Source organism: Crocuta crocuta, unplaced genomic scaffold, assembly GCF_008692635.1.
Source record: "Crocuta crocuta isolate KB4526 unplaced genomic scaffold, BGI_CrCroc_1.0 scaffold102, whole genome shotgun sequence".
Classification (NCBI taxonomy): domain Eukaryota; kingdom Metazoa; phylum Chordata; class Mammalia; order Carnivora; family Hyaenidae; genus Crocuta; species Crocuta crocuta.
The window spans coordinates 12462357-12734693 of NW_027530019.1; the positions used below are offsets into that span (position 1 = coordinate 12462357).

General features: G+C 42.7%; 11 protein-coding genes, 1 non-coding gene and 1 pseudogene across 24 annotated transcripts in view; 6 read left to right on the top strand and 7 right to left on the bottom strand.

Moving 5' to 3' along the window:
• Positions 1-4889: 4889 nt before the first annotated feature.
• On the bottom strand, positions 4890-17515 carry SPINT1 (serine peptidase inhibitor, Kunitz type 1). Of its 5 annotated transcripts, none has more exons than XM_077764664.1 (11): positions 17369-17515; positions 16529-17068; positions 8937-9064; positions 8573-8708; positions 8285-8470; positions 8100-8126; positions 7652-7777; positions 7483-7533; positions 6386-6556; positions 6113-6160; positions 4890-5750 (listed from the first exon to the last, which is right to left on the bottom strand). In XM_077764664.1, exons 2-11 carry the CDS (start codon positions 16986-16988, stop codon positions 5539-5541), a joined length of 1545 nt encoding a protein of 514 aa, XP_077620790.1. In that variant the 5' UTR covers positions 16989-17068; positions 17369-17515; the 3' UTR covers positions 4890-5538. The 5 variants fall into 5 exon arrangements, with proteins under 5 accessions (XP_077620790.1, XP_077620791.1, XP_077620789.1 ...); XM_077764665.1 differs by having other exon boundaries at positions 8300-8470; positions 17282-17515; XM_077764663.1 differs by having other exon boundaries at positions 17282-17515.
• On the top strand, positions 17312-44047 carry PPP1R14D (protein phosphatase 1 regulatory inhibitor subunit 14D). Of its 6 annotated transcripts, XM_077764668.1 has the most exons (6): positions 17525-18550; positions 21332-21458; positions 32165-32443; positions 43415-43498; positions 43688-43720; positions 43923-44047. In XM_077764668.1, the coding sequence occupies exons 3-6, from the start codon at positions 32189-32191 to the stop codon at positions 43986-43988; spliced, it is 438 nt and encodes a 145-aa protein (XP_077620794.1). In that variant the 5' UTR covers positions 17525-18550; positions 21332-21458; positions 32165-32188; the 3' UTR covers positions 43989-44047. The 6 variants fall into 6 exon arrangements, 2 of the variants coding, with proteins under 2 accessions (XP_077620794.1, XP_077620795.1); XM_077764669.1 differs by lacking the exons at positions 17525-18550; positions 21332-21458 and adding an exon at positions 31600-31629; XR_013335257.1 differs by lacking the exons at positions 32165-32443; positions 43415-43498; positions 43688-43720; positions 43923-44047 and adding exons at positions 17312-17376; positions 23715-25727 and having other exon boundaries at positions 18237-18550.
• Positions 27711-30230, top strand: LOC144231815 (heterogeneous nuclear ribonucleoprotein A3-like; annotated as a pseudogene).
• A 1100-nt stretch (positions 44048-45147) lies between the features above and the next one.
• Positions 45148-51723, bottom strand: ZFYVE19 (zinc finger FYVE-type containing 19). The gene is made up of 11 exons (XM_077764671.1): positions 51478-51723; positions 50118-50239; positions 49897-49950; positions 49392-49510; positions 49147-49292; positions 48702-48810; positions 46812-47021; positions 46285-46364; positions 45864-45962; positions 45626-45753; positions 45148-45541 (listed from the first exon to the last, which is right to left on the bottom strand). Exons 1-11 carry the CDS (start codon positions 51529-51531, stop codon positions 45463-45465), a joined length of 1200 nt encoding a protein of 399 aa, XP_077620797.1. The 5' UTR covers positions 51532-51723; the 3' UTR covers positions 45148-45462.
• A 58-nt stretch (positions 51724-51781) lies between these two features.
• On the top strand, positions 51782-91836 carry DNAJC17 (DnaJ heat shock protein family (Hsp40) member C17). Of its 2 annotated transcripts, XM_077764672.1 has the most exons (11): positions 51782-51988; positions 81330-81399; positions 81692-81750; positions 81985-82072; positions 83694-83779; positions 84004-84100; positions 84678-84721; positions 85173-85250; positions 85771-85851; positions 86269-86379; positions 91635-91836. In XM_077764672.1, the coding sequence occupies exons 1-11, from the start codon at positions 51911-51913 to the stop codon at positions 91755-91757; spliced, it is 915 nt and encodes a 304-aa protein (XP_077620798.1). In that variant the 5' UTR covers positions 51782-51910; the 3' UTR covers positions 91758-91836. The 2 variants fall into 2 exon arrangements, with proteins under 2 accessions (XP_077620798.1, XP_077620799.1); XM_077764673.1 differs by lacking the exon at positions 85173-85250.
• Positions 87317-91638, bottom strand: CUNH15orf62 (chromosome unknown C15orf62 homolog). The gene has a single exon (XM_077764674.1). The coding sequence runs from the start codon at positions 89248-89250 to the stop codon at positions 88723-88725; it is 528 nt and encodes a 175-aa protein (XP_077620800.1). The 5' UTR covers positions 89251-91638; the 3' UTR covers positions 87317-88722.
• Positions 91837-92019: 183 nt separating the features above from the next.
• Positions 92020-95599, bottom strand: GCHFR (GTP cyclohydrolase I feedback regulator). Its single transcript, XM_077764675.1, has 3 exons — positions 95482-95599; positions 93687-93781; positions 92020-92540 (listed from the first exon to the last, which is right to left on the bottom strand). Exons 1-3 carry the CDS (start codon positions 95515-95517, stop codon positions 92417-92419), a joined length of 255 nt encoding a protein of 84 aa, XP_077620801.1. The 5' UTR covers positions 95518-95599; the 3' UTR covers positions 92020-92416.
• A 6465-nt stretch (positions 95600-102064) lies between these two features.
• On the top strand, positions 102065-119807 carry RMDN3 (regulator of microtubule dynamics 3). The gene is made up of 13 exons (XM_077764677.1): positions 102065-102640; positions 103014-103226; positions 105848-106040; positions 106474-106617; positions 112125-112410; positions 113187-113289; positions 116098-116158; positions 117787-117862; positions 118018-118095; positions 118337-118435; positions 118644-118697; positions 118825-118905; positions 119155-119807. Exons 2-13 carry the CDS (start codon positions 103040-103042, stop codon positions 119206-119208), a joined length of 1416 nt encoding a protein of 471 aa, XP_077620803.1. The 5' UTR covers positions 102065-102640; positions 103014-103039; the 3' UTR covers positions 119209-119807.
• Positions 119808-120432: 625 nt separating this feature from the next.
• On the bottom strand, positions 120433-157687 carry RAD51 (RAD51 recombinase). Its single transcript, XM_077764678.1, has 10 exons — positions 157279-157687; positions 149704-149841; positions 148049-148186; positions 141227-141344; positions 139481-139572; positions 130643-130737; positions 122780-122893; positions 121990-122119; positions 121666-121787; positions 120433-121223 (listed from the first exon to the last, which is right to left on the bottom strand). The coding sequence occupies exons 2-10, from the start codon at positions 149788-149790 to the stop codon at positions 121100-121102; spliced, it is 1020 nt and encodes a 339-aa protein (XP_077620804.1). The 5' UTR covers positions 149791-149841; positions 157279-157687; the 3' UTR covers positions 120433-121099.
• Positions 157688-173034: 15347 nt separating this feature from the next.
• On the bottom strand, positions 173035-241087 carry KNL1 (kinetochore scaffold 1). The gene is made up of 26 exons (XM_077764679.1): positions 241033-241087; positions 234182-234236; positions 233048-233087; positions 232061-232120; positions 227310-227371; positions 215397-215449; positions 214656-214689; positions 213296-213333; positions 209597-209649; positions 203587-208644; positions 201494-201632; positions 201028-201095; positions 200401-200499; positions 192154-192269; positions 190245-190335; positions 189156-189272; positions 187712-187799; positions 183786-183863; positions 183578-183617; positions 182766-182867; positions 181985-182085; positions 178497-178565; positions 176436-176545; positions 175651-175769; positions 174843-174965; positions 173035-174094 (listed from the first exon to the last, which is right to left on the bottom strand). Exons 2-26 carry the CDS (start codon positions 234214-234216, stop codon positions 173947-173949), a joined length of 7041 nt encoding a protein of 2346 aa, XP_077620805.1. The 5' UTR covers positions 234217-234236; positions 241033-241087; the 3' UTR covers positions 173035-173946.
• A 412-nt stretch (positions 241088-241499) lies between these two features.
• Positions 241500-241581, top strand: TRNAS-GCU (transfer RNA serine (anticodon GCU)). Its single transcript has one exon. It is a non-coding gene; the product is annotated as a tRNA-Ser (tRNA).
• Positions 241582-258938: 17357 nt separating this feature from the next.
• RPUSD2 (RNA pseudouridine synthase domain containing 2) lies at positions 258939-263325 on the bottom strand. 2 transcript variants are annotated; one of them, XM_077764681.1, is made up of 3 exons: positions 262937-263325; positions 260681-260977; positions 258939-259878 (listed from the first exon to the last, which is right to left on the bottom strand). In XM_077764681.1, exons 1-3 carry the CDS (start codon positions 263315-263317, stop codon positions 259144-259146), a joined length of 1413 nt encoding a protein of 470 aa, XP_077620807.1. In that variant the 5' UTR covers positions 263318-263325; the 3' UTR covers positions 258939-259143. The 2 variants fall into 2 exon arrangements, with proteins under 2 accessions (XP_077620807.1, XP_077620806.1); XM_077764680.1 differs by having other exon boundaries at positions 262691-263325.
• Positions 263326-268766: 5441 nt separating this feature from the next.
• CCDC32 (coiled-coil domain containing 32) overlaps positions 268767-272337 on the top strand; it is a 12769-nt gene continuing 9198 nt past the window's right edge. The window contains exons 1-2 of one of the 2 annotated variants that reach the window (XM_077764682.1): positions 268767-268833; positions 271399-271654. In XM_077764682.1, coding sequence (XP_077620808.1) covers positions 271411-271654 — 244 coding nt within the window. In that variant the 5' untranslated portion in view covers positions 268767-268833; positions 271399-271410. The remainder of the gene's footprint in view (positions 268834-271398; positions 271655-272337) is intronic. The other variant, XM_077764683.1, reaches the window with a different exon arrangement.

Consider the following 272337-nt stretch of genomic DNA (forward strand, 5'->3'; position numbering starts at 1 on the left):
GCCCCCGCCTCCACTCCCCGCCTTCACCAGGTTTCCACCTGGCTCCTCTCCTTAACTGGCTCCTTCCTGACCTTGGCAGGCTTCGAAACTCTTCACCTTTGAACTGCTCTCTTCCAGGCCTCCAGCCACCACTCCAAGTGCTCCTCCTCTGGGTCCTCTCCCTCCAAGCAGAGTCTCTGTTTCAAGGTCCGTGTTTCTCTCTCCCAGCAATCTCCCACCTCTCCACTTCCCCCTACCCAGCCTACTCCCGAATCCAGGCACTCGACCCTCTCCACCAAGCCCAGAGCCTCACTGCTAGGGTGTTAGGGCCTCACCAGGACGCACCTGTAGTGGGAACACACAGTGCTGACTGTATGGCCCAAAGACCGCAAAACTCCTATGTTTTTGCCTTGTTTCTGGCTTTTCTAAACGTTCCTTCTTGCTCTTTCTTATCTTCTTTCTACTTTCTACTCATATTATCTCATACTTTATAGATCCTTTTAAGTTGCCTTTAAATTCTTCCTCAGGAAGGCAAGGCATAAGCAAACAAAAACTAAGTAATCAACAAAATCAACGAAACCAGTCTCCAGCTGGTACCTGGGGCCTGGTTCTCTTGAAGCTGCCCCTCCCACTAGGCTCTTTGTGCGGGTGGCACTGCCACCCGTCCAGTCTCCCAAGACAGAAAACCTGAAGGCTCTGCTGACTCAGATTCTCTCTCTGCACACTCCAGGTACCAGGCTTTCCGGCTTCCCCTTTCCCCAGATCTCAGAAACTTGCTCTTCTTTTCCTTCCCCTTTGTCTCTGTCCCCGTCACAAAGCTGCACGGTGTGATGATTTGTTTCTTTCTGGAATATAAATATTTTTTCAAAAGAATAACTTTCTTATTACAAAAGCAATAGACATTTATTGTAGAAAATGCAGAAAATGCCGGCTGACAAAAAGAAGAAAGCGAAAACCACCTGTAATTTTATCAAAAAGAGGTAACACTGTGGACATTTGGGTAAATATCCTTTTCCAGTTTTGTTTTAAGTTGCTTTATTTTTTTATTTATTTTGAGAGAGAGTGAGAGCACAAGCAGGGAAGGAACAGAGAGAGAAAGGGAGACACAGAATCTGAAGCAGGCTCCAGGCTCCAAGCTGTCAGCACAGAGCCCCACACGGGGCTTAACTCCTGAACCACGAGATCATGACCTGAGCCGAAGTCAAGAGTTGGATGCTTAACCAACTGAGCCACCCTGTTTTGTTGTTTTAAACATACAGCCTTTTTTTTTTTTTTTTTAAAGCCTGCAACAAGGAGCCTCTCCATTTCCTTCCTGGTTTATTGTCTTGGTCCTTCTGGCTTCCCTGATAGAAGCCCCAGGAGCCACTGTAGTTTGGGGGAAGAAAAAGAGCTCTGGGGGAGCCTGTGGGAGACTCTGGGCCACCTCTCCACCCCCCACTGAAGCTGGCCTTCTGGGTTTGGGGCTCTCAGGTGGTGCTATTGACAACAACCCCTCCCTAGGGGACCTGAAAAGTGCCTTCCCAGCCTTTAGTCGAGGGGTTGGGTGGGGAAAGGAGTGGTCTTGTGCATTAGGGCAAATCACTCCTCATTCAGGGCTGTTTGTCTAAGTGGGCAGGGATGAGTTTGGGAGAAAACCCAGTTTTTGTCAGTGCTTATCTGAACTGTTGGGACCAACAGGTTTTGGAGAAAACTCCCCAGTATGGGAAGAGAGGTTGGGTTGTAAGTGAGAAGACGATGGGGGTCCCCAAGTTGAGCCTGGAGCGGCAGGCCTAGTGGGGGCGTTGGATGGGTTAGTGCCTGCCCAGCTCAAGAGGACCCAAACTCAGTGCCTGGATTGCTGCAGGAATGGGGGCTCCAGATTGCCAGTCTCCCAGGTTTTCACTTAAAGCTAAAAAAGTGGATTTTTTTTTTAAAAAAAGTTTCTTGACTGTTTAAATGTTGGTAAATAATCAGAAATGAAACCATTGTTTGTGTCAAAGCCTGATTGGCTGCCAGCATGTGACTTTTCGACTAGACTTAACTGCATATCTATTGTGTACCTTACACAGGTTACCCTAATTTACTCTGTGTGGCTTCCTCCCTCTTTCCCTCTCCTGTGGTCTGGCCTCCTGGGATATGGCCTGCTTACCTAACCATTCCTTAAAGCAGAGTCTAAATCGCTCCTTCCCCTGCTCAAAACTGTCTTCACTAATGTTTTCATCAACAATGCCTCTACCCACCAAACTCCCGGCTTTCACTCTCAGTGCTTGCGCCAAACTGAGTAGCTTGTGGATCCCCATCAAAACGAGACCTGTGATATTCACTGCCTTGTTTTTACTGATTTTGTTATGCCTAGAACACCCACAGCCACCTGCTCATCTTTTTATACCTCCTCCATGAAGGTATTTCTCAACCTCCCTGTTGATTTTCATGGCTTGACCAGCCTCTGCTTTATTCAACAGCCATTTGTTGGACACCTTGTATCCACAAGCAGGGCCTGGCATGGCTAATACTGAGATAAGTAAAATCCCATCCCCAGGGTGCCCGGCTGGCTCAGTCCGAGGGGCATGCAACTCTTGATCTTGGGGTCATGGGTTCGAGACCCATGTTAAGTGTAGAGATTACTTTAAAAAAAAAAAAACCCATCCCTATCCCTGCCCTGAGGAGCTTCCTCCAGATGAGGGTAGGCACATAGTACCATGGGCCGTGTGTGTGCAGCAGAAAGGACAGCGATGGGCTTTGGCTGAAGAAACAAGGAAGGCTTCTTGGGCTTCATCACAGGGTGTGTAGAGATTTTCTGGGGGCAAAGAGGCATTTGAGGTAGATGCTACTGGCTGTACAAAGGAATGGAAGTGTGAAAGTTCTAAGAAAGGGAGTCACTTGGGTGGGGGTGGCTGGGAAAGTCACAGAAACAGTTTAGGGATTTTTTTTTTTTTTTTTACAATATTTGCATTCCTTCTGCCTGCAGTCCACAGTGTAAACTCCAAACAAGCAGGGGCTGTGTCTTTGCTTTCAATGCTTCACACCAGCCACCTGTCTGGGACTATGTACCCTTTTCTCAAACCTTTGCAGCAAAACACAGCACCAGGTGGGTGGCGACAGTGCCCCCTAGCGGCCCCTGTGCCATCCTTCCTCCCAGCACCACAGCTGACCAGGCTGACTCCTCCCTCCATCCCAGATCTTACTGGGGATGGCGCTTTGCCGGGCATTGTCTCACTTCATCTCCACCCCTCCCTCAGAGGAGGATGTTCCTTTCTATCCAACACTTATTAAGCATTTATTTTGGGTTGATCACTGTTCTAGGGACTGAGATACAACATTTAATGAGTCATTAATCACCTCAGCTTTGGAAGTGCTTCAGAGATCCAAGGGATAATGGGGGTTGTCCCCAGTGCTTAGGGGGACTAGAAGGACCAAATCCATGTTGAGGCTTGAAGGATGGATGAATGGCTGGCCTGTGAAATGGGAGCAGCCAAAGCACAGTAGCAAGCCCCGCCCCTGCCATCTATCCATTAACATAGACTAAGGGCAAGGAGGGATGTAGGGTGATGGAGACCCAGGGAAGACCATGACACCATCTGTTGTCTCCAGGAACTCACAGCCCTGAGGGAAGACACCTAAGTAAACAGAAAGGAGAAAGGGGCACTCCATCCTCAGGGTTCTGTTAGTAGATGCCAAGGTGTTGCCTCCCACCTGGATGAGTGCAGGAGCATTTGGGGAGGAAGGATCAGGCTGAAAGATGAGAAAGGAGGATGTGGTCCAGGCTGAGTACAACAGGTACAAAAACACAGAAGTGTCAGAGTTAGCCATCAAAAGGATGCTAGAAAGGTTCTGCTTCTTGATCTGGGTGCTTGCCTTCTGGGTGTGTGCAGTGATAGAAATTGATTGAGCTGTATACTTGCATGAGTCAAGTGTGTACATTCACCCTCAGTCACTTAAAAGTAGCCTCCAACGTCTCACATTCCCATGTTATTTTCCTGTACAGTAATTATTACAACTTAAAAGTCTCTCTTTGGTTAACACTAGACTTGGGAGCCATGTTCATAGTGGGGTTTGAACCTGGCCCTCCATTACCAGCTCTAGGACCCTGGAAATTCGGCTTTGCTGAGTCAGCTTCCTGTAAACTGGGGATAATAGTACCTTCATCATAGGGCTGTGTGCTGAGACGACTTGAGATACATAAAGCACTTACATAGGTGCTTCCTACGTGCTTTATCTTGACAAATATCAGATTGGCAGGACCTGGCACACAGAAGCTCAGTATGTAATTTGTTGAAGAAATGGATTAAAGGGGGCGCCTGAGTGGCCCAGTGGGTGAAGTGTCAGACTTGTGATTCCGGCGCAGCTCATAATCTCAAGGTTTGTGAGACTGAGGCCCTGCACTGACAGTGCAGAGCCTGCTTGGGATTCTTTCTCTCCCTCTCTCCCTGCCCCTCCCCCACTCACGTGCACAAGCTCTTTCTCTCTTTTTTAATAACCTTAAAAAAGATGCAGCTATACTCCTGTGAAGAAGCCAAAGCTTCTGTGGGTGAGCAGGGGAGATGGGGTGACCTGGGCCCTCACACCGGAGTAGGGAGAAGAACCGGGGCTTAAAACTGTCTCCCTCCCTTCCCTGAGCCCTCCACTACACACTGCAATTAGGATCTGCCCAAGCCACGGAGCAGGCTTGTTGACAGGCCCAAACCAGGAAGAAATGCTAGGCAGCAGCACCGCAGCCTCCCTGGGCCCCCTTCTTGCACGGCCTCTCACCCCTCCCCTCTGGTGGTCAAATTTGGCAGTTCTTTCTGCCCTCAGGGGCTGGGGCAGTTTCGGGAAGGGTGGGAAAACCTGCTCAACAGGGTGGCCAAAGCCTGAACCGGTTGTACAGGGCAGTCCCATCTCCCCCCCAGCAGCCCTGTCCCTCTCCTGGCCCACAGAGCAGAGGCAGCAGCCTCACAGAACCAACTATTTTATTACACTGTGGGTGGACTGGGGCCTGTGGAGGGCAGGGGGATGGGTGGGGGTGTGATGTCTGAGAGCCCTGGGGCATGTGGGGAGGATACAGAGCATCAGGCTCTGTAGGCCGGGCCTGTGCACTCTTGGGGGAAGGGAAGAGGTGGCTCCTTCCCACTCCTCTCACCCATCCCCACGGCATTAAATAAACAAACAGGAACTCTATACAGCACAAAATATACAGGGAGGTCCTACCCCCCAGCCCTCGACAGCTCTGAAGGGCAGGGCTGGGACCTCCAGCTTCTGACATGGCAGCTTTGAATAGGAAACAAAACTCCAACTTCTTCAGAAATCCCAGGCAGACAGGTCCATCTGTGTGTGGGACTCCGGGTTCAAAGGTTTTCTGCTCCTCCCAGGCCCTGGAGCTTTCTCAGGAATGAGAGGCCTAAGCTTAGCTGAGACATCTTCCAGAGGGGCTGGAGCCCTGGGCTCAGAAGCAAAGTGGGCCTGGGAAACAGGCTAGAGGAGTCTGGTCCCAAAGACTTCCTCAGCCCAGGCTTCCATCTTGGCAGAAAGGAAGGAGGGCCAGGCGAGAGCTGAACAGAACCTGCGAGAGCCCTAGACTGAAGGGCCAAGGCAGCCCCAGGCTCAGAGGGGCCGGGTCGTGTGGTTATAGACCAGGTGCTCCGTGTCCTCTGTGGTGGAGACCATGGAGCTGGAGGGGGAAGGGGGTTGGGGGTGAGGGTGGGGGTGTCTGTGGAAGTCCTTTCTCTGGTTCTTGAAGAAGCAGTAACCCAGTATGGCTACCACCACCACGATGCAGATGACCAGGAGTACTGCAATGGCCACCTCCACGGAGCCTGGGGGGAAGAAGAGGCCTAATGGAGGAGCTCCCAGGGCCTGATCAGCTCTGATGGTCACCCCCCTACTCTCTGTAGAGGGGACCAAGTCAGATGGATGCCAGGTGTGGAAAGGCCTCCAGCGTAGGAGCAGTTGGGCTCCATTAGGAGCTGAAGGAAGGGCCTGGGGCTCTGACAGCAAACATCTGATACGCACTTTACTGTGCTTCCCTCCTCTGCCCATGGCAGGTATCACTACTGACTATGACTCTCTGTCCCTTTAGCCAACCTCAGGATCCTTCTGAACACAGATTTAGGCAATCATGTGGAGGTGATTCTTGAGATGATACCTACTCGTTGGTGAGAGGGCAGACAGGACTTACCTACACTAGGAACGGGGCTTTCCCGCCGCAGACCAAAAACATCCTTCTCTACAAAATGATGACGAGAGAGACAAATGAGTACTAAAGGCTCTGAGACTCAGCTGCCCCTTGGTGCCCCCGACTGTCCACTGCCATCCTCCCCTACCCCCATTCCAGGATTTTGATGATGTGCTGTGACCAGCCTGGGCCCCTGGGACAGAGAAGAGTACTCTAGCTCAGTGTTTCCCCTCCCCATCTTCCATCCCCCTGCTGCCCCCCCACTGCCCAGCTTACTGGAGATGCCACGACAAGACTCAAGACACTGCTGCTCCTCCTCAAAATTGTTCTTGTTGCCATAACAACCACCATAGGTAAAGCGGGCGCAGCGTTCACTGAAGGGGTTGTAGTACCAGCGTGGGATGTTCTCCAGGCAGTGGCCTGTGTCTGGCAGGTCCACACAGTGCCCTGGGAGGTAAGGAACAGGCCAAAGGGGGAGTGAATCCATGTGGAGCCTCCCTGCCACCATCCACCAGGCTGAATGTGGATGCTGAGAGCCACCTCCTGACCTGCCTCATGTTGAGGAAGGTGAGAGTCAGTGAGGGCCTCTGGGGCCCCAGAAACACACAAATCCTGGACAACAATCTTAGGCACAGAAATAGCCCACATTGACTCCCGTAACTGTTGTTTTCAATTTTCTTTCAGCTTTTCTGATTGTGTCAAAGTTTCGGTTTTCTCTCCAGCAACAGATGCTCTATCTTTTAACAACGAAGGCTCAGGGTCTTATCCCTGACAGGTAAATGTCCAGAGAAAATTAATTAATGTTGTTTTATTATAGTTATTCTAATAGTTTCTTTTTTTTAATGTTTTTTATTTATTTTTGAGAGTCAGAGATAGACAGTGTGAGCAGGGGAGTGTCAGAGAGAGATACAGAATCCAAAGACAGGCTCCAGGCTCTGAGCTAGCTGTCAGCACAGAGCCTGACGCGGGGTTCAAACCCACGAACTGTGAGATCATGACCCAAGCTGAAGTTGGACGCTTAATCGACTGAGCCACCCAGGGGCCCCTCTAGTAGTTAAGTTCAATCTGTAGCATGTAACAGTGGCTTCCCATGTACGCTATGGATGTGAAATTTCCTTTAATACGTTAAGTTAAAAACGTACTTGATTTACAGGGAAAATGGCAAGTAAATAATCCCTCAGTGATATGTGGGCATGGTGTTAAAAGGATGACTGATGCCTGGGAAACATGAAGCCGAAGAGAGCCTAGGAGCCCGCCAGCTTTCTACCTGCAGTCTGGTACACACAGCGGGCCCCTTCAGCACCCTGAAGTGGTGAATGAGGATGGCAGTGCCAGCCTCTATCCTGCCCCTGGGTGCCTAAGGAGGACCTCACCTTTGTCACTGGGGAAATGGATGTTCTGGAGCTCCTCGAAGCCACTGGTGTCTGCAAAGATGAAAGATCAGAGACCCAGGCCCAAACAAGGGTCTTGCAGGGGTGCAGGACGAATGGCCAGGCCCTTCCCCTGCCGCCGCCCACCACCCCTCCCTCTCCCGGGCCTCACATTTCTCACAGGTGGCCTCGTCGGAGGCATCGGGGCAGTCGGGAGTGTCGTCACACTCCAGGAAGCTGTCGATGCAGCAGCCATTGCTGCAGCGGAACTCGGTGGGGTGACAGGTGCCAGAGCACACTGGGTGGGGCAGGATGGTGTTGAGGGTGAGGTCAGGCTCGAGCATAGGTCACCAAGTACCAGAGTCCATCATCTACCTGACCTTCTCTACCCCAGCAGAGCATAATGACATGTCCCCTACTCCCCTTCTAGCACCCACCACCCGAATCCTCCTACACACAAACTGGGGAGTTCCTGATAGGGTGCTAGGCTGCAACGGGTGGGGTGCCTGTGGTCCTTCCACACTCTATGAGGGTAGGAATGGGCTGGGCAAAGGGAGCTCAGACGGGCAAAGACACGACCTGGCTGGGGTGAGGGGAACAGAGAAAGGAGCAAAGCCCACCTGGACGGTGCCTGTCCATTGAAGGGCCTGGAGAGAGAAAACAGACAAGTGAGAGTAGTCAGGCCCAGGTCCCAGCAAGGATGAGCTGATGGGGGTGCCTGGGAATGCAGGACTCCCACGCCCACTGCCCTGACGACGGAGGGACCACACACCCTGGGGGAAAGTCACCTGAGTTCCCAAGCTACCTGGTAAAGGCCCACCTCGCACATCCCGGCAGGCTAGCTTGCACTCTTCTTCCCGAAGGTAGTTGTTCTTATTGCCCAAGCAACCTCCATAAATGAAACTCTTGCAAATCTGTTCTGTGGGGTCGTAGTACCAGCGGGGGAAGGAACCGCGGCAGCGGCCCACCTTGTTGGATGCGAGGCAATATTCTGGGGAAGCGGGGAGGAAGGAAAGCTTGTGAGGGGGCTCTGTGGGGCCCCATCATCAGAGAGGGCCAGCTCTAGGTACTGCCTCTCTGCCACCTCCCTTACCTTCTGTCTGCTTGGCGGACAACACAGTAACTGTGACGTTGGTCGTGCTCTCTGGCTGGTCTGAGTTGGCTGCTGTCAGCTGGAACAGGTACGTGCCTTCCTGGAGTCCCCACAGCTTCACCTGGTCTGTATTCTTCTGTACACAGGAGTAGCCATCAGACTTGGACCCCTGATGGCACTCAGCTGTCCCAGGTCCTCCCAGCCACACCCCCACACCCACAGGGAGAGTAGAGGGACTTGGTATTAATTGTATCCTCAGCTTCTATCCACCCGAACCATCTGGAACCTCAGGTTGGCCACTGGCCCTGGAAAGGAAACCTTGGAGAACTATGGTGGGGGTCAGGGAGCCAGCCTAGTGTCTCACCTCTACTCTGACATCCGTGTCACCCTGCAGTAGGTACCAATCTGTGTTCTCCACACCCTTCAGCACCAGGGGATCCTGGGGCTGTACCTTCAAGTCTATGCCTGTCCAGGCCTTGGGGATCCAGGACCCTGAAGGGGAAGGTAAGGTAAGATCAACTCTCCCTGAATGGACCAGAGCTCTCCTGGGATGGGGAGCAATATGGGCCACACCTAAACCAATCTAGGACTCAGCAGCCTGCATGGGGCACAGGCAGGAGCTCACAACTATATCATCACCTTGCTCTCGATTTAGCTAGTCTTTGTTACACTGAAGATATTTTTAATGTTTTAAAACCTACTTTCTGAAGAAAAATACTGAACAGCATGTGCCATTTGATCCCATTTAGGAGAAAAATATATATAGGAAAGGAGTTTATTCCCATTTTCTTTATTTAAGTTTATTTGAGTGAGAGAGCACGTGTGCTTGCACACACGAGTTGGGAAGGGGCAGAGAGAATCCCAAGCAGACTCCTTGCTGTCAGTGCAAGAGCCTCAAGTGGGGTTTGATCTCATGAACCGTAAGATCATGACCTGAGCCGAAATCAAAAGTCCGATGCCTAACTGACTGAGCCGCCCAGGGCTCCTATTTATTTATTTTTTTAAAAGTAGGCTTCATACCCAGTGCAGAGCCCAATGTGGGGGTTGAACTCATGATTCTGAGAACAAGAGTCGACACTTAGTTGGCTGAGCTACCCAGGCCCCTCCTCCATTTTCTATAATAAGCAAGTACTTGTGCTAAGTACTTTAAAAAGTTAAAGTAATATTTTTGAAAAGCCACATAAGTAAATGTGTAACTAACACCATTACCCCTCATTCTGTTGGTCTGGATTGCTGCTGACAAGCTGTCCTGGTAGAACCGTAAGCACAGAGTCCCTGGGCAGCAACATGGCAAGGCTTGGTGTCCTAGAGTACGTAGCCGTAGGAGGAGGGTGCCGCTGCCACCTCAGACAGACTCTGCCTCCCATTACAAGGGGTGTTGAGGGAATCACACCCTCCCTCAACTGGACGATGACTATGCCCGAGGCTTCCTCCAGTCTCAAGTTAGGGGCTGGAGAGAACCAACCATAAAGCAGAATTCCTGCCTCTAGTATGCTGAATGGTTAGACCCAGAAACTATGGTTGTGTCTAACCTCCAGAATTTGTGACTATGACCTTAACTGGAAAAAGACTGTTAGCAGAATTAATGAAGTTAAGCATCTCCATATGAGATCATTCTGGATTAGCTGGGTAGGCCCGAACCAATGACACGTGTCTTTATAAAAGACAGAAGAGGAGAAAACAGGATGAAGGAAGGCCAAGTGAAGACAGGCAGAAACTGGAGTGTGATGTAGCCTGAGCCAAGGACTGCCTGGAGCCCCCAGGAGCTGGAAAGGTCAAGGAAGGATTCTCCTTTAGGGTCTTTAGAGGGAGTATGGCCCTGGCAACACCTGGGTTTTGGACTTTTGGCCTCCAGAAGTGTAAGACAGTAAATTTCTGTTGTTTTGAGTAATCTAATATGTAGTAATTTGTTTCAACAGCCATAGGAAATTATACACTGCATTGGACTCCAGTCCAGTTGGGCAGATAAGGCCTAACACCAGGAGGCAACATGGGAGAAAGGACCCAACAAGAGGAAACTGTGTGATGCGTGTACAAGAAAAGGAAGTGGACATGCAGAGAAGGGAGAGGCCACAGCAAGTCAGAGGAAATAGGGAAGGCTTTCTTGAGAAGGGAGAAAGGACTTTTTTTACCTTTTAAAAAATTAATCTAATTATTTTTTACATTTATTTTTGAGAGACAGAGAGAGACAGAGCACAAGTGGGGGAAGGATAGAGAGCAAATGAGACACAGACTCTGAAGCAGGCTGACAGCACAAGAGCCCGGGGCTCAAACTTAAACTGTAAATCATGACCTGAGCCGAAGTCAGACACCCAACTGAGTGAGCCACCCAGGTGCCCCTATTATTATTATTTTAAATGTTTATTTGGTTCTGAGAAAGAGAGAGGGATGGAGACAGAGGATCTGAAGCAGGCTCTGCACTGACAGCAGAGAGCCTGATGTGGGGCTCAAACTCATTATCTGAGATTATGACCTGAGCCAAAGTCCGACGCTTAACTGACTGAGCCAACCCTGGTGCCCCAATTTTATTATTTTTTAATGTTTATTTATTTTTGAGAGAGAAAGAGACAGGGTGAGCAGAGGAGGGGCAGAGAGACAGAGGATCCAAAGTAGGCTCTGTGCTGACAGCAGAGAGCCTGGTGCAGGGCTCGAACTCTCGAACTCACGAGATCATGACCTTAGCTGAAGTTGGACACTTAACTGACTGAGCCACCCAGATGCCCCAAGAAAGGAATTTTTAATTCTTTTGTTTTTGTTTTTATTTGGTTATTTGTAGGGAACAATGTGCGGTGCTATTGATAACAGCAGAAAACATGAGCCAAACGAAGGAATTGGGTATTTGCAAGGTGGGTCTGGTGGAAATTGAAGAGACCGGTCAGGATGAGACAGACCTCAAAGGGCTCTCAATGCAGGGCCAGATCATGTGGACACAGCAGAAATAATATGTCAATATTTAACAACTGGCAGTACAGGAAGGGGTCACACATGGCCATGATCAGTGGCACAGAGTTCTAGAGACCACAGCTGCACCAGACATTGACCTCCTAGATGTCTGATCGAGGTCCAGGAGTCTGTAGGGAGGGGCTGAGGGCCCAGGCAGCAGCTATCTATCTCTCTGTTTGGAATGACTTATATGGAGCAAGGAGGCCAATCAGTGGATCAGAGCAACAGTTCAGGGCATATGCGAAAGGAATGGAAAGGAGGATGTGAGAAAAAGCTTTCCGTGTCTAACAGGCACTGGGAACTGGGAAAGTCACGGCACAGACAGAAGGGAAACCAGATCTAGAGAGAACCTGGAGTTCAATCACAGAGAAGGTGAACTTGAGAGAGGGAAGACCATTGAAAGAAGTGACTAGCAGGCAGTGGAGGTGTGCGTGGGGACTCCTGAGAAGCTAGAGTTGGACACAGATATGGAGTTGTCTTTATTAACAAGCTGCCAATAGTTTATTTTGTGACATGGGGCAAGTACCTAAAATTCAAATTTGTGTCCAATAATTGGAATACACCTTCACCTACTTATTTACATATTGTTGACAGCTGCTTTCATATTACAACAGGAGAGCTGAGCCGCTGGAACAGAGACTGTATGGGCTACAAAGTGTTTAAATATTTCCTATTTGAACCTTTACAGAAACTTTGCTGACCATGGATCTCCATCCCGTACCTTCCTCATCACCCTGCCACAGCTGCATTCTTGCCTCTTTGCGGATGAAAAAAATGACACCAGAGAGGTTAAATGACTTGCCCAGGGTCACTCATTTTCTGAACAGCAGAGTAGGGATCTGAACTCTGTTCTATCTGACTCCATGGCTCATGGTCTTTATAAAACACCAGGCTACAGACCACTCACCTACTTAGAGGAGTGATTTTGATTGCTTTTCATTGATTACGTTCATTGATTTGATTGCTTATCTCAGGGTTGTTTTTAACTTAGGTAATCCATATATATGATATAAAATTCAAAAAGTACAAAAGAGTTGGGGTGTCTGGCTGGCTCAGTTGGTGGAGCATGAGACACCTTGATTTCGGGGTTGCAAGTTTGGTTGGGTGTAGACATTACTTAAAAAATAAAATCTTGGGGCACCTGGATGGCTTAGCTGGTTAAGTGTCCGACCTCAGCTCAGGTCATGATCTCACAGTTCATGAGTTTGAGCCCCACGATGGGATCCATGTTGATGGCGTGGAGCCTGCCGGGATTCTGTCTCCCTCTCTCTCTCTTCCCTCCTCACTCTCTCTCTCTCTCAAAATTAAAAAAAAAAAGTTAAAAGTAAATAAATAAATAAAACTAAAACCTTACCACCATCACCCCCCCCCCCCCCCAAAAAATACAAAAGAGTAGTGAGTATTAGGTCTTGTCTTTTCTTAGTCTTTTTTCCTTAACCTCCCAGGGTCCCTCACTTGAGGCAACCATTCTTACTATTTCATATGTGCGTGTGTGACTATCAAGCGACAGCATTGAGTTTATAAGCATGCAAGTTCTTCTTTTTGTTTTTCCCACACTGTATTTTGGAAATTGTTCCACAGCAACATGGAAAGAGTTCCCCCGTTTCAGTTGCACAGTACTCATTATATGTATGCATCATAATTTATAGCTTATTTAGCCAGTACACCAGTCTCCTCTTGACTTAGATTCTTTCCTTTTTTCTTTTCCTCTTCCTTCCCTACTAAGAACCAAACCATATTGCTTCAGGGCTTATTATTATTATTATTATTATTAAAACACCACTGCCATATCCAATTATAAGACGCGTTGACAGACATTGAGATTGTTTCCGATTCTTTGCTATTATACACGATGCTACAATGAGTAACTGGCTGGTAAGTTGGTTTACACACGTGTAAGTATAGCCGCAAGATGAATTCCTACAAGTGGAACTGTGTTGAGGATTATGTGCACTTACAAGTTTTTTGTTTTTGTTTTTTTAGTTTTATTTATTAATTTAAGTAATCTCTCCACCCAATGTGGAGCCTGAACTCACAACCCCAAGATCAAGAGTTGCATGATCCTCCGACTGAGCCAGGCAGGCGCCCCCATTTACAGTTTCGATGGACATTGCCATACTGCCCTCCACCAAAGCTCTACAGAAGGTTATGTCAAGTGTAAGTGAGTTGAAAGGAAGAAGAGAAGGTAAGAGATAAGAACGGCTGGTAGGAAGCTGAGTCACAAAGATTCCTCTTTGATGAGGCAGAGAAAGGGAGCCAATGGGGGATTCACAGAGGGTAGACCCAATGGGGAGAAGACCAGGACCTACAGAGACAGCAAACGGATGGGACGAGAGGGCTTCCATAAACATGTCATACAGGTGCAGAGGCCTAGAAGGATGAGAAAAGGACTGGGGTTGCAGGGCCTGAGAAGAAATAAAACTGAAAGAGCAAGAAAGAAAACTGCCTGTCTGGGATGAACTGTACTAAGGGGGCTTGGCTGGCAATCAGTAGCGGGTCCAACAGGGGCAGGTTCTGAGGTGACCTCTAAGAGAAAAAGCCATGGGGGCAGTGAGCTGGGGGGCACCCATGCCTCCCTCCTTGTGTTTTTCAGAAAGTAATCAGCTGAAGACAAGACTCCTTGGGAGTCCACCTGGCAGACAGGCTAGCGCCACCAGCCCCCAGGGTGGAAGTGGACAGCAGAGTGATGCACCTTGGGCCAAACCAGCAACATCCACCCAGCCCCAGGCCCCAGGAGCAAGGGGCAGATGCCCCACCCTACCACTCCCTACTTCCCATCCCCAAGAGAGCAAAGGGCCAGAGTGGCAATAAAGAAGTCCTTCCCCAGCTGCCAGGTCTGAGGACATCTCCAAGAAACATAGACTCCACCTCTTAAGCCACTCCTCCAACAGAAAGAGGGGGAGGCCAAGTGAGGGGAGAGAAGGAAGCAGCGAGATGTTCTGGGGGCCCCAGGAATCTGGAGTAGATGGGCCACAAACAGGGAAAGGGAAACAAGCCAACCCACCCTGGGGAGGATTTCTATACCCAATGAAAGAATCAAAGGTTTAAAGGCCCTGAGCGCCTAGGTGCCCACCTTGCCTGCCTTGGTCCACCCTAGCCTCCAGGATGGTTTTATCCTCTGTTCTTTCTCATCTCCAACCTCTAGCCAGGCTCAGGAAAACAGACTCCTTGATCCCAAACAGTGCCCCTGAACCCCCAAAGCACTGCAGCACCCTTAAAATGGCCTGGAGCTCGCCCTACCCAGTTCCCTACCCAGTTCACACCCTACCCAGTTCCCTAAATGACCCAGGAAATCCCCACTCCACCCTATGTTGTGCCAAACAGGCCAGCCAGTCTGGGGTGGGGGAGTTTCCAAATGAGAAAGTCTGGTCACAAGTTCCTGTGGCCCTATCCAGCTCATCTCCCCGACCAGACCCCAGAGTTTCAGGTGCTGGCCCTGGAGTAGAACCCCCACGGACCCTCTGTCAGAGCAGGAAGGCACAGCAGCTCAGGTCAATCAGAGTCATCACCACCTACACTCTCTGCTACTTCCTTGTGGAACAGGCTCAGGCCCCGGCCCAGTGGGACTCAGGTGTCCCAGCCTGCCCCAGAGATGGTGCCCACTCTCCCCCTCCCCCATCCCTCCTCTCCTCAGACACCCAGTAGAGCTACCGGAAGGATACGGGGAAGAGTGGGTCCTTAACCTGACAGAGAGTCTGGCCCAGGAAAAAGCTGGAAAGCCCCTTTTCCACTTTCCAGAACTGAGACCACCCCCAGATTGAGACCTGAGCTCCCCGGTCTCTGGTTCTATTATCTGTTGGGCTATCTTGGGTCAGAGTGCTAGGTTTCTACCAAAAAGGTGGTCTTGTGTGAAAACCAGCACAGGACTTTTGAAGATCCGGCCAGGGTTGAGTCCCACGTCTCCCATTTACGGGCAGTGATATCCTGGGCAAATTATTTAACATGGGAGTCAGTTTCCTAATCTAAAAAGTGGGATGACGACTAATAGCACCCTTTTCAGAAGTGGTTGTCATGAGGCCTAAGTCAGAGGCTAAGTGGCACAGCAATCAGTAAACTATAAAGTGCTAACAGAGGTTATCAGTTGTGACCCATCCCTGCCCTGGAGCCCCACCTGGCCAGAACATCAGACGGAGAAAATGGGGAACGAAGTTCTCTGGAGGGGCCCCAACCCCCAGCTAACTGCTCAGCCACAGGAGGAAGGAGGAGGAGCCCCCACTTTGCCCTCATCCCTGGAAGTAAACAAGGTGAGCAGACCTTGTAGCTTGGTTATCACATCCTAAGCTGGGAGAGCCCTGCCTGGCTCACCCGAGTACACACACGCACCTGCCTGGACAGCTGACATCCCTCCCCTACCAGGTATACATACTAGTAGGCTGACTCACCCAGCAACCCTCCTCACCCCCACCCAGAGCCTCTGGCTACTGTGCCCACGACAACACCCCTTCCCCTTTTAGGTCACCCCCAGGCTGGGCTTGTTCTTCGGCATCTGGGGTCTTGTAGTTGTCCCTACACCGCCAAGAGGCCAGTAGGTGGGAAGAGGGGGTGCAGAGAGATGCTAACCAGGCCCAAGCCCAGTAGTTGAAAAGCAGACTATCCTTCCCCAGGCTCACTTGATAGGGCCTCAAGGTACCTAGCACAGTGCTTGGCCAGGGGTGTCTAGCTGGTCACCTGGCGGCCTCCATACAACTCACTCCCTGACTTAGCATATGAGGGCCAGCAATCAGGAATTCGTAGGCGCTGCCTCCCGTCTCCCAAACACACATCCCAGAGCACCAGCCCACTCAACATCCTGAATTAGGGAGCCAGAGGCTGGGTTCTAGGATGTCACCCCTCCCCACTCTAGTTAGCCTGTCCTTTGTTTACTGTTTATACTGCCTACTTCTAAGGAGGAGTCAGGTCTGAATGAGACTGTCCTCCTCACTCCTTTCTGATGCTCGCCTCCCCCAGGACTCCATTACCAGTTCCTTTTCTGAGTCTCCCCAGATCCATCCAACCCGGCCCCCTCGTCCTTACCTCCAAAGCCCTGGGTCCGAAGCTCGCGGTAGGAGCGGTAAACGTCCCGCGTGAGGTAGTTGATGAAGCCCTCCCTGGGTGCGAACTTGCACACGAAGTTCTGCTCGTAGAGGCAATTCATTAGGAAGCAGGCGGCAATGGCGTCCTCCCCGCCGTCGGGCTGCAGCTCCACCAGCGCTAGGTTGCAGTTCTGGGTGGTGCAGCAGGCGCGCACGCAGTCCCAGCCGCGGCGCACGGTGGGGGAGCCCAGGAAGGTGGCCCCATTGCCGACCGAGGCCTCGGTGTCGAGCACAAAGGCAGGCACCCCGGCGGTAAAGCGGTCCAGGCAGGCGCCTCCCGCGCGCAGCCCGGGGGGCGCAGGCGGCGGCCCGGCCTCGGTGCTCAAGAGATCGAGGGCGCACAGGAGCCACACGGTGACCGCTGGGACGCTGGCCTGGGAGAGACGGGTACGGGCCATCATCCTTCCCGGGGTCGTTGCCCTCCTCCCCACGGGGGTCACCTTCACTGTGCGGGCCTCTGGGCTCCAAGGGTGCTTGAGACCTGAAAGAGGGGAGGAGACGGAGGAGGAGACACACCGAATCAGCCAGAGACTTCAAGGGAGGCGGGCAGGCCAGGAGGAAGTCGAGAAGAGGGCTGGGAAGCACCCCGCGCCCCGGGAGTGAGGAGGGGTACGGGGGCCCAGCCCTCCCACGCCCACTCCGGTGACCCGGCCGATCGCGGACCCCTAGATGGACGGCTAAGGAGCTCACGTACCCGGAGAAACGCAGCAGCGCAGAACAAAGGGCCACACATGCTCCGAGCCCGCGCCGTCCCCGCCTCGCGCTCCGGGGCCCGGGTTACCTGCGCAGGTGAGTGGGGTGGGGCCGCCCCTGCAGAGGTTCCGGTCCCGGCTTCCTGCGCGGCTCCAGCCCCCGCTTCCGCCCCGGTGCCGGGTGCGCTCGGCCACGTCCTCCCCCGGTTTCTGGTGAAACTGAGTCAGTGCGGCCGTGGCNGCCCTGCCGCGCTCCGCGACTGCCGCCCCACGTCCCCGGACCCCCTTCCCGCCGGCTGCTCCCGGCACCGTGTCGGAGTCCGGGCCCTGGGCGGCGCCCTTCGAGGCTGCTGCTCGACGCCGGCCCCGCTGAGGCCAGCCTCGTGGCGGGGCCCCGCACCCCAGAAGTGCATCGGATCACTGGCCTGGACCCTGCAGCAGACTCGTCCATTCGGGGGTCCGGCACTCTGGCCTCCCTTTCCGGTCGGGGCCAGCATTCCCGGCCCCAGGCCTGAGGCGCTTGAGAAGGAGCTGGGGGAGGAGAAATGGGGCAAAGCCCGACGCAAATGGCAAACGATCTCGCTGCCGTCGTCAACCCTCGAGAAATCCTTTTCATCTCGTGGCGGGAAGAGATTGCAGAAGGGGCTGCACCTTTGGTAACTGGAATCCCGGATGCCTGCTCCAGCGTCACCGCCCTTGCCAGCTCCAGGAAGCCCTCCTTTCTGCCAGAGTGAGCAGTTGAGGCGATTTCCCTCTTCCAGGTTTCCTGCTTGACCGCAGTGGTTCCATTTTGTTTGAGGTCCTTCCTTGTGCTAAGGCTTACATTCAGGTCTCTGTCAGAGCTGAGTCCCTGTTAGCGCTCATTGGTCTGCCGCCTCCTTCCCTAGAGCACAGGTTCCCTCTTCTCTGTCACTAAGAGGGTGCTCCTGGTCAAGAGCTGGTCGTCCTCTTCCACAGGAATGCCATCCTTGGAAGCTAGAAGCTCCAGCTCGCCGAAGTAGTTGAGATAATGACCCTCACAGAACTGTGGGCTCCTTGAAGCCTGAGTGAAGAATTCCTCTTAAAGACCGTTTTTACAGAACAAGGTTGGTCCTCTTGAAGTTCTCCCAAAAAAGAGATTCCGCACGTTTTCATGACGATCTAACAAATCCCGCCCAGTGGGAACGTTCTTCCTAATTTCTCATCTAGAGCAGCTTTACCTTCCAGGTCCTGTAGCCAACCCTCTGATCATTTTCCTGGCTGACCTGCAACGCTCCCCAGCTGCCTACCTTGTGAGTGTTAGGGGTGGGAATCTGGGATCTCTCCCCCTTCTCTGGATTTTCTGCTTTTTTTTCTCACTGCCCCTTGCACAGTGGTGGACACAGAACACTGATGTTATGTTGAGAATGCAGCAAAAGGTTGTGCAGTTACTGGGGAGAAAGGGTTTTGTTGTGAGCTCATTTCTGTCTCCCCCAATACTTTATACATACAAGGATCCTAATGCAGGACACTATGACCTTATAGTGACGTTCCTGACCTTATAGTGACGTGACATAACCATAGATTTATCATTACATCCATCTACACCTGTATTTTTCAAGCACTGACAATGCCCAAGCGCTGTTCTTAAGTACTTCCCACACATTGCCCCATATACTCAAACCAAGAAGGTCGGTACTATTGTTATCCTCATTTTACAGGTGAACAGACAGGCTCAAACAGGTAAAGTAGCAGGTGGCAGGTTGAGGATCGCAGTCTAGGCAGACCAATTCCATTGCATTAGCACCTAAACCCTGGTCTTTGTGCACTTGCAACTCTGTCAGCTGGACCTTCCACCCTCCCCACCGATTTAACTTACCAGAAACAAAAACTCACTTTCAAGTGGTGGGCAGCCCCCTTTAGTTAAGATGCTGGCACAACTAGACATAATTGCTAATGCTCACAGCTACTCTGAGAACAGTCTCCACTTTGCAGAGAAGTTCACTAACTCCATCGAGGCCACATAGTGAAGAGTGGGAGGCAGGGCTAGATAGGGCTTGAGTGTGTGGACTTCAGACTCAGGCTCCTGGGCTTAACTCTCACCTGCCACTTACTATCTGTGTGGCCTTTGGCAAGTTATTTAGCCCCTCTGTGCCTTGGTCTCCTTGTATATGAAGTGGGGCCTCATGGGTTATTATGAGGATTTAATGAGTTATTATAGTAAAACATTTGATACCATGAGTGCCCAATAAATGTTACCTGAAAAAAGTAACAGCAAGATTTTTATTCCAAGTCTCTCTAACATCAAAAACGACACTTTCCCTACCACTTTATACTGCTTCCTACTTACTGAAAAGAAAAACTACACATGAGAGGAAGAAAGACTCAGATAGTCCACCCAAGTGGTGAAAGTGATGGCATTTGAATGGCAGGAATATGGGGTAACATTTTCTTCTTCCTAGTTTTTTTTTTTTTTTTAATTTTTAACATTTATTTATTTTTGAGAGACAGAGAGAGACAGAGCATGAGCAGGGGAGGGGCAGAGAGAGAGGGAGACAGAGATTCCGAAGCAGCCTCCAGGCTCTGAGCTTTTTGTCAGCACAGAGTCCAACTCCGATGTGGGGCTCAAACCCATAAACCATGAGATCATGACCTGAGCCGAAGGTGGACGCTCAACCGACTGAGCCACCCAGGCACCCCTTCTTCTTTCTAGTTTTTAAATTATCTTCCAAGTTCTCTTTAGTGAGCTTCCACAATGAAGACAGAAATATATCCTGACAATCTCCACATTCATCATATTTAGCCCCAAATTGCTCTTCTCTCCACATTCTCTTCTGGTCTCATTTTTCCTGCCACTTTGGAGTTATCTGTGCCCTCTGCCTTTCCTTGGGCTTTCCCTGCAGACATCCAGCTGGCTCCTGGGCCCTCCCTGATAATGGTACTCCCTGGGCCACATCTATCCCATTGTCTACTGCTGCTACCCTTGCTCTGGGCTCTGTGCCAGTTTGCACACTGCATGAGGTTCCCTCCTCCAGCCCTGCCTTCGTATGCCCTTTACCTGTTCAGACCCTCAGTGACCCCAACAGCATCTCTGGCAGTGTGCACAGAGCCAGCTGTTCTCTGGATGGATTCGTAAAGTACGCTTTGTAGAGAAGCAGAGAGTGTCAAACCTGTTGAGGGCTTAGCTAAAGGCGTTCCCCTTACATATAGGAAACTGAGCTCAGAGACTTGTCCTTGATTTGTTCAGAGACACAGAGCTCATGTGTGGCAGAGGCCACCTGCAGACTTAAGGTCTCAACTGCCAATCTTGTGCCCTTTCCATGATTCTACCCTGCCTTCCTGCAAAACACTTCCAAATGATATGGTTTTCTCATTGTTTATTGCAGGCCCCAAGAAGATCTGTCTGGATGAGTTAGCTCTTTTGTTAGACCATGTGGCTCACCCTCCCTCTGTGAGCTTGGAGAAGAGTAGGACTGGGTTTATGATACTGGCTTCATTCTTTTTTTTTTTTTTTTTTTAATTTTTTTTTTTTATTTCTAGGAGAGAGAGAGAGAGACAGCATGAGCAGGGGAGGGCCAGAGAGAGAGGGAGACACAGACTGAAACAGGCTCCAGGCTCTGAGCTGGCAGTCAGCACAGAGCCCGACGCGGGGCTCGAACCCACGAACCGTGAGATCATGACCTAAGCGAAAGTCGGACGCCTAACTGACTAAGCCACCCAGGCGCCCCAATACTGGCTTCATTCTTATGTGCCGTATCCCCAGAAACAACCATTAGTCTTAGGATTGAGTCCTTTGGTGAGACTATTCAGTCCTTAACACCACTGCTCGAAACGGAATGCTGACTATCTTGTATCGGATGGTGATCTGGTGGTTTTTATAATAGGTGTGGTGGGTCGGTCTACAGCGATGGCTAGCAAAGATGGTAGATCCTACTTTATCTTCCCGTATGTGCACACTGCTCCTCCCACCAAGAGGTGGCATCTGTATTCCCATCCCTTTGAATTTGTAACTTGCTTTGACCGACAGGACATGCAGAAGTGATGCCCTGTGACTTCTAGGGTGTAGCCTTGTGGCTTGCATTTTTCCCTCTTAGAACCAGGTGTGATACATAGAAGCTTGACTCCATCCAGGAGAGAGAGGCCACCTGAAGAGAGCCAGCCCCTGGATGATGTGACAACGAAGGGAGAGAGAGGAGTACAGCTACCCCGCAGGCACCCCAGGTGAGTAGCTGTGTGAAGCCATCTTCTATCCTTAGCCTCAGTTGAGCTGCCCGGCAGAAACTGCCTGCACCTGCCAGGCCCTGCCCAAGATGCAGATTCATGAGTAAATAAATGGCTGTGTTTGTTTTACGCCTTTGTATTTTGGGGTGACTTGTTATGTGGCAATAATAACTGAAATGGAAGGATAATATATTTATAGAATAAATTTTAGGTTTAATTCTGTAGTGATCATAAACAATACATTTTATTTTATTTTTTGGTGCCAAAACCCAGGAATGAATAAAGAATAAGTTTTAGAAATAAATTTCAGTTTTGGGGTGCCTGGGTGGCTCAGTTGGTTAAGCGTCCGACTTCGGCTCAGATCATGGTCTCACGGTTTGTGAGTTCGAGCCTCACATCGGGCTCTGTGCTGACACCTTGGAGCCTACAGTCTGCTTTGCATTCTGTGCCTATTCACTCTCTGCCCCTCCCCCACATGTGCTCTGTGTCTCTCTGTCTCTCAAAAATAAATAAATGTAAAAAAATTTTTTTAATAAAAAAAAGAAAGAAATTTCAGTTTTAATGATCTAAGTCAGGCCACTGGCTTAGGTGAGGCCATTGTGATTGGTCCAATCTTTATTTAAAGGAGACAGGTCTTCTCAGATACTACTATAGCCTTAAAGAGGCATTTTAATTTTTTTCTTAATGTTTATTCATTTTTGAGAGATAGAGACAAGAGTGAGAGCTGGTGAGGGGTGGGTGTGCAGAGGGAGAGGTATACATAGAATCTGAAGCAGGCTCCAGGTTCTGAGGTGTCAGCACAAAGCCCAACGTGGGGCTCGAACTCACAAACCACGAGATCGTGACCTGAGCTGAAGCCCGACACCCAACTGACTGAATCACCCAGGTGCCCCTTAAATTTTTTTTTAATGTTTTATTTATTTCTGAGAGAGAGAGAGAGAGAGAGACAGCGTGAGCAGGAGAGGGTCAGAGAGAGAGGGAGACACAGAATCTGAAACAGGCTCCAGGCTCTGAGCTAGCTGTCAGCACGGAGCCCGACATGGGGCTTGAACCCACGAACCATGAGATCATGAGCTGAGCTGAAGTCGGCCACTTAACTGACTGAGCCACCCAGGTGTTAAAGGGGCATATTATTTTTATTTTTGTTTATTTTTAATTTTTAAATGTTTTATTTATTTCTGAGAGAGAGAGAGGGAGACAGCATGAGCAGGGGAGGGTCAGAGAGAGAGAGGGAGATATAGAATCTGCAACAGGCTCCAGGCTCTGAGCTAGCTGTCAGCACAGACAGAGCCCGACACAGGGCTGGAACCCACAAACCGTGAGACCATGCATGACCTGAGCCGAAGTCAGACGCTTAACCGACTGAGCCACCCAGGCACCCGAAAAGGGTATTTTAAAAGAATTATATACTCATGTCAAAAATGCTCACATATATTCCAGTGTGGTAGGTGACTTCTAAATTGCCACCAGTGGTCTAGACCTTCTGGTATTCATGCCCTGTGTCATCTCCTCCCTTTGAGTGTAGCTGGGCCTAGTAAATGCTTCTGATGAATAGAAAACAGCAAAAGTCATGGGATGTCACTTCCTAGATTAGGTTAGAAAAAGACTGTGACTTCTATCTTGCTTGCCACCACGTTCCTCTCATGCCCTGGCTCTAGTGGAAGCTAGCTGCCATGTGGTGAGTAGTCTTCTAGAGAGGTTCTTGTGGCAAGGGACTAATGTCTCTGAGCAATAGCTCTTGCCAGCACCTGACTTACAGCCTTCTGAGAATCCCTTACCAGAGGAGCCAGCCAAGCTGAAACAGTGATATAATAAATACTTAATTGTTTTAAGATGCAAAGTTTTGGGATAATTTGTAATATATATACATGTATATATATATATGTATACATATGTGTGTATACACACATATATATATAGCTAATATATTCATTAACTGAAAAAAATAGGATATCAAACATTTGTTGGTAGAACTTTACAGAGAGCTAATATGACCATAAATATCAAACTCGCCTACAATTTTACATACCCTTGTAGCTCCACCTCTAGAAAGTTCTCTTAAGGGAAAAGAAAAATCATGGAATACTAACAAAGGACTAGTTACAGGGGTGTTCAGAACAGTACTGTTTATAATGGCAAAAAAACTGGTAGCAATCCATATATCTAATGATAGGGGATTGAGTAGCTATATCATGAAATTGCTGCTAATAGAACAGGTTGGAATCCACTAGTGAGTCTTTTTTTTTTTATTTCTAGGAGAGAGAGAGAGACAGCGTGAGCAGGGGAGGGTCAGAGAGGGAGTCACAGACTGAAACAGGCTCCAGGCTCCGAGCTGGCAGTCAGCACAGAGCCCGACGCGGGGCTCGAACCCACGAACCGCGAGATCATGACCTAAGCGAAAGTCAGACACTTAACTGACTAAGCCACCCAGGCGCCCCTCCACTAGTGAGTCTTGAAAACAAACTGACTTGCTGTCAGCATTTGAAAAACTAAAATAAAATGCAATAGAGTTAAAAATATCAGAGTAAAGGTAAGTTTTTCTTCATAAGAAAATTTTCATTTCAGCAATCCCTACCAAAATAACACGAGCGTTCTTCACAGAGCTGGAACAAATGCTCCTAAAATTTGTATGGAACCAGAAAAGACCCCAAATAGCCAAGGCAATCTTGAAAAAGAAAATCAAAGCTGGAGGCATCACAATCCTGTACTTCAAGCTGTATTACAAAGCTGTAATCATCAAGACAGTATGGTACTGGCACAAAAACAGACACTCAGATCAATGGAACAGAATAGAGAACCCAGAAATGGACCCACAAACGTATGGCTAACAAATCTTTGACAAAGCAGGAAAGAGTATCCAATGGAAAAATGGCAGGCTCTTCAGCAAATGGTGTTGAGACAGCAACATGCAGAAGAATGAACCTGGACCACTTTCTTACACCATACACACAAATAAACTCAAAATGGATGAAAGACCTAAACATAAGACAGGAAGCCCTCAAAATCCTATAGGAGAAAACAGGCAACAACCTCTTTGACCTTGGCTGCAGCAACTTCTTACTTGACATGTCTCCAGAGGCAAGGGAAACAAAAACAAAAATAAACTATTGGGACCTCATCAAAATAAAAAGCTTCTGCACAGCGAAGGAAACAATCAACAAAACTAAAAGGCAACCTACAGAATAGAAGATAATTGCAAATGAAGTATCAGATACAGGGTTAGTATCGAAAATCTATAAAGAACTTATAAAATTCAACACCCAAAAAACAAACAATCCAGTGAAGAAATAGGCAAAAGACACAGACGCTTTTCCAAAGAAGATGGCTGACAGACACATGAAAAAATGCGCAACATCACTCATTATCAGGGAAATACAAATCAAAACCACAATGAGATACCATCTCACACCTGCCAGAATTCCTAAAATCAACAACTCAAGCAACAACAGATGTTGTGGAGATTTTGCAAGAGCATGCAGCATGGCCCCAGTGAAGCTTAATGGCACACAAATGAGTTAGGCCCATTATTTATGTGTAAGGCTCTTTACTGACATGTTGATGAGAATGCAGAGAAAGAGGAACCCTTTTGCACTGCTGGTGGGAATGCAAACTGGTGCAGTCACTCTGGAAACGGTATGGAGGTTCCTCAAAAAATTAAAAATAGAACTACCCTATGACCCAGCAGTTGCACTACTAGGTACTTATCTAAAGGATACAGGAATGCTGTTTCGAAGGGGCACATATACCCCAATGTTTATAGCAGCACAATCAACAATAGCCAAAGTATGGAAAAAGCCCAAATGTCCATCGATGGATGAGTGGATAAAGAAGATGTGGTATATATATATACACACACACACAATGGAGTATTATTCAGCAATCAAAAAGAATGAAATCTTGCCATTTGCAACTACGTGGTTGGAACTAGAGGGTTCTATTATGCTATGTGATATATGGAACTTAAGATACAAAACAGATGAAGATAGATGAAAGGAAGCAAAGATAATATAAATACATGGAGGAGGACAAACCATAAGAGACTCTTCAATATAGAGAACCAACTGAGGATTGCTGGAGGGGTTGTGGGTGGAGGGATGGGCTAAATGGGCAAGGAGCATTAAGGAGTACCCTTGTGGGGATGAGCATTGGGTGTTATTTGTAAGTGATGAATTACTAAATTCTATTCCTGAAATCATTATTACACTATATGTTAACTAACTTGGATGTAAATTTTAAAAATAATAATAAATTTTTCATTTCATGTTTATATATGTATGCATTATGATATTAAATAAATTCCTTACTCTCAATCATGGTCTGAATTTTCTTTTGTGGCCCAAATTTTGAAAAACTCTGCAGTGTTACAAAAGATATGTACAGGGGCGCCTGGTTAAGGGTCCAACTTTGGCTCAGGTCATGATCTCACGGTTCATGGGTTTGAGCCCTGTGCTGGGGCTGACAGCTAGCTCAGAGCTTAGAGTCTGTTTCAGATTCTGTATCTCCCTCTCTCTCTGACCCTCCCCTGCTCACTCTGTCTCTCTTTCTCTCTCTCAGAAATAAATAAAAACAGGGGCGCCCGGGTGGCTTAGTCGGTTAAGCGTCCGACTTTCGCTTAGGTCATGATCTCGCGGTTCGTGGGTTCGANTAAATAAAAAACATTAAAAAAAAATTTAAAAAAAAGAAATAAATAAAAACATTAAAAAAAGATATGTACAAAACTACTTAATGATACTAAAAGTATTCAAAAGGTATTAAATTATAAAATGGCTTGCATATGTTACCATATGATCTAATTTCGTGGAAATCCAAATCAAACAAAGCTCTGTGAAAAATGAAAAATAAATTTACCAAACAGATCATTCAGTGTTTTCTTCTTTATCTATATTTAAAAATTTTCTACAATGAATATGTCTTCTTTAAACATATTTCTTGGGGCACCTGGGTGGCTCAGTTGGTTGAGCATCCGACTTTGGCTCAGGTAATGATCTCACACTTTGTGAGTTCGAGCCCCACGTAGGTCTCTATGCTAACAGCTCAGAGCCTGGAGCCTGTTTTGGATTCTGTATCTCTCCCTCCTTCTCATTCTCTCTTTCCTTCTCTCAAAAATAATAAAATAAAATATAAAATAAAATAAAATTTCTTGAATAATAATAGTTTTTAAAGTTGCCCAAATAATTATATAATATGTATTGGTATTTTCTTAACTATGATATATATGCATAGAAAAAAGACTAGAAGAAATTTGCCATAATGTCAGCAGTGGTGGTTTTATGTGGTGGGATTGTGGGGAATTTTTAATGCTTAAGAAAATTTAGAAGTGTTGGGGCACTTGGCTGGCTCAGTCAGAGGAGCATGCAACTCTAGATCTCAGGGTTGTGATTCGAGCCTCATGTTAGGTGTAGAGATTACTTAAAAATAAAATCTAAAGAGAATTTAGAAACGTTTCTAAAATGAACATGATTTTCTTTTATAATAAAAAATTTTTTAGAAACTAAGTATTCTCTATTTCTAGCATGGGACTCGAACTCATCACCCTGAGGTCAAGAGTCACATGCTATACTGATTATGCCAGCCAGGTGCTTCTATAAATAAAAATGTTTAATAAGAGGAGGAAGAGAAGAGATATTTAAGAACAGCTTAGTTTTTTTTTAAGTTTATTTATTTTGAGTGAGCGCAGGGGAGAGGCACAGAGAGGGGGAGAGACAGAATCCCAAACACACTCTGTGCTGTCAGCACACAGCCCAGCGTGGTGCTCAACCCCAGGAACAATGAAATCATGACCTGAGCCAAAACAAAGAGTCAGCTGCTTAATTGACTCCGCCACCCAGGACTGCCAAGAAGAGCATAGTTCTGATGACGTCTTCCAGTTGCCTATTTTCTCCCACCACTGGATTTAGGGCAGGCCAGGGGAGCAGGGCAGACACCCTCACCTCTGCCCAGAGCAGCACCCTCTTTGTTTACGCACCTTGATGTGGTCCTGCGATCCTTGTGGTTTTTTCCTTCCATGTTATCTTGGGGGCATGATTCCCTTATCTTGGGCAAACTAATTGATAAATGGTGAGGAGCATAGGGCAGGGAGATGTGTGTGAATGCAGAAATGGAAGAATGTCAGTAAAGAGCCTTACACGTAAATAATGGGCATAACTCATTTGTGTGTCGTTAAGCTTCACTGGGGCCATGCTGCATGCTCTTGCAAAATCTCCACAACTTCCAGTTTACAGATGAGGAAATAGGCTCACAGAGGCTCCGTGCATGAACCTGTGTCTCAGTGTAGGCATCTGTGAAGTTTGCATATTTTGTGTCCCCAATCCATCACCAAGTTCTATTAACTAGGACCCTCTAAATAGCTCTCCAATCTATCCCTCTATACCCTTGTCAGTACCAACAACACTATCTCCCCCAGTCAAGCCCTGTAGCCATGGCCTCCTAACTGATCTCCTTCAGGCTTTTTGCACCCTCTGATTCTGTCTCTGTCTTTTGGAAATTTAAATCTGAACATGTCAGCCTATTCCACAACTATTACTTAAGATTTTGTTGTGACTCCCAATGATCTTAGGATAGAGACAAAATTCCTTAATGTGGATTACAGAGTCCTGTGTAGATACCTCTACCCATTCTGCCCCATGACTCATGATTTCCTCCCTCTTCTCTGTGTTCTAGCCTCATTGGTTTTTTAGTTCTTGTACTTGACATCTCTCTCCTGCCACAGGGCCTTTGCATTTGCTCTACCTTCTGCCAGATACATTCCTGCTGGTCCCTGTGCCTAATTAACTCCTATTCATACTTCAGAACTCAGTTCAAACGGTTACCACTTGCTAGGTCACACCCCCAATAGACATTCTTATAGCACCTTTTACCTTTTTTTCCCCAGGTCATTAAATACAATTGCAGCTTTATAATTGTTTGATTAGTTGATGAAAACTTGTTTATTTTTGCACTAGACTGTAAGTTCCATGAAGGCAGGGACTGTATTTCTTTTGGATCACCAGTCTCCAGTACTGAGCATAATTCTTGGCCTCCTGGAGGAGCTCATAAAATCTTTGTTACTAAGTGACTGGGTTAGTGAACAAAACTCATTGTTTTCTGATCTGGTTCCTTTTCCTGAAAGGGCTCCCAGACTCTTCAAGAAGATAGGATGGAGGAACTATCATAATAATGCTTTCCATTATTATGTGTAACAGGTCATCAAAGTAAGAGCTAAGTCTATAGGCATATTAGAGGCCTCCCTGCCACTCATTTCCACCTCTTCCAAAGAAGCCCAGAAGGGAAACCACTGCAGAGAAATCCCTGGACTAACCTTTGGCAGACAGAGCCTCACCAGGAAGGCAGGGAGAGTGAGAAGGCAAAGGAAGAGAATGGGTATTTACCAAGAAGGGACTCTGATCTGGACATCATGTTTCCATCTATCAACTCATTTATTCCTCCTCCAAAACCACATGTTGTAGATGAGAAAATAGACTCAAAGAGGTTTTGAAATGTGTGGGTTATAAAACTAGTACAGGGCAAAAAGCTGAGTGTGAACTCACATCTGTCAGCCTTCGTCTAAAGTCTGGGCTTTTCCAGGCCACTTTCCTGGCCTCCAGCCCTCAAATACCGCCCCCCCCCTGTTATCTTTGACCCCAAAGTTTTTCATCATTAAAGACTCATCTATTGGCTACTATCTAAAGTTCTCTTTTGTAAGTCATTGTATGATGGTTGAAGTCGATACACTGGAAACAGAAACTCAACACTGTAAAGGCAACTACTGCAAGACCTAAAAATAAATCTATAAACAAGATCCCATATTGAACTCGAGTTGGAAGAGGCGAGTCTGGTCTTAAAACGGAGGTAAAACCGCCGCCTGGTCGCCCCCAGCCCGACTCCAGCTGTCGCTGCCACCGCTGGGAACAGGGCCATGATCCAAAGGAACAAGAGTTTATTGGTGGTTTGAGCTTTGAAACTACAGATGATAGTTTATGAGAACATTTTGAAAAATGGGGCCCACTTACAGATTGTGTGGTGGTGAGACACCCCCAAACAAAACGTTCCGGGGGGGGTTGGTTTTGTGACCTACTCTTGTGTGGAGGAGGTGGATGCAGCAATGCGTGCTCAACCACACCAGGTTGCTGATGGGCGTGTAGTGGAACCAAAGACAGCTGTTTCTAGAGAAGATTCTGTAAAGCCTGGTGCCCATCTTAGTTGTGAAGAAAATTTTCATTGGTAGTATTAAAAAAGATACAGAAGAATATAATTTGAGAGGCTGCTTTGAAAAGCATGGCAAGATGGAAACCATAGAAGTTATGGAGGACAGAGTGGAAAGAAGAGAGGGTCTGCTTTTGTAACTTTTGATGAACACGATACAGTGGATAAAATTGTTCAGAAATACCACACTATTAATGGGCATAACTGTGAAGTGGAAAAGGCCCTTTCTAAACAAGAAATGCAGTGTGCTGGATGGCAAAGAGGTGGTGGAGGTGGATCTGGCAACTTCATGGGTCGTGGAGGAAACTTTGGAGGTGGTGGTAACTTTGGTGGACCAGGATATGGAAACCAAGGCGGTGGATATGGTGGCGGTGGTGGAGGATATGATGGTTACAATGAAGGAGGAAATTTTGGAGGTGGTAACTATGGTGGTGGTGGGAACTATAATGATTTTGGAAATTATAGTGGACGACAGCAAACTATGGACCCATGAAAGGGGGCAGTTTTGGTGGAAGAAGCTCAGGCGGTCCCTATGGTGATGGCTACGGCTTTGGTGGTGGAAGTGGTGGATATGGTAGCAGAAGGTTCTAAAATTTTTCAGAAGGAAAGGAGAGAGAACGAGGAGTTGTCAGGAAAGCTGACAGGTTACCTTGAGATGGTCCCAAATACATTAGAAGAACCGTAAAAATCTGTCACAGAGAAGGAACAATGCTGCATAGTCAGAAAATTTATTGCAGCTTAAACAGGAAACCCTTCTTGTTCAGGACTGTCATAGCCAGTTTGCAAAAAGTGCAGCTATTGATCAATGCAATGTAGTGTCAATTACATGTATATTCCTGAGCTCTTTTTTCTGTTGTGGCTTTTTCTTTTTCTTTTTCTTTTCATTACCTCAGGGATATTGTCCTGTAAATGGTGGTAGTAGTACCAGGAATAAAAAATTAAGGAATTTTTAACTTTTCAATATTTTGTAGTTCAGTGTTTCTACATGTTAGTACAGAAACTTGAACAAAATGCACTTTTGAAGGTGTTTCCTTATGAGTTAATAAGTAAAGAAGAAGGTCATTGTTAATTACTATTTTGTATGAATTTTGCTAAAGTTAACTGTAAAGAAACACCTGCTGACTTGCAGTTTAAGGGCAATCTGTTCTCTGCATTTCCAAACCATGAAATGAATGGGCTCTGACATGTGGAGAGAATAGATACTGGTACGTTTGCAATGTGTGTTTTAGATAAATAGAACTGGTATTTAAATTAGCATATTTGTGAATTTAATAGCATTAAGATTTACCTTCAAATGAAAAAAATCTCAAAATTAAAAAAAGAAAAATATATATGACAAAGATTAGAATGTGGAAAGTAAAAGGGGATGACAAATTTCTCATCCTTCATATTGAGGAGACAAGAGATATTGCCTAAAATGGACAAATACGTGATATTACACAAAGGGATAATGGTGATTACAGGAGAATTAAAAACAGAAGCTCTTGATGGGGTTGCTTCTGGGGAGTGGAGCTGAGGAAAGGAGAGAAACTTTAATTTTTCATTTGTTTGTCCTTCTCGAGCTATGCTTTTTTAAAAAAAATTATAGTGTTCTGTAACTTCTAAAAAGTTTAGAATATTTTTGTTACAAAAGACTAAAGAAACTAACAAACATACCCTTCGCTTAGAATGCAGGTACTGTGTGTTTAAAACTATTAGTCTTGACACCTGGGTGGGAGGTAGGTCTTCGGGTTTCCTGTGAGTCAGGAAGGACTTGAGTCAGGGGAGGGTCATGTGATGAGAAATATGGCTTCCCAAGCAGTTGCCTTTGGGGAACGGGCATGGGAGACAAGCTTGATAAATTTACCTTTGCAAGCACAGGGCCAGGCTGACAGAGGAGCACCTCTTCCTTCACATATTTCGTAAGGCGGCTCACGTTCAGACACACCCAGACCCAAGAGGGTACTGACCCTATGAGGGCCAGAGATAACCATCCCTCTGACTACCTCCGGTGAGACTCTGCCCTTGCCAGTGCCACACTCGGAGCAGGACCTCCTCCCTGCCTGGGCCCCTGCTCCAGCGGTAGCCATCTGCTTCTAGCCCCTCAGAGACTGGGTAGATCTAGTCCCAGGAAGATGGGATGTCAAGGGCTCTCAAGTGAGTGTGACTCAGGTCTTGTTCCAGAACTGGCCATAGAGCAGCAATCAGAGCCCCGCACCCCGGGGGCCCAAGGATCCCTTCTTCCTCCTGAGGATTGGCACCCTCTTGACCTTTGCTTATCTGAAGTTTATATCACTTTGGGCAAGAGCAGCTACAAAAGAGGAGGGCTGGGGCACAGCTCGGGACTGCCGCTCACTGGCAGCCAAGAGCCAGAAGATTGCCATTCCCAGCATGAGAGAAAGTCCTATTGATCTTTGACCCTCCGCCTCTCCTGGAGCCTTGGCCCTCCCTCCCTCCCCCTTTCTTTTTTCCCTGCTGGCCTCTCCCTCTGTTCTCTGTCTCCTCACTTCCCCGGCACCCTTGTTCTGACTGGCCGTTTTCCCCAGGTTCTTGTTCACGCCAGTCCTTCCATGCTGTCTTCAAGCCCTCCTTCCTGCACATCTCCCAACCCTGATGGAGAGAACCCAAATAAGAAGGTCCAGTGGACTTCTGGGAGGAGGAGGACGTCATCCACAGGCTCAGAGTCAAAGTCCCACCCCGACTCCTCCAAAGTACCCAGGTCCCGGAGACCCAGCCGGCTGACGGTGAAGTATGACCGGGGCCAGCTCCAGCGCTGGCTGGAGATGGAGCTGTGGGTGGACGCGCAGGTTCAGGAGCTCTTCCAGGTGAGTGATACGGAGCAGGGCAGGAGGCTGCAGGGGGCCTGGGAAGGAGCCTGCTGGGAGACCTGCCTCCCTCCTGGTCTGGGCTCTGCCTCTAACTCTCCTCAGAATCTGGGCCAGGTCTTTTAACATCCCCGAGACTTAGTTTCCTAATCTATAAGATGAGCCTATCCATGCCCGTCATAGCTCCTTTGTAGGACTTTTTTGAAGCTCAAATGAGATAGAAGAGTGATTTTTATTTATTTTATGTCTTTACTTACTCTCATCCTTTTTAAAAAATTTTTAAAGTGTTTTATTTCTTTCTGAGAGAGAGAGACAGCGCAAGCAGGGGAGGGTCAGAGAGAGAGGGAGACATAGAATCTGAAACAGGGTCCAGGCTCTGAGCTGTCAACACAGAGCCTGACGCGGGGCTCAAACCCACAAACCATGAGATCATGACCTGAGCCGAAGTCAGACGCTTAACCGACTGAGCCACCCAGGCCCCCCCACTTACTCTCATCCTTACCACACATACATGTCAAGAGCTACATTGTCCAGTACTATAGCTACATGTAGCTATTTGCTTTTAAATTAATACAAATTAAATAAAATTAAAGGTTCATTTCCTCAGTCACACCAGCCACATTTCAAGTGCCCAGTAGCCCCATGTGGCTCGTGGCCTCCATACTGTTAGCACACAGATAGAACATTTCCATTCTCTCAGAACGGACAGCACTGGACTAGAACAAGTCCTTGGCCCTGGCTCTGACGGACTCCCCTCACTTCCACCCTGGGAACAGGCCGGCTCTCTGCCCCTTGTCATGAGAAGTGGCACTTTCCTCCTTAGATAACTAAAAATCGGGATCCTAGAGTAGTCCCAACTGCCACTTCAGCAACAAGAATAACATTCTGAACACGTAACTCTGTGTTAGGCACTGCGCCCGGCACTTGGCATGCATTACCCCATTTGGCCCTCCCCACATCCCCGTTCGGTAGCTATGTTTTACCTCGAAGGAAATGGAAGCCTAGAGATGAGTAACAAGTCCAAGGTCATGCAACTAGGAAACTAGGAGACCAGGAGCTGCAGCTGGGGCAGAGCCCCAGAGGCACTTTCTTGAGCAGCTTAGTGGTTCTCCAGCCCTAAAGTACTTCAGAAAAAACCGGCTGACCTGACTGCGCCTCAACTAACTTTAAATCTACAAGGGTGGAGCCCAGGCACTGGCCTTTTTAACAAGCCTCACAGTTAATTCTAGGATGGGGCTGGCTGAGAACTACGGTACCAAGCCAGAGACCAGGAGCTTCCTTGTCCATATACTGTGGTCCTTCTTTCTCTTCCTCCTAAATTTTCTTTCTGGGGCAGCAAGGGGCATGCCATTCTTCCAGGTAAGGGCTGTGTCAGTGGCCCCGTGGTTGGGGGTGGGGGCGAATGATGCATGTGGCCCAGGCTGTCTTGTGAAGCTCACTGGGTCACGTATCAGTTTGGCCCAGGTGTCGACCATGTCCCCTGCAGCATCCTGGGCCCACTTGTTCAGTGTAGGGAGATGCCCTGGAGTTGTGAGCAGGAGAGGCCCATGTTCTTGGCCTGCCCTTGGAGAACGCCTCTACGGCCCTTCCATCCTGCCGACGCCCTCCCTCTGGGGATCAGTTTCACTTTCAGGTTGTTGTACACTTGCATAAAAAGTGTCTTATTTCAGACACCTCAGAGCACATTTTTCCAGGCATCACAGAAAGACACTAGACAAAGAACCTGGTTTTGCAAGACAAGTGCAGGGGGGGAAACTGTACAATAATGAGCTCATAACATTGGAAAGCAGGATATGTGGGAGGACCACTCCCAGGCAATGACCGAAATAAAATACCTGGCCTGCAGTTGCCATGGCAATTGTCCAAAGGTGCCAGGTGCCAGTTCCTCTCCCAATCCCAGCACTTTTCAGCAGGAAGTAGCCAAGTGGCTGGGGAATCCCCAGGTGGCTGGTCATCTTGGGCAGAGATGGAGGCAACAATGTCCAGGCTTACCTTGCCCCAGTTCTACCTGTATAGAGTCTTTCTGCACCCACTAGGGTCTCCTCGGCATGCCCACCTTGGATAGCATCCCTGGGGAATGATTCCAGGGATGCATCACTACTTGTTTAGTTTGGTTTAATGGGTCCCAACCTTGCTCTGTTGGAAGGCCCCACCTCTTCTCACTGGGGACGCAGCAGCTCTGTTGTCTTCAGAGGAACCAAGTCTGGGTTCAACAAAACAGACCTGCGGCCCTAGAGCTCCTCTTGTCCAGAGGTGGAGTGTGGACTTGGCTTCTAAGGAAGGATGTAAACACTCATGGGTTTGTCCTATTTTAAGAAGACTCTTGGGACACCTGGGTGGCTCAGTTGGTTAAGCGTCCAAGTTTGGCTCGGGCCATGATCTCGTGGTTTGTGAGTTCGAGCCCGACACTGGGCACTGGACTGACAGCTCGGGGCCTAGAGCCTACTTCAAATTCCGTGTCACCCTCTCTCTCTGCCCCTCCCCCCCCTCAAAAATAAATAAACATGAAAAAAATTTTAAGGAGACTTGCCCAACAATGTGCCTCCCCCAGTTCCCACCTCTGATTTCATGTCTCCTTTATGACAAGACTTCTTAAAAGTTTGTCCATACTCACATCCTTTCTTTAAAAGGTTTATTTATTTATTTTGAGAGAGAGAAAGAGAGAATATAAGCCAGGGAGGGGCAGAGAGGGAAAGAGAGAGAATCCCAAGCCGACCTCATGCTGTCGGCACAAAGCCAGTCTTGGGGCTTGGACTCAGAAAATGTGAGATCATGACTGGAGCCAAGATCAAGACTCAGATGCTTAACTGACTGAGCCACCCAGGCATCCCCACACTCACATCCTTTACTTACCTTTCCCCTTCCTTTCACTATTCAAACCACTGAAACCTGGCTTCTCTTCCCACCATTCTACTGAGAGCTCTTGCCAAGGTCACCAATCACTGCCTTGGGGCCAAATCTAATGTACACATCAGCAGGAGACACTGTTGACCACCCCAGAGTTTTGAAACATTCCACCCCCTATAGTTTCTATGACACTATCTTTTCCTGGCAGCAGCTGGCATTTTGATGTGGCCCTTCTGATTTGGTGATGTTATAAAAAACATTAGACTTCCAACTTTAAAATAGTATTGTTAACAAATATGTGCAACAAACACTTGTTAGCTCATCCCTGAGCCTTACTTCACTGCTGGTTCCCATGAGAGAAAGATCAGGAGTACAGGGACAGAACATGGAGTGAAGGCAATAAAGGAGTCAGATCAGGCAGCATCTGGCAAGAAACGCTACCAACAATATCGACTCAATTTTACCACACTTGTTCATCTCAGCAGGAGTTGCTTGATATATCCACTCGTTCTGAGAATTTAAAAAATACTTTAGGGAAAGACTATTTGGATTATGATATCAGTGCATATTCTCAACTCCAGACTTCAGTGGTAATGTGAATCACAGTAATATACATACCTCATATTCAAAATATGTGTAGTTAATATCATAAGTGATATGAAGAGGGTTTGGGGAGCCTGACCAATACTTTTTTAGAAGTAGAGGGGCGCCTGGGTGGCTTAGTCGGTCAAGCGTCCGACTTTCGCTTAGGTCATGATCTCGCGGTTCGTGGGTTCGAGCCCCGCGTCGGGCTCTGTGCTGACTGCCAGCTCGGAGCCTGGAGCCTGTTTCAGTCTGTGACTCCCTCTCTCTCTGACCCTCCCCTGCTCACGCTGTCTCTCTCTCTCTCTCTCTCTCCTAGAAATAAATAAAAAAAATTAAAAAAAAATACTTTTTTAGAGGTAGAATTCTAATAATTAGGATGCAGCTTTACTATTCTGCCCCACCCTCCACCTTCTGGGATTCCAATTGCACATATGTTAGACCACTTGATATTGTACCACAGGTCACCAAGTCTCTTTAGTCATCTTTCTCCCCTAAGGTTTTTTTTCTTTCTGTGTTTCATTTTGGCTAGTTTCTGTCTCCGTATCTTCAAGCGCAACTGATCTTTATTTTGGCAACGTCAAATATGTTGTTACCTCCATCCAGTAAATTTTTCATTTAAAATACTGTATTTTTCATCTCTGGATGCTCCATTTGTTTTTGTTTTTTTTCTCATTTATTTCATTTTGCTCATTAGTGTGTTCATGTTTTCCTCATCTGCTAATTCTGTCATGGTGTGGGTCTATTTCTATTAACTGATAAATCATATTTCCTGCTTCTGGTATGACTAGTGATTTTTTGCCTGGATACTGGACATTTTATGAGTTTCATGTTACTGACTAACTAGATTTTTTTCTTCCTTTAAAGCATTGGGCCTTGTTTTAATAGGCAGTTTAGTTACTTGTGGCTCAGTTTGATCCTCCTGAAGCTTATTTATTTATTTATTTTTATTTCCTTATTTCTAGGAGAGAGAGAGAGGGACAGTGTGAGCAGGGGAGGGTCAGAGAGAGAGGGAGATACAGACTCTGAAACAGGCTCCAGGCTCTGAGCCGGCAGTCAGCACAGAGCCTGACGCGGGGCTCGAACCCACAAACCGCGAGATCATGCCCTAAGCGAAAGTCGGACGCTTAACCGACTAAGCCACCCAGGTGCCCCACCTGAAGCTTATTTTTAAGCTACATTGAGTCTAGAGTATCCTTTAATCTAGAGAATAATTTAACCCCCAGGAAGGTAGGACCTTCTGAGGTCTCTACTGAATTCCTTCATGATCAGTGAGGACTGTCCACTCTGGCTAGATGGAACTTGATTTGTCTCCCAGTCCTGGGTGAGGTCTGGGAACTGTTCATTTCTGTGCCTTTGGTGCCTCAAGTACCTGGCTTTGAATGTGCATCTTGTGTTCAGCAAAGACTCAAGAGAACCCTTATGCAGATTTCTGGAGGTCTCTTTTCATAGCAGCCTCCTCTCCAAAACTTTATCTAGCAACTTCCAGCCACCTCAACCCTGAACTCTGATCTCTGTCATATCAATTTAGCAAGACCCCTGTGCTCCCTTTGGGACCTCCCTCTCTGCTCTGTGGTCCGGAAATTGCCTTTAGGAAGAAATACAGGGCAATTACAGAGTTTGTCTTATCTGTTTCCCTTCTCTCTTAGGTAGTCCTGAGCAACTTTTGTCCAATGACTGAAAACATTGTCCATAAGTTTTTGTTTAGTCTTCTGGTTACTTTTTAAAAAATATTTATTTATTCTTGAGACAGACAGCACGAGTGGCGGAGGGACAGAGAGAGGAACACAGAATCCCAAGCAGGCTCAGTGTTGTCAGCAGAGAGCCCAAGGTGGGGCTTGAACCCATGACTGTGAGATCATGACCTGAGCAGAAACCAAGAGCCAGACGCTTAACCAATTGAGCCACCCGGGCACCCCTAGTTTTCTCGTTATTTATGTTGGGAGAATAAATTCAGTCCCTGTTACTCATTATAAATGGCTGGTTAACTTTTACTCATCCTTCAGTTCTCAGATTAGAGGTCACTTCCTCCAGGAAGCTTTCTGTGTGGTTTTTTTTTTAATTGTAATGTTTATTTATTTTTGAGAAAGAGACAGAGCATGAGCAGGGAAGGGCAGAGAAAGAGGGAGACACAGAATCCAAAGCAGGCTCCAGACTCTGAGCTGTCAGCACAGAGCCCGACATGGGGCTCGAACCCATGAACTGTGAGATCATGGCCTGAGCGGAAGTCGGACGCTTAACTGACTGAGCCACCCAGGCACCCCAGGAAGCCTTCTTAAATCCCAGGCTTGGTTAGATTCCCTTTCCATGTGTTCTCAAAGTGCACTCATCAGAGTGCTTATCACCCTGTGTTATAACTGCCATCTCAGTTGTCTGCATCCTTCAGGAGACTATAAGCTTTTCAAGGGCACGATTATGTCTGTCTGTCTTGCTCTTATGACCCCAGCATTTATCACAATACTTGGTGCATCACATGCAGTCAGTAAATATGCATTAAATGAATGAAGGCTGAATCAATGAGCTAGAAACTAAGGAAGTAACAGGGAAAGTCTAGACCTTAGGGTGAAAAAGCTAACTTAGAACCCTAGCCCTATTTTTTTCTTTTTTAATGCATGGAGGGGTGCCTGGATGGCTCAGTCAGTTGAGCGTCCAATTCTTGATTTTGGCTCAGGTCATGATCTCATGGTTTATGAGATCAACCCCCACATCAGGCTCTGTGCTGAGCATCGGGCCTACTTTGAATTCTTTTTCTCCCACTCTCTCTTCCCCTTCCCCATTATGGTATCTCTCTGTGTCTCTCAGAGAGAGACACAATAAAGGAAAACTTTATATAAAAATAACTTTTTTATAAAAAAAACTTTTTTATAAAAAAAAACTTTATATGAAAATAAAAATCAATAAAGGAAAACTTAAATAAATAAATAAATAAATAATTTTTTAAAAAGGCATGGAAGGACCAAAACTGTTAACTGTGGTTACCTGCTAGCAGTTGAGGAAGGAGAGGGCAGGTGAGACTTCTTTTTCTGTTTTCTTAACCTAAAAAAAAGAATCAACTTTATTGAGGTATAACTGACAGAGAATAAAATTTGAAGGATACACTGGGATGCACTTTTTCGTATGTGACCACTACTACCCCAATCAAAATATGGAACATTTCCACCATCCAAAAAGTCCCCCAAATAACATTAAACAAATTATACAGCTTAATTACTTATTACATATGTTTCTGTTTGTCTCCTCGACTGCATCTAATATATGGGCTCTTTGAGGACAAGATTTTTGTTTTGTTCACTGAAACTCCCAAGTTCACAGTGCCAGGTTAATAATAGTAGTCACTGAACATGTATTTGTTGAGTAAATAGGTCTTAAAGTATTAAATAATCAAGGGCACCTGGGTGACTCAGTCAGTTGAGTGTCCAATTTTCTCTTTTGGCTTACATCATGACCTCACAGTTCATGGGTTCAAGCCCTGCATCAGGCTCTGCACTCATCGCACGGAGCCTGCTTGGGATTCTGTCTCTCACCCCCTCTCTGCCTCTTCCCTACTTGCTCTCTCTCTCTGTCTCTGTTTGTCTCTGTCTCTCTCTCTCTCTCTGTCTCTCTCTCTCTCTGTCTCTCTCTCTCAAAAATAAATAAACAACATCAAAAGGGTTAAATAATCAAACCTCTATAAAATGTAAAAATGAATATCAATTATTTATTCAAATCAGTATGAGAAGAACTTGCTAAGCCTTAGAAGAAGGAGAAGGAGAAGAAACAGCAAAACCCAGACTGGAGGGGCGCCTGGGTGGCTCAGTTGGTTAAGTGTCCCACTCTTCATTTTGGCTCAGGTCATGATCCCAGGGTCATGGGATTGAGCTCCACCTTGGACTCCATGCTGAGTGTGGAGCCTGCTTGAGATTGTCTCTCTCCCTCTACCCCTCTCCTCTGCTTTCATTCTCTCTCTCTAAAATAAAATTTAAAAAAATTAAACCCCCAAACTGGAAAATACTATTAGTTACATTTAGCTATATGAACACATATATTTCACCAACCCTTTTCCCACACATAAATTTCCATCATATGTAGAATGAATGATAGGGCTAATCTAAGTTTTAAAAAAAAAGATTTCTTAAATCAGTAAGAAAAAAACTGAATAACCCAGTAAAAAAATGAATAAGGCAGCAGTTGAAGTGAATTCCGGTTCTAAGACCCCTTCAGAAGGTTCCTGGTTCTTTTCATAATGATACTGAGATGTCATTTGCCTTTTTCACTATGCTGGTGTTTATATTGATAATGCAAAAACAATGGTGACCCTTAGTATGAATCAAGAAAGTGGCACCAGGGGCACCTGGCTGGCTCAATTGGTGGAGCATGAGACTTGATCTTAGGGTCATGAATTCGAGCCCCATGTTGGGTGTAGAGAGTAAGTAAAAAAACAAACTTTAAAAAAAGTGACTCCAACCTGTGCAAGGAGTCATGTCATGTTCTTCATCACCATGCCACTTTCATTTAAGAAAGTCCTTGATAAAGCAGTAAAAAAAAAAACACTATGTTTATTAAACCTTGGGCATTGACTTCACATCTCTCTCTCTTTTTTAATGTTTGTTTATTTTCGAGAGAGAGACAGACCATGAAAGGGTAAGGGACAGAGACAGACAGAGAAACAGAATATGAAGCAGGATCCAGGCTCTATCTGAGCTGTGAGCACAGAGCCCAACACAGGGTTCGAACTCACAAGCCATAAGATCATGACCTGAGCCAAAGTCAGACACCTAACCAACTGAGCCATCCAGGTACCCCGTATCTCTCTCTCTTTTTTTAAATAGACTTAATTTTTAGTGTTTACTTGAGAGAGAGAGAGACCAAGTATGAGCAGGGAGAGAGGGAGACAGAATCTGAAGCAGGCTCCAGGCTCTGCGCTGTCAGCACAGAGCCCAATGTAGGGCTCAGACTCATGAACTGTGAGATCATGATGAGAGCTGAAGTTGGACGCCCCTAGACTTCATTTTTAAAGCAGTTTTAGGTTCACAGGAAGACTGAGCAGAGAGTTCCCATGTTCCCCCCATCCCCACGCACTCATAGCCTCCCCCATTATCAACATCCCCAACTAGCACAGTACATTGTTACAATTGATGAACCTACATTGACACATCATAATAACCCAAACTCTTTAGCTCATATTAGGGTTCATTCTTGGCGTTGTACATTCTAAGGGTTTGGACAAACGTGTAATGACAGGTAGCCACCATTATGGTATCATACAGAGTATCTTCGCTGTCCTAAAAATCCTCTGATCTCCACCTGTATATCCCACTTTCCCCTTTATTCCTACTGATCTTTTTACTGTCTCCAAGTTTTGCATCTTCCAGAATGTTGTATAGTTGGAATCATACAATATGTATGACTGGCCAATTTTAGATTGGCTTCTTTCACTTATTCTATGTGTTTATACTTCATTTAGTCTTTTCATGGCTTGAAGCTCATTTCTTTTAGTGCTGAATAGCCATTCCATCGTCTGGATGTGCCACTGTTAATTTATCCATTTACCTACTGAAGGACATATTGGTTGCTTTGGAGTTTTGCCAATTATGAATAAAGCTGCTATAAACATCTTTATGCAGGTTTTTGTATGGATATGTTTCCAGCTCACTTGGGTAAATATTAAGGAGCTTGATCACTGGATCATATGGTAAGAGTGTGTTTAGTTTTGTAAGAAACTGCCAAAATGCCTTCCCAAGCGACTGTGCTATTTAGCATTCTTACCAGTATTGAATGAAGGTTCCTCTTGTTCCACATCCTCATCAGCATTCAGTGTTGTCAGCATTTTGGATTTTTTTGCCAATCTTGTAGGTATGCAGTGTGTCTCATTGTTGTCTTAATTTGCAATTTCCTAATTACATATGATGTTGAACATCTCATGTGCTATTTGCCATCCGCACATATTCTTTGGGGAGGTATTTGTTCAGATCTTTTCCCATTTTTCAACTGGGTTGTTCCTTTCTTATTTTTGAGTTTTAAGAGTTCTTTTTCTATTTTGGACAATAGTTCTTTATCAGATACATCCTTTGCAAATATTTTCTCCCAGTCTGTAGCTTGTTTTCTCATTTTCTTGTCCTTCTTTCGTTTTTAATTTTATAAACTCTGTATTGTTTAAATTATTTTACTGACTATAATAACTCTTTTTTTTTTTTTTGAAGTTTATTTTGAGAGAGAGAGCGCACCTGCATGTGTGAGCAGGGGAGGGGCAGAGAGAGAGAGAGAGAGATAGAGAGAGAGAATGCCAGGCAGATTCCACACTGTCAGAGCAGAACCTGATGCAGGGAACGAACCCACGAACCACGAGACCATGACCTGAGCTGAAATCAAGAGTTGGACACTCAGTCAACTGAGCCATTCAGGTGCCCCTGACTGTAATAACTTTTAAAGACAGCTTTATTACAACATGACTCACATACCATACAATCACTCACTTGCAGTATACACTTCAAAAGTTTTAAGTATCTTTGGGGTTATACAACCACAATTTAATTTTAGGACAGTTTGTCACCCCAGAAAGAAACCCTGTATCAATTAGCAGTCATCCCTCATTCCTTACCACTGCCACTCTGAGCCATAGGCAACCACTAATCTACTTTGTATCTCTACGGATTTACCTATTCTGGACATTTCATACAAATTGAATCATAGTATGTGGACTTTTGTAACTGGGTTCTTCCACTAGCATAATATTTTTAAGGTTCATCCATGTTGTAGTATGAATCAATGCTGTGTTCCTTTTATTGCTGAGCAATATTGTATGGCTACATTATATTTATTTATACATTCATCAGTTGATGGAGATATGTGTTGTTTTCACCTTTTGGCTATTATGAGTAATGCTGCTATGAATAGTCATGCAAATTTTTGTGTGGTCGTATTTTCATTTCTCTTGGGAGTAGACCTAGGAGTAGGATTCTCTAGCTCCTCTCCCTCTGCCCTTGCCTGCCTGCCTCTCTCTCTCTCTCTCTCTCAAAACAAATAAAAAAGAACTGCCAAACTGTTTTTCAAAGCAGCTATACCATTTTAGATCCTTACCAACAATATGCATACACCTTTGAAATTAAACAGGCACTCTTTTTATTTAAAAAAAATTTTTTAAATATTTATATTTGAGAGAGACAGAGCATGAGCAGGATAGGGGCAGAGATGGGGGGGGGGTGCGCTGCGGAGACAGAATCTGAAGCAGGCTCCAGGCTCTGAGCTGTCAGCACAGAGCCTGATGTGGGGCTCGAACCCACAAACTGTAAGGTCATGACCTGAGCCGAAGTCAGATGCTTAACTGACTGAGCCACCCAGGTGCCCTGAACAGGCACTCTTTTTAAAGAACCTGTTTCAGATAGAAGATAGTAGGTACTCAGTAAGTGTTGAATGGCAGAATGAATGTGTGGTTTGAGGTAGGGTGAGGAGACAGACTGAACGTGGGAGGTAGAGGAGGAGATGGATGACCCTCTGACAGTAACTTTCACCTCCTCCGGCACCAGCTGGCCAGGCCCCTCTGAGCCCCATGTGATTCCCACACAGGGTCAACCAACTCCTCCTGAGTCCGAGATTGACCTGGAGGCTCTCATGGAACTATCCACAGAGGAACAGAAGACTCACTTGGAGGTAGAATGTGGGCCTGGGGTTGTGGGGTGGAAGCTGAGCTTAGAGTGGGAGGAGCCCAGGAACCTGGTTTTGCCTCCTTGAGTGGCATGGGGAGAACCAGTTCAGCAGAGAGGATTCCTGGGAAGCTGAGTGGAGGCTTGTGGGAAAGTGCTGTGGCTCCGGAACTCACTCTCTGCTCTTTTCCACCAGGCCCTTCTCCAGAACTGCCCCCGCCCCACAGAGGTAAGGGATGCTATGCTGCTCTGGGGGGTCACAGGGGCCTAGAGGGGAGCAGCTAATGAAGAGTATTTGAGAGGAAGACTTAGCCCTAGGTCTTTCTCACTTTCCCCAGCTCTGGAGACATGGGTTCGGGGGAGATTAAGAAGGGCAGTGTGGTGGGTGGGCATGGCCCCGTGCCTTGATCTCATCCCTGTTTCTCTTTCAGCCTTTTATCTCTGAGCTGCTCAGTCAACTCAAGAAATTCCGGAGACTCAGTCGGCCTCAGAAATAAGCCTTGTGAGACTACCTTCAGCAACCTTAGCACTGCCAGGCCTGCCCTGAACCTCAGAATCCTGGGCTGAAAGGGAAATGGCCCCTTGGGACAAAGACAAGGAATGTGGAAGAGGAGGAGGGACATTTGGACACCTCTAGTGTATGTGTAGTTACGGCTGGTTCCTGTCAGCAGGCTTTCGGGAAACCATTCATGTCTGTTGCCCGGCACTTTCCTTGGCAGCCAAGTGGATAAAACCTTTGGGAGCCCCAGCTGAATGGAGTGTGGAGCATATCTGTCCTGAGGGATAGGGGAGGGGAGGGTGAAGTGATATACTAGGTTAGCATCCTGAGTCACCAGATTCTATCCATACTTCATCCACTCATCCATCCATCCATCCATCCATCCATCCATCCATCCATCCATCCATCCAGCTCTGCTTTAGAACTCATGATCTAGCAAGGCTTGGAGGCCAAGCAGAGGGCACCAGATTAGGACACACAGCATCCTGCATCACCAAAAGGAGCCCAAGTGGCAAAGATTAGTTCTGAATCCCAGAGGAGAGGTAACAGGGGAAACCTAGTTGGGTCTGGGGACATCAGGAAAAGCTAAGTCCTCCTCTCCCCCTAAATGATTCAGGAGGCATAAGGCTGAGGTCTATCATGAGCTGGCTCCAGCCAGCAGCAGAAAGAGAAAAGGCAGGAGCTAAGTAGAGGTGTGTAAAGGCTACAGGTTGAGATGCCAGGAGTCAGTTCAGGAAGGTGTTGCTGCAAATAAGACACTAGGTCTGAATGGCAGGCAGGTTGGCACAGGAGCCTGGGAAGGTGGCATCCTTTGGGAGTAAGGCCGGAAGCAGGGCATGCATCCACTGTTTGTGCAAGCAAGCACTGTCTGAGAGCTGGGGAGGCTGAGGAATCTAAGATGGTGGGGCCTGGGGGGTGACACTGAGCTGCCCAGAACAGGACACATAGTTCAGATCAGTTGAATGAATATCCAAGCCTACTGCGAATGAGGCTTCCAGGGTGGATGGGACTGTCCCTCCCTGGAGAAGCCTGCAGGATGGCCCAACCTTTTTCCTCACTCCACAGGACTGGACTTCTAGTGGAAGACCTGCTCTTGCCACCTCTCTAGGGGCCCAGGCTCAGAGCCCAGAGGTATCTAGAGATAAGACATGCTGGACTCAAGGAATCAGCATTCTTTATTAGATCCATTAAGTGCAGGGGAGGGCCCTGGGCCCTTGAGCAAGTTCCAAGGCTCATCACCCTTAGTTCAGTCTCATCTTTTCTTCACCATGCCTCACTCCCAGTCGAGGCTTGGCTGTTGGAGGGCTTCTGACTTCTGTCTTCCCTCTAGCTCCCCCAGGGCATCCTGAATGGAGAATCTTTTCCTCCTTCCAGGGACAGTGAGGCTCAGCAGAGGGCATGTCCATGAGCAGCCTAGCCTGACTTGTGCACCAAGCTGTATGACTGCCCATGGAATTGCCTCCCTGGTCTCCTCAGTGTTCTCGGCCTATGTGCCGGGGGCAGTAGGCAGATGTCTGGTGCTCTTTAAGTTCAAAGGCATCATGGCCTTCCCTGTGGAGCAAAGAGAGACCGGTCAGGGATCAGAGAGGGCCCGTGATTTCTCCCAGCCACACAGAACATCCCACCCACGCTCACCGGAAGCAGCGGGCGCAGTAGAGGTCTCCATCGCAGCCGGCGCAGCGCAGGGTGGCGTCCTCATTGCAGATGCAGCACCAGGGGAGCTCCTCTTCCTCAGCCTCGTGCCTGGGGGCCTTGACCTGGGCCTTCCAGGAGCAGAGAGGAATAGGGGAAGGGAGGTGTGTGGGAACACTGCCGTAGGAGAGTCGGCCAGGCAGGGGGAGAGGCCTTGGTAGCGGCCTGGGGCTTTTCTCACCTTGGACTCTGCCCTGCAGGCCTGGGCCCCGGCTCTGAGAGCTGGCTCCACGGGGATGTTAAAGCCACTTGCCTCATCCAGGGCAGCTTCTTCAGTGAGCTGTGGACAGGGTGAAGAGGTGCAGCTTCCTGTTCTAGGCCTGGACCCTGACCCCCTGCCCCATGAGTATTTCTGTGCTCTGTGGCCTTAGCTTTTCAACCCATCTCCCTTGATCTATTGCCTGTGGCCGCTGATACCCCATCTCAAGGGGCTAGTAGGGACAGTGGGTCATAGGGACAGTGGGGCGCCAGGTAAAACAGGAGCTGCAGAGTGGCCATTCAATGAGAGAGTAGAGGCAGGGTGAACAGGGCCAAGTGGGTGGTGGGGCAGTGAGGCAGGATGGGACGGGGGGCGGTGGTCAGCTGGGTAAGGCAGGGCCCACCTGCTGCAGGACTCTCTGGATGGCTGTCTCCTCATCCTCATCATCATCACTGTCTGGGAGGCGATAGTCCTGGAGGGTCACTTGAGAGGGAATGACAGGAGCAGGAGAGGAGGAGTGAGGTTGAAAGAGTTTGCTTGAGTGGCTGTAGTTTTGCCTGCAAGAGCTGGATTGCCTTCCAGGGGCACATCTTCCAGAGCTGGGCAGGCTCTGTCATCTACGATCACATCAGATCCTGTCCCACCCTGCCCCACCCTGCAGGACTGGGGAACAGCAACAGAAGGATTTGTACCTGAAGGGACTGAGGGTCCCTGGGTCCCTGATGGCTGCTACTTATTCCCTATCTATTCCTTTGCCCCAGCACCTTCCTCATGGCTCTGGGTAGAGCTCAGTAGACCTCTGGACATAGCAATCCTGGCACCTGATTCAGTGTGGCAGGGAATACAGCCATTTTGTAGAGCTTGGCCTGGGGGTGGGAGTGGGGGGCCTGCCCAATGCACATAAGTGAGTTGCTCCTTCCCAGCCTCTACCTTTATCAGGGTCCTGTCCCCGCAGCACGGCCAGGCGCTTGGCGAGGGCCAGGATCCTCTCCTGCCTCGTGTTCTCCTCCCGCAGCTCGACCGCTGCCTCAGCCAGCAGCCTGCTCTTCTCCTCTTCCAGGGACCAGGTGGCCTGTCCCTTGGAATTAGTGCTCTGGCCCCCTGGGCCACCTTGGTTGAGGTCATTCTGGATAGGGGCAGCTGGAAGGAGGGATATAGTCAAGGAGGCAGAGACTTTCCAATATCTGTGTTCCCATTTCCCAACTTTCTTTAAAAACCATAAAACCATATATTATCAGCTTTTTGTTCAGCATTAGCTCCTGTGGTTTATATTACAAATAAAATGAGTCTGTCCTCCATTTTTCCAAATGTAAAATACTAGTAATCTTAGACATGTTTTTTTCAACTACCTCTCTTCTCACTCCTGATGTTTATACATGCTGCGCTTAGAGTAGGTGTCCCATGGTATGAGCATCACTGCCCCAAAAGATGAGGGAACAGGGCAGCTAAGCCTCAGCCAGTCTCTCTGCTTTACAGGCTGGAATCAGCACTTCCAGGGAGCAGCACAGAGAGGACACGAGAGAAGCTGGGACCTTGTAAGGGACTCCGCAAGGGGAATTCTACCAGGGTGGGTGTGGCTCTGACATGGTTCCCATTAGATCAGCATTTCAGACCAAGAGGTTCAAAATCAGACAGCTTTGGTTTCAAGTCCCAGCTCTGCCACTTAATACGTGTGACAGACTTGTGGTCAGTTTCCTTAAGCTCACCAGGCCTCAGTCTCCTCATTTTATAAAACATGGATAATAATAGTATATATAGGATTATGGAGAGTATTCAGTGAGATTATGTCTCCAAAGCAGGGCTTCTCAGTCTTGGTTCTTTTGATATTTTGGACAGGATAATTCTTTGTTGTGAAGGCTGTCCTGTGCATTGTATCATGTTTAGCAGCATCCCTAGCCTCTGCTCACTAGATGCCAGTGGTACCTTCTAAGTTGTGACAACCTGAGAGTCTCCAGACATTGCTATATGGGCCCCGGACGGAATATCATCCCTAATTGAGAACCACTGCTCTGAAGCATTTGAACAGCACTGTCCAATAGAAGTCTTTATGACAATGGAAGCATTCCATATCACAATCTGTATTTGTGCTAAGATTGTAGTTCAGTAGCACTTGAAAGGTGGCTGGTACCACTGAGGAACTGAATTTTAAATTTCATTTCATTTTCATTAATTCTAAATAGCCACTTTCTCATCCTTATCCTCATCATCATTGCAAAGTACATTTGCTGAACACTTACTATGAACCCGGCAAGGTCTTAAGTGCTTACTAATCTCATTTACTTCTCGTGACTTCCCTGTGATGTGGGTTTTATCATACCTCCATTTTACAGATGAATAAAGTGAGATTTAGGTCAAGTAAATTTTCCAGGGTCACAGAGCTAGTTTAAGTGGTAGAATAAGAAATTGCTGTCTGGGAGCGCCTGGGTGGCTCAACCCATTGAACATCCAACTCTTGATTTTTATTCAGGTCATAATCCCAGGGTTGTGGGACTGAGTCCTGTGTTGGGCTCCAGGCTGAGCATAGAGCCTGCTTAAGATTCTCTCTCCCTCTTTCTTTCTCCCTCAGCTCCTCTCCCCCATCCATTACCCTCTCTCTCTCTCTCAAATTAAAAAAAAAAAAAATTAGAAATCGCTGTTGGATTCTAAAGCCCACACACTTATCCACCAGTAATACTGGCTCCTATTGGGGTAAACTATAGCTTATAATGTTGATTGTTCTCTGATTCATATTTGCATCCCAGAGGGTGAGCAGCAGAGCCCTTCCTACTTGGGGAAAGAGTTGGGGGGCTGGTCCCTGGGGGATCCAGGTGGAGAAGTTACCTGGGCTTCCTTGTTCCCAGCTGTCATCAATAGCCACCTCTGCTGCCAGCTGTGTCAGCAGATCCTGCGCCTGCTGGGCTTGGGTCCTTGTATCTGGTGGCTGATGTACCTGCTCAGAGGAGGGAACTTCAGTGAGGAGCAGGGTAGAGGGGAAGCAACATTGTAAGGTTCAGAGCAGTCTAGGTGATGGGTGGATGCTGAAGAGTTTCCAAAGCTCAGGGAAAGGGGACTGACTAATCCAGGACTCCCATTATCGAGTAGATCTGGCCACTCTTTCCTGCCCCACCCCATCCTGCTGCTTGTCCCTGGATCCTTGGCCGGGGAGCAGGCCTGAGAATCGAGAGGGTGGGAGGTTTTGCCAGCTCCCACAAAGTACATAGGCATACATGTATCTGGACTTCTGCTGGGTCCTTGTCCTAGGACCCCTGATCCCCCGAGCACTCACCACCTGGGAGGTCTGAGAAGGCGGAACTCTGCCCTGCAGTGCAGCAAGTCGTGCCTCCATCTCTTCAGTGGAAGGGATGGAACCCTGGGTTTCATTTCTCAGTGCAGCTAGCCTGGCTTCTATCTCTGCCTGTGAGGCCACTGACTCTGAAATTGGCATGGGGAAGCCTTGTAAGAGCCAGAGGAATCCCAGTCCCAGGAAGCCTGGACGGTATGTTTTAGGTCACCCTGGCTGCCCCCACTCACTGGGCTTGTTCTGCTGGCGGAGCCGTGCTAGGCGCTCAGCGATGACTTGGTCTTGTTGGGTCAGGCCGCGGCTCTGGGGAATGCTAGGCTTCTGCTTGGCTTCCAAGGCTGCCACACGCCTGGCAGGGTATGAGATAAGGTTCTTAAAGAATGCAGAAGGGAGGGGTGAAGGCACCCACTTACCATTTCCCATTCAAATCATTTCTAGGTATCCAGGGAGGCCTCCAGTGGACAATAGTCTGTGGTCCTCATTCATATCCCCCTGCAGCCTAATTCAGCTGACCAAACAGAGGGTCTGGCTTAAAGGCCAAGATCTCCCCAGAACAGTTTCTGGGGAGAGGGATGATGAGCTGCTTTCTGAGCCCAAGAGGGCAGTCAGGAAGCTGAGAGATGCTTTTCTCCTGACTCTGTGCTCGTCTGATCTAGAGGCTGGGAAGAGAGTCCTATTGGATGGCTCCTTTGTCTTTTCCCCACCCCTATTTGTCTCTGTCCCTTCAGCACTTACTTCTTATAGTTCTGAGGCGGTGACCACTTGGAGGCATTGGCAGGAGAAGATCCTCTATAGACAAGAAACCCGATATGAGAAGTCTCTTTATCTGCCAGTCAGTACCTCTTACCCCAAACACTTCCTGAGCTGACCTCTAGCCACAGAGCACAAAGTTGTGTGGGCTGGCCAGCTGCCTGGTACCAAGCTTGGCTAAACCCTCACCCATGTCAGCTTCTCACCTGGTCAGGACTTCGTGGCACTGCTTGCAGACCTTCTGTTGGGTATTCCCAGTCCGGGGCACCACTGCACTGAAGCTGAGGCAGCCAGAACAGAAGGCCCGGCCACAATTCTTACAGCCGTACTACAAGAAACATGAAGTAGGGAGATCCATCTCTCACCCGCCCCTGCAGTCTCCTCCCTGGGACTCTCCAAGCACACACACAGAGAAGACACTGAAGTTTTGACCAGCTGCTGGGAGGAGGATGAGGAGTGGGGCCCCAAAGGCCTGGGGAGAGACAGGGGTGGAGGGTAAAGCGATTCCTCAGTCTTTTATTTAAATCAAGTAAAGCTTTATGCAAAATTCCCATGCTTTCTATCCTGTCTTCAATTCCCTGACACTGGGGTGTGGAAAACAAATAGGCAAAACTTCATGCAGCAGGTCATGGGCTCTTTAACAAAGGAGAACCAGAGAGAGTGCAGGGCCCCTGTCTTCTGTGCTCTAGCCGAGATGGAGTGTGGCTCGGCTTCAGGATGGGATAACAATAGCCTCCATTTATTAAGCACTTGCTGTGTGCCAGGCACTAAGCTCAGTACTTAACATTCATCATCTTATTTAATCCTCCCAATTTATACACACTGCTTTACTCAATCCTGATGACCACCATTATTATTCCTATCTTAGATGGGGTCAGAGAGGTTACATGACTTGCCCAAACCAAGGTCATTCCATGAAGAAGACTGCAGAGCTCAAATATCTACCCTGACCACCCTGATTCCAAAACCCAGGTTTCTAAGTGCTACACGGATCTGCCTCCCTACCTGCCAGTCTGGTCATTCCTATCTCCTGCTCACAACTGACCAGAGGAAGCCAGGAGAACTTGGGGACTTGTGCAGAAGACAAAAGAGACTTTGCCATGGTGCCTTGGGAGCAGAAGGAAGGGCGGTAATGTAACTCAAGAAACCTGGGAAGGGCAGGCTGCACGGTGGTGAAGGTTTCAGAGCAAAGGGCATGGTGCGATGGAGAGTGGTCACAGGGTATTAACCAAGACTGGACTGCGGAGGAGCAAAGTGGAGGGAAGGAACCGGCTGTATCCTTCACTTAGTGGACAGAAAAGCCTACCTTTCTAGAAGAGACAGGAGCGTGCTCTACAATGATAGGGCACTTTCACCTCCAGCACCTCTCTGGACCCTCATGCTAACCCCGAAAGCGAGGGAGAGTTAGCCCCATTTTATAGAAATGGAAACTGAGGTTCAGTGACTTCAACAAAACCGACAGAGCTGGAAAGGGGCCGCAAAACCAAGTCTACAGACTTCAAGTCCAGTGCTTTCCCTCCACTCCGCGTCCTCCCTGACCCTCTAGCCCGCGGGGAGAAGACTCGCCTCCTTCTTGAAGAGGTTAAACTTGACAGCGCATCCGTAGCACCTACTCTCCATTCTAGTGGCCGGTGCAGTGCCGCAAGGTCCACAGAGCTGAGATGACGCTCGCCAGGTCCCGGGCCCCTTGGACCTTCACTAAGCCTCGGCCCCGCCCCCGCCCCCACACCCTCTCGCGCCGGCTAGCTGCGGCCTCCGGCGGGAGAATCTCGATCGTTCACACCAACCGGGGAGCGGTAGCGGCGGGCGCGGGGGCTGCTGGGAGGCGTAGTTCATTCACTGGCCGCTTCCCTCATAGGCAGTCAAGCCCAATCCAGAACACGACATTTCCCAGGGGGCTAAGCGCCATTCAGCCCGCTGGTGATGACAGTCCTCGGGAAGCCCTACGCACGCTTAGACTCTTGGGAGTTGTAGTACGGATCCAGTCAGGATTGGAACCATGGCGGTGACCAAGGAGCTCTTACAGATGGACCTGTACGCCCTGCTAGGTATTGAGGAGAAAGCAGCGGACAAAGAGGTGAGAACCGTGGTGAGAAGGGCCGAATCCGACCGGGCTGGCGGCCCTTCCTGTCTTGGCGCCTCGCCAGCAGCTGGCACCGCTTTCCAGGTTCGGCCGGGCCCTGGGCGCGGAGTGAGGGGCGGCCCGACGGCCTCAGAAGGTGGCTTCCCAGACGTTCGTTTCCTGGCCGGTGTGAGGGCCTCACGAGGAATTGAGGTGCACAGGAGGAAGGCTCCTTACGCAGGGTACTGTGCTCTTCCCATGGCCCTTGTGTAGAAGAGAGGAAACTGAGTGAACTGAGAGGAAACTCTAGTCCCCTCCCTGCGCCTGCGCAGTATCAGGCCCTGGGTCCGCTTCTGCGGTCACCTCTGAGGGCTAATTTAACTCTGCTTAGAGCCTAGGGCGGGAAAAAAAGACCGAATCTCAAGGTTCCTCCATCCTCTTTTCATCTCTTTCTTGGCAGTGCGACCTATGACTCTGTCATCTCTGTTTTCCACCCCAGCCCATTGTTGCCCTCTGAAAACGTGCTAATGGGCTCAGAGCCGGAGGATCAGAAGACTAAAGGCAGATGGCCTTAAGTTCCACGGGAAAGTGTTGATAAAGGTGCCAGGGAGTGGGATACTAACGGATCATGCTGTAATTTGGATTTTTGTTATCTTCCCCTGGATAATGGTAGATAGAGGTTGTAGCAATGTAGGAAGGGGAAGCAGATAATTCATCAGATGAAAGTTAATGCCTGCGAATGTACCTGAACTTCCTGGCTGTATTACTCATGGGCTTGTGAGAAGAGGAGGCTCTGGGGCAGAAAAGCAAGGAGACCTACGGGGTTCTGGAGGAGAGATGCTCTCAGCCTGCACATCACTGTCCCCTACAGCTGCCGCTGAATCAGAAGTGGGGCTGTGGGTGTGTACACAGCACCAAAAGCATCTGCTACACCCATCTCATAAGTTCTAAAATTTCAGTATTAATAATGCCCGACACCTATATAGTGCTTATTATGTGCTGGACCCTATTCTGAGTGTTCTACATTTGTAAATAATTTGTACTTCATTAATAGTGAGAAATTACTTGGGACATTTTGCACCAAATCCAGCCAGTAAGTTGGAACACCGAAGTTGAGAACTTCTGAGGAAGGCATTTGGGTAGCCACTGGTGTGTATATTGCTCAGAGATGGAGGTGGATAGATGAGCTGCCTCTAAGGGGGTTAGGCGAGGCTGTTGTCTAGACAAGAGGCCAACGTTTGAGCAGGCCAGTATGGTTGGGATCCATTTTTCACTCAGATGTGATAAGGTATATTGTGAGGCTCTTTATATAGGGTAAAAGGTGCTGTTCCTATCTTTTAGTAGGGGAGGCATAACTATAATATAAGGAAGAACATGGTAAATTCCTTTTAAAAAATTTATTTTAATGTTTATTTACTTTTGAGAGAGAGAGACAGAGAGTGAGTGGGGAAGGGGCAGAGGGAGACAGAGACACAGAAACTGAAGCAGGCTCCAAGCTCTGAGCTGTCAGCACACAGCCCGACACAGGCTCGAACTCACAGACCGAGAGATCATGACCTGAGCTGAAGTCAGATGCTTAACCAACTGTGCCACCCAGGTACCCCAAGGACGTGGTAAATTCCTTAAGAGGGATACAGACAAAGCACTGTGGATTTTAGTAGTAGGCTGAGGTGGCTTCTAGTTTCGGAGACGGGGTGGGGAAAATAGAGAAGGCATTTGAAGCCTTGAAGAACTGGCGGAGTTTGGATGTGTGGAGATGAAGGAAGGATATTCCAAGAAAAGGGGAGGACTCCAAGAAAGGGGAGTCTGCTTTGTCTGGGGCATAGGCCAAGAAGAAACGGTAAAAGTAGATAAACTTCGAAAAGTAGGTTTGAAACTTTGGGTACACTGGCTAGGTTCACGGTGATGGATACTTTTTGGTAGAAGAACCAGGGAGACCTAGGTCCTGATGTTCCCTCTCTTTCCTTGGTTCAGTGCCTGTCATAGTTTCTAATAGTGCCTTTATATTTTATACATATATAAAGCACGTAGAAAAAGGCCTTCCAAACTTTAGTTGTCTGGCCATATAGTCTAGGAGTTGTTACTTTGGTGTCCATAGAAAGGTGACATGAATGGGGTAAACCCTGAAATCATGTATAATATTGTGCATTATTTTTGAGGAAAGGAGTTAATTCTTACTCCCAAAAGACTAAAGAAGCCATGATCTAGGCCAATCTTGTATTATTGATGGTGAAACTGAAGCTCAGAGGGGGTGGTTACTGACAGAATTGGAACCGGAACCCAGATTCCCTGACCCCCGCACCAGGTCAGTGCTCCTTCCGCTGCATCACTTTCGCCCTGGTCCAGCACCATTGAGCTCAGCTCATACCAAGACCAATTTTAACTTTCCTTCAGACCACTTCTCTGTGTATATCTGTATATCCATCTGCCAGTTTGGACTCTCCATTTGGATGTTTCACAGGGGTCTAAATCTTACTACATCCAAAATTGAATTCTGGAACTTCTGTCTCCATACCTTCTCCTTCCTTGAACTTCTCTGTCCCAGTAAATGGCACTGCCATCCATCCACTTGAACTAGGAACCTGGAGTCATTCTTTTTTTAAAATTTAAGTAAGCTCTATGCCTAATGTGGGGCTCAAACTCATGACCCTGAGGTCAAGAGTCGCGTTCTCCACTAACTGAGCCAGTCAGGCTCCCCTGGAGTCATTGTTGATACCTCATCTTCTCACTCCTGCCATCTAGTCCATCACCTGGTCCTAATGAGTTAACTTCCAAATAATTCTCCAAACTGTTCATTTAATCTTTGTTTCCACTACTGTCAGTCCAGCCCAAGCCCTATCAACTTCCATCTGAACAATTTTAGTAGTCTGCCAACTTGTCTTTTTACTTTCAGTCTATTCCATTTTGACCTGTTATACGCTGCCATTCTATTCTTTTCACAGAAAATGGAATGATCTTGATAAGAGCCCTGTTGTACTTTTAATAATATACTCAATATAATTTCTTAACCCTTCATGCATGTATTTCCTTCTGTCAGGAATACTCCTCTGCCACTTCTGTTAACCTGGGTTACTTAAAAAAACATTTTTTTGGGGCGGTGCCTTGGTGGCTCAGTCGGTTAAATGTCTGACTTTGGTGGCTCAGGTCATGATCTCACAGTTTGTGGGTTCGAGCCCCACATTGGTCCCTGTGCTGACAGCTGAGAGCCTGGAGCCTGCTTCAAATTCTGTGTCTCCCTCTCTCTCTTCCCCTCCCCTGCTCGATATTAGAAAAAATCTTTTTTAATTTTTTAATGTTTGTTTGTTTGTTTTTGAGAGAGAGAGACAGAGTGTGAACCAAGGAAGGGCAGAGAGAGGGGGAGAGAGAGAGAGAGAGAGAGAATCCCAAGCAGTCTCCACGTGTCAGTGCAGAGCCCCATGCAGGGCCTGAACCCACGAAACACGAGTCCGTGACCTGAGTCTAAATCAGGAGTTGGATGCTTAACCAACTGAGCCATCCAGGTGCCCCTAACCTAGGTTACTTTTATTTATCCTTCAGAACTCAACTTAAGTGGCATATCCTTAGAGAGGCCTTTTCTATTATTCTCTTTCAGAGCAACTGGCTTTCCTCCTTTTTAGCACTTATTTCAGTTTGTAATTACACATTTGTATGTGTGATTGTTTGTTTGGTGCCTTAATCCCCTCTGTACTCAAAGCTCTGGGGAGTGGATCTGATCCATTCACTTCTGTAGCAGCCTCTTCTGTGACTGGCACAGAAGAGGCTCTCTCAATAAATATATGTTGAATGAATGAAGTAGTGGCTACAAAGACGACTACAATTTGACTTGAGAATCAGGAGACTTGAGACAGTTGCTACCTTTCTGAAGGGCTGACTCTCCTCAAATTTCAAATGAGGGAGTTGGGCAAACTCTGGCCTCAGGGGTCAAATGGCCCATGACATATTTTTGTAATAGGCCATGAGCTAAGAACGGTTTTTACATGTTTAAAGGATTGTAAAAAACCAAACAACTCAACAGCAAAAAAGCAAAAAATCAAACATGATTTAAAAATGGGCAAAGGACCTGAATAGACATTTCTCCAAAGAAGATACATAAATGGCCAATAAGTACAAGAAAAGATGTCCAATAACACTAATCATTAGGTAAATACAAATCAAAAACACAATGAGATATCACTTTATACCATTATGATGGCTATAGTTATTTTTTTAATTAAAAAAAATTTTAATCTTTATTTTTGAGAGAGAAAGACAGAGTATGAGTGGAGGAAGAACAGAGCGGGGGCAGGAGGGAGAGACAGAATACAAAGCAGGCTCCAGGTTCCCATCTGTCAGCACAAAGCCCAGTGGGGGGCTCGAACCCAGGAACTGAGAGATCATGACCTGAGCTGAAGTCAGATGCTTAGCCAACAGAACCACCCAGGCGCCCCTGGATATAATTATTATTACTTTAAGTTTATTTATTTTTATTTTGAGAGAGAGAAAGAAAACAAGCAGGATAGAGGGGCAGGGAGAGAGAGAATCCCAAGCCGGCTCCACACTGTCAGTGCAGAGCCTGATGTGGGGCTAAATCTCATGAACTGTGAAATCATGATTTTAGCTGAAATCGAGAGAGTTGGATGCTCAGCTTACTGAGCCATCCAAGCATCCCAAAGAGAGAGAGCATGGAACGTGGAGCCTGACTTGGGGCTCAATCCCACGACCCTGGGATCATGACCTGAGCCAAAATCAGGAGTTGGTCACTCAACCAACTGAACCGCCCACACGCCCTGTAAGTTATATATATTTTATAATGACAACAACCAACTAACCAAACCAAACCAAAACCAGAACAAAAAAGAATGTTTTACAAAGACTGTATGTGGCCTCCTAAAATCTTTGACCTTCTACAAAAAAAGTTTGCCTATCCATACTAGAATTAGGTGCAAGTTCAGCTCTACCTTTCTATACATGGAACTTAGCCCTTCTGCTATCTTCCCAGTGCAGCAAACCTTGCAGATTCAGAAATGGGCTAAACACTGCTTTTGGTGGAAATTTAGAGACTCGGCAATTCCCAGGCAGACATTTTTATTCCCATTCCAGCCTCAGAAAAGATAGGCTAGGCACGATATTATCTTCTTGTGGAAAAGCCTTGAGTCAAGGACCTGAATTTGGTGTGGAAATGCTCCTGGGAAGAGGATCATGCCCTGGGAATTCAGTCCCCTGCTAGGACCCAAAGCGTGAGCCCCTGATTCTTACATGCTCTTGTGCACATGCCTATGTGTGCACATGCGCAGTCCCCCCACCTCCCAGTCACTCTCACTCTGCTGGAGCAGGGCCCAAGGCCAGCCAAAATGAAGAGAAGGTCATGAATTCATGCCATTTGCAAACCCTCAAGAGATTCTGAAGTAACCTTAGGAATTACCTGGGCGACTACAGGGGCCTTATAGCTCTTTTCCTAGTTCTGCTCTTGCCCCCTTGAGCCTCCTCACACGGCAACCCGAGTGAGCCTTTAGAATATAAATCCAATTGTGTCACTCCTGCCCCAACTCCCCAGGGGCTTCTCATCATTCTTAGAATGATACCTGAAGGCCTTTCCTGGCCCTGGGGGCTCTTGTTGCCTTTCCTTCATGTTCTCTGCCATTCTCCTCTTTGCTCACTAAGCTCCTGCGTCTCAATCCTCCTGTACTTTTTAAAAAATATGCATAACATAAAATTTAACTCTTTTTTAAACTGTTTGTTTATTTTTGAGAGAGAGAGAGCACAAGCCAGGGAGGGGCAGAGAGACAGAGGGAGATACAGAATCCGAAGCAGGCTCCAAGCTCTGAGCTGACAACAGAGAGACCGATGTAGGGCTCGAACCCACAAACTGCAAGATCATGACCTGAGCCAAAGTTGGGCACTTAACTGACTGAGCCATTGAGGCACCTCCCATCTTAACCCTTTTTGAGTGCCCGATTCAGTGACATTAAGTACATACCCATTGGCGTGCAGCTATCACCACCGTCCATCTCCAGAACTTTTCCATCATCCCACACTGAAATTCCATAACATTAAATCCCCCTTCCCTTCTCTACTCTTCTACTTTTTTTTTCTCTGTAAACTTGACAATTCTACGTATGGCATGTAAGTGAACATAGAAATATCATATATTTGTCTTTTTGTGTCTGGCTTATTTCACTTAATCTTCTCAAGCTTCACCCATGTTGTTGTATATATCAGTATTTCCTTCTTTTTTGGGTTTTTTTTAAAAGATTTTATTTATATATCTTTTTGTTTATTTAATTACTTTGAGAAAGAAAGAGCACATGTACACATGGAAGAGGGGCAAAGAGAGAGAGAAGTAAAGAGAATCCCAAGAAGGCTTCATGCTATCAGCACAGAGCCTGACGTGAGGCTCCATCTTACAAATTGTGAGATCATGACCTGAGCTGAAACCAATGGTTGGACACTTAATGGACTGAGCTACCCAGGTGCCCTAAGACTTTTTTAAATTTTTATTTATTTATTTATTTTTTTAGGATCTAACTTCAGTTTTACCTTTATTCTTTTTTTTTTTTTTTTTACAAATAGTTTATTGTCAAGTTGGTTTCCATATAACACCCAGTGCTCATCCCCACAAGTGCCCTCCTCCATGCCCATCTCTCCCCTCTCCCCCAAGACTTTTTAAAAAAATTTTTTTTAACATTTTTTATTTATTTTTGAGAGAGAGAGACAGAGCCATTGTGAGTAGGGGAGGGTCAGAGAGAGAGGGAGACACAGAATTCGAAGCAGGCTCCAGGGTCTGAGCTGTCAGCACAGAGCCCGATGCAGGAATCGAACCCACAAACTGCGAGATCATGACCTGAGCCGAAGTAGGACGCCCAACTGACTGAGCCACCCAGACTTTATTTTTTAAAGTAATCTCTGTATCCAGCATGGGATATAGAGATCACTTTACAACCCTAAGGTCAAGAGTTGCATGCTCTACAAAGTGAGCCAGCCAGGTACCCCCCTTTTTAAGTTTGAATAATATTTCATTGACTGTATATGCCTCATTACCATATTTTGTTTATCCATTTATCTGTTGACAGACATTTGGATCATTTCCACCTTTTGATTATTGTGAATAATGCTACTATAAACACAAGTGTATACATATCTGTTAAAGTCCTGCTTTCAGTTCTTTTGAGTACGCCCAGAAATGGAATTGGTTTACCATATGATAACTCTATGTTTAATGTTTTGGGCATACTGCCTTCCACAGCAGCTACACCATTGTACATTCCCACCAGCAGGGTACAAGGGTTCTAGTTTCTCCACATCCTCTGCAGTACTTGTTATTTTCTCTTTTTTGGATAATAACCTTCCTACTGGGTGTGAACTCACCTAACACATTCTTGCTTCAGGGCCTTTATATCTGCTAATCCTTCTGCTTAGAACATTCTTCTCTGGCAATTGTGTATTTTATATCTCACTCCCATCCCTTAATCAGATTTCTATTCACATATAACCCCCTCGGGGAGGGTTTCCGTGACCACCAATTGATATTAGTTACCTCTACACCCTTACACTGCTACATATATTTCTAAGTAGTGCTTCTCACTACTAATGCTCACTGCCGTATTATATTACATGCCCATCTGCTTACCTTTAAATGTCTCCCCCATTAGAATGTAAAAAATCCAGGAAGAAAGGGACTTCCTCTGTTTTATTGCTGTCTCTAGCACCTATTATAGTGCCTAACCCTTGATGGGTGCTCAGTAAATCCTTGTTGAGATTGGATGAATATGTGCTCTTATTTTCTTAGACAGTAATACTTTGTGACAAAGTGAAATTACTAGACCAAAAGTAAATATATGTAAAAGCTTTTTATTTTTTAAAGAATTTTTAATGTTTTTTATTTATTTCTGAGAGAGAGAGAGACAGCGTGAGCAGGGGAGGATCACAGAGAGAGGGAGATACAGAATCTGCAACAGGCTCCAGGCTCTGAGCTAGCTGTCAGCACAGAGCCCAACATGGGGCTCGAACCCACGAACCATGATATCATGACCTGAGCCGAAGTCGGACGCTTAACCGACTGAGCCACCCAGGCGCCCCAAGTAAAAGCTTTTTAAATGAAATTTTTAACGTAATCTGTACACGCAGCATTGGGCTTCAACTCACAACCCCAAGATCAAGAGTTCCATGCTCTACCAACTGAGCCAGCCAGACCCCTCTGAAAGCTTTTCCAAAGTTTTCTTTCAGGGAAGTAGTACCAACTTATACTCTCGCCAAGTAGGCAGGATTGCCCATGTCTCTGCTCACAGCCCTCACCCTGACTCTTGAAAGCAGCACACTGTGTGCCCAGTGCCCTTCCCAGTACAGGCACACACTGGACCTTTATTAAATCAAACTTTACAGTGTTCTCCCTGTTTCTTTTTGATTTCCTTTCCCATTCTCCATGTGTGTTTCAGAGGGGAGTAGAAACTCCCACAAACATTTGATTCCACACACTTTTTTTTTATGTTTATTTATTATTCTGAGAGAGAGAGAGCATGAGTGAACAGAGGAGGGGCAGAGAGAGAGGGAGACACAGAATCTGAAGAAGGCTCCAGGCTCTGAGGTGTCAGCACAGAGCCTGATGCGGGGCTCAAACCCACAAACTTTGAGAGCATGACCTGAGCCGAAGTCAGACGCTCAGCCGACTGAGCTACCCAGGCACCCCACAATTTTTTTTTAATTGAGAGAGAGAGGGCACAAGTGAACGAGAGCAGAGAGAGAGGGAGAGAGAACCCCATGAGGGGGAAACAGAGAGAGAAAGAGAAACGGGGCTCGCCAGAAGCAGGGCTTGGGCTCACCCAACCTGGGACTTGAATTCAAGAATCATGAGATCATGACCTGAGCAGAAGTCAGATGCTTAACCAATGGAGTCACCCAGGCACCCCTGGTTCCACAGACTTTTATTAAGTGTCTAGCACGTGTCAATTTCAGAGTTGGTGCGAGGGAAACAAATGTGAAAAGAGTGGTCCCTGTAGAGTTGCCCCATCTTGTCTGTTTCCTTTTGCACCTTTTCCATCTCTTACTCCAGTGACCTAGCTGTGTGTGTGTGTGTGTGTGTGTGTCCCATCATTATGGAATGCAGAGGTTAAAGTTGATAATCCTAGAAGTTGATGCTTTTTTTTTTTAATGTTTATTTATTTATTGAGAGAGAGAGAGAGAGAGACAGAGAAGGGGAAGAGCAGAGACAGAAATTCCAAACAGGCTCCACACTATCGGTTCAGAGCCTGACTGGGGACTTGAACTCATGGACTGTGAGATCATGATCTGAGCTGAAATCAAGTCAGTTGCTCAACCAACTGATCTACCCAGGCACTCCTAGAAGTTAATGCTTTTTAATCAGATCATTTCCTGGAGAGTGTAGCTTTGTATAGAAAATAACAGTTTTGGGGGCGCCAGGGTGGCTTCCTTGGTTAAGCATCTGACTCTTGATTTTGGCTCAGGTTGTGATCTCGTGGTTCATGAGTTTGAGCCGTGTGTTGGGCTCTGTACTGACAGTGTGGAGCTTGCTTGGGATTCTCTCTCTCTCCCTCTTTCTCTGCCTCTCTCCAACTCGTGTGTGAATGTGCACACTCTGTCTCTCAAAATAAATAAAACAGAAAACAGCAGTTTTTATAACTAATCTTTAACAAATAAGGCCAAGAATTGTTGCTTATTACATCTACCATATGTCAAAAGTAGATGAAAATTATAATACAGAGCATTGAGCAACATTGGGAATTGTCAGTGTACTTTTATCAATCACCTTTGACTTATTAGCAGTTTTAGTCATTGTAAGTCATGACTCCATAACTCACCTAGTTTGTGACCTTGAACAAATATTTAACTTCTATGTGCCTTGGCTTTCCCATCTGCAAAATGGGAATGATGGCAGTCCCTCCCTGCCAGCATTGTTGTAAAGCTCGATCCAGGTAAAGCATTTAGCATGGTGCCTGGTACAGAGGGAATGCACTACATGTTAGCTCTTGCTGTTAACACTGTCCTTCCACCTTCCTTACACTGTAAGCACTAATGTCAAATACACACCTCCCACAACTCACATCTAAGGTTGCCCTCTACCCCTCAGGCCTTCTCACTCGTTCTGGTCCTGACAGACCCAGCGCTAACTCAGCGATGCTCCCAGCAGTCAGGGTAGAAAGGAGATGGGGAAGTAGGTAGAGCAAAATTGAGGATCAGCAGAGTTCACTGTTCTGTTCAGATCTACAGATGAGTGGCGTATATCACCAAGGACAAGGTACCATGTGGGCATGGTGGGGTTTTAGAGCTGAATAAGACATCGGTCTGCTTTCAGCCAGCTCACACAGTGAGTGATGAATTTTGAGGTAGAATGCAAGAGGTTATGTTAAAGTACTTAAGGAAAATGCTATAGGAATAAAGAAGGCATGATTCAGGGGCACATGGGTGGCACCATCAGTTGAGTGTCCGACTTTGGCTCAGGTCATGATCTCACATTTGGTGAGTTCGAGCCCCACGTCCGTCTCAATGCTGTCAGTGCAGAGCCCACTTTAGATCCTTTGTCTCCCTCTGCTCTGCCCCTTCCCACCCCTGTCTCTCAAAACAAAACAAAACAAAACAAACAATAACAGCAACAACAACAAGGCATGATTCATAGAGTGGCAGGATCAGGGAAGACTTCTGAGGAGGTCTTCAAGCAAGACCTTGAAGGGAGAAAAGAATATATCACAGCAGGGATCTTCACGGTCATTGATTCTCTTCATTTTATAGACAGGAGGATAGAGGTCTAGAGAGCTTATGGAACTTGCTCCAGACCACCCTGAGAATGAGCGTTGGACCCAGACTGGAGCCCCAGTATAATATTCTTTCCACTCCTGTGCAATTGGCCCAGGTCTCTGTTTTTCTTGCAGCCTTAGCTTTCATCCGAAGCCTTTTACAGGGTATGTAACTCACTGTATCTTGGGAAGCATTACTTGATGAAGCTAGGTACTTGAAAATACATTTTGATTAACTCTTTTAAGACTCAGATTTTAAGTCTGTTTACCAGGAAAACTACCAAGGACACTTAATACTGACGTTTTCAGAAAGGAAGGTTGTAAGTTGTAAGAAAGCACGTAAGTTACTTTAAGGAAAAGCCTATTTTACCTATATGCTAGCTAATACCTTTATTTAAACTCCACATTTTTGGGATGCCTGGGTGGCTCAGTTGATTAAGCATCTGACTCTTGATTTCGGCTCAGGTCATGATCCCAGGGTTGTGGGATCAAGCCCCACATTGGGTTCTGCGCTGACAGTGCAGAACCTGTTTGCGATTCTCTCTCTTTCTCTCTCTCTCTCTTTCTGCCCCTCCCCTGCTCATGCTCTCTCTTTCTCTCTCTAAAAATAAATAAATAAACATTAAAAAAATAAATTCCATATTTCTGTTATACTCTGGAAGGTGATACACCAGCATTCTTCCAGAATTAAGAAGAGTAAGTCTTTGAGGACAGAGAATAGAGGCAGGCTTCAAGTAACAGCATGAATATGTAGGTATAGAAGTAAAAGTGCCTGGCCTGACAAGAAATGGGGCATTGCCTTGGGTATGTTGAGGATATGGCAGGTGATACATCTGAAAAATATGCTATCTTTGTACTTCTGGGTGCTATAGTGGTTGGACTTGATTCTATGGCTCTCTGGGAGGCATTTCTGCATCTGAGATGTGCCTGACTCAATTTACTGTCTCCAACAGGAGCCTTTCCCAAAATCTCTTGCTTCTAGACCAGGCATTCAAGACTCAAGGTTGGGCACCAAGTCTGGTTTCTCTGGACGACAGTCCTTCATTCACCCAGGGCCTGACTAGCACTGGGTGGCTCTGGGAGCCAGGCCTCAGCCCTATCTGCATCACTCTGATGGTTAACTCACTCCTGGGTTTAATTGTCTGGCTGGAGCTCTGCATTTTTGAAGTTACTTGGCTGCCTGTTAAGTCAAAAGGAATGATTCATTTGTGTTTGTAAGCCGCAACTTATTCATTAGCATTTAAGATAATACCTCACATTTATATGACACCAAAGTGCTTTCGCATAAATTATCTCATTTGATGTGATCTTCAAGACAGGCCTTTGAGATAGGCAAGGAATATTAGGTCCAATTTATAGATGAAAAGACTTAAGACTCAAGAGTTTAATTGATTTGCCCAACATAAGGTGGCTAATAAATGGCAGAGTGCTTGCCCAAACCCGAAATTTTACTTTTATTTCAGAGCTTTTTCCATGACCGACACTTCAGGAGCAATTAGGGCAACAAGAGACAGGTCTGTGGGCCCCAGAGAGCCTCATGACTCCAGCTGTGACACAGATAGAACTTTGACTCTGAGTAAAGCTGCCCGACCCGGGTGAACCCGACAGGTATTAAGCTGATCTAGACAGCTTGAGGAAGTGCATTAAAATGTGTGTTGAAACTACCACAGTGCAGTTTCCATTTCAACTAAGGCAGCATTCAAAATATTCTCCATCCAGGGGCATCTGGCTGGCTCAGTCAGAAGAGCATGTGACTCCTAATCTCAGGGTTGTAAGTTCAAGCCCCACACTGGGTGTAGAGATAACTTAAAAATAAAATCTTAAAATAACAAAAAGAGAAACAAAAACAAGTATTCTCCATCTGAATAGTTGCTTTCCCAATTTTTGCCATTCCACCGTGCTGTTATTTGGTTATTATTTTTCTTTAAATTGACTCACTTCTTTTTACTAATATAAATTTGTTTTTACAGGAAACCACTGTGTTACAGGAGAAAAAAGAAATAAGTGAGATGCAGGAAGTACCAAGGCCTAGAGAGGAAAAGGAGTTCTGCACCCTGAGAGATGGCAGAGAGGGGGCAGAGAGAATGCTTTGGGAGTGGGGATCCAAGTCTTTAGAGGCTGAGGGAGACAGCAGGCAGTGGGGAGAGTGAGGGGCAGCCAGACTCAAGATATCTGGTAGATGTGAGAGGTGGGAATCTACAACCTGAGGGAAGAAGGTGGGCAAAGATTTTGGAGTCTGAGCCTGATACAGGGATGCTTAGGGTAAGGATGGGAGGGAGGGGTGAGGCTGTAGACGGGGCTCCTTGGGTAGCTATTTTGGGAAAGTAGGCTGAGAAGAATGGCTGAGAGGGCTAAAGGAATGTGGGGGGGAGACCCAGAGGTGAAGCCTGAGGCATAGGAGGAGCTGAGGAGTGACCTCAAGGATGGTCCAAGGACCCAGATCCAAAGGATGCATAAGGGCAGCATTTGGGGAGAAGCACGTCAGGCCCAGTCCCAGCTGTTCCAGGTTGTATAGGTCTCCGAGTCTGGGCCCTGGTTAACAAGCAACCCGAGAAAGATGTTTACGTGAGTTCCCCCAGTGCCATCTCAGTACCACCAGCAGGCCCACATATGGGAGCATTGAGCTGAGGGGGCTGGTCTGGGGACTAGCTGGCACCTGCTTGTACTGAGTCTTAGGAGCAGTGTGGTTTTTGTAATGGCCAGGCATTTAGGGATTTCTCTGCAGTGCTGTTGCAATGTGGACCAGAGGCTGTCAGAAATGAAAATGACCAATATGTCAGGCAAGAGGGGCTTCTGCGTAAGTGCCCCGAACTCTGTGGTTTACTTTCTGCCTGTGACATCAGGCAGTCACATAACCTCTGGTGTTCTAGCTGGTGTGGGGATGAGGAGATGTCTGCCTCCTCCAGGCTTGGGGAGAAGTTAAATGGGTGCCTGGGCCGTGATTATGGACTGTTCCCATTCCTGGAACCAAGCCCGATAATAGTTTTCTAGCTGATTCACCAGCATGGTTTAGTGCATGTTGTCACACAGAGTGGTCTCCCTATCTGTCCTCTATCTGAGTCTGACCTATGAGTCTGGCTTTTGAGAACTGGGCTTAATTACCTGTATCACTTACTTACTTACTTGGTTCCAAGTTTTATCATAAGGGACAACAGCAGCCTTAAAAAAAAATGATCTCTTCTTTGTAGGGCACCTTTCTTTTAAGTTAATGATGGCTGTTTTATATTTATGGGACCCCTGAGCACCTTGCCTTTTTTGAGTGAGTCAGGATGCTGTTTCCCTCAAAAGGTGAAACTGGAGGCAGGTGGATTGTTAGAGGCCTCACTGCGTGCCTGGCACAAAGCCCAGTGGAGATGGTGGGAGACCCACTTCCCAACCCACTCCCCTCCTCTGGGCTCAGGTTGCTGTAAGTGGCAGAACCAGTTATGGGGCCTTCAGGAAGGGCTGGGTGGCTGCTAATTCATGATTCATTCTTCTCCTCTGTGATGTGGGCTCTGGGGGATAACATTTAGTTCCTATCATGGTTCTCCTGACAGTCTCCCCTAGTGATTTTTTCCTCTTTTTCAGACTTGGTTTCTCAAGAGATGGCATTAGCAGATAGAAGGGAAGATTGTGAAATAGTGGTGAGATCTCCTAGGGTCAGGACGGCGCTCACTTCTACTCCTCACTGGGCCTACAATTGACATAGTTAAGGCTTTCTGGTTGTGTTTTGGTTGAGAACAAATCAATGTGTGCCCTTGCATTCAATAGGTACTTATTGTGGGGGCGCCTGGGTGGCTTAGTCGGTTAAGCGTCCGACTTTCGCTTAGGTCATGATCTCGCGGTTCCTGGGTTCGAGCCCCGCGTCGGGCTCTGTGCTGACTGCCAGCTCAGAGCCTGGAACCTGTTTCAGTCTGTGTCTCCCTCTCTCTCTGACCCTCCCCTGCCTATGCTGTCTCTCTCTCTCTCTCCTATAAATAAATAAAACATTTAAAAAAAAAATAAAAAAAAAAAAGATACTTATTGTGTACCTACTAAGTGCCAGGTGCTGTTCAGAGCACTGTTCTGGGCCTCGGCATCTGCAAAACTCCCTGCCCCATAAAGCACATTCCCTTCATTTGTAAGGGGAGCCCTCCCCCATACTTTCCTATCCTGTGGGCTTTCATTTGAGGCACAATTATTATGGTTGTAAGATTTAAATTTTTTAAATTTAATTAATTCATTAAATTCAGTTTTAAATAATTAATTTTAAAAAATTGTAAAGTTATTTTAAAAGAACCGAAACAGTTTATCTTTTTCCAGAGCATTTCAGAAAAGAAACAACAGATTAGAAGCACTTCCAAGGAAGTGCTGGCATCTGGCACAGACTAGTAGAGACCGACTAGGGAAGAGACAGAAAACCTATAAAAAGATCATCGCCACGTAGGGAAGCATAGGAGAAGCCTGACTCTTCGCCTTCAGTAGTGCCTGAAGATGTTACACTCTTCAGTAGTTTCTGTTCTGGGTGAGTGTCCTGAGACATGGAAGTCAGAACGCCAGTAGTGTCCCAGGATGGAGAAGGGGAGGAGGAGGCAGCAACAAGTTAGAAAGACCACACTTGGGCAAATTGGAATTTTAAGTCCTGGTGGAGCTTCTCTTCATATGAGATCTTTGTCTTTCTGGGGCTGGCTGGACTTTGGAGACAGCATGGTCCTCTGAAAAAACATGATCAGTGCAGGGGGCATCGGGTGGAGGGCTACTCTACTGTCACCTGGCTCCTCCTCTCTGTGAAGTCTCAGGAAATGCAACTGAGTGTTTCCAAGTGCTAGGGAGACCAGGGGATTTAAGGGACACCCACAGGTAAAGAAAGCAAGCTGCAAGTGTTAAGACAATCTAGTAGCCTTTCGCAACTTCTTGAGGCAACTTCAACCCCGCCTGACTGATCTAGCACCTTCGGGCTCTGTTTCATGAAGGAGGTGCCATCCCTGGTGCCCGGGATTCGACAGTCCTTAGCTTCATCCCACACCATTACAAATAGGGTCTCTACTTCTCTCTTCTGGAAGTCCCTCTTCCTTCCCAACTTTATCATAGTTAAGGATTGTATTTTACGTCTTTTTGCCCTGAATCCAGCCTCTTGAGCTACTAATAAGGCAGGATTATTTCATAATAAACAATATTGGCACCAGAAGCTTTTTCAAAGGCCTGCTTCAGGAGAGTTGTGTTTACATGATGAGAAATTCTTTAGGCAGCAGTCACTTCAGGAGGGCTGGGCAAAGCTGGGGATCCTATTTGCAGCACAAAACACCAAACTCCAGGCCAACTGGTTCAAAGACAAAACTGGCCTTCCAGGCTAAAACCCAGGAATGGGCCCTGCCCAGGTCAGGTGTAACAGCTAAAAATAATAATAACTAGTTAATCAAGACAGACACACTTGACCAGCATTCTTAGGCCAGCTGAGTTTTGGTTCATGGCCACTCTTAGAAGATCTCAGGCTCCCTACCCTGCCCTCTACCCTTTGAATGAGAGTATTTCAGAGCCCCTGGGAACTAATTAAGGATTATATTTTAGAGCTACAGCCCCAGCAGACTTGAAATCAGCTGTCTGAATCTCTAATTGGGCTGACCTGGGCCCACTGTGAACCCATGCCCATCCCTGGAGTTGCTGTCAGGTTGGCATCATACTCAGCTGGTGTCACAGTTGATCTCCCTCCTGAAAGTGGATAGGCAAGAGGTTTGGGACTTACGGATTGCCTAGTTTTTGTCAGGGACTTCACATGGATTATTTTCTTTAATCCTCACAGCTATGCTGTGTGTAGGGGATTCTTTCCTCATGTTGTCGCTGAAGAAGCTGAGGCTGAGTGAGATTCAGTGATTTGTCCAAAGTTATGCTGGTAGGATGCAGAAGACTCAGAATTTACAAGCACATCTGTTAAGGGTGCCTGGGTGGCTTAGTCGGTTGAAAGTCCAGCTCTTGATTTCAGCTCAGGTCATTGTGGGATTGAGCCCTGCATTGGGCTCTGCCCTGAAAGCGTGGAGCCTGTTTGGGATTCTCTCTCTCCTTCCCTCCCTCCTCCCTCTCTCTCTGCACATGTGTGCACACTCTATCTCTCAAAATAAATATTAAAAATTTTTTAATTAAATAAATAAAATAAAAATACATTTGTTAGATTCCAAAACTTTTCCTCTTTCAGTGAACCATGCTGCCTTCCAGCTTAGAACAGTAGAAAGAAACTGAATATCCCTATTTTTTTTAAACACTCCTTTCTTTTTTAAGTTTATTAAGTTGAGAATTTAAATTTTTTAAAGTTTTTTTGAAAGAACAACAGAACGAGAGAGAGAGAGAGACAAAGCATGAGTTGGGGAGGTACAGAGAGAGGGAGACACAGAATCCCAAACAGGCTCCAGGCTCTGAGTTGTCAGCACAGAGCCTGATATGGAGCTTGAACCCACAGACAGTGAGATCATGACCTGAGCTGAAGTCAGGCCCTTAACCAACTGAGCCACCCAGGCGCATCTTAATTTTGAGAGAGAGTGAGTGCACATATGAGCAGGAGATGGGCAGAGAGAGGTGGAGAATGAGGATCCCAAGCAGGCTCAGCACTGCCAGCACAGACTGAGTTGGACACTTAACCGACTGAGCCATCCAGGTGCCACCATCCTATTTTTCAAGATTGAGATATAATTGACACAACATTTCAGTATTCTCATTCTCATTATTATTATTAGAGAGAATGTGAGAGGGGAGTGAGAGAGGGGGCAGGGGAGACAGAGAGAGAGAGAATGAATCCCAAGCAGGCTCCATGCTCAGTGCCAAGCCCTCTGATGTGGGACTCACTTCCACGACCCTGGAATCATGATCTATCTGAAATTGAGTTGGGGATACTCAATCAACTGAACCACTCAGAGGCTTCATAACATTCTATTATTAACATAATGACTCAATACATTGAGTACATTGTAAAATGTACCCCACAATAAGTCTAGCTAACATAAGTCTATCACCACACATAGTTATACTTTTTTTTCTTATAAGAATTTTTCAGATCTACTCTCTTAGTAACTTAGTAATATTGTATACAATACAGTATTATTAAATCTGTCAGCACACTATACATTACATTCCCAGACTTATTTTATAACTGAGAGTTTGTGCCTTTTGACCCCCTTCACCTGTTTCACCCCACCCACCCCCACACCTCTGGCAACCACCAGTCTGTTCTCTGTATCTATGAGTTAGGGTTGTTGTTTGTTTTCATTTCTTTTTTAGATTCCATATATAAATGAGATCATATGGTATTTGTCTTTCTGTCTGACTCATCTCAGCATGATGCCCTCAAGGTCTATCCATGTTTTCACAAATGGCAAACTTTCTTTTTTTATGTCTGAATAGTATTGCTGCGTGTGTGTGTGTGTGTGTGTGTGTGTACCACGTCTTTGTCCATCCATTAGGTTGCTTCCATGTCTTGGATATTGTAAATAATGTTGCAATGAGCATGGGGTGCAGATATCTTATCAAATTAGTGTTTTTGTTTCCTTTGAATAAATACTAGAAGCAGGATTGCTATATTATATGGTAGGTCTATTTTTAATTTTGTGAGGTATGTCCATACTGACTTCCATAGTAGCTGCACCAGTTTACATTCCTATCAACAGTGCATGAAGGTTCCCTTTTCTCCACTTGCCAACACTTGTTATTTCTAGTCTTTCTGAGAACAGCCATTCTAACGGGTGTGAGGTGCTATCTCACTGTGGTTTTAATTTGTATTCCCCTGATTAGTGATGTTGAGTACGTTTTCATTTACCTTTTGGCCATCTGTACGTCTTCTTTGGAAAAATGTCTCTTAAGATCCTCTGCCCATTAAAAAAAATCAGATTGGGGTTTTTTGCTAGTGAGTTGTAGGAGTTTTTTTTATATTTTGAATATTAACTCCTTATCAGATATATGATCTGATATATTTTTGCTTTTGTTGTTTTTGCTTTTGGTGTCAAATCCAAAAAGTCATGGCCAAGACTCATGTCAAGGAACTTACTGCCTATGTTTTCTTTTAGAAGTTTTATGGTTTCAATTCTTACATTTAAGTCTTTAATCTATCTTGAGTTGATTTTTGTATATGGTATAAGGTAGGAGTCCAGTTTCATTATTTTGCATGTTGCTGTCCAGTTTTTCCAACACCATTTATTGAAGAGACTGCCTTTTCCCCCTCATATAGTCTTAGCTCCTCTGTCATAAATTAACTGACCATATATACATGGGTTAATTTGTAGTATCTCTAGTCTTCCAATCCACTGATTTATGTGTTTGTTTTTATGCTAATACCATACTGTTTGATTACAATACCTTTGTAATATAGTTTGAAATCAGAAAGTGTGATGCCTCCAGCTTTGTTCTTCCTTCTCAAGATTGCTTTGGCTATTTGGGATCTTTTGTGATTCCATACAAATTTCAGGATTTTTTTTCTATTTCTGTGAAAATATTATTAGAATTTTGATAGAGATTGCACTGAATCTGTGGATTGCTTTGGGTAGTAAGGACATTTTAACAATATTAATTCTCCTAATCCATAAGCACAAAATATCTTACCATTTATTTGTGTTGTCTTCAGTTTGTTTTATCAATGTCTTACATTTAGTGTACAGGTCTTGCACCTCTTTGATTAAATTTATTCCTAGGTATTTTATTCTTTTTGATGCAATTGTAAATGGAATTGTTTTCTTAACTTCTCTTTCTGGTAGTTCATTATTAGTGTATAGAATTGCAACAAATTTTTATATAGTGATTGTGTGTCCTACAACTTTATTGAACTCATTGATTAGTTCTAGCAGTTTTTGGTGGAATTTTTAGAGTTTAGTTTTTTAAAGTAGGTGTTTGTCACTATGAGCTCCCTTCTTGGAACTGCTTTTGCTGAATCCCATTCGTTTTGGTATGTTATATTTCTACTGTCATTTATCCCAAGGTATTTGTTTTTAATTTCTCCTAGATTTCTCCTCTTACCCATTGGTTGTTCAATAGTGTGTTGTTTAAGCTCCACATATTTGGGAGTTTTCCAGTTTTCTTCCTGTAATTGATTTCTAGTTTTATACCACTACGGTCAGAAAAGATACGTGATATGATTTCAGTGTTTTGACATGTATTAAGACTTGCTTTTGGGGGTGCCTGGTTAGCTTAGTTGATTAAGCGTCTAACTCTTTTTTTTTTTTTTAATGTTTTATTTATTTCTGAGAGAGAGAGAGAGAGACAGCGTGAGCAGGGAAGGGTCAGAGAGAGAGGGAGACACAGAATCTGAAACAGGCTCCGGGCTCTGAGCTAGCTGTCAGCACAGAGCCCGACGTGGGGCTCGAACCCACGAACCGTGAGATCGTGACCTGAGCCGAAGTCAGACACTTAACCGACTGAGCCACCCAGGCACCCCTTAAGCGTCTAACTCTTGATGTCGGCTCAGGTCAGGATCTCATGGTTAATGAGTTCAAGCCCCGAGTTGAGCTCTGAGCTTTGAGCACGGAGGATTCTCTCTCCCTCTCTCTTTGCCCTTTCCCTTTCTTTCTCTCTCTCTCTCTGTCAAGATAAATAAACTTAAAAAAAAAAAAAAGACTTATTTTTTCCTAACATGTGGTCTATCCTGGAGAATGTTCAATGTGTCCTTGAGAAAAATGTACATTCTCTTGCTTTTGGATGGAATATTCTTTCTTTTTCTTTAAAGAAATTTTTTTTGGTCTTTATTTTATTTTGAGAGAGACAGAGAGCAAGCGGGAGAGGGGCAGAGAGAGAGATTCTGCTTCACAGAATCTGAAGCAGGCCCCAGGCTGCTGTGAGCTGTCAGCACAAAGCTCAACGCAGGGCTCAAACCCAAGGACTGTGAGATCATGACCTGAGCCAAAGTCCATGAGCCAAAGTTGGACACTCAACCAACGGAGCCACCGAGGTGCCCCTGGATGGAATGTTCTGTATATGTCTGTTAAGTCCATCTGGTCTAATGCACAGTTTAAGGCTAATGTTTCCTTATTGATTTTTTCTCTGGATGATATGTTTTGGCCATTGATGAAAGTGGGGTATTAAAGACTCCTACTGTCATTATATTGCTGTCTATTTCTCCCTTTAGGTTTATATATTTAGGTGCTCCTTTGTTGGGTATAGAATATTTACAAATATGTCCTCTCGATGGATTGACTCTTTTATCATTATATAATGACCATTGCCTCTTCTTATTACAATCTTTCTCTTGAAGTCTGTTTTGTCTTAGTATAGCTACCTCAGCTTTTTTTGGCTATTTGTGGGAAATAACTTTTTCCATCCCTTTACTTCCAGTCTATGTGTGTCCTTTCCTCTGAAATGAGTCTCTTGTAGGTAGCATATAGATGAGTCTTGTTTTTTTTTAAATNATTTGTGCAGGCAAGCAAGGGAGAGGGGCAGAGGGGGGAGAGAATCTCAAGCAGACCCACGCTCAGCACAGAGCCCAGCATGCGGCTCATTCCCACGACCCTGGGATCATGACCTGAGCCAAAATCAGGAGTCAGACACTCAGCTGACTGAGCCACCCAGGAACCCCAGGGATATTTTTATATTTTCATCTGGTGAGCATGAGCTCCCCACTTGGCCTTTTCTGACACTACCCTGGTGAAGGTTTGAGGTGTTTTGTTACAGGTGGCAAGGGGAGAAGTCTAGCCTCCCCATATGGCCCTTGGTAGCAGGGGTGGGGTGAGGGCCACGTTTTTCCTATGGTGTTTGGGCTGGAGTAGAACAGTTATTGTCTATAATAATAATTGCATGCTTTTTCATTGAATGGATTTTCAGTATCATAATTATCCCTAATTATGTCACAGTTTCCTCATGTTTAAAATGTGGATTATAATAATAATATAATAATAACATTCATAGGGATGTTTTAAGGGTTAAATAAGTTATTATATGTAAAGCACTTCAGACACAGCTTGTCACACAGAAGGCAGTATGTAAGTGCTAGCTACTCTTGTTTTGGAATGTAAATGATTTCTGACTTTCTCTAATATAATATAAATAATGTTGTAAGTGAATACCACTTTTTATAAATATTGAATGAATTTCTAAATATTTCTGCAGACAGACTCTTAGTAGAGGCCTTGCTTGATCAAAGGGTCTGCACTTTTTACAGCCTCCTGATAGGCAGGGCCAGATTACTTTCCAGAGTCATCAGGTCGATTTACGTGTTCACCACAAAGCCACCAACATTAAATGCCATTGTTTTCTTATTTGTTGTCAATTGATAGGACTGAAATTTTTGAATTTTGAAAAGGACTTAATTTTTGTGTGTGAGGATGAATGTTTTTCATGTTATTAATCGTTTCTATTCTATGCATTATCTCTTCATGTTTTTTCTTTATCGTGGTTTCTTCTGTTGGGTGTTTTCTCTGCATGAGTTCTTTAGATAGTGTTATCTCTCATATTTATACATGTCTGTTATATCATTGTGTTATCTGTCATATTTCATGCAAATACTTCCCTTAGTTTTCATTGCCCCGTCTATTAATTTTGTCTATGATTTTTAACTTAAAGACATCAAAAATTTTTTTCATTATAAATTTATTCATTCTATGCAGGCACACATGTGGTTTCTTCCCTTGCTTTAATACTTGGGATTTCTTCCCAATCCCACAGGCAGATTAATTGTCCCATCATTTCCTTTCTTTTAGGTTGCTTTAGTTTTATTTTTTGTCTTTTATTTAGTGTTTTGTTTTATTTAGTGTTTTGATCTATTTGGAGTTATTTTGGTATATGGCTTGAGATGAAGATTTAACTTTTTCTTCACTCAGTATAATACATTATAATAATAGTTTTTACTACATGTTGAGTTTTTACATTTATTAGTGTTTGTTTCTTGGCCAGCCTTATATGTTCCACTAATCTTGCTTTTGTGTGTTTTATGATACACTTTCATAGCTGTTAGAGAATGTCCAGGTTTAAATTCTCTGGGCTTGGAGATCAGCAAAACCTCCTCAGTCATTCATCTTTGAGAGAGGTTCACCACCCTTGAACTCAGCAGACTCTTCAAACCTGGCGCTGCTTGGACACGCAGTGGTGTTTTCCCTTCTAATTGCTCTATCTCTTTTTTATGAATCACACTAACTTTCTTATACTTTCAGTATCATCCCTGATGATTACTTTATCATTCTTCAACCTTTGTTTTTGCCTCTTCTTGGCCCAGTGGGCATTTCTTTGCCTTATATGTGTGTCGTCATTCCCCAGCATTTCTTCATCCCAGGTCTGTGCATTAAAACCTGTTTGTATGAATTTTTCTTTTCCTACTCTTCTTTCATTACCTTTCTTTGGTCGAAGTTTCATTTTTGTTTTTGTTTTTCTTTTCAGATTTTATTTTTGAGCAATGTACACCTAATGTGGAGCTTGAACCCACAACCTGGAGATCAGGAGTTGCATGTTCCACTGAGTGAGCCAGCCAAGCACCCCTGGTTGAAGTGTTTTAAAACCCAAAATATGCTTTGACAAAAACATTATTTTTTTCCATGCTTTTTGCAACCATGACTCTTTTTTCTTTTCTTTTTTTTTTTTAATGTTTTATTTATTTCTAGGAGAGAGAGAGAGACAGCGTGAACAGGGGAGGGTCAGAGAGAGAGGGAGATACAGACTCTGAAACAGGCTCCAGGCTCTGAGCTGGCAGTCAGCACAGAGCCCGACACGGGGCTCGAACCCACGAACCGCGAGATCATGACCTAAGCGTAAGTCGGATGCTCAACCGACTAAGCCACCCAGGCGCCCCTTAAATTTTATTTTTAAATAATCTCCACACCCAACATGGGGCTCAAACTCCCAACTCTAAGATCAAGAGTTACATGTTCTACTGACTGAGCCCGCCAAGTGGCCCTAAAGCAAAACTCTTGTATTTCTCCTGTAAGCTGACCTGGAGCTCTAAGAGAAGACAGGTTCTTTCACACCCTCTGTCTTGAATGTCCTTTCCAGCTCTCTGCTCACAGAATTGCTTACCTTTCAGATCCAGCTCAGATATTGCCTTCTCTGAGAAGCTTGCAGAGCTAAAATTAGTCACTCCTTTCTCTGTGCTTCCATTATTATTTTTTAGTTTTTTTTTTTCTTTTCTTTTCTTTATTTTAGAGAGAGAGAGATTGAGAGAGAGAGGGAGTAGAGGGTAGAGGGAGAAAGAGAGACAGTCCCAAGAAGGTTCCATGCTCAGGGCAGAGCCCAATGTGGGGCTTTATCCCATGACCCTGGAATCATCACCTGAGCTGAAATCAAGAGTCAGATGCTCGGAGCGCCTGGGAGGCTCAGTCAGCTAAGCGCCTGACTTCAGTTCAGGTCATGATCTCACAGTTCGTGGGTTTGAGCCCCGTGTCGGGCTCTGTGCTGACTGTCAGCTCAGAGGCCTGGAGCCTGTTTCGGATTCTGTATCTCCCTCTCTTTCTGACCCTCCCCTGCTCATGCTGTCTCTCTCTCTCTCTCTCAGAAATAAATAAAACATTAAGAAAAAAGAATTTAAAAAAAAGAGTCAGATGCTCAATCAACTGAGCTACCCAGGCACCCCTTTTTTAATTATTTTATTTCATGTTAAATGTACTCTTTAATCCTGTTCCCCTATTTTCCCCAACCCCACCTACCTCCCTCTGGTAACCATCATTTTGTTCTCTATATTAAGAGTTTGTTTCTTGGTTTGTCTCTCTTTTGGTTTGCTCATTTTTTTTTCTTTGCTCATTTGTTTTGTTTCTTAAATCCCATGTATGAATGAAATCATATGGTATTTGTCTTCTCTGACTGACTTATTTCCCTCAGCATTATACTGTCTTGCTCTATCCTTGTTGCAAATGGCAAGATTTCATTCTTCTTTGTGGCTGGAAAATATTCCATTTTATCTTATGTATGACATCCTCTTTATCCATTCATCAGTTGATGGATACTTGAGCTGCTTCCATAGTTTGGCTAGTGTAGATAATGCTGCAATAAACATAGGGGTGCATGTATCCCTTTGAATTAGTGTTTTTGTATTTTGGGGGCAAATATCCAGTAGTGGGATTCCTAGATTGTAGTGTTGTTCTATTTTTAATTTTTGAGGACATTTCAGTGGCTGCACCAATATGCATTCCACCTTTTTATCCACATCCTCACCAACACTTGTTTCTTGAGGGTTTTTTTGTTTTTGTTTTGTTTTTTAAGTGAGCCCTATGCCCCATGTAGGGCTTAGGCTCATGACCCTGAGATCAAGAGTTGCAGGCTTTACAGACTGAGCCAGCCAGGTGCCCCTGTTTTTTGTGTTTTTTTTTATTTTAACCATTCTGACAGGTGTGAGGTGATAGCTCATTGTAGTTTTGATTTGAATTTCCCTGATGGTGAGTGACATTGAGCATCTTTTCATGTGTCTATTGACCATCTGAATGTCTTCTTTGGAGAAATGTCTGTTCATGTCTTCTGCCCCCCCCCCCTTTTTTTTAGTGTTTATTTTTGAGAGAGAGCACAAGCAGGGGAGGGTCAGAGAGAGAGGGAGACAGAATCTGAAGCAGGGGCCCAGGCTCTGAGCTGTCAGCACAGAGCCTGACGCGGGGCTCGAACTCACAAACCACGAGATCGTGACCTGAGCCAAAGTCAGGCACTCAACTGACTAAGCCACACACGTGCCCCATCTTCTGCCCATTTTTTTAATTGGAATATTTATTTTTTGAATGTTGAGTTTTAGAAGCTGCTTATGTATTTTGGATACTAACCCTTTATTGGATATGTCATTTGCAAATATTTTCTCCCATTCAGTAGTTTGCCTTTTTAGTTTTATTGTCTCCTTCACTGTGTAGAAGCTTTTTATTTTGATGTAGTTGCCATAGTTTATTTTTGCTTTATTTCCTTTGCCTTAGGAGACCTATCTAGAAAAATATTCCTATGGTCAGGGTCCAAGAGATTATTGCCTTCAGGGATTTTTCTCTTCAAGGATTTTTATGATTTCAGGTCTCACATGTAGGTTTTTAATTCATTTTGAGTTTATTTTTGGATATAGTGAAAAAAAGTGGTCCAATTTCATTCTTTTACATGTGGCTGTCCATTTGTTGAAGAGATTATCTTTTTCCCCGTTGTATATTCATTCCTCCTTTGTCAAAGATTAACTGACCATGTAATTGTGGGTTTATTTCTGGGTTTCTATTATCATGGACCACTTTTAACGGCAGCACACACAATAATGTAGCTCATTGTTTTCATGGCCATCTTCCTTGCTAAAAACTGTCCTTCCTCTGCAGTGTCCAAGAAATACCTGATTCTTCTCTAGATCCCCAACTCCAGCTCAGCCTGTTTATCCCTAGATATTCCATCAGTGGAGCGAGGAGGTGGGTAGATTCAGTGCTGTGCTGAAGGGCTCTCAGAGCTCTCCTCCTACTGTTAGATATCCCTCCTTGGGAATGAATAACCAGCCTGATATCCTGCTAATATCTAGCCAGTGCATGAGTCTGTTAATTTTTTTCCTATAGGATCTTGAAATATAGAGTGATTAGCCCCTTACACCTTTAAATGATGGTTTGGAAATTGAGGTCCAGGGCAGACCTTGAGAGAGTAGGGTGTCCAGGACACATCAATTTGGTTATGACAGTTGTATTTAATTGTAGATACTAGGAATGTGGAGCTGGAAGTGTGGGGGTAAGATGGGGTCCATGCAGATGAGGAGTGAGGTAACCTAGGTCTAGTTATACTGTTACTTCAAAAAAAAAAAATCTGATGAGGGGCACCTGGGTGGCTCAGTTGGTTAAGGGTCCGACTTCGGCTCAGGTCATTATCTCACAGTTCGTGGGTTCGAGCCCCGCATCGGGTTCTGTGCTGACAGCTCAGGGCCTAGAGCCTGCTTCAGATCCTGTGCCTCCCTCTCTCTCTGCCCCTTCCCTGCTCATGCTTGCTCTCTCTCTCTGTCTCTCAAAATAAATAAACGTTAAAAAAAAATCTTACTGGGGCGCCTGGGTGGCTTAGTTGGTTAAGCGTCCAACTTTCGCTCAGGTCATGATCTCGTGGTTCGTGNCAAATGGGCCAAAAAAATTTTTTTTTAATAAATTAATAAAAAAAATCTGATGAGACTGTTATGGATATTTGTCAAAGGGACACATTCTGGAAAGAGAATTGATGAAGAAGCAAATTAATGTATTAGATTAATTTCTCATTATTACATAATTAATTTTTTGTTTGAATAATTTGTTTCCCTATTTTGTAAAAAAAAGATTTTTGTTTTTTGGTTTGTTTTTGTGTCCTGTTTTTTATGGTTTTGCAGCAGAATGCCCAGCATGAAACATAATTGGAAATATTCAGCTGTGCAAAAAGGAATAGTGCTTAAAGTACAAATGGAGACATGATTCATTGAAAATAAATATTTAAACACAAGTCAGGTCCCACAAGCACCTGAACTGTAAGGCCTGTGTGGTAAAAACCCCCAGTCTTCTGATAAAGAACTTCCAAAATGAATTATAAAACACAAAACAGTACTTAATGTCATTCCCTTACAATACAATCCATAAAGCATTCTCTCAAAGAAAGAAAGAAAGAAAGAGAAGAATGTACTACCACCCAGGCTTCCCCATACTCCTTTTATCTTTCTTATGGTCCTTCTTGCCTCTCTCCCTTTTACTATCCCTTTCAGATTTACAAAAATGAACATATAATACTTTTAAAGAGCCTTACGATACAAAGGAAACCATCTTTGACAAAATGCCCAGACACTGGTAGGCCACACCCCTCATTCTGGTCCAGAAGAAGTGGCATTCTGAGGCCAGGCAGCTTTCACGTTGAGATGACAGACACCCTCTTCTCCCTGCCTCTTCCTTTCACCCATCTCAGGGAGAGAGGAGGGGTAGAGAGACAGAAACCAAACCCGGAAGACTCATATTTGTTGGCATGATCAAGGAGGAAGCTTTAAAAGGCTGCCCCCCGCCCTCCCCGCTTGGATGGCTGAGTCGGTTAAGCGTCCAACTTTGGCTCAGGTCATGATATCGCGGTTCGTGGGTTCGAGCCCTGCATCCGGCTCTGTGCTGACTGCCAGCTCAGAGCCTGGGGCCTATTTCAGATTCTGTGTCTCCGTCTCTCTCTGACCCTCCCCTGCTCTCTCTCGTGCTCTCGCTCTCTCTCTCTCTCAGAAATAAATAAAAACATTAAAAAAATATATTTAAAAGGCTACCCTTGGATTACCATTGGAACTGTAAAGAGGGCTGGGGAGGTGAGGAAAGAACATTTGTCTTTTGGCTTTCTCTTTATATATTTTGTATTGTTTTACTTATTGGAGAAAAAATAACATATAGAGGACCCTAAAACATAAAGAATACATATTAAAGGCTTAGTTTTAAATAAAAAAGAAATGAGGCTGGGGCACAATGGAGGAGGCAAAAGAAAGAGGGAGAAAAGACCGATGATAAGGGACTGAAAGAGTAAAGATGATGTTTCAAATGTAAAACTGTATGTAAAACTATCAGCTTTCATTAGTAATTTTTAAGTGAAAACAGAGCTAGATTTTATTGTAATTAAAAATGTTTTTAATGTTTATTCATTTTTGAAAGAGAGAGACAGAGTGTGAGCAGGGGAGAGGAAGAGAGAGAGGGAGACAACAGAATTCAAAGCAGGTTCCAGGCTCTGAGCTGGATGTATATTCTGTTTGCCGGGCTCAGCCAGGAGAGCCAGGGGAGAGAGCCTGATGGATGGACTTGGTCGACCTGGCTGTGAAGGTGCAGTGCCAGCGACAGCCCAGCAGATGGCAGCACACCCCAGACGTCCGAGGCTAGGTTGCTTCCCGCCCTCGTTGGCCCTAGAGTGGTGCACCTGTCCACACGCCCTCTCTTGGCGGTGCTGGCTGCGTGCCTCTGAGGGTCCTTATTTAGCGACTTTGGGTAGAAGTATTTATTGGTTTCCTCTGAGAAGCCTAGAAAGCCAGTCTGCTTAGCTGCTTGAGGAAGTTCTGGGTCCAGAGGCTCCTCCTCGCCGGTTTGAATGGCAGGTAAAGTGTGCAGACAAGTGAGGGCAGGGCACATTCTGGGGTTTTGTGCTCTGTCTTTCCTTAAAATAGCTGAGTGGGTTGGAGCGCCTGGGTGTGGGTAATATGCAAATCATTATGTTGTACCCCTGAAAGGAATACACTGTTAGATGTCAATTTATCCCTACCCCAAAAAAGATTTTCAAGGTATAGTGCCGGAAAAAAAAACAAGACTTAGAGCAGTATATATAATATGACCACTTTGGTATTTAAAATAAACAATAATGGAGTGCACGGGTGGCTCACTTGGTTACTGGAGGGGTTGTTGGGGGGGATGCGCTAAATGGGTGAGGGGCATTAAGGAATCTACACCTGAAATCATAGTTGCACCATGTGCTAACTAACTTGGATGTAAATTAAAAAAGGAAACAAAAAAATAAGATAAAATAATTAAAATAGAAAAAAAAACCTTTGATGACTAAATTTTCTTTCAGAAAGGGTGCCCCAGTTAACATGCCCATGAAGGGTGTGTGAGTGCCTTTTTCCAGGTGGCTGTAGAGAAATCTGCCTGTCAGGGGCCCTTTTACATCATCTGCCTCATCCACGGCACATCTCCTCGGGTGGAGGAGAAACAGTGTGGGGACGAGCAGCCTTTCTTTTAGTGATGGGGAGTACTCTTGGGTTCCTTTATTGCTTTAGTGAGATTTTCTTGCCCGTCTGGGGTGTGAGAGGGAATAACCACATCTTCTGACTCTTCCAGGTGAAGAAGGCATATAGGCAGAAGGCCCTCTCCTGCCATCCAGACAAAAATCCTGATAATCCCAGAGCAGGTGAGACTCTCCTACACATGGGGAGGTGAGACCCGCTCGCCTGGGGATGGCGGCCTCCCGGTCTCTGCTTCCATGTGACTGCTGTGCTGACGCACACAGCCCCGGGCCTGCACTTCACGTGTGAGGGGTATGTGGTCAGTTGTCTGTACACCCACCTTTCCTGGCTGGTCGTCATCTGTGGATGTCGGCCTTCCTGCCAGCGTGTGGCTTCTTTGAGGTGCTTTTTCGAGGGAGCACACCATATCAAGCCTGACTTCCTTTGTCTCCTCTCTTTTTTGACCCGTATTTTTAGCCGAGCTCTTCCACCAGCTTTCTCAGGCCTTGGAGGTACTGACGGATTCTGCAGCCAGGGTAAGCTCATCCTCCACTATTTGAACTGTCTCCCGTGGTTAGAGACCGCTGTGGCACTTCAGCCCAGTCCCCTATGTTCCGCCATGCAGCACAGGCCTAGCTGCCCCAGCCCGGAGGTCTGGTCACCAGGCTGCCTCCCAACGGCTCCGGGGCTACATGGCAGGGCTGGGAAGATGGCTGCACTCCATGCCTGTCCTCCAGCTGACTGCTCCTTGGTGTTCTTTCTCCTGCCAGGCTGCGTATGACAAAGTCAGGAAAGCCAGGAAGCAGGCAGCAGAGAGAACACAGAAACTTGATGAGAGAAGAAAGAAAGTGAAGCTTGGTAGGTGACATTGTGGTGCTGGGTGGCCTGTGGTTTCCCTGGGCCATTTTCATGCAGCCCCCTCACTTTTCTTCCTGGAGCTGCACCTCAGAGCTTTTTGGCACTAGCTCTGGGCAGAACCCTGCTGTCAGGGGTGGGACCTGAAGGTCACTCTTAGGAATACCAACAGTGGCTAGATTTACTACTAGCTAGCATTGTGACAGATGCTTTACAGCCTCCTTTAATTATCTAAGGAAGTGAGTATTACTAAACCCAGTTTTTATAGACAAAGAAGCTAAGGCACCAAAAGGATGAGAACTTGCCGGAGCTGGGAATTAAACCCACACAGTATGAGTAAAGTCTTGTTCTTGTTCAGGATGCCATCCTCGATCTTTTGATTCATCCCAGCCTCACATCTGCACAGAGCTTTCACTCTGAGGAGTCCCCTCAGAAGGATCCAAATAGGTCCAGGCATTTTTTTTATAGCTTTATTACAGTGTATTTTGAATATCATAACATCTACCCATTTCAAGTGTATAATTCAGTGATTTTTAGGAAATTTACCAAATGGTGCACCTATACCTGTAAATCAATTTTAGAACATTTTTATCACTGCAGTAAGATTGTTCTAGGCAGTCCTGGGGCACCTGGGTGGCTCAGTCAGTTAAACGTCTGACTTCGGCCTCAGGTCCTGATCTCATGGTTTGTGGGTTCGAGCCCCAGGTCAGGCTCTGTGCTGACAGTTCAGAGTCTGGAGCCTGCTTTGGATTCCGTGTCTCCCTCTCTCTCTGTGCCCATGCTTGTGCTCTCTTTCTCTCTCTCAAAAATAAATAAACATTAAAAATTTTTTTTATTTAAAAAAAAGATTCTTCTAGGGAGTCTTAACCTGATTTTTCTCCCCTTCTTCTTGCCTAGTTGATATCCATAGATTTAATATGCATATATACCGTCCCAGTACATCCCTCTTTCTATCAAAAACAAACAAAAAACCCTGGAGATTCTAGGTACATATAGTACCAAGAGAAGAAAGCAGTGAGTCCCAGGGCTGAGAGGAGGGTTTGTCACAGCAGCTGGCCTGTCATAAGGCCACAAGCTGGTTTCTCTTGGAAGGCAGTAAGGGCTCCAGGACACGGGGTGATGTCCTCACACAGAATCTGCCATCCCTGTAGAAACTGCCATAGTCGGGTCCAACGTGTAGTTTGGTAAATGTGAGCTAAGAGGGAGGTATAAGAGGCAGTGGGCACTCGAGCTCTGTGATGGAAGAAGCATCAATGCCAAGGTCAAGGTCAGGCTGTTGTGCCAAACCACAGGGACAGGCCAGCAGCTCCACCCTTGGCATCCCTGCCACATGGCCCTGGGCTGCTGACATAAGCACCCACCCACACCCTGTTCACTGTTTGGAGAACCAGCTTGGTCAGCATGAGCTGCTGATTTAACTCTTCCAGACCCCGGCCACTCAGCCGGAACCTATACTTCTTCCACACTATGACTTTTCTCAATGAAGATTAACTTGAGAGCACATGGGCATGGAGGGAGGGGTCAGAGGTACTGTATGGTTTCATCCTGCGTGAGGCTTTGGGCTGGCTGAAGCCATGTAGAACTGCTTAGACCAGACATTGGGTCACTCAACTCTTGTGCCTAGACCTGGAGGCCCGGGAACGGCAGGCCCAGGCCCATGGCAGTGAGGAGGAGGAGGAGAGCCGGAGCACCAGGACGCTAGAGCAGGAGGTGAGCATCCAGGCGTGCTGGTCTAAAGCCATCTGCCGGAGAAGGAGGAGGGTGAGCCTAGGTGGCTGTCGTGGCTGTCTTCTGTGGGATCTGGGTAATCTGTCCAACCCGCAGGTTGCTGAGCCCTAGCTTGCAGGTGGAGCCTCCCAGGGACCTTCACAAGGTGAGCCAATCTGGAACTGGATCTGCACAGAATTGTCACTCCCCCCAACCCCGCTCTGCAGATCGAGCGCCTTCGGGAAGAGGGTTCCCGGCAGCTGGAGGAACAGCAGAGGCTGATCCGGGAGCAGATACGCCAGGAACGGGAGCAGAGGTTGAGAGGTAGGTGTCCATCACTCCCACCCACTGCCCCTCGGAGGCAGCTCCAAAGGCCCAGAGAGGTCATGCTGGCTACTTGGTGGAGGTGCTGTGGAGACTTCCACCTTCTCGGAACCCCAGGGGCACCTGACTCAGACATATGCCACCTGTTCCTTCTTCCTACCACTTCTCTGGGGCCTATTTGTTTTTCATTCACCCTGAGAGGTCCTGTCCCTGTTTGTGTTAGTCCTAAGCAGAGCTGGCTCTATTTGGAGATCAGTAGGGGAAAGGCTCTGGATACTTTGTTTCAGTAGAACTGTGGGGTTGGAGCCACTGCCTCATGCCCTTGGAAAGCATTCAGAACCCTTGTTAGCAGGGTGATACTCACAGCCTTGAGCAGGCAGCTGGAGGTGGCGGCTCCTCGGGATGGGAGTGGGATTGCCCCTATACCTTCCCCACCGGGCTCCTCAGCAGGGCAGGCCAGATCTGCCTTTGGTCAGGAGTGCCCTTTCCTAGGCCCTTCAAGCACTGGACTGTGTCTCCTTTAGAGAACTTTGTGCTCCCTCCTATTCTAACTTGCTAATTTTCCCAAATTTTCTAGGAAAGGTAGAAAATCCTGAAGGCAGAGGAACCCCCAAGCTAAAGGTGAGCCCTGCGGGATCCACGGGCCCCCTGACACCACCTCTTGTCAGCAAGAACAGATGCCTCCGGTGGCCCAGGGGGTTCTAGCGGGGACACTGGGTCTCTGGGAGCCAGTGCCACCACCCACTCCTTCCATGCTCTCACTGCCTGGGATATGAATGGCCTCTCTGAGCTTGCCACGAAGGCTACTCTTAGCACTGGCAGTTGCCAGGCAGCACTCCTCAGAAGCCCTGGAAAGAGAGAGTCTCATAGGCCTAGATGTGTGTCTGTCTGGGTGAGCTGGCCTCCCTGCCTGTCCGAATTCACGAGGAACGCATCTTTAGCAGGGGGGCTCCCTAGATTACAAGTACCTGGAAGACCATGAGGGTGTCAGACTGTAAAGCTCAGGTGTGGGGCTGGGACTGTTTAGGCCAAAGTCAGAGTTTAATGGTGACACCCACTGCCATCCTTTCAGCTAAAATGGAAGTGCAAAAAGGAAGATGAGTCAAAAGGCGGCTACTCCAGAGATGTCCTCCTACAGCTTTTCCAGAAGGTCTGCCCTGCCTCCTTCCCTCTTTCCCATCATCTCCATCTGTATCTCAGCCTAAACCCTGGATCTGCAGGCCTAAACTCGCCTAACATCTCTACCAGCCTTTTTTTCTGTCTCACAGACCATATAGCGGCCTAGAGGCTTTCCCCAGCTACCTGTGTTGCCGTGTGCCCTCCCTCCTGGTCCCACCTTCCCTACCCAGACTAGCCCTTGTCGTCTTGAGTATGTGGGGAGAGACGAGGTGGGCAGGTTGCACAGAAGCCCCGTCCCCTTCCCCACCTGTGGTCCCCGAGGCAGCTTTGCAGCTCTGCCAGTCTGAGTTCTCAGTCCTTTGCTCAGGTTTCCTTTGCTATCCTTCTTCACCCTGGCAAAGATATCCTTTCTTTCCCATCTCTGATCCCTCTCTGGGAACTTAGCAACAAAGCATTATCCTCCAGCCAAAAATGCCCCAGAAGGCCTCAGGGCAAACTCAGGCTTGTCTTGCTCCTTGCCTTGCTTACTGGGACCCCCCCTGTCCTCACAGTATGGAGAGGTGCTCAACCTGGTGCTTTCCACCAAGAAGGCCGGCACCGCCGTGGTGGAGTTTGCGACCGTCAAGGCTGCGGTGAGTGCCGTGTGAAACTTTGGGGGGCCTCTGGTGGCCCCACCACTCGAGTATGGATCCACTACTGTGGGCCCTCTGAGCTTAGGTATCCATACTCCCCCTCAGNCTCTGGGGATGAAGGAGACCATAGTCTGACTTCGTTTCCCGCTGCCTGGCTCTACACCCTCCACCTTCAACCCTTCTCTGGAAGCTGGCACGCCTCCCGGCAGGCTTTGCCTCTCCCCCCGCTCCCCAGTTAGCAGGTTCATACCCCCCACCCCATGAGGAGGGTCAAAACTTCAACACATCATTCTGCCAAGGTTGCTTGGTTTTGCCTGGAGATTGAGAGCTGGTGCGGGTTCTTTGTGTGGGTGTAGAGAGAGCTACTCTCTGGCTGATTAGAGCCGTGGGACCAGGACTGGGTGCTGTATCTGGCAGGAGCTGGCTGTCCAAAACGAAGTGGGCCTGGTTGATAACCCCCTGAAGATTTCCTGGTTGGAGGGACGGCCCCAGGGCGCAGGGGGTCCCAGCCACCTAGGACTGTCACAGGTAAGGAACCACGCCTCCCCTAGCTGGGTCTGCTGCTTGGGGTCTGAGGGACCTTTTCCTGTGGGGGCTCATCTCAGGGCCTTTCCTTGCAAGGAGCACAGTGCAATTGGCAGATTTGCCAACCTAAGCAGGACTGAGGTTCTTTTCTGACTCTTTTCTGTCTCTGAGTGCTCGGACCCCACCCCACACAGAATTCCTAGATTCTCTCCATCTCCTGTCTCCTGTGGGGGCTGTCACCACCACCCAGAGGGGCTTTCCTGGCCCATGAGTTGCTTGGTTGTGGTGTGAAGTATCTGGCGTTTAGATTACCAGGTACTGCCAAGAAGGAAGGGGCGGTGAGCAGCTGCTACCTCCCCAGCTCCACTTCTCCAGGTGAGTCTGTGGCTGCCACACACAGGCCACAGGCGCCTATTGTGAAAAGGCAGTATCTCCTTAGAAATGACACTGGCTACCCTGCTGGCCCCAGGGCTCCCCCTGGGGGCACGCCTCATGGTGAAGCACAGATTTCAGCTGATGTGCTCCTGGCGCTGGCTTAGTCCTCACAGCTCCATGAGGACTTTTGTTCAGCACCCAGACCTGCTTGCACTGCCCCACCTTGGTGGGACAGAAAACTTTCAGGCCCAGAGCTCTCGCATCTCTGAAATGGCCTTTGGGTCTATGCAGAAGCCACAGGCTGCTATGTGCACGACCAGCTCTGGGGGTGGTGGGGAGGGCCCCCGAGTGTTCACAAGGGCTTTGCTCTTACTACCTCAGTCATGCCACTTCTGCTGTCCTGTGTGCTCCTCACCTGGCTGTGAGGAGGGGAGACTCCGTAGGAGTATGTCGCAGATCCTGGGCAGAGGAAGAAGATGAACTGGTGTGAGCCCAGTTAGAGACGTCATTTCCCACTGTTAAGCCCAGCATTTCACAGCCCCAGAGGACACTCCATAGGCCATGTTATAAAGAACTTTATTCATTATCTCTTGCATCCGGAGGGGAGCCTTTCGGCTCAGGACATCCACACAGAGGAGGGGAGAGAGGGGTTGCAGGTTTGGGTATGGAAGCAGTGTACGTAGAAGCTTCTTCTCTCCCTCTGCCATGCTTGAAAAGGCCTGGGGTGCCAAAACCGTGTGGCCCAGACAATTTGGGCTCTGGTTTCAAGTCTTCTGGCCAGACCACAGGGCAGGGCAGTAGCAGAGCCTATGGCCTTGACCCAGTGGGCTCTGCCCTACATGTTGGGCCCCCATCATCAGGGGTTTGGGCAACGCAGAGCTCCCCAGTCCTGTGGACGATTCTGGAGACCAGCTGAGCCTCTTCATAGTAACAGCCACGAGTTTCGTGTCCATCCTCTGATCCAGTCCTGTGCTCCCAGGGCAGGAAGGAGGGAAATCTGCCACCTTTCTGCTACATTTCTCAAGGGCTCCCATCACTAGTAATTGTGGGAACTCTCTGAGCACCCCATTGCGAGCTGTGTCTGTGCCTTTGGCTGGCATTCCCTCAGACACCTTCCTTGGGCACCAGGGCGTGCTCTGGGCAGCTCTGTTGGGTCTCGCATCCCTTTTCTGGAAATGATTTGTTTGGCTTTTTTTCCTGATTCTACCTTGCACCTCTAGATGCCTCGCTCTTCCTACTCTGCCAGTCCCTCCCCCCAGATTCCTCTCCCCCTCCCCCCACCATGGTACTGGTGGCTCAGGGCTCTGGTCTGTCTATGCCAGTGCTAACAGGACTTTCTCCAGTGATGTTCACATTCAACTTGCACTGTGCAGGGTGTTAGCCATTAGTCACGTGTGGCTGATGAAGATTTGAAATGTGGCTAATGCAACCAATGAACTAAATGTTTAATTTTACTTGATTTCAGTCTGAACAACCACATGTACCTGGTGGCTCTCCCCTCAGGTCTCCCCACTCTCCTCTTTGGCCTGGGTCAGACCACTTTTGCCTAAACCTGTCTTGTAATGTCTCTCTATAAACAGTGGCTTCAGAGGGGGCTGGTGCAGGGCACCCATCTGATCTGCTCAGTGTGCGTGTCCTTCACTCCCTGACTCACCCCTCTTCTTGGGCTCCCCTCCCCCTCTGCTGGCCTCTGCCTTGTCCCCGCGGTTACAGGCATGGCCTCCCTTTCCCAGCCTAGCCAGCTGCTTTCAGGGCTCCTGCCAGCAAGTACCCCCTCACAACATTCCCGGCTTGCCTCTGTGCCTCTGTCCCTCTGCTCCAGGGTCACAGGGAAGACTGTTGAGGACCCAGAGGGCAGGCAGGATCCTGGATTTCTGCCCCTACCTTAATCTGCAATCGTGCCCTCCTTCCCTGGGTCTCCAGGCTTCCAGCTCTTCCAGTTACCCCCCGTCTGCCTTCCACGCACGCCATTTAGAAGTTAGGCTCATTGGGAAATTGTTCCCTCAGCATCTGTAGAACTTCCTCAAGAAGTGAAATCCCCAGGTCCACTTTGAAGGAGAAGAAGGGATCACTGAGGTCTGGGGCAGGTGTCCTCTGGAAGGGGGGAGTATCCAAAAGGTCCTCTTCAGAGTAGTGGTGGAGGGTGCCCGCCAGGGAGAGCGACGAAGGCAGGGTAGCGGCGTAGGCGGCAGTGTAGGCAGGTGGGGGCTCCAGGATGTTGGGGCAGCTGGAGCTCTCTCGGTAGAGGCGAGGAGGCTTGGGTGGGGCCAGCAGGGTGGCCCGGGGCTGCTCGTCCCCCCACAGAGGCAGGCGCCGGCCATCTGGCCTCCCTCGCAGCTCCCGGATGACCTCTCGGTTGCTGTACTCCTCGTGATCCCCGCCAGCCGTGCTGGCCTGGCTGAGCACGCTGCCCTGTCGCCGGAGTCGCCTCGGCCGCCCCAGGCTCAGCCGCTTGAAGAAGGAGGCGTTGCGGAAGGAGCCTTTCCGCCAGGTCTCCATTAGCACCCCGCGGAGCCAGCAGACAAGCTCGGTACCTCAGCAGCCCAGTTCAAGAGTTGCCAGGGACCATGAGGTCCCTACCGGAGCAGCGAATGGCAAGAATCAGGGAAGACAGCCCTAGTGGGCTAGAAGCACAGACCTTTGGCCAGCATCTTAGTTGGTGGGAAGGGCTCCTGGGGAGAGCACTTTTGTCCAGGAGAGCAGAGAGGTGGGAGTCCCTGGTGACAGGAGTTGCCCAGAGGGACAGGAGTGCCCTGGTTACTTGATAGGGCAGTGGAAAAAAAAAAAACGCAAGAGGAAGAAGCAGCACTTACTGGAGCGGGAGTGAGGGCAGCGCCTGTGGTGTCAGAGATGGATCTTCGTGGTGAGTGGCCTGTGCTGTTTCCTCAGCGCTCTGGTGGTCCCAAGATCACCTTCCCTCCCTGGCCCCAGCGCCTGGCTTTAGGGCAGCGCAGGGCCAGGCCTCTCTGCGGCGGCTCCCGGACTCTGATTAGTGGCTTGGCTGTTTGTGCCAGTGTGTGGCAGTGGGGACGTGTGATTGTTTTCAGGTGACTCAGTCAGGTGGGAAGCTGGGTTTCATGCTCTTAGGTAATTGCAGCATCCGCATGCAGGGATTGGGCCAGCCGAGGCCAACACCCCAGGGCACTGGGGAGCTTAGGCTTCCCCTGGGGACTTTTGAGGGGGAGCCCTGCCTGGTGTGTCATCACATTGTCTCCTTTTCCCCACAGCCCCGCTGCTCTGGGCCCTCGCTGGTGGGCCTGGCTCCGCGGCCGCCCCTCCATGTGTCTGGGAGGGAGGAGCTCAGGGAGGGTGGGAGTTAATTGAAAGGCAGGCATGTGGAACAGTTGTTGGGGAAGGAAGAGAGACTTGTCACTGATGTGGGTGACTCAGTCCTGCGGCCTGGTGACAGGCCCTCATTAGCCAAGCCTGCAGGTATGGGGGGGCTGGGCAGAGGGTGTGTTAATGGGAAGCAGCCCCATGCCTATAAAGGGCTGGCTCCTCCCCGGGCTGGGCTCGGGGCATGCCAGGGTGACTCTTCAGTTTTCTCAGCAGAGCAGCATTACCTTGGGGAGGGGGAATTGCCCTCCCCTGAGCCTGACCCTCAGTCTGGCCATTCCTCATCTTCCTCGATTTACTCCGATAGCCTCAGGGCCAGAGAGAGCAGTTGAGGGCCAGGGGTCCTGTGGCCTTCTTCCCCTCAGGCCTCTTGGGCCTTATTTGGGGTCCCTCCTCTGGGGAAAGGGCTAGGCCACAGAGGCCTGCCCTGAATTGTCAGCAGTACCCTGGGCCAACCTTAGGTGTGTGGGTCCGGCTGCCAGGACAGCTGTCCTGGCAGCTACTGCAGCTGGAAGCAGGAAGGCTGGCGCTAGTCCGAGAAGCAGGGTCATCCGAGCTGCGTAACACTTCCCGGTTCTGTACACTCTTTACTTCAAACCAGTTGGCCCAGGTCTGGCATCATAATCCTAGCCACTCCCTTCTTATCCCCCAGGTCACTGACCACTGAACTTCCCCCTGAATAATTCCATGAGCGCACACTCTGATGTACCAAAGAACAGGGCTCAGCGATGTGCTCTGCCTCGCATCCCCTGGCCTGGCTCACTTCTGGGCCGGGCTCCACGCCTCACACCACTCCAGCTGTACTGACAGAAGTGATTTAATTCCCATTGCAGACCTTATCAGGGTGTGGGCTTGGGTGCATCAAGTCTCCTCTGTAGAGCTGCCTCTCCACCCCACAGCCTTGGCCCATTGGGTTGCTTATTATTCTTTTGATTATTAATATATAGCGCTCTTTAATCCTCCACACTGTGCTGGCAGGATCATAAAAAGGCATGGGCCCTGCCCTCCAGCCGCGCTGGTGTGTATTTTTAAGAGGCAAACGGCCTCACGCTTGTTTCTCTCTCCTTCTAGGGCAGGCTGACAGGCTGGGTCTAGGGTAGGGGTGTGTGTCCCGCAGGAGCCAGACCAGAGGGAGGTGGGCCGCCGGGAGGGGCGGTGCTCTCGCCTCCTCCTGGCAAAGTGGAGTGGATTTCTGCACCTCAGACAACCCCTTCACTGCAGACTTATGAGAAGCAGGAGTCACGGGTGGAGGAAAGGAGTCTCCGATGAAGGGCAGAGAGGAAATGGAGGGAGACAGGGCCTGGCTGGAGCACGAATAAGTGATTCAGCCGGAGAAGCTGAAGCAGGGCTGACTGTTGATGGAAGGCCTGCGGGGAGGGGAGTGAGAGTTGCCTGAGATGGCTTAGAGGAGGGCCAGCTGAGAAGTCCCGGGCATCCTCACCCCTTGCCTCGAGACTAGCTCTCCGTAGGCCTAGTCCTCCAAGTCTGGAGTCTTTGGGGCTGCGCCCTCCTGTCCTGACTGTCTCCCGCCCCCGTCTGTCCGCCAGGGCTCAGTGCTGTCGGAGAGGGACTATGAGAGCCTCGTCATGATGCGCATGCGCCAAGCCGCTGAGCGGCAACAGCTGATCGCCCAGATGCAGCAGGAGGACAAGGTGGGGCAGCCCACGTAGGCTCCTGCCTCCAGCCCACTCCCCCGCCCTCGTCCTCACCGTCACCAATAAAGTTTGGTTTTGTTTTTTGTTTTTACAAGAGTCTATCTCTATTGCGTGTGTGGATGTAAGGTGCTGGCTTGCCCAAGCAGGGCCCTGGTTTCTGGGCTCTGCCGGAGAGGGTTCCACCCTGGCCTGGCTCTCCCTCCCCAGGAGTGGGCAGACCCCCCGGGAGGTGCTCCACACAGTGAGAGTCAGCGGGCCAGCGGCGCAGAGAAGCAACCACTCATCACAGTCCTTTATTGGCTTGGACTAGCTACGCAGGACCCTCCCACCCAGTCCTGGGGCCATGCTCCTCACCGGCTCCCAGTTTCTGGCCAGGGACAACCTGGGTCATGCGGGTCCCTCAGGCTGCCCACAGAACATGGCCTCCTCCAGGGCTGTCAGCCAGGCGCAGAAGCTGGAGGGCCGGCTGAGAGCACCAGAGCAGGGGCCCTGCCCTCCCCCACTAGCTGAGGCAAGTTTCAGAAAAGGCCGTTCACTGCCCAGTGGTGCTGGGCTAAGGAAAATGGCAATTTGGGAAGAGAAAGGCCGGGCAGTGAGTGAACGGGGACTCAGGATCGGGGCCCATGGCAACCACTCAGAAAAAGGTGCACCATCTGCTCCTCAGCATGAGAGGGTCACTCCTTGTGCAGGCACCACACCAGCGTCTGGCCCACCCCTGTCATGCTCAGCACACGAAAGCCCTTGCGTTCCAGTTTGTCCAGGACTATTCGAGGAGGGTCATTAACAAAGTACTCACAACTGTGAAGAGAAGGGGGAAGAGGAGACAGCATGAGGGGGTACACAGCACAGGTTCCCCAAGTAATACTAGTATCTGCTGATGCCTAGGGCTGGTCAGGAATCCTTGTAGTGACTGACATTTGCTGGGTGACTTCCAGGTGCCAGGCTAAGTGCACATTGCCTGCCCCCTCCCCTGCTAAGCGCTTGGCTTGCACATTTTCTTTCTTCCTCCCAATAACCCAAGGGAGGAACCGTTATTGTTCCCATTTTATAATTATAAAACTTGGAGCGCTAAGTAGCTTTCCAAATGTTACTGAAATCATAGCATCCATGATGACAGCCCCACGTGCCCTGGGCCGCTGCACTATTCAGGAGGAACGGCCTGTTCTCTCCAGGGTCCTCCCCCAGGCCCCTGCCCCCGTCTTGTTGCTCTGTCCTGCAGTCCTGGGGCAACAGGTTGGCCCCTAACAGCTCCTCGCTCTGGGTGCTGCTCCCTGGCACTGAGAATACTTGCTGTCCCTTCGTTCAGGGTTAAGTGATCATGAAGTTGTTGTCAATCAGATAAAAGGCTCAAGCCCCAAGTTGGGCATCTCGAGACAAATGGCTCATGGTGAAGGAATGTGGCTGGCTTCAGCCCTCCAACCCTGACCCAAGGGGCTGGGGCCAGCTTGCCTCCTCTTTCCCCTCTTTGAACTGGGGCTCATTCCGACAACCCTTCTCACGAGTTGCAAGACAGCAGCTGAGCTGAAAGTAGGACCCGGGCTGCCTGCTGCCTGTTTCCAGAGTTCAGCTTTCTTACCCAGGCAGCTCTTCAAGAGAGAAACTTTTCTCTCTGTGCCTATCTTTGCCTTGATGGGGTCCAGCTCCAAGATGAGAGGGCAGAGTAAAGAACAGTCCACTTATGGAGTCATGGAGTCCTATACCCAGCTGGACTCAGTCCTGGGGCCCCCTTGTGAAGGGAGGGCCAGTGAGAAATCTTTCAGAGCAAGCCTGGGGGCTGTGGGAAAGCTGCAGACAGGACCGACCCTATAAGAAGACAGAGCCCCAGGATGCAGGCAGGGCCTCTAAGGCTGAGTGGTGGGTCCCTGGGCTTCGCTTTGTACAAAAAACAGGGAGAGGCCTATAGGGGCTGGCAGGGAGGAGATCCTTAAGAATGCCACTACTTACAAGTTGTTTCCCAAAACGCTTCTCTTTGAGGCCCCCAGATACCGCATCAGCTCTGGATCAGAGTGCTCATCGCCCACCATGGTAGGACCCACCTCCTGCAAGGTAAGCCACAGTGGCTGCTTGGCTGGCGGCCTGGGAGAGGTGGAAGGTCTCTCTCCTTCCTCCCCTGCCTGCTGGCCCTGAGCCAGTTTCAGTTCAAGGCTGGAAAGGGTGGTGAGGAAACTCACTGGCCCTCCGTGATCAGGCCAGGCCATGTGAAGCCTCCCCAGCCCCTCCAAACTGAGCTGGTCGTGGCCCAACTACTGCTAACTTCCTGCCAAGCATTGCTACCTGTGTCTGCATGTATCAGAATCACCTGGAAAACAGAAATGAAAATACATCCACATAACTTGTACAGGAATGTGCAGAGCATTATTCACAAGAACCAAAAAGTGAAAACAATCTAAATGTCAACAGATGAATGCATAAATAAAATGTGATATAGCTACACATGCATTAGATCTTATTAGGCAAAAAAAAAAAAAGGAATAAGGACAAATACATACTACAATATGGATGAACCTTGAAAATACGTACGTTTTCAGAAACCAGGCACAAAAGACCACATATTACCATAGAAATGGTAATCTAGTGGTTGTTTAGGGCTGGGGGATTTGGGGGAAACGAGGAATGACAGCTAACATCCATGGTATGGGTACAGGGTTTTTTAAGGTGATGGAACTGTTCTAAAATGGATTATGGCGTTGGCTGCACAACTCGAGTATGCTTTAAAAAACATTGAATTGTACACTTTTAATTGGTGCGTTCTATGGTATATGTATGCTTTGTATCAGTAAAGCTGTTATATTTTTTAAAATATCGCCTGAAAAGCACTGAATTCCTAACCCCCAGGCTTAGTATTTGGGGAGGCCTGGGGAGGGGCCCAGGAAGCCACATTTTAACAACTGCACAAGTAACTGGTTCTCAAACCACTGTCCTAGGACACTGCCAAGACCTCACCTGGCACGCGGTAGCTTCCCTGTTATCTCCACCTCCAGAGAGTTGTGCACCCGCTGATGGGTCACCCATGCCCTGGGGAGTGAGAAGGGGCGGAGGTGCCCCTTTGGGGTGCCCAGTCAAACTATTTTGAAGTTAAAAGGGGATTCCTGGAGCCACCAGCACTGTCTTGGACGAGTCAATTACACCCAGAGAAAGGGGCATCGCTTCTGACCCTGGAATGGTCTCCCCACCTCTAACCACAGGGCCTGTCCCCCCGCCCCCCCCCTTGTCTTTCCTAAGGGCTCAGGGATAGCTCTTTTTGAAAGTGCCTGAGGGCCAGGCACTTGACATAGGTGTTTTAGTGTCTTAGCACGTCATTTTCTTTTTCAAACCTCTTTCTCCCATGTATTTGCACTCCACCCCACCCCCACCCCCACCTCCACCTCCTGCGAAGCGGCTCTGTGTAGGGCCGTGGGTGCTGCACCATGAGGCCAGGGGGTCCTGGGTTCCTCGCGCGGACAGGTAGGACAGGAGCCCCAAGCGCCCGGAGCTCGCTACGTGGCGAGGATGCACGCACTCCGCTCTCTTCGCGGCCCTGGAAGCGCAGGGCCGGCCAGGAGCCCCCAGGTCCCGCGCTCCGGACTGACTCCGCTCCCCAGCCTCAGCTCTTCAGCCGGAGGGGGCGTGTCCCGGGCGGCTTCCGGATCCAGTCACTGGCAGGCGCTGCTCGAGAGGGAGGCGCCAAGGTGCAGTCGCGGCCCCCTCGGCCCGGGCCCGGGCCCAACTCCATCCAACTCGCGGGGCGGCGGGTACTCACCATGCGGATCTGGGTGCTGATGAGCAGGTAGGGCATGGTGCGCGCGTCCCGGCCAGACTCCCACCCAGGGCTTTGGGCTCGGCGCTGACGCCAGCCCTTCAGGCTCCGGGACTGCGACCCGCCGNGCCAATCAGGAGCGGGCGCCCGTGACGCGCCCGGGCTCCAGGCGACTCGGGGCCCGCCTCCTGCCCTCCGGGCCAGGCTGTGGGACGCTGGCGCGCCGGGCTGCTTCTGCGGGTGGTCCAGGCAGACGGAGGGGTGCAGTTTGCCGAGGACGCCCCCGCACCCTCGGCCCGAAGTAGGGGGTGACCCGCAGGGCTCGGCTGGCTGCGGCCAGCCGTGGTGCCAAGCGTGCGTGTAGACTGTGCGCCCTGTTTCTTGCAACACCTCCAGTACTAGGTTCCAAAGTCCTGCGGGTCCCCTCCCCCCTCCCTGTGAAGCCGAGCCGGGAGCAGTCGGCTATCCTGCAGAAGCCTCCCAAGCTCCAGCCCACCCCACCCAGGCACACCTCTAAAGCTTTTAGCGGATCCCCACTTCCTGTCCGCGCACAGGAGAAAGCGGTGAGAGGCTTGTGGCTGCAGCTAAAATGCCATCTCGTGTGCACTGCGCATTTCCTCCTCCCTGCCTGTAATTCCCAGTACAGCAGCGGAATCTTGCATTTCTGTGACCCCATTGGTAAATGTGTAAAGGAACTGAGCACTTGGCTGGGTGCCAGTCCGGGAGGGATTTGAACCGACGGAATCTGACCCTAGCTTCGGAGAGCTTCCCGCGGAGCTGGAAAGACGCAGCGCACGCGCAGGAAATCATAAGGCAACACCTGGGGCAAAAGAAAGTACATCCTTGGCACTAAGCCACCAATGAGGGAGCAGCAAGTGTACCTAGGTGTGTCCACGCCCTCATCTAGACGTTTCAAAATCTGAGAACTCAAGATTCTTTATCTGCCTGTGATTGGTTCTCCAAAAAACAAAGCAAACAGAAACAGCCTGTAACCTTTCCTGGCCTTTGAACAATCTTCCTATCTATAAAGGGCACTTAGAGGATGTGCCCTGTGCCTCCAAGCACTTTGACAGAGGTGCAGCGCGCTGTAAAGGAAGTAGGCAGTTGTAATTTTAAAGGACTCTTACAGGTCTAATTTATTATTCCGTACTCCTCCCCCTAGTCTACACCTCCAACACTAACAACTTAGCTGGAGAGATAAGATAGTCATGCTTGAAAAAGGATTTGTTAAACTGACAAAGGATTAATAGTCAACACATATAAAGAAGGCCTGCAAATCAAGGATAAAAAAGATACATGAACAGGGGCACCTGGGTGACACAGTAGGTTAAGTGTCTGACTTCAGCTCAGGTCAGGATCTCATGGTTCATGGGTTCGAGCCCCGCGTAGGGCACTGTGTTAACAGCTCAGAGCCCCAAGCTTGCTTCCGATTCGGTGTCTCGCTCTCTCTGCCCCTCCCCCTCCTTGCTCTTTCTCTCTTTTCTTTTCTTCTTTTTTTTTTTTTTAGAGAGAAGGAGTGTGCATGTGTGCGCATGCCCACACCCTAGTGGGAGAGGGGCAAAGGGAGAGAGAGAATCTTAAGCGGGCTCCACGCCGATGCCTGGGGAGGTGGGGGGGGGGGCTCCAGCCAAGACCACAGGATCATGACCCACCAACTGAGCCACCCAGGTGCCACAAAGTTGTTGCTTTTTTTTTAAGTTTTTTAGTAAACTATATCCCCAACATGGGATTTGAACCCATGACCCCAAGGTAAAGAGTCTCATGCTCTTTGAACTGAGCCACCCAGGCACCCTCTCTCTCTTTCTCAAAAAGAATAAACAGTAAAAAACAAAAACAAAAACAAAAAACACCTTTTTTAAAAGATAAATCAACAACAACAACAAAAAGGGCAAATGACTTGAATTGGCACTTTTCAGAAGAGGGAATGGAATAGGTTATTAAACTGATAACGTGTTGTTCAATGTCATTAGAAATCCCAGAAATGCAAATCAAGCTACATTTTATTTATTTGTTTGTTTGTTTAATTTTTAAAGTAAGCTTCACACTCAGTGCAGAACTTGAACTCACAACCCTGAGAGCAAGACCTGAGCTGAGATCAAGAGTCAGACGCTCAGCCTACTTTGACTCTAGTCATGATCTTATAGTTTGTAAGTATGAGTCCCACATGGGGCTTTCTGCTGTCAGCACAGAGTCTGTGTCAGATTCTCAATCTTCCTTTCTCTCTTCCTTTTCCCTGTTCATTCTCTCTCTCTTGCGTGGGCACCTGTGAGCTCTCTCTCAAATATAAATAAAACGTTTAAAAAAAAAAGTCAGATGCTTAACTGAATGAGCCACCCAGGTGCCCCTCAGGCTACATGTTAAACCTCAATGAGATACAACTTTATTATTATTTTTAATGTTTGTTTATTTTTGGAGAAAGAGCACAAGTGGAGGAGGGGCAGAGAGAGAGATACAGAATCCCAAGCAGGCTACAGGCTCGAGCTCAACCAACTGAACTACCCAGATTCCCCAAAAGAATACTACTTTAATGATTTGCTAAATAAATAAATAAATCTGTAAACACTGAGTACTGGTGAAAACATCTAACAACAGAAACACTACTGTTGGGATTGAAGTGTGTTATGATTGATACAATCACCTTGGAAAACAATTTGGCATCACCTAGCAAAGCTGAAGTGTGCATTTGTATGACCCAGCCAAACCGTTTCTGGATAAACCTCAAGAAAACTCACTAATTAGGATACACATGTGCAAGAATATTCATAACAGCACTGTTTGTAATTAGCAAAAAAAAAAAAAAAAAGGCAACAGTTCTTATGTCCATCAAGAGTAGGATTTGAGGGGCGCCTGGGTGACTCAGTCGGTTAAGCGTCCAACTTCCACTCAGCTCATGATCTCACGGTTTGTTGGTTCAAGCCCCGCGTTGGGCTCTGTGCTGACAGCTAGCTCAGAGCCTGGAGCCTGTTTCAGATTCTGTATCTCCCTCTCTCTCTGACCTTCCCCTGCTCATGCTGTCTCTGTCCCTCTCTCTCTCCCATTCTCTCTCAGAAATAAATAAAACATTAAAAAAAATTTTTTTAAGAGTAGGGTATTTGATTAATACAATAGAAACTGCATAGCAATGAACAATGCTAAGTGAAAAATTAAATCATGGAAAATATACACTAATTCTACTTAAGACTCTAAACTTGTGGGGCAGCTGGGTGGCTCTGTTGGTTAAGGATCCTACTTCAGCTCAGGTCATGATCTCACTGTTCCTGAGTTTGAGCCCCATATCAGGCTCTGTGCTGACAGCTTAGAGCCTAGAGCCTGTTTCAGATTCTGTGTCTCCCTCTCTGTCTCTGCCTCTCCTCCGCTCGTCTTCTGTGTCGCAAAAAAGAATAAACATTAAAATTTTTTTAAAAGAACCCTCTAAACTTGTAAAACTAACCAATATATTGTGTGGGGATGAAAAACATATATGGTTAAATTATACTTCTACTAAAAATATGTGGTTAAATTATAAAGACAAGTGAGGGAAAGATAAATGTAATATTCAAAGCAGCATTTATTTATTCCGAGAGAAGTGAAAGGAATGGGATGGGGACAGCCATGTAGGAGCCTTATAAGGCCAAAGTGATGTTCTCTTTCTCTCACTAGGACCTGAGTGCTAAGGGTTAGATATGTCCTCAATCTTTATTGTTTGACCTGTGTTACACATATTCTTTTCTAGCCATTAAATATTTAAGAAGAACAATTTTTTTAAGTTTATTTATTTATTTTTGGAGTGAGAGACAGCACACAACGGGGGGGGGAGAGAGAGAGAGAGGGAGGGAGGGAGAGAATCCCAAGCAGTTTCTGTACCGTTAGCACAGAGCCCAACAGGGGGTCACACTCACAAATGGTGAGATCATGACCTGAGCCAAAACCAAAACTAGGGTGCTTGACCAACTGAGCCACCCAGGGGCCCCTAATTAGAACAAGTTTTTAAGTGTCAAGTACCGTAAGTGGTTAGACACAGAGAGTAGACCCACTCTCCCAAGACACCTGGCCATGTTGCCTCTCTTAGAAGAGCCAGGTAGATGAGGCTCGCCTACACCGGGCAGAGAGGAGAACAGGAATTTCAGGGGCTGCTCTGCTTTTGTCTCTCAGGCTGGGCCGGGCTGGGGACGAGACGGGAAGGCAGTGCAAATCTCAGGCTGCCAGGGCTTTATTGCATTTGCAAAACTGGTCTGCAGATGCCACATAAGATAGAGAGCTCCGTCCAGAATCACCCACCCCCCTGCTGATTGCTCTGGCAGCCACATGCCCACATGATAACATCTTTAATATCCATCGGGAAATGAATTCCCCTGCTTGGTCTGCCCATCTGGCCTCGCCTCTTGCCACAGTCAGTTTATCTGGCAGATCTTCCTCCCCTGCAGAAAGAGGAGAAATTGTTCTTCCACAACTCAGCTTTTCATCATGAAAGCGTTGTCTACGTGGCAGGGCCTGGATATTGGTTATTCCTTCTTTCCTTCCTCCCTTCCACGTTCAGCCTCTGTGGGTGGCTTCTGCATTGGCGCTGTGCTAGGCTCAGGGGATGTGGAGATGAATTGAGCATGAACTCCATCCTGGAGGAGTGAACACTCCAGTTGGGTAGCCAGACTAGAAAGCAAATAATCAAGGAACCAAGTGTAATAGAGGTAACGAAACCTCAGGAGCAAAGAAAAACAAAAAGATTAAGTCCTTCAGGGTGGTGGTGGGTCTGGAAGGATTCCCCAAAGGAAATAAAAATTTTTATTCTCTCCAAAAGCTAACATTTTTTATTACTGAAGAAACACATGCTTATCTCAGAAAAATGAGAAAAAATAATATAAAAGTATATTTAAAAACATGCTTCTCACTACAAGACAATTATAGTGTATTTCAGGAGATACTATTTGAACTGAATCCTTAAAAATTAGTAGGAAGTAGAGGTAAATTTCTATTCCTTTACCTTTGGGGTGGGAACTTCGTTGCCTTTCAGTTGTTCTTTACTATATGCATACACATTAAATGTACTCTCTTATTTGTAAACTATCTCACAATTAAAAGGTACATAAATATAATATCTAGCCAAGGGGCACCTGGCCGGTTCAGTTGGAGGATCCAATGGCTCTTGATCTTGGTGTTGTGAGTTCAAGTCCCACATTAGGTATACTTAAAAATAAAATCTTAAAAAATGTATGTATATAATATCTAGTCAAGGATTTGAGGAGGGCTGGTGTAGATATTTCAGTTGTCACTAAACCAAATTTTAACCCGTAAGAAATGCTGGTGATAAAATTGGAATCATAGTCCTGTGTTTTTGTTAAAAACATCTTTTTAATGTCTATTTATTTTGAGAGAGAGAGTTCGAGCACGGGCAGGGGAAGGTCAGATGGAGAATCTCACACTGACAGCGCAGAGCCCAGTGCAGGGCTCCTATTCAGGAGCTGTGAGATCATGACCTGAAATGAAATCAAGAGTTGGTCACTTAACCAACTGAGCCACCCAGGTGCCCCCATGTATTTTTAGTTTTTAAAACTGCAAAAAGTTTCATAAAATCACAAAAATGGATTATAAAAATCAATAGGCCATGGTGGTGTTAAAAACTTAAAAAACAAGGGGCGCCTGGGTGGCTTAGTCGGTTAAGCGTCCGACTTTCGCTTAGGTCATGATCTCGCGGTTCGTNGTAGGCCATGGTGGTGTTAAAAACTTAAAAAACAAAACTGCCAGTTATTTCACCAGCAAAATCAAGTTTATTCAGGAATAGCAGAGAACTGCAATCCAGGACAAGCAAGCTACAGCAAAGCCATTGGCAAATTGAACAAACGAAGAAAAGGAATGTTATTTTATGGAGAAGGAGGAAGTTGGGAGGAGTTGTTTTGAACACGAATCCATTGGAAAGAAGCAAGACTTTAGGGTGATGATGGTTTTTCTTTGGCCGAGTTGCAGGGACAGTCGATTTTTTGTCGAGATTCAATCATTGTACATCTTTCTCTGTTGGAGCCTATAACTGATGATTCTCTTCTGTTGCTATTTTTCTGTTATGCGTCTGTTATTGACAATTCTGCCTGTGATTGACATTGAGTGGTATGGTCACCCTTCCAGCCTTCCCTTCTAGCATTCTCTGTCTACTGTAGAGGTTTCCCTTTATTGATTTTCACAGTGGGCACAGAAATCCTGATGAATACAGATTTTTAAAAAATGAAATGGTATCTGAACCAATTTAAGCAATTAGAGATAACTCAAGTTTTAGCCTCACCCAAATGTTAAAAAAATGTTATCATTAGAGGAATGAATGTCATTTACGTTCTGGAAATGGAAAAACAGTTTATAACCCTTGTGTTAAGGTATGACAGACAATGCAAGGTGTAACATTTTTTTGGTGCTGGAGTTGGCATCTATTATATGAGTTTTTAAGTGTCAGTCAGGAGAAGCTGGCCCTGGTGACTCAGGGACCTCTTGTGAGTAACCAACAATTTATCTGGTCTAATTTGAGCAGCCAAAGGTGCTGTTGCCTAATACTCAGTAAATGCTTCGAGTAAAAATGTATGAACAGAGGAGCCTGGGTGGCTCAGTAGGTTAACCTTGGGATTCTTGATTTTGGCTCAGGTCAGGATCTCCTGGTTCGTGGGTTCGAATCCTTCATGGGGCTCTGTGCTGACAGTGCAGATTCTTGCTCTCTCTGCTCCTCTGCTCTCCCTGCCCTCCCTCCTCTGACAAGAAAAAAGTAAACATTTTTAAGAATGCATGAACAAATTAAGCCAAAATCAAATAAATTCTGAGTTATGACACAGTGTCCAGGAAAGGTGGGAAGGGGATGCTGTTTTCCAGATAAATGATGGGTCAGGCAGAAGCAACAATGGACGCAAAGAGAAAGACATGCGGGAACAGCAGGAACACTGGTGTGACTGGAGGCAAATGGAACCTCATCTGGCCAGAACATGGTACTGCTGGAGTATCTGACCCAGAAGTCTCTCTGCTCTCTCCTCGGTTCCCGCTCCCCGCTGGCACCGCCCCCTGGAAAAAGCAAAGGCGGAGCCTCAGTCTCAAGCGGTCTTCTCACCGCCCCTTCCTGAAGGCGCGCGGGGCTGCTGGCGCCGCTTGATGACGTCACGGCCATTGACAGCGTGAGGCCGAGGCCGTGGCTGCTGCCGCTGTGCTTTTGAGCGGTCGGGTAAGGGTCTGAGTTGGTCTGCTGCCAGCCAGGGTGCCTTCCGAGGGCGCGAGGGAGGCCCGGAGTTTGCAGCCGGGGCGGCGGGTTTGTTGTCTGCAGGGTCGTGGGGCTGGGGGAGGCGTTGGAGGCCCAGAAACCGGACTCTGAGATCAGGGCTGCGGGTGTGTAGGACAGGAGGCTGCATCCAGGTTGGGTGAGAGGCGCGACAGTCCGGCACCGGAGTCTGGCGGAAACCTTAGGGTCCAGACTGCGGTGAGGGTAGTCGGGAGCTCAGGTTCTGGGCAAGGAGGGATCTCCAGGGGTTCGGCCTTCGGTGTGCGTGGACCACGCTCACGAATCTCTCTCCCCCTTGCCCCCGCCCGCCTGCTTCCAGTGGCTCACGCGGGCTGCAGATGCAGCATGTCTAGACTGGGGGTCTTGGGCGGCGCCCAGGCCGGGTTGGGACTGTTGCTGGGCACCGCCGCGGGCCTTGGATTCCTGTGTGCCCTTTACAGCCAGCGGTGGAAACGGACCCGGCGCCACGGCCACAGCCAGAGCTTACCTAACTCCCTGGAATACACACGGCCCTCAGAACCTGGACGCCTAGGTAGGTAGGAGCTGGTCCCCTGAGGCCACAGTCCTGGCTGACGGATGGGCCTAGGGTACGGCTGCCTTTAACAGGACAACGGAGGGTGGTGCCTGAGAGTTTTACCTTTTTGCAAGGTTTATTGGAAAGGAAAGCAGCCTTCCTCTTCTCTGCTTCTTCCTATAATCCCAGGAAAGTGTATTGTGAAATTGTTTAGCTTGCACTCTTAGTTCAGGCCACAAGAGTGCTATGTGTGTATAAAAGTCACTTGTTTAGTGTTGGGTGAAGTGTTTCATAAGTAGAGAAAAAGTCCAAAAGAAGACAAAAGAGAAAACTAATCTTAGGGAAATTAAGGTCTTGAGGCTTATGTATTAAATTATGTATTAGAATTTGAAGGGACCTTGGAGACTACTCAAGTTGTTGTGTTTTTTTTATCCCTCTTGGGAGAAAATTGGGATTCAAAAAGATTATGTAACTTTACCGAGGTTGTCACAGAGCAATTAAGTGGCAGGATTGGGCCTGGTCACCTGGTCCCTTGGACTTCCACAGCATGGAACTGGGAGTGCCTTTACTGCAATTGAAGCTGAACGTGGCTGGCTTCCAGCCACAGCTGAAACGGGTAGTGCTTTTGTTTTGCAAAACTTTGACCTTAAGTCATTTGACCAAAGCACCGAAGGCTGGTTCAAGCTGCTCTCGTGTGTGTAATAGAGGAGCGAAGGCTGGTTCAAGCTGCTCTCGTGTGTGTAATAGAGGAGCGTTCGGCCCATCTCCCCATGTTAATGGGAATGAGTGTTTTCTCTGATTACCAAATGCCAGATGGATTGGAAAAGTTAGTTTTCGAAGAGTCTTCAAAGAGTTATCAACTTATTTAAATTTTATTAATTGAGAGAGAGAGCTGAAGGGCAGAGAGAAGGAGAGAGGGAATTATAAGCAGGCTCCACACCATCAGTGCAGAGCCCAATTCAGGGCTCGAACTCAGGAACCGTGAGATCATGACCTGAGCAGAAATTGAGAGTCATAGACACTTAGCCGATGGGGCCACCCAGGTGCCCCAAGAGTTATGGATGTAGATTACAGCTGTTGCTCAGCGTTTTATTAGCTGCTGGTAACCTAGTATTGTGAGTGTGCTAGTCTTTCCTTTTTACCTTATGGTTTGTTTGTAACTTCTTAGCAGTAGTTTTTCTTTTGCTGTTTCGAGAAAGTAGTGCTTTCCCAGAGATCTTTTTTTTTTTTTAATTTTATTTCAGTAATCTCTACATCTGAGGTGGGGCTCAGACTCAACCCTGAGATCAAGAGTCACATGGCTCTTCCTGTCAAGCCAGTGTCCATCCCTCTCTCCCCATCTTTCTCGCTCTACACTTAAAAAAAAAATTTTTTTTTAACGTTTATCTATTTTTGAGAGTGAGAAAGTGCGTGCGTGTGAACACAAGTGGGGGAGGGGCAGAGAGCGAGATCCAAAACAGGCTCCAGACTGTCAGCACAGAGGCTAATGCGGGGGTCAAACCTACAAACCACGAGATGATGACCTGAGCTGAAGTTGGTCCCTNAAATTTTATTTCAGTAATCTCTACATCTGAGGTGGGGCTCAGACCCAACCCTGAGATCAAGAGTCACATGGCTCTTCCTGTCAAGCCAGTGTCCATCCCTCTCTCCCCATCTTTCTCGCTCTACACTTAAAAAAAAAATTTTTTTTTAACGTTTATCTATTTTTGAGAGTGAGAAAGTGCGTGCGTGTGAACACAAGTGGGGGAGGGGCAGAGAGCGAGATCCAAAACAGGCTCCAGACTGTCAGCACAGAGGCTAATGCGGGGGTCAAACCTACAAACCACGAGATCATGACCTGAGCTGAAGTTGGTCCCTTAATCGACTGAGCCACCCAGGTGCCCGTCATGCTCTTGAACGTTGTTGGGTGTGTATTGAAATTGGGGCCTACACTGTCACTAGATTTCCTTCATCACTGTTATGCTTGCCTGGACTTTGGGTCCTGCCTTTCTAGTTTCTTTCCTGTTTTTACATTTTCCAGCCCAATTGCCTTAGGCAGCTACCAGGTTACTAGCATTTACTGTTAGAATTTACCAGAGCTCAATTGAGGGCTTGGTAATGGTGTTTTCCCCATGGGGTGTGGTTGGGCTTTTCCCAGTCCACCTTTTCCCTTAGTCACTTTCTCTTTGCCCTTCTCTGAGGGTATTAAATGAAGAGGCGCTCAGAATTGTCCTTGCTATTGTTTGTAAAGTGAAAGATCAGAATTTGGGTGGGCTCAGGTTTAGTTTGGCTGTGTGGAGAGTATTGACTGCCTGGTATTTGGGAACTGTATAGACACGTAAGGGGTTTTGTTTTCCTTTTGCAGGGCAGGTGTCCTGCCTTCGGGCTGCTGAACTCTTGCCAGCATTTTACATTACCTGCCATGCTGTGGAAGGTTCTCGGAGCAGAGTGGGCTCTGGTTTAGAGATTGAGATCTTTTTTTTCTTTGAATAGTCACTTGAGACTTGTTACCGGGACCTACCTGTGAACATATACTGCCTGAGCCTCAAGGGTTTTTGTAAATTGAGCTCCAGTGAGAAGCGAGTGTTCTTGAATTCCAGGTCCAAGATCTTTTCCTCACTCTATCCCATGAGCGTCCGTATCTGCTGTCATTCCTTCAGTGAGGCCTTTGCGGGCGGTCCCCGGTGAGGCTGGAGATGGCGCGGTGCTGCCCAGCCTTCCACGAGAAGGGCAGGAGGAGGTGCTGGACCGCCTGGACTTTGTGCTCAGCAGCCTGGCGGCCCTGCGGCGGGAGGTGGAGGAGCTGAGGAGCAGCCTGCAGGGGCTTGCCGGGCAGATTGTCGGGGAGGTCCGGTGAGTGATGCTGCCCTCTGTCCTGCCTCGCCCCCGCCCCTCGGCTTTCCCCAGTCCCCATAGCTTTTTCAGCTGAGATGTGGCCTGGCCTTTGCTGCCTGTCCCTAAGGAAGAAGACAGTTCGGCAGCTTCTCGCATAATTGCTGGGGAAGCCGTATGCTTGGTACCTTGCCTTCCGGAAGGTCCTTGCTGCTTTTGGGCCTCCTGGTCTGTCGGAGCAGCTGAAATGCTTTGTTCTGACTTACTTGGTCTGCCCCTGGGGACTGGGTCCAGGGAGCTGCCCTCCTTGTTCTCCTGAGGGTAGAGACCCAGGATTCTTTCCATTCTTGGTCCTTTCATGAGCACCAATAGTTAAGAGCTTCCCTCATGGGGAAGGGAAAAACAGGCTGGCCTGGGCCTGGTGGCACCCTCTCTATAGGAGTCCACTTTTCAGATCCCACATGGAAGAGAGCCAGAGAGTGGCTCGGCGGCGGAGATTCCCTTTTGCCCGAGAGAGGAGTGACTCTACTGGTTCCAGCTCCGTCTACTTCACGGCCACCTCGGGAGCCACATTCACAGATGCTGAGAGCGAAGGCGGGTGAGTTGTTTCTCCCAGAGGCAGTTGTGGCTTCAGCCGGGTGACATTTTATGAAAGTATTGTTCATCTAGAAAATTCACACTGAGCTGCTATGAATCATTTTTGGAACAAGGTAAAGGTAAAAATGAATAGAATACAGAATACGTTAAACAAGAAAAGCCATCTACCTTATGTCACCCAGGCAAATGGAATGTTAAAAATGCTTAATGCTTGCATCTGCTGTTTTCCCGAGTAGGTTTTTTACACAGTTACCATAATATATTTTTTATTTTCATTTTTCCTGTAACATTAGATGGGTATTTTCCTGTGTTATCACAGAGCTTTATAAATTTTTTTTAAGCTTATTTATTTTGAGAGCAGGGGAGGGGCAGAGAGAGAGAGGGAGAGAGAGAATATCAAGCAGGCTCCATGCTGCCAATGTAGAGCCCAACGTGGGGCTTGAATTCATGAACCGTGAGATCATGACCTGAGCTGAAATAAAGAGTTGGACGCTTAACCGACTGAGCCACCCAGGTGCCTTTATAATTTTTTTTTTAATTAAGTAGGCTCCATGACCAATGTAGGGCTTGAACTCCCGACCCTGAGATCAAGAGTTGCACGCTCTACTGACTGAGCCAACCAGGCGCCCCTATTACAAGGACTTTATAAGCATTGTGTTATGACTTATTTCCGTCACTCAGTGGCTGAGCCAGGTTTACAGAGCCCTCTAAGCACTGGAAGCTCCCACACGGGAGGCTTGCTCATGTTCCTTTGGCATCTTCACCGGTGGGAGCTGACTGGCCCGAGCAGTTGTGACCAGAGGCCTTCCTGTGATATGGGGCAGCAGGCAGGAGTCTGGTGGGCAGCCTCCAGACTCGGTCAGGCTAAGGGCTTGTGATTTTAAGCCACTAGTGCCATTTGAAACTTTTGTCTCAAGGATGGAGTCTGAATGAAAATCTTCGTTGTGGTGCCTGATGCTGTCATTGGCAGCTTCTGCCCTTGTCTGCTGGTGGCTCCAGTCATCAAGGTGGCCTCTGTGAGATTTCGAGGCTGACCTTTCTTCCTCCTCAAGGAAAAGAGTGGCACAGAGAATAGCCCAGCCTTGTGTTGGGACAGAAGGACTAATTTAGCTATAAACGTGCATAAAGATTTAGGGTGATCTTTGCAGCAGTGCTCTTTAGCTGAAGCGCCTTATGACACTAACTACTGTTTATTTTTCCTCTGTGACTGCTCGAGAAGTACTTTAGAGGCATTTCCTCACCTAATCCTCACAGGGTCCTCTGAAGTAGGTGCTGCTCTTCCTGTTTCTCACATGGAGACCTGAGGCTTAGTGAGGTTTGATGCCTTGCCCAGGGTTATACAGCTCCTGAGTGCAGGCTCAGCTGGGCCTCTCTGCAGGGGTAGGAGGGTCTGTGATCTAAGGCCTGGCTTGGTTGTCACGGTGTAGAAGGGCTTCTTCAGGAAGCCCTGTTCCATGCAGCCCTTGGGAGTTCTTCCCATGGAGTAAAGAGCTGCCGCAGCTCACTGCCCGGGCAAGGCCTATGCGTAGCTGTCCCATCTGTTCAGTACCTCTTACTCAGAAAATTTCAGCCTTATTTTCTTGTTTGGGCCATTATATCCTCCTGTCTCTCCTCATTGATTTTCCAAGAAAATTAAGAATAATATTACTCTCTTTTCCCATATTACTGCCATTGGCATCTATGCTGGCTTTGATTATTGCTTGGGCACCTCTCACAACAAAAGCTTTAGTCCTCCGTTTCTGACCACTGTTGCCGGGGTTATCCGATCCCTATTATCTGTATTGTCAAGGGCTCATGGACGTGGCCCCTTTCCACTTACCTAATACTTTTGCCTGAGAGATGTTCCAGAAGGTTGTGTTAGAGGACGGGGCAAAAATGATGTTTGACATATCCGGACTGAAAAGAAAGGAGGATGAAGTGGATCCTGAGATGGAAGGAGCATCTCTGTGCAACTCATTTTTAGCAGGTTCACTCGAGGTGGGGAAACTTGACATTTGAAAGAGGGTAGAATAGAAGGAGAGGTCACAGCTCTGCCCAAGATCAGGATGCAGAATTCAAGACTCCTAATGATTTTAAGAAGTTGTACACAGGGCACCTGGGTGGCTCAGTTGGTTGAGGGCCCAGGACTTCAGCTCAGGTCATGATCTCCTGGTCCATGAATTTGAGCCCCACATCAGGCTTTGTGCTGACCTCAGAGCCTGGAGCCTCCTTCGGGTTCTGTGTCTCCCTCTTTCTCTGCTCCTCCCTGCTTTCGTGCTTTGTCTCTCTCTCTCAAAAATAAAAAAATTTAAAAAAGTTGTACAAACTTCTGGGAATAGTGAGAGCCAGTGTTTAATCAGGGAGGCCTGTGAGTGCTTCACTGCTTGGAGTGCTCACTGGGGCTCCCAAGGCCGTAAAGGGAAGGACAGGCCCATCCCACCTGGGATGGGACAAGAGGAAGGGCAGCTCTCTTAATTACAGCTGCAGCAGGCTCAGCCCATGACCGCTCCTCTGGCATGTAGAAGCTGATGGTGGCTCGTGGTGCAACACTCTGGTGTAGCTTGCTGTATCTGGGGCAGTGGCTGTGGTGGATAATTCTTTGTGCCATGGTCCGTGCCGTATAGGCTAAGGAGGGGGATCTGGGGAGGAGACCACAAACTCTAGAATGGCTTTGAACATGTGGGACCAGGGAAGGAGCGCTTCTTTGAGGGATGAAAGGCTAAGAATATTTGATGCCCTACTTCCTTGAAAGCTATAGTCCCTTTTTCTACCAAATAAAGTAGCAACTTTGAACTCCCAGGGGACTGACTGATTGTGGCAGAGGCAGAATCGCCACGTGGGTCTGTGAGCCTGTTCCCTGAGCATTGTACCAAACACAGCTTTAGTTTTCTCCCGGTCAAAACCCAGCTTCCCCTAAGACACCACTCCTCCAGCAAGCCTTTCCAGGCATTCCAGCCAAGGATTGCCTGCAACCCCACTGCCACCCCTCCTTGGCATTTATCACCTCGTTTATGTTGGTCTTATCTTCCTCACCAGTTTGTCTCCCATGCCTGGTTGTCTTTGAATGCTTTAGCCCCGCCCCTCTCATGGGGCTTAGGAGGCATCAAAAGAAAGAAACTTAATTGTCAGAAGAAGGGGATGTGTGTAACCGAGTCCTTGATCACCGACTGGGGGGCTCTTCTCAAGGGGTGGAGTAGGGTAGCTCTGGCTTCCTTGCTCCGAGGGTGCCATGGATCATCTGCCCTGTGTGGGAACAGTGTGTTCCACCCAAGGGCACCACTCCAAAGAGCCTTTTCAAATCTCCCTGCCAGTCCCTGGTAGATCTCAAAAGCCTCAGGGCATGTTAAGCAAAAGGGACATCTCTGTTTCTGTCGCTAGCTCTCTTGGAGGATTTCTCCAAGGGCTGGATTGGTGCTCTGAGAGGTGTAAGAGAATGGTGTGGCTGTAGAGACGCAGCCCCTGTAGCTGTGCAAGCCCCGGCAGCTCACAGGGTTGCTGTCTGTGCTCAAGCAATAGCGTCTGCCTGCCCACTGCAGGCCAGCCAGCCGGGCTGCAAGGCAGTAAGGCAGAGCAGAGCTCCCTAAAGGGAGACTGAGGTGCAATAAAAGGCCTCCTCACTATTGGGCCTCACTGAGCCTCCCTGCCTCATGGGGACCCACCAGCCCTCACTCTGGGTGGCAGCAAAGTCCTTTCTGACCACTCCTTTTCCCAGCCATGTGAGCTCCCTGGATAGACTATGCCGGTGTCTCTCTAAAAGGGGTAAGAGTAGGGGTCCCTCCCTGGGATACTCGTCATTAGAACTCCTAATTCGAGGGAGTTCAGCAGGCAGTGGTGTCTCCCCTTCTTTCTCCCCAAGCAACAGGAGACATAGGACTCTAGGTCTTTGACCCCAGATAACCCATTTACCCATCTTGCCTTTGGGCCTGGATGGGCTGAGTAGAGGCACTAGTAGACGGATTTGATTTTCTCATTTGGGGCAGGTTATTGTCCAAGCTGTAAGAATTGGTTGGGAGTTTCTCTAGGCTGCCTTTGTGATCGTATTCATCGCCACCCAGGTTGGTTTGTAAATCCAATGCTACTTTTCCTTGTCCTTTCAATTTCTAAAGTTTTTACTGCAAATTGCTAGAGGGGAAAGAACTTGGGTCACATTTGGTAAGCAAAGTGAAGTTAAGGGTTTCAATACCTTACAAGTTCCTGTAGTAGCCGTTCCCGGGGCCCTTCCTTAGAGGAGTCTGGAAGCTCCTCTATAAAGCAGCATGGATTGGGACCTAGGTCTGGTTGCTCACTTGGTACCTTCTGGATGGAGCCTCACTCCCTGTTGGCTTTCCGACCTACAGCTCTCAGCCCGACCTTAAGCGATCTTGTACTGTCCTTATTTGTAGGTGTCCCTCTCATCTCTCCTTCAGCCATAGGTATCCTGTCCCTATCTTTCCTTCTGGGATGGAGGAAGGCTTATCCCTAAATGACCCTAAGATCCTCCTTGTGCTTAGGAACCTTATGGTTCTGACAGAACCTGCTTTGCCTTCACTTAAATCTGGAGGTTTCTCTGGTGTCTGGTTCTAGCCCCTGAAGTCGTACCTTCTCCCCTGGTCAGTTTTTGTCTGAGTCAGCTGGCGGTTAGGGAGAACAGCCCAATCAGCTGCTCCAAGTTACTCTTGGCTTCCTCTTCAGTGAGTGCATCAAGGCTGGGGGCTCCTAGGAGACACTTCTTATGGTGGCCCCAGAGATCCCTTCCCAAGGGGTTCTGTTGACTTCTTCCTTCTCTCCTGATTCTGCTGCAAAGTGGCCTTTCCCCACCTCTGGCAAGTTCCTAAGGTTTCCAAGGGCCACTCCTATTGTGGTTTAGGTTTGGCCGCTGACTTAGGACAGAGGTGCACCTTGAATTGAGAAAGAAAATGTAGATGTTTGAGCTGCACGCATGGCCTCAGAGGCTGGCACCCACCCACACTGTTACTGGTGGGTGCTTTTGGGTGATAAAGCAAAGATGATTGACAGACCCTTAGACTGGTGAGTGATCTAGCTCAGGAGATCAGTTCCACCTATATTATGGTTTTTATCTTGTGTGTGTGTGTGTGTTTTTTTTTTTAACTATAAGAATATATGCTCACTAAAGCAGTCATATATATTAAATACAAAAAAGATTACCTTTAATTCTTCTACCCTAAGACCTACTAGCATTATTTTGGTACATTGCTTTCTAGGCAGCTTCTTTTCCAGGCCTTTTCTGATTATCTGCCTGACCTGGTGGTAGCTCAGCAAGGGGTTCTCACATCAGCCCTTGGCTGCCACAGTGTCCCCCTAATGGTCATTCTTTCCTCCAGGAGGCATCATTTTGCCAGCCCATAGTTCCCCCTGGGAAGTTTTCTCTCAAGGACCAATTTCTGCCCCTAAGTGATAGAAATGGTTTTTACTTGGTGCTTTGGACAGCAGTGCCATGAAAAGCCCTTCTTTGTGGGTGGGGGATAGGCCCTAGGGCTCTGAGGCTAAATAGTCTCCCTTGACCCTGTCACTTACATTTCTCTGCCACAGGTATACAACGGCCAACGCCGAGTCTGACTACGAGCGGGACTCTGACAGGGAAAGTGATGACGGAGAAGATGAAGTGAGCTGTGAGACTGTGAAGATGGGTAGAAAGGATTCTCTGGATCTGGTGGTGGAGGTGGCTTCGGGCCTGGCGGCCAGAGCCCCGGAGGCCGAAGACTCCCCTGGCCTGGAGGATATGCTGCCGCTCCTGCAGCAGGCCGATGAGCTACACCAGGGCAGCGAGCAGGGCAAGAGGGAGGGCTTCCAGCTGCTGCTCAACAACAAGCTGGCGGTGAGGCTCCAGCTCCGTCTGCCCTTACTAACCCTCACCGCCGGGAACGAAGGCAGGCCCCTGTAGTTTCTAAGCTTGCAAGGTGACACAGGAAGGGAAGGGGAGGGTGAGATGGCTGGTCCTACATATTCCTCCTAGGGTTGCACATCCTATTCAAGTAGGCCATGCACTGCCCCCAGAGGCCTAGGTGTGCTGCCTTCCCAGTCCCCTGCCTCCTGTAGATCTGCTAAAGAGCTCCACCTCTTACAGTAGAGAGATGTGGAAAGAACCAGAATATTTTTTCCTCTTTTATTTCCCTGAGGCAGAGCCCAAGCTGCCTGCCCTACTTGAAGTTTCTGTGACAAGTGTGTAGGTCACTCAGCCACAGTTCCTTTCTCTGGCTCACTGCTAGAATTTATGCTCACCCAGGTACAAATGCCCCACAGTGAGAATTTTTCCTTTTCTTGGGCATTTTCACTTTTTCATTGTGTTAGCAAGACTTCCTCTCCCATTGTGCTTCATTTCATCTTGCAGTTGACCTTTATTCCTCACAGTGTTAGGCCAGAATGCCCTCACTCTGAGGGTTGTGCAATCTACTGGCTAGAGATAATGTGCCCTCAGGTGAGTGCAGGTGGGAGGCTGTGGGGGCGAAACACTGTGCATAAGGCTGGCCTGGTGTCAGCTTGCAGCACACTAGCTTGGAAACTCAAACCTGGGGTGTGGGGAGAAGGCCAGAGCCCCAGTTCTCTGCAGCTGGAGGAAGAGGGGCCTCATCTATCCCTCTGTTTGGTCCACAGTATGGAAGTCGGCAGGACTTTCTCTGGCGCCTGGCCCGGGCCTACAGTGACATGTGTGAGCTCGCTGAGGAGGTGAGCGAGAAGAAGTCGTATGCCCTAAATGGTAAGTGCTGACAGGTTGCTGGTGGGAAGGTGACTGGTTCTAGGGGTATAGCCCCATCTGGGGCTCGGGAACCACCGAGATAAGATGTAGGCTGTCGGCGCAGTTGTGGGTCACTCTTTCACTCAGCACAAACTGGTTCCCAAGGTCTTCTGCTTCCTTCTGTTTCTCTGCACATGGTGATTAATACAGGTGCAAATGTTTTAGGAATAGTTGTAGCATACTAGCATGATTCTTTGTTCTCACTCCCCAGCTATAAGAGAGGGCAAGGCCTACTTTATTAATCTGAAGAGATTTTTAAAAATTTTTTTATGGTTTGTTTTTATTGAGAGAAAGAGAGACAGAGCATGAGCAGGGGAGGGCCAGAGAGGGAGGGAGATATAGAATCCGAAGCAGCTCCAGGCTCTGAGCTGTCAGCACGGAGCCCGATGTGGGGCTCGAACCTACAAACTGCGAGATCATGACCTGAGCTGAAGTCAGATGCTTAACTGATGGAGCCACTCAGGCGCCCCTGAAGAGGTTTTTTGCTGTTGCTTAGGAATTTGGTTATGGAGCCTGTGGAGCAGGTGTTCTAGCTTAAGAGTCTTTGGGATCTGCTTAGCAACTCTGTTGCCTAAGTGTGTTTCCTGGGGGGCAGGGTGCATCTGAATTATGCCAAGTTCAGGGCTCTTCCCTGTCATATCATTGAGAATCCTGGGCCTTTGAAAAATGACTGGGTTTGNATCTAAAGTCAGCTGAACTTTCCAAAGTGGACATGTCTCCTTCCTCACTTACAAACATTGCATCTTTGTTAGTGGAGAATCTGACATACCACAAGGTCATTGCCCTAAGCATTTGTAGAATTCTGTCAATATAGAAAGTTGAGTTGAATGTTTATTGATACAGATCTTAAGAAAAATCTCCAAGTTTCAACAGAAAGTGCTTAATTAATATTTGCTTTTTCTCAAAAGTTTCTGCTTTCCCTCCTCTTTTGAAGTTTTAAGTTCCCCCCTGCTTTTAAGTTTTCAGGGGAGGAGTCTTACCAGCTTTTGGGCTGATATTCAGACTCATGGTATCAATAAGAACCTTCCCTTTCTTTTTGATCATTGATCATCTCTTACTAGTACCAGTAGCCAGGATGAAACCTGAAGGTGGAGGTAGGGTGGTGGTTAGAGCAACCATAGCCAGTGACCTGGTCTGGTCTGCAGAGCTTATTAGCAGTTCTGTACGAGCCTACTCCTGCTGGAGGGCAGATGGAGCATCTGTGGAGGCCCTGCTTCTAGGATCTTGCTTTTTATGGACCGTCCTTGATGGGTCTAAAGTTCTTCATTTTGTTCTATCTCTAAAAGTTGGACCACCAAGAGGCAGCCATTCCGTGGGACCTTAGGTGACATCTTTTCACCCTTGTGTCTAGCTTGGTAGGAAGGAACACTCAGCTCTTATTTTTCTATTAAGAGAGTGCTTTGAAGCGGGAAGGGAAAAATCCACTAATAGCCATGTCCTCCACTGATAGGGCCACATTTGGTCGTTTAGAAAGGGGAAGGTATGGGGTGTCTTGGTGGCTCAGTCCGTTAGGTGTCCAACCCTTGATTTCTGCTCAGGTCATGAACTCAGGGTTTGTGCAATCAAGCCCTGCGTTGGGTTCTGCACTGGAGGTGTAGAGGCTGCTTGGGATTCTCTCTGCCCCTCTCCCGCGTATGCAAGCTCTCTCTCAAAGAATGGTCTTAAAAAGGGGTGGAAGGAAGGTTATGGGGGGGGAGGGGGGCAGTATTTCTCATCAGTTATCTTAAAAATGTATTTGTTGCACATGCAACATTATAATTTCAGAATGAAGCAACATTTAATATCAGCCAGACTATCACCTCAACCCATTACTTTTGTTCTGTTTTCTCCATGTTTCCTTTGAAGCCCTCTCCACTAATCAAAGAAGTCACATTTTGTAGTGTGTTCTTTTCTCCAGTCATAGGCATGATGTTCTTTAGCTAGAGGGCTCCAGGCTTCTTGTTAACCTAGGAGACCCTTGCCAAGAGCCTTCATGTGTTTAGGCCTTGATTTCTTTAGCAGTCTTAGTGCCTGGAAAACTAAGTGAATGTCATCTCTAGTCATACATTGGTCCATTTGACTCTGGTGAGGAGTTCTGACCTAGAGCTGTGTGTTTAATGTTCTTGGACCACAGATCCATTAGAGAATTCGATCAAAGCTGTAGGCCCTTTCCTCAATAAAATGCACATGTAGCTAAACTTTTATACAACGCCAGAGGAATATATGGACACCTTAAAGCCTGTCCACTACCCTCCAGGATAAGGTCTGCTGGGGACAGTTTGTCCTTGGGTTGTTTTATATTTAAAATGGTTTGAGCACATCATAAAAAGAAGGTAGCTGGGCAGCTGATGACAGGGACAGCAAGGTGAAGCAGAAATTATCCCCGAAAAGCTATTTGTAGCTTTTTATTCTATTCAAATTCAAAATTATTTCAAACAATGGGGCGCCTGGGTGGCTTAGTCGGTTAAGCGTCCGACTTTCGCTTAGGTCATGATCTCACGGTTCGTGGGTTCGAGCCCCGCGTCGGGCTCTGTGCTGACTGCCAGCTCAGAGCCTGGAGCCTGTTTCAGAGTCTGTCACTCCCTCTCTCTCTGACCCTCCCCTGCTCACGCTGCCTCTCTCTCTCCTAGAAAGAAAGAAACATTTTAAAAAATTTAAAAAAAATTATTTCAAACAAGTCCATTTGGTGTAGGGATTAGTAAGAGCTAGAGCAGTCACTGTTGCCCGAGCCCCTGCTGTGGAAGTGTGCATGGGAGCCCTTGTCAACTCTCGTTCACCTTTGTCCTACAGGAAAAGAAGAAGCAGAGGCTGCCCTGGAGAAGGGGGATGAGAATGCTGAATGTCACCAGTGGTAATAACAAGCTACGGGGTCACGGGAAGAGTCAGCATGAGTTAGAGTGGAAGAGAGCCATTTTTCTGCCCTGACCACAAAGGTGTTTGCCAGAGACAGGAGAGGGAGCTTTGGCCTTTGGGCCTACCCCAAACCAGGGACCAGGAGGTTTTCTTTGGAAGGTGCCTTGGGAGTGAGGCAGGGGGAATAGGAGCAATTGTTGTTGATGAGGCTTAGAGAAACACAAAGCTTTTTATTTTTTTTTTATTTTATAAGATATGCGCTGTTTATTTTCTCTGGTACTTCTGACACCCTATCAGTTTTATTCTGATAAAGGAGAATAAAGAGCTCTAGAAATGCTTCACATGTTACAGTTCATGGCCCTATCTAACCATGACATTAGATAACAGATGGATCCAAAATAATACCTAGTTACTTTGCTATGGAGTAGAAATAAAAAGAGGAGAAACACATAGCTTTTTAAGAGTCATCCCAGCTACATTTGCGGGTTCTCGGCTCTGCAGGGAAGCTAGCACGGTTGTAGTTTGTCCTCAAGCTCTTCCTTCCCCTAGCTGCAGTCCCTGGCTGCTGGTGGACTTTGGCTTCTCTGTGTGGCTTGCATGAGTTAGTTTATTAGCTTACAAAAACAGCCGTTTTGTGTTGTGTGAGGGAAGGTTCTGCCAACTTCCATGGGTCAAGTCCAACCTGTGGAACTTGTGTCCTAGGGCCTGGTTCCAGTACCTCGAGAGTTTTTAGTGAAAATTCCCTTCCCACCTCCCCTTTGCTTTCCATAGTTCTGTCCTCAGATGGTCTCTGCAAGAGCTCCTTTCAGGGATCTGGGCATTGGTGCCACTTCCTGTGTTCTTCCTTGGGGCCTCTGGACTCCCAAGGATAGAAAATAGTCTTAAACTTTATTCTTGGGCAACAGCTGTTTGGAGGAAATACGGAAATGAGCCTCTGGAAGCATCAGATACAGATGCCCCCAGACATTTAAGTGAATAAATGAAAAGGCAACTTGGGTCTCTAGTCACTTATTTAATGTCAATTGTTTCTAGAAACAATGCTGGGAAGATAGGGTAGGATGATATTTGTTTTTGAGGATGGGAAGCTGCCTGGCTTTGTTCCCTCCGTGGGTGGGAGGATATGGAGAGGACATAAATCTGAAGCCTTTATCAGCTTCTGCTGGTTCCCAAACCAACATTAGAATTTCCTATAGTATCCCATCCCCATATGCCCCCAAGTAAAGCTTCCCAAGGACATACCTATATACTTCTAAAGCTAATGAGACCTTCTTTTAGTGTCTGATCAGGAGATAAGCAGCAATATATTTAAGTCTCTTACATTTTGACCCCCCCCCCTCCGCTATACTCATCATATGGAGAAACTGGTAGAGATTTGTCCTGAGACATTGGCTAAATGTTAAGTATGAGAAGTTTCCTATGGTGGACCTCACTTTTTTGTACCTAGCATACTTTGGAGAATTGTGAGCCTACCATTGTTTGTTAAAGAATATGAATTGGGACCACCGATCTATGCAAAGAGATTTATACATACAGAAATGCTATTTTTGGCTCTACTTGAGGGGGTAGAGGGCAGTTGATGAGAAGCCCATTCCTTGTCCTTGAGCTTGCTGCCGCTTTCCCCCATAGGTATGCAGTGCTTTGTGGTCAGCTGGCTGAGCATGAGAGCATCCAGAGGCGTATCCAGAGTGGCTTTAGCTTCAAGGTGAGGAAAGGCTTCTCTTCCTTTCCTTGTACTGCTCTATTCCAGACCCCTGCTCTGTCCTAGCTCCTTGCAAAGGGTGCACCTGCAGTGTCTATGACTTGCTCTCCTTGCCTTAGTAACTCTGATGGTAGTTTGTACTTCATTTCCCCTCTCAGGAGCATGTGGACAAAGCCATTGCTCTCCAGCCAGAAAACCCTATGGCTCACTTTCTTCTTGGCAGGTGGTGCTACCAGGTGAGCTAAATTCTGGGGCCTGGTATCAAGGCCCTAAGGGTCCTGTGACACTGATATCTTTGCAGTGAAAACCTGCAAGCATGGGCTGTAGCCTGGTAAGGCTCAAGAGCCATTTCCTGTGAATGACTGTGTTCTGGGTGATTGGACCCAGCCCTATCTGACCATGTTTTAAGTATACCATATTCGATGTTCTTAAAGATATTTAAAACTTTTTATTCACACCTTGCTCTTTTGGTGGCAGGTTTCTCACCTGAGCTGGCTCGAGAAAAAAACTGCTACAGCCTTGTTCGAAAGCCCTCTCAGTGCCACTGTGCAGGATGCCCTCCAGAGCTTCTTAAAGGTATTGGGAATGAAAGGACAGATTATTGGTAGGGAGCAATTTTCTATGGGAAAATCAGAACCACTTGGACAGCTTATAAAAATAGATTTCCCTGGACCACTGGATCAGTCAGTCTTCAGATTGGAGACTGGAAAGCTCTATTTAATAAACCTTAGCCTGACTTGAACATGGTAATCCCTTTACTGAAAGGCCTTTCTCCCTATTCTAGGCTGAAGAACTACAGCCAGGATTTTCCAAAGCAGGGAGGGTATATATTTCCAAGGTAAAATCACTTGCCTTTTTCAACATAGATGAAAATATGCATGTTGATGTTGAGATTTGTGGGAAGTCCTGAAAGTCCAGTCTCCTGGTGGTATTTCTCCCAGGTTTTCACTGTTGTATCTTTTCAGTGCTACAGGGAACTAGGAAAAAATTCTGAAGCTAGACAGTGGATGAAGTTAGCTTTGGAGCTGCCAGATGTCACCAATGAGGTAATACTTTGAAGAGCTATTGAATCATGTGACCTGTTTTCAGGAGAGAATTTTCCCTAGAAAATTTTCCATGTAGGCTCTTTTATATATATATCTCACCTAGGGGGGAGGCAGATCTTGTAGGCTGTCTTGCAAAAGAAGGTAAAAGACTAACTCGGGGACCCCTCTCCGGTATCAGTGGTTTGGAAAATGTTGGCTTAGATTTTTGAGTTCTGGTCTAGTTTTTTTTCCCCCCTCTTGTTTCCTTAGGATTCAGCTTTCCAGAAGGACTTGGAAGAATTGGAAGTAATTTTAAGAGAATAATCACATTTCAATGACCTTCATGAATGAGTTGAGGAAAACTGCCCTTATTAGATCAGGAATCTAAGATTAAGTGAGGGTCCTAACTTCCAAGCCTGACTGGTATTTATAACCAATCCCCAATTTCTTTCCTGTTGTCCACTGTTTAATTTATTCTAATCCCTTATCTAATCTGAAATTGGGGAAGGATTTGAGGCCTGGGAATTTCTGTAGTCCTCTTAAGTGAATTCTTGAAAAACCAAGACTAGCACTGAAGGCTGCCTTCAGCCTGTGGTGGATGAACTTCAAAGAGCTATAGGAACAAAACACAGAACTGTACTCACTAATCTTTTCTACTGATCAATACTCAACACCAAAGTATATAGTCCTAAGACCATACCTGGTCTATGGTCCTGGCAGCCCAAGGACATTGCCCTCTTCTCCCGTATCATGTGAATTCTGTCTGTATTCCTGGGCTGAGGGGCTGGACTGCTGGACTTCCAGAATCCTGGCAGCTTTTGGAAGGGCACCAGTGCATAAGACTTATGAGACTGTGAAATGATGTGAGGAGTTGCCTGGAATATATTTTGGTACAACCTGAAATAAACCAAATTTGATTAGAAGTCACTGTATTCCCCTTTCTATGGTTGCTATCAACTCCTTTCTTCCTTGGCATTTCCATAACTATTTCCTATTACAGAAGCAATTGCAGACAAGTAGAAAAATAGCACCTAATAGTTTAAGCTCTTTTCAGTGAAATTTTAGTTACATGTAAAAGAGGCCTGCCAAGGTCTATTCCAACTAGGTGACTCTTATGGCCAACAGGACAAAGCCTCATCTCACCTGATAAATCCCACCTACAAGGATAATTGAGACAAATTTACAGCCCTAAAGGATTGAAATGCTTTTACTTCCATTCCAAAGCTGTCACTCTGGCTTCCTATACCATCCCAGGTTTGTTTTGTAGTCTAGAAATGAAAGAGAACACCTGAAAGATACTCCATTCTTTAAACAAGTACTAGCTGAGAGGCCCTCTGAAATTTGAAGAGGTGGTTAAAATCCATCCTGAAGAGTCTGGACAAGTAACAGGACTCTGTAACATAAGACTTATTACAAAGGCCACAGGAAAGTCACTGGATATTCATCTTGTAATAATGTCTATTACATTGAAAGGTAGTAAGCTCAATTATCTCAAGATTTTAAAGGCCCTCTCTTGAAATATCAACTTACACCAGAATAACTCCTATAAATAGCACAAATAACTACTTTATTAGTAGCCCCATACTAAATCTACTTAAAGAGCTTCTGAAATGTTTAAGATTCCAGAATTACCTTGAGTTACTCTTAGCAGTTAAAAAAACAAGCACATAGATAGATATTGAAGGGCTGGTGGCCCAGTAGGCCTGCTCAGTAGCCCTTAAATAAAACAATTGTTATATAATTTAGGCAAACTAACTTAAAAACCTACTTCTGACAGAGTTTTACTGACATGCCAAAAAAACCTGTGAGGAGACCCACTTCCTTTGCTACCCAGGCATTTCAACATTATTCAGATAGTGAGAGAAGAGTCCATCCAGTCCCCCCAGCTTTTGTCTCCAAGGGAACTAAAGATTGTCCAAGAGACAGCTATTAGTCCCAAGTCAACCCTAAGGCACAATGTCAAAGGTATTCCTTACTTGCCCCAAAATAGTTCACATAGAGATTAGTAAACTCCAGACAGAATAAACATTTCAGATCAGTTTGTGATTACTGATCTGTCTCCTGTTTACACCATCAGAAAAGCTGATATAATAGCTGTTTTTCCGGAAGCCTTTTCCTGGCAGTCACAACAGGAAGAGGCCTGTGAAGAACTCCCAGGGAGCAGTCCACTCCATGCTGTAGGACTTAGCTTTATCACAGGAAAAACCCCAGTGATTCAGTCTTTGGCATCCCCCACTCCATCTGCATTGATGGCAAACATAGCTTCAGCTTCAGGAAGACAGGGAGAGTCGTAGATTTTGCAGATTCTGGTTTCCCCTCTTCCTTTTCTCAGATACAGTCTGACCCAAAGAAACAAACCAAAGTTATAATTTAAAAATCTTTTTCCTATTTATGGTAGATAGGAATTTTTTCCAGACATATATACTTCCTAGGAGTTTGTGGATCTTTCTGTATTCCTTAGGGACATTTCCAACCTAGAGGAATCAACTTCTATCCTGCTTCCAGCTTAGTGGATTTTCCATTTTGAAGTAACTTTTTTTACTAACCAGGAAAAGGCCTATCTTTGATATTCATTCTTCCACATTTGGGGGCTTTTAATTCCTTTGTAAACTAAAAGCAAAGATCTGTTCTAACCACGGCGTGACAACTAAGTTTAGCAAGGACTCCTGTGTCTAATTATACAACAAAAGCTTTAAAGGGTTTAATGGAAATATTGTATCTTCATGTCTACTTCAGTTAATACGACATTCCAAGACAAAATCACTTATCCCATCACTTTACCTGGTTGTTGAGGCATGAGCAATGATGTTTCCTCCAATAGGTTTTTTAGGATCTGCAGCAAACATGGCTGCTCCATCCACTTGGGCTACCACCTGGTTGGTGATCACCACTGCTACACCAAACTGACGGGAAAGGATAAATGTCATTTTTTGTGGCCATATAGTCAAAGAACTACTGCTGCCACCCCTTTCCCCAAAAAGTAAGAATGATTAATACATGTATCTCTTCCTACCTGTTATCCTCATGACACCGGGCACTGATATTCTGACCTCCCAGCAAGGGCCCTGAAAATTAGGCATTATTGGTCCCTATCCCACAACTTACCTCATCAGCAAGTCGCAGAAGCATCCGCAGAAACCTGGCCAAGTGCATCTGCCTGGCTGAGAGCTCCCCTCGACCCGAATAGTCAGTTCTGTAGAGGGCAGTGGCACTGTCTACAATTAGCAGTGCATACCTATAGGGAACAACGACTCTATGAAGCCTATTTCTAGCCTGTGTCAGATTCTGCTCCCTTCCTTACTACCCTAAACTTTCATATTCATAGTTACTCATAAATGTTTTATTAAAATATTGGTACAGTATTCATGTCTGAAGGACTATATAAAATTTTCAGTAAGTTCAAGTGGACTATGACTTAATTTTGAAGTTTATTTTGAGAAAGAGAGCACGGGCCAGAGAGGGTTAGAAGTAGAGACAGAATCCCAAGCAGGCTCTGCAACATCAGTGGAGAGCCCAATGCGGGGCTTGAACTCACAAACTGTGAGAACATGACCTGAGCCGAGATCAAAAGTCGGATGCTTAACTGGCTGCAACACCCAGGTGCCCCAATTTTTTTTTAAAGTAATCATGACACTCCATGTGGGGTTCAAACTCATGACCCTGAGATCAAGAGTTGCATGCTTCTCTGAGCCAGCCAGGTGCCCAATGGCTGCCTTTTTTTTTTTTTTTTTTTTTTTTGGAGACATGACCTGAACCCACAGTGCAAGAATGTAGAACTAAAACTTACATCTTCCATTTTCTAATTCAAGTTACTATCAATTTTGCCAACAAGCCTACATAAAATTCAGGGTAAGGGCTCTGAGAACATATTCCATGTCTTCTACTGAGCACATACCTAGATTCTACCATCATGGCTGATGCTTGATAAAGGAGCTGGGTCTGGTGGTCTGTGTTGAACCCGCGAGCATATGCTACATTATCCAGGACATCACTGCCAGAGAGACCATATCTAGAAGAGAATAGAGAACATTTTTAGACTGCACACAAAACCCAGGCAGACTGGAAATTAATTTCTAACAAACAAATTACTTGGATGATCAGGCAAGAAGTGTTATGGCTAAAGAATATTAATTCCCTTTCTATTAGACGCAGAAGGAGTAGATCTGCTGGGCAGTACTTCAGGATAAATCAAATTTAGTCTTTGAAGACTCCTGAGCCAAAACAAGAAATTTCCAAATACAACGTTCCAAATGTTCTCCTAGAAAAACCAAAGCAACGTAACAGAATTGGAACTGAAAAAGTAATCACTCAAATCAAATTCATATAGCCTATTATACAGGAATAAAACTTTCTTTTTTAAAAAATTTTTTTAATGTCATTTATTATTGAGACAGAGAGAAACACAGCATGAATGGGGGAGAGACAGAGAGAGAGGGAGACACAGAATCCGAAGCAGTCTCCAGGCTCTGAGCTGAATTCAGAAGGATTCAGAGCCCAATGCGCGGCTCGAACCCATGAACTGTGAGATCGAAGTCGGACACTCAACCGACTAAGCCACCCAGGCGCCCCAGGAATAAAACTTTCCAAGAAGACTCAAGTTCAAGAGAAACAAGTGTGTTTCCTTTTTTAAAATAAAGGTTCTCACTTTTTAAAAAAAGTTCATTTATTTTGAGAGAGCAAGCAAGCAGGGGAGGCAGAGAGAAAGGAGGAGAGAATCCTAAGCAGATTCTATACTGTCAGCATGAAGCCCAACTCGGGGCTCTATCACAAACTGTAAGAGCATGACCTGAGCCAAAATCAAGAGTCTGACACTTAACTGAGTCACCCAGGTGCCCCTGTATTTCATTTCTTCTCTTTTCTTGCTAGTAACCAGTTACACCTAAGATAGATTATATGACATATATCCAGTATGGTTAAATAAGTGATACCTTAATTCATCTTATACTTCAATAATGATTTTCTCCTTTGCATTTTGAGAGAGAGCACACGAGAGTGGGGGAGAGACAGAGAGTAGGAGAGAGAGAGAATCCAAACCAGGCTCCTTGCTAACAGCTCAGCACTGGACTTGGGGCGTGATTCTACGACCATGAAATCATGACCTGAGCTAAAACCAAGAGTCAGACACAACCAGCTGAGCAACCCAAGCTCCCTTCCTTTTAGCAAATAAGAGGCCTCTTTTTCGGACTTTCTCAAAATAAATAAAAATTTTTCAAAAAAGACAAATAAGATATCTTCTGTTTTCTTAGAATAATCTTTTTTTTCCTTACACCTCTATAACTGCTACCTTAAGACTCGAATGCTCAAAGTGGTGTAAGACAATTTTTACTTTCATTAAATATGCCATAATGGTACCCCATTTCTTCACAGATGCTTTTATTTTATCCATCTACCAAGATACCACTAAATGCTTGCATTTTTACAAAGCTTCCCCCTGCACCTGTCAAATAGATGTGATTCTCCCTCTTCTGCACTTTCAGAAAATGTCGTTTAGGACTTTCTATGGCATTTTTGAGCCACCCTACCATTCTTTTACTAGACTACAAATTTCTTCAGGGAAAAAAACTAGACCTCTCTTATCTAGCACATTTTTATACCTAATAAATTCTGAATAAATATTACTGAATAAAACTTTTATCCACAATGCAAACAAAAAGAATATCACCTTACCCAAGTATTTTCATATTAATGTGACCTAAAATCATTACAGTTCAAAAATACAACACCAACTCCCCTATGTCATAGTTTAAAAGAGAATTTGTTTAAACAAATCAAGGCACTGTAATTCTTTGAGAACCATAAGTTTCTATGTTTATTATTTTATCAGTCTTTTACAGAAACAGTCTATGTGGAGACACTGATCTTTACAAAAGCATACACCGCATTAAACCTATTCTGAGATTAAGCTTAATAGTTTTTCTCTGACTTTTCCTCCCCAAAAGAATAGAAAAACAAAGGAATAATATAGCATTTGGATAGAGGACTGCAATGAGGTGAACCTCAGTATCAGGAGATCTCATTCTAACCAACTGAATTTTCCACATCATCTTTATACTTTCATGGGCACTTCACCTGCTATTCTTTGTACTAAACAAGTACATGTTTAGTTTTGGCATTAATTGGATTGATGACAACGAATTATCAAGTCTGAGCATGAAGATAATGAGATGCAATAAGGATAGAGTTTTACCTTGGAATCCTGATCAATTAAACTGGGAATAAGATTAAAATTTCCATATTTAAACCATGGCTGTAAGAAAAAAGGTGCAAGAGGCCCAAGTACTTACTGCACTACACAAGTCTAGATTTGCTCAAAACAAAAATATCTATCAGGAAAGGAAATTGTCTTTTGCTATAAGAATATGGATGCCTCACCAGAAGAAGCTGACCTGGCCTGTCAGCAGCATTCACAAGAAACACTATAGGGATCTCTGTACTTACATTCCTGAAGCAGCACATGGAATTTTCAATTCCCACAATGTGGAAAGAGTTGGCTGGAAATAAGTATCAACTCTCAAGTGTTTCCAGAACTTCCTCAAAGAATAACCTGGAACACCTATTAAAAAGGTGGGCCTACCTAAGACTTAATCACAACTTGGAGGGGGGAACAGGTGTGGTAATTTGTGTATTTAACAAATACCTCAGGTGATTCTTAACATGTAAGTATGAAAAATAGCTATACTGCTTCAAGGGAGTTCTGCCATTCTTTCAGAGTATTTAAAAGAACTTTCAAAAAAAAGGTGATGACACTGTAGCTAGCAATTATGGCCATGACTTTTAAACTTTAGCAAGCATCGATATCACCTGGAGAGCTTGTTAAAACATTTCTGGACCCTATTTTAATTCTCTAACAGCTTTTGATTCAGCAGAATGTGGACTGGAGTCAGAGAATTTATACTGTGAACAAGTTCCCAGGTGATGCTAACACAGCTATACTGAGGACTGTGTTCTGAAGAAGCCCTGAGCTCTAGTAACCTGGATATGGGTCAGTATTCTTCAATAACAGCTAATGAGGGTTGTTCTGTTATGAAGGGAAATTAGGTACTAGCTTAAGGAGGCGCTGTTACTTTCTCAGTACTGTAACATAAATGCAATATACATAAACAGAAATTTGATTACAAGAAGTTTTCTTGATAGGAGTGATAAAATTTCTATTTAAACATTTTCCTTGTTTGCAACTCTTGATCTCGTGGTTGTGGGTCTGGGTCCCATGTTGGGTATAGAGATTAAAAATAAAATCTTTAAAAAATATACCAAAAAAAAAAAAAATACAATAGTGGGGCGCCTGGGTGGCTCAGTCGGTTAAGTGTCCAACTTCGGCTCAGNGATTCTGTGTCTCCTTCTCTCTTTCTGCCTCTCTCCCGCTCACACTCTGTCTTATTCTGTCTCTCAAAAATGAATAAATGTAAAAAAATTTTAAAAAATTAAATACAATAAAATTTTTTTCCTTTAGTTGACCAACAGCCATAAACATAGCCCTAATAAATACTAACCCATTCATTAATAAATGCCAAATGCCCTTTTCTATGGCTTAGGTAGACAGTGAGTGATCAAATTAAAGCCCTGTCCTCAGAGCCAACATTCTACTATCTCATCTATCCTATCTGAACACTCATTTATGTTACTTGGCAAAATTCTAACTCAAACTCAGCTACCAAAACAGTATACTTAAAAGTTAAAAGTGTGGGGGTGCCTGGGTGGCTCAGTCGGTTAAGCGTCCGACTTCGGCTCAGGTCATGCATGATCTCATGGCTTGTGAGTTCAAGCCCCGCGTCGGGCTCTCTGCTGACAGCTCGGAGCCTGGAGCCTTGCTTCATCTGTATCTCTTTCTCTCTCTGCCCCTCCCCTGTCTCTCTGTCTCAAAAATAAACATAAAAAAAAAAAAAGTTAAAAGTGTGATTTCTGTACAAGAACAAAAATAACTTTGGGAGGGAAGATACAGTTTAGTATATTCATCTTTGCAAAATTAAGATCAGAGGCACCTGGGTGGCTCAGTTGGTTGAGTGTCTGACTTAGGCTAGGTCATGATCTTGCCATTAGTGAGTTTGAGCCCCACGCTGGGCTTGCTGCTGTCAAACTGGATTCTCTGTCCCACTCTCTCTGCCCCTCCCCTACTTATGCTCTCACTCTCAAAATTAAACATTAAAAAAAAAAAAAAAAGGAAAAAAACAAAGATCAGGTTGCAAGGGATTGATTCTTTTTTTCTTGACAGATTTTGTAAGCAGACACAAAGAGCTACAATTATGTTTCCAACTGATTTTTTTCCCGTCAATGGTGTATGTTTGATAGCTTGGATTCCTCAAATTGTAAACTGGGAAAGAAAATTTGGTTCTAATTCTAAAATTAAAAAAGAAAATTCTCTTCAACTTGGCCAGTCATCAAGTTCCAACTTGAGTCTGATGTCTCAACATGCAATTAAATTATATTTAATCACTAGGTTTCAGTAAAATGTGTGGTAGGGACCAAATTATCACATTTGACTCTAGAGAAGGGAAATTAAAACAATTTCGAGAGTTTATTTGAAAGATGTATTCAGGGACAGAGAAACTTATATATTTGTTACCAATTTTACTGAGGTATAACTTATATAAGCCATATAATTGACCTGCTTTAAGAGTACAACTAGATGACTTTTTAGTAATAAAATCTGCAGATTTGTACAACCGTTACCACTATCCAATTTTAAAACATTTCTGTCTTCCTAAGAAGATCTATCAAGTATATATGCAGTTACTTCCTGTTCCTACTCCCTGCCCAGGCAACCACTTATCTATTGTCTCTACAGATCTTCTCCTTCTGGAAATTTCATATAAGTGAAATTATAATATATGGTCTTATGTGTCTAGCTTAAATCATTTAGTATGTCTTCTGAGGTTCATCAACATGCATCGGTACTTTATTCCTTTCTATTGTTGAATAGTACTCCACTGTATACATAAACCAGATTTTGTTTATTCACTCACGAGTTGATTGACAACTGGGTTATGTGCAGTTACGGGCTATTATAACAATACTATAAAGATCTATATACAAGTCTGTATGTGGATATGTTTTCATATCTCTTGGGTACATAACCAGAGTAAAACTGCTGGGTTATATGGTAATTTTATATTTAAGTGCCACAGTGTTTTCCAAAGTGACTGGACCATTTTACATTCTTACCAGCAATTAGGATTCCAGTTTCTTCACATCCTCCCTAACACTTGTTACTACCTTTTTTATATTACAGCTATCCTGGTGGTAGTATGTCACTGTGGTTTTGTTTTTCCTCTTGACTAATGATGTTGAGGATCTTTTCATGTGCTTCTTGGCCATTTATCTTGTTTAGAGAAACGGCCATACAAAAAGTTTGTTCATTTTTTAATTGGGTTGTCTTTTTATTATTGGATTTTAAGAGATCTTTGTATACTCTGGATACTAGACCCTTCAGATACATGATTTACAAATATTTTCTGACATTCTTTAAGTTGTCTTTTCACTTTTGAAGTACAGAAGTTTTAAAATTTGATGAAATAAAAACATCAGTATTTTCTTTCATGGACTGAGTTATAGTGTTTTGAAATCTTTGCCTACCTCAAGATCACAAATATTTTTGCCTGCCCTTTTGTCCTAAGTTTTATAGTATTAGTCCTTTTATTTAGGACCATCATCTTTAAAATAATAACAACAAAGTACATATACATGCTATATAATTGACCATTTCATCCTTTTAAAAAATATACCGTCCAGTGGCAATAAGTACATTTCCATGGTGTACAACAATCACCACCATCCATCTCCAGAACTTTTCATCATCCCAAACTAAAACTATATCCCTTAAATAACTCCCAATTCTCCTTACCTACTGCTCCTGGGGACCACTGTTCTACTACCTTTATGAATTTGACTACTTTAAGTAACTCATTTAAAAGGAGGAGTCATAGAATATTTGTCCTTCTGTAACTGGCTTATTTCACTTAGCATGTTTTTAAGATTCATCTCATATTATGTATGAGAATTTCCTTCCTTTTTAAGATTAAATAATATTCCACTGTGTGTTTATGACATTTGGTTTATCCATTTATCTAGTGATGAGTAATTAGGTTGTTTCTACCTTTTGGCTACTGTGACTAGTAGTATGAACACTGGTGTACAAGAATCAGAGTCCCTGTTTCAATTCTTTAGAGCATATACTCACAAGTGGAATTGCTGAATTATACTGTAATTCTATGTTTAATTTTTTGAGGAGTCACCAGACTATTATCCATTTTTGTTACTTTTATATATGGCACAAGGGTCTAAATTTATCTTTTTGTATGTTGATATCCAACAACATTAGCACTATTTATTGAAAAGACTATTATTGGGGTTGGGGAATCATTAAATTGCCTTGGCATCCGTGTCAAAAAAAATCAAGTGACTATAAATTTCATTTATATGAAAGAGCTCATTTCTGAATTCTCAGTTCTGTCTCACTGATCCACATGTCTGTCCTATGCCAGCACCACACTGTCTTAATTTTTGTTGTCTTATAGTAAGTTTTAAAATTAAGAAGACCAAGACCTCCAATTTTGTTCTTTTTCTCCATCTCCCCCATCCCAAGAATGGTTTGACTATTCTGGATCCTAGACATTTCCATGTATTTTAAAATCAGCTTGCCGATTACTGCAAAAAAGCTTCCTGAAATTTATGTACAGATTGTGCTGAATCTATAGATTAGTTTGAGAGAAAATCAAGACTTTCATAATATTGTGTCTTCCAATCCATGAAGATGGACTGTTTTTCTAATTATGTAGATCTTTAATTTCTTTCATCAATGTTTTGTAGTCTTGTTAAATTTATTACTATTTTGATCTTTTTGACAGTGAATGGAATTCAGTGTGAATGATGAAATTGCTTTCTTAATTTTTGAACTGTTCATTGCTTGTACATGAAAATACAATGGATTTTTGCTTAGTGACATTGTGTCCTACAACCTTGCTGAACTAATCTAGTTCTAGTAGTTTTATGTGTATGTAGATTCCTTAGGATTTTCTACATACAGGATCATGTCACTGGTGAATAAAGATAGTTCTACATCTTCCAGTCCAATCTGGATGCCTTTCATTTCATTTTCTCACCTGATTTCACAGACTAGGACCTTCAGAACATTCAGTATATTCTACCTTCAGTGGAATGTAAGTAGTGTGAGTGGACATCCTTACCTGGTTTCCAATCTTAAGGAGAAAGCATTCAGACTTTCACCATTAAGTATGATGCTAGCTACAGGTCTTTTAAAGTGAGGTATCTGTCCCTAACCAATATGGTTAAATTGTCTATTGTGCTCTTCAATGAGGATAGGTTTTGTTTCACATATTTTGGGCCTGATAATAGCTTTGGATATGTTTAGAATGTTCTATTTTCCCAATGTTCCTTTCTATCTCTCGTAATACATATTTTTTTGTCTTAAAGTCTGTATTATCTGATATTAGTATAGCCAGTCCAGCTCTCTTATGGTTACCGTTTGCAGGCAGTATCTGTTCCCATCCTGCTTCTTTCAACCTATTTGTGTTTCTGAATCTAAAGTGTTTCTCTAGAAAACGGCATATAGTTGGATGTAGTTTTTTATCTACTCTGACAATAACGCATAGATTTTAAAGGGCATTTTCCTTTACTAAGGAAGGTGATTCTTCTGAACTACACATAACACAGGGATACACAGAAGAGACACTCTTCAGACATACTATCTTGGCAATCACTACAGTGACAGGTGAGGCCAGATTTATCTGATCAAGTAACCTACCTCTCAGCCACTGCTAGCAGCCGTTCTGGCCTAAAGGTACCTTCAGTGTCAATGTACATGGCCTTTCCTTCTCCTCCACCTCGGTCAATGGGAAGCTAGACAGAACAAAAAGAACAGTGTAGAAATGAACACTGTGCTTCTTCTGATATAACTAATCAACTTCTCTCCTCACCCCAATTAGGCAAAGGGAAAAAACACATTACAGAGACAATCAGAAGTAGGGACGAAGCATTCCCTCCTAATAGAAATACAGCTAGTTGTAAATATGAAGCTCATGGTAACCCATAACATGTGAAGCCTGAGTCCTGCTAGAGGCAGATTGTTTGGAAATACGGTCTAAAGTAGATGATAAAATTCTATGACTGCACAGCAATACAAGATTGAACAATTCTCTCAAGAATACAAACATTAAAAAAATTTTTTTTTCAAATCTGATTATCTAATGTTTATTTTTGACAGAGAGTGAGAGAGAAGGCGAGTGAGTGAGACCACGGGGCAGGGTAAAAGGCTAAGGAAGACACAGGGTCTGCATTGTTAGCATAGAGCATGATGTGGGGCTCAAACCCACGAACCTAAGCGAGATCATGACCTAAGCTGAAGTTGGATGCTTAACTGACTGAGCTACCCATGATCCCGGAGTACAAACATTTGAAAGATAATTTACTACCTTAGCTTATAAGTTTAAAGCATGACCAAGAAAGAAGACCCATGCCAGGCAACTTTTGAGTTCCACAGATTTTAAGTGACTGATGCTCAAGGGTAGTTTCCACTCTAGAAATCTATTTTGGAGCCATAATTCGCCTTTGAATTCTGAGGAAAATCCTTTAGAACATTTTACATTAAGGGCCTAGTATCATCAAAATTTCTTTATTTTCTTATTTCTGAGAAAACCCTTTTTCAAATTATAAAAGTACTATATGCTTGACTTAAAAATTCACACAATATAGAAATAAGCAGAGCAAAAACGGAAAGCTCTTCTTTATCACTCCCATCCCCCAGAAGTAATCTTATCTAGGCATTTTCATATAAAGACTTTTCATATGTGGTTCTACCATTACCATGTGACCTTGAAAATATTAATCTGTTTCCTTTTCTGTAAAATCTAGATAAAACCCAAAAACTTGATGATATGCTCCCTTATGGCGCTGACCTTAGTGCGCAGTTACAAAGGCTTTGTTAATTTGGAAAGATGGAAAAGATTGTTATCATTTAGTAAGTTGGCAGATAAATCTTTCAAATCCTAAGAATCTATGGAAGGAGAAAAGATATGTGTACAACAAAAGAAGGTCTCAACAGAGGAAATATTTGGAATCACTGGCCAAGAGGACAGCAAAGGCTGACAAGAGGGAGTTCTTTTCTAGCTTTAGGACCTCTTTGGAGAGAAGGGAGACCACAGGTGGCTGGGTACAGGTAGGCAGACTGACAAAAAAGTGTACAAGGTCCCAGTGTGTTATTGAGCCGATCTCAAGGGTATAGACTACATGCTCTATGCTCCAGCCCTTCTGTCCCCTCCATCCTGCCCTCCAGTGCCACTGCAATCATCTTGTGTTACTGGACTGGGACACCACAACCAAGTTAACTATTTTTAATAACTGCTTAGTACCATAATTTCGCTTTTTCCTAATTAACAATGATAGAGGCTGTTTTGAACTTTCACCACTTTATAATGCCACGGTATAAATTCTTTGTACATTTATCCCTGACTCCATGTAAAAAATTGTGGATGCCACATTAAAAAAAAATTTTTTAATGTCTGTTTATTTTTGAGAAAGAGAAACAGCATGATGGAGGAGGGGCAGAGAAACAGGGAGACACAAAATCTGAAGGAGGCTCCAGGCTCTGAGCTGTCAGTACAGAGCCCGATGCAAGGCTCAAACTCACCAACTGTGATGTCAAGACCTGAGCCAAAGTTGGATGCTACACCAACTGAGCCATCCAGGTATCCCACGGAAGCCACATTTTCTGTCAAAGTGCATATGCATTCAAATTTTGATAAACCAAGGTATCCCAAGGTATCCCACGGAAGCCACATTTTCTGTCAAAGTGCACATGCATTCAAATTTTGATAAACCAACTTCTCTGAATTTAAAAATTTCTCTAGTACTTTGAACAAACATGGGCTGTTCATTTTTGTAATTATGGCTCTCAAATTTACATAAGTTCATTATTAGAGATCTAATGTAATAGAATTTTACTTCATTAAGTTAAGAAAATCTCAACAAATGAGAGCAGACAATGTTTAGATTCATGCAGTAATCTAACATCCTCTCTATACCTACAACTCCAGCTCTTAGGCTGTTAAAATATAAGCCTTTCTGTTATCAATGAATGAGCATGATTTGTCTCTTAAAAAAAAGCTCTATAGGTGTTCAGCCAGTTGTGAATGTTCAGTTATTTTTATAGAGAGGATATGGTTGAGAATTTTGCTTCAATTTATTGTTGACAGGCATAATCTGACTAATAAATAGTCCCAGAATAGGATTCTGTTTGCACAGCTGAAGAGCATAAGTGCGATATACACAGTTGCCCTAGCCACTACAGATACTGCGTACTGTACTCTAAATATTTATTCCACACGAATCTGTCAAAACAACATCCTGAAAACATTTCTACCTAAAAAGGTCACACATGATGTCAAACAAGCCACATCATGGTGCTATTTCCTTTCGCTAATAGTCTTAAATTTTTTTAATGTTTATTCATTTTTGAGAGAGAGAGTGCGAGCATGAGGATGAGCAGGGGAGGGGCAGAGAGAAAGGGAGACACAGAATCCAAAGCAGGCTCCAGGCTCTGAGCTGTCAGCACAGAGCCCGATGCTGGGCTTGAACCTACAAACTATGAAGTCATGACCTGAGCTGAAGTCAGAGGCTTAAGCGACTGAGCCACCCAGGAGCCCCTCACTAACAGTTTTCTAATGGTGCCCAGGGAATAAGCTATAGCTTCCACAGCTCACTACCACTCTTCTCAATGCTTCCTTCTTTATAAGCCCCAGTCTCAAAGTTCTCCTCTACCTCCAATCCCTCCTCCTTAGAATTCTTTATGAGGGGAAACAACAGTGAGTCAGCTCTACAGAGTGGACTCCTAACTCGACTATCTCATAAGACATACAGTGACATTTTATCTGCAACAAAAAGATCAGAACAGTCAGGAAAGAAGCAATTAAAATGAGAATTAAATGACAATTAAAATTAAAATGAAAAAGGGAAATGATGAGAAAAAACAGGAGACATTCAAGCTAGGCCTCTTGCTGTTAAAAACACTTTTATTCATGGGGCGCCTGGGTGGCTCAGTTAAGCGTCCGACTTCAGCTCAGGTCATGATCTCACTCTTTGTGGGTTTGAGCCCCGCGCTGGGCTCTGTGCTGACAGCTAGCTCAGAGCCTGGAGCCTGTTTCAGATTCTGTATCTCCTTCTCTCTCTGACCCTCCCCTGCTCAGGCTGTCTCTCTCTCTCTCTCAGAAATAAATAAAACATTAAAAAAAAAAAAACCCCAACACTTTTATTCATGAAGAACCACAGTATTTTCCTATATTAAGAAATGGCATTTATCACTTCAATTTAGATGCTGTGACTCATGAAGTACATATCTATAACATGAAAAAAATAGAGATTTTGTTGGGTGACTTAAAATATTGGTCTCTACAGATATGTGTGTCTTACTAAAATGTGAATCTATGTTAAGACACAGGGTGCTAACAAAATGAGTATTTTTTTTTAGTATTTATTTTTGAGAGACAGAGAGACAGAGTGCAAGTGGGGGAGAGGCAGAGAAAGGGAGACACAGAATCTAAAATAGACTCCAGGCCCCAAGCTATCAGTACAGAGCCCGACACAGGGCTCGAACTCAGGGACAGCAAAATCATAACCTGAGCCTAAGTCAGAGGCTTAATGGAGCCACCCACGTGCATCACAAAATGAGTATTTTTTATGGCTTATAGTATTATCTGAAACCACAGCACATTACACTGATATAATTAACATTTTGATAAAGTGCTATTTAAATACTGAATAACTTATGAGCAACAGTTTGTAACTTTTTTTTACAAGAGGAAAAAAAACACAAAAGAGAACAATTTTTATCTGATGCCTAAATTTATAAATGAGTTCCAAGAACTACTGTTGTTGAGAGGCTAAGAACTCACACTAGAATAAAGATACTAGTAAGACTCCTCTGTCATAGTGCATTAAAGAGGCAAATTTCATGTGAGTTGTTCTTGAACTTCACCAGTAAGTTGTGTCCATGGGAGAAGCGAGTATAACTAACCTGGATTAAAATAATGCCATTTCCTTCAAAACCTAAAACTGCAATGAAGCCTCAAAAAATTCTTAACAATTAAATAATAAATTTTTTTAGTATTTATTTTTGAGAGAAAGAAAGCGAACACGAGCAGGGAAGGGGCAGAGAGGGAGACAAAGAATCTGAAGCAGGCTGCAGGTTCCGAGCTGTCAGCACAGACCCCAACACTGGGCTCAAATCCACAAACCTTAAGATCATGACCTGAGCTGAAGCCTGACACTTAACTAACTGAGCCACCCAGGTGTCCCTGGCCTCAAAAAATTCTAACAGAGGAGTTGGCCCATAGTAATGGGCCAGGTTCCAGGGCACTGACTGGGCCAGCCACTCACAGTAACATGCCCTTAAACCAAGGAATGTTGGGACTCCAAAGAAGAAAAAGGGCTTCTCAAAACACTGTTTAAAAAAAAAACTCTGTCAGCACAGAGCCTGACGCGGGGCTCGAACCCACAAACCGTGAGATCGTGACCTGAGCCAAAGCCAGACACTTAACCGACTGAGCCACCCAGCCGCCCCTAAAAACACTGTTTAAAGTGGCAAAACAGTGGGGCGCCCGGGTGGCTTAGTTGGTTAAGCGTCCGACTTTTGCTCAGGTCATGATCTCGCGGTTCGTGGGTTCGAGCCCCGCGTCGGGCTCTGTGCTGACTGCCAGCTCAGAGCCTGGAGCCTGTTTTAGTCTGTGACTCCCTCTCTCTCTGACCCTCCCCTGCTCACACTGTCTCTCTCTCTCTCCCTCCTAGAAATAAATAAAACATTAAAAAAAAAAAATTAAAGTGGCAAAACAGTGACAAATTTGTTCACTGTCCCTTCTATATCCTTCTCCTTCTATTTCCTCAGATCTTTCAATTTCAGAGATTCTAAAGTTACTTCTCTATACAGGACTTAGTTCCACATCTCTAAATACTGCTAGAAAATCTTACTTGGTTGTCTCATTACTCCAAACCCAACTATCTAAACTTGAACTAATCTTTCCATAAAAACTGTCTCTCACTTCCAAATCCTTTTTAGACTTTACCAAATTAATACATTGTTGGGCTGAGCGATATTATTTTTTATTATCAGTCGCTAAGTGCTGCCTTTTTTAAAAAAATGTTTTTATTTATTTCTGAGAGAGAGAGAGACAAACAGAAAGTGTTAGCAGGGGAGGGTGAGAGAGAGAGGGAGTCACAGAATCTGAACCAGGCTCCAGGCTCTGAGCTAGCTGTCAGCACAGAGCCTGATGCGGGGCTCAAAACCACGAACTGTGAGATCATAACCTGAGCTGAATTCGGACACTCAACCTACTGAGCCACCCAAGTGCCCCAAGTGCTGCCTTTTAAATCTTCTGCCTGTATCTCTTCAATGTGACTATTTTAGTTTATACCTAATCAGCTAGTGTTTTAATAACCATCCATCAAATATCCTCAGCTCTTGCCTCTCCTTTCAATTCATTCAACAGGTTGCTACCAGAATATTTATGAAAATTTTGTTACTTCAAAAAAAATTTTTTTACTGTTGACTTATTTTTGAGAGAGAGAGAATATGAACAGGGAAGGGGCAGAGAGAGAGAGAGAGGTAGACAGAATCTGAAGCTGACAGCGCAAAGCCCAACATGGGCCTTGAACCCACGAACTGTGAGATCATGACCTGAGCTGAAGTCAGACTGAGCCACCCAGGCGCCCCTATTTGTTACTTTTCAGTTGAAAAATGTTTTATGATCTCCACTCTACTGAATCAAGTGTAAACTCCTTACATTACAGTTGAGACCTTCTAAAATACACTCTTTTTTTATGCCTTTTTTAAATATATATTTTTATTTATTTCTAGGAGAGAGAGAGAGAGACAGCGTGAGCAGGGGAGGGTCAGAGAGAGAGGGAGACACAGACTCTGAAACAGGCTCCAGGCTCTGAGCTGGCAGTCAGCACAGAGCCCGACGCGGGGCCCGAACACACGAACCGTGAGATCATGACCTAAGCGAAAGTCGGACGCTTAACCGACTAAGCCACCCAGGCGCCCCTAAAATACACTCTTGAGGTGTCCTTTTTTTCTTTTAAAGATTTTAGTTTTAAGTAATCTCCATGCCTAAAGTGAGGCTCAAACTCACAACCTAAGATCAAGAGTCACATGCTGTACCAACTGAGCCAGCCAGGGGTACTTTGGTGTGTCCTTTTAAGGTTATCTCCTACAACTTTTCCAAGTAAGACCTCTGAGCTAGATAAATGGGTTTATTTATTGTCTTCTCCATATATCATACCTCTCTGCCCCTGCACTTCTACACATATCATTTCCTACAGTTAAATGCTTTTTACTTTTTTTTACCTACTCAAATTTGCTTCAGGAGTATTGTACAATCCCTTATATCTGTAAAGTATTCCATGATTACTTTAGGGTGAAGTAATCCCTCTCTCTTCCTTAAAAAGTTATGCTACTCCCTCTTTATGATTTCTGTTCTGTTAAGTAGGTCCTGGGGCGCTTGCCTGGTTTGGTCAGTAGAGCACGTGACTCTTGATCTCGGGTTGTGAATTTGAGCCCTACATTGGGTGGAGACATTACTTAAAAATAAAACATTAAAACAAAAACAAAAACAAAAGGAGTAGGACTCAGGACATCTATCTATGATCTCCATTCATTCAAGTATTTACGGAGTACAAAGCATTGACTAGGCACTAGCAATAGTGCAGAAAGTAAGTCAGTTACAGGTTTTACTCTTACAAAGGTTTTAAGAGCATGGGCTTCCAAAGTCGGTTTGGGATGCCTGGGTGGCTCTGTCAGTTAAACGTCCAACTTAGGCTCAGGTCATGATCCTGCAGTTTGATTTTGAGCCCCGCATCTGGCTCTCTGCTGACAGCTCAGAGCCTGGAGCCTGCTTCAGATTCTGTGTCTCCCTCTCTCTCTGACCCTTCCCTGTTCACACGGTCTCGCTCTCTCAGAAATAAATAAAACATAAAAAAAAAGTAAATAAACATAAAAAAATAATAATAAATTTTTAATAAAAAAAATAAAGTCAGGTTGGATTTCTGTATCTATTATTTCAATACAGTATGATCTTAGGCAGTTAATTAACTATGTCTATTTCTAAATCCTCTCATGAATGCGAGCCTAAGTAAAAATGGAAAAGATACATAGCACGAGATAGAGTGAAAAACAGGAGTTGGGGCACCTGGGTGGCTCAGTTGGTTAACCATTCAACCTCTGCTCAGGTCATGATCTAATGGTCCGTGGGTTGGAGCCCCATGTTGAGCTCTGCAGTGAGTATGGAGCCTGCTTGGGGTCCTCTCTCCCTCTCTTTCTCTACCCCTCCCCAACTTACGTATGCGCTCTCTCAAAAATAAATAAACATAAAAAAAAAAGAGAGAGAGAAAAAGAAAATAGGAGGAGTAGAGTCCAAGAATGTGGCAGGAGATACAGTAAACAGATCACACTGGTATATGGTACTTTGAAAGGAAAAGGGCACTTTTTTTTTTTTTTTTACTGTAACTCAAGATAAGAAAAGTTGGTTATAAATGTAGGTAGATTTATATATTTGATGAGTAGCAGGTTGGTCATTGGCAAAGTGAGGGTTGAAGAGCAGAATGAAGGTTTGAGAAGGAAAGACAAAGCATGAGAAAACTGTCTTACTGAGCAGGAAAAATAATGCCTAAATAAATTGAGTAGGTCCACCAAGCAGCACTGAATTTTAAACTAACATCTGTCGTCTTAAATTTATTATTATTTTTTTAATTTCTGAGAGAGAGAGAAAGACAGCAGGGGAGGGTCAGAGAGAGAGGGAGACACAGAATCTGAAGCAAGCTCCAGGCTCTGAGCTAGCTGTCAGCACAGAGCCCGATGCGGGGCTTAAACCCACGAATCAGGAGATCATGACCTGAGCCAAAATCGGACGCTCAACCGACTGAGCCACCCAGGTGCCCCTGTCAACTTAAAGTGAAGACAATCATGGGGCACCTGGGTGGCTCAGGCGGTTGGGTGTCCAACTTTGACTCAGGTCATGATCTCGCAGTTCATGAGTTCAAGCCCCACAGTGGGCTCTGTGCTGATAGTTCACAGCCTGAAGCCTGCTTTGGATTTTGGGTCTCCCTTTCTCTCTTCCCCTCCTCTGCTTGCGCTCTCTCAAAAATAAATAAAATACTAAAATAAATAAATAAGATGAAGACAATCCATTTTATGTATGATTTTTTTCTCCAGTATGATCAGCTATTAGGGAACAAGCACTGAGAAGACAGTTCTCAGATAAGACTAAGATGAGTTCATCTAAAATGGGCATCTGTTCTGATGGGGAATGGAAATCTGAGGGTATTTGTAAAGGAATGAATTTAATGATGAATCGTAAAATCTAGACTAGTGAAGAAGGCAGGTGAAGCCAGGGGAGGCCTAATGGATGGTAAGAAAGTATCTGAAATTAATAATCTGAAAGATACTAGCACAATGAAGAATTCTGCAACAGCAAGTCTACCTTCTAATTAGTCTTAGGGATAAATAAAGTGCCTTTTATGTCTATTCCAAAAGACGAGTGAAAATAACAAGAATCAACTTTTTTTTTGCTGATTTGGTTAGAGCCCAAAAGCTCACCTGGCATGTTACAGCCAATGTATGACAGATCTGAGTCTTCCCAGTTCGGAATTCTCCAAACATTTCTGTAATGGATCCAGTCTCAATTCCACCTAAAAGAGCAATAAGAAATACCCTTTAGCAAAATACAAACATTCAGAAAGAATAATCATAGAAATGTCCTTGGAGCTCATCAGGAAGATGTATATATAACTTGGAAAACCATTTTTCAACGATCAGTAACTCTTACAATATTTTTTATTTTGTGGGGCACCTGGGTGGCTCAGTTGGTTAAGCTTCCGACTTCAGCTCAGGTCACGATCTCACAGTTTGTGAGTTCGAGCCCTGCATCAGGCTCTGTGCTGACAGCTAGCTCAGAGCCTGAAGCCTGTTTCAGATCCCTCTCTCTGACCCTCCCCTGCTCATGCTGTCTGTCTCTGAGAAATAAATAAAACATTTAAAAATATATTTTTCATTTTGAAATATTTCTAAATTTATAGAAAATTGCTGGGGTGCCTGGATGATTCAGTCAGTTAAGCACCCGACTTCAGCTCAGGTCATGATGTCACAGTCCTTGAGTTCAGGCCCCACGTTGGGCTCTGTGCTGGCAGCTTGGAGCCTGCAGCCTGCAGCCTCCTTCTGAGTGAGTGAGTGAGTGAGTGTCTCTCTCTCTCTCTGCCCCACCCCCACTCATGCCTCTATCTCTCTCAAAAGTAAATAAACATTAAAAAGAATTTTTTTTAAATCATCAAGAAATATACAGGGAGGTCCCATGAATTCATCACCCAGCCTCCTCCAGTGTTAACATTTTACATAACTACAGTACAGTATCAATATCTGAAAACTGTCAGTGATACAGCCCAGTTTTCAGATTTGTCCAACCATAGTTGTACTCATCTTATTTGTGTGTATATGTGTACAGCTCTATGCAACTGTATCACATCTGTGGCTTTAACTACCATCACAGTTAAGATACAGAACTATATCAAGTCAATAAGCAGTCACTTAAAAAAATACAGATATATCATCTAATACTTCCTAATTGTTTCTTGTGTACTTGGCATTGTGCTATACATATTTATGTACCATTTCATATAATTCCAATAACCTACAAGGTAGGAAGTCTTTTTATCCTTATTGTGAAGATAATAAAACTGAAGCATAGAGATATTAAGTAACTTGCACATGTAATACATCTAGTAAATGCTGGGAGGAGGTACAGAAGGGAGGGCTTAACACTCAAATATGAGTGTGATTGCTGAATACATACATCTGGCATCCCCACAAATAGAAAACTTTTAAGTATTTGGGGAAGCACCAAGAAAATAAATTTTAAGGAAAGTAATGTTTCCAAAAGTTCAAAAGCTTTACAGCTTTCCATAAAGTCCTGAAGATTAGTGTGTACTACCATGGATTGATATTATAACCTAGTCTTCAAACATGAAGTGTTTTAGTTATCAGATTTTCAGCCTTTTGTTAAAGTAGGTTATAATTAATTTCTTTAGGCAAGGGGAGCTTACTCTCTGACTGTGATATTAAGTGGAGACTGAATTGTTAAATTGGCAGATAATTTTTGTCTAAATTAAATTAAAATTTGTCTAAACTCAGGTCCCACCCTGCAGGAGTCTTACTTCTTCAATGTGGATAGTTTTCTTATCTCTTAATCATATCTAACACACAAATTCTACTCAAATACTTTAGTTTTGTTCTGTGACCTGGATGCTTTGCTAACTGTAGTTTACAACAGAGGATAAAGGATTACTATACCTTGAAGTAGTTTGTCAAGTTCTTTGGAACCAGTAGTAATTTGTATGATCTCTGATCGCCTTTGGTGGAATTCAGTTGCAGTAGTGAAACCCATTGGAACTAACTTGGCTGCCTCAGTCTGGGAAAAACAAGTAATGTCAAATCAACAAAATATGATTATTAATAAAACAAGAACCACACATACAGTGGAATGAGACATCTAATAAAATTTCTAGAATGATTTCTCTTTAAAAACGTATCAAAATACTAATAGTTCCAGTTCTAGGATTATTTTATCTGACAACTAAGGATAAACTAATCTAGGGACTCCATGAAGATTAATTTTGTAATTACTAATTCAAATAATATATTCATGTAGTTAAATTAAAAAAAAACCTATTACAGACCAACAAATATATACTTCACCTGACTTAATGACAAATGTGACAATATGGCACCAAGTCCAACAACATATTTAAGCCCTCATTTCCTGTTCTATCAGCCACAAACTATCTCTCTTAACTTTCTACTTTGTTAACTGAGGACATTTGTCCTTCAGTCTCTTCCTCTTTAATGTCTACTTCACCATCTCTGTCAGATATACCTTTTCTCTTATACTGTCAAGGTTGAAAAACCTTATATCCTGTTCACAGCAGCACTCTCCACAATAGCTAAAACATGGAAAGAGCCTAAGTGTCCATCAACGGACAAATGGATCANGAAAAAAAAAAGAAAAAGAAAAACCTTATATCCTATTTTGCAGTCATTGGTAAGTCTTCAATCATCCATCAATTCCAAAATTTAAAAATAAATGCATCCTCAAGTTTATGGAAATGAAAGGATACACTCATAAATAACCAATCAGTCAAAGAAAAAATCACAAGGGAAATTAGAAAATGAAGACACAGCATACCAAAACTTATGGGATGCAGTCAAAGCAGAGCTTAAAGGGAAATTTATAGCTGTCAATGCCTCTAAGAGCATCAATAACCTAACTTCCATTTAAAGATACCAGAAAAAGAGTGCACTAAACAAAGCAAGCAAAAGGAAGTAAGATTAGAGTAGAAACGAATAAAATAGAGATAGAAATACAACAGAGAAAATCAATGAAACCAGGAGTTGGTTCTTTGAGAAGATCAGCAAAATTGATAAACCTTTAGTCAGATCAAGAAAAAAATTAAAAGACTTGGGGCGCCTGGGTGGCTTAGTCGGTTGAGCGTCCGACTTTCGCTTAGGTCATGATCTCGCGGTTCGTGGGTTCGAGCCCCGCGTCGGGCTCTGTGCTGACTGCCAGCTCAGAGCCTGGAGCCTGTTTCAGTCTGTGACTCCCTCTCTCTCTGACCCTCCCCTGCTCACGCTGTCTCTCTCTCTCTCTCTCCTAAAAATAAATTAAAAAAAAAAATTAAAAAAAAAAAAATTAAAAGACTAGGCTCTGTGCTAGAGCCTGATTCAGATTCTGTGTCTCCCTCTCTCTGCTCCTTCCCTGATTGTGCTTTTTCTCTCAAAAGTAAACAAACATTAAAAGAAAATCTGAATACATGTACAGCAAGTACTGAGATTAAACTTTAAACACTTTTCCACAAAGAAAAAGCGTAACACTATTTCACTTGAAAACTCATTACATGTTTATATTACAGCTCTGTCAATTTAATTCATTGCAGAACCAAACAGTGTACTAGAAATACAATTCTTTCACTGAAGTTAGTGTTAACAACTCAATGTCCCTCAAAGGTTTCTGCTATCAAATTCAAATGTATTCTGTTTTATACGCCAGCAGTTTCAAAATCATGCTCCATTTTATCTTGCTTTTATATTTGAGTCATTTCTCAAATTTTCCAACCTCTCAATCTTGCCATGTATACTAATGAAACGCTTCTGTCTGAAGCTCCTTTCTTTTCCAAACTGGGCTGTTTGCTCTCTAGACTAACTACTGTCTAGAACCCTCCTTCACGGAGTTAAGTTGGAGTCTAACCTAGATCTTTGGTTTTCCACCTTCATTTGTTAAAAGAATATCCTCAAGTAACTGCCTAAGAAAGTGGTTAAGAGAAAAATGTTCTGAATTCTTTTTATTTCTGGAGTACCTGGCTGGCTCAGTCAGTTAAGCATCTAACTCTTGATTATCGTCAGGTCATGATCTCACAGCTGGTGAGTTCAAGCCCTATATCCCACTTTGAGCTGACAGCGCAGAGCCTGCTTGGGATTCTCTCTTGCTCCCTCTCTCTCTGCCCCTCTCTCAGTTTGTGTGCTCCTCTCTCTCAAAACTGATTTTTGAAAAGTGAATTATTGTATTTCTGAAAATGTTTTATTCTGTCCAAATACCTGATTAATAAAATTGATACAAATAGAATTCTAGGTTAAAATTATTTTCCCTTAGAACTTTGAAGACGTTGCTCTATTAGCTTCTACCAGCCAGATTTCTGGTAAGAAATGTGGTCTTTCTGATCTTCCGTTCCTTTAGAGTTGCTTTTTCTCTCCCTCTGAAATTTTTCAGTCTTTTCTTTATGATTAGTATACTGAAATTTCATGTGTCTAGTGTGGGTTCTTGACACTTCATGAGGTCTTACTTCATAAGACTTCTGCTTCCCTTTAGCTCTGGGAAATTTCCTTTTTCTTTTAAATAGCAATTTTTTTTCAACATTTATTTATTGAGAGAGAGAGAGACAGAAAGAGCATGAACAGGGGAGGGGCAGAGAGAGGGAGACACAAATTCCAAAGCAGGCTCCAGGCTCTGAGCTGTCAGCATAGAGCCCCATGTAGGGCTTGAATTCACAAACCATGAAATCATAAGCTAAGCCAAAGTTGGACACTTAACCAACTGAGCCACCACTCAAGTGCCCCAGAAATTTTCTTAAATTATGCCTTTGAGAAGTTCTTTCCTTCGTTCTTCTATGATCTCTTTCTGTAACTTCTTCTAATCTTTAGGATAGATAAATGAAGATTAATGAAAACTAGAAAATAAAAATACCAAAGCAGGGAAGCAGGTGGGACTATAAACTAATGTTGAACCCTAACATATGCAAAAATATTTAGGGGAAAATGTACTGACACCTTCAAATTTATTTGAAAAGTATAAAGATCCAAGATAGACTGATTGCTGGATACAGCCGTGAACAGAGGGGTGCTAAGTCAAATATATTAAAATGTTAATGGCAGTCTAGGTGGTGGGTATATGAATTTTTATTTTAAATTCTTTCAGCATTACAGTAAGTTTAAAAATTGTAATAAGAAAATGCTAAGGAAAAAACTCAGGAGATGCTTTCCCTGTTTGTCATTTTAACTCCTTTCTAGTCAGTGAGCTTCTACAGGAATAGAATATTATAACCAAAGTGAAATGTTAAGTAAAAACCATGCAACCATGACTAGTCTGGGAGAACTTTACTTCTACTCTCACACTTTAATTAAGTGTACTTTCTTTAAAAAAAAAATTTTTTTTAATGTTTAATTCATTTCTGAGAGAGAGAGAAAGACAGTATGAGCAGGGGAGGGTCAGAGAGAGAGAGGGAGATAAAGATCTGAAAGAGGCTCCAGGCTCTGAGCTAGCTGTCAGCACAGAGCCCGATGCGGGGCTTGAACCCACGAACCACGAGATCATGACCTGAGCCGAAGCCGGGCGTTCAACTGACTGAGACACCCAGGTGCCCCTAATAAGTGTACTTTCATATGTGCCAGGTAAAGTCTTAAATCTATAGGCTTTTTGTTTTTTTGCAATGTTTCAGCAGCATATTTACTTTGAGAGAGTGTTAGAACCCAAGAGCACAAGTGCATGAGGAGAGGGGCAGAGAAAGAATCCCAAGCAGGTTCCAGAGACTACAGCCTGCTAAGGATTCTCTGTCTCCCTCTCTCTCTGCCCCCTCGCCTGCATGCACTCTGTCTCAAAAATAAACATAAAAAAAATTTTTTTAAACATATTACAAAAAATACCTGTGCTGAATATGTCACTGTTCATAATATACCAAGAGAACACAGTTCAACAAAAGCCAATTACAAATAAATTTTGAAAATGTAGAAAAGACCACAGAAGAATTTTGCACTTTCTGAATGAATTATTTTGTTCATAAAATCTTTTTCTCGCAATCATTTCAAGAGATATACTAAAAATGGATTTTCTTTATTTTCCTTTCTTCACTGTGACATTGGATATTCTTGTTGAAAATCTCAACTTCAAAGACTTCAGGGGAATAGAAATGGAAGGGAAGAGCTACAGTGACTAAAGAAATCTTATTTAACCTTTAAAAGAAAATAACAATCTTTACCTACTAGAAACTCGCAATATAAAATGTCTGTAATCAAAGAGGACAGAAAAATAGACCCATCTCTATATCATTCTGCACCTCTCATTTCACTTTATTACAGATCTGTATTTGTGTTTTCACAAAAGCAAAACACTGATTTGATTTCTAAAACTAAGGTCTGATGGGCATAATCAAAGATCCTGTCAGGAGTTCTTCTGTCACAAATATTAATGCCCAGAAAGAAAACAGCAAACAGACTTTAGGGACACCTACTGGCTTAGTATCATAAACACTCTTTAAGGTATTAGGGGCTCAGAACTCTTATTTCCAATTAAGTTACCAATTCAACAAATATATTTGAGTAATACAATAAATTACAGCTTTATACTTCCATGGATAGCAACATCATTCCTCTAAGGACTTAAATTAAGAATTACAATTTTTTTTAATGTTTATTTATTTATTTTGAAAGAGAAAGTACAGATGCACACATGGGCAGGAAAGAGAGAGAGAGAAGAGAGGAGAGACAGAGAGTAAAGAGAGAGAGAGAGGAGAGAGAGAAAGCGAGCACACACAGACTCCAACGAACCATGAGACTGTGACCTGAGCCAAAAACAAGGGTCGGAAACTCAACTGAGCCACCCAGGTGCCCCAAGAATTACAAGTTTTGAACCCTGACTGAATTACTATTACAGAATAGTCTAAATAAATGAAGATAACACTCCTCTCAGTGATTAAAAAGTACCCAGTATAACAGAATTCATCAAGTTATGTACATATTAATGTATGAGATAGTAAGTATTCACAAATCTCAGATATTGTCCATTTGACTAAGTTACATAGCAGTACATACACTGAAGCTACCCATTAACAAAGGATGCAGTCTTTCTTGAGGATTCATTAGCCTTTGAAGATCTTTTCAGTGAAAACTTTCTGTGAAACTGTAACAGTAATCAACATAAAATAATGAAAATACAATTTTACAGATATTCACTTTATGCTATATAAAATTTCAAGAGTAGGTGGGTGTGGGGTGGCTCAATTGGTTAGGTATCCAAATTCAGCCTAGGTCATGATCTCACAGTTTGTGGGTTCAAGCCCCACACTGAGCTCTCTGTTATCAATGCAGAGCCTGCTTTGGGTCCTCTGTCCTTGTTTCACTCTGCCCCTCCCCTTCTCATGGTCTCTCTCTCTCAAATATGAAAAAACAGTAAAAGACAAAAAACCAAAAAATACAAGGGCAAAGCTAATCAAACTATATATATAAATATCAAAGGATAGATGCATAAAATAAAATGTAATCATGGAGAATTATGAATGCTGAAGAAAAATTAATAGTAGCTGTTAAGACACTGGACAGAGATGAGAAAAGATCAGAATAGGATAGGATGAAAATAACTGGATTCTAGTCTTAGTTCTACCATTGCCTGCATGACCTTGAACCACCGTACCTAAGTTTCCTCATCTGTAAAACAGAAATTACTGGCCCTGCCTATCTTTCTCTGTGTGTTATGAAAATCAGTTAAGACTATGTATGAAAGGGATGGGATTTCAAAGTTAAAGTGCTATATAAGGGATTATTAGGTTACTACCTCATTTCTGTTAAACCAGTAAAGTCACCTTTATGTCATTAAGGTTTAAAAAACAAAACTAAGAGCATGATTTGAAATCACATTCTCTTGTCATTAGTAAAGAATCTTGCCTGTGTTCTGTGCTTATAGCACGGAGTTTGCTTGGGATTCTCTCTCCCCCTCTCGCGACGTCTCTAAATAAACTTAAAAAAAACTAAAAATAATAATAATAATAATCTTGCCTGTGATTAGTCTACTAACAGATCATACACACTTAGAGCCTAATTAACATGGCTTTNTGACCTCTCCCCCACTCGTGCTGTCTCTAAATAAACTTAAAAAAAACTAAAAATAATAATAATAATCTTGCCTGTGATTAGTCTACTAACAGATCATACACACTTAGAGCCTAATTAACATGGCTTTACTATTCAAGAAATAAAAAGTTTTTCTATTTGAAAGTAAAACAGGTTCATTATGGAAAATACAGAAACCTCAGAGAACTGAGGCAAAAATAAACACTGCTCATATTCTTACCACCCAGAAATAACATTTTAGTGTACTTATTCTATGTGCTATACATAAATACACACATTTGTAAAAACAAAAATCAACCATGTATATATATGTATTTACACATTTCATTAGCCTGCTTTCTTATATCATGAACATTTTTCTATGTCAATGAGTATTTTTTGAAACTCTTTTTAGTGGCTACATACTAATCAATTTATTTCTAAGGCATGAGATCATAATTTCTAGAAAGATAAGGTACATACTACTCACTGCTGGTGGGAATGCAAATTTGTCAATTTGGCAGTACTTACATCACACCACGAAATTACAATTTCCTTGAAAGAAAATCCCAATTTATGCAAGGAGACACATGTAAAGATAGGTAACTAATGAAGTCACCTCTGGAAAGGGGGCCAGGATGACACAAGGACGAGGGATGGGGGGAGGAACGCTGCTGCCTTTCACTGTATACCCTTTTGTACTACTCCTGCTAATGCCTCCCTAGTCACATAAGCAGTACTTACCAGAATTTTATCAGCTTTGGCTTCACTAATCCCCTTAATATTTATTAGTTCCTTCTTTGGTGCATAGGCAACAGCCTCCACAGTATGGAATCCAGCTTCTTCCAATTTCTTCACATCACTGGCATTTATGCCACATTGCTGCAAGTTAAAACCATGGATAAATATAAGCTTCAGTTCTCTCATCAAATATGGAATATTGGCCCTACCCATTTCAGAGTGATTTTGAAGAACAGTGACATTATACACAAAAGCTGTGAAACGTATGTTCTACACTAATGGGTGTTTAATAACAAATTATCAACCTTTTCATTCTGAAAACAAATTTTTACACTAGCACTATTCCATGTACATATTCTCATCATGAAATGGGACCAAACCAGGAATTCCCGGGCACTAACCTGTAACTCTCAACCTTTCCTGACTGGAACTCTAAATGAACTGAGACTCTGGGTCCTAAAAAGCCACCTTAAACCAGTGTTTCCTAATGTTTTCTACATCAAGCACACATAAAAACTAGTTTTTTTTTTTTTACACTAAGGTGGAATAAACAGATAAGTCTGCCCCAGAGCTGAGGGGAGCACTATCTTAGCATATTAACACCGTTTTGTTAGCACAATGACTGGAAAGCTCTGATTTAACAACTGACACTAAAAATGGGAAAAATTACTTTTCATCAGGGACTCCTATACCACTTCTCAAAACAAACCTCCCAAAGACACCTCTTCCCTCCTGTATTGCAAAGTCAGCTTTGGTTTTATTAGTCACAAAAACCATGATTTCTGGGACAATATTGGTTAGTGGCAGAATTATGTATGTATTTGCAAGTCAAGGAAGGTTTGAGAGAGGGGAGAGAATATTATCTGCCCCACAGAAACAAACTCTATTACTATTTAAGCAGTAAGCAAAATGCATGTGTGGGTATAAGGATGCTCATGGTAACAAAAGTTAACTTTGAACCCTATACTGTTTAACACAAATCTATTTAACTTCTGGAATCTTGAAGCTTAGCTGGGTATGGCAAAAATATGTGTAAAGAGAAGAACGAAGGCTTTCTCTTCTTTCCCTCCTACTTCTTTCAGCCTATGTCAGCTGCACTTACACTGGGGCCTCTGCACAATGGGAAGTTATAGTACAAGGCCACAGCTCTGGTACTTGATGCTCCTGTGCAGTCCTGAATTGGACTGTGGCTCTTATATCTTAATAACCACAAGCCCTTCTCCCTGATCATGACAGCTGTCTTGCTAGTAACTTCAGCACAGATATGGGTCAATGGAGAGATACTGCTCCTCTCTCTTCCCTGTAGAGCTGGCCCAGGCCACTGTAATTCCCTGGAGAACAATTTCATATAGAGTATAAACATCACAGAGACTCCATCATAGGACCCTAGAACTTTTTAGGTTTTGACAACCCAACTCTGAGAAAGAAAAAAATGATAAAGTAGAAGAATTCTTAACGAAAGAGATCTGGCCAAACATGCTTAGCAACCATCTTAAGCTTTCCACAGGATTCTTGACAATACTTCTAAAAACTCCAGTTTGTGTCTTGACCTTAGGCAATAAACCAATGGTTTACGTAAAAGCTGTTGTGATTTCTCCCAGTAGGTAGAAGACTCTAATTCTGCATTATAATTCCAAAATTAGCAACTAAGCACATACCTCTAATCGTGAAATAGGTTGTGGGCCAAAGCTCTCTTCTTCCACTGAAGTATCTGCATTTGCTTCAAGCTGCATTTGCATAGCCATTCCTCAGCGTTTTTTCTTTTCTTTTCTTTTTTTTTAATGTTTTATTTATTTCTAGGAGAGAGAGAGAGAGAGAGAGACAGCGTGAGCAGGGGAGGGTCAGAGAGAGAGGGAGTCACAGACTGAAACAGGCTCCGGGCTCTGAGCTGGCAGTCAGCACAGAGCCCGACGCGGGGCTCGAACCCACGAACCGCGAGATCATGACCTAAGCGAAAGTCAGACGCTTAACCTACTAAGCCACCCGGGCGTCCCCCGCAGCGTTTTTCAATACTGAAAAATACAGATGGCCAGAGTTAAGTACAGAGCTGCAAACTTTGTTTTGCAACAAGTCTCTGAAGAATTATTTATTAGGCTTTTGGTCTAATCACTGACCTACCCATGGCAGGAAAACGAACATGTGTCTCATCACCTTTTCCCTTCTGCCCAGCTAGTTCTATCAAAGAGAGTTTAGGAAGAGTCAGAACTAGTTTGCTTCTTAAAGATGCACAGCTTAACTAGACCAACTATGTCCCCGGTTTCTCTGCTTCATACTCCTTGAAGTTAGGGACCAAATCTTATTTATATATCTGTGTCTCCCTCTCTCTCTGACCCTCCCCTGTTCATGCTGTCTCTCTCTCTCAAAAATACATAAAACATTAAAAAAAAGAAAGAAATATAGTTAACACACAATGTCACATTAGTTTCAGGTGTGCAACATAGTGATCTGACAACTCTATGTTATGTTATGCTCACCACAGGTATAGCTACCATCTGCCACCATACAACACTGTTACTATACCACAGACTATATTCTCTATGCTGTACCTTTGATTCCTGTGACTTATTCCTCTAACTAGAAGCTTGTACCCCTCACTCATCTTCATCCATTTTGCCCATCCCTCCTCCTCCCCTCTGGGAGTCATCAGTTTGTTCTCTGTATTTATGGGTCTGTTTCTGCTTTTTTTTTTTATTCCACATATAAATGAAATCATATATTTGTCTTTCTCTGTAGGGCTTATTTCACTTAGCATAGTACCCTTTAGGTCCTCCCATATGGCTGCAAACAGGAATATCTCATTTTTCTTAAAGTCTAAGAGTAATATTCTATTCCATGTACACACACACACACACACACACCCCTACTTTATCCATTCATGGATGGATGGACACTTGTGTTACTTTACATCTTGGCTACTGCAAATAATGCTGCAATAAACATTGGGGCACATATATTTTTTCAAGTTAGTGGGGTTTTTTGCTTTGTTTTCTTTGGGTAAATACCCAGTAGTGCAATTACTGAATACGGTATTTCTATTTTCAATTTTTAGAGGAACCTCTACACTGTTTTCCACAGTACTGGCACTAATTTACATTCCCACGAATAGGGTAGGAGGGTTCCTTTTTCTCCACATCCTCACCAACACTTATTTTCTTTTTCTTTTTTTTTTTAAGATTTTATTTTTAAGCAATCTCTACACCTAACCTGGGGCTTGAATTAACAACTGTGAAAACAAAAGTTACATGCTCCCCTGACTGAGCCTGCCAGGCTCCCTATTTCTTTCTTCCTAAGCTTATTTATTTTGAGAGAGAGAGAGAGAGAGAGAGAGAGAGAGAGAGAGAGAGAGAGAATACTAAGCAGGCTCTGCACTGTCAGTGGAGAGCCCAAAGCAGGGCTCAATCTCACCAACAGTGAGATCATGCCCTAAGCCAAAATCAAAAGTCAGATATTTAAACAACTGAGCTCCTCTTACCTTTTTAATTTTAGCCATTCTGACAGGTGGGAGAGGATATCTCATTGAGGTTTTGATTTGCTTTTCCCTGATTAGTGATTTGAGTATATTTTCAGTGTGTCTGTCATCTGTATGTCGTCTTTGGAGATGACAATTTGTTCTTTATAATGTTTATTTTTGAGAGAGAGAGAGGTGGAGAGAGAGGGAGAGAGAGGGAGGGAGGGGGGAGGGGGGAAGAGGGAGAGAGGGAGAGGGAGGGAGGGAGAGAGAGAATCAGAGTGCGAGCAGGGGAGGGGCAGAGAGAGGGGGAGGCACAGAACCTGAAGCAGGCTCCAGAACCTGAAGCAGGGCTCAAGCTCATAAACCGTGACATCATGACCTGGGCCTAAGTCAGAAGCTTAACCGACTGAGCAACCCAGGCGCCCCAATGGACATGACCATTTGTTCTTGATTATTTCAGGTGCAGATCTCTTAAATGGCAGATTTAGCATAATGTATGTCTATGATAATGCTAAATATCAGAATCACCTGAATCCAATTTAGGTTTAAATATCTTTCTTCATAATTTATGAAAAAGATCAAACTGCAAAGTAATAAAGGATAGTCTTTTCTTTTTCTTCTTTTAGGTTTATTCATTTATTTTGAAAGATAGCTCACAAAGCAGGGATAGGTAGAGATAGGGAGGGATAGAGAGAATCCCAAGCAGACCCAATGCCCAGCGCGGAGCCCTACATGGGACTCACAATTGTGACATCAGGACCTGAGCTGAAATCAAGAGTGAGATGCTTAACTGACCGAGCCACCCAGGTGCTTCAAGAGTCCAAAGCTTAACCGACTGAGCCACGCAGGTGCCCCAGGATGGTCTTTTCAATAAACACTGCTGGGTTAATGGAGAGCCTTACAGAATAAGAAACACAAACACACTCAATTTCCAATTTAATTATAGATCTTCATGCAAAGTAAAACAATGCTTTTGGAATATAGGCAAATATCTTCATGACTTTGGGATAAAGATTTCTTAAAAAATTTATTTTTAGTTTTGAGAGAGTACAAGTAGGAGAGGGGCACACAGGAACTGATGTGGGCTTTGTGACAGCAGCAAGCTGGATGTGGGGCTTGAACTCATAAACTGTGATATCATGACCTGAGCCGAAGTCCAACGTTCAACTGACTGAGCCACCCAGGTGCCCTAGGATAAAGATTTCTTACAGGGTGCCTGGGTGGCTCAGTAGGTTAAGCTTCCGACTTCGGCTCAGGGCGTGATCTCACGGTTCGTGGGTTCAAACCTCAGTCAGGCTCTGTGCTGACAGCTAGCTCAGAGCCTGGAGCTGGTTCTAGATTTTGCTTCTCCCTCTCTCTGACCCTACCCTGCTCATGCTGTCTCTCTCTCAGAAATAAAAAACATTTTTAAAAAATTTCTTAAACCAGATACATAAAGCAATAACCAAAAAAGAAAAGACTGAAAAACTGAACTACACTTAACTTAGAACTCTATCAAAAGACACTATTAAGAAAACGAAAACTCAAGGGCCCCTGGGCAGCTCAGTCAGTTAAGTTTCAGACTCTGGATTTCAGCTCAGGTCACAATCTCACAGTTCGAGGGATCAAGCCCTGCATTGGGATCCTCTCTCTGCCCCATTTCTGTCCCCCCTCCCCAGTAAATAAACGTTTGGGGAAAAAAAAAAGTCAGGTGTGAATCTCAGCTTCAGATTTTTTTTTTTTAATTTTTTTTTTAATGTTTTATTTATTTCNGGCCACCCTGACCAATTTCCTTAAATTGACTGTTGGCAAGACCTGGCCCTGTCCCGGCCTCCTTGGCTAAAAGTCTGTACTGAAGGGAGCTGTAAAGTAATCCTGGCTCACCTCACAGCTTCCTCCAAATACCGGCCAGAGGTTAAAAAGCCCATACAATAAGGAGAACCTGAAGAAACCCCGCCAACCAGCGGATGAATGGATGATTAATGTGGCTTTTGTAGGCCAGGCCCAAGGAGATATTCGGCGCAAGCTGTAAAAACTAGAAGGTTTCACTGGCATGATTATTAGTCAGTTGCTAGAAGTAGCAACCCAGGTGTTTGTTAACCGTGACCAGGCAGCACAGAAGGAAGAACGCCAAAAGTTGCAAAAACAGGCATTTATTAGCTGCTGCTTTGGCGGAGCAGTCAAGACACCCCCAGAAGAAAGCCCCACAGGGAAAGGGCCAAATCCAGAAAGGAGAGCAGCGGGGAGGGGGGGTCTTGCTCTAGANCAAGGAGATCCTTGAACTCTTAGACGCCGTGTGTGCTCCTAAAAATATGGCAGTCATGCACTGCCGAGGACATCAAAGGGGGGATACCACGGCTGCACTGGGAAACCGAAAGGCTGACCGAGAGGCAAAGCTAGCAGCTTCCAAAGGAGCAATAAAATCAGCGGCTATAACTGCTGCACTGTTCCCTAACCCACTGACAGAGTGGGACCCTAATTACTCACACCATGAAAGTACTTGGTTTAAGACTGAGAATGGCAACTACCTCCCAGGTGGATGGTGGAAATNGGGGTCATATGTGCTGGGAACTATTCGCCCATCCTTTCTCCTACTCCCACTTGCAGAAGGAGAACTTCTGGGAGTTCAAATATATGGAGCTAGGAAAGTTCAAAGAAAACAGTGTGCCTTACAAATTGGCAACTGGAAGGAAAATGAATGGCCTCCTGAACGAATAATTCATTATTACGGCCCTGCTACGTGGGCCGAGGATGGGTCTTGGGGCTACCGCACCCCCATTTATATGCTAAACCGCATAATTAGGCTACAAGCAGTTATAGAAATTATAACCAATGAAACTGCTAGGGCTCTTAATTTACTTGCTAAGCAGCAAACCAAAATGAGCAATGCAATCTACCAAAATCGCCTGGCCTTAGATTACCTGCTTGCTTCTGAGGGTGGTGTTTGTGGAAAATTCAACCTGAGCAACTGCTGCCTACAAATAGATGATAAGGGAAAAGTCATAGAGGAGATCACAGATCGAATGAGAAAAGTTGCTCATGTCCCAGTCCAAACCTGGAATGGTTGGAACCCCAGAGAGTTATTTGGAGGATGGTTTTCATCTTTCGGGGGATTCAAAACCCTCATAGGTATTGTCCTCCTAACTCTGGGAGGATGTTTGCTCGTACCCTGCTTGGCTCCCTTGATTACACGATCAGTCTCCAGTCTCATTGAGACTATAGTTGAGAGAAAAACGGCTGTTCATGTAATGATGTTATGGAAATATAAACCTCTAAGCCAGAATGATGCTCTCTGACCCAAAATAGAGGGGTCCGAGCATCAAAGGGGGGAATGTGGTATTTTCTCCTCCCTAAGGAGAAAGAAAAAAAATGAAGAAGAGAGAAGACTTCAAGGTCACCTAGATATGAGTCCAGCTGCCTACATCCCCCATGTTCCTGTAAACTGAAACAACTTAGACTGCATGTTTATGTGTGTTACCATATATGGGAGACAAAGAAATAGAAAATGCATAAAAAACCCTATGCCATATGATGTGGGCCGCTCAGTTCTTTTGGGTACGAACCCAACTGAGCGGTGCCGGCAAAATAAAGTTGCTTCCTGGAAAGAAAAGTCTCGGTGTCACGACTCTCTGAGCGAGAATCCTGCAACATTACGAGATCAAGCACAGAACCTATTTGGGACTCTCGCTCTATAGCTCACATGCTATGAGTGCTATGAGTGTGCTCTCTCTCAAAATAAACAAACTAAGAAAAAAGAAAATGAAAAGCCAAACTATAGTTAGGGAACAAAGTATTTACACAAATACAACCAAGGACTTATAATCAGAAAATATAAAGAACTTCAAATTAACAAGACAACCCAATAGAAAAACAGACAAGATATCTGAACAAGAACTTCACGAAAGAGGATATCCAAATGGCCAATAAACATATGAACTAACACTCAATTTGATTAATCAGGAAAATGAAAATTAAAACCATGAGATATTAGTATATGCAACCAGAATAGGTAAGATTAAATAGACTGAAAATATCAAGAGTTGGCAAGCATGCAAAACAACTGAACACTGCTACACTACTGATTTGAATGTAAACTGATACTTTAGAAAACTGACATTAAAGGTGAAAGTTGAATATAGAAAATGCTATGAACCAGGAATTTCAATACCCTGTATTATTAACCAACTGAAAAGCATATACATGTACACCAAAGTGTACACAGGAAATGTTTTCAGCAGCCTTTCTCATTAAAAACGCCAAAAACTGGGCACCTGGGTGGTTCAGTTGGTTAAGCCTTTGACTCTTGATTTCGGCTCAGGTTATGATTTCACGGTCATGAAACTGAGCCCCACATTGGGCTCCACACTGAGCACAGAGCCTGTTTGGTTTCTCTCTCTCCCTCTCTCTGATCCTCCCTCACTCATGTACACTCTCAAAATAAATAAACATTAAAAATAAAATAAAATGGGGGCACCTGGGTGGCTCAGTCAGTTAAGTCAGACTTCAGCTCAGGTCATGATCTCCAGCCCAGAATCGGGAGCTTTGTTGTCAGCAAGGAGCCTGGAGACTGCTTTAGATTCTGTGTCTCCCTCCCTACCGGCCACTCCCCAGCTCGCTCTCTTTGTCTACAATAAACATTAAATTAAAAAAGAAAATAAAATAAAAATTAAAAGCCAAAAACTGGAAACAATCCAAATGCCCACCATGGGCAGAATGAATAAGGAATTCAATACAGCAACAAGAAAGAACTACTGCCATATACAAAGATACGTATAAACCTACAGACAGAAAGTTAAGCAAAACCTGACACACAAAATATAAAGACCATTACTTATTAAAAAATTCAAACACAGGCAAATTTAGTCACTGGTATTAGAAGTCAATACAGTGGTTACCTTTGAGGAGAAAAGGAAACATACTGGAGGGTTAACAAGGAAGGCTTTTGGGGTGCTGACAACATTCTAGTTTTTTTTTTTTAATTTTTTTTTTCTTTTTTATTTCTAGGAGAGGGAGAGAGAGAGTGAGCGAGCGAGCAGGGGAGGGTCAGAGAGAGAGGGAGTCACAGACTGAAACAGGCTCCAGGCTCTGAGCTGGCAGTCAGCACAGAGCCCGACGCGGGGCTCGAACCCACGAACCGCGAGATCATGACCTAAGCGAAAGTCGGACGCTTAACCGACTAAGCCACCCAGGCGCCCCACGACATTCTAGTTTTTGACCTGAGCAGTGATTACATACGTATATTCTTTCCTAAATAATTCACGGCACCGTGTCCACTTTGGGATGGGTGCATTTCTCTATACGCATATTACACTTCACTTTACAAGGTAAAAAAACCAAAAAACAAAAACCCACCTTACTACAGACCATATTGAACGGCCTTCCTTCTTAAGTAATGCAACCCCCTTTTTGGAAACTGGAGGGGGTACTTGTAAGCACAGCTGGGTGTAATGGAAAGAGTACGGACCGGAAATCCGGAAGCCCCGGCCCGGGCAGAAACAGCTGAGACATTAAATCACTACGCCTCTCGGAATTTCGGCTTTCTCGCCCCCGCCCATAAAATGGGTGTTAGAAATGAAGGTTTCTGAAAGGTTCCTCGCAGCTCTGGAGCCTGGGGCCCGCCACCGTTTTCGCCACAAGCTCTGACGATGGGTCGGGCCCGGGCATGCCCCTGCTCCACCCCGGCCAACTCATTCGGCGCTGAGGGGTCCCAGAAGCCCGACGGGGGGCTCCGACAAGGGGCCCGCTCAGGACGGGACTTAACTCTGAGGCAAAAAGGGGCCAAGTCCGCTCCTGACACACTCACCTCGGTCCGCGGCGCTCCTCGCTCCGACGGGCTGAGAGCTCCGACTTCCGTCCGCTGCCTCGGTCCGCACCCGACCCGGACGGACCCCAGACCCCTTCGCTTGCGGCCCACTTGTTCCGGCCTTCTGGGCACCACCCAGGCGAAACGTGGCTCCCAACTATCCCACTCCGGGTGCGTCTCCGCTCTCCTCAGCCCTCGATTTCAGGCCACGGCGCGCGCTCGGGGCTGCAGCTTTCGGTGATCCCGCCAACTTCTCAGGCTGGGTCACGCCAGCGTCAACGTAACGTCTCCCCGCCCTCCGCGGCTCTGCCTTCTAGTCCGGTCCGACGCTGTTCGCCATCCCCAGAGATTGGCCTAGAGAACTTTCACCTTGCTTGTTATGAACTTCTCTCTCTGCAGTTTTCAGAGATCCCGCCAAATTCTCTGGCGGAGTCACGCCAGCGTCAACGTAACGTCGCCCCGCCCTCCTCGGCTCTGCCTTCCAGCCCCTTCAGATGCTGCTCCCGAGCCCGAGTGATGGGTCTAGGGCACTTGACCTTGCATGATGTTATGAATTTCCCTCTTCCATTTACCTCTGAAAACTAACTCAAAGTTTGGGAGTCGCTGCCTTCTTTTCTTTCACCAGACCGAGGACTACAACTCCCAGGAGGTAGTGGAGTCGCCCGGAGACTCCATCTCCCAGTATGCACCGCGGGCGCACGCCTGTTTTAGTGCCTCAGCCCCTCGGGGGAGAAGCCTCGCTGCAGAGCGTGGTTCTTGATTTTGCTTGTAAAGTATCTAGCTAAACATGGGCTTTTCGCGCTTTAGATTGCTCTGAACTTCCGATTCAAATTCCCGGAGCCTGGCGTTTTCCAGGCCTCTGGAGATAGTGGGGCTAGGGATGCTCGAGTAGCCAGATGGAACTGGAAAACAAAGCGAATGGGAGAAAAATGGCTGAAATATTAGTCAAGCTCTGGTACTTCACTGGAGATTTGCAAGCCTCCGGAGGAAGGAGGCGTTGATTTTGGGAATGGTTTACTAGAAAGATTGACCTGTGATTCTGGTTTTAAAGAGTGAATGAGGTTTCCTTGGCAAAGAGACGGAAGACAGAAGCGAGGAGATCAGATTAGGCGTGGAAATTAACGTCATGATTAAGGAATATTGTCTGATGAGGGAAGAAAAGTATTGTGGAGGTGCTGATACTGGAAAGTTAATGTTTAGTTCAGGTTATGAAGGAGCTTAAGAACATGTCTGGAGCTTTTTGGTCTTTATTCTTTAAGTAATGGGGCAATCATTTAAAGTTTTTGAGCAGACGAGTCCTATGGGCTTTTGTTTTTTTTTTCCCCAATTTCCCCCCTCAGTAGTTTTATTTAGACTTATTTAAGTCTATTCCCCCTCACACTAGTTTTTATTTGTGGAGTGCTTTAAAGTTCATAAAGTTTTTATTTAATTCTCTCGTCTTGTGACAATGAAAGAGAGATTTTAGGAAAGTGAGAGTAAGGACAGCAAAAACTTTTAGTAAGCCCTTGCAATATTTCAGACAAGTGATGAAGGCTTGTCTGAGCTGGAGCAATGACAGAACAAATTAAGGAAGCATTCTAGAGGTAGAATCAACCTAGCTTTCTGATTACAGATAGTACCTGGAGATAATAGTCAACTGCCTTCCGTACCAAAGATACCCACCTTTACCTCTCATTCTTCACACACTTAGAACATCTGCAAACCCACAGCCCCTCTTTGCTGAATGAAATCATAATGTGACTTTGACCTTTCATTAAAATCAAATTCCTGTGGCTATGTGGATGTGAAACCAGAGAAACCCTGTCTGTAGAACGGTTAAGAAATTGAGACATTGAGAAAGAGACCATTCTGAAATCTCACTGCTTTCCAGATATTTCCAATTTCTCAAGAGTCCCAGTAGCACTTACTGTTCTTGAGATCTATGAGATACTCCTACACTCCAATAAATGTCCCTTCCATTTCTTCTGCTTAAACCAGTTTGAGTAGTTTTCTAACCAATTGAGTTAGACAACCCACTAAACACTTGGAAATAAGAAAACTAGATTTCTTGCTAACAGTTGAAGCAATCCATGTGAAAATTTATAAATGTGTGGTTGAAAAGTTTTGAATATATCCTAAATTACAATCTGAATGACCTATCTGAAATCTCAAGGAGCTAACCTCTAGTAAAACCAAAATGTAATCATCAGAAACATAATCTTTTGTCTCAAGGAAAATAATCTCATGGCATAGGCAGCCTGGAGCATATAAAGGGAAATCTATTGCCATGTCAAAGTGAAAACAATTGAGTAGTATAAGGATGATTCACTATTAGGAAATCTATTATAATTGACCATATTAATAGGTCAAGGAGGAAACTTGTTAATTTCATTATTTTGAAAAAGCATTCAATAAAATTCAACATGAATTCCTGATTAAGAGGAGGAAAAGGTAAGAAGGAATTAAAGGGGTGGCTACGTGGCTCAGTGAAGCCTCTGACTTCAGCTCAGGTCGTGATCTCACGATTCATGGATTCGGGTTTGAGGCCTGCATCAGGCTCTGTGCTGACAGCTGAGAGTCTGGAACCTGCTTCGGATTCTGTGTCTCCCCCTCTCTCTGCCCCTACCCTGCTTCCACTCTGTCTCAAAAATTAACATTAAAAAAATGAATAAAAAGGAATTAGATAGATGTTTTCTTAGCATGATCAGGAAAAAAACATAGATATCCCAAACAAGCTACCATTATCTGCTTACTGGTAAAATGTTAGAAATATTTTGATTAAAATCAAGAACAGGAGCACCTTGGGTAGCTCACTAGGAGGAGGACGTGACTCTTGTGAGTTCTAGCCCCACGTTGGGTGTAGAGAGAAATATCAATGTTGTAGAGATCTGTAGAGATAATCTGTAGAGATAAATATCATCTGAGCCTGGTTGGCTCAGTTGGTTAAGTGTCCTTCATCCGACTCTTGATTTTGGCTCAGATTATGATGTCACTGTCGTGAGACTGAGCCCCTCATCATGCTCTATGGCAGGCATAGAGCTTGCTTGGGATTTCTTCTCTCCCTCTCTATCTGCCCCTCTCCTGCTGGTGTGCTCTCTGTTATATGTTTCAAAAAAAAGTATCAACCAATCAAGAACAAAATTATGTATTGCTACGATTATTTACTATTGTTCAGAAAGTATCACTGAGTGTAATAAGTAAAGATAATAGGGGCACCAGGGTGGCTTAGTTGGTTAAGCATCTGACTTCAGCTCAGGTCATGATCTCATGGTTCATTGGTTCAAGTCCTGCGTTAGGCTCTGTGCTGACAGCTCAGAGCCTGCTTTGGATTCTGTGTCTCCCTCTCTCTCTGCCCCTCCCCAACCTGTGCTCTCTCTCTCAAAAGTAAATACACATAAAACAAATTTTAAAAAATAAAATAATGAAAGATATAAATGTTGGGAAAGATTTATAGGTATGATTATATACCTGGATCGTTTAAAGGACAATAAGAAGATATATTAGTGCCTGGGTGGCTCAGTCAGTTACTTGTCCAATTCTTGATTCGGGCTCATGTCATGATCTCACAGTTTGTGAGTTTGAACCCCCATTGGGCTCTGCGCTGACCCTGTGGAGCCTGCTTGGGATTCTTTCTCTCCCCCTCTCTCTTTGCCCCTTACCCCCCTGCTCAAAATAACTAAAAAATGAAAGAAAGTACATTAGTGTAACCAATTACAAAATATAAAAAGATCAGCACTTAATTGAGTCTTAATTAGAGAATGTAATAGAAAAAAGATCCCATTCACAGTAGCAACAAAACCCATAAGTGTCTAGAAATAAACTTTGAGAAATGTTCAGGACTTATATGGAGAATTCTCTGAAACTGTCTTCTCAGAGGAGAAGGCTCAAAATTATAAAGTTGAAAATTCTCCAACATCAACAAATTCCCAATCGAAATCCCAATGAGATTCATGACAACCACCATTGGTTACCTACCCAAGAGCCATTGCTCTTCTTTATGGCTAAGAGTACCTAGTATGTGGGAGGATGCCCAGTACTAAGATTTTGGATGACTTTGCCTTCCTCTGTATTCTTTTGTATATTATATGAACTTTTGGTTTGAATTTATTTTGACCCTATGATGATAATTTAAAAATTGTAACAAAAACATAAAATGCCTTGGAATCAGTTTAACAAGAAAAGTGTAAATCCTATATGAAGGAAACTTTAAGATATCAAAGTAGGACACAAAACAGAAAAGCATACTATCGGAAGACTCAGTTTGTTAAAGATGTCAGTTTTCCATTAGTTGATCTTTAATATATCATGATCTCAGTAAAAATGACAGCAAGATTTTTTGGGGAACAGAAAAAGCTAGTTCTTACATTTATATGATATAATTAAAAAGCAAGAAGAGCCGGGAAAACTCTAAAATAATAGATCCTGAACTGACCAGATATTAAAACATATTATAAAACTACAATAATTACAAAGTACTTGTACAATAAGATGGGTCAATAGAATAGAATATTTTTATCAGTGCCTTAGTTTCCTATTGCTGGTGTAACATATTATCACAAATTTAGTGGCTTAAAATAACAAAAACGTATTACAGTTCTGGAGGTCATTCCTAAATGGGTTTCACTAGGCTAAAATCGAGGTCTTGGCAGAATTGTGGCTCTTCTAGAAATCCTAGGACAAAACCTTGCCTTTTTCAGCTTCTAGAGACATCTGCATTTTCCCCCCAACATTTATTTTTGAGAGATAGAGACAAAGAGTTAGCAGGGGAGAGGTAGAGAAAGAGGGAGACACAGAATCCAAAATCTGAAGCAGGCTTCAGGCTCTGAGCTGTCAGTACAGAGCCCAGATGGGCAGCTTGAATTTACAAGCCATGAGATCATGACCTGAGCCAAAGTTGGAAGCTTAACTGACTGAGCCACTTAGGCACCCCATGGGGCATCTGCGTGTTTTTTTTTTTTAATTTTTTAAAACGTTTTACTTATTTCTGAGAGAGAGAGAGACAGCGCGAGAACGGGAGGGTCAGAGAGAGAGGGAGACACAGAATCCGAAACAGGCTCCAGGCTCTGAGCTAGCTGCCAGCACAGAGCCCGACGCGGGGATTGAACCCATGAACAGTGAGATCATGACCTGATCCAAAGTCAGATGCTTAACCGCCTGAGCCACCCAGGCGGCCCCCCCCTTTTTTTTTTTTTTTTAATTTTTAAAGGATTACTTATTTTTGAGAGACAGAGACAAACTGTGAGTCAGGGAAGGGCATAGGGAGACACAGAATCCTTAGCAGGCTCCAGGCTCTGAGCTGTCACCACAGAGCCAGATGCAGGGCTCCAACTCACAAGCTCTGAGATCAGGGCCTGATCCAAATAGACGCTTAACTGACTGAGCCACCCAGGCGCCCCAGGGGCATCTGTATTCTGAGCCACCTTACTTACATTACCCTCAGACAGTGCGTGCACTCAGGTTGGAGTTCATGTCAGAGGTGCTCAAGATTCCTCCCTCTTCAAAGTCAACAGTGACTTTGATCTTTAATTCCATGATCAGATCTCTATCTCTGACTCTGACATTCTGTCTTCCTCTTATAAAAAACCCTTGTGATTACACTGGGCCTACCTAGCTAATCCAAAATAGTCTCCCCATGTCAAGATCCTTCAAAACCTCTGCAAAGTCTCTAACTGCCATATAAGGCAACATTCACAGGTTTCAGGATGTGGACATCTTGGTTGTGGGAGGGGTGAGGGTGGTGGCTATTATTCTACCTACCACACTCAGATAGGAATACATTGAGAAATCTAGTAGAAGATAAAAAAAGGCATGGCAAATCAGTGGGGGAAACCGCCTGTTTTTTAAATCATGCTGGAAAACCCCCATAGTCATCAGGAAAAAAAATTAATTTGGATCCTTATCTCATACTTTATGTTAGGATAAATTTCCAGTTGGTTCAAAGATGTAAAGTATTAAGTCATAAAAGTCTATGAGAAACCATAGATCTTATAGTGGGGAAAATCTAAGTATAACACAAACTCAAAAACTATAAAAGAAAATATTAATACATGTGACTACATATCTTTAAAATTCTAAATGGCAGAACCCATCATAAATAAAGTCAAATAAAACTACAAACTAGGGAGAAATTTAGCACACCACAATCACAAAGGGTTTATTTTCTCTTATACCTAAAGATGTCTTGCAAATCAGTGAGAAAGAGAACTCAAAAAAATGGGCAAACTTTATCAATACACAATACACAGAAAAGGAAATAAAAATTGCTCTAAAATATATATAAAGAAACTCAACCTCACACATACTGAGAAAATGCAAATTAAAACCCGAGGTATCATCAAAAAGTTTGGAATGTACTGGATTAGTAAATTTAGGGAACCAGGTGCTTGTTGATAGTAGGATTAATAGTATTTTAGAGGGCAATTTGGTGGTATCTGTTAAAATTACAAATGCAACTAGGCTTTGACCCAACAGCTCCATTTCTAAGAAGCTGTCCTACAGATAAGCTCACAATTATGCAACATTTCAGCATTGTTTGCAGTAGCAAAAGGTGGTAAACTACCTACATGTTTATCCATAGAGGTATGATACCTTCATCCTGTGGACTATTTAATTAAAAGGAAAAACTGTGTTGGAAGTTCTTTCTGTACTGGTCTGAACCTGTCAAGATATTTAGTTAAGTGAAAAAGGCAAAATGAAGGACAGTGTGTATTGATGGACTATTATCTGTGTAAAAAAAGGGAGACAAGAAATATATATTTATACACTCATAATTACTTGCACACACGTTCGCTTTTGTACACAGGATAGCTTTGGAAGGGTGGACAAGAAACTAGAACACTGGTTGTCTCCAAGAAGGGAAACTGTGTGTCTGAGGACAGAATAAAAGGGAAACTTTTTCCTTTCCTTTTTGTACTTTGTGAATTTAAGACCATGCGAATGTATACCCACTCAAAAACTAAAAAATAATACAGACTTAGATCCAATTTTTAAAAAAGAATACTTAGTAAGACTTGCCTTTTTGGAAAAATTTTAAAGGATGGGGGAACACTCAGAGGAAGAATTTGTGGGCTCTACTGCTGCTGCCCATACGTGGCTGTAAGACCTGCCAGGACACTGCCCAGCCCCGGCCAAGTCCAAGGTCGGGGGCGTGGCGACCCTGCGCAAGGTGGGTTCTGTAGAGTTCTTCATGCAGACCTGCGGACTTAGCATTAGTCAGTACTGCCAGATGATGCACGCCCTCAGGCTGGAGTTCATGTCCAATGTGTGGTGCACTAAGCCCGGGCAGGGATCCTGGCAGAGGGTAAGATGCTGCAGGGTGCAGCTGAGTACCTAACCTGGTGGCCAGGAACCAGGCAGAGAACCAGCCGCTGCCCGAGCTCTGGTTAGGGAGGCTGCGGCAGGAAGTGCGGGAGCAGGAGCAGTGGCAGATGGAGAAGGCCCGGTGGGCCCAGAGGTGTAGGCCTGGGAGCAGCCAAAGGATCAGGAAGGTGTAACAGCTGCAGGAAGAGGCGAAACATTTCATCACCTGAGAGAAACTGGAGGCATGGGTGGAAGAAGCATCAGACTTCCAGAAGAACTACAACTGGGCCATCACCAGAGGGGCTGGTGGTCAGGCCACAGCACAAGGCCTCTGTGCCCACCCAGGGTCCATGTGTGTATGGGGGTAGGAAGGTTGGGCCTGGAATAAACCAGTTGATGTTTCCAAAGAAAAAAAAGTGAGCAAGAATTTGCAGGGTGTCTGGGTGGCTTAGTCAGTTGAGCCACCAACTTGTGATTTTGGCTGAGGTCATGATCCCAGGGTCATGGGATCCATCCCCACCTGGCTCTGTGCCTATAGGAAAGAGCCTGCCTGGGATTCTCACTTCTGTCTCTGTCCCTCTTTCCTGCTCGTATTCTTAAAAAAAAAAAAAAAAAAAAGAAAAAAAAAAAGAGCAAGAATTTGCCATAGTCTAGGGAAGGAAGAAATCAAATTTGGGATAAAAAATTGCTTAAGTGACACCTGGGTGGCTCAATTGGCTAAACTTCTGACTTCGGCTCAAGTAATGATCTCCCTCCCAGTTCGCCAGTTTGGGGCTCTGTATTGGGTTCTGTGCTGACAGCTCAGAGTCTGGACCCTGCTTCAGATTCTGTGTCTCCCCCTCTCTCAGCCTCTCCCCCATTCACACTCTGTTTCTCTCTCTTTCAAAAATAAATAAACATAAAAAATTAGTTGAAGGAAGGGGTGTCTGGCTGGCTCAGTCGGTAAAGCATGCCACTCTTGCAGGGCTGTCAGCTGAGCCCCATGTTAGTTCTAGAGTTTATTTTTTATTTTTTAATTTTTTAAATTTATTATTTTTTTAAATGTTTATTTCTGAGAGAGAGAGACAGCATGAGCAGGGGAGGGTCAGAGAGAGAGGGAGACACAGAATCTGAAGCAGGCTCCAGGCTGTGAGCTAGCTGTCAACACAGAGCCCGATGCAGGGCTTGAACCCACAAACCGTGAGATCATGACCTGAGCCGAAGTTGGACGCTTAACCGACTGAGCCACCCAGGCACCCCAAGAGTTTACTTTTTAAAAAGTAGTCGAAGGAAGATGTCTACCTTATGGAACAAAACTTCCCTACAACCTTGATGAAATCATTCTCAGAACTATACTACCTTTAGTTACTCAGTCATCAAGCAAACCTCTTTTTATTTCCATTTTGAAAAAATCAAGCCTACAGAAATGTTGAAAAGAACAGTGCAACGAAACACTCTTGTTTTCATTCTCTCACAGACATACATGCACACACATACACTTTTAAAAAGCCATTTGAAAATAAGTTGCAGACATGTATTTTCTAATAAGGACATTCTCCTATATAACTACAATACCGTTATCACACCCAAAAAATTTACATTGATACAAGAATATTATCTAATATATGGTTTACATTCAGATTTCCAAGTATTCTCAAAATATCCTTAACAGGTGTTAAAAAAGGAGCAATATACCCAAAATAGAGTCATTTGTGCTAAGCTCCATGTCAGAGCAAACCAAAACTTAATACTTAACATAATTTCAGTTCTAGCATTTCTGGAATGTAACCTTTAACTGGTCAACATGGAATTACCTAGTTAGCACTAGTGAGAGAATCCACCAGATCCCTGCCCTTCCCTTCAGAAGGGCAACCTTGCATGAAACAATGCATTCTTTACTAATTTCTTTCCCTGCCCCTTTTGGCCTTTAAAAAAACCTTCCACTTTGTACAGTCCATCAGAGTTCCTTTCTATTGCTAGATGGGATGCCACTTGATTCATGAATTGTTGAATAAATTACTTTAAGTGTAAATTTAAGTTGTAAAATTCAATTTTATTGTTTAGTATGTTTTTTAAGTTCTATTTATTTATTTATAATTTTATTTATTTATTAATTTAACTATTTAATTAATCTCTACACCCAATGTGGGGCTCGAACTCATGACCTCAGGCTCAAGAGTCATCATAAGCTCCTCTGACTAAGTCAGCCAGGTGCCCTTTGGTTGGGGGGTTTTTATTTATTTTTTAATATTTACTTTATTTTTGAGAGAGAGAGACAGAGTGCAAGTGGAAGAGGGGCAGAGAGAGGGAGACACAGAATCCGAAGCAGGCTCCAGGCACCAAGCTGTTAGCACAGAGCCGGACCTGGGGCTCAGATTCACAAACCGTGAGATCGCTACCTGAGCTGGAGTCAGACACTTAAAAAACTGAGCCACCCAGGCACCTCTTGTGTTTTTTAATAAAGGATTCAAACAAGGATCAAGCATTGCCTTTCAAAAGTATCTTTAGTCTCCTGTAATCTAGGAGAGATCCCCTGTCTTTTTGTTTTGATTTCATGACACTGACATTTTTGAAGATGCCAAGCAAGTTGTCTAGAAAATGTCCAGTAATCTGGATTTGGCTACTTACTTCCTCATGATTAGATTTAGGGTAAACATGTTTTAAAAATAAGAATATTACATAGGTTATGTGTATCAAACAATCCAATCTGCTTCTTAGTAATTAAATTTTCCAAGTACTCTGTATATATTAAAAATATGTTGTATGTTTACCATTTGTTGAGTACTTACTTTGTGTAGGGCTTTATATACATGAACTCATTTAATACTAATACTGTGAGAAAGAGCCTAGAGTCTGCTTCAATTTCTGTATCTCCCTCTCTCTGCCACTCCCCCACTCATGGTCTCTCTCTCTCTCTCTCTGTTTCAAAAATAAACAAACATTAAACAAAAACTAACATGTGAGAAAGTAGTACTATTATTTTAGAAGTGAGGAAAATTCAAGTCAAACAGGTTAATTGCTGCCAGCAATCGCCACAGGATGTTTATAGCAGAAACTTGGGTCAGACTTAGCTGTACTGCTTCATACAGTCTTAACTCAGTCTTAACTGAGAACTAAGTTCAGTCTGAACTCAGAAAAGGCCTCTAAGGAAAGAAGGAAAGGGAGAGAACCTGCTCTCCACCTTCATCAGGGCAGAGACATTGCAGAGGCATTGGAATTTAGGTTCTATCAGAAGATGGTGAAAATCTTCACCCCTATCTCAGTAAGAGCTAGCCTTGGACATACTCCCAAAACAATTTTTATCCAAATACAGAGGAATAGCTGAAAAACTTGTATTCAGTAAACAAACCATATGAAGCAGATAGCCTGGCACACAATCAGCTAAGACTACCTAGAAGCTGACCACTCTGGACATATTATTACCAGGCACACTGGCCAACTGGACACTCCAATCATCCCAAACAATAATGAATGTCCCCAACTAATCATCTTGGGTTAGAAGACTTGCCCTACCTCCAGGGTGCTGGGAGCTTTTCAGTGATTCTGCTCATCTGTGGAGTATAGGAATGGGAATTTTAGAACCTAAGCCCCTAGCAAGCAGTCTTCTATTTATATAAAATACTGATGACTTTCCCTGCTCCCACTGATCGTGGCGGCTGGCACCAGGTAGGTCCTGTGGCCTGGCAGAACCAGGTCTGCCCTCCACATGCAAAATGACTCCAGCCAGTTGATGGACCTGGAATGTGTCGCAGAATGCTCAGCCAGCAACAATGTTGTCAGTGCCAAGGACCACAGGTTCCTCCAGATGAATAAGGCTGAAGTTGACAAGGTGACAGCCAGGTTCAACAGCCAGTTTAAAACCTTCACTATCTACAGGCCCATTCAAAGGAAGGGTAATTCAGATGACTCTATTCTCTGACTGGCCAAGACCCCATTTCAAAGAATTTTTGACTACAGAGAATCACAGATGCAGAATATTTGTCATAAATAAACAGCGAAAACCCCAAAATACATAAAATATCAATGAGTGCTTCCTTGGACATTCAGCTGTATGAGGTTATCCCATGATCACTCTACCAGCATCCTTGGGTGACTTGAAAACCATACTAGTTAATTATAAATACTGAAATTGACAATTGACAAGTTGACAGTGACTGCTTCTGAGAATTTGTGCTTTAGAGTTTCCCTATAAAATCTGACATTATTTTTAGAATTTCTACAAGTAATGTTTAAAATTACTGTGTTTTGGGGCACCTGGATGGTTCAGTTGGTTAAGCGTCTGACTCAAGCTTAGCTCAGGTCTTGATCTCAGGGTCATGAGTTCAAGCCCCATGTTGGGCTCTGTGCTGGGCTGGAAGCCTGTAAAGAAAAACTAAAATGACAGCCTTTTGAACTTAAAGTTGCATAAAAGTGTTTAGAGAATTCTGTGCGCTTCTTAGTTTTACATTCTCACTAGCAATCACAAGGTTCTGAATTCTCCATATCTCCCTCAGCACTTACTTTCCATTTTATTTCTTTACTTATTTTGAGCAAGAGAGAGGGTATATGCATGAGTGCAAGCAGGGGAGGGGCAGAGAGAGAGGGAGAGAAAGAATCCCAAATAGGCTCTGTGCTGTCATTGCAGAGCATGACCTGGGGTTCAATCTCACGAACCTGTGAGATCATAGCCTGAGCCGAAATCAAGAGTTGGGATGCTTATACCTGCTGAGCCACCCAGTTGACCCTATTTATTTTTTTAGTAATCTCTATGGTAAAACTCACAACCCTGAGATCAAGAATTGCATGGTCCACTCACTGACTGAGCCAGCCAGGGGCTCCTTATTTTCCATTTTATTATTTTTTAATTTTTATTAAATTTTTTTAGTCTTTTTTGAGGGGGAACAGGGACACAGAGAGAGGGAGACACACAATCTGAAGTAAGCTCCAAGCTCTGAGTTGTCAGTGTAGAGCTCACGAGCTATAGGATTATGGCCTGAGCCAAAGTCCAATGTTCAACAACACTGAGCCATCCAGGCACCTCCTTATTTTCCACTTAAAAAGTTACCCATTCTAGGGGCACCTGGGTGGCTCAGTCAATTAAGCATCTGACTTTGGCTCACGCCATGATAAGCTCAGGTCATGATGTCACACCTCGTGAGTTCATGCCCCACTTCAGGCTCTGTGCTGTCAGCATGGAGCCTGGAGCCTGCTTCAGATTTTGTGTCTCCCTCTTTGTCCCTCTCCCACTCATCCTGTCTCTCTCAAAAATTAAAAAAAATTAAAAAAAAAATTTAAATAAAAGAAACTATCTCTGCTTGCCTGATGTTAGCTTTTTTTTAATATTTATTTTTGAGAGAGAGAGACGGAGAGAGAGAAAGCACAAGAGGCAGAGAGAGGGGGACAGAGGATGCAAAGTGGGCTCTGTGCTTACAACAGAGAGCTTGATGCAGGGCTCAAACCTGTAAACCGTGAGATCGTGACCTGAGCTGAAGTTGGATGTGTAACCCACTGAGCCACCCAGATGCCCCAAATCTGACAATAATTTTTTTTTTAATAGTTTATTGTCAAATTAGTTTCAATGACAATAATTTTTAAGTGTACAGTTCAGTACTCAAGTACATCCACTGTTGTGCACACAATCTCTAGAACTTTTTCATCATTTTGCAACAGGGAAATTCTATACCTATTATAAATAAGTCCTCTTTTCCACAACCCCCCAATGAATTTGACTACTCTAAGTATCTCATATAAGTGGAATCATATAGTATTCATCTTTTTTTTTTTTTTTTAAGTTTATTGAAAGAGAGAAAGCAAAGGAGGGGCAGAGAGAGGGAGAGAATCCCAAACAGGCTCTGCACTGACAGTGGAGACAGTGCTGGACACTTAACTGCCTGAGTCACTCAAGTGCCCTGGTTATGTCCTATTTTGATGCATAAATTTTAAATTTTGCTATAGCCTAACTTATCTATTTTTACTTTTGTTGCTTGTACTTTTGGCATCATATCCAAAAATTTATCACCAAATCCAATATTGTAAAGCTTTTCCACTATGTTTTTTTCCTAAGAGCTTTATAGTTTTAGGTCTTACATTTAGTTCTATCCATTTTTGAGTTAATTTTTGCATATGATGTAAGATAAGAGTCCAGGGGGGCGCCTGGGTGGCTTAGTCGGTTAAGCGTCCGACTTTCGCTTAGGTCATGATCTCGCGGTTCGTGGGTTCGAGCCCCGCATTGGGCTCTGTGCTGACTGCCAGCTCAGAGCCTGGAGCCTGTTTCAGTCTGTGACTCCCTCTCTCTCTGACCCTCCCCTGCTCACGCTGTCTCTCTCTCTCTCTCTCTCCTAGAAATAAATAAAACATTAAAAAATAAAAAGAGTCCAGGGGTGCCTGGGTGGCTCAGTCAGTTGAGCATCTGACACTTGATCTTGACTCATGTCATGATTTGCAGTTTGTGGGACTCAGTCCCATGTTGGTCTCTGCACTGACAAAACAGATGCTGCTTGGGATTCCCTCTCCCTCTCTCTCTGTTCCTCCCTTGCTCAGATGTGTGCACTCTGTCTCTCAAAGTAAATGAATATTCAAAAACTAAAAGATGGATTGTATGAAGTCAATTACATTTTAGTAAAGTTATTAAAAAAAAAGAAAGTTAAGGGGCGCCTGGGTGGCTGAGATTAAACATCTGGCCCTTGATTCTGGCTCAGGTCACGGTCTCATGGTTTTGGTTTTGTGAGTTCAAGCCCCACAATGGGCCCTGTGTTGACATTGCAGAGCCTGGCTTGGAATTCTCTCTCTTGTCTCTCTCTGCCCTTCTCTTGTTTGGACTTTCTATTTCAAAATAAATAAATGAACAAAAAAGAAAAACAAGAAAGTTAAAAAAAAACAACACAGAGTACTCATCGCTACCCCTAGCATTTCTAATTCAGCAGGTTTGAGGTGAAGTTGACACTACTAGCCTAGGCAATTCTCTTGGAGAACCACTCCATTAGCTCTTAGAAATGATAGTTTCCTAAGGAGCTTTCGGAGACGTAGGGATAACTATAGTTTGTATCTCATTCTTACACTCAGGTCCTGACATATTTTAATCTTACTTGAGTTTTCTTATTTTTTTTCAAACATTTTATTCATTTTTGAGAGAGAGAAACAGAGACAGCATGAGCAGGGGAGGGTCAGAGAGAGATGGAGACACAGAATCTGAAGACAGGCTCCAGGCTCTCAGCTAGCTATCAGCACAGAGCCTGACACAGGGCTCGAACCCACAAACTGCGAGATCATGACCTGAGCCGAAGTCAGACACTCAACCGACTGAGCCACCCAGGCGCCCCTACCTGAGTTTTCAAGGGAATGTGAGAGTATTTCTAGAGGGAACTTCCTTTTTCTGTCTTCATAGGTCTACTGAATACATGGTAACAGCAACAACAACAACAACAAATCTCTTCATTTCACAAACATATGTGGCTTAAAAGGATTTCATATGATAGGGGCACCTGGGTGGCTCAATGGGCTAGGCATCCGACTTTGGCTAGCCTCATGACCTCGTGGTTTGTGCGTTCGAGCCCCACGTCAGGCTCTGTGCTAATAGCTCTGACCCTGGAGCCTGATTCTGATTCTGTGTCTCCCTGTCTCTCTGCCCTACCCCCACTCATGCTCCATCTCTCAAAAATAAATAAACACTAAAAAAGGATTTCATATAATGGACTTATTTTAATAGTGCAAAAACCAATCTGCTTCTAATCAGTGAAGGAACAACTTCCAAAAAATTATATAAAAATAGCCAACACTTTGAACAAATACAAATAACTAAGTAAATATTACAATTACGTATCTAAACCCAAGAAAGCAGAGACCATAATTACAAGCCAAATCATTCTTGAGAGCTTGTTTGGAGGTTCCCAGCAGGGGAGCGCAGCTGACGGAAGAATGGTCCTCCTCTATCGGGGAAGGTCATCCTCTTCGACCGAGCGTGCAGCTTTGGGAGGGACGCACATGGAGCGGTGAGGGAAGAAGGGGACACCCGCCTAGCCAGCCAGATCAGCTGAATCAACCCTGGCGATCAATGGGGTGACAGATGTCGCAGCCAGATCGCCCTCACATCCACAAGCCAAATCATTCTTAAAGCTGGTCATTCCAGTTTACCAAAATGCATAAAACAAAATTTCTACTTTTTAGGTTTACAGAAAATAAATAAAACAACTCTAGTAAGAAAACTAATTTAAGTTTCATGGAAAACAGTCCACATTGGTGACTTTAAAAGTTTTTCACGAATATCTACATCTCGACTTTTATGGAAAATAAATTTTATGTTGAATTTGAGGCTTAAAAGACCATGTGATCTTTCTGACCAATAGCTCAGAAGTAAAAGCCAATTTAAGATCGAAGATAACATTCATGGGACCCAGAGGACTTGAACCTGATCATCAATTATAACGCAAAATTTTAATATGAATTAGTTTGAATGCAAATATACTTAGTTTAGAATTAAATATAAAGGAAACAAAATAATCATGATTAGGACTCAACTAAAGGTTGGGTAAAAATTTTTTCATATTTATTTATCTCACAGATAATACTCATCATTCAATATCAATATCAATGGATATGGATTATTTCTGTGAATGAGAAAGGTGTGGCTTCGGAAACCAATACTCACATTAAATTAATTACTATTGACAGAACTTGACAGAACTGATGGTTCTGAATGTGATATTATTTGAAGTACAACTATTTGATAGAAAGAGACTGAGAATCTTGCTGTAAAGTAAAGCATCCATCAGATAGATGGAACTGCCTAGGCAGAAGAGTATCACTCTATATAGCTCTATGTATTTCCTATATATATCCTCTTACTACATCACAAAAACAAAAAATATTAATATATTTACATATATGTACTGAGCCAAAATGAATTAGCTTTCTCTATAAAATTATCCTTAATGAGAAAATATTAATACACATTATACAACAAAAGGCAGCACCCTCAAGAAAAGATGGCAACCATTTGAATAGCTGAGTGCTATTGCTTTTTCTTAATAAGATTTTTAGATAAAAAGGATGATGAGTAGTTTGTAGACAGATAAATCTCTATCACAGAAATACCTACTAGAGAGAAGCCTGGCAACCAAAAACTCAGAACTGTACAGATGAGGAAATGGTTAATGTTTTTTGTCAGTGGTGACACCTCCTCTTATACTTTAAAGTTAAAGCAGAGGGCACAACTTTAATTAGAAGAAAATTTCCCTATATGTTTATAAAAAGGTGAGCAAGTTGATAAAAGGCTGTTTGAGGCCTTTCATTATACCTGACTATAGAGATTTAAAACTAACCATACAAATTAACTATAACATCATCAGAAGGAATTTTACGAGGCTTCTTTCTGTGACCTAAAGACAAAAATGAAACAGCAATGGATACTCTGATGTAATATCATTATGATGTGTATTATGCTTGGTTACTATAGCTGTAGTCCACAGGTCTAGTGGTAGAAATACAGTTCTGAAGCAGATCTTGGTAAATTTGCTTGACTACATTCTTTAGGTAGTTGTCCTCCCGTGGCACTTTAGATAGAATTGCAGTGATTTCATCTTGGCTAGAAAGAACAAAACGTTTATTAATTTTTCTGGAAACTTACTTATCTCCATTTCAGTGGAATTCATGTTTTGAGGCATGATCTCTCAGACTTTTAGGAAGCACAAATAGGCATTTCTAGAAATAAAATGTCCAGTTTGAACTGAGATTCCAAAAACAAGGCCTAAAAGCAATTCTATATGTACTGGGAGGTATCTTGACTTAGCTAAAAATCTAAACTGCTGGTGTTTGCTGATGGATAGTTGATTGCAAACTATTAACAGTATGTCTAAAAAGTCACAAACAGGAATGAAATATTGTTATGTCTGCCTACAAAGACTAATTGTGAAAAGCATTGTGACTGCATAGCTTTTTAAGTGATTATTCAGTGATTAAGTGATTATTCTGTTTTTAAGGCCATAAAAGTTGTTTATACACGATCTGGGCTAAGCTTATACCCATTTTTTTTCATTCTTGGGCTCTTATTTGAGGTAAGATTATTCATAAAGTGGAACAAGTATAAAAGAATATACCAATGGTCTCCAGTATCCACTAGAGCTAGCAACGAAGGCCACTCACTGACTTATAAGAACAGATTCTTCAAAATGAAGTCAGAAGTGACACCTGGCATTCAGTATGGATTATCCATTATTGGCATATCCAGTAATGGTATAAATCCATTATTTCTGACCACTTTGAGAGATTTTTCAAATGACAGAGCCGAGGTAAAAAAGTCATTAGGAGCCCTATCCTGCTGGCCCTTTACTTACCCAATGTCTCCAAGGTGATTTTGAATGGAAAAGGGTAATGGGTCAGCTGGAAAATGAACTGAGAGAGGCAAAGTTATCTCAAACTTTGCAAATGCTGCAGAGCTGGAGAATAAAAGCCTCAATCTGTAAAAGACAAGAACCTCAATTAAAAATAAAAAAAACAACAAAAATAGAATGAAACAAATACATTTTCCTTTTACACTGGTTTGTGACACTTAGGTGGTACATTATTTCTTGTACTTATCAAATGGACAAAGGGTAAAACATCTGGAAGAAAGTATTATTATGGTTGTTCATTTTCATTGTTAGTCATAAAATTTATTAAAAGAAATTATTTTAATAAGTTTTTGATTACATACTGTCACAGATCGAATTATGTCCCCACTGCCATTCACATGTTGAAACCCTAGCCCCCAGTATCGCAGAATGTAAGATTATTGCAGTTTTAATTAGTTAAGATGAAGTCCTACTGGAGTGGGATGGTCCTCTAATCCAAAATGATTGGTGTTCTTATAAGAAGGGGACATTTGGACACAAACATGCATACAGGAAGAACATCATGTGAAGATGAAAGCAGCTACTGGAGTAACATATTTATAAGCCAAGGTATGTCAATGACTGCCAGCAAATCACCAGAAGTTAGGAGAAGGCATGAAACAGATTCTCTTAGTCTCTCTGAAAGTACCAACCCTGCTAACATCTCGATGACTTCTAGCCTCTAGAACTATGAAACAATAAATTGCTATTGTTTAAGCCACTGAGTTTGTATAACTTTGTTAAGGCAGCCCTGGGGAAGTAATACACTTACTCAGTATTAGTCACATCTATGTTCATTAGGTTATAATTTGGTCCCCATCTCTTTAAAAACTCAATTTCTTCTCCAAGGAGTCTACAATGGCTCACTACAAGTGAGATTTCTTGAAGCATCTGGGGAAAAAAATTATGAAAACATTTCAGTTTTTAGTGGCTCTTTTATAAAGAAATCCCCAAAGTTCAATATATTTATACTTTCATTTAAAAATATTTTTTATATTTTTATTAAAAAATTTTTTTTTTACTTTTTATTTATTTTTGAGAGACAGAGAGAGACAGAGCACAAGTGGAGGAGGGGCAGAGAGAGAGAGAGACACAGAAACCATAGCAGGCCCCAGGCTCTGAGCTGTAAGCATGGAGCCTGATGTGGGGCTTGAAACCACAAGCTGTGGGATCAGGACCTGAGCCGAAGTCAGATGCCCAACCAAGTGAGCCACCCAGGTGCCCCAATATACTTATAATTTCACTATTACATATATAAAATTTCAGCATTTTAAAAAATTTATTTAAAATTTTTTTTCAAGGTTATTTATTTTTGACAGAGACAGAGACAATGTGATAGGATGGGGCAGAGAGAGAGGGAGAGAGAGAATCCCAAGGAGGCTCCATGCCACCAGCAGAGCCTGACTGGGGGCTCCAACTCATGAAACCGTGAGATCATGACCTGAGCTAAAACCAAGAGTCAGATGCCTAACCGAATGAGCCACCCAGGTGCCCCTCAACTCTTCTTTTTGTGACAGAAAACATAATTTTCCTTCAAAATACTTCAATCAGATTTACCTTGGGAACCTGATGCTGCGTTTTGCATTTCTTCTTCCAGGATTCTTGTTCTTCAATGTACTGGAAAATAAGCTTATGAACTAAAAGGGAGGAAGGAGGAGCTTTATCCTCTGAGGAAGAAAAAAAACAAAACAAAACATGGTTATTACTTACTTTCATTTATTTTCTACACATAAGTTAGAAATACTATATAAACTATAAATACCTTCAAATTGCTAGGTGTCTAAGTATCCTCTCCACTTTATTTTCACACATGTAAAACAATGTATATACTGAACCCAGACATTCTCATAAAAACTCAAGCCTTTGGAAATACAAACTGGTGCAGCCACTCTAGAAAACAGTATGGAGGTTCCTCAAAAAATTAAAAATAGAACTTCCCTACAACCCAGCAATTACACTACTAGGTATTTATCCAAGGGATACAGGTGTGCTGTTTCAAAGGGGCACATGCACCCCAATGTTTATAGCAACGCTATTAACAATAGCCAAAGTATGGAAAGAGCCCAAATGTCCATTGACTGATGAATGGAAAAAGAAGATGTGTTATATAATATAAAAACAGGTAGGGGGACAAAACATAAGAGACTCTTTTTAATTAATTAATTAATTATTTATTTTCTTTCATAGTCTATTGTCAAGTTGGTTTCCATATAATGTCTATCACCCCCCTTCCCCTCACCCCACCGCCATCAGCCCTCAGTTTATTCTCAGCATTCAAGAGTCTCTCATGGTTTGGACCATGCGGGAGAAGAAGGGGAAAAATAGTGGGGGAGAGGGAGGGAGGCACATGAGAGACTCTTGAATGCTGAGAAAAAACTGAGAGCAGATGGGGGTGGAAGGAGGGGAAGGGGGGAGATAGGCATGGAGGGGGGCACTGTGGGGATGAGCACTGGGTGTTATAAGGAAACCAACTTGACAATAAACTATTTTTTTAAAAAAAGCAAAAAATAAAAGTATAAGGATAAAAAAGAAAAGGGATAATTTAAAAGTTAAAAGTATAAAGAAATACTTCTGTCCAGAAGGGAAACTGATTTTGAACAATTACACTCATTACATTTTCCAGTTATTCTTGAGTGTCATTATGCAAAAGTTTTGTGGAATGTCTTTGCTATTGTGTTGATACTTTTACAATACTAAATGTGGTTCAGCTGATGGTTTATCTTATGTTCTTGTTGTATATACAACATATTTGACCAGATTTATTTGTCATGTGGTATTTTAATCATATAGATGCAGCCTTAGTTGTTAAGTCTGATCTTGATAACAACCCACTTAAATTAGGAATAATATAATAATTTAGAAGACAATAAATAATAAACACACTAAAAAAAAAAAAAAAAAGAGTCTCTCATGGTTTGCCTCTCTCCCTCTCCCCAGCTATTTTTCCCCTTCTCCTCCTGCATAGTCCTCTGTTAAGTTTCTTTTAATACCATAAGTGAAAACATATGGTATCTGTCTTTCAAAAGACTCTTAAATATGGAGACCCAATAGAGAGTTGCTGGAGGGATTGTGGGAGGGGGGATGAGCTAAATGGGTGAGGGGCATTAAGGAATCTACTCCTGAAATCATTGTTGCACTATATGCTAACTAACTTGGGTGTAATTTAAAAAATAATTAAAAACAACAACAACAACAAAAAACCCCCTCAAGCCTTTATCATATACAGAATAGAAGTTGTTTAAGCACAACACTTAACTTCTTTTGAGCTGTAGTTTCCTAATTTGTAAAATGAGGACTAATCCTTACCTCAAAGTGATGCAAGTAACACTAAAATGCCAGATACAGAATAAGTACTCATAACAGTAATTTTTCAATTATGGAATTGGCTATTATTAATCATCATTGCTTAAAATCTAGTAATAATTTAAAAAATTAAATCCTACCTAATATTTGGAACATTATCCAAGCAATTTTATGTCTAATAAACCTTTCTAAGGACAAATTATTATTATTATTATTATTGTTTATATCTAACTTTGTATGTGAAAGAGCTCTCAAGGAGCAATTAACACTTGTAAATATTCAACAAGTTTTTAGTGGGTAAGTGTTTGGACTTACCATCTAACAGAGAGTAAAAATTCAGGTCAACAATCTTCCTATAAGCTTTGTCCAGGAAAGGGAGACCAACTAGGAAGAACCAGAGTAAGAGTAGTATTTCTTTTTATTATCCGATTTTAAACCACATACAACTCAGTACTTTACAAGCCTACTCTTTTTGGGTAGCACGGTTTTTTGTTTTTGTTTTTTTGAGGGAGAGAGAGAGAGAGAGAGGATGGGGAGAGAGAATGAATGAGTATCTTAAGAAGGCTCCACACTCAGTGCAGAGCCCGACATGGGACTCTTATTTTACCACCCTGGGACTAGAACCTGATCTAAAATCAAGGATCAGATGCTCAACTGACTAAGCCACCCAGATGCCCCAGCAGGGTTTTTTTTATATAAGTAGTTAAAGGTATATCCTTGAATCATATTATTTTTTGTGAATGCTAAAAGCTCCCCCTGAGACTGTTGAACCACACTTACAGCAGGCCTTTAAAGGAAATTTAAAATGCAGTATCTTTATTTTAAAATTAAAAAAAATTTTTTTTATAGTTTATTTATTTTTGATACAGAGAGAGACAGAGAATGAGTCGGGGAGGGGTAGAGAGAGAGGGAGACACAGAATCTGAAACAGGCTCCAGGCTCTGAGCTGTCAGCACAGAGCTCTACAAGAGGCTCGAACCCATGAACTGTGAGATCATGACATGAGCCGAAGTCGGATGCTTAACCGACTAAGCCACCCAAGGCGCCCCTATTTTTTTTTTTTNCCAGGCGCCTCAAGGCGCCCCTATTTTAAATTTATCAAGGCTTCCTCCTTTAATTCCTAACTTTGTGCAAAGATACTCTTTTCAGGCACTGTATGAAAAAATGACTATGATCTCTTCACACCTACTATCTTTTTATAAATACAGTGAAAATGATTTATGCTTTTAGCTTTACAAGTAATGAGTTTTAGGTAGCCAGGAGAGCTGCTTGCTTCTCCAAAATCTAGTTGTCTCATGTCTCTCAACTTCAGATTCTTCTCACTTTGTTTAGTATTTTCTACGGGTTAGGCACTGGGGATATAATAATAAGACAAAAAGACACGATCAATCTATATTCTCCAAAAGCTTATAATTCAGGAGGATACATGGATAATTGCACAAATAAACACACCAGAAACTATAATTGGTGATAGGTGCTATTAAGGAAAACTTTAGAAAGCAATGAGAAAATATATAATAGAAGTGTAAATAGGAGAAGGAGTGGGTAAAAGGAGAGTCAGAGAAAACTTGCCTGAGAAAGTGATAACTGAGCTGAGCTCTTAAAGATTATTAGCAGAAATTTATTTAGTGGAGGGGCGCCTGGGGGCTTAGTCAGTTAAGCGTCCGACTTTTCGCTTAGGTCATGATCTCCTGGTTCATTGGTTCGAGCCCCGCGACGGGCTCTGTGCTGACTGCCAGCTCGGAGCCTGGAGCCTGTTTCAGTCTGTGACTCCCTCTCTCTCTGACCCTCCCCTGCTCATGCTGTCTCTCTCTTTCTCCTAGAAATAAATAAAACATTTAAAAAAAAAAAAAAGAAATTTATTTAGTGGAGAGGAGGTACTATAGTCCGAATGTTTGTGTTCTTCCCTTAAATTTGTATGTTGAAATCCTAATGCTCAATGGGAGATATTTTGGACATGAGCGTAGATCCCTCATGAATGAGGTTAATTAAGATTTCAGAAGGGACCCTAAAGAGTTAGTCTGGACTTTGCATGTAAGGATACATGAAAAATATGCAACCTGGAAGAGGGCTCTCACCTGATCATGCTGGCATACTGGTTTTGGATTTCTAGCTTCCAGAAATGTAAAAAATAAGTTTCAGTTGTTCATAAACTACCCAGTTTATGGCATTTTTGTTTTAGTAATCCAAATGGACAAAGACAAGGGAAAGGGCTTCCAGGCATAAAAAAGATCATTATGAAAGTCCTGGGGTAGGATGGAAAATGACTGAGCATGAAAAGACCGTGGTCTCTTAAGGAAATGAAAGAGGGGTGCCTCACTGGCTTAGTCATGAGAGCACGAGACCCTTGATTTCAGGGTTGTGAGTTCAGGGCCCACATTGCGTGTAGAGCCTACTTAAAAAAAAAAAAAAGAAAGCAAGAAATCCATGTGCCAAAGTGCAGAGAATAGTTTAAGATAAGGCAGGAAAAGAGGAAAAGAAGGAAAAATTCAATTCTTGCAGGATGTTATAGTTCAGAGTAAATATTTTGATCATTAGTCTAAGAGTATTCTGTTCATGACCAGATTTTCAACTATTCCCATGGCTGCAAGAGGAAAGATGAAATGGAGAGAAAAAGGAGAAGACCCAGAAAGGACATCTTGAAAGTTATTGTAGTCTTTTGGTTAGTCATGACTATTGATAAGAAATGAAGAAAAGTGGATCAGTATTAAGAAATTAAAATCAGTAAGTCTTATTGACAATTAGATATGCCTGGTAAGGGATAAAGAGGTAGAGAGTGATTCCTAAATTTTAATTTTGGACCTGGACTGGGGCACATGGGTGGCTCAGCTGGTTAAACGACAGACTCTTGATTTAGGTTCAGGACATGATCTCACAAGATCGAGCCCTGCGTCTCACTCTGCACTGACAGCGCAGTGTCAGCTTGGGATTCTCTCTCTCCCTCTCACTCTGTGCCCCCCACCCCCACCCCCATGTGCTCGTTCTCTCTCTCTCAAAATAAATGAATAAACATTTAATGTTCGACCCGGACTGAAGTTGATAATATTCTTTGAGACAAGAACTTTTAAGGAGAATCAGGTGTGGAGGCTGGAAAGCTGTAAAGTTGTTTTGCTATGCTGAAATTGTTTCAGAAAAAAGACCTAAAGACACTGACAGGAGACTCTTAACAAAATAGCTAGGACTCTGATCAGTTACCATATAGTGATTCTACCTACTTTGTTAAGCCTACCAATACACACAGAACTTCCAATTAAAACTTCTTAGGTTAATTTAAGTACAAAAAAATAATCAAGGGTGCCTGGATGTTTCACTTGGCTGAATATCCAACTTCAGCTCAGGTCATATCTCAAGGTTTGGTTCTTGAGTCCAAGCCCCACATTGGACTAACTACTGTCAGCGCAGAGCCGGCTCTGGACCTCTATCCTCCTCTCTCTCTGCCCCTCCCCTGCTCATGCTCTCTCTCAAAACAAAACAAAACCAAAAAAAGTCAAGAGTTACAAAAGACAGATGGAAAAAAGGAAGTCAGAATAAATAGATGAAAATAGCATGTTAATCCATTATCTGGATATGTAAAATTTCTATCACCTAAGGTAATTCAACGAAGGTCAACTTTCATTAGTTGAATATTTTATTCTCTAATAAAATCCTATTACCACAAATTAAAATGATCACCTCTTCTAAGATTTTCAGCAGTGCTTTCATTTCATTATGTCAATAGTTATTATTGTATTAAAATAAAGATTGGACTCTTTAGTGAATTTATCCATACATTTTTCTGCAGAGGAATTACTTTTGTTACTCACCTTCTGGCTCTCCAAAGGTGATGGTAAGTTCTATTGTGTCATAAAGAAAGGTGAACACAGCTTGATCATCACTCCACTCAATGACTTCCCACTCAGACAAGCTGGAGAGAAATAAACAAGACAAAAATTTTTTTTTCTGAAGTAGAAGAAGAGAGTTAACTTTTGATACCACACGAAGAGTACCAGCAATAGTTGCTTAAGTTTTTTTATAGTTTGAAAGACAATACAATATTTTGATTCAAACACTGTGAATGTGCAAATATGCTTTTGAAAGAATTGACTCAATTTTGAGTTCTGTATCAGAGAAAACCCAAGTTTAGGCAACATAAAGTGTTAAATATTTTAAAATAATTTCATAGTTTTTCCACCTTGTATACTTTCAGCTTGGTGTTGAGTACACTGACTCTTTTTGAGGTTGTATTGTATTACAGGTTAAAGATAGTGATACACAGGGGCGCCTGGGTGGCTCACTCAGTTAAGCATCTGACTCTTGATTTTGGCTTGGATCATGATTTCATGGTTCAAGGGTTCAAGCCCTGGTTTGTGGTTTTAAGCCCTATGTCAGGCTCCATGCTGGCAGTGTGGAACCTGCTTGAGATTCTCTTTCTCTCTCTCTCTGCCCCTCTCCCGTTGTGTGCAGGCTCTCTCAAAATCAATCAATAAACTTAGAACAACAACAACAGTGATACATGTTACAAACACACGTCAACTGCAATAATAGGTTAGACAACTAGAAAGGCACAGGGTAAAACACAAAGTACTAACACCTGCTTTTTCTTACCTCAACTGATCCAGTAGCTCCTCAGTTCTATTTGTTTGTTTTTGCACAAAGTCTATTTGAGCAAGGGTTTGCTCTTTCTGTACTTCCAGTTCTGAGAGATTTCTGCAAATCACAGCAGGTAATCATAGATAAGGCTATTGTCAGAGAATCTGGATTCCATAAAAAATAAAAGGTTTATGAGAAGTCACATGCTAGATCGCTCTCCAGTGAAGTGAATGGCATCCATTTTTTTCTTAGTTTTTTTTTTTTTTTTTTATAAGCATTAATCTAGAAGTGTGGGTCTAATTAGGAAAGGCTTAAATCAATGGTTCTCAAAATTAGGACCATGAATGTATCTTTGATGGTTTGCGTATTCTTTAAGATTGTTATTAAAATTTACTTTTCATTTTGGGGCACCTGGGTGACTCAGTCAGTTAACGATCCGACTCTTGATTTCTACTCAGGTCATGATCTCATGGTTTGTGGGACTGAACCCTGTGCTGGGCTCTGAGGTGACAATGCAGAGCCTATTTGGGATTCTCTCTCTCCTTTCTCTCAAAGTAAGTAAATAAACTTAAAAAAGTAGAATATAAAAACAGTTTAATGCTAGGTTTATTTTCTTTAAAAGGATCCTGATACTATTCAAGCTCTGTAAACAATAAGTGCTTAGAAAACATTGGCAACTAAGATGGATCAAGTTCAAGGTGGAACAGAAGCCCTGAGTCAGTCTTAATTCAATTTTCATGTGCCTAATCTTGTCAGTTTTTAGAGGTAGGAAGCCATTTAGCCTTGTGAAGTTTAGCCTATTTTCTAATACTCCAGGTGAAGCTGACCTTTGGAGCTCTTCTTCTTCAGTTCTCAACTGTTCCAGTTCTTGAGGAAAAAAACAAAAACAACAAATTTGTCAGAATGGATACATTAAAATGTTGCTACAAAAAAATCCTCTGTTCTATTGAAAATTCTGTATCACTTTATCTCACTTAAATAGAGAATGGCTTGTTGTTTTTTTCCCACATTTATTTCCTTAACTAATTCTGTTACCTTTCTCTGCAGCTCTCATTTCAGAATTCCATTCTTCCATAGGATTGACTTTCTCTTCATCCTCCAAATTCTTAGTTTCTAAGTAGGCAACGTGCATTAGAATAACTCAGTCAAAAATAACCAGAGATGAGAAAAAAAGATGGTCCAAAAATGAACTGTTAATAGTATTTCACAAATACTCATCATTCCCCACCTTTCCTTGCCAATAAAGCACTGAGCTATATTTTACGAGTATATATTATACTTATAATTTCATACAAAGACTTGCGTCTAGTGGCAGACAAGCGATCTTTGAGCCATATGCAATGATCTCCAACAGCAGCTTCTCATAGGCCACTCTGAAGTAGAAATTGTTTATATATAATTGCATACATTGAAGTAACTGTTAGGCAACCCCATGGACAAGAAGCAGAAACAGATACACATATACAAAAGCATGCATGCACACTTAAAATTTTGCTTTTGAAATCTTGGAGTCATCCTTAAAACCTCTTTCCCTTCCCACATCCAAACCAAGTTTAGATTTTTACCTCAAAAATATATTTCAAATATACTTTTTTGTTCACCCATGCCAGCCTCCCTTAATATAAGCTACTGTCTTTTGTTAACCATACCATACCAATCCAATAAGTACTTAACTTCTTACATTTACTCTTGATTTATTCAAATTCAATCTCTACATTGCAGCCAATGCTTAATACTCTTCAAGGTTGCTCAATGATCTCAGAAAAAGTCAAACCTTCTTAAGAGAGGTTTGGTCAGGCCCGCAAAGCTGACATCAGCTTTATCTGAATCATGTTCTCTTGTGCTCTCTCTATCCCAGCCAACACTGGCCTTATTTCAGACCCTTGTACTTCTGTATATGTTATTCATATTAAGTAGTCTGCCCTCCTCCCTTCACTTTAACTCTTCCTCAGTCTTCAGATCTTAGCTTAAATGCCACTTCCTCAGAGAGAAGCCTCTCCTGACCTGATTAGGTTAGATTTCTGTCTCAGGACCTTATAGCACCATGTAACCTCTCTCACAGCACTTACCATAAAATTATTATTTTTAAGTTTATTTATTTATTTTGAGAGAGAGCAAGTTGGGGAGAGGCAGAGAAAGAGGGAGAGAGGAAGAGAGAGAGAGCAGGCTCCATGCTGCCAGTGCAGAGTCCGACATGGGGTTCCAAACCATGAAGCTGTGAGATCATAACCTGAGCTGAAACCAAGAGTCAGATGCTTAACTGACTGAGGCATCCAGGTACCCCAAATTATGTGTTTAATTCTTATATTCTCTTCTAGATGGCTCCACAGGGCCATAAAGTTTTTGTGTTTAACCACCATGGTATTCTAAGCACTGAACAACTGTACATAGTGCACTGTAGGTACTCAGTATATTTGCTCAAGGAATAATGAAGGAATGAGAAAGAAACAGAGAGCTATTTATCTGTGAATCTAGAAAAAGAAGTGTGGTTTTTGATATTTTAAAAATGAGAGGTGAATATATCCTTCAGAGAGGAGGCAGAAAGGTTGAATATATAAGAGATAAGGAAAAATCAGTGATATGAAACTCCCCCACCAAGAGGGGATGGAACTAAAGTTTAGGTGGAAAGACTGGCCTTAGGGAAAAGAAAGAATGATGGAAGAATGGATATAGATATATAAAAGTTTGATTTGTTTGGTAGTAGGAAGTTCAAAAGTTTTGGACTAAAAGCTTTGTTTTTCATATGTGAAGTAGGAAGAAAGGTAATGAACAAAGGGGTAGGGTAGTCTAAGATTATGGAATTCATACACTCATTATTAATGCAATGTAGAAAACATGTCCTAGGCACCTGCTCAGTGCAAAGCACAGTGCTAAGAACTCTGAGGGATGTGGAGAAAAATAAAAGCTGATTTTGCTTCCATGGAGCTTACAATTCAGTTAGGGAGATAAAATATACAAAAATAACTATAATTACAAGTAGATGTATATCTACCACAAGAAGGACTAATAAAATAGCTACAGGAGCTCAAGGGAGATAAGGGCTACTTCCTTTGGTAGAAAAGAGGAGAATGCCGTTAGCAAAGACAAATGGCAGGACTGCATAGAGATGACAAGAGTTGGTTGGAATTTGGAATGCATATTAGAATAATAGTAAATCATGTAAGAAAGGAATACCTAAAAATGATTGTAGAGAATGTAAATATCAAGCTCAGGTGTTTGGACTTTATTGTTATAAATGGAAAGAGAAGTTTTGGATGGGAGTGACATAATGAAAACTGTTCTTCATAATTATTTAATCTGGCAGCAATGTGCAAGTTGGACTGGAAGGAGATGGAATGAAATTAAGAGTGTAGAAAGACTGCAGGATGCCTGGGTGGCTTGGTCAGATAAGCATCTGACTCTTGGTTTCATCTTGGGTCATGATCTCACGGTTTGTGAGTTCGAGCCTCTTGAGGGGCTCTATGCTGACAGTGTGGAGCGTGCTTGGGATTCTGTCTCCCTCTATCTCTCTCTTTCTCTCTGCCCCTCCCCTGCTCACTCCCTCTCTCAAAAAAATAAATAAACTTAAAAAAAGTGTAGAAAGATTAGTTAGAAGACTTGGAATAACATGTCAGAATTAATGATAGCCTTAATCAGAATGGGAAAGAATATAAGAGATGTTGAAGAAGTAGATATGACGGGACTTGATAAAAGAAACTCTAAGACAATGAAAGTTTTTAGCTGTTTATAGTATGTAACAATAGTGATGCCATTAATAGAGATGAGAAACATCATAGGGAGAGCAAATTTTCAGATTTTAGAAATAAAAATGTCTTTAAGGTGCTTAAGGACATATTTGAATAGAGGCTAGGCAAGAAGCTAAAAATGCTAACTATGGAACTCAAGAGAGAGCCTAAAATGCCTTCACTCAGTAGCTTAATTATAAGCTACTTAAGGGCAAAAATCTGTGTTTATAATATCTTTTTTTCTGATGCTAAGCACAGTATCAAGCATGCACCAGGTGTTCAACAAATGAATTTAACTGAATTTGGAAATCATTCATACAAACACAAATGTTAAGGCAGAGGAAAGCATGAGGGAGAGAATATAGGAATGAGTAGATGATAAAATCTAAAGGCCCCAAATATCATATGTTTGCACGTATAGAAGGATTAGGAGGAACTTAACAGAGGACCATGGGGGAGAAGAAGGGGGGAAATAGTGGGGGAAAGGGGGAGAAGCAGACCATGAGAGACTCTTGAATGCTGACAAAAACTGAGGAGTGATGGATGTGGGGGAGGGAAGAGGGGGATGGGCACAGAGAGGGGCACTTGTGGGGATGAGCACTGGGTGTTATATGGAAACCAACTTGACAATAAACTATTTGTAAAAAAATAAAAAAATAAAAAAATAAAGGCCTATGCAAGAAGTTAGAGAGGACCAACAGAGAAGCTAAAAGGAATAGTCAGAAAAAAAAGAATAGGGTCAGGGTAGTATAGTATCACAGAGGTTTAGAGAGATGAAAGGTTCAGAAGGAAGAGAATAATCATCAGTGTCAAATGCTAAAAGAAGTCAAGATAGCTAAGGACTAAAAGCTTCCAAATTTGATGATTGTGTGGAATTTTGTGAATTGTGAGTTAGCAGTTTCAGGGCAACAATACTAACAATTTGGGATTAGTAGAGGTCAAACTGAAAGGACAGATACTTTTCAAACTGAAAGGACAGATACTGAGAGATAAGTTCATCTATTAAAAGATAAGATTATAGTCTAGGTTATGAAGAGCTTTCTAACGAGGTTTATTATCTTGGGCATCTCTCATTGATTGTGTTATGGGTGACCAGTGGAAAAGAGCTTTATTTTGCTCTAATGTCTCAAATTGCTAATACAAAGGTTCAGCATAGTGATACAAGCAATCTGTACCATAGGGAAGCATTTAGATAAAATTAAATTACTTTTTGGGAAAGGGTTCAAAATACTTTACCGATGTCCACCTCAGTGAGACAGTTCTCAATCTTCTTAAGTATGTTGTCCATTTCGTCTATCCTTATCTGAAGTTTCTCCCTCTCATTCTAAACATACAATATTATATTGTTAAGTTAAATCTCTAAACAAAACACTTTAACATTACAAATGGTTAAACTTACTGACATACTGCTTTTTCTCTACCATGAACAGACAAATCTTGAAACGAAGGTCAAAGCTTCAAGTCTGGACTTAAGGTGTTTTTAAAAAGCATACATAACAGGGGTGTCAAGGTGGCTAGGTCAGTTAAGTGTTCAACTTTGGCTCAGACAATGATCTCATGGTCTGTGAGTTTGAGCCCCACACTGGGCTCTCTACTGTCAGCATAGAGCCCACTTTAATCCTCTGTACCCATCTCTCTACCCCTCCCCTGCCCTCATACACACTGTCTCAATAATAATAAACATTAAAAAAAGGCATATTTAGGGGCGCCTGGGTGGCTTAGTCGGTTAAGCGTCTGACTTTCGCTTAGGTCATGATCTCGCGGTTCGTGGGTTTGAGCCCCGGCATCGGGCTCTGTGCTGACAGCCAGCTCAGAGCCTGGAGCCTGTTTCGGATTCTGTGACTCTCTCTCTATGACCCTCCCCTGCTCACGCTGTCTCTCTCCCTCTCCTAGAAATAAATAAAACATTAAAAAAAAAAAAAAAGCATATTTAACAGATTAATATAAAGCCATTTTTTGTACTTTCCTTTATTTCAGCATTTCCAAGTTAATATGTATTACTTAAAAAAAAAAGAATTCTTAAAAAAAAATGTTCTGTGGTCAAATAAGTATGGGAAACACTGAACAGACTGTACCATCTTTTTGGGAAATGCTAAATGCATGTGCTTTAAACATGCACATACAGGGACACCTTGTTGGCTCAGTCAGTAGAGCATGTGACTCTTGATCTCGGGGTCATGAGTTCAAGCTCCACATTGGGCATAGAGCTTGCTTACTTACCTACCTACATACATACCTAAAAATATACATGCACATACATTCATAGCTGGGTATAGACTATGAGGAGGATAATACTACAGTATAATCCTTAGCAATGAAAGATCAGAATCCTACATTGTTTTATTTCAACATCTAATATGAGACATAGGCCCATATTAGTAAATATATTCTAGAATTACTCAAGATGTCAGATACCCCACCCCACCTCGCCTTTTTTTTTTTTAGTAGACTCCATGCCTAACATGGAGATTGAGTTGCATGCTCATAACTGACTGAGCCAGCCAGGTGCCCCTGGATTTCCCACTTTTGCTAAATTGAACCCCACCTCTTATGAACCATTTTCAATTTATTCCCAAGACTCATTCACATGACTCTCCTCAGGAACATTCTTCATATCCTATAACCTATAAAGTTACTTTAATAGTCCATTCTTTCTATGCTGTTAGCGGTGTCAAATTACCTGAGCTGACTGTACCAGCTTGCTGTAGAGAGCCACTTTTCCTTGGTGAGTGAAGACTTTAGTCATCTTGGTAAAACGGGATTTTATTTTGTTCAGATAAACTCCAAACGCCTTCAACTGTAAGAGAAAGTCAGAGGTTATAATGCACTAAAACAAATGAGTTAAAAAGGCAAATGGTATGGAAGGGCTGGTTTAGCTGCTATCTACTAAGCTTTACCCATCCTACACTGATTCCTAAGGCAGGGCATTTCTCATTTGCAAATCTTAAAAAACAACAACAACAACAAACTCATTCATTTAAGTAATCTCTGTGCCTAATGTGCGGCTCAAACTCCTGACCCCAAGAACAAGAGTCACATGCTCCAAGAGTCAAGAGCCAGTCAGGTGCCCCTTCATTTGCAAATTTAATCACACTTAATAGTTTAAGAACAGAACCAAAGATTTCAGTTTTAATTCCTGCTTAAAAAAATTTTTTAACGTTTATGTATATTTGAGAGAGGAGGAGAGAGAGTGTGAGTAGGGGAGGGGCAGAGAGACGGAGACAGAATCTGAGGCAGGCTCCAGTTGTGAGCGGTCAGTACAGAGCCCAACAAGGGGCTTGAATTCACAAGCAGTTAGATCATGACCTGAGTCCAAGTCGGAAGCTCAACTGACTGAGCCACCCAGGTGCCCCTAATTCCTGCTTTTCATTCATTTATCCATATTGCAAGTTAGAAAATGACAAGCTCTGAGTTAATTTAAAAAACTCTTCTCATATATTAGAGCACATATAAAATGTGTTGCTTATTATTTAACCAATTAAAGTAAGTCTTTTCCTCATCTAAATCTAAGTGAAAGGAAAACAAGTAGGAGGAAGTTCTAAATAAACTTCAAAAATATTTCCTATATTAAATCAGTCATTTCAGATTTGAAAAGATTATATATTAGCAATTACTCATGTACAATTAAATAAAAACCTTGGTAACATATTATACCTGAGAAGTTAAAGAACTCATCACTAATTACCAAGCAACAGTTACTTATTTCACAAAAAAACTCATGTTCAAAATGTCTATATTGATTCCCATTCAGAAAATGACACAAAAATACCTCCTCATCAGAGCAGTGTCTCATTTTTTCCCACAGGTTCCTATTTACATCAGTCAACAGTTTATCCTGGTTCAATGCAGACAGCTTTAATCTAAAATATAGAAAAGTTAATTAATTAGCTTAGGGTTCAGAAGTCAGCTTGAATGAATCAACACAGATTCACAGGCATACTTAATTTAGTAAGGTAGAAAGTTCTTTTCTACCTTAAAAAAAGGGGAATTTACTCAAGAACAGTGGCCAGCCTGATTATTTAAACAGTTGTAGAACAGTTCAAGAATGCTATGAATCATAAAAACTTCCCTCACAAACAGAATTCTCAAGCAACTTGTTCCAATATGAAAACATGTGCTTTTAAAGAATCTTTAAGGCCTATCAATGTGTAATTATTGTCAAGTTGTAGCTATTAAGTAAAAGTTCCCAATTCAGCTCAGTCTTACCTAACTTTTATATAATAGCATTTATAAAAGTAGCAAAGTTATTAGTCTCTTGCAAGTAAGTAGAAGAAATATATTTCTATAGGAGTTAGAAGATATTATACACAGGAGTATAGGTGTAAAATCAGATAGTAGAGCATATCTAAACATACTGTGCATTGTATGCAAGATCTTACTTTATTAAAAAAAATTCTCAGACAAATCTTGAGGCACTCAACTCTCTTCAACAACATGAAGATAAGAAACTTTTCTGTCTTGTTCAATGATGATCCCCAGTACTTTTTTTTTTTTTTTTTTTAAGTAGGCTTCACACCTAGTGTGGAGCCCAACTTGGGGCTTGAACTCATCACCCTGAGGTCAAGACCTGAGCTGACACCAAGAGTTGGACACTAACCGACTGAGCCACACAGGTGCCCCAAACCCCAGTACTTAGTGCCTGGCACATAGTAGGTGTTCAATATATAGTTGAATGAAAAAACAGAATAGGGCAAATCTGTGGTTATAATTTAACAGCATCTTAAGTTTCTAGTTTTAAAACTACATAATTCTTCTAAAATTATTTTTAAAAAGTTTTTTAATGTTTATTTTTGAGAGAGACAGAGCACGAGTGGAGGAGGGGCAGACAGAGAGGGAAACTCAGAATCTAAAGTAGCTCCAAGCTCTGAGCTGTCAGCAAAGAGTCTGATGGCCCAATGTGGGGCTTGAACTCACCAACTGCAAAGTTATGACCTGAGCCGAAGCTGGACAAGTTGGACGCTTAGAGCTGCCCAGATGCCCCTAAAAATTACTTTCTTTTCTGCTTGTTAGATTGGTTCAACTTTAGTATGGATAGTTCTAGATAAGAATGATATAAATACATTTTGGATTGTAAGTCCTAATTTACCTGAAGGAATCTAGATATACCTAATTTGTAAATTAGTGTGCCACATTTACATACACCAAAGCACTGAGCAACAGTCTGAGTTCTTTCTTTCATTTGCACGTTCTTTCATACATGCAAATCAAGGGCAAATGTGATAAAATTATAAACCCAAAGGCAATCTTGATTTCAGGCACTATACATAAATCTCTAAAAGGTATTATCTATCTTCTCTTGAAGATGTTCTTTTGCAATTTATGATATAATCTAATAATTATTATTGAGGATGTACTTTTTGCTAAGAATGGCTTAAAGACATTTTATATATACATTTCCTCTGCTCATTTCTGCCAGCTGAGTAGGTATTGTTACCTCTAATTTATGGATGTGCAAATGACAGTTAAATGACTTATATAAAGTTACACAGCTAGTGCTGTAGCCAGGATTCAGATTTAACCTGTCTGACTACAAAGCCAACTTTTTCCTACATACCATATCACACCATGAATTAATGCCATGAACTCTTTCCTATGCCAGTGTTATTCTAATCAAAACCTTAGCACGCAGGTTATTCACCCATCCAATGAAACACACACAAAAATGAAAACTTTCATACTCTTCAATCTTTTGGCGAAGAGCCTCACAATCTTCTCTATAAATCTGTATCTTGGGTCGGTAAACATATTGACTTAACATCAGGTCTTCTGGAGTAGGTGGTGTATTTATAGTAAACTGGAAAGAAAACAAAATCAGTCTCTCAAAACAGGTAGTTTGAGGACAAAACCATGTTTAAAAACTGTTTCAAGTTTCAGAGTACTTGAAGAGTCATAAAAGAAAATTTGACTACTCTATGAAATTGATATACCCAATTCGCTAGTAGTTGGAATTTGAATTCAAGTTTCTGACATCAAAGTCTGTTTCTTATATTTGTTTAGTGGGTGTTTCAGTCACATGTGATTCAAAGTAGTTTGAAAATGGTTGGTTATCTGTTGTTTTAAGAAAATCAATACCTAAAAATTCACGGTTATCAGGAACTCTTCCATTAAAAGAAAAAAAAGATGACAGTTTCCCAGATTATTCTTTTCTACTCCCATTTTCTAGCTCTAATCCATACTTCTGTCCCAGTTTGGATTCAAGTTTTTCTGGCATATGTAAAATAAGATAGTAAAAATATGGTTATTCTCAAAAACATTTTATAGTTCTAATCCAATGACTTTTTTTTTTTTTCCTTTTTTTAAAGATTTTATTTTAGAGCACTTGGGTGGTTCAGTTAGTTAAGCATCTGACTCTGGATATCGGCTTAGGTCATGATCTTGCAGTTCATGGGTTTGAGCCCGGTTCAGGCTTCGTGCTAGCACTACAGAGCCTGCTTGTAATTCTCTCTCCCCCTCTCTCTGCCCTTCCTGTTCTCTCTCTCTCAGAATAAACTTAAAAAACATTTTAAAAAGATTTTTTTTTTTGTGAGAGACAGAGATTGACAAAATGTAAGTGGGGGCAGGGCAGAGAGAGGAGACACAGAATCCAAAGCAGGCTCCAGGCACTGAGCTGTCAGCATAGAGTCTGACATAGGGCTTCAACTCATGAATCTCAAGATCATGACCTGAGCTGAAGTCGGATGCTTAACTGACTGAGCCACCCAGGTGCCTCTATCTTTATTTTTTAAATGTTTATTTGTTTTTTAGAGAGAGAGAAAGCATGAGTGGGGGAGGTGCAGAGAGAGAAGGGGACAGAGGAGTTGAACCATGCTCCACACTGACAGCTCTGAGCCTGATGTGGGGCTTGAACTCACAAACCAAGAGTTCATGACCTGAGCTGAAGTCGGACGCTCAACTGACTGAGCCACCTAGGTGCCCCAATTTCATTTTTAATCGCTACAGCCAACATGGGGCTCAAACTCAGAAGCCATATATCAAGGGTCACTTGACCTTACAAGTGTTAGTGTAATGGAAAAACCAAGTCAGCTCCTTTTACATTACATACAAAACCCAAACCAAACAAAACCCTACAACCACCCGTTATTCACAGGCTGTACGGCACAGAATAAATCATTTTACCGCTCTAAGATTTGGTTTCCTCATCTATAAAATGGGCACAATATTGACCAGCTCTCAAGATTATGGTAAAGGTTTTTTTTTTAGGGTTCCACAAGCCCAGAGTCTGATAAAGGAATCTAACAAATGTTAGTTTCTTCTCACTTTCTACTTTTCTTTGATAAATTAAAGGAAATAACTGAATGAGGTTTTAATCTCCCTTCTCTGTCCCTAACATATCTTCTAGCAGATGTACTAGGAAAGTATAAAAAGTGCTAAGATCGGGGCGCCTGGGTGGCTTAGTCGGTTAAGCGTCCGACTTTCGCTTAGGTCATGATCTCGCGGTTCGTGGGTTCGAGCCCTGCATCAGGCTCTGTGCTGACTGCCAGCTCAGAGCCTGGAGCCTGTTTCAGTCTGTGACTCCCTCTCTCTCTGACCCTCCCCTGCTCACGCTGTCTCTCTCTTTCTCCTAGAAATAAATAAAACATTAAAAAAAAAAGTGCTAAGATCAATTATAACTGAAGTTGATTCTCTTTCTTGAAGGTATATTTAGGGCTAAAATTATGAATAAAAATCAAACCTCTATGCACTGGCTCAAAAAGAAATGGCAACACTGGAATACAGATTATGCCTTTTTTTTTTTTTTAATTTGGAAGAGGAAGAGACAGAGAGGTAGGGGGAGGGGGCAGAGGGACAGAAAGAATCCCAAGCAGGCTCTAAGCTTAGCACAGAGCCAGGAACAGAGCCTGATGATACAGGGCTTCACCTCATAGCCCCAGGATCATGACCTGAGCTGAAATCAAGAGTCAGATGCTCAACTGACTGAGCCACCCAGGTGCTCCCCAGATTGTGTGTGTTTTTTTTTAAAATTACTTTTTTATTTTGAGAGAGACAGAAACAGCATGAGTAGAGGAGGGGCAGAAAGAGAGAAGAGAGAAAGAATCCCAAGCAGGCTCCGAGCTGCCAGCAGAGCCCAGTAAAGGGTTCCAACTTACGAAACTGTGAGATCATGACCTGAGCTGAAATAAAGAGTTGGATGCTTAAGCAACTGAGGCTTTTTAAGCAAGGTTGTTTTCACTCCAAGAAATCAGGCCTCCTTGGAAAAATAGCTAAAGGCCTTCATATAGGAGTCAAATGCTTGGGTAAAGGCCTATTTCTTTTTATAGAAGTATTTGGACAATAAATGAAAAATAAATTATAGCATTACTTTGCAACTACTACTTTACAACTCCTAATGAATTACTAGATCTAGATAATTGATCGTTAATGGCTGCCTATTCATCATTACACATTATTTCCTGATGGAAGTAGGACTATAAAGTGAACTTGGAAAAAAAAAACAAAAACTCTGAATCTGATAAAGCTTCTGCCACTTTACAAAAAATACAAAGGAGAGATATAAGTTTGGGTGCGCACAATTGGCTAAATCCATACTGCGGTAAACTCTCCAAAATGAAAAACAAAACCAAACCTGGTTTCTTCACCAAAAAAGAAAAAAAAGGAGACAGAGATGGAATGGGACCTTACAGTTCAGAAGATGACGAGAGATATCAACCAATTACAGTATTTTGACCTCATTTGGGTCTCAACTTAGTAAACTGGAAAATAATGCTCAAGACAATGAGGAAATATAAATACTGATTGAATTATCATTTTAAGGTATGATTATTATATTTGGATATGTTTTTAAAATAAGAGTATTCATCTTTGTAGGGATACATACTGAAAACCAGATAAAATGATGGTGCCTGGGGTTTGCTTTAAAATAAGAGGGGGAAGGGCAGGGAAAAGTAGACAAAACAGAATTGATAGATTTTGAAGTTTGGTGATATATACATGGGGAGTTCATTGAACTATTCTCTATTTTTGTTTATGTTTGACATTTTCTATAATAAAAGTCTCTTTAAAAAAGGGTAGTGTTCCTCCTGAGCCCTCATAGCCACAAGTGAAACATAGGACCATGTTCCTAAAGATTCACCAGGAATGCAAGTGTCAATGAGTATCAGGCTTATGCACGGTGGGTACACATGGGTTCTAACCGTCCTTGCTGTATGCACAAGTTGGGTTAATTTGTTGCACCTTGAGCCCAGGACCATGTACACCAGCTACCCTCCTCCCCTGACTTACCTATTTTGATTAAGTACCCAGTTTATGCTCTTATACAATCAGCTCTTGGCTATTTCAGGTTTGGTAGGAGTACCTGCAATAGTTCCTTGATCTCACCGAGGAGGGTGTAAATTATAGTACTTCTGCCCAAGGCACTCCCTGCACATGCTGAGGGTCATGGGACACTACAATAGCACCTTTTGCTAGTGATGCCTGCTGAGCTCCTGCAAACACATATGGGTGCTGTACATGTGTCTATATGGGGTAGCACACACTTCCCTACTTGCCTCAAGAACACTCTCCTCAGGGGTGCCTGGCTGGCTCAGTTGGTAGATCATGTGACTTTTTTTTAAACGTTATCTCTACACCCAAAGTTAGGCTTGAACTCACGACCCAGAGATCAAGAGTTGGATGCTCTACTGACTGAGCCAGCCATGTGACTGAGCACATGACTCTTGATCTTGGGTTGTGAGTTCAAGCCCCACATTGGGTGTAGAGCTTACTTAAAACAAATCAAAACAAAGAAAAAAGAAAAAAAAAGGAAGGGAAAAAAACCACTTTCCCCAGTTCTACCCTAAAAGAGACGCCTAATTATCCAAGTCCTGTATCAGATGCCCATAGCTATGAACTTCATTTTCAATAGTCCGTATGTACCTCTTTGGCTTTTTCCTACTTTGAGACTTTTAAATTTCTTTCCTGGATAGCATAAATCCTCTCTTCATCTTTATGGATTAGTTCCCAGATCTATGTCCCGAATACTGGTCCTTCTGACCTCTGCAAGGCCTGAGAGGAAAGGGGAAGATTCAGACCCTAATGGCAGCTGACCTAAGGGCTAGCTCCTTAAGTGTCCTCTTCTTCACCCCTTCTGCCAGCAGCCTCTCTGTTCCTATCTTTCCCCTCTGCCTTCTACTAGTCCCCTGGTCCTCTTTCTGCTTTTCCTAAGAAGGATGTAGACTCTGGATTCACACTTAGGCAGCTTTCTACTCTGCATCCATGGGTGAAAAAAGAGGATTCTAGTGGGAATCTAGCGGGCAGCTATAGTCATAATAATGAGGTTGGGGACCCAAAAGATGTGTGCATATTTTCTCAGTTTCTATCTTTGATTCACACTTCACACTTAGATATACAATTGATTTCTTTTTAAACAGCTTTATTGAGGTTTAATTCACATACCATATAATTCATCCATTTAAGTATACAATTAAATAATTTTTTAAAGTATATTCACAGGGTTGTGTAATCATCAACCACAATTTAATTTAGAGCATTTTCATCCCCCCATAAGAAACCCTGTACCCACTAGGTGTCACTCTGCATTCTCTCCCACCCCCATCCCAGCCTCAAGTCATCACTAATAAGTTCACATTTTGGCTATTATGAATAGTGCTCAAGTACAAGTTTTGTGTGGATGTATATATTCAGTTCTTTTGGGAATATACTTAGAAGTGGAATTGCTGAGGGGCACCTGGGTGGCTTAGTTGGTTAAGCAAACAACTTTAGATCCGGTTATAATCTCATAGTACGTGGGTTCAAGTCTCACTGGCAGCTCGGAGCCCAGAGCCTGCTTCCGATTCTGTGTCTCCCTCTCTCTCTGCCCCACCCCAGCTCCCACTCTGTCTCTCTCTCTCAAATATAAATAAACATTAAAAAAAAGAAGTGGAATTGTTGAATCTTACAACAGCTCTGTTTAACTTTTTGAGAAAATGTCAACTGTTTTCCAAAGTGGCTGCACCATTTTACATTCCTACCAGCAATGTATGAAAGAAAATTCTAATATCTTTACATCCTTGCCAATACTTTATTTTCTGTCTTTGACTACAGTCATCATAGTAGTTGTAAAGTAGTGACTCATTTTTGTTTTAACTTGCATTTCCTTAATGACTAATGATGCTGACCATGTTTTCTTCTATTTATTGGCCATCTGTACATGCTTCAGACAAATGTTTATTCAGATCCCTTTGACTACTCTTTTTTTAAAGTTTTTATTTACTTATTTATTTTTGAGAGAGTGAAGGTACAAGCAGGGAAGGGGCCGAGAGAAGAGTAAAATCTCAAGCAGGCTCTGTGCTATCAGCGCACAACCCAATGCAAGGCTTGAACTCAGGAACCATGAGGTCATGACCTGAGCCAAGATCAAGAGTCGGATGTTCAACCGACTGAGCCACCTAGGCACCCCTAGATCCTCTTGACTATTTTTTAATTGGGTTGTCTTTTTATTATTAAGTTGAAAAAGTTCTTTATATAGTCTGGATACAAGTCCTTTATAAATGTTAAAATTTGCAAATATTTTCTCCCATTCTGTGGGTTGTCTTTTCACTTCCTTGATGGTATCATTTGTGGCATAAAAGCTTTTTTAAAAATTTATTTTGAAAGACAGACATGCAAGTGGGGGAGGGGCAGAGAGGGAGAGAGAATCCCAAGCAGGCTTTGTGCTGCCAGCACAGAGCCTGATATGTGGCTGGAACCCACAAAGCCAAGAGATCATGACACAAGCCAAAACCAAGAGTCACATGCTTAACCGACTGAGTCACCCAGGGGCTCCAGTAGCACAAAAGATTTTACTTTTGGTGTTATATATACTTGATTTTTTTTTAATATTTATTTCTTTATTTTGGGAGGGGGGGAGAGAGAGAATTTGCACCATGCTGTCAACACAGAGCCCAATGAGGTGCTCAAACTCATGAACTGTGAGATCATGACTCAACCAACTGAGCCACCCAGGTAACCCAACAAAACCTTTTTTTAAAAGTAAGCTCTATGCCCAGTGTGGGGCTTAAACTCACCACCCTGAGACCATATGCTCTACTGACTGAATCAGCCAGGTGCCCCTGGGTAGGTCTATTCTTTAAAAGCTAGATAGAACTCATCTGGTTCTAGTGACAAGTTTAATGGTAAGTTATAAAATAAAATTTTCAATGATAATAATAAAAGTTTTCCAGGTCTTAGGTTAATATTGGTAATTTATATTTTGCTAAAAAAAAAATCATCTGGGGTGCCTGGGTAACTCAGTTGATTAAGTGTCTGACTCTTGGTATCAGCTCAGGTCATGATCTCATGACTTCATGGGTTTAAGCCCCATGTTGGTGGGCTCTGCACTGGCAGTGTGGAGCCTGCTTGGGATTCTCTCTTTCCCTCTCTCTCTGCCCCTTCCCCTACTTGCACTATCTCTGTCTCTCTCAAATTAAATAAACAAAAAAAAAATCATCTGGGTCTTAAAATTTGTTGTCAGAGTTGATGGATTAAAAAAATTATTTTAATCTCTGGACTAGTCTTCTCAACTATCTATATTTTAGCTTTCTATTTTTTCTTTTGTAAAATGTTTATTTACTTATTTTGAGAGAGGGGGAGAGCAAGATTCCCAAGCAGACTCTGGCTGTCAGCACAGAGCCCAACTGTGGGGCTCTATTTCATGAACTAACTGTGAGAGCATGACCTGAGCCGAAATCCAGAGTCAGATGCTTAACTGACCAAGCCACCCACGTGCTCATGTCTTTTTTTCTTAATTAGGCTCTTTAAGAGTTTTCTTATTTTATTGTGTTCTCAAAGTACCAGTTTTTGGATATGTGCTGCCGAAGCGAGCACATCAAAATATCAGTTTTTGGATTTGCTATTCTTTCTACTAATTTTTGTTTCCTGTCTCATTAGCTTTACCATTGACCTGTATTAATTCTGTCTTCATGTCTTTTTTATGGATATTATTTTATGGTTCATTTTCCAATTTCTTTTTTTTTTTATATTTATTTTTGAGAAACCGTGTGTGAGGGCATGGTGTGTGTGCATGTATGAGTGGGAGAGGGGCAGAAAGGGGGACAGAGGATCCAAAGTGGGCCCTGTGCTGACAGCAGAGATCCTGAAGCGGGGCTTGAACTCATGAACCATGAGATCATGACCTGAGATGAAATCAAGAGTCGGATGCTTAACCAAATGGGCCACCCAAGCGCCCCTCATTTTCCAATTTCTTAAAAGTGAGCATTAAGAATTCCTGTAAGTTCTCTTCTATAATAACAATATCTAAAACTTTTAATTTTCTGCTAAGTACAATTTTTGCTGTAGGTCCCATAGATGTGGTATTAAATATTCTCCTTTACTGTATTTTCTTAACAGTCTTGATTTCCTCTCTGATCTCACAGTTATCTACAAGTATATTTCTCAATTTCCAAGAAGCTAAGAATGTTTTAGTCCTTTCATTAGTTCTAATTTTAGTGGATTAAGAGCAGGTGATATTGTCCATAAAAATCTCCCCTTTTTTTTTCAGTCAGTTAATATTTTCCTTGTGGCCAAGGGCATAACTAATTTTTATAAATGTTCAATAGACTTAAGAGAAAAAATATTCCTATTAAATTTTTCTATTAATCTTTTAAATTGAGTTTACTGACTGCAGAATTAAAATATTGTATAAACATATAATTTTGATTTAGAAAAATGTTTATTAAAAATTTCTGCTATTCTTGGATTTTTGTAATAATATGAAAAAGCACTGAAGATAAAATACATGGCAAGGAATGAGAAAAAATAAAATTTCACCTTATCAGAATCTATGATACTACAAAAAAATCAAATTTTATGCTAAGCACAATATACCTACTACAGAAAAACTTTCTGTAGGAAAATATACTTCCTTAGATTCTTTTTCTGTTTTTGTATAAACGCATGTTTTGATACAGTCTAATAAACAAGTACAATACATTTTAATGGAGATAACTATTTTGCCAAGAAATTGCACTTACTTTGGCTGGGAGATTGCTCTGTCGGGGTTTCTGTATCAAAATGTGGACCTGAAGAAGTATGAAGAACTCCTTTACTGTAATTTTCCCATCTTTGAGTTTCTGAGGAAAGAAAAAAAGTTTGCACAACTATTTAAGGTGACTTCTTTTTGACTATAACCACCTCACTTTTTTTCTAAATAGCTTACAATATATTTGTGGAAATATCCAAGTATTTGTAAAACTATATATATATATATGAAGAGATTTTATCTAATATTATTTCTTAATGTTATTCAGTAACAATAGTATTGAGAACAAATTATACTCCATATGACGGATGAATGTGCTGGGTCCTTAATAAAAAACACTTGTTTTCTGTATAATTGAAATATTTCATAATTTAAAAAACACTTTTTAAGTTTCTGTTTTTGATAAAGTAAGAGAGAGCGAGCGAGCAGGGGAGGGGCAGAGAGAGAGGGAGAGAGCTGTTCAGCCTGGGGCTGGTTCTCATGAACTATGAGATCATGACCTGAGCAGAAATCTAAGACTTGGACACTTAACCGACTGAGCCACCCAAGCGCCCCTAAAAAAGTATAAAAACAAAACGAGGAAAATAGTTGCGTTAGAAACAGAAGTATTTCAACATACCTCCTTCAAGCTCTCTTCACAAATAGCGTCTCTGAGAAACTGTGATTCCATTTGACTATTGTGGTGTGCTAGAAGTAAAGCAAATTTAGGAGATGAATATGTCAAAATTGAATTGTAAGCTTAATTTTAACCATCATTCAGGTTTATATGTGGTTCATGCTATAGAAGATATCCACTAGGATCTTTTGGGGAAGAGAGTCATTTATGGTGCAAAGTCTATTACAATTTTAAGGCCCCATTCAATGTTTCTCTACCAATTAAGAGCTTCTTACAGCTTATAGTCTATCACTTATCAATTTATTAAAATAACTAAGAATTAAAGAGACTAAATATTATTTTACTTATCAATTATGTAGAACTCCCCAAAAGCTCAAATAAACTTCAAATATCTCCTAAATTGAAATACAATTATTATTAGTCAAGTAAGCAGATGACTTCTATTATTTATCCTTCATGAAGATCTTACTGCTGAAATCCAGAGAAGTCCCATCAGCCTTGATTGAATCCAGAGAACTGCTGCAACTAGATGGTGTCCTGCTTAGGCTTTTTATTAATACACTGTTAGCATTTTTATCTATATCCCCTTCAGCATGGTGATCAAAAATCTGAAATTATCAATTAAGGAACATCATCAATATGAAGTTATGACTTTGTATACTTATAAATAACTAAAAGTTAAACACTAACAAATACTACTTAACATAAAATCTATAATTTCTATGAAACACCTTAGTAATAAATTAGAATAAGTAATAAGCAACTTATTAGGCCTTTAGAGTTCAAAGTAATTTTATTTAAGAATATATGGAAATCATCTTGTGCATTATACTGCATAAACAAATTGTTTCTCAGATGTATCTAAGTTAAAGACAGATCCTATGACCTGACAAATGTTGACCTATCCAATTATTTAGCTACCAGCCACCAGGGTCAGGGCTACTACACTGAAATAAACCAGCATAGAAAATTGGCTAGAAAATACATAGCATAATAAACCAGCATAGAAAATACATAGTTACTCTGGCTAGAGCACAAAAAAACTTATTTCCAGGCTTTAGTACTTCATTTCCCAGGTGACCAACACTTCTTTGGCTGATGTCAAATAAATGATGTGTCTTGCTTTTACCATTTTAGCCATTTAAATGCAGCTTTAAATGCTATTTTCACCTACCTTACATAACTTTTTGAAGACAACATGTTCTTTGTCTAAATGTTAGAATGTAATCTCCATAAGAACAGACTTTTTTCCCTGTAAATTCCCAATGATGCATTCTCAACTCCTAAACAATACCCAGGACACAGCAGGTACTCAATATCTACTGAACAAAATAATACTAATTTTTATAGAATCTGTTCAGTTTTAAATTTTCTATCACTGATACTACTATCTCAAAGTTTCAGAGATGAACCATTTCCTCAGGACCTCATATTATAGAACTACTAAAATAATTTTCTAAGTTCACTCACATATTTCTTAATAGAGTTTAAACTTTGTTGTCTATCAATTTCTGATCTTTTCTAATCTTTATTTCTCCACCTAGTACAACTCAGTTTGAGTGATAGGTTTTATTCTCTCCAAGTTACCTAAATGAGTGTTCCCTCAACTTAAAAAAAAAACTATGACCTCTTTCATAAATTCAGAATCTCACTTACCTCTTGATTTTTTTTTAAAAAATTTTTATATAGTTTATTTATTTTTGAGACAGAGAGAGACAGAGCATGAGCGGGGGGAGGCGCAGAGAAAGAGAGGGAGACACAGAATCTGAAACAGGCTCCAGGCTCTGAGCTGCCAGCACAGAACCCGATGCGGGGCCCAAACCCATGAACTGTGAGATCATGACCTGAGCCAAAGTCGGACACTTAACCGAGCCACCCAGGTGACCCTCACTTTACCTTGAGATACTGGGCTTGACCTAGGCATTCCCTCATTCACTAAAAAAATGTACTCTCAGCTTCCACATATCCTCATTAGCCAAGAAAATTCAAGCAAGTTTTTCTTTATGCAGTTTGCATTAAAAAAGTTTTTTTTACTCTCTAGATATTTAGAACACTAAAGATCACTTTTCAAACCACATATACCCTGCCTAGAGATTCTCATATGCAAAACAATGACAAATTACACAATCTCAACATTAATTTTTATACTACTTCCCATTTCTTGTGATGATGTCACTTCAAATTGTTTATGTTAGTCAAATAATTTCTTAACATTCCACATACAATGATTTCTCCAGCCCTAAAATTGGAAATAATCAATTCCTGTTCATTATTTCCTGCCCTAAAATTAAAATTCAAGGGCGGTCTGTATGGCTCAGTTACTGACTCATAATTTCTGCTTAGGTCATGATCTCATAATCATGATCTCAGGGTTGTGAGATTGTGCCCTGCATTGGTATGGAGGCTGCTTGGGATTCTCTCTCTTTGCCCCTCCCCTGCTCCTGTGCATATGTTCTCTCTCTCTCAAAATAAATGAATACATACTAAAAAAATAAAAATTCAAGAATACTCATAATTTAAAAAAAAAATAAAAAACATTCCTTGGTTCAAGGCAGAGCTTACCTCCTGATCATGCCCAGTATCATTAAACATAATCTCACTTTTTCTGATTTTTGCCTCATTCTGAGTATCATCATCTTCTTGCGTCCAGGTTCTTTTTTGGCTATTACAGGTTTCTCTTATTTTATTTTCAGATGGTGAAATCTCTCTTTGATATGTCTCAATCAAAGCCTTTTCCTCAGTTTCTATGGTAATAGAGTCTGAGGAATTAATCTCACCAGGGTATACAGGAAGGTTTTCCTCATTTATATATTGAGATGGACTTAAGTTCAGCTTAGTTGCAACAAATTCAATGCTTGACTCCTTACTGAAGACCGGTTGAGTTTCTAAGTGATTTAAATCAGTTATATCTGCTTGAATCTGCTTCAGATCATCAATACCAGTGACACTACAATTTCTCTTATTTGGCAATCTGGGCAAAAATATTCCCAAAGAACGTCTCCTTACTTTATCTTTTACAACTGTGGGTGGTACAGAGATGGTTTCACTTCCATTATGAGAAACTTTATTTTCCTTATCTGTATCGTCTTCCACATTGCTGGACACTGTGTTAGTATTACATATTTCTGTAGTTTGCTCTATGCTCATATGATTGTGTGCCTTATAAACCAATGCAAGTAATTGCTCTGGAGAAGGTGTTATATGAGCAGTTTGGGAATCTGAAAATTCTTCAGTTTTTCCATTTAAATTATTCAGATTTGATTTGACACTACTAACACTTGCAGTATTAGATGAAATTGAAGGAGATGATGCTTCTCTAGAATTAGCATGAATTTGAATAACTTGCTTAGTCAAGTCAGAGTTACTGTGGAAGCCTGTATTACATTTAGCTGCCTGAATATTTTTTTTCAGCTCTTTTTTACAGGCTATAGTAAACTCTTGGTCATTATTCAGTATTTTGGACTCATCTGCACATATGGGTACAGAAGAATCTCCCATAACAATATTTAAATTCTTATTTCCAGTGTTAGACAATATTGTTTCATCTTTATTCACAATTATTTGTCCTTGTTGAGATAATGGAGGTAGCTGGGTTGAGAGATGAGGCTGAGAAGCAACACAAACATCATCAACAAAGGTCGTCTTTAAATTATGTTCTGCCTTATCAAGAAAGCCCTCCATTTGATCCTTTGGGAACTTAAAAGATATTCGCTTTGAATTAGGTTTAGTTACCTCCCCCAGATCTTGACTATATATTAAAGTTTGATTAGCTATCAGATTTTGGGGCCCCTTAATCAGATCTTGATCTTTGAACACTGATATAGCACAGTCTAAGTGTCCTTTGGTATTAGTTTGAGTAACTTTTTCCTTCTCTAACAAAGAACAAGAAGCAGAGAGGGGCAGTCCCTCAGATTTCAAGTAATATTCATTGGCTAAATCATTGGCATAGACAAGATCATTTTGCATTGGGCAGTTACTGGTTTTCTCATCTTTCTCATCCGAGGATGTGACATTCCCCTCCAAATTATCAAAATAGGAAATGGCATTTGGTAAAAAGGAATAATTATCACTGGATCCACATACAGCAGTTGTGTGACTGTTTGTAAAATCCATGTTTCTTCTATCTGTATTATTTAACTCACAGCTTTCACTTTTGGCTTTTCCCGATATATAGGCCTGGCCTAAAACTTTTCCCATGACCTCTTCATCCACAGTGCTTTTGAATTTGATAATTTCTAACTGAATTTGACCCCCAGACAATGTATTAATAGGAACAGAAGGTATCACATGATGCTTTTGCTCAATTTTGTTTTCTACAGCCAGTGTTTGTTTTTTAGTGATTTCCTGAACAGAGCAACCATCATTATGAAAAGAAATATCCAAGGTTTTTCCTTTAGCTATTCCAAATTTAGAACACTCTTGAGTTTTCTCTGTGGCTTGACAATCAATGAAAACAGTATGGGATTTGGTGACTTCCAGATCACAGTGATTATCTACAAACATTACAGTTTTGTCCATAGGCTTAGTGGTTATTTTATCTGGTGAGATAGTTTCACATTCTAAGGCAGTTGTGTGACTTCTAGTCATCTCCATGTCATCCTGCCCACATGTATACAAAACAGTTTTAGAAGTTCCTGCCAAAGGCATGAAATGGGAATCCTCTCTATCTTGCAGGGCACTTTTGTTATTTTTGTTCACTGTACAACTCTGGGTGATATCCACATCATTTTTATCATTTTTGGAAAATGCAGCAGTCTTGTCATTTTTGAGTCTAAGGCTTTTCCTTCTCTGACTTTTGCCTGATATAGTTTCATTCAGAAGTTCAGGCTTTTGTACATCTTTGTCATTTTTCCAAATGGTTGATTTAGACACTTCCATGTTATCACCAGCTATAAATCCCACAGCTTTCTCTATAGGATCACTCTTAGGCCATTCTGTCAGTAGTGTTAGCTCACTGACTTTTGCTGCTGAATGGTCACTTTCACCATTCTCTGGAAAGAAAACACTCTCCTCAGCAGAAGTAAATGTCACTTTCAGCTTTTCTGGGCTTTTTCTTTTGGATAGTTCAAAGTCAGGTCTGTCTGTAAGCACAGTCCTATCCTTTGCTTGGTAGTCAATGAAAACAGTGTGGGACTTTGTCATTTCCAGTTCGTTGTAATTATCTACAAACATTACAGTTTTGTCAACAGGCCTGGTGATTTCATCCAGTGAGACAGTTTTACATTCTATAGCAGTTGTGTGACTTCTAGTGACCTCCATGTCATCTTGCCCACACGTATACAAAACGGTTTTAGAAGTTCCTGCCAAAGGCACCAAATGAGAATCTTGTTCATTTAATAAAGGTTTATGATTTATTTCCACTGTAAAACTCTTGGTGATATCCATATCATTCTCATCACCCTCTGAAAATACAATAGTCTTATCAACTTTTAGTCTGCCAACACTTTTCCTTCCACAAATTTTGACATCTTGCTTTTCATTCAGAAATGAATGAAGTTTCTGTATACTTTTGTCCTCCAACACATCTGTGTTATCATTAGAAACAAATACTCCAATTTTCTCTCTAGGAGCTTTACTACATTTTTCAACTTTTACAGCTATCTGTTTGTTTACTGTTGTTAGTTGGCTGTTAGTATTTTCTAAATTAGTCTTACCCACTTCTTGTACTTCAGAAGGACCAAATCCAATGACAACAGTGTGACTCTTGGTTAGATCCATATTTTGTTCCTCCTCTGAACAAATAATTGTCTTGTGAGAACAGTCAAGTGTGGGATTACCTAAACTTTTCCTTACTGGCTCAGGCAGTTTAGAATTCTGGCCTGGTACAGATTTCACTGTGTAACTGTTAACAGCAATATTATGATTTTTCATGGTAGACTGTCCTTCTAATAAAGATAATGACTCTGTGGTAGGAAACAAAGATTGTTCACATAAAACTGTATTTCCATTATTTCCCAATGTTACTTGTTTCTCAAGATTTCCACCAGAGTATACCATATTATGGCTTATTGTTACGTCTTGATTAGTATCAGGTGAGTGAGGAGAATCTTTGTCAAGAGAGGGTGCAATCTTGAAAACCTGATCTTTGTCTTTGCCCCAGGTGTCAGTTGGGATGTTTCTAGATATTTTGTCTGGCTGTTGGAATGGTTCAATATGACTTCTGGTCATTTCTTTCCATTCATTTGAAGGGCTTTTGCTGTGAGAGTGAAATTTACTGGTATTCTCAGATGATAGATTGTAAGATGCAGGAGGAGCTTGATCTCCTAGGTTAGTTGTGTGGCTTCTAGTCAAATCCATATCTTCATCTGTGAATATTTCAGTCTTTTTTTCAGGCAATGAAATAGATGAAGAATTTGCCAGGCTCTGCTGTAATCTTCCTTTAGATTCATGAGGAACTGAGCTACAATTTATACTCATTTCCCCATTCTCTGACATGGTTTTCAGATTTTGGAGCATCATTTCTTTTCCAGATATTGGTTTATCTGCTTTCTGTATGTTTATCTGATCCTGTTTAAAAATCTGATGATCTATTGCAACTGTATGACTCCTAGTAATGTCCATGCTATCTTCTCGTAAATAAATAGTTTTCTCCGTGACAAGAGACATGGCATCTGGATTGGGATATATTTTAAAATAATCACTATCATTCTTCAGTAAGTTTTTCTCTTCTCTCACACCTGAGAGACATTTGGTCAGTTCCATAGCATCATTACTGCTAGAAGAGAAAAATGTCTTATGATCTTGAATAGCTGGCCTCGAACATATAGATTCTGGGGTCATGGTCGATGTTCTGGCATCTTGGTTAGAAGTTGGTGTGACTGTGTGAGTTTCTGTCTCTGTAATATGAATTTCACCATTAGGGTTGAAAGAAGGGTCTTGAAAAGTAGCATTCAGTTTATTCTTTAGGACTGTCTTCTTTCCTAGAGCTTTAGTTCCATAAGCTGTTGGAATCTCCATCATGACATTCTGAGTTTGATTTTCTGTATTAGATAAATTATCTGTTGAGGGGAAATTCTGGATAGTGTGGTTAATTGTCAAGTCCATAAAGTCATTGCCATAAACTGTAATATCATCTCCTTTAAATTCCCTTAAGCTGGTCTCACTGGATGTGGGAACCAAAGTCTGAATATTGGCTGTATGACACTGGGTGAAATTCATCCCATCATCTTGTTCTCTAAAGATTCTAGTCACATTATTGCTATTTTCATCTACTCTAAGAGATACATGCATTTGATGTAGAGAAGACGCCCTATTTGGTTCTTTGGCATGAACAGATATCTCAAAATTTTCTTTATCAGGTCCTGTTAGAGCATTAGATTTTCCTGTTTGCAATCTTTTTATGAAGTCGTTAAAATTTATTTTCTTTTCTGAAGAAGTGCTTTGATCCTTGGAAAAATTTAATTCTTTTTTCATTTCTAAATCCTTAGTATGGAGCTTTAAGTTAGCCAAAAATGATGTGGTATCTATCTTAGTGAATTTTTCACTTTTGGTCCAATCTAAAGGGCCTTTGGTAATCATCACAGTGTTACTTGTTGTTAGATCCATCTGGTTTTCATCTGAAAAGATGACTGTCTGGTCATCTGCATGTTTCTTTTCATGGCCGTGTTCTGCAACTGAAATCTATAATGAAAGCAAAATATAAGAGATTAGATTAAATGCAAACCTTTATAAAGGTATTTTATAACATGTACTATATATAGAGTACTATATAAACAATCCTCAATGATTTAAAGGAAAATGTCCTTTAAAATCTATGCGTTATTGTCAGAGTAGATAAAAAACTACATGCAACTATATGCTGTTTTCTAGAGAAACACTATAGATTCAGAAACACAAATAGATTGAAAGAAGCAGGATGGGAACAGATATGATACACTGGTTTGTTTGAATCAGTGACATTGTATGTAGCATGTAATTAGTTATTATATTTCTTCCCCAAAGTCTGTGAATGCTTTTAGAGTTTTTAGACAAATTAAAAGTTTAAGGTTCATTATACACCTACTAGAATGACTCAAACATGAAAAAGACTGACAATGTCAAATGTAACTATGATAAAAATTCTAATTACTGTATTAGATAGGTCATTATCATTCTAAATAAAAAAGACTTAGAAAGGGATAAGTGCATGACAGCTAATTTATAGTACGCTCTACTATTGGAAGTTGGGTTCTCTTTGCATCTTAAAGCAGTGGTTTTATTTGTAGGATACAGCCTAACTTCTTGCTACTCAAGTATGGTCTGTGCACTAGTATCATCAGGAGATTATTAAAAGTAAAGTATCACAGGACCTGCCCCAGATGTACTGGAAAAGAATCTATATTTTAACAAAATCTTGAGATGATTCATATTTTCATTACAGTTTGAGAAGTCATGATATAATTAACATATTTCCCTATTATTTAAACTGGCTGTGATTGAACTGTCCTTAGTTAACTGAAAAGGTAAGAAGTCTTCCAGTCTATGCTGGTCCAGTTTGGTAAGTAACCCCTAAATCATGCCATTACCATTAATATTTTTGTGTGTTAACTATCAAGGGAGACTAAAATATAAAGGCACATGCATGAACTCATACCTCTCTCTGTTGCATCTGAGTCTGAATAGGAGCACAAAGCAATGTGTTCATTCCTATTGAGAAAGATGAAAAAAACTATAGTCAATAAGAAAAATTCATATTACCAAGAGCCTGATTTTTCTTTCCTTAGGTTCTTCATCATTTATGAGTATTTACTTAAGTTTTATTGGTTAATAAGCCCTTCATAAGGACTTAGGTATTAAATTTCATTAAGACTTCCAATTGTCCCATTTTAGGGACAGAGAGATCAGTGATTATTGTAATCTCTATGTGACTGAAATATTTTTAGAATGTGGTAATTTGTTTTTTTCAAAGTTTATTTGAGAGACCGAGAGAGAGAGAGAGAGAGAGAGAGAGCAAGCGAGGGAGAGGCAGAGAGAGAGGGAAAGAATCCTAAGCAGGCTCCACATTCAGCATGAGGTCCAATGCAGGGCTCAATCTCACAGCAATGAGAATAATGATCTGAGCCAATATTAAGAGTTGGACGCTTAACCAATTGAGCCACTCAGGCACCCTTAGGATGTAGTTATTTTAAAGGGTTAACTGTAAAGTTGGAAAGTTTGGACTACTTTTTTTTTCTCCTTCATTTGTTTATTTTTATTCTCTGGATAGTAGATGTTACACGGGAATGAGTACCAATTGATGAGATAGATATGTTACAGTCGGAATAACTGGGTGGCTCAGTTGGTTGAATGTCAGACTCTTGGCTTCAGTTCAGGTCATGATCCCAGGGTCATGGGATTCAGCCCAATATCAGGCTCTGAGCTGTGCATGGAGCCTGCTTGAGATATTCTCTCTCCCTCTCTCTCTCTCTCACCCCCTCCCTCCTTCCCTCCCTCCTTCTCCCTCTCCCTCTGTCCTTATCCCCCACTCACGTGCATTCTCTCTCATAAAAGTAAAAATAAAATAAAATAAATGAAATTAAGTGTTAGAGAAAGATTTTGAAGTATCTTTTACTCTATGTTAATGAATCTAGATGCTCCCATGATGAAATGTGCATTTTATAAAAATAACTCCAGAGAAGGAGAAGAAAGTAGATTTAAGAGATGATGAACCAATGAGGTGCTGCTATAATAGTGTAGATACAAAGATGATGAGAATTTGTTTGGGTAAGAGAATGAGAATGGAAATAAGAGATTAGACTCAAGACATTTTAGAACTGAAATATAAAGATTTAGGTCACAAATGGACTTTGGAAATGGGAAGGGATTGAAGATGCTATAATAAAACGGGAAATATATTTTATAATACTTAAATTTAAAGGCAAATCATTAGACCACTTTTATAAGTTTTTATTTAAATTTCTAGTTAGCCAGTCGGTTAACATACAGTATAATATTAGTTTCAGGTGTATAATATAGTGATTCAACAATTCCATACATCACTGGCACACATCACAAAAATCTTTAGAACATTTTAAAGAGTTTATAGGGCGGCACCTGGGTGGCTCAGTTAGACATTAAGCATCTGACTTCGATTCAGGTCATGATCTCATGGTTTGAGACAGTGAGCCCTACAATGGCTCTGTACTGACACCTCAGAGCCTGGAGCCTGCTTCAGATTCTGTGTCTCCCTCTCTCTCTGTCCCTCCCCTGTTCATGCTCTGGCTCTCAAAAATAAACATTAAAGAAAGTTTTAAAGAGTTTATGGCAACCTTCTGTGAATATGATGAAGAAATTATAGGCTTTTTAAATTTTTAAAAAACTTTTAACATTTTATTCATTTTTGGGGGGGTGGAGAGAGAGGCAGAATGTTATTGGGGGAGGGGCAGAGAGGGAGGGAGACACAGAATCTGAAGCAGGCTTCAGGCTCTGAGCTGTCACACAGAGCCCAAGGTGGGGCCAAAATCATGGACCACGAGATCATGACCTGGGCTGAAGTCAGATGCTCAACCAACTGAGCCATCCAAGTGTCCCATTTAGGCTTTTTGTTAAAAGTCTTACTTATATATCATGCTTCCATTCATTTATCCAACAAATATTTCCTCAGAACCTATTTTATGCCTCAAAACTCAACTACCTACTAAGGCACAAAGAACAAACAAATTTCTGGATTTCAGAGTTCCCAGTTTAATAAGAGAGCCAGAACTAAGTACCTGAAAAACAATGTGATAAATTTTACAAAAGACTGAGACATAAAAGGTGTGTTATCACAGTACAAAACAGAAGGTTTTTGTCAGAGAAGGCTACATTTAACCCAGTACTACTTAATGTGTGGTGCCAATCTGTGAACTGCTTGTTACCAATTCATGATGAAATAAGGAGCTTGCAGCCAATGTAAATCATGTGATATCTCCTTCATCAAGAAAGTTTTAGGGGCATCTGGGTGGCTTAGTCGGTTAAGTGTCCAACTTCGGCTCAGGTCATAATCTCGCAGCTTGTGAGTTTGAGCCCTATGTTGAGCTCTCTGCTGACAGCGCAGAGCCCGGAGCCTGCTTCAGGTTCTGAGTCTCCCTCTCTCTCTCTGCCCCTCTGCTCATGCTCTGTCTCCTTCTCTCTCTCAAAAAAAAAAAAAAAAAAAACTAAACTAAAAAAAATTTAAGAAAGCTTTACTAAGAAAAAAATGTCAGCTAACTCAACAGTAGCTTACTGCCAGAGTTGATTTACATTATAGTGCAAGTTCCTCTTCTGTCATGGACTATAACACTTTGTGGACTGGCTTTTTTTTAGATTTTATTTTTAAGTAATCTCTATGCTCAGTGTGGGGCTCAAACTCAGAACCCTGAGATCAAGAGTCACACGCTCCACTGGCTGAGCCAGCCAGGCACCCTGGACTGGCTATTTTGAATAGTACTGAAGTTAAGCTAAGTGAAAAACTAAGTTAAGTGAAAAATGAGAAGACTGATAGGCAGTTTGGAGTAGGAAGGTCACTTCAGATAAAAGAAACAGCATTTACAAATGGATACAGGCAGAAAAAAGTCAACATGGAGAACTATCAATAGTTTTTCATGGGCTAGAGCATAGGATGTCTGTAAAGGGCAGGAGATAAGATTGGAGAAGTTGGGGCACCTGGGTGGCTCAGCTGGTTAAGGGCCTGACTTCAGCTCCTATCATAATATCATGGTTTATGAGTTTGAGCACCCCCTCCACTATCAGTGTGGAGCCTGCTTGGAATTCTCTCTTTGCCCCTTCCGAACTCACGCTTTATCCTGTTTCTCTCTCGCTCTAATATAAATAAATACATGAAACTTAAAAAAAAAGATTGGAGAAGTCAAGCCCAATTACAAAGAGCTAAGTCTATGCCAAAGACTGTGGGTTTTATCCTATAAGCAAAAAAAGTGTCATTGAACAGTTTTAAGTTGGGAGGTAATATCAGATTTAGAAATACGTAAAATGGTTCATAAGGATAAGAAACTAAATACAATAGCTCACAAAAGAATAATGATTTGCAGGAACAGATTTGCAGGATGTTTAGGAGAAAGAGTGAAGCCAAATGGATATGGGGAATGAGGAAAAGTTCAAAATTGACTCAACTCCTGACTAGAGTGAAAGACTGAGTGGGAATCCAAAAATAGAGAAAACAAGAGGAACAGCAAGTCTCTCAGAAATAATAGCAAGTTTGTGAAATATCAAAGTGAAGGTTTTTAAAGAAGAGAGTTCTCTTTACATTTTTTTCCTCAGTTCTTTTACACATTACTTTGTAAGAAATTTGGATGAAGAGATAGGTATGTGGTAAGAAGAGTATTGTGGTTATACTTACCAGTAATCTCACAGTTGTTATCTTCTGGATTCTTATTTCTGAAAATTAAAAAGTATTTTCAAAATCAATACCCCAAACAATTACCAAGAATCACAACAGATTGAAAGAGTAGGGAAGGTCTAAGGTTTTCATAGGGTGACTGGCAGAAAAATACAAAAACAGCCTTTACAAAGATTCCTCTAACTCTTGACAGAAAAAATTACAAGGCAATTAAAGGACCCTTTTTAGACTGGTCTTAAGGCCTTGTTAATTTCAAGGCTACTATAAAAATATGCTTAATATATGCTGCTGTTTTTTTTAAAGAACCTATAAAGCAACTAATTTTCTAGAAATTCAGCCTGAATAAAAGAGGTAAATAAAACCCAAATGTTCATCAATAGGGAGCTGACTAAATGCTGATGCAGACATACAACAAATTATAAGACTGAAGTATATCTATATGTACAAATATGTAAAGTGCTACAACATATTATTATGTGTTCTCATTTTTGTCTTAAAAAAAATTAAGATAAACATCACTTGGATATACATTTAAATTTCTGCAAGGACATCCAAAATTATCAACAGTGATTAACCGTGAAAAGCCTAAGCTTAGAGAATTTTCTACATCAGTATATAAAAAGAAACTTTTTTTTCCAGCTCAACAGTAGTCAATTACATGGAAAATTTGTGATTTATTTAACCAGTCCCTTACTGATAAGCTCTTTAGGATCTTTCACATCTTTTGCTATTATAATAAATGCTGCAGTAAATAGCCTTATATGTTTATCATTTCACACATTTACAAGTATCTTGATGAAATAAATTCCCAGACATGAAATTGCTGAATCAAAGCAGATGTATATTTAAATTTTTGAATGATACTGCCAGCAGCCGTCTTCAAGTTATGTTCTCTAGCAATGAATAACTTTTTACCTATATTCTTAGCTGATTAGATGAAAAATTATAACTCATTAATAGTCTTTGTATTTCTCTTATGATAAATGAAAATAAACATCTTCATTTATTCAAGAGCTATTGGTATTTATTTTTCTATATATTAATATTATGATAAGAAAAACTAATTTAATGAAAAAATCTGAAAACTTGGTATTGTCTTCTATCGGCAGATGTATTTAGGAGTTTATATGTCAACGTAGAATGTTTCATCACTCTGTTAAAAAGATAAGCTGTACAATGCACACATTTATGAGAGATGGCAGTACATTAAATTCTGCAAAGAATCTGTTTTCTGAGTTTATCCTAAATATTCCACAAAAGGGGCACAAAAATAAAGACCAAAAAAAATTGAAACAACACTGCATTTAACAGGGATAAAGAGCTTTTAAAATATAATTTGAATCACATTTTCTTTACTTACAGTCTAAATAGAACATTTTCTCCTGCATCTGTTTCTAAAAATAAAATAAAAATTAAATTTGTTCAAGGATACACTGATAAAGCACTAGCAAAATTAATACCAATTAAAAAAAAGAAATTACTAACTACCCACCTTACTTTCTGCCTCCCATGGCTCAAGTTATACTTTTTTTAATTAAATTTTTTAAAAACAATTTTTATTTATTTTTGAGAGTAAGACAGAATACAAGCAGGAGAGGAGCAGTGAGAGAGGGAGACACAGAATCTGAAGCAGGTTCCAGGCTCTGATCTCTCAGTACACAGCCCGATGCGGGGCATGAACCCACTAACTGTGAAATCATGACCTGAGGCAAAATCAGAGGCTTAACCAACTGAGCCACCTAGGTGTCCCAAAAGGTATACCTTTTAAGCAGTGAGATAGACAGTAAGTTCATAAAGTTTTATCGATTACCAGGTTAAATAGCCACAGTGAAATTTTAAAGTTCATTTATTTCGAGAGAAAACGTGTGCATGCACAGGTGTGCACAAGCAGGGGAGGAGCAGAGAGAGGGAGAAAGAGAATCCTAAGCAGGCTTCAAGTACAGCGCAGAGCCCAGTTCAGGGATCGATCCCATGACTGTAAGATCATGACCTGAACTGAACCCAAGAGTTGGACGCTCAAAAAACTGAGCCACCCAGATGCCCCAGCCATGGGAAAATTTTATAGAGAACAATTTAGCAGGAATTGCAATAACATATTTACCTGTAATTTCTGACTTTCTTACTATTTTCATATGAGACTCTGTCTGGAATACTCTAGAAAAGAAAATAAAGATTAGTGAAAATTTGTAATTTTTAATTAGAACCCTATGGTGTTAACTTATAGTCTTGAGGTAGATAAGGATAACTGATTTCAGCTTCCTCTTTGCCATATTATGTATAATTAATTTTTCAAATGTCAAAATTCACTTACATTAAAATCTGTTATGTTTTTTTAATGAACTGTAACAAAAATCATCATTTTGTCCCCTTCAATAACCTAAAATATTCATTTTTTTCAATAAAACATTTATTAAGCACTCACTATATATACTTTATGCTATATACTAGTGTCTGATAGATGATCCTTGACGTCAAGGAGCTTTTGGTGTAAATAGAGAGCTGGAATAGTGATTAAAAACATTACTTTACTGACTTTTTAATTAATAGTTCAGATAAGGTAGCATGGACTCCAGAGGAAGGGATCTCTTTTTCACTGGGATGATTAAGCTTCTGGAGAAGCAGCATTTGATATATGCCTTAAAAAATTTGGCTCATTCATTTTTACGTTAATATTAAGTATCATTCATTACTGAGAAGTTTGTTTTTTTTTTTTTTTTTTAATTTGAGAGAGAGACAGAAGCGTGTGTGTGCCCCAAGAAGCTCTCCTTGATAATAATACTTCAGGGGTGCCTGGGTGGCTCAGTCAGTTAAGCGTCTGACTTCGGTTCAGGTCATGATCTCACGGTTTGTGGGTTCAAGCCCCACGTGAGGCTCTGTGCTGACAGCTCAGAGCCTGAAGTCAGCTTCAGATTTTGTGTCTCCCTCTCTCTCTCTCTCTCTCTCCCCCCCTCTCTCTCTCTCTCCCCCCCTCCCCTGATCACACTCTCTGTCTCTCAAAAATAAATAGGGGAGCCTGGGGGGCTCAGTCGGTTAAGTGTCTGATTTCAGCTCAGGTCATGATCTCATGGTTCGTGGGTTCAAGCCCCGCATCGGGCTCTGTGCTGACAGCTAGCTCAGAGCCTGGAGCCTGTTTCAGATTCTGTGTCTCCCTCTCTCTCTGATCCTCCCCTGCTCACGTTGTCTGTCTGTGTCTCTCTCAGAAATAAATAAAAACATTAAAAAATTTTTTAAACAAACAATAAAATTTCAAAAGTTTCAATTACAAAAAGCAGTGAACACCTGCATGCATTCAGCATGACAAGCACTCTGCTATGCTGTTTATATGCATTTTAATAATTATACAAATTACAATGTTGTTTACAGATGTAGATATTAAAGGTCATAAAAGTTAGGTAACTCCCAAAGTCATATAACTAGTTATGTAGCAGAGCCAAAATGCAAATCCAAACCTGACTTCAAAACCCGAGCTTATAACTACCAAGCTATACTATACTTCAAACAATTTTTCTTTAAATGATTTACAATAGAATAATAGAACAGAATCAGTAGTTGGTCAATAAATCAAAAAACTTTTTATTTTTATTTTTTAAATTTTTAATGTTTTATTTATTTCTGAGAGAGAGACAGCGTGAGCAGGGGAGGGTCAGAGAGAGAGGGAGACACAGAATCTTAAACAGGCTCCAGGCTCTGAGCTAGCTGTCAGCACAGAGCCTGATGTGGGGCTCAAACCCACAAACCGTGAGATCATGACCTGAGCTGAAGTTTGACACTTAACTGACTGAGCCACCCAGGAGCCCCTCAAAAACCTTTTTAAGTAAGGAATCATAACTAATCCATACACACCTTAAACATTAAAAAAATTTAAACATAAGTGGATTTTAATTTGCAAATCTCCAAATGTCAATCTGAGGACTTTACTTTGAGTGGATCTACAAGTTCAATTTTAGTGTATTTATAATGTGGAATAAACAAGGAAACTTTCAAGTAATATGAACACAGACTCCTTCTAAACTTTCATGAATGATTTCCCTACGGTTGTCTCAGCCATACCAAATTTGAAAGTACTTTTGAAAACAAATTCACCTTTACCAAAGTTTTCCCCAGCTATTCATTACAATTTTCATAGAAATAACTATCTTTGTCTTTGAATTCATTTAAAAAAAAAGTTTATTTTTGAGAGAGAGGCAGAGAGACAGAGCATGTGCGAGGGAGGGGCAGAGAGGGAGAAGGACTAAGAATCCGAAGTAGGCTCCAGGCTCTGAGCTGTCAGCACAGAGCCTGACACAGGGCTTGAACCCACAAATGGTGAGATCATGACCTGAACTAAAGTCGGATGTTCAAACGACTAAGGCACCCAGGCGCCCCACTATGAATTCATTTTCATCAGTTTACAGAATATTAAGTCATGTAGAACAACTTCAGGTAGATAAACAAATACTTCTTGTAAAGCCTACCAATCAAGTCTCAGAATCTGAAATTTATGGACAGGAAAGAACAATCAGTGTGCTGTAGATATCAGTGTGTTTTACAAGGACAACAGAATATAGGTTATTTTAAAAGTTTAGTGAGGTAGGAGTTATTAAGAGAGTTTTTACTATGCCTGTTTCTACGTCTAGAACCCTGTAATTCTTTTTCAATTAATCTGTTTAACAAATACTTTTTTGAAACAATACTTACACACTGTTTAATAGTACTCAAATTGACACTGTCTGTGCTAACATAAACTACCTTATTGTGGCCATGCAATAATAGTAACAGATATGTGAGGACTATTATTTCCATCCTAAAAAAGTAGGAAACTGATGCTCTGTTAAATGATGTACTAGGGACTATGTAGTAATAAGAAAGAACTTGTTCCAGGTTTTTTGGTTTTGAACCTGAAATTCCTTTTCATAATCCCAAGCCATTGCAGGAAAGTAAGTAGCGAGGTGATTATTCCCAAGGAAAGGAAAGGGCGGGCTAGGTTTAATAGTAATTGGGGAAGGTAATCAGAAGCAGTGGAAAAAGCAGTAGACTAGGAATCAGGAGACCTATATTATAACTGTTGGCTCTGTCACTACCTACGTTACCTTAGGAAAGTCGTTATCACTTCCCTGGCTTTAATCTTCTCGCTAAAACATAAAGAGTTTGGACTATACTGTCCCTCTAACATTACTTCCAATTTCATTTATTTATTTTTTTAAGTAAACTTTTCCCCCAGCGTGGCGCCTGAATTTACAACCCTGAGATCAAGAATCACATGGTCTACAGATTGAGCCAGTAAAGAGCCTCAGATTACTTCTAATTTTAACATTCTATCATCCTAAACACAAATTAGAGTAAAAAATGCTGTTATTTTCTCCTGTTATTATATGAACAGATAGGAAAAGAATCCTATCTCAATTACCCATTTCCAAAGTTCCCTGTTAACTTCTAGGAACATGTTTTTTATTAGCTAATCTCACTATAAAACCAAGAAGATAAATAGAACAGTAAATTTTTAAAAACAAGGAAAACAGGGGCNGCCACCCAGGCGCCCCTCTATTGTTAAGAGTCTCTTAAGGTTTGCTCTCCCCTCTTTTTTCCTCATGTTTTATTTCCTAGATTACACATATCATATGGTACTTGTCTTTCAGTGACTCATTTCACTTAGCATAATACACTCTAGCTCCATTCACATCATTCCAAATGGCAAGATTTCATTCTTTTTTATGGCTGAGTAATATTCCATTTATATTATAGAAATGTATTTTATTATATAAAATTATTATATTCCATATATACATACATACATATACGTATGTATACGTATATATATGTATGCCATATCTTCTTTATACATACATCACTCAATGGACACTTGGGCTCTTTCCATAGTTTGGCTATTGTTGATGAGGCCGCTATAAACATCAGGGTGTATGTACCCCCTTCGAATCTGTATTTTTGTATTTTTGGGTAAAGAAGTAGTACTACTGCTAGATCATAGAGTAGTTCTATTTTTAACTTTATGAGAAACCTCCCTGGTGTGTTCCAGGGTATGAGACCTCTCTCTTAATAGGAATGAAAACTTGATCAAGTTACTTAAGCTAAGCCTCAGTTTCCTTATTCATAAAATGATACATGATTGTTAGGATTCAGTGAGTAATACTGAGGCTCAGTTGGATGGGCAACCAACTCTTGATTTCAGCTCAGGTCATGACCTCATGGTTTGTAGTACTGAGTCCTGTGGCTGAGCGTGAAGCCTGGCTAGGATTCTCTCTCTCCCTCTCAGCCCTTCCCCTGCTCATTCTCTCTCTCTCCCTAAATAAACATAACAAAACCAGAAATAGACAAGTCTGCTTAACTCATGCTCTAACTAAAACCCATTGTGCTTATTTATTATTGCACTTTTTTGAGACACTGATCAAAGTGCTTTGCAATGACCTGGAACATTCCAAGATGCCAAACAAGAAAAACCCCTGATAGCAATGGAATGCCTAGAAGATGACACCCCACCAGTCCCCTTCCCTGCCTGTGATTATAGGCTGAACACACACCAATCCTTACCCATGATCACATGCTGTCTGCCTTCTTGCATGTACTCCTGAATCCCTCCCTATAAAACTCCACGTGCCCATCTTGTTGGTGGAGAAGTCAGTTGTTAAGGCTTGAGCCTGCAACTTTCTCCAGTTGTCCGCATTTGAAATAAATTTCTCCCTTTCTCTTTTCCAAATCCTTGTCTCTTGAGTTACTGGTTTCTCTTGTGAGGAGTTTATCCAAATTTGTTGGGCAGCATCGTTGGCAAACTCAGCCAGGAGCTATGCTTTCAACCTGTCTGGTCCTCTTGGGACCACCTGGGAGGGAGACATTGGCCACCACAGTGCACTAGGGCTCATCCATTTGTTTCCTCGGTTAGCAACTGGATAGATTGTTTGATAATAGAATGGCCTATAATCAATGACCAAGTCAATAGTGAGGAGAACTTATAGCATCCAGATTGTGTTTTTCAAATGCTATTCCTACTAAAAGCAGTTGACCTCATTCCTTGGAGAAATGGCTGATTCCAGGTCTAAGTCAGGTAATATGTAAAATGAACATGAACATCTTCGTATACTATAAAGCAAAGAAGCTATCAAAGATTATGGGGTTGGAGCACCTGGGTGGCTCAACTGGTTGAGCGTCCAACTTCAGCTCAGGTCATGTTCTCAGGGTTCATGGGTTCGAGCCCGACGTCGGGCTCTGTGCTAACAGCTAGCTCTGAGCCTGGAGCCTGCTTCAGATTCTGTGTCTCCCTCCCTCTCTGACCCTCCCTTGCTCACGCTGTCTCTCTCTCTCTCTCCAGAAATAAATAAAAACGTTAAAAAATTAAAAGAAAAAGATTATTGGGGTTATGTCAAAAGGTCAGAAACCAATCTGAATAGATTTCTACTTGTCAAAGACAGAGTAATTGGAGTATTAATAAAACACATTAAATATGCTTTTAAGTTCATGATTTAAGTAAGTAAATCTTACTTAGGTAAAAATATCAAGAAAAAAAATCCTTGTTATAACTTTGAAGGACACTAGAAAACCAACTCATTATACGGAAACTAGTAAATAGACCCCTGCTCCAAAAATTTAGAATTCATATAGAATTTTTCTATATGAATCATAACTCAGAGACATGAGAATACTATCAATTAAACTCTAAAGAAATAATGAATCTAGGCAATGATCAATGGCTGTTAACATCACAAAAAAAGAGAGAGAACTGAATATTAAGTGCTGTCTGATGAAAGCACAAGAATTCTTATTCAAAACATCAAATTTAAGTCAAAGCTTTCCAAAGAGAGTAACCAACTGACAAAAAAATCTAGAGTAGAGGAATGTATTATACAATATTATCCCATGTGGATGCAATCAGCAAAATCTATAATGTAGGATATTCCGTTTGTTCCCTCATTCCTTCCTTCATTTCTGATAAAGAGAGAGAGAGTGTGTGTGTGTGAGAGAGACAGAGGGAGAGAGAGAGAATCCCAAGCAGGCTCCATCATGGAGCTCTACAAGAGGCTCAAACTCACAAACAGTGACATCATGACCTGAGCCAAAATCAAAAGTTGGACTGAGCCACTGTGGCACCCTAAATGTGATACTCTATTTCAAAAATAAATTATAAGAGGGGTGCCTGACTGGCTCAGTCAGTTAAGCATCTGACTTCGGTTCAGGTCATGGTCTGGCAGTTTGTGGGTTTGAGTCCCCCAGCCCCCATCGGGCTCTGTGCTGACAGCTCAGAACCTGGAACCTGCATTGGATTCTGTGTCTCCCTCTCTCTCTGTCCCTCCCCCACTCGCCCTCTGTCTGTCTCTCTCTCAAAAATAAACATTTAAAAAATGTTTTAAATAAATTATAAGGAAAAAAAGGAAGAGAGAACTTACAGATTAGGAGACTTAAAAGATATATCAACCAAATGAAATATGTTAACTTTGAATGGCTAATGAATCATGCCCATTATCTGAGAAGAAAACTGAGACAGAGAAATGTGAACAGTGGCCAGATGTTTGCTGATATCATAGCTGTGATACTACAGCTTTTAAAAGTTGTGATAGTTCATAGCAGCACTCTCCACAATAGCTAAAACATGGAAAGAGCCTAAGTGTCCATCAACAGATGAATGGATCAAGAAGATGTGGNTTCAGTTGTGAGACTGAGCCCCATGTTAGACTCCACCACTGACAACACAGACTGCTTGGGATTCTCTCTTTCCCTCTCTCTCTCTTTGCCCCTTTCCTCCTTGCTCACTCTCTCAAAAATAAACAAATAAGCATTAAAAAAAAAAAAAGATGTTGGGGTGCCTGGGTGGCTCAGTTGGTTAAGCATCTGACTTCAGCTCAGGTCATGATCTCACGGATTTTGAATTTGAGCCTGTGTTCGGCTCTGAGCTGACAGCTCAAAGCCTGAAGCCTGCTTCAGATTCTGTGTCTTCATCTCTCTCTGACCCTTCCCTGCTCACACTCTGTCTCTCTCGCTCTCTCCCTCTCTCAAAAATAAACACTAAAAAAATTATGAAAAATAAATAAAAATAAACCATGTAATAATAGCATTATGAATTATTCATAATAGTATTATGATTGTATTTTTTAAACATTCTGTATCTTTTAAAGATATAACTAATTAAATATCTGGGATTCACATGAGAATAATTCAGTGGGAGGGGAAAGGGAAAGTATGCGTAGAGTAAAACAAAAGTGGCCACAGTTGACAACTATTGTAACTGCTAAATGGGCACCTAAGTTTTCATACCATTTTCTTCCACTTTTGTGTATGTTGAAAATTTTTAATCATTAAAATGGAGGAAAAAAGGGAAAAACTTGTGACTTTTTTTTTTTTTAGCTTCCCAATGACTTTTTATACCTCCACATCCTTTATACATGTTTATGTAACTAAGACATTTGTACTAGCTCTCTCAAGGGTCTTTGCATATTTTAATTATTGCTTCTAATTATGGAATAAAAGGCTTTATTCGATCCTTAAAAAAAGAGAAAGGATGGAAATAACATTAGAAATAAAGTAGTACATGCAGAGACTATTTTAAAAATTATGAGAATACCATGTATAACTTTAAACATTTGGGAAAAAATTCAGTGATTGTCTAGGAAAATAAAAATGAACAAAACTGGGGCTCCTAGGTGGCTTAGTCAGTTAAGTGTCAGACTTTGGCTCAGGTCATGACCTCATGGTCGGTGAGTTCGAGCCCCGCATTAAGATCTCTGCTGTCAGTGCAGAGCCTGGTTCAGATCCTGTCTTCCTCTCTTCCTGCCCATCTCCCCTCAAAAATAAACTTTGAAAAAAAATTAAATTAAAAAAAAATTTTTTTTAAGTTTATTTATTTTTGAGAGAGAGGTACACAAAGAGCGCAAGCAGGGAAGGAACAAAGAGAGAGGGAGACACAGAATTCGAAGCAGGCTCCAGGCTCTGAGCTGACAGCACAGAGCCCAATGTGGGGCTTGAGCCCCCAAACCATAAGATCATTACCTGAGCTGGAGTCAGATGCTTAACTGACTGAGCCACCCAGGAGCTCCTAAAAATTTTCTTTGATTAAAAAAATGAACAAAATTAGCTGAAGAACCAACAGAAAACTAAAATAGATAGTAAATGATGAAAAACATCTGGAATAAGAAAGTAGGCTATAGATACAGAGACTGTATTTTTAAAAATTATGAGAATATTACGTAAAACTTTAAAGCTCTGTATTTTTTTTTTTAAATTAATGATTTTTGGGGCACTGGTGGCTCAGTTGGTTAAGCATCCAACTCTTGATATGAGCCAAAATCAAGTGGTGGACACTTAACTGATTAAGCAACCCAGGCACCCCTGATCTCACCATCTTGGTCTCAGAGTTGTGAGTTCAAGTTCAATATTGGGTTCCACACTGGGCATGGAGCCTACTTAAAAAAATTTTTTTAATTCAGTCTACAACCTAAAGATATAAATTGAAAAATATCCAAGTTAGGAAATTACCTATTGACAAATAAAAGGAAAAGAAGAAAATTTTGAAGTTATGCATTACATTAAGTTTCATAGCAAAAAAGTATTAGTACTAAATAATGTTACTATCATTAGTAATTATTAGAATAAAAGGAAAGTTAATAATAAAATTAACAATGAATAATCCAAATTATACATAAGGGGAAAAAGCACCAGAGGAAACCAATTAAAGAAATACAAAGAAGAAAATGCAAAAATATATTTAGACACCTTGAAATCCAAATGTTAAAAAGTCACATATTAGGTAGACAAAGTGTAAGCTGTATAAGCCAATATAATGTAATTAATAAGGCATACTTAGTAAACATATGGAGCTATGCAAATGATACCATGGCAAAATATGATATGAAATGGCAAAATAATTCTTCCTTCCATTTTTCTGTAAATTTTTCTTTTTATGGTTCTTCCATGATCTTTCTCTTTTTAGACTATGTAATATCTATAATATAAGGAAAGCTTCCAAAGATAGGTTGAAAAAATTATTTATGAAGTAGGAAAACACATGCTTCAATAAATACAAAATTTAAAGCATTCAATCACACAAAAACTTTAAAATTTTCTTCAATATTGCCTAAGTAGACAAGGAAATAAAAAAAGAAACTTTTCAAAATGAGAAAAAAATGAAGACAATATAGAAAAAATAATAGCAAACAAATTACAAATTAAAATAACTACAAGTTAACATTATAATCAATCAAGTCAGCTAAAAATAAGTGCTAAAATCTAACGTTTAAAATGTATTACAAAAAAATGCACTTATGGTAGTACAAAAACCAACAACAATGTTAATAAAGGCTACAAAATTGCTTCTTACTTTAAGGCCAGTAATTCTACTTCTACTTTGGGAAATATAATTCCAGGGAAGAAACTCAAAAGCAAAAAGGTAACTTACACAAAATAATTTAACAAGCACAAATAACAATCAAATGTCCAACAGAAAGTTAAAACTTTATTTTTACATTAATAAGAAAATACCTAAAGAAAACTTGTGAAAGAAAAGTCAGTCTGAAATAAACGGGAGAAAAGGAGTTATTCACTCAAACTTTGGCCATACCTATTCAAGGAGTCTACAAACAGAAGCATCCAACTCTTTGCAATGGACGTGTATGTGTATACTGTGGAGATGAACTATTTACATTTCAGAGCCTGGTGCTATTAAGCATTCGGAATCATTGAAATAATTAATACTTCAGATTCCATAATCAGCAATCCATATTTACAATATATATATATGTTTTAGGTAGAATGCCTAGAAGGAAAGTACTGACCACTCAAAGATTGTTCTGATTCAACTGTTTCTCATGATATTTTTAGTAGTAGCATTCTATTTATACAGAAATTTTTAGTGAATCTGTTTAATAAGCCCATTTCTAAGAGATCAACCTATTTTTTGGTACAGACAAAAACAATATCGAGTCTGCAAAAAGTCACAGGCAAGATCCAGGAAGACAGTGGCAAGTGCACCAAGAATATACCTCTCAGAGAAGTCTATTGCCAGCAACAGTTAAGTCTTCTCTGATTATACCAAAACTTTGCATACTTTTTCTTTTTTGCAAATTTCAACACATGAAATATTGACAATTCATGTATCCAGGAAGATGTTAACTGATTTATGGTAATAGAGTAATAGAAAAAAAATTATGAAAACAATTAAAATTACTATCAACTACAAAAAAGAAGGTATCTGTTTGTAACCACCCAGCAACCAAAAGAAGTCACATACAGAATACCATTCACTACTCATAATGAAACTATACACAAAAGTATACCAGGTAAATGAAAATAAAATATAGCAGAAACAAGAATCTTATTAATCAGACCAGGTAGACTTTCGATCAGAAAGTAATAAACAAAGCAAAGATGATTTCATTAATGCTGGAAAGTACAATTCTGAATGAAGATATAACAATGATGAATATGTATCAATGAACATATAGAATCAACATCACAATGAAAAACTATTAAAAATATAAAGAGAAATAGAGTAAGACACGCTATCAACAAGAGACTACTTTACCGTTCTCTTATAATTCGTGACAAATTAAAGTGATTAAAATTAAACAAGTTCAGGGGCACCTGGGTGGCTCAGTCAGTTAAGCATCTGACTTTGGCTCAGGTCATGATCTCGCAGTTGATGGGTTCAAGCCCTGTGTCAGGCTCTGTGCTGACAGCCAGCTCAGAGCCTGGAGCCTGTTTCAGATTTTGTGTCTCCCTCTCTCTCTGACCCTCCTCTGCTCACGCTCTCTCTCTCTCTCTCTCTCTCTCTCTCAGAAATAAATAAAACATTTTTTAAAAAGTTAAAAAAAAAACCCGAAAAACTAAACAAGATCATAGAAGTTCCAAATAACATAAGGTAGAAGGTGGACATAGTTGATATATATATCAAACTGTGCACCCTAAAGTACGAAATGTGTCTATCTTCTTTTTAAGTACTTCTGGTTCATTTACAAAAATTGATCATATATAAAGTCACAAAATTTTTTCAATAAAAATCAAATCAATGAAGATTAACATTCTCTGTAATATAACTAAAAATTAATGACAAAATGCTCTTACCACCTGGCTATTTTAAAATTATTAACTTTTGAATCAATGAAGAAATACACATATACTACTGAACATCATTAAAATAATCACAAAACCACTACATCTAAACATTACATTAAATTATTTTGGGGAGAAGTAACATCTTTTTGATAATGTACCTTTTTATTCAGGAACTTGTAATATTTTCATTTGCACAATTCTTTCGTATCCTTCAATAATGGCTTATTCTTTATATGCTTTTATTATTAAATACATAGCAACAAAATACAATACAATGAAAAAAACATTTATCTTCTATCGTGTTACTATTTATATATAAGAAATACGTTAATTTTCATATATTAATTTTGTATCCTGTTACTTATTGTCTGTAGAGGTATTTCAACTGATATTCTTAGATTTTCCTAATATATAAGCATTTAATCTGTAAAAGATAATAGGTTTATCTGCATCTTTCCAATATTTTTGTTTTGTTTTGTTTTGTTTTGTTAAATGTTTTTATTTGTTTTTTTTTTTTAATGTTTTATTTATTTCTAGGAGAGAGAGAGAGACAGCGTGAGCAGGGGAGGGTCATAGAGAGAGGGAGTCACAGACTGAAACAGGCTCCAGGCTCTGAGCTGGCAGTCAGCACAGAGCCCGACGCGGGGCTCGCACCCACGAACCGCGAGATCATGACCTGAGCGAAAGTCGGACGCTTAACCGACTAAGCCACCCGGGCGCCCCATCTTTCCAATATTTTTAACTCCACTTTCTCTATTTTTATTGGTTAGCACCTTCAATACAATGTTAAATTAACAGTGGTAAGAAACAGTTGTTTCATTTGACTCTAGAGTTCTCAGTGTTTCTCAAGTATAAGGCTGAATAACAACAATAACAGGCTTATGTAATTAAAACCCAGACTATCAAGTCATTTAGTACTAACATATTTGGTTTGATGGACAAAAAATTATTACCTGTTAACATTTTAATTATTTCTCGAACTTACTTTATAGTGTCTGCAAAGCTGACTCGACGAGAGCTTTTCTTATTTCTCAAAGCATTAGAGTCCTAAGGGCAGAGAATATATGGTATGATTCTTAATGAAACTACTGTGAATTAGGTCTCCAGAGTACTGTAGACAGAGATTAAGTCTTATTCTGAGTTAATGTGATATTATTAATTGTGGTAATTATTTATTTCTCTGAAATATCTTAACACACTTAACAAACACGAGTATGATTTTCCATGTGAGTGGTAATAAGCATACTGACACAAACAGCATATTCAAGGAAGGTGATTATAGTCTCTTTCCTTTTCACTCTCCTTTTATTTTTATTTAAAATTTTTTATGTCTTTATTTTGAGAGGGAGAGACAGAACGAGTGGGGAAGGGGCAGAGAGAAAGGGAGACACAGAATCTGAAGCAGGCTCCAGGCTTGGAGCTGTCTGCACAGAGTCTGATGGGGGGGCTCAAACTCATGAACTGTGAGACGATGACCTGAACCGGAGTCGGATGCTTAACTGACTGAGCCACCCAGGTGCCCCTTCTCTTTCCTTTTAAATGAGTGACTATTTTGCCATCAAGAAAAAACACAAACTTAGGGACAAAGCAAGTGATATGTAGCCTATTATAGTAACCTTACTATCCTATTTAGGATTTAAGAAAAAATTTTAACTATGGTAAAATACACGCAACAAAATTAACCACCTTAACCACTTCTTAAATTTTAATTTTAAAAGTGGTAAGAATCCTTAGCTTTAGATCTACTCTCTCAACAAAATTTTAAGCGTATAATACAATATTGTTAATTATAGGCACAATATTGTACAGCAGAGTTCTAGAACTTATCTTGTTTTACTGAAACCTCTTACCTGTTGTTTGCAACTCCCCATTTTGCCCTCCTCTATGGCCCTGGCAACCACTGTTCTGCTCTCTGCTGCTAAGAGTTTGACTATTTAGATACTTTATATAAGTGGAATCACACAGTATCTGTCAAGGGACTAGCTAATTTCACTTATACATCTTAACCATTTTTAAAATGTTTTCATTTATTTTTGAGACAGAGAGAGAGACAGAGTATGAACAGGGGAGGGGGCAGAGAGAGGGAGAGGGAGACACAGAATCTGAAGCAGGCTCCAGGCTCTGAGCTGTCAGCACAGAGCCTGACACAGGGCTTGAACCCGTGAATTACACCTTAACCATTTTAAGTGTATAGTTCAGTAGTGTTATATATACACTGTTGTGAAATCAATCTCTAGAATTCTTTTCAACCTGCAAAACTGCAACTTCATATCCATTAAACAACTCCCTTTTCCCTTGCCCAGTCTCCCAGAAATTATCATTTTACTTACTGTCTCTATAGACTTGATTACTCTAGGTAATTCATAAGTAGAATCATAAAGTAGTTGTCTTTTTGTGATGGGTTTATTTCACCTACCATAATGTCCTCTTTACTGCAGTGTGTATCAGAGCTTCCTTCTTTTTAAAGGCTGACTAATATTCCATTGATACGACATTTGTTTATCCATTCATCTGTCAGTGGACACTGGGTTGCTTCTAACTTTGGGGTGAGGTGAATAATACTGCTGTGACAGAGGTATATGTCACTTCAACACTCTGCTTTTAATTCTTTTGGGTATATACCCAGATGTGGAATTACTAGATCATATGGCAATCCTATTTTCATTTTTTGAGGAGCCACCATACTGTTTTCCATAGTGGCTACACATTTTACATTTCCACCCCAACAGTATACAAGGTTTCCATAATTCCACATCCTAGCCAGCACTTGTTCTTTTATTTTTTTTTTAAGTTTATTCATTTATTTTGAGACGGAGCACAAGCGGGGAAGGGGCAGAGAGAGAGGGAGAAAGAAAGAATCCCAAGCAGGCTCTATACCATCAGTGCAGAGCCTAATGTGGGGCCTAAACTCACAAACTGTGAGATCATGACCTGAGCCGAGATCAAGAGTTTGAAGCTTACCCGACAGTGTCACCCAGGTGTCCCATCTTTTTTTTTTTCTTCTTCTTCTTTTTTTTTTTTTTTAGAAAGAGATTGAGAGAACAATTAAGGGAGACAGGCAAAGTTAATCTTAAGCAGGCTCCACACCCAGCATGGAGCCTGGCGTGACGTTCAGTCTCATGACCATCAGATCACGAGCTGAGCCAAAATAAAGAGTCAAACACTCAATGGACTTGGCCATCCAGGCATCCCAAAGATTTTATTTTAAGTAATCTCTACACCCAACATAGGAGCTGAACTCATAACCCCAAGATCAAATCACAAGCTCTACCAACTGAGCCAGCCAGGTGCCCCTTCTATTGTTTTTTACAGTAGCAATAGTAATAGATATGAGGTGATATCTCACTGTGATTTTGATTTGCATTTCTCTATTAGTGATGCTGAACATTTTTTCATTATAAAATGCTATTTTTTCCTCTCATTTTCCATAACAAGAGCAAACATTTTCACTCACATAGATACCAAACACAAAAAGCAAAAGACAGAGAAACAAATGAAATCCACAGAAACTTTTATTATGTTAATTCTTAATATTTGTTTGTCTTATTATAATAAAGAGTCAGGAATATTCATCCTCTCTATTAATACCCTAGCAGACACTACAACTGGCCTTGAGCTTACTAGGTCAATAATATTGACATAGTAAATACTGAAATTAACAGATACTACTATGTTTNAAGAAAAGAAAAAGAAGGGGTGCCTCAGTGACTCAGTCTGTTAAACCTCCGACTCTTGATTTTGGCCCAGGTCATGATCTCACAGTTCGTGAAATCGAGCCCTGTGTCAGGATCCACAATGACAGCACGGAGCCTACTTGAGATTCTCTCTCTCCCTCTCTCTCTGGCCCTCCTCAGCCCATGCTCACTCACTCTCTCTCTCAAAATAAATGAACTTAAATAATAATAATAATATAATAAAAGAAGAAAAACTAAAATTCGTGTGATATACTGGAAAGAGCACTGAGCTAGAAATTAGGAGATTAGAGCTCAAATTTGAAGTCTGCCACTAATTACATGGGCTTGAACAAAAATTTAACCTTTTTGGACCTCATATTTCTCCTCTATAAAAATAAGTAATTGAGGGTGCCTGGGTGCTCAGTCAGGTAAGCATCTGACTCTTGGTTTTGGCTCAGGTCATGTTCTCACAGTTTGTGGGTTAGAGTCCTGTGTTGGGCTCTGTGCTTACAGTGTGAAGTCCGCTTAGGATTCTCTCCATCCTTCTCTCTCTGCCCCTCCCTAGCTTGCCATATCTCTCAAAATAAATAAATAAACACTTAAAAAAAATAATAAAGAATTGGATTTAAGACTACTGGTGAGGTCCTACTGGTTTTAAAGTTTTGTGAGTCTATGAATCTGCTATTTACTCATTCAATGTTCATTAAATTTTTAAAACACACACACACACACACACACACAACCAGGTCTTGTGCTGAGTGACAAAAAAATAATGATAAAGGAAACAAATACAGTCCCTACTCTATACTGGGGATTAATGGTGACAAAGACATTGAAACAAAAAATCTACATCAATATAAAATTCAAAGTGTGATGAATGTTATGAAGGAAAACTATATTAAAAAAAGAAAAACCTAATCTAGCTTAGGAATCAGGAAACAGGGGCGCCTGGGTGGCTCGGTGGGTTGGGCATCCGACTTCGGCTCAGGTCATGATCTCAGAGCCCGTGGGTTCAAGCCCCGCGTCGGGCTCTGTGCTGACAGCTGGCTCGTAGCCTGGAGCCTGCTTCAGATTCTGTGTCTCCCTCTCTCTCTGACCCTCCCCTGCTTACGCTGTCTCTCTCTCTGTCTCAGAAATAAATAAAACATTAAAAAAAAAAAGAATCAGGAAAGATTACTGTGAGGAAGTATATTTGAGACCTGAAGGATCAGTTAAAATTAGTCTGATGATGCACTGGGTAGAGAGAAAGCACAGTAGGTGAAAAGTATGCAGAAGCCCTGAGTCAGGAAAAAGCTTTATATATCTGAGAAATGGAAAGATTAGAGAGGCCAAAGTATAGTGAGCATTCAGAATTTTATGGTCTCTAAAACTATATGCATTTCATCAATCAACAAAATGTACTGAAAGTCAACTATACCAGGCACAATAAAATGAAAAAACACATGATAAAAGTACCCATACTCAGAGAGTTCTTAATTTAGAATGGACATAGCAGATAATTAGAAAGTACTGAGGGATGATTTTCTGAGAGAAGTTATACCAAAATTCAGTCTTAAAGGGTAAATAGGAATTACTAAATAAAGAGGGTTACAGATTTTCAATAAAGTCTGATAAAATATTAATTGTAGAATCTAAGTGATGACTATATGAGCATTCACTATAAAATTCCTGCTACTTTTCAAAATGTTTGAAAAAAGTTTTAACAGAATGTTGGGAGAACAAAGAAGAATGAAGAACTAACTATCTAAATAGAGGAAATATCACATGTAAATTCTTGCAGACTTGACAGTCTGTCATGTCTGCAGAAGAGCAAGCTATCCTGAATAGTGAGATACATGTGTGAGAGTGGCAAGTAAGAAGGCTGGAAAAGCAAATGGGGGTTAAAAATCAAGAGTGCCAGCTTACTCAAGAGTTTGGATTTTAACCTGAAGGCCAGGGGATGCTTATTTGTATACATTCAACTAAAATCATTTATGAGGTCTCTCTTCATATAGCAAATAAATTCCTATCAAAATTGTCACTGAAAATAGTAATCTATAAAGTATTTGCACCAGAGACTTACCTGAACTGTTTCATTCCCACCTCTCAGGTCCTGAAGAGGACTCCTTGGGGGCTTCAAAATCTAAAAGAATTAGAATTATTCAATAAAATGTGGCGTATCTGTTAATAATCAGTCCAAGTTATTTCATAAGGAGAAAGGCAGAGATGTTTAAATTTCTCTGAAAGCTCTAAAACTCCTCAGTTCTGTACTCTGTGGCTGGTTTAAATACTCAGCATCTACTTCCTTCTCCCTGCTCACCTACCTCAATTATTTTGCCTGCCTTTATCCCATGTGGTCTGAGTAAGCTCCACCCCAACCCTAACGTACAACATGTAGCCCTGGTCTACAACAATATGCACATGATATTCTCTTATCAATAATGAGTGGTTTAGGAATGAGGACTTGACCTATAACAAGATAATTGAGCCAAGAGGATTCAATCCTGAGTCTTGTTTTTGTTTTATCTTGAGGAAATAGACACTTTTTCATTTAGGATCTGACACTGGAAGTTGGGAGAGCTATACATACTGTAGTAATCATGGGGAGAGAGCCTGTCTGACATTGGAGATTACATAGAGAAGCAATCAGAGTAGAAAAGTGAGAAAAATCATCCTAGTATTGGTGATATTATTGGAACCCCTGGTCAGTTAAGTTGTGCCAAAAGTCATCCTTATCTTTGGATTTTTCAATTTCAAAACCCAATAAATTTTGCGCTTAAATCAGTTTGAATTGGATTTTTTGTGTCTTGCTACACTGTTTAAATACATTTTTTAATTGTACTATAACAAAACAGTACAATTTACATAGCATACAATTCATAAAATTACCATGAAATTAATAAAATACAAATTTTAGTGTATTTATAGAATTGTGTAACCAGGTTAAATATTTTAGGCTTTTATCCAGAGAGCAAAGTAGAGCCAGATGGTGATGCTAACATCAAAATTACTGTGGCACATAGTCATCACTCAAAGAAAGATAAAAATTATTAACTTAAGTGTTTCTTACTGAGGAATGTCTTCTTCTAAGAGGTCTCTCCATATTGTCACTGAAAAAGGAAAAAAAATTTACAGACACATTGGTGAAAGACTAAATTTTCAAAAGCCATCATCACAGCATCCTTAAATTGGCCATCACTTTCACTTAACACATGGTATCACTTTCACTTAGCAAGATTTATAAGATGTTAAATTCAGTATTTAGAAAGTCAGTGTTTTAAAATACTTACTGTATACTATAAAAATATCTCTAGAAAAACCATGAGTACAAAATAACGTACCATATGTACATAAGTACAATTAAAAAAAATTTTTTAATGTTTATTTTTGAGAGACAGAGAGACAGAGCATGGGCAGGAGAGGGGCAGACAGAGAGGGAGACACACAATCCGAAGCAGGCTCAAGGCTCTGAGCTATTAGCACAGAGCTGGGCATGAGGCTCAAACCCACGAACCATGAGATCATGACCTGAGCTGAAGTTGGACGCTTAACCGACTGAGCCACCCAGGTGCCCCCAGAGGTACAATTATAAGATAAATAGGTCATAAACCAAGACACTCTAGCTCTGGTTTTACTACTATGTGATTTTTAGATCAGGTTTTGAAAATTAAAATGCCTTTGGAGGTCAAACAGATAATTTAGAAAATGCAAGAAAAATAGGCAGTGTTGAGATGATAATGGAGAGTTCCCAGTTGGTCTAATCACAGTCATTACTCTGATCGGTTAGTGGCTGCCACAAGAATATGAGCCTAGTGTTGTTACACTCAATTTTTCAAGAATAAATTTTAGCAACTAATTCAAAAATGTAAAAACAATTTTTAAGGGGAAAAAAAGAAGTATGTAGGCTATAAACAGACCACCAATTTGTGATGCCAATTTTAGACCAATCACTTCATTTCCTTGAGCCTCAATTTTCCCATCCTTAAATTGAAGGGATGGGAGATGGTCTCTAAAGTACCTCTTAATTTTGACACTACATATGTAAACACAAAGATAAGGCAAAGAGAGCTATGACTTTGTAACATTTACTTCTCCCCCCCCCCAACAAAATGGAAAACAGTTTCAGAAGTTATCAGTTGGTCTTACAGAAAAGTATCTTTCTCTGACAGAGTTTAACACTTTTAGTTATACTGCATGAACTTACTTTTCTTCATTAGCCTCTGAAGACATCCCATCCATTTTTTGAAGAAAATCTTTTTCTGAAACAAATATACATTAGAAAAGGTGAGAAAGAAAGAAAAGGAATAAAAACTATAAAGAGATTAGTAGCAAAGTTGTGACTTCAGGATTACTTTCTGAGGGAAGACCAAAAAAGGGGAAGCAAAAGCTATACTACGGGGCTATAACAAGAGAAATTTTGAGTTTAAACTACCCCATTATAATTAATACTCCTGGAAAATTCTCATATTCAAGATAAAATCAGTAACTAACTTTAACTGGGATGATATGGGTATTAATAGTTCAAATAAAAATTCGCCTTAGTTTATAAGGATTTGTGGATTATATAATAATTCAATCCCCAAATGAAATTAGGTATCAAAATACAGTGAATGCAATAATATACATATTTACGTTATGAAGATTCAACCATAAGTACTGAGCAAAAAATCTTTAAGACATGAAAATAACATTTAAAAAGTAGGGGCACCTGGGTGGCTTAGTTGGCTAAGCGTCCGACTTTCGCTTAGGTCATGATCTTGCAGTTCGTGGGTTCAAGCCCCGTGTCGGGCTCTGTGCTGACTGCCAGCTCAGAGCCTGGAGCCTGTTTCGGAGCCTGTTTCGGAGTCTGTCACCCCCTCTCTCTCTGACCCTCCCCTGCTCACGCTGTCTCTCTCTCTCCTAGAAATAAATAAAATTTAAAAAAATTAAAAAAAACAAAAAGTATAGCTGAGGGGAGCTTGGGTGGCTCAGTCAGTTCAGCATTGACTTGGGCTCAGGCCACGATCAAATCGTTCATGAGTTCAAGCCCTGCATGGGGCTCACTGCTGTCAGTGCAGAGCCCGCTTCAGATCTGTCCCCTTCTCTCTTTGCCCCTCCTTCTGCCCACTTGCACTTGCACATACATTCTTTCTCTAAAAAATAAACAGTAAAAAAAAAAAAGTGTAGCGGCACCTGGGTGGCTCAGTCGGTTAAGCATCCGACTTCAGCTCAGGTCATGATCTCACGGTTAGTGGGTTCCAGCCCCGCATTGGGCTCTGTGCTGACTGCCAGCTCAGAGTCTGGAGCCTGCTTCAGATTCTGTACCTTCCTCTCTCTCTCTGACCCTCCCCTGCTCACACTGTCTCTCTCTGTCACTGTCTGTCTCTCTCCCAGAAATTTAAAAAAAAAAAAAAAAGTGTAGCTGATCATGCTTACAATTCCACTCAATGAGTATTTCTCTTTCCAAATGTGAAATAAGAAACATAAGCTGAAGTTTCCTCAACTGGTCTGAGTTCCTATCTACACACAACTATACTAAATGCATTAACTTTATTTTTTAAATTTTATTATTCTTTTTTTTTATTTTAGAGAGAGCACGTGCATGCATGGGGGAGGGACAGAGGGGGAGAGAGAGAATCCTAAGCAGGCTCTACACTCAGAGCTGAGACCAACAAGAGGCTGGACCCCATGACCCTGGGACCATGACCTAAGCCGAAATCATGAGAAGGACGCTCAATCGACTGAGCCAGTCAAGTACCCCTATGCATTAACTTTAGAACCTCACCTCTAGGTAAGAAAAAAAATTACCGCAAACTTCAGAAAACATAAAACCTACATATTTTTACCCAACAATATTAGCATTTCTGTCACATCATTAACCATATATATAAACTATTCAATCAAAGTTCTTACTTTAGAAGTCAGAGGCTTAACCTACTGAGCCACCCAGGCGTCCCTAGGATAATTATTTTGTATTTAATGAAAGCTCTTACTTGGCAACCATCTCCATCTCACATATACACCCATCCCCACACCAAATAAATATGATACAAGAAAGGAAATATCACATGCCACCAGTTTCAGCACCATAAATATAAAAATCCTAGATAAGACAGCACAAAGGAGCCAACAATTTGTAAAGAGAATAATACATCTTAGTCATATTGGTTTTATTCCAGTAATGCAAAACTTGTCCAACATTAGAAAACCAACTTTACAATTTGCCATACCAAGCGATTAAAATGGAAAAATCATACGATCATCTCAGATGAAAAAAGTTTGAACTTTAACATCCTTTCATGTTTAAAAAAAGAAGAGCCTAACAAACTAGGAAGAGAAGATAAATTCCTTTTAAAAAAAAAATTTTTTTTAATGTTTATTTTTGAGAGACACAGTATGAGCAGGGGAGGGGCAGAGAGGGAGACACAGAATGTGAAGCAGGCTCCAGGCTCTGAGCTGTCAGCACAGAGGCTGATACGGGGCTCGAACCCACAAACCGTGAGATCATGACCCGAGATAAAGTCAGATGCTTAACCGACTGAGCCACCCAGGCGCCCCAAATTCCTAAATCTAACAAGCCATATCTACTTAAAAAACCAACAGCATACATCAACTTAATGGTGAAACTGATGATTTCCCTCTGAGATTAAACAGGTACAGTAGCTATTTCCACTTCTGTTAACCACCAAATCTTAGTAGTTCCATTTCCAATATATATCCCACATGCATTTTATATATTCAAATGCATTCACTTCTGTCTTCAGTGCCCCCACCACAGTTCAACCTACAATTATTTCTCATGTAAACTATTGTAAAATCCACCTAATGGTCTCCCTACTTTCATTCTGATCCCTCATAGTCCCTTCTTTACATAGTTATCTTTTTTTTTTAAGTTTTATTTATCTTGAGAAAGAGAGAGAGACTGTGTGGAGGGGGAAGGGGAAGAGAGAGGGAAGCAGAGAGAGAGAGAGAGAGAGAATCCCAAGCAGGTTGCATTCTGTCAGTGCAGCAGTGCGCAGCCCAACTCAGGGCTTGTTCCCATGAACCATAAGATCATGACGTGAGCTGAAACCAAGAGAGGTCGCTTAACCAACTGAGCCACCCAGGTACCTTGACAGTTATCTTCTTAAACATAAGTTACATTTAAGATGCTCACCTACCTAAAACCCTTCAATGGCTTCCCGAGGTACTGAGAATAAACTCTTCACCAGGACTTAGAAAACTCTACAAGATCTGGTCTCTACTTGCCTCTCAGACTTCACACTTCATCTCACGCTACTGTCTTCCTCACTATGCTAGCTAGCCACACTGGCATTTCTATTCCTGCAAACACAAAGCTTGTTCCTGAGCCACTTAATTTATACGTGCTACTCTCTTTTGACAAAAAAAAAAGGTCACAAAAATCACCCTTTGCAGCACTGTGTATGTCTCTTATGTAGCATTACCACAACTGTAATCTAAAAGCCTGTTATGTAGTTATTCTTGTTACTTCCCCCAAACTACCTGTAACCCAATAATGAACTCTATGAGAATAAGGCTGGTGTCTCTTATGCTCACTGTTATATTCTGAGAAACTAGCACATGCTTTGTAAATAATAGCTCAATAAATATTTGCTGAATGAGTAACAATTCTTTTAAGTTACCTTATCATCACTGACTTGCATAGTTTCTCTCCTTTTGGGAATATCTTTAAGTTCAGTGACATATTCAAAATTCACAGAGGGGCACCTGGGTAACTCAGTCAATTAAGCGTTGGACTTTGTCTCAGGTCATGATCTTATGGGTTTGTGAGTCTGAGCCCTGCATCAGGCTCTGCGCTGATAGCTCAGAGCCTGGAGCCTGCTTCAGATTCTGTGTCTCCCTCTCTCTCTGAACCTCCCCACTCATGCTCTATCTCAGATTATCAAAAATAAATAAATATTAAAATTATAATAAAAAACAAAATTCACAGATAAAAATATTAAATACTGTCAAATCAAGATCACCTAAACATCTTCACTGTTTGAAATAGTCACTGAACATCATTCCTATCTAACATGCAGTACCTACCAATCTGCAGCACTTAAATAAATGATGAGATTCCTTATTTAAATGATAAGAACTTATTTAAATGACGAAAACTTATTTGGGTCCTCCTTAAAAAAAAAAGACCTCTATTATATAACTTCAAGTTCCACTTTCAACACATACAGGGTACCCCAGATCATCATGTTAAGCTTCATTTGTAAAATGCTGTTATGGTTGAACTCTTTATTACTGCCTCATTAACTAATTATTGATTGGTTGTAAAAGTGTGCACCTGGCACCCAAGGCTGCTACAGCATACTCACAGAAGTGTCCTAGGATTTTAAATTGTTGAGAGAAACAGCAATTCTTGGCATCTGTCAGGCACCATGACAACTACTAGTTAAAAACAGTATCGTTTGATTTACATTAGTTTTGATAACATATTATTGCAAAGTTGGATTTCTGGCAGTTGCTATGATATGAAGCACATACTTTTTATCAATGTGGTACAGGAGATGAGGGTGGCAGTGTCCAGTATGAGTCCAAGATTTGAGGAGTTGTGTAGTGTTCAACAGGCAGACATATCCAATTAGTAAATAACTGTGATTATTTAAGAAGAAAATTATTCAATTAGCCCTAGAGGAGAAAGCAGGAAACAACCTCCTCGACCTCCACCGCAGCAATTTCTTACTTGACACATCCCCAAAAGCAAAAGAATCAAGAGCAAAAATAAACTATTGGGATCTCATCAAGATTAAAAGCTTCTGCACGGCAAAGGAAACAATCCATAAAACTAATAGGCAACCGACGAAACAGGAAAAGATAGTTGCAAATGACATATGAGATAAAGAGTTAATATCCAAAATCTATAAGGAACTCACCAAATTCCACACCCGAAAAACAAACAACCCAGTGAAGAGATGGGCAGAAGGTATGAACAGACACTTCTCCAAAGAGGACATCCAGATGGCCAACAGACACACTAAACGATGCTCAGCATCCCTCCTCATCAGGGAAATACAAATCAAAACACACTTAGATACCACCTCACACCAGCCAGCGTGGTAAAATGAGCGAATCAGAGGACTCCAGATGCTGGCGAGGATGTGGAGAAACGGACACCCTCCTACACTGCTGGTGGGAATGTAANGGGGAAAAAAAGAAGAAACGTATTCAATTAGTAAATAATTGTGATTATTTAAGAAGAAAATATATCATCTTTTCCTTCAATTTATGCATATTACTTTTTTTCAAATGGCTACTAAGCAGTTAGGTCATAAATTTATTATAACTTAACTTTTTAAGTTGTTTGGACTTAATGACTTAATAAATGGAACTATTATGTTCCATTCCTTTTTTTGTTCTTTGGCTTTTTTTTTTTTTTTTTGACCTAAGGGTACCATGAGTCAAAAAACTTTGGTAATTACTAGTCTAAATAATTTGGAGGTCTGCAAACTACAGCTACAGGGCCAAATGAGCCCTTATATGAGTGATGTTTCTTACATTTTCAATAGGCTGTAGAAGAAAAAAACAAAACAAAACAAAACAAAAAACAAAGAACATGCAATAGAGAACATGCTGGTGACCAGGTGACCATGTAGACTGCAAAACCTGAAATATTTACTATCTGGCTCTTTCTCTATTCCTGAATTTACACTACCAATACCTAGAGTTAAAGTATTCCATTCTTCCACTGATACAGGCTCTAGACTTGTGCAGTCCAATACAAAAGCTATTTAAATTTAAAAGAAATAAAATTGAAAATTCAGCTCCTCATTCACAATGGCCACATTTCAGGCGTTCAGTTGTCACCTGTGACTAGTGGGTAACCACGGTGAACAGTGCAAATATAAAACATTACCATTATCACTGAAAGCTTTATTGAACAGCATTATCACTATCTAGAGCGTCTTCTATGATGTTCTCTTATTTAGCATCAAACACGTCACTGATACCACCACTCCAGACACTGTTTGTCCTCTTGCATACATTTCCAGCCTTTCATTCACACGGTTAAGAATTATAGTGCTTTGAATCCACCCTTTAATTAGGAAAATTTTAGGCTGACACAACTTAGCAAAGCATCTTTCTCTACAAGTTCCACCTCATATGCCCCTTTCTCCAGAAAGCCTCCAGTGCCAAAAGCTCTCCCTTTTCTGTGCCCCATCCCACCTTACAGTTTCCTATTGTCCTTTACATTGTCTTGAATTCTAATTACTTGTGTATATTAGTCATTTTCCTTTCTGGACTGTGTGTGAACCCCATCAGATTAGGGGCTCTGAATCATTCGCTCCTGGCCCTAGCAAAAGACAAGGAACCCAATAAATACCTGAATAATTCCAGTGATCCAGTTCAACTGAAGTGAAAACCTCTGCTCTGGTTATCTCTGTCGTATCTCTATAACTTTATCTCTAAAAATCCAATTGGCAATACTGTTTTGAGAAAATTTTTTCTTAAACTCTTAATACTGAGATAAGCAGCAAGAAAAAGGGGCTTTAACTCCGAGCGACAAATGACACGGAGAGGTTTTCCAAAACTCGTCTGTGGCGTACTGATCCTGGCTTTAATGTTCTTTTCCTGCAGGAAACCGAATGTCTGCGCAGTGCTGCGAGCACACGGAGCAGACACTGCAAAAAGAACTGCGACCAGTCGAGCACTTAAAAACACGCATCGCAGTCACTTCAATTGTAGCTTCGAAAAGACCGAGTGGGAAATACAAACAACCCGCCGGGAGTCGCAGCGGGGGAGGAAGAGTCCGGTAGCCCTGACATTAAGATAGCAAGGCGGGGCGCCGCGGACGCCCAATCCCAGCAGGTCCAGGGGCCCGGGGGGATGGGGGGGGGCAGAAGTGCTAGGGGGGAGAAAAGCGCACAACGTGCAGGCCCAGGTGAGCAAAGGGCCTCGAAGGCAGGCAGAAACTTCTACTCCCGGCCCAGTGCTTTTGGAGGCCGCCAGGCGGAGAGAGGGAGCGGTCCCCACCTCCCACCGCGGGGCCTTCAGAGCGCCCAGAAACAACCTAAAGCCTCCGCCCCGGGAGCCTGGAACGAAAGATTCATTCTCTTTACCCACCGCAGTCCAGCTCCTTGACAAATGCTCCTTAGACTTTTTTGGGGTCCGCGTAGTCCTCAAAAAGACCCCGCAGCAACCCACCGACTCCACCTCACAACGCCCAGACTGCTTCAGTGAAGTATTCAAATATAACCGCCTAGCTGTTGCACATGCGCAAAGGTGCTTACGCGTCGGCTCCGCCCTTTAGACTCCGGAACAACCCAGTACCTGGCTCCTTTAACTAAACTTCTTTTCCAGTTTATATATCAGTTTTAGTCCCTTCAAGGTTATCTCATTTTCAACCAAATTTTCATTGGTCCCTCTCCACTGTAGATCCCTCACATCGCGGGAGCAGCCATCTTCTTTCGATTACTTGCTATAAAAACGATCAGATCTTTGTTTCCGTACAAAATGGCGGCCTCCATAACGTTGCGTCACATCCCCCTAGTGTTACTCCCTATAGCTATCAGGAAACATTAGGCTTCGGGGACGAGGTGGCCGAGTGGTTAAGGCGATGGACTGCTAATCCATTGTGCTCTGCACGCGTGGGTTCGAATCCCATCCTCGTCGGGTGTGACTTTTGCCTTGGATGGACGTAAATTTATGTGCGTGAAAACAATTATTTCGATTACAGATTTACTAGTCAATTGACTCTGGCTCCACCAACATCAGGTTTGTCCAAAAGCTGTCTTTTGGAGCAGTCTAACCTCACAGATGAAGAAGGGGAAGAAACATCCCAGAACACGTGTGTTTGATTTAGTTTCTTTTTATACGAAGCAAACAACAGTACAGAGTTTTACCATTTTTGCCGTTCCTATATATTCCAGTGCTGGTCTGCTCCGTGTTAATTAACCTAGCTTCTGAGTGAGGGAGTTTAATTGCTATAAACTCTTACCCCAGGGTTTTTAATACCTGTCCTTGCTAGGAAATACCAGGTTTCACTGCAAAAGCTGCTTGGAGGCGCAGTGTTGAAGATTCTCTTCCAGCTCCCAGCAGGCTGCATGTGCTCAAGGAAAGTATAAACTGGAAAACATTAAAAAGATGTTGACAACATGAAACCTTGGCAGTATCTAGAAGCCAGGGACTGAAGACCTGAAACATGGCTACCTTCCCAGAGAAGAAAGTGTTAAATACTCTCTCAGATTTAAAAGGGAGGTACAGGGGGCAGAAAAAGACTAGAGGGGTTCCCTTCTTCAAAGGTCATCCAGCAGATTCATTCAACTCATATTTAACCTTTCTTTATCCTCTATTTATTATCTACAGGCACCACGATAAATTACATCACTTTAAGTCATCATAACCCTATGATCATGATAGACATTTTTATGACTCCTTTTTACAGGTGACGACAGTGAAAGATAAATTTGTCAAAGGTTACACAGCTTCTATAACTGTATAAGAAAGTGCAGTGTAACCCAAGTCTGTCGAAGTCTGGTGGGTCTTAATCAGCATCCGATACCATGATGGAGGTTAGTGTTTAGTGCTCATTAATCCCTCGCAGAAATGATTTACATGTCCTCTCTTTCACAAGGCTGAGCAGTGCCACAGAACGTGGCAGCTGGCTGGTGCTTCAGCAAGGTTTGCAGCACTGAGAGTGGAGGACAGAAGCCCCTATTCTGCTAGCATTACTGGTTCCTCCCGCCTTCAATCTAAATCCCTTGGAAATTTCCCTCCCTGAGTTGAGGGCTTGGTTGCCCCAGCACCTGTCTTCAGCCTTGCTCTTCAATCCATTCACCACCTGCTGTTAAGAGAGGTTTTCAGTCTGATTTCCACACACTCACCAGGTGTCCATGGATAGAATTCAACTGGTTATTTGGTGGGAGGAAAAAAGTATCTTTATTTTCATCAATCATTGAAAGCACTGCCTTCAGTAAAGGTGAGCCACAAACTACAGTAATATTAACCTTACCTGTGAGTTTGTTACCAAGAGAAATCACAGATATTTTTATACATTTTTAATCCCATTACCTGCTCATAATTACTTCAAAATAATAGTTATTAGACTTGCCATTAGATCTTATAACGTTATGCATTCCTAAAGAAGTACATACATTATTATATTATTGTAATACAGATTTTATTTTATTTTTTAAAAATATTTTTATTTATTTCTAGGAGAGAGAGAGACAGCGTGAGCAGGGGAGGGTCAGAGAGAGGGGGAGATACAGACTCTGAAATAGGCTCTAGGGTCTGAGCTGGCAGTCAGCACAGAGCCTGACGGGGCTCAAACCCACGAACCGCGAGATCATGACCTAAGCGAAAGTCAGACGCTTAACCGACTAAGCCACCCAGGCGCCCCTGTAATACAGATTTTAAAAAGATTTTGATAACTGTATTCCAACATAACTGTTGCCTTTGAATTCCAACAAACTTAATTTTATGCATTTAAAAACAATATTCTGAGAAGGGACCCAACGACTTCAGCAGACTGCCAAGGGGTCTATGTCACAGAAAAAGTTAAGAATCTCTGAGGAGACTTTTCTAAGACACCCTGAAGATACTGATCTTAGCCTGTTATGAACCAGGCCTTTCTTTCTCTACACAGATGCTGTTCCCACTCCCCTGTACCTCCTTCCAATTCACCTCTGCCTGGCTGGCCCCTGCTCCTCCTTCAGATCCCACCTTGGATATCATCCACATCAACAAGCCTCCCCCTTGCCCTACAACCCGCAGCTCCTTCTTGGGTTCCCCCAACTAGACTCTGTGCTCTCTCTTGCTTCCAGGCCTTTGCACTCCTCCTAGTTGCTCCCTGAAGAACCCATTCTTCAGTTCTTTACCTGTTTTCATGCTTAGTTCATTGTGATTTCTTTCATATGAAATTGCAGTGATACTCGCCATGACAATCCCAGTTTTTGCATTTTCTATAATCTCTTGACTTGTAAGAACTTTTCTAAGAGAATCAAAAGAATCAAAAACATCCCAGATTATTTAAAAGGCCATGATGGACACTAAGAAGGTGGGGTTGGGGGGTGGGATGGCCCTTCGGTTAGTAATGGAAAAACAAATTTGTAGTACAGCAGTAAAAGAGTTAGAGGCGCCATCTACTGGCACAGCTGCAACTGCAAGACTTGGACAAGGTAACTTCTACAGGAAATGGCTCCTACCTTTGGAAAGATCCCCATCACTTCCAGAAATTTGTCAATACACTACAGGTCAGGGAAACCATTTTTTGTCAACACCAGGGTTCTTCTTCACAAGGCCTATCCTTAACTATTGCAGGACTCCTCAGCCTCTGGAAGACCATGAGAGAAAAAAATAATTGCATAATCAAAAGCATTACCAAGATATTTCAGCTCTTTTTTACTTTTCAGCGGCAGGGAATGGGTCTTCATTCCCCAAATCCAGCTTCAGGAAAACCCACTCTCTTTGTAGAATGAGGTGCTCAGGGAGGAAATATCTAGTGTTTAGTTGGGGATGGTCAGTAGCCCTTCCCCATGACATGGCTTTGAAGGAAGAATTGAAATCCAAAGAAAAACAATTTTTTTTGGGGTGCCTCCAGTTTGATTATTAACTCTTGCAAGAAAAACCCAGACTATGAGCTGCAAGATTGGTTTGGAGAGGCAGGAAATGACAGAAGTGAGGTTAGCCTGTCTCTCATCATTAGGAAGTAGGGACTCACTGGAAAACCATTTATAGGAAAACAGTCATGACAAGGCCTGAAGAAGTTCAAGAGTGAATCCAGGTATTCTCTGTGCCTGCGACACCAACCAGAAACATTTTTCTTTGCTCAAGTAATTCCCTGAGCTGCAGCCTATTATGTGAAAGCATCTCCCTTGCTACAACAGCTTCTGGGAATGCCTACTGAGTTAAAAACTAAATAATGTTTTCATGTTGAAGATTAATCGAGCAAAAACTGAAAGTTTTTAGCAACCTTACTATAAAACTCCAGTTTATAGTAACCTTGCTTAGGAAAGACATCATGAATAAATGCCAATACACTAAGGGAACAACACTTGCCATATCGCCTTACTTTGTGTCTTCTGCTGAGGTAGCTATGGATAGTTAGCAAACAACAAGCAGTTACATCTTTCCTTCCCATCACATTGAGGAGGAACAATGGTCCAGGTTTCTAAAATTTTTAAATGTTTACTTATTTTTGAGAGACAGAGGGAGAGAGGGAGCATGTGCGTGTGTGACCTGGGGAGGGATGGGAAAGAGCCGTGAGGGGGGAACAGAGGATCCAAAGTGGGCTCTGTGCTGACAACAGAGAGCCCAACACAAGGCTGACCTTAGGAACTGTGAGACCATGACCTGAGCCAAAGTTGGGGAAGCTTAATTGACTGAGCCACCCAGGTACCTCCAGATTTCTAAATTTCTATATGAAATCTTCCAGAAAGTAGTAAAACTAGATCAAACCCAACCCTAAAAGTGCAAAGTTAATGGATGAAGGCAAGACCTGGGAATGTGGCCAATGATTTCATGGAATTAACAACAGAGGCTATCATTTTTTTAAAAATTTATTGTGATACTATAGGGCAGTAAGGTGTTTTTTAAAAAGATTTTTAAAAGTTTATTTATTTTGAGAGGAAGAGAGAGAGAGAGAGAGAGAGAGACAGAGAGAGAGAGGGAGAGAATACCAAGCAGGCTCCACACTGTCAGTTCAGAGATCATGATCTGAGCCAAAAACAAGAGTCAGACGCCTAACTAACTGAGTCACCCAGGCACATGGCCCTGGGGCAGTAAGTTTTATATGTTTCTCTTTGGGTCATTGAGTCTGAGCATTTTTCCCCCATTTGACTTCCTCAAAGATTCTGATTTTCTTGAAATTGTTTATTTTTTAAGTAGGTGTCGGAGGCTGCGCCGGCTCCGACAGGTCCAGGGGTCCCTGAAGGATGGACGGTGTCAGCGAAAGAGAATGAGAGAGCCCCGAGATTCTTTCTGATCACCAGGCAGGCATCTCTGTCCTGTCGGTTTTGGTATCTTTATTTTAAGGTTCAGCAACAAGATGAAGTCATAGAAAGGAATTTCTTACAATGGGAGGCCTTTTGTGATATCAATTAACAGAATGTTCATAGTGAAAAACAGCATAACATACAAGTTAAATTGTATATAGATAAGCTAGGAGTTATTCTGTCTGGCCCTCAAGAAGATAAATGTTTCTGAATTGGTTTATTTGTGGAAACTACCATGGGGGCCCTAAATTGTCAGTCTTTGCACCTGGGTTTATGTTTTAGCTACTTTTATCTATCCTCATCCCAGTTGCCAGTGTAAGGGAGGGTGTTTGTGGAATGTAGGCCTTGAGGAAGGGACTGCTATGCTTCACCAATTAGCAAAGATATATGTAGTAACTTATGTTCTGCCCTGAAATAGGCTGTTTGTCTCAGGGCCAAGCTCAGTTGTAACTCTTGTGTTCTTAACCCCTTAAGTCTTGGATCTGCAAGGCCCATAGGAAGAGCCTTTTGACAATTGCCCATAGAGCTTTCATCTAAAGTCTCTTTTGTAAAGGCAGGAATATGCTTTTCCTTATGAGGTATCTGTATTCAGAATATGGGTCTGATATGGAATATTGTGAGGCCTGGTCAATACCAGCAGGCTCATTTCCAGCATGAGCCAGTAGTAGCAGAAGGAGATACTAGTCTTCATTTCTCATGGCAGAAGCTGTGCAAACATTGCCATTTCCTTGCTGTGATTGCCATCCAGAGAGGCCGGTGCGGCTCCCGGCAAGTAGGCTTCAGGCCCAGCACAGAGCCTGATGGGAGGCTTGAACTCACGACTCTGAGATTAAGTCCTGAGCTAAGACCAAGAGTCAGACTATCAACCAACTGAGCCACCCAGGCACCCTGATTCTTGAAATCTTATCTAAATGTTTTGATTTATCTTTATCAATTCCTTTAGTAACTATTTAGAAGTGTTACTGATGGACAAATGAAGGCTGCACTTGTTCTGAATTACGACAGCATACTGAGTGATTAAAATAGACTATTAAGAGAGACAAAGTCATCTCAATTATTAACTTTCTGTTGATAACTAATATAGCTATGGATTTAGAAGTCTGATTTTTAAATTCTTGAATGACAGAGAAATATTACATGTGAATGTGGAAAAAAAAAGGTTTTTTTTCTAACTTTTAAAAAGTTTAGGGGCACCTGGCTGGCTCAGTTGGTAGAGCACATGACTCTTGATCTCCGGGATGTGAGTTTTGAGCCCCACATTTCATGCAGAGATTACTTAAAAATAAAATCTGGGCGCCTGGGGGGCTCAGTTGGTTAAGCATCTGACTTTGGCTCAGGTTATGATCTCACAGTTGGTGAGTTTGAGCCATGCATCGGGTGAGCATGAGCCCTGCTTCAGGTGAGCCCTGCTTCTCTCTCTCTCTCTGCTCCTCGCTCACTTGCGCCCTCTCACTCTCTCTCAATCTTTTTGTTTTTTTAATGTTTATTTTTGAGACACAGAGTGTGAGCAGGAGAAGGGCAGACAGAAGGAGACACAGAATCCGAAGTATGCTCCAGGCTCTGAGCTGTCAGCACAGAGCCTGACTTGGGACCCAAACTCCAGAACTGTGAGATCATGACCTGAGTCGAAGTCGGGCATCTAAACAACTGGGCCACCCAGGCGCCCCTCAATCAATCGTTTAAAGGAAGTTGAAATAGATCCTTGACAATGGTTTCTGTCTACTCACTGAAAGGTTCATTGTCAATAAAGTCTTCCTTCAGTGACTGACAGCAGTCATTTTTGGTGTAACCTAGCAAGTAACAGAGGCAGCCTTTATTTCAGCATCATGGCCTAAAGAGAATTGTCTTGCAGTTCTGGAGACTAGAAATCTGAAATCAAGGTGTCAACAGGGCTGTGAGGGTGAATCGTTCCACCATATTTTCCTAGCTTCTGGTGGTTTGCTGGCAATTCGTGGCATCCCTTGGCTTGCAAAATTCTTAATCCTTAACAATTTTGCCTGTTTTGATTCTGGAAAACTTAGCACTTAGAATGAGATATACAAAGCTATTGTTTTTAAATTCTCAACCTACCGTAACTTCAACATTTAGAATGTAAGTTTATAGGAAAAAGAACCAAAAAAAATTGTGTCGTTTATTATTTTCTTGAATTAGTGAAGTATTTTCAAGAATCTGTGTCTAGATGCCATATGACGTGTAAGGAAATGCAAGGCACAGAGCTCTCTTTATGTCTGAAGGTATGCCACATCTAGAACACACAAGCTATAAACCGCTTCTAGACCCCGTTTTGTTTTGTTTTGTTTTTTTGCTTTGGTAATTTTATTTATTCATTTATTTTTACAAATAGTTTCTTGTCAAATTGGTTTCCATAGAACACCCAGTGCCCATTCCCACAAGTGCCCTCCTCCGTGCTCATCTCCCCTCTACCCCCCCACATCCATCAGTCCTCAGTTTGTTCCCAGCATTCAAGAGTCTCTCATGGTTTGCCTCTCTTCCTTTCCCCCACCATTTCCCCCTTCTTTTCCCCCATGGTCCTCCATTAAGTTCCTCCTAATCCTCCTATACGTGCAAACATATGATATTTGTCCTTCTCTGCCTGACTTATTTCGCTCAGCATAATACCAGCAGTGTTTGAATCTGCTAAGGCATATTAAAATGGTCACTTTTACAAATTATTATTTATTGGTTCTCATTATATTCTCTCAAATACCAGACATATGATGTTCTCCTTCTATCTCTGGTGAAAGTGCCCCATGGCGTAGGCATGTGGGAGTGGTACCACCAGCTACACAGAGGTCAAATAGACCTTAGGAGTTAAGTGGCGGGGGACTAGAAGAGGAGGGTCACTATATCAGAGATAACCAAAGGTTAAACAAAGAGACAAAAAGAAGTCTTTTATTAACATTTTTAATATTTTTTATTTTGAAAGATACTATATAATGATACAACTCATATACATAATATACATAATATACGGTATGTCCAGTTTAAAGGAACAATAATAAAACCAATGTCATGTAAACATGACCCAGCTTAAGGAACAGAACATTATTACCAGCACCTTTGAAGCTTCCTGTGTGCCCCTCCCTGCTGGAACCTCCCACTACAGATAATTATTGAATTTGGTGTTAATCATCCTCTTGTTTTTCTTAACCAATATGTATGTATAGGTCTCTAAAAATGATTTGTCTTACCTGTTTTTGAATTTTATATAAATGGAATCATATTATATTCATTCATCTGTGACTTCTTTTATTCAAAATTATTTTATCCATATAATTCATTCATTTTCACTGCTGCTTAATATACAGTTGTCTGAATATACAATTAGATATCCATTCTCTCATGGTTGTCTCCAGTTTTCTTCTATTACAAGAATGCTGCTGTGAATGTTCCCATACATGTCTCCTGAGGTACATGTGCAAATGTTTCTCTAATGATATAACTAGAAGTGGAATTATTAATTCTGTGCATATTCAACTTTACTAGGCAATTCTTAACAGTTTGGTGTGGTTAATAGCTGATAAAAATTTGCAGTTTTGAAAACCTGGACAAGCTTCAAATGAAAGGAAAAGAGTACCCAGAGGATTTGGAGGGGAAAAAATCAATAATCATAATCATAGACAATATTGTTTACCATGCACAAAGCAAGTGTTCTTTTATTTTCAATTTTTTAAAATTTACATTCAAGTTAGTCAGCATATAGTGCAATAATGATTTCAGAAGTAGAATCCAGTGATTCATCTCCTATGTATAATATCCAGTGCTCATCCCAAAAAATGTCTTCCCTAATGCCCCTTACCCATTTAGCCCACCCCCCTCCCAAAACCCCTCCAGCAATCCTCAGTTTCTTCTCTATTTAAGAGTCTCTTATGTTTTGTCCTCATCCTTGTTTTTACATTATTTTTGCTTCCCTTTCCTTATGTTCGTCTGTTTTGTATCTTAAATTCCATATGAGTGAAGTCATATATTTGTCTCTCTCTGACTAATTTCAATCAGAGAAATTAGTTACCTAATTACCTAATCAGTCAGAGAAATTACCCTCTAGTTCCATCCACGTAGTTGCAAATGGCAAGATTTCACTCTTTTTGGTTGCTGAGTACTACTCCATTGTATATACATACCACATCTTTACCCATTCATCTGTCGATGGGCATTTGGGCTCTTTCCATGCTTCGGCTATTGTCAATAGTGCTGCTATAAACATTGGGGTGCATGTGCCCCTTTGAAACAGCACACCTGTATCCCTTGGATAAATACCTAGCAGTGCGGTTGCTGGGTTGTAGTGTAGCTCTATTTTTAATTTTTTGGGGGAATCTCCATAGTGTTTTCTAGAGTGGCTGCACCAGTTTACATTCCCACAAGTGCAAAAGGGTTCCTCTTTCTCCACATTCTCACCAACATCTGTGGTTGCCTGAGTTGTTAATTTTAACCATTCTGACTGGTGTGAGGCATTATCTCATTGTGGTTTTGATTTGTATTTCCCTGATGATGAGTGATGTTGAGCATTTTTCATGTGTCTGTTAGCCATCTGTATGTCTCCTTTGAAAAGTGTGTATTTGTGTCTTTTGCCCATTTCTTCACTGGATTATTTGTTTTTTTGGTGTTGAGTTTGATAAGTTATTTTTATTTTATTTTTTATTTTTTAAAAAATGTTTTTATTTATCTCAGAGACAGAGGGAGAGGGACAGCGTGAGCAGGCGAGGGTCAGAGAGAGGGAGACAGAATCTGAAACAGGCTCCAGGCTCTGAGCTAGCTGTCAGCACAGAGCCTGACGTGGGGCTCGAGGCCACGAATTGTGAGATCATGACCTGAGCCAAAGTTGGACGCTTAACCGACTGAGCCACCCAGGTGCCCTGAGTCTGATAAGTTCTTTATAGATTTTGGATACTAACCCTTTATCTGATAATGTCATTTACAAATATCTTCTCCCATTCTGTTGGCTGCCTTATGGTTTTGTTGACTGTTTCCTTCATCATGCAGAAGCTTTTTATCTTGATGAGGTCCCAATAGTTCATTTTTGCTTTTGTTTCCCTTGCCTCTGGAGACATGTCAAGAAGCTGCTGTAGCCGAGGTCAAAGAAGTTATTGCCTGCTTTCTCCTATAGGATTTTGAGGGCTTCCTGTCTTACGTTTAGGTCTTTCATCCATTTTAAGTTTATTTGTGTGTATGGTGTAACGAAGTGGTCCAGGTTCAATCTTCTGCATGTTGCTGTCCAGTTGTCCCAACACCATTTCCTGAAGAGCCTGCCTTTATTCCATTGGATATTCTTTCCTGCTTTGTCAAAGATTAGTTGGCCATACATTTGTGGGTCCATTTCTGGGTTCTCTGTTCTGTTCCATTGATCTGAGTGTCTTTTTTGTGCTACTACCATACTGTCTTGATTACAGATTTGTAATACAGCTTGAAGTCTGGAATTGTGATGCCTCCAGCTTTGGTTTTCTTTTTCAGGATTGCTTTGACTCTTCAGGGTCTTTTCTGGTTCCATACAAATTTTAGGATTGTTTGTTCTAGCTCTGTGAAGAATGCTAATGTTATTTTGATACGCATTGGATTGAATATGTAGATTGCTTTAGGTGGTATCAACATTTTAACAATATTTGTTCTTCCAATTCATAAGCATGGAATATTTTTCTATTTTTTTGTGTCTTCTTCAATTTCTTTCATAAGCTTTATGTATTTTTCAGAGTAAGCATTCTTTTTTTTTTATTAATGTTTATTTTGGGGAGAGAGTGAGAGAGCACGCACAAGTGGGGAAGGGGGAAAAGAGGCTCTGAAGTGGGCTCTGCACTGACAGCAGTGAGCCCAACGTGGGGCTCAAATTCACAAACTGGGAGATCATGACCTGAGCCGAAGTCAGACCCTCAACAGACTGAGCCACCCAGATGCCCCACAAAGCACGTGTTCTATGCAGAATGAGTGCTTCGGTGATGGTATCTATGACTGTAGTAAACTTGCCCATCTCAAGCCTGGTCATATTCCTTAGGTTGCTCTTTTGGTTTTCAATAATTCTATGTTCTATAAAATCCTCAGTCCTGGGTACCAGTGACCCAAAGCCCAAAGAGCCTATGAAATTAGCCCATTTTCTTTGGGAGAAAAGACTGACCCAATAAAATTTAGGTCATTCATTGAGAGATGCAGACATTCCAGGAAACCCATGGCTCCAATTCACAGTCGGAGCTAAAGCCAACCTTGAAAATGCAGCTGTAAGACTAGCTGTGTTAGTCACTGCATTCACCTGCTTCTGCCTCTGACAATACTTACTGGAAGGAATGTAAATTGGTATAATCTTTTTTGGAGGCAGTTTGGTATTACCTATCAATGAATATTTAAAGCTATCAACCTCATATTACACTAAAAATGTATTCTGTAGAAACACTGGTACAAGTACAAACAGATGTAAGGATGTTCACTATAGTTTGTAATAATGAAAAATTGCAAACACCTAAAATTCCACCAATAGGGGATGGCTGAAATTATAGTGTAGTCACACAATGTGATGCAACGAAGCTATTAAAAAAGATGTCCCACAGAAAAGCATGTTGCAGATTCTGTTTTTATTTAAAAAATACATAAAACGTTTATTTATAAATAGAAAGTCAGGAAGAGACCACTTAATTATAAATAGTGGTAACCTTCAGAGTAGGGGTAAAGAGAGGGGGGCTATAATAAGAATTAAACTTCCTTATTTTTTTATATTTTTAAAATATTTTATTTACTTCTGAGAGAGAGATAGAGACAGCGTGAGCAGGGGAGGGTCAGAGAGAGAGGGAGTTACAGAATCCAAAGACAGGCACCAGGCTCCGAGCTAGCTGTCAGCACATAGCCCGACGCGGGGCCTTAACCCACAAACTGTGAGATCAGGATGCTTAACTGACTGAGCCACCCAGGCGCCCCACCCCAAGAATTAAATTTCTAAAAAGCATATTATGGGGAGCCTATGTGGCTCATTCAGTTAGTTGAACTTCAGACCTCTGATTTTGGCTCTGGTCATGATCCCAGGGTCGCGGGTGGGAGCCCTGCATTGGGCTTCACACTGAGCATGGAGCATGCTTCAGATTCTCTCTGCCCCTTTCCCCTACTCACATTCTCTAAGAAAAATAAAAAAAATTAAAAGGAGGCACCTGAGTAGCTCAGTTGGTTAAGCATTCAACTTCAGCTTACAGGGTTCATGAGTTTGAGCCCTGTATTGGGCTCTCTGTTGTCAGGGTGGAGCCCATTTTGGATCCTCTATCCCCCTGTTTCTCTGCCCCTCCCTGGCTCTTTCTCTCTCAAAACTAAACTTTAAAAAAATGTAAAAAAAACAATTAGAAGGGTATCTTTTTTTTTCAGTGCAAAAAGGTGATTTTATTAAAGCATAGGCACAGGATCATGGGTAGGAAGAGTTGCATCTAAAAGGATATCATTTTACAAGGGGGAAAAAACTATAGGAAAGATCAACTGGATTCAACCTGAGCTTCCCTAGGGAAATACCTTTTTCACAGGTTCTATATATTCTAGCACCTAGTCCAGCATTTGACTGACACAGAAACCAATTACTACAATATGCAAGATGCATGAATGCATGTGCATGGACACGCACATAACCTCTGTTTTTTAAGTATCTGCAGTAGAATCACTGTAGTTAGGAACTCTTATTTACAATAAAGGCTCTTTGAAGCAATGCTGTTCAATAGAACTTTCTGTAATAATGGAAATGTTCTATATCTGTGCTGTCCAATATGGTAGTCACTAGACCAAGTTGTTTTATTTTTTTTTTAATTTTTAAATTTTTTTTTTTTAATTTGTTTCTGAGAGAGAGAGAGCGTGCGAGCGTGAGCAGGGGTGGGTCAGAGAGAGAGAGAGATATACAGAATCTGAAATAGGCTCCAGGCTCTGAGCTAGCTGTCAGCACAGAGCCCAATGCAGGGCCTGAACCCACGAATCGTGAGATCATGACCTGAGCCGAAGTCAGACGCTTAACCGACTGAGCCACCCAGGCACCCCTAGACCAAGTTGCTTTAAATACTAGATATGTGGCTAGTGCAGTGGAACAACTGCATATTAAATTTTATTTCATTTTAATTAATTTAAATAGCATATATGCCTAGGATTAGACAATGAGGATTTGAAGGATCTGTTGAAATAAACAGGAAAATATACACATACACAAAATTTTGCATACAATTTCAAGAGATTCAGGGACCTTTGCAAGACCATCCATATGTCCTTACATCAGAAACCTTTGAGGCTGGGGTGCCTGGGTGGCTCAGTCAGTTAAGGGTCTGACTTCGGCTTAGGTCATGATCTCACAGTTTGTGGGTTTGAGCTCTGCGTCAGGTTCTGTGCTGACAGCTTGGAGCCTGGAGCCTGCTTCAAATTCTGTGTCTCTCTCTCTCTCTCTCTCTCTCTCTGCCCTTTCCCTGCCCACACTGTCTCTCTCAAAAAATTAAAAACAAAAAAAAAAGAAAAAAGAAAAAACACCTTTGAAGCTGACTAAAAGAATGAGAATAAGATAAAGAGGACTAGAGGGGGAAAGACTACAGAACTGAAGAGCCAAGATGGAAAATGCTACCATTCAGAACCTCAGAAGGCAACAGACAAGGTATGAAGATAGCTTCTGTCTCCTTCCTCATCCCACCACAGAGCACATTTACCTCACTGTATGTTAACTGTTTATTTGTCTTCCCCACAGTGGGCTGTACACTGCAGACTATATTCTCCCTAAGAGCAGGGACCACATCTATCTTATTTATCATTATATACAAAGAGCCCAGTATAAACCTAGAACACAGTTGGCACTCAAATATCTGCTCAATGAGTTTTCTCAGGCATCTGATTCTTGCCAGTCCTAGGAAACCAGAGCTCCTGAGTTAAGGAGGGTCTCAGTGATAAAAGGAATTGGCTGACTCATGAAGAGACACAGGGTTTTCACAAGTTGAGCAGATACTCAGATCCATGAAAATCTTGTCTCACCCAGGCTGTTCCTATACCTTATTGTTCAGAGTCCCTTGTTAATATACAAGCCATGCAAAAACTTCAATAGTCAGTGACAGTGAGCCACACATACACTGGGGCCAGAGGGCCAAATGTCCTCAAAGCCTTTCTCCTTGGATGTTTCCTCTAATTCTCTACTTCTGGAATTTGCCTGCCTTCTCTCACATTGCCCCTCCACCTGCAATCCTTCTCTTATGTCTCTACTGGGCAAATTCTGACTCATTGTTCAATGTTTTCTCCCTCTGGGGAAACTGTGCTGGCACTTCCAGCCGGAATTATACCATATCTCCACTGGTTCCCTTTGTATTTTGCTCAGCTCATCATGTGTACTCTGCCAGGGCAGGGCTATTCATTTTGTATCCCAGCATTAAATAATGTTTGGCATAGAACAGGGGACCGACCAGTATGGAGTACTAAAAGAATATAAACTCATTTGTTTTTCCCCACCGACACCACCACTGCTTAGCGTGTGCTGATCAAAGGCTATAGATTAGACTGTCTCATTCACACTGAAGAAGTCTGAAAACAAAAATTCAGGGGTACTCCAAAGAAATAGGAAATACATGACAGAGAAGTAATAAAAGGAAAAGAAAGGAGAAAACATCTACCTGAACAGAAGTCAAATGGCTGACAGGTAGAAGTGCAGGGCAAGAAACAAGCAATAAGAACATCCTGAATATGGTAAAGGGAATTTATGAAAAGCCCACAGCTAACATCATGTAATAGTCAAAGACTGAAAAGCATCCCCTAGGCCATGAAGGAGACAAAAATGCCCACTTGCGCTCTGCTACTTCTATTCAACATTGTACTGGAATCACAATGAGATATCCAGAGCAATTAGACAGAAAAAGAAATAAAAGGCATCCAATTGGAAAAGGAAGAAGTAAAATTATCTCTAGTCCCAGATGACCTGAAAAAAAATACACCCCACACACAATTTAAGAATCCACACACAGGGGCACCTGGGTGTTTCAGTCGGTTAAGTGTCCGACTTTGGCTCAGGTCATAATCTCATGGTCCATGAGTTCAAGCCCCATGTTGGACTCGACAGCCTCCTTCAAATTCTGTATCTCCTTCTCTCTCTGCCCCTCCCCTGCTCATACTCTCAGTCTCTCAAAAATAAACAAACATAAAAATGTTTTTTTCAAAAAAAGAATCCACCACAAAACTGTTAAGCTAATAAATTCAGCAAAGTTGCAGGATAAGGTGTGCCTGAGTGGCTCAGTCGGTTAAGCATCTGACTTCGGCTCAGATCATGATCTTGTGGTTCACGGGTTCGAGCCCCGCGTGGGTTCTGTGCTGGCAGCTCAGAGCCTGGAGCCTGTATCAGTTTCCGTGTCTCCCTCTCTCTCTGCCCCTTCCCATGCTGACAGCATAGAGCTGGATGTGGGACTTGAACTCATGAACCGTGAGATCATGACCTGAGCCAAAGTTGGACACTTAACCGACTGAGCTACCCAGGCGCCCCCCAAAATTTGATTTTTAAAATCCCAGAGCCTTGTTGCAGGAATAGAAAAGTTTATCTTAAAATTCATAAGAAATCACTAGAGACTTGAATAGCCAAAACAGTCTTGAAAAAGTTGGAAGACTCACTGGTCCTGATTTCAAAACTTCCTACCAACGGCATCTGGGTGGCTCAGGTAGTTGAGAGTCTGACTTCCACTCAGGTGTGATCTTGTGGTTCCTGAGACTGAGCCCTGAGTTGGGCTTGCAGTGGCAGTGCAGGGATTCTGTCTCTCCCTCTCTCTCTGCTCCACCCTTGCTCATGTGCATGCACACTCTGTCTAAATAAATAAGCATTAAAAAAAAAAAATCAAACCCAATGGCCAACAACTTAATCAATAGTGCCTAAGTTATGAAACATCCAAAAAATCCTAAATGACTAGGTTTGGAGAGCTCCTGGGTTGGTGAACAAGAAGGCACTCACGTGCCAGGGGATGGCACACTGTAAACTCTACAGGGTCAGAAGCCCCAGTGCTCAGGACCCTTCAAGAATTTGCCCTATGTGACTCTTCATCTGGCTGTTCATTCATATCCTTTAATATCCTTTGTAATAAACCAATAATCTAGTAAGTAGTAAATAATCTAGTAAACTGTTCTTAAGTTCTGTGAGCCATTCTAGTAAATAATTGAACCCAAGAATCCTCTGATTTATGGTTGGTCAGGCGCACAGGTGGTAACTTGGACCTGCAATTGGCATCTGAAGTGGGGGCAGTCTAGTGAGATGAGTCCTTAACCTGTGAGATCTGATGCTGTCTCCAGGCAGACTGTCAAAATTGAATTAAATTACAGGATACTCAGCTGGTGTAGAAGAATTGCTTCATGTGGGAAAACTCCCCACAAATTTGAAGCACAGCATATTCTTTGAATAGTAAGTAAAGGAAAACAAGTTTGTGTGTGTGTGTGTGTTTTCTAGGTATCTAAAATCGTCAAATACACAGAAGCATAGAGTAGGGGGCAGGGGAAGATAGGAAACTGCTATTCAATGGGTATAAACTTTCAGTTATCTAGATGGGTGATGGGTATAAAAGAGGGCACTTGTGATGAACACTGAGTGTTGTACGTAAGTGATGAATCACTGAATTCTACTTCTGAAACCAATATTGCACTGAATGTTAACTAACTAGAATTTATTTAAAAATATTTTTTAATGTTTTTTTTTTATTTTTGAGAGAAAGAGAGACAGAGAGTGAGTAAGGGAGGGGCAGAGAGAGAGGGAGGCAAAGAATCCAGGCTCTGAGTTGTCAGCACAGAGCCCAACGCGGGGCTCAAACCCACCAAGCGTGAGATCATGACCTGAGCTGAAACTGGACACTGAGCCACCCAGGTGCTCTAGCTAACTAGAATTTAAATAAAAATTTGAAAAAAAAAAAAAAAAAAAAAAAAAAAGTTATTTTATGAGATGATTAAGTTCCAGAGATCTGCTGTACAACATTGTGCCTATAGTTATCAATACTGTACTGTACACATAAAGAATTTGTTAAGGGGTAGATCTCATATTAAGTGCTCTTATTGTCTTACTGCAATAAAAAATTAAAACTTGTGAATCAAAGGACACTATCAATAAAATGCACAGACAACCTACAGAATGGGAGAAAATACTTGCAAATCATTTATCTGATAAGGGTATTGTATGCAGAATACATGAAGAACTCTTAGAACTCAACAAAAGACAAACAACCCAAATTAAAAAGGGGCATAAGACTTAAATAGACTTTTTCTCCAAAGATATATAAATGGCCAGGAAGCACATGGAAAGATGCTCAGAGATGCTCAATAGGGAAATGCAAATCAAAACCACAATGCAAGAACACTTCACTCCCACAAACACACCACAATCAAAACAATAGAAAATAACAAATATTGGTGAAGATGGGGAGAAACTGAAACCCTTGTATACTGCCAGTGGGAATGTAAGATGGCTCAGTTGCTATGGGAAAAAGTTTGGGGATTCCTCAAAAAGTTAAGCACAGAGGAGAGCCTGGCTGGATCTCAGGGTTCTGAGTTCAAGCCTCACCTTGGGTGTAGTGATTACTTAAATAAATATGAATGTTCATAACAGCACTATTCACAATAGCCAGAAGGCGGAAACAACCCAAATGTCCATCAACTGATGAATGGATACACAGGTGTGGTATATCCATACAAGAGAATATTATTCAGCCATAAAAAAGGAATGAGGTACTGATACATGCTGTAAATCGGACAAATCTTAAAAACAGTATGCTAAGCAAAAGAACACAAACATCAAAGGTCACATATTGTAGGATTCAATTTCTATGAAAAGTCCAGAATAGGCAAACCCAGACAGACAGAAAGCAGATTAATTAATAGTGACCAGAGCTGTGAGGAAGGGCAAGTGCAGAGTGACTGTTTAATAGGTATGAGTTTCCTCTTGGTAGGGGAAATATTTTGAAATTAGGTAAGAGGTGATGGTTGTACAACCTTGTGAATGTACCAAATGTCTATCTTAATGTACCAAACTGCCTATCTTAAGATAGTTAGTTAATCGTACATGATTTTTACATTAAAAAAAAAGTAAGAAAACCAAGATACACAAGGTGTTAGAAAAAGGGATGTATTTACAAACCAACAAGCTCCCTAACTATAGCTAGAGGAAGAGGACAGAAGGAGGTAGCAAATATAAGCAGATCCTTTATAAGCCCAACCTCACTCCTGTAGAAACCCTGAGTACCAGCCCATGAGATCAGTTCCTACTCCATGGCCCATTCTTCTAGTTCAAGAAGCAGTCCCTCGGCCACAGCCTTCAGTCTTCTTGCCAGTCATCCTGTGCCCAGGCAGGCATGGGTGAAAAGTACTCAAACCCGGGTCCTTTATAACGCAGAGCATGCAGGAACATCACAAGGTCCTGGGGCAAGGGGTCCTGTCGCACCAGCCGGCACTCTGCACAGAGAGGGTCTATCTCTTGATTCACAGCATCTGTTTCGGCTGCCTTCTCTGGTGCCAAGGCTATTGTGTCCAGATCCTGAGGGGCTGCCTCAACTGCTCCATCCATCTTCTGGGCAGATGTAGCCAACTTTTCTAGGTGGTCCTTACCCAACACTGAGGAGCGAGCTGTAGAGCCTATGAGTCCTGGGGACAGATCGCCCTCACAGATATCTAGCCCATCCAGGCTCTGTTTGGCCTGGTGCTCTGCCACAAGGTCCCGAAGCAGTTCCTCATCTGTTTTGGGAATGTGGCCGCCCCGGCCCCGGGAAGGACCCCAGGCAACAGAGTTATAGATGGGGTCATTGAGAATGGGGTGGCCCAGGAACTGGAGGTGGACTCGGATCTGGTGAGTGCGGCCTGTGAGTGGCCGGCACTGCACCACACTGGAGTGGCCATTGTAGCTCAGTCTCTGGAACACTGTCTCACAGGGCTTGCCCCGAGTATCTACACGGCACACCCCTACCTTGTAAGATACCACCAAGATGGGTTCCTTGCAGGTCACTTCCTCAGTGGGGAACTCCCCCTGCACCCGGCACACGTACTCCTTCTCCAGCTACATAGAAGGAAAGAAGGAGAAACTCAGCATAACGCCCCACCATTTGCCAGTTCCATGATTCTAGGTACGTTAGTTAACCTCTTTAAATCCCATTAACTTGTCTAGAAAACATATGATTAGAAAAGCATTTGTGGCGCCTGGGTGGCCCTTGTCAATTAAGCGTCTGCCTCTCAGGTCATGCTCTCAAGGTCTAAATTTGAATCCCGTGTCAGGCTCTGTGATGACAACAGGGGGCCTGCTTGGGATTCTTTCTCCCCCCCCCCCCAATAAATAAATATACAAGCTATTTTAAAACAAGCATTTATCTCACAGGACCATTAACAAGGATTCAGTGAGTTAGACTCTAACGTACTTGGTACTGAGCCTGGTACTCAGTAAACACTCACAATCAGATCCAAAATTACAAGCCTCAAGACTACAGTCAGTACCATTTAACTCTTCTCAAGCTTCTTCCAACTTCATCCAGAATTTTTCTACCAAGTAGGCTCTCCTCATCTTAAAAATCGTAGTCATAAAAAAACAAACAAAACCAAAAAACACCTTGGTCAGCCTGTCAGCACTTTAAAACTTAAAAAGGGCAAGCTACCAAGAAAGGCAATATATATGCCATCTCGAAAGATCTTTTGAAACATAAAAGATAATAACCTGTCTTTGGCATTTTCAGTGTTGACCTTCCTGAAGATGAGAAGATTGGCCAGATAACATGAAGGGCCACTTCAACAGAACTCAGTGACATACTTTTGATACAAAGGATCCATGAGTCCAGGAAGTGGATGCAGAAGACAAAAGCCCAGCTCACCTGTCGGTCCCGAACCTGCTCATGAATTCTCTCTGAGACAGCTGCGGTCTTGGCAAACATTAGGACACCTGAGGTAAGGCGGTCAAGCCGATGCAGTGGATGTAGCTCCTTGAGCTGGTGCTCCTTGCCCAGGATGAAGATGACACTATTATGTCGGAAGCGGCCACAAGGATGGACGGGAATGGAAGAAGGCTTGTCTACAACCACCACATCCTCGTTCTCAGCTAGCAGGCGGACAGGATCTGCTGTGACTGGTGGCTCATGCCTGTGCACTCTGTTTCGCAAGAAGTCATTGTCCTGCCAATGACAAAGGCAAATCATCAGCCCAGAGGCCAGCAACCTGTGGTCAACTTCCCACACAGCTTCCTGTTCCTTACTGATACACAATGGTCACAGCACATCCTTAACCAGAAAACGCAGTGTGCATAGTGTATTCTTATTTTGCAAAAGTACAGATAGACACACAGGCAGATGGTAGGCACTGAGAAAGTACTAGAAAGATATACATAAAAATGCTCTGGTGATATTTCTGGGTGGTGGTATTATGGATGTTTTTTTTGGTTTTGCTCATTTGTATTTTCTCTACAATAGTTATATTTAAAAGGTAAAGTCTTAAAAAAATTAAAGGTAAAGCTTTCTAAAATGGAGGTGAAAACCTTCATAAAATCATCACTTACTGTGACCTTGAACAAACAACACCAAGATCTAAGTCCAGACATCCGGTCTCTAGACTTGAACTGTCACAGGCTCACTGTACATCCCTTAACTTCTCTGGGCCTCAGTTTCCTCATTCCCAGTAAAATATGGGAGTTAGGCCAGACCTATACCTCTCAGAATAGCAATAGGAGAGGGGATTCAAACCACTTATTCTCCCAATGCTTAAATCGTCTTGTCTCCGCTCACAACCTGGTGAATCAGAGTTACTGACGGGGGTGTCTGGTAGTTCTTGGCTGTGAGGGACTTTTAAAGGGTCAAAGCACTAGACTAGACAATTCTAGTTTCTATCCCTGACATTTCACAATTCTACCACATCAGGCTCTATGATAAATGCTTTTTAAAAATTTTTTTTAAATTTATTTATTTATTTTGAAGGGGGAGAAGAGGGAGAGACAAAGGGAGAGAATCCCAAGCAGGCTCCGTGCTGTCACAGAGAGCCTGACCGGGGCTCCAACTCAGTAATTGTGAGATCATGACCTGAGCCAAAACCAAGAGTCAGAAGCTTGGGGTGACTGGGTGGTGCAGTAGATAAAGCCTCTGACTTCAGTTTAGGTCAAGAACTCACTGTTCATGAGTTCGAGCTCCCCATCAGGGGGAGCCTAGAGCCTGCTTCAGATTCTGTCTCCTTCTCTCTCTGACCCTCCCTTACTCACACTGTCTCTCAACAATAAATAAATGTATAAAAAAAAAAAGTCAGAGGCTTAACCCACTGAGCCAGCCAGGCACCCTTGTACCATAAATAATTTAAGTAGTAGTTTTAAGAACACAGGTTTTGGAGGTGACACTGTTGCCTTACCTCTCTGAAGTTCACTTTAGTTCTGTTTCCTCACAGGTAAAATGAGGTAGCAATACCTACCCCACAAGGCTGTGATTAGAATTCTATGTTAAGTACATACAATGCTTACCTCTGTGCCAGCACACAGTAAGGAGACATAAATGAGAGGCTCTATTATCACTATTTGTACTGAGTGTACTGAGATCTATAATGCAAGATAGCGATCAGTGCCAGTGCCACAAGACAGTGCACAAAAGGAGCTTTGAAAATTCCAACTTCTGTCCCTTGGAAACAATGAAGCCGCCTGGATGGAAGGGATAAATGGGCTGAGTTTTGAAGCACAGAGGCTACTTTTCCGGAGATGGGACGAGAGAAGGGGGCTAAAAGAGTGTTCCAAGTGAAGCGAAAATGCTTCAGGATTACCTAGATTTTACTCCAGTAACTAAACCCTTTTAACTCTGAAATGACCCCTGACCCCTTTCCTCGCCCGCTTTCGGCCGGCCCCATCAGGACTCCACCTTGAGAACAATGCTGAGGTCCTGTACTGGCTGCTCATTTAGGTGCAGGCGCCCCGCCCGGACTGCGGCCTCGTAGTAGGCCAGGGGTTGGGCTCGGAATTCGGTGCTGAAGACGTGCAACAAGCTGTGGCCCACCCAGCGGCCTTTGCAGTAGGTTTGGAAGTCAAAGTAATAGGGCCGCACTTTGCGCAGGCCACCCTCGAAGTAGTAGCTGGTCTCTGCAAAATGGTCATCGCCGAAGCTCACCCCTGCCCGCCGCTTCTTCGGGGGTGGCACGACGCGCTCCTTGGGGGCGTCCCGTCGCTTCCTACGCTGGCCTGGGCCTGAAGCTGCGACTAAGGCCTGCTCCTCGCTCGCTTGGGTCCGCTTCCCGTCCTCCAGGGCCGGCTCCACTCCCGGACCCACCGGCTCCGGGCTCCTGGAGAGCCGCTCACCACTCGCGTCGCCACTAACGTCTCCATTTTGTTGAGCCGGAGTCTTCAGCCCTGTCGCTGCCTCGGCCCCGGCTGAGAATGCTTCCGTCATCGGACCCCTACAACCACCCCAAGTAATGGGAGCACGGAGACGCCAGAGGTGGAAGTACCCTTGTACGAGAATTGGGAGCCACGCGCGGCTGCTCAGCCACATGACCCACTGGCCCCACGTTCTGCGTCGCGATCTGAGGACGTCACCGGGTAACAGCCAATCAGCGAGGCCCAATGCCGAGGCAGGGACTGCGAAGAGTAGTGAGTGAGCGAGTTGAACGAGGGGAGTTGCGAGTTGAGAGGCGGTGGGTGAAAGTGAGGGAGTGAATTGAATTGAGAGGCTGTGAGAATGACTCACCAAAAGTGTAGATTCCGTGTAAATATGCTCAAAGCCCGTTGGGCCTAGGAAAGCGAAAGGAGCTTTACAAAGCAAAACAAATCAGAATGAGGATTGTTAAACTCTCTACTAGGAACAGCCATGCTGTATACTTTAAAGCGTGAATATTATAGTTTGTGACTTATAACTCAATAAAGCTGTTATGTTTGTGTTTAAACGCACGTGGGCGCACGCGCGTGCACACACACACACACACTCGATAAGCAATGTCTTCACACGTATCCTTCCCCTTAACAGTAGAATTAAAGAGCTCTCATTTGCCTTCCATATGCTCCAGTCCTGGAGATGGAAACCCCAAGTGGATCAATAGATGCCTTTGTCACAGTTCCTAAATGCAAAATATGAAACCAACTCTGGTTAACTTCATCAGATAGGGGAACTATTGAAAGGATATTAGTACTTTATAGAATACGTAAGAAAGCTGGAAAACAGGTTCAGAAACCGCCAAATCAAGAGAAGACAAGGCCTCTGAAAACCAGCCACAGGACATAAGGGTGAATAATATGGACTGTAAACTGGATTTCAAGAAAGTAGGCTTTTTAAAAAGAATTTTTTGAGAATGTGTCTGAAGCACGGACAAGAAATGAGAAATCAGAATATTATAGAAAGGGAATACTCGTGGCATTGTATAAAACCTTGCTTCTCAAAATGTGGTTTCTGGATGAACAAAATGGGAAACACCTGGCAACTTGTGGGAACTGCAGACTCTTGCCCTCCCCCCCACTACTGAATGAGAATCTGTACTGTTTAATGTTTATTTATTTTTGAGAGGGGTGGAGCAGGAGAGGCAGAAACAGTGGGAGACAGAATCTGAAGCAGACTCCAGACTCTGAGATGGAGAGCACAGAGCTCAATGCAGGGTTTGAACTCACAGACTGCAAGATCATGACCAGCCAAAGTGGGTTGTTTAACCAAATGAGCCACCTAGGCTCCGGATAATTTTTTTTTTTTTTTAAAGAGATGGTCAGAGGGAGAGGGAGAAAGAGAATCCTAAGCAGGCTCCACATCCAGCACAGAACCTGACATGGAGCTTGATCCCACAACTATGAGATGATGATCTGAGCTGAAATCAAGAGTTAGACACTTAACCGACTGAGCTACTCAGATGCCTCTAAAATTTTTAAATTATTATTTTTTATTTTTAGAGAGAGAGAAAGAAAAAGAGTGTGGGCAGGGGAGGGGCAGGAGGGGGGGGGGATAATCCCAAGCAAGCTCCACACTGTCAGTGCAAAGCTTGATGTGGGGCTCAAACTGATGAACTGTGAGTACAGGACGTGAGCCAAATCAAAAGTTGGATGCTTAACCACTGACTGAGCCACCCACGCACCCCAAGAATCTGTATTTTAACAAGATTCTCAGATGATTTGTCTGCATATTAACATTTGAGAAGCACTGGCATAGACCATGAAAAGTAGACATTTATCATACTCTTTGGATATCCAGCATCTTCTTAACACTCTTCTTTTGTGTGAAGACTTTCCCACATTATAAGTACTGCCTCCAATGATGTGGATGCAGCTAGAGTGTATTATACTAAGTGAAATAAGTCAATCAGAGAAAGACAAATACCGTATTTTTTCACTTACGTGTGGAATTTAAGAAACAAAACAGATGAACATATGGGAAGGGGGGGAGAGAGGAGAGGGAAACAAACCATGAGAGACTCTTAATGACAGAGAATAAACTATGGGTTGATAGAGGGAGGTGGGGGAGATGGGCTAACTGGATGATGGGCACTAGGAGGGCACTTGTGATGAGCACAGGGTGTGGAATGTAAGTGATGAATCACTGAACTCTACTCCTGAAACCAATATTGCATGGTATGTTTAAAATTTAAATAAAATTTAAAAGATGTATAACCTCCAAGAGGTGTAAGCCAGAAACCAGGCCTTCCCAGATTCCCTTGCAGTTTGGGCATTCCTCACCTGGACTCCACTGATCAGTCAGGGCCTGTGGTTCAGAGGCACACAGCAGAGGAAGCAGGCACAGTATAGAACCCATGTGTGACAAGATAGCATTGGAAACATCTGGGTTTTTTTTTTAAAAATTGAAATGTTTGAGAGAGAGAGAGAGAGAATGGGGAAGGAGCAGAGAGAGAAGTGGACACAGAATCCGAAGCACGTTCTAGGCTCTGAACTATCAGCACAGAGCACAGCATGGGGCTTGAACCACGAACTGTGAAGTTATGACCTGAGCTGAAGTTAGACACTTAACCAACTGAGCCACCCAGGCACTCTGGAAACATCTGTCTTTTTTTTTTTTAATGTTTTATTTATTTCTAGGAGAGAGAGAGAGAGAGACAGTGTGAGCAGGGGAGGGTCAGAGAGAGAGGGAGTCACAGACTGAAACAGGCTCCAGGCTCTGAGCTGGCAGTCAGCACAGAGCCCGACGCGGGGCTCGAACCCACGAACCGCGAGATCATGACCTGAGCGAAAGTCGGACGCTTAACCGACTAAGCCACCCAGGTGCCCCTGGAAACATCAGATTTGGAGCGCTAACAGTGAGGGATTCTTGTGTCCAGTGCTCGGTCAGCAATGTCAGCTGCAGTGTCTATGTTCATAGGCATTAGGGTATTCCCTCAGTGAAGTTTAGCCACTGTTCCTTGCTGTATAGACTCCATGTCTCAAACTGTGACCCATCTTGAGATTCTGTGAAGTACTTAATATCCTTTAATCCTGTATTGTACAACAGAGTAATCATTAGCCACATGTGGCTATTTAACTTTACATTAAGTAAAATGAAAGAAAATTTAAAATTCAGTATTTCAGTTGCACAAACTGCATTTCAAGTGCTCAATAGCCACAAACTAGTGGCTACCTTTTTTTCAAGGTTTTAATTTATTTATCTTGAGAGACAGCGAGCAAGAGAGCATGCACATGCATGCAAACGGAAGGGTCAGAGAGAGAGAGAGAGACAGAGAGAGACAGAGAGATTGAGAATCACAAGCAGGCTCCATGCTGTCAGCACAAAGCCCAGTGCAGGGCTCAATCTCATGAACTGTGAGATCATGACCTGAGCTGAAATCAAGAGTTGGATGCTTCACAACCAGAGCCACGCACATGCCCCAAACTAGTGGCTACCTTATTGGAGAACTCAGATACAGAAAAATTCTATCAGCACAGAGAGTTCTATTGGACAGAGCAACTTTAATCTTTTTTTTTTTAACTGCTTATACTAGTTGAATGAATTCTATTGTTTGAACTAAGAATTCCAACTAACTTATTATGATAAGGATTTAAGTCATTAAGAGCAATGGGAGATCATCAAAGAGTTCTTTACATGCGCGCGCGTGTGTGTGTGTGTGTGTGTGTGTGTGTAATATGATCTGATCTCAATTTCCAGATCACCTTGGTTGCACCTGGAAGAAGGAACTCAAGAGGGAATCACAAGCTCTAGCTGCAGCTCTGTGTGGTCTCTGACTATAAGAATTCTAATTCAAATATTCCCATACCAAACAAAGTTTGAACATTTGCTAGGCATCATTTGGTTCTGGAGATACAGCGGTAAAAAAGACATGGTTCCTGATCTTAATGAAGGCCTATGCTGGTCAAAGATACAAATAAAAAACATATTTGTGCTAAGTTACGCTTCGGTTAATGCAGAGTCTGAGATAGAGGGATGTGACTACCCTTATGTGGCTTCCCAGTAGGAACAGTCCTTGGGAAGTGGCAGATCACCACGGCTTTTGGAAGTCCAGGATCTGGTTTCAATTTATTCAGCACACACACTAGTTAAACTCAGGGGACATCAGTGAATCTGTAAGGGTACCAATTTGTTAATTTGCAACTGTAACTTTAAGTTAGAAAATGTATTCCATTTCATACCAGTGACTATTTGTGTCTACTGTTAAAGGCACCCTCATGCTTGTTCAAGATATCTGAGAAGCCACATTTGAAATAAAAAGTTTATTTATGAGTAGAAAACCAGAGGAAAGAGCATAAGTGAATTGAAAGGTCATGGAACAGCTTGATGAAGTACCTGTAAACCTATGACAGTGACCCTTTCTATAAATCAGATGCTTTCAGATTCATGTATTCAGTTCTGGTGGCAGTTGGAGGACTCTGGGGATTCCTCATGGTAGACTTGGCTCTGGACCCCCTACTTATTCCCTATAAATAAGCACTGAAAAAAATCTTGCCTATTATTTGCTCCTTTGCTTTCTAATCTTCTTGCTTTCCACTTCCTTCTGTCTGCACATGCTCTCTAAGAATGGTTATAAATATGAGCAATGGAGTTCCTTATAGTTCCCTTCTACATGATGCGAGTTATTATCACCATAGCCACTTTGGCCTTGGACACATCTAGAGGCTTTATCCTCAGACAAGTTACGTCAACTGATGGTTGGCTGATGTCTTTTCTCACATGTTTGTTTGAGAGAGAGTAACCCGGCCCTGGGAATTAGGGGTGGAGAGGTGGGGAGAGGAAGGGTTGCATCTCAGCGAACTGAGAATCCCTGAAAGATATCAAAGGTCATCTCCTTTTTGAAGCCTTCCTAACACACTCCCATGACACTCTCTCCTTTATGTACACCGGCAACACCTCTGTCATATCTTCTGTAACTCTTTGCTGTTATTTGTAATATTGTCTGCTCCCATGGTGCACCCTCCTATACTTAGCTGTAAAGACCTTTTGGACCCCTACCAACTCTTACTTGTCTTGAATTCTCGCTTAACACAAATGCCTGGAACACAACGGGGGCTTGGTGTCTATTGACAAAATGAATAAGAAAAAGCTTCATAACTTGGCATTAGGGGCCTGAGTCTCCTGTGAGAATAAGGAAAGTAGTAGTCTCCATCTCCATCTGAGCCACAAAGTACTCTACTTTGGGTAGCAAAGGGCTGAAGTTTTCACAGATAAAACACCGTCCCAGAGAAATTGCCGAGGAGGTGAATTTGTTCAGGGAACCAAGAAAACTCAAAAGGCCTCGGCAACTGGGCTTCCCAGTCCGAGAAAGGGATGGGCGGAGGGCGCTGTCTGCACGCCTGGAATGCTCAGATGCGATTGGAATCTACCTGTCCCCGGGAAGGTGAGGGCCCCGGGCAAAAGACTCCCCTATTTCCCCGGCAACAAGTCCCGCCTACCTCTTTCTCTCACTCGGCTCTTCACTTCCTCACTTAGCTGAGCTCCCCTCAACCAATCGACGCACAGAACATCGCCAGGGTGGGCGGTGGTTGGAGGACTCCTGGGATCCATCACTTGGCGACTCCGCCCCCCCATTTCTTCACAGCCTTCAGCGACGGAACTGAGTCGAGCGTTTGTGGGCTGCTGGGCAGGCAGTTGCGGTAGGTGAAGAGGGGCAGGGGTGCCTAGCGTTTTAGATCCTCGGCCCGGGTCCTATCCCGGGATACCACAGAGGAACTTAAGCGCCTGACTCATAGCGCTCAGCCAGTCCTTGAGGCCAGAGTGACGGAGGCCCAGGTCTGGACACTGGGGTTGCCGGCGCTGTGCTGGACTTCCTAGAGAGGAGGGGGGCGGATTGGGGCTCCAGTGCGAGCAAAGTTTTGGTTTGGGTGGGTTCAAGCGACTTCGGGATAGGGGTGGAGGTTCACTGGGACCCTGGCATCGATTCATCCAGGGCCGCTGTGACATTTCTGTCCCTTTTACTTCTGGGCCCTTCCGCTGGCTGGGCTCTCCTGGAATTATTCAGGAGACAACCTTACCCCCGACAGCCTTCCTGATCTCAAAGGTTCTTCCTGAAAGAATGTATCAACCCCTCCTGTAAGACTAGATAGTTATGAAAGCCCCAGCAGCGAAGTAGTGGATAAGAAGATGGATTTTGGAGGGCAGAGGTGTGGTTTCCAGCCAGGGAATCACAGTATATATCAGTAAGGTACCCTAGACTTTTGTTATCCTTCTGATCCTCAGTTTCTTCACCTGTAAACTGATGGAAGTGCCTCTTCCAGTGTTTCTGACTATTAAAATAAGAACTTATAAAATAAGGTATATAGCCCAGCTTCTACATGTAACGAGCACATGGGGCTTTGCATATGACATTACTCTCTGACAGTAGTCACCAAACAGCATTTTATTATCCTTGTGTCTATGGAACTGTGCAAGTCCATGTCCATGACCTTTAGTCCATGTCCTATGGAAACCGAATTTAATTGACTGAAGACAGAATGGTTGCATTGTGGAGATCTTTGGAGCAAAGTGGTTGTCTCCACTGGAAATGTCCTGAACATTTCTGTGTGTGTGTGTGTGTGTGTATGTGCACATGTGTGCACGTGTGTTAATACATACATAATGTGGGGCACCAGGGTGGTTCAGTCGGTTAAGCATCCCACTTTGGCTCGGGTCACCATCTCACGGTTCATGAGTTGGAGCCCNGACATTTCTGTGTGTGTGTGTGTGTGTGTGTGTATGTGCACATGTGTGCACGTGTGTTAATACATACATAATGTGGGGCACCAGGGTGGTTCAGTCGGTTAAGCATCCCACTTTGGCTCGGGTCACCATCTCACGGTTCATGAGTTGGAGCCCCACATCGGGCTCTGTGCTGACAGCTCAGAGCTTGAAGCCTGCTTTGGATTCTGTCATCCACATTTNCATCCCACTTTGGCTCGGGTCACCATCTCACGGTTCATGAGTTGGAGCCCCACATCGGGCTCTGTGCTGACAGCTCAGAGCTTGAAGCCTGCTTTGGATTCTGTCTCCCTCTCTCTTTGCCCATCCCCCACTAGTGCTCTGTCTCTCTATCTCTCAAAAATAAATAAAGGTTTAAAAAAATAAATAAAACATACATAATGTAAAATTGACCATTTTAACTATTTAAATTTTTTTATATTTTAAAAAATATTTATTTATTTTCTTATTTAGGGAGAGGGAGAGTGAGAGGGGAAGAGGGAGAGAGACCAAATAGGCTCTGTGCTCATCGCAGAGCCCAACTTGGGGTTCAATCCTATGACTGTGAGATAGTGACTTGAGCTGAAATCAAGAGTTGGACATTTAACTGACTGAGCCTCCCAGTGCCCCTAAAATTGTAAATTTTTATTTTTAGAGAGCGTGAGTGGGGGAGAGGGGCAGAGGGAGAGAAAGACAATTCCAAGCAGGCTCGGTGCTGTCTGCTCAGAACCCAATGGGGGGCTTGATCCCACAATTCTGGGATCAGGGACCTGAGCTGAAATCAAGAGCCAGACACTCAACTGACTGAGCCACCTAGGCGCCCCTCGTTTTAACCATTTTTAGATGTAGAATTCAGTGGCACTCACGTGGGTGTGCAACCATCATGATTAACCATCTCTAGAACTTCCCACTGAAACTCTGTACCCTTTAAACAGTAACTCCCATTCTCCCCTCCCCCAAACTGCTGGCAACCACCATTCTATATTCTGTCTCTATGAATTTGCACTAGGTACTTCAATATTTGTACTTTTGTGTCTGGGTTGAGAGATTCCATTTTTAAAAACAAACTTTATTATGAAAACAACTTGAGTGCCGAGCCAGAAGAGGAACCCAACTGCCCTTTTGTCATCTTTATATCTGTAACATAAGAATCTAACGAGAGACATTTTAAGCTTAGAGAAACTTTAAAAAAAATTTTCTTAATGTTTTATTATTAAGAGACAGATTATGAGCAGGGGAGGGGCAGAGAGGGGGGAGACACAGAATCTGAAAGAGGCTTCAGGCTCTGAGCTGTCAACACAGAGCCCGACATGGGGCTCAAACTCACAAACCTTGAGATCATGACCTGAGCTGAAGTCAGACGCTTAACCGACTGAACCATCTAGGTGCCCCTAGAGAAACTTCTTTAAAGACTATTAGCTTCCTTCAGTAGGTAAACTAATATCTGAGTCCTGCATACTTATACTGTATCCTTAAAGCCTGTCCTTACAATTTTGTTTTTCCAGCTCAGATTCCAAATGAAAATGTTTGAGAGCATTGACTCTACAGCCACAAAATCTGGCCCTGATCTTTGGGCTGAAATCTGTTCCTGTCTGCCAAATCCTGACCACGAAGATGGTGCCGACAATGCCTTCTCAGACTCCTTTATGGATTCTTACCCTGCAGGCACAGGCCAGAGGGAAGCCCCAAATTTTGCTGATCAGCCAGCTATAAAGCCTTGGGCTCCCTTGCACGATTCAGAAGTATATTTAGCATCTCTAGGTGAGCTAATGACTTTTTTTTAAATCAGAAGCTCGTGGTTTTAAGAAAGCATGTTGAAAAAGAAAAAAAAAAAGAAAGCATGTTGAAGTTACATCAAACCTGGTTTCTTTTATTTATTTATCTATTTATCTATGTATTTATTTATTTAATTTCTTAAATATGTATTAATTTTTGAGAGAGAGAGGGAGACAGAAGTGCTAGTGGGGAAGAGGCAGAGAGAGAAGGAGAGACAGAATCTGAAACAGGCTCCAGGCTTCGAGCTGTCAGCACAGAGCCTGATCCTGCACTTGAATCCACAAACTGCAAGATCATGACCTGAGCGGAAGTCAGATGCTTAACTGACTGAGCCATCCAGGTGCCCCTCAAACCTGGTTTCTAATCTTAGTTATTATTATTATTATTATCATTATCATTTTTTTGTTCTATTTTTAATTTTTTGATGTTTATTTTTGAGAGAGAGAGACACACACAGAGTGTGAGCAGGGGAGGGGCAGAGAGAGAGAAAGAGAGAGAGAGAGAGAGAGAGAGAGAGAGAGAGAATCTGAAGCAGGCTCCAGGCTCTGAGCCATCAGCACAAAACCCAATGTGGGGCTTGAACTCAAGAACTGGGAGATAATGACCTGAGCTGAAATCAAGAGTCATCCGAAATCAAGAGTCAGTCACTTAACTGACTGAGCCACCCA

What these genes read in the sequence shown, in the direction of transcription:
- SPINT1 (XM_077764664.1), bottom strand. Translation starts at nt 16,988, where the DNA reads ATGATGGCCCGTACCCGTCTCTCCCAGGCCAGCGTCCCAGCGGTCACC. An exon ending in GTCCGCCAAGCAGACAGAAG is followed by an intron (nt 8,471 to 8,572) that starts GTAAGGGAGGTG and finishes CCGCTTCCCCAG; the next exon opens with AATATTGCCTCGCATCCAAC. An exon ending in AAGCCCCGTTCCTAGTGTAG is followed by an intron (nt 5,751 to 6,112) that starts GTAAGTCCTGTC and finishes TCTTCCCCCCAG; the next exon opens with GCTCCGTGGAGGTGGCCATT.
- PPP1R14D (XM_077764668.1), top strand. Translation starts at nt 32,189, where the DNA reads ATGCTGTCTTCAAGCCCTCCTTCCTGCACATCTCCCAACCCTGATGGA. An exon ending in AACAGAAGACTCACTTGGAG is followed by an intron (nt 43,499 to 43,687) that starts GTAGAATGTGGG and finishes CTTTTCCACCAG; the next exon opens with GCCCTTCTCCAGAACTGCCC. An exon ending in ACTGCCCCCGCCCCACAGAG is followed by an intron (nt 43,721 to 43,922) that starts GTAAGGGATGCT and finishes TTTCTCTTTCAG; the next exon opens with CCTTTTATCTCTGAGCTGCT.
- ZFYVE19 (XM_077764671.1), bottom strand. Translation starts at nt 51,531, where the DNA reads ATGGAGAGTAGGTGCTACGGATGCGCTGTCAAGTTTAACCTCTTCAAG. An exon ending in TTAACCTCTTCAAGAAGGAG is followed by an intron (nt 50,240 to 51,477) that starts GCGAGTCTTCTC and finishes TGTTTCTTGTAG; the next exon opens with TACGGCTGTAAGAATTGTGG. An exon ending in TGCCACGAAGTCCTGACCAG is followed by an intron (nt 49,951 to 50,117) that starts GTGAGAAGCTGA and finishes TCTTGTCTATAG; the next exon opens with AGGATCTTCTCCTGCCAATG.
- DNAJC17 (XM_077764672.1), top strand. Translation starts at nt 51,911, where the DNA reads ATGGCGGTGACCAAGGAGCTCTTACAGATGGACCTGTACGCCCTGCTA. An exon ending in AGAAAGCAGCGGACAAAGAG is followed by an intron (nt 51,989 to 81,329) that starts GTGAGAACCGTG and finishes TGACTCTTCCAG; the next exon opens with GTGAAGAAGGCATATAGGCA. An exon ending in TCCTACAGCTTTTCCAGAAG is followed by an intron (nt 85,251 to 85,770) that starts GTCTGCCCTGCC and finishes CTGTCCTCACAG; the next exon opens with TATGGAGAGGTGCTCAACCT.
- CUNH15orf62 (XM_077764674.1), bottom strand. Translation starts at nt 89,250, where the DNA reads ATGGAGACCTGGCGGAAAGGCTCCTTCCGCAACGCCTCCTTCTTCAAG.
- GCHFR (XM_077764675.1), bottom strand. Translation starts at nt 95,517, where the DNA reads ATGCCCTACCTGCTCATCAGCACCCAGATCCGCATG. An exon ending in TCAGCACCCAGATCCGCATG is followed by an intron (nt 93,782 to 95,481) that starts GTGAGTACCCGC and finishes CTTACCTTGCAG; the next exon opens with GAGGTGGGTCCTACCATGGT. An exon ending in AGCGTTTTGGGAAACAACTT is followed by an intron (nt 92,541 to 93,686) that starts GTAAGTAGTGGC and finishes TTCTCTTCACAG; the next exon opens with TTGTGAGTACTTTGTTAATG.
- RMDN3 (XM_077764677.1), top strand. Translation starts at nt 103,040, where the DNA reads ATGTCTAGACTGGGGGTCTTGGGCGGCGCCCAGGCCGGGTTGGGACTG. An exon ending in GAAGTCGTATGCCCTAAATG is followed by an intron (nt 113,290 to 116,097) that starts GTAAGTGCTGAC and finishes TTTGTCCTACAG; the next exon opens with GAAAAGAAGAAGCAGAGGCT. An exon ending in AGAGTGGCTTTAGCTTCAAG is followed by an intron (nt 117,863 to 118,017) that starts GTGAGGAAAGGC and finishes TTCCCCTCTCAG; the next exon opens with GAGCATGTGGACAAAGCCAT.
- RAD51 (XM_077764678.1), bottom strand. Translation starts at nt 149,790, where the DNA reads ATGGCTATGCAAATGCAGCTTGAAGCAAATGCAGATACTTCAGTGGAA. An exon ending in ACTTGACAAACTACTTCAAG is followed by an intron (nt 139,573 to 141,226) that starts GTATAGTAATCC and finishes TTGCTCTTTTAG; the next exon opens with GTGGAATTGAGACTGGATCC. An exon ending in CATTGGCTGTAACATGCCAG is followed by an intron (nt 130,738 to 139,480) that starts GTGAGCTTTTGG and finishes TGTTCTGTCTAG; the next exon opens with CTTCCCATTGACCGAGGTGG.
- KNL1 (XM_077764679.1), bottom strand. Translation starts at nt 234,216, where the DNA reads ATGGATGGGATGTCTTCAGAGGCTAATGAAGAAAA. An exon ending in AAGAAAGTCAGAAATTACAG is followed by an intron (nt 214,690 to 215,396) that starts GTAAATATGTTA and finishes TTTTATTTTTAG; the next exon opens with AAACAGATGCAGGAGAAAAT. An exon ending in GACACTGCTCTGATGAGGAG is followed by an intron (nt 189,273 to 190,244) that starts GTATTTTTGTGT and finishes TTTCTCTTACAG; the next exon opens with TTGAAGGCGTTTGGAGTTTA.
- RPUSD2 (XM_077764680.1), bottom strand. Translation starts at nt 263,317, where the DNA reads ATGTGGCTGAGCAGCCGCGCGTGGCTCCCAATTCTCGTACAAGGGTAC. An exon ending in ACCTCAGCATTGTTCTCAAG is followed by an intron (nt 260,978 to 262,690) that starts GTGGAGTCCTGA and finishes TGTCATTGGCAG; the next exon opens with GACAATGACTTCTTGCGAAA. An exon ending in AGCAGGTTCGGGACCGACAG is followed by an intron (nt 259,879 to 260,680) that starts GTGAGCTGGGCT and finishes CCTTCTATGTAG; the next exon opens with CTGGAGAAGGAGTACGTGTG.